Source organism: Hippocampus guttulatus, chromosome 15, assembly GCF_054856545.1.
Source record: "Hippocampus guttulatus isolate MCC_2025c chromosome 15, RoL_Hgut_1.0, whole genome shotgun sequence".
In the NCBI taxonomy this organism is placed as follows: domain Eukaryota; kingdom Metazoa; phylum Chordata; class Actinopteri; order Syngnathiformes; family Syngnathidae; genus Hippocampus; species Hippocampus guttulatus.
The window spans coordinates 16,378,160-16,633,164 of NC_141275.1; the positions used below are offsets into that span (position 1 = coordinate 16,378,160).

At 56.4% G+C, this 255,005-nt stretch overlaps 35 protein-coding genes, 4 non-coding genes and 1 pseudogene across 82 annotated transcripts in view; 15 read left to right on the forward strand and 25 right to left on the reverse strand.

The window, feature by feature from the left end:
* Nucleotides 1-5,560: 5,560 nt before the first annotated feature.
* Nucleotides 5,561-30,215, forward strand: LOC147194264 (protocadherin-16-like). The gene is made up of 29 exons (XM_086130893.1): nt 5,561-5,827; nt 9,035-9,866; nt 9,941-10,138; nt 10,227-11,000; nt 17,410-17,592; nt 17,745-17,976; nt 18,101-18,337; nt 18,410-19,444; nt 19,513-19,700; nt 19,773-19,869; nt 20,420-20,577; nt 20,660-21,094; nt 21,314-21,609; nt 21,692-21,807; nt 22,255-22,494; nt 22,568-22,693; nt 22,784-22,993; nt 23,112-23,368; nt 23,639-23,845; nt 24,061-24,457; nt 24,550-24,663; nt 24,735-24,946; nt 25,018-25,169; nt 25,234-25,364; nt 25,574-25,860; nt 25,943-26,084; nt 26,154-26,325; nt 26,636-27,045; nt 27,195-30,215. Exons 2-29 carry the CDS (start codon nt 9,048-9,050, stop codon nt 29,240-29,242), a joined length of 9,873 nt encoding a protein of 3,290 aa, XP_085987019.1. The 5' UTR covers nt 5,561-5,827; nt 9,035-9,047; the 3' UTR covers nt 29,243-30,215.
* Nucleotides 30,216-34,469: 4,254 nt separating this feature from the next.
* Nucleotides 34,470-41,296, forward strand: arfip2b (ADP-ribosylation factor interacting protein 2b). 4 transcript variants are annotated; one of them, XM_086130367.1, is made up of 10 exons: nt 34,471-34,767; nt 35,815-35,912; nt 36,901-36,933; nt 37,749-37,857; nt 38,443-38,499; nt 38,685-38,809; nt 39,254-39,475; nt 39,997-40,154; nt 40,236-40,410; nt 40,517-41,296. In XM_086130367.1, the coding sequence occupies exons 2-10, from the start codon at nt 35,820-35,822 to the stop codon at nt 40,670-40,672; spliced, it is 1,128 nt and encodes a 375-aa protein (XP_085986493.1). In that variant the 5' UTR covers nt 34,471-34,767; nt 35,815-35,819; the 3' UTR covers nt 40,673-41,296. The 4 variants fall into 4 exon arrangements, with proteins under 4 accessions (XP_085986494.1, XP_085986493.1, XP_085986496.1 ...); XM_086130368.1 differs by lacking the exon at nt 36,901-36,933 and having other exon boundaries at nt 34,470-34,767; XM_086130369.1 differs by lacking the exon at nt 38,443-38,499 and having other exon boundaries at nt 34,473-34,767.
* Nucleotides 41,297-41,632: 336 nt separating this feature from the next.
* Nucleotides 41,633-46,295, forward strand: LOC147194266 (FH2 domain-containing protein 1-like). The gene is made up of 12 exons (XM_086130376.1): nt 41,633-41,837; nt 42,439-42,806; nt 42,942-43,003; nt 43,347-43,452; nt 43,548-43,633; nt 43,703-43,803; nt 43,894-43,964; nt 44,046-44,153; nt 44,236-44,306; nt 44,929-45,046; nt 45,151-45,315; nt 45,437-46,295. Exons 2-12 carry the CDS (start codon nt 42,465-42,467, stop codon nt 46,100-46,102), a joined length of 1,896 nt encoding a protein of 631 aa, XP_085986502.1. The 5' UTR covers nt 41,633-41,837; nt 42,439-42,464; the 3' UTR covers nt 46,103-46,295.
* Nucleotides 46,296-46,579: 284 nt separating this feature from the next.
* On the reverse strand, nt 46,580-46,651 carry trnaw-cca (transfer RNA tryptophan (anticodon CCA)). The gene has a single exon. It is a non-coding gene; the product is annotated as a tRNA-Trp (tRNA).
* Nucleotides 46,652-48,416: 1,765 nt separating this feature from the next.
* Nucleotides 48,417-59,521, reverse strand: LOC147194268 (glutamate receptor 1-like). 3 transcript variants are annotated; one of them, XM_086130359.1, is made up of 18 exons: nt 59,290-59,521; nt 57,997-58,134; nt 56,005-56,247; nt 55,704-55,888; nt 55,572-55,625; nt 55,335-55,493; nt 55,086-55,253; nt 54,907-55,011; nt 54,710-54,820; nt 54,435-54,641; nt 53,802-54,017; nt 53,638-53,731; nt 53,285-53,435; nt 53,025-53,223; nt 52,665-52,912; nt 51,450-51,564; nt 49,504-49,638; nt 48,417-49,025 (listed from the first exon to the last, which is right to left on the reverse strand). In XM_086130359.1, the coding sequence occupies exons 1-18, from the start codon at nt 59,357-59,359 to the stop codon at nt 48,837-48,839; spliced, it is 2,787 nt and encodes a 928-aa protein (XP_085986485.1). In that variant the 5' UTR covers nt 59,360-59,521; the 3' UTR covers nt 48,417-48,836. The 3 variants fall into 3 exon arrangements, 2 of the variants coding, with proteins under 2 accessions (XP_085986485.1, XP_085986484.1); XM_086130358.1 differs by having other exon boundaries at nt 53,802-53,912; nt 59,290-59,501; XR_015102979.1 differs by lacking the exon at nt 51,450-51,564 and having other exon boundaries at nt 48,878-49,025; nt 59,290-59,501.
* Nucleotides 59,522-63,711: 4,190 nt separating this feature from the next.
* Nucleotides 63,712-65,139, reverse strand: LOC147194269 (uncharacterized). Of its 2 annotated transcripts, XM_086130375.1 has the most exons (5): nt 65,038-65,139; nt 64,568-64,616; nt 64,428-64,453; nt 64,227-64,356; nt 63,712-63,965 (listed from the first exon to the last, which is right to left on the reverse strand). In XM_086130375.1, exons 2-5 carry the CDS (start codon nt 64,614-64,616, stop codon nt 63,823-63,825), a joined length of 348 nt encoding a protein of 115 aa, XP_085986501.1. In that variant the 5' UTR covers nt 65,038-65,139; the 3' UTR covers nt 63,712-63,822. The 2 variants fall into 2 exon arrangements, with proteins under 2 accessions (XP_085986501.1, XP_085986500.1); XM_086130374.1 differs by lacking the exon at nt 65,038-65,139 and having other exon boundaries at nt 64,428-64,710.
* A 304-nt stretch (nt 65,140-65,443) lies between these two features.
* Nucleotides 65,444-69,117, reverse strand: apbb3 (amyloid beta (A4) precursor protein-binding, family B, member 3). Of its 4 annotated transcripts, none has more exons than XM_086130366.1 (12): nt 68,761-69,115; nt 68,172-68,353; nt 67,900-67,946; nt 67,797-67,842; nt 67,546-67,701; nt 67,349-67,476; nt 66,943-67,057; nt 66,531-66,600; nt 66,364-66,447; nt 66,173-66,282; nt 65,854-66,036; nt 65,444-65,771 (listed from the first exon to the last, which is right to left on the reverse strand). In XM_086130366.1, exons 1-12 carry the CDS (start codon nt 68,807-68,809, stop codon nt 65,559-65,561), a joined length of 1,383 nt encoding a protein of 460 aa, XP_085986492.1. In that variant the 5' UTR covers nt 68,810-69,115; the 3' UTR covers nt 65,444-65,558. The 4 variants fall into 4 exon arrangements, with proteins under 4 accessions (XP_085986492.1, XP_085986491.1, XP_085986490.1 ...); XM_086130365.1 differs by having other exon boundaries at nt 65,854-66,039; nt 68,761-69,114; XM_086130364.1 differs by having other exon boundaries at nt 67,349-67,701; nt 68,761-69,117.
* Nucleotides 69,118-69,265: 148 nt separating this feature from the next.
* sra1 (steroid receptor RNA activator 1) lies at nt 69,266-71,310 on the forward strand. The gene is made up of 6 exons (XM_086130371.1): nt 69,266-69,680; nt 69,944-70,048; nt 70,357-70,434; nt 70,517-70,677; nt 70,752-70,860; nt 70,937-71,310. Exons 1-6 carry the CDS (start codon nt 69,656-69,658, stop codon nt 71,134-71,136), a joined length of 678 nt encoding a protein of 225 aa, XP_085986497.1. The 5' UTR covers nt 69,266-69,655; the 3' UTR covers nt 71,137-71,310.
* On the forward strand, nt 71,174-80,876 carry camk2a (calcium/calmodulin-dependent protein kinase II alpha). 2 transcript variants are annotated; one of them, XM_086130361.1, is made up of 18 exons: nt 71,174-71,956; nt 72,772-72,866; nt 72,990-73,049; nt 73,982-74,036; nt 74,144-74,209; nt 74,281-74,353; nt 74,422-74,524; nt 74,650-74,964; nt 75,311-75,405; nt 75,480-75,602; nt 75,684-75,767; nt 76,228-76,270; nt 77,861-77,898; nt 77,971-78,019; nt 78,109-78,184; nt 78,258-78,352; nt 78,420-78,648; nt 79,216-80,876. In XM_086130361.1, the coding sequence occupies exons 1-18, from the start codon at nt 71,895-71,897 to the stop codon at nt 79,217-79,219; spliced, it is 1,665 nt and encodes a 554-aa protein (XP_085986487.1). In that variant the 5' UTR covers nt 71,174-71,894; the 3' UTR covers nt 79,220-80,876. The 2 variants fall into 2 exon arrangements, with proteins under 2 accessions (XP_085986487.1, XP_085986488.1); XM_086130362.1 differs by having other exon boundaries at nt 71,449-71,956; nt 74,650-74,733.
* Nucleotides 80,877-81,441: 565 nt separating this feature from the next.
* On the forward strand, nt 81,442-83,667 carry LOC147194273 (small ribosomal subunit protein uS11). The gene is made up of 5 exons (XM_086130372.1): nt 81,442-81,608; nt 82,255-82,408; nt 82,480-82,641; nt 83,393-83,469; nt 83,547-83,667. The coding sequence occupies exons 2-5, from the start codon at nt 82,260-82,262 to the stop codon at nt 83,612-83,614; spliced, it is 456 nt and encodes a 151-aa protein (XP_085986498.1). The 5' UTR covers nt 81,442-81,608; nt 82,255-82,259; the 3' UTR covers nt 83,615-83,667.
* Nucleotides 83,668-91,398: 7,731 nt separating this feature from the next.
* Nucleotides 91,399-92,249, forward strand: LOC147194274 (small ribosomal subunit protein uS11 pseudogene; annotated as a pseudogene).
* On the reverse strand, nt 92,060-96,943 carry chm (CHM Rab escort protein). 4 transcript variants are annotated; one of them, XM_086131807.1, is made up of 17 exons: nt 96,787-96,943; nt 95,933-95,999; nt 95,787-95,859; nt 95,577-95,710; nt 95,126-95,211; nt 95,020-95,064; nt 94,888-94,931; nt 94,693-94,818; nt 94,252-94,597; nt 94,058-94,172; nt 93,747-93,971; nt 93,617-93,694; nt 93,379-93,486; nt 93,097-93,157; nt 92,920-93,016; nt 92,590-92,840; nt 92,060-92,394 (listed from the first exon to the last, which is right to left on the reverse strand). In XM_086131807.1, exons 1-17 carry the CDS (start codon nt 96,836-96,838, stop codon nt 92,215-92,217), a joined length of 2,088 nt encoding a protein of 695 aa, XP_085987933.1. In that variant the 5' UTR covers nt 96,839-96,943; the 3' UTR covers nt 92,060-92,214. The 4 variants fall into 4 exon arrangements, with proteins under 4 accessions (XP_085987933.1, XP_085987936.1, XP_085987934.1 ...); XM_086131810.1 differs by having other exon boundaries at nt 93,752-93,971; nt 94,252-94,368; nt 96,787-96,942; XM_086131808.1 differs by lacking the exon at nt 95,020-95,064.
* Nucleotides 96,944-97,143: 200 nt separating this feature from the next.
* ik (IK cytokine) lies at nt 97,144-102,537 on the reverse strand. Of its 2 annotated transcripts, XM_086131813.1 has the most exons (20): nt 102,373-102,537; nt 101,802-101,865; nt 101,592-101,684; nt 101,396-101,455; nt 101,155-101,322; nt 100,975-101,089; nt 100,834-100,904; nt 100,697-100,743; nt 100,080-100,243; nt 99,900-100,008; nt 99,696-99,735; nt 99,484-99,622; nt 99,366-99,387; nt 99,211-99,295; nt 99,037-99,120; nt 98,787-98,844; nt 98,621-98,709; nt 97,664-97,772; nt 97,544-97,578; nt 97,144-97,273 (listed from the first exon to the last, which is right to left on the reverse strand). In XM_086131813.1, the coding sequence occupies exons 1-20, from the start codon at nt 102,380-102,382 to the stop codon at nt 97,246-97,248; spliced, it is 1,590 nt and encodes a 529-aa protein (XP_085987939.1). In that variant the 5' UTR covers nt 102,383-102,537; the 3' UTR covers nt 97,144-97,245. The 2 variants fall into 2 exon arrangements, with proteins under 2 accessions (XP_085987939.1, XP_085987938.1); XM_086131812.1 differs by having other exon boundaries at nt 100,697-100,904.
* A 133-nt stretch (nt 102,538-102,670) lies between these two features.
* Nucleotides 102,671-109,117, reverse strand: ins (preproinsulin). Of its 3 annotated transcripts, XM_086131821.1 has the most exons (4): nt 108,968-109,117; nt 106,032-106,123; nt 103,657-103,842; nt 102,671-103,403 (listed from the first exon to the last, which is right to left on the reverse strand). In XM_086131821.1, exons 3-4 carry the CDS (start codon nt 103,829-103,831, stop codon nt 103,264-103,266), a joined length of 315 nt encoding a protein of 104 aa, XP_085987947.1. In that variant the 5' UTR covers nt 103,832-103,842; nt 106,032-106,123; nt 108,968-109,117; the 3' UTR covers nt 102,671-103,263. The 3 variants fall into 3 exon arrangements, with proteins under 3 accessions (XP_085987947.1, XP_085987946.1, XP_085987948.1); XM_086131820.1 differs by lacking the exons at nt 106,032-106,123; nt 108,968-109,117 and adding an exon at nt 103,910-104,331; XM_086131822.1 differs by lacking the exons at nt 106,032-106,123; nt 108,968-109,117 and adding an exon at nt 103,906-104,331.
* On the forward strand, nt 106,449-110,533 carry cdx1b (caudal type homeobox 1 b). Its single transcript, XM_086131819.1, has 3 exons — nt 106,449-106,953; nt 108,695-108,843; nt 108,991-110,533. The coding sequence occupies exons 1-3, from the start codon at nt 106,449-106,451 to the stop codon at nt 109,159-109,161; spliced, it is 825 nt and encodes a 274-aa protein (XP_085987945.1). The 3' UTR covers nt 109,162-110,533.
* A 2,346-nt stretch (nt 110,534-112,879) lies between these two features.
* On the forward strand, nt 112,880-114,134 carry LOC147194279 (ribonuclease kappa-B-like). Its single transcript, XM_086131825.1, has 3 exons — nt 112,880-113,154; nt 113,533-113,615; nt 113,790-114,134. Exons 1-3 carry the CDS (start codon nt 113,077-113,079, stop codon nt 113,932-113,934), a joined length of 306 nt encoding a protein of 101 aa, XP_085987951.1. The 5' UTR covers nt 112,880-113,076; the 3' UTR covers nt 113,935-114,134.
* Nucleotides 114,135-114,864: 730 nt separating this feature from the next.
* Nucleotides 114,865-116,898, reverse strand: ndufa2 (NADH:ubiquinone oxidoreductase subunit A2). Its single transcript, XM_086131826.1, has 3 exons — nt 116,730-116,898; nt 115,706-115,812; nt 114,865-115,091 (listed from the first exon to the last, which is right to left on the reverse strand). The coding sequence occupies exons 1-3, from the start codon at nt 116,831-116,833 to the stop codon at nt 115,000-115,002; spliced, it is 303 nt and encodes a 100-aa protein (XP_085987952.1). The 5' UTR covers nt 116,834-116,898; the 3' UTR covers nt 114,865-114,999.
* A 730-nt stretch (nt 116,899-117,628) lies between these two features.
* On the reverse strand, nt 117,629-128,061 carry LOC147194281 (A disintegrin and metalloproteinase with thrombospondin motifs 2-like). 5 transcript variants are annotated; one of them, XM_086131796.1, is made up of 25 exons: nt 127,929-128,061; nt 126,597-126,964; nt 124,838-125,018; nt 124,680-124,774; nt 124,532-124,615; nt 124,375-124,458; nt 124,157-124,310; nt 123,856-123,961; nt 123,617-123,760; nt 123,276-123,408; nt 122,988-123,101; nt 122,749-122,894; nt 122,565-122,657; nt 122,011-122,093; nt 121,360-121,493; nt 121,070-121,193; nt 120,731-120,811; nt 120,495-120,658; nt 120,258-120,417; nt 120,060-120,192; nt 119,486-119,693; nt 119,283-119,412; nt 118,810-118,884; nt 118,629-118,740; nt 117,629-118,272 (listed from the first exon to the last, which is right to left on the reverse strand). In XM_086131796.1, the coding sequence occupies exons 1-25, from the start codon at nt 127,996-127,998 to the stop codon at nt 117,729-117,731; spliced, it is 3,720 nt and encodes a 1,239-aa protein (XP_085987922.1). In that variant the 5' UTR covers nt 127,999-128,061; the 3' UTR covers nt 117,629-117,728. The 5 variants fall into 5 exon arrangements, with proteins under 5 accessions (XP_085987922.1, XP_085987920.1, XP_085987921.1 ...); XM_086131794.1 differs by having other exon boundaries at nt 118,629-118,884; XM_086131795.1 differs by having other exon boundaries at nt 124,680-125,018.
* tmprss15 (transmembrane serine protease 15) lies at nt 127,029-136,738 on the reverse strand. The gene is made up of 28 exons (XM_086131805.1): nt 136,064-136,738; nt 135,839-135,978; nt 135,472-135,593; nt 135,328-135,395; nt 135,102-135,238; nt 134,967-135,038; nt 134,514-134,633; nt 134,342-134,432; nt 134,153-134,262; nt 133,418-133,558; nt 133,194-133,343; nt 132,661-132,766; nt 132,429-132,585; nt 131,793-131,934; nt 131,616-131,705; nt 131,382-131,507; nt 131,028-131,171; nt 130,836-130,946; nt 130,639-130,762; nt 130,100-130,195; nt 129,968-130,017; nt 129,841-129,897; nt 129,517-129,661; nt 129,268-129,443; nt 129,005-129,100; nt 128,792-128,931; nt 128,657-128,714; nt 127,029-128,578 (listed from the first exon to the last, which is right to left on the reverse strand). The coding sequence occupies exons 2-28, from the start codon at nt 135,957-135,959 to the stop codon at nt 128,463-128,465; spliced, it is 3,066 nt and encodes a 1,021-aa protein (XP_085987931.1). The 5' UTR covers nt 135,960-135,978; nt 136,064-136,738; the 3' UTR covers nt 127,029-128,462.
* A 93-nt stretch (nt 136,739-136,831) lies between these two features.
* csf1rb (colony stimulating factor 1 receptor, b) lies at nt 136,832-143,862 on the reverse strand. Of its 3 annotated transcripts, none has more exons than XM_086131806.1 (22): nt 143,181-143,862; nt 142,219-142,488; nt 141,831-142,148; nt 141,411-141,547; nt 141,176-141,338; nt 140,622-140,934; nt 140,345-140,460; nt 140,136-140,244; nt 139,906-140,066; nt 139,614-139,726; nt 139,408-139,537; nt 139,229-139,330; nt 138,997-139,107; nt 138,758-138,902; nt 138,616-138,677; nt 138,466-138,557; nt 138,269-138,391; nt 137,957-138,068; nt 137,783-137,882; nt 137,553-137,673; nt 137,388-137,475; nt 136,832-137,206 (listed from the first exon to the last, which is right to left on the reverse strand). In XM_086131806.1, exons 1-22 carry the CDS (start codon nt 143,230-143,232, stop codon nt 137,136-137,138), a joined length of 3,009 nt encoding a protein of 1,002 aa, XP_085987932.1. In that variant the 5' UTR covers nt 143,233-143,862; the 3' UTR covers nt 136,832-137,135. The 3 variants fall into 3 exon arrangements, 1 of the variants encoding a protein (XP_085987932.1); XR_015103121.1 differs by having other exon boundaries at nt 137,147-137,206; nt 138,466-138,501; XR_015103120.1 differs by having other exon boundaries at nt 137,147-137,206; nt 138,269-138,380.
* A 146-nt stretch (nt 143,863-144,008) lies between these two features.
* On the reverse strand, nt 144,009-158,591 carry LOC147194284 (platelet-derived growth factor receptor beta-like). 5 transcript variants are annotated; one of them, XM_086131799.1, is made up of 28 exons: nt 158,442-158,591; nt 150,726-150,844; nt 150,343-150,399; nt 149,928-149,996; nt 149,723-149,817; nt 149,327-149,525; nt 148,995-149,255; nt 148,797-148,927; nt 148,617-148,698; nt 148,477-148,551; nt 148,182-148,374; nt 147,667-147,782; nt 147,365-147,476; nt 147,025-147,118; nt 146,848-146,956; nt 146,658-146,752; nt 146,432-146,564; nt 146,253-146,357; nt 146,075-146,179; nt 145,901-146,003; nt 145,744-145,823; nt 145,448-145,569; nt 145,257-145,379; nt 145,067-145,178; nt 144,909-145,008; nt 144,596-144,701; nt 144,278-144,510; nt 144,009-144,202 (listed from the first exon to the last, which is right to left on the reverse strand). In XM_086131799.1, exons 1-28 carry the CDS (start codon nt 158,489-158,491, stop codon nt 144,133-144,135), a joined length of 3,249 nt encoding a protein of 1,082 aa, XP_085987925.1. In that variant the 5' UTR covers nt 158,492-158,591; the 3' UTR covers nt 144,009-144,132. The 5 variants fall into 5 exon arrangements, 4 of the variants coding, with proteins under 4 accessions (XP_085987925.1, XP_085987924.1, XP_085987926.1 ...); XM_086131798.1 differs by lacking the exon at nt 158,442-158,591 and adding an exon at nt 151,684-152,985 and having other exon boundaries at nt 150,746-150,844; XM_086131800.1 differs by lacking the exon at nt 158,442-158,591 and having other exon boundaries at nt 150,746-151,676.
* On the forward strand, nt 151,916-159,239 carry LOC147194285 (arf-GAP with Rho-GAP domain, ANK repeat and PH domain-containing protein 1). 2 transcript variants are annotated; one of them, XM_086131804.1, is made up of 26 exons: nt 151,916-152,058; nt 152,187-152,269; nt 152,729-152,766; nt 153,028-153,360; nt 153,451-153,516; nt 153,792-153,948; nt 154,234-154,335; nt 154,616-154,720; nt 155,057-155,117; nt 155,181-155,301; nt 155,377-155,641; nt 155,729-155,928; nt 155,993-156,078; nt 156,170-156,352; nt 156,427-156,495; nt 156,552-156,651; nt 156,978-157,034; nt 157,098-157,224; nt 157,294-157,393; nt 157,467-157,668; nt 157,755-157,800; nt 157,892-158,067; nt 158,155-158,367; nt 158,488-158,593; nt 158,767-158,908; nt 158,984-159,239. In XM_086131804.1, the coding sequence occupies exons 2-26, from the start codon at nt 152,187-152,189 to the stop codon at nt 159,029-159,031; spliced, it is 3,186 nt and encodes a 1,061-aa protein (XP_085987930.1). In that variant the 5' UTR covers nt 151,916-152,058; the 3' UTR covers nt 159,032-159,239. The 2 variants fall into 2 exon arrangements, with proteins under 2 accessions (XP_085987930.1, XP_085987929.1); XM_086131803.1 differs by having other exon boundaries at nt 157,892-158,367.
* A 257-nt stretch (nt 159,240-159,496) lies between these two features.
* On the reverse strand, nt 159,497-162,386 carry mat2b (methionine adenosyltransferase 2 non-catalytic beta subunit methionine). 5 transcript variants are annotated; one of them, XM_086131815.1, is made up of 8 exons: nt 162,200-162,374; nt 161,818-162,062; nt 161,158-161,352; nt 160,914-161,028; nt 160,695-160,847; nt 160,400-160,602; nt 159,997-160,110; nt 159,497-159,884 (listed from the first exon to the last, which is right to left on the reverse strand). In XM_086131815.1, the coding sequence occupies exons 2-8, from the start codon at nt 161,866-161,868 to the stop codon at nt 159,705-159,707; spliced, it is 1,011 nt and encodes a 336-aa protein (XP_085987941.1). In that variant the 5' UTR covers nt 161,869-162,062; nt 162,200-162,374; the 3' UTR covers nt 159,497-159,704. The 5 variants fall into 5 exon arrangements, with proteins under 5 accessions (XP_085987941.1, XP_085987940.1, XP_085987943.1 ...); XM_086131814.1 differs by having other exon boundaries at nt 161,158-161,355; nt 162,200-162,373; XM_086131817.1 differs by lacking the exon at nt 161,818-162,062 and having other exon boundaries at nt 162,200-162,386.
* Nucleotides 162,387-162,788: 402 nt separating this feature from the next.
* On the reverse strand, nt 162,789-167,806 carry slc23a1 (solute carrier family 23 member 1). Its single transcript, XM_086130895.1, has 14 exons — nt 167,494-167,806; nt 166,259-166,396; nt 166,020-166,177; nt 165,823-165,911; nt 165,667-165,734; nt 165,410-165,591; nt 165,213-165,333; nt 164,970-165,126; nt 164,674-164,821; nt 164,480-164,585; nt 163,893-164,022; nt 163,552-163,695; nt 163,390-163,485; nt 162,789-163,321 (listed from the first exon to the last, which is right to left on the reverse strand). The coding sequence occupies exons 1-14, from the start codon at nt 167,518-167,520 to the stop codon at nt 163,086-163,088; spliced, it is 1,800 nt and encodes a 599-aa protein (XP_085987021.1). The 5' UTR covers nt 167,521-167,806; the 3' UTR covers nt 162,789-163,085.
* A 1,761-nt stretch (nt 167,807-169,567) lies between these two features.
* On the reverse strand, nt 169,568-173,459 carry pwwp2a (PWWP domain containing 2A). Its single transcript, XM_086130592.1, has 2 exons — nt 172,544-173,459; nt 169,568-172,340 (listed from the first exon to the last, which is right to left on the reverse strand). The coding sequence occupies exons 1-2, from the start codon at nt 173,353-173,355 to the stop codon at nt 170,768-170,770; spliced, it is 2,385 nt and encodes a 794-aa protein (XP_085986718.1). The 5' UTR covers nt 173,356-173,459; the 3' UTR covers nt 169,568-170,767.
* Nucleotides 173,460-173,605: 146 nt separating this feature from the next.
* On the reverse strand, nt 173,606-179,088 carry oatx (organic anion transporter X). Of its 3 annotated transcripts, none has more exons than XM_086130593.1 (16): nt 178,571-179,088; nt 178,417-178,488; nt 177,967-178,128; nt 177,822-177,895; nt 177,621-177,750; nt 177,145-177,248; nt 176,879-177,033; nt 176,637-176,805; nt 176,433-176,556; nt 176,235-176,350; nt 175,881-175,935; nt 175,642-175,801; nt 175,366-175,474; nt 175,023-175,101; nt 174,819-174,946; nt 173,606-174,278 (listed from the first exon to the last, which is right to left on the reverse strand). In XM_086130593.1, the coding sequence occupies exons 2-16, from the start codon at nt 178,441-178,443 to the stop codon at nt 174,155-174,157; spliced, it is 1,716 nt and encodes a 571-aa protein (XP_085986719.1). In that variant the 5' UTR covers nt 178,444-178,488; nt 178,571-179,088; the 3' UTR covers nt 173,606-174,154. The 3 variants fall into 3 exon arrangements, with proteins under 3 accessions (XP_085986719.1, XP_085986721.1, XP_085986720.1); XM_086130595.1 differs by having other exon boundaries at nt 178,966-179,080; XM_086130594.1 differs by having other exon boundaries at nt 178,652-178,742.
* A 679-nt stretch (nt 179,089-179,767) lies between these two features.
* pfdn1 (prefoldin subunit 1) lies at nt 179,768-181,956 on the forward strand. 3 transcript variants are annotated; one of them, XM_086130602.1, is made up of 4 exons: nt 179,768-179,979; nt 181,069-181,235; nt 181,309-181,393; nt 181,834-181,956. In XM_086130602.1, exons 1-4 carry the CDS (start codon nt 179,950-179,952, stop codon nt 181,915-181,917), a joined length of 366 nt encoding a protein of 121 aa, XP_085986728.1. In that variant the 5' UTR covers nt 179,768-179,949; the 3' UTR covers nt 181,918-181,956. The 3 variants fall into 3 exon arrangements, with proteins under 3 accessions (XP_085986728.1, XP_085986727.1, XP_085986726.1); XM_086130601.1 differs by lacking the exon at nt 179,768-179,979 and adding an exon at nt 180,317-180,475; XM_086130600.1 differs by lacking the exon at nt 179,768-179,979 and adding an exon at nt 180,404-180,532.
* A 35-nt stretch (nt 181,957-181,991) lies between these two features.
* On the reverse strand, nt 181,992-184,529 carry ttc1 (tetratricopeptide repeat domain 1). Of its 3 annotated transcripts, none has more exons than XM_086130598.1 (9): nt 184,371-184,529; nt 183,654-183,930; nt 183,503-183,563; nt 183,191-183,224; nt 182,996-183,108; nt 182,788-182,824; nt 182,572-182,720; nt 182,231-182,285; nt 181,992-182,145 (listed from the first exon to the last, which is right to left on the reverse strand). In XM_086130598.1, the coding sequence occupies exons 2-9, from the start codon at nt 183,927-183,929 to the stop codon at nt 182,142-182,144; spliced, it is 729 nt and encodes a 242-aa protein (XP_085986724.1). In that variant the 5' UTR covers nt 183,930; nt 184,371-184,529; the 3' UTR covers nt 181,992-182,141. The 3 variants fall into 3 exon arrangements, with proteins under 3 accessions (XP_085986724.1, XP_085986722.1, XP_085986723.1); XM_086130596.1 differs by having other exon boundaries at nt 182,931-183,108; XM_086130597.1 differs by lacking the exon at nt 183,191-183,224 and having other exon boundaries at nt 184,371-184,528.
* Nucleotides 184,530-184,648: 119 nt separating this feature from the next.
* On the reverse strand, nt 184,649-195,759 carry LOC147194292 (serine/threonine-protein kinase TAO1-like). The gene is made up of 21 exons (XM_086130591.1): nt 195,257-195,759; nt 193,630-193,858; nt 193,250-193,321; nt 192,745-192,846; nt 192,473-192,518; nt 191,894-191,990; nt 191,698-191,811; nt 191,447-191,538; nt 191,262-191,355; nt 191,084-191,165; nt 190,390-190,557; nt 190,013-190,210; nt 189,801-189,935; nt 189,495-189,731; nt 189,299-189,427; nt 189,137-189,220; nt 188,428-188,547; nt 188,058-188,297; nt 187,739-187,951; nt 187,304-187,486; nt 184,649-187,152 (listed from the first exon to the last, which is right to left on the reverse strand). The coding sequence occupies exons 2-21, from the start codon at nt 193,759-193,761 to the stop codon at nt 186,706-186,708; spliced, it is 2,985 nt and encodes a 994-aa protein (XP_085986717.1). The 5' UTR covers nt 193,762-193,858; nt 195,257-195,759; the 3' UTR covers nt 184,649-186,705.
* Nucleotides 195,760-196,893: 1,134 nt separating this feature from the next.
* smg6 (SMG6 nonsense mediated mRNA decay factor) lies at nt 196,894-206,911 on the reverse strand. Of its 2 annotated transcripts, XM_086130590.1 has the most exons (19): nt 206,713-206,909; nt 204,494-205,747; nt 203,545-204,127; nt 203,226-203,421; nt 203,038-203,148; nt 202,859-202,965; nt 202,303-202,381; nt 201,940-202,230; nt 201,705-201,766; nt 201,438-201,583; nt 201,225-201,368; nt 200,652-200,820; nt 200,361-200,580; nt 200,117-200,290; nt 199,729-199,905; nt 199,284-199,428; nt 198,789-199,018; nt 198,547-198,628; nt 196,894-197,765 (listed from the first exon to the last, which is right to left on the reverse strand). In XM_086130590.1, exons 1-19 carry the CDS (start codon nt 206,876-206,878, stop codon nt 197,632-197,634), a joined length of 4,470 nt encoding a protein of 1,489 aa, XP_085986716.1. In that variant the 5' UTR covers nt 206,879-206,909; the 3' UTR covers nt 196,894-197,631. The 2 variants fall into 2 exon arrangements, with proteins under 2 accessions (XP_085986716.1, XP_085986715.1); XM_086130589.1 differs by having other exon boundaries at nt 202,859-203,148; nt 206,713-206,911.
* Nucleotides 206,912-216,258: 9,347 nt separating this feature from the next.
* Nucleotides 216,259-217,901, reverse strand: ovca2 (OVCA2 serine hydrolase domain containing). Its single transcript, XM_086131052.1, has 3 exons — nt 217,689-217,901; nt 216,569-216,881; nt 216,259-216,501 (listed from the first exon to the last, which is right to left on the reverse strand). Exons 1-3 carry the CDS (start codon nt 217,822-217,824, stop codon nt 216,303-216,305), a joined length of 648 nt encoding a protein of 215 aa, XP_085987178.1. The 5' UTR covers nt 217,825-217,901; the 3' UTR covers nt 216,259-216,302.
* A 517-nt stretch (nt 217,902-218,418) lies between these two features.
* On the forward strand, nt 218,419-221,820 carry LOC147194295 (uncharacterized). 3 transcript variants are annotated; one of them, XM_086131900.1, is made up of 8 exons: nt 218,419-219,094; nt 219,513-219,591; nt 219,853-219,902; nt 219,977-220,037; nt 220,119-220,177; nt 220,290-220,345; nt 220,967-221,051; nt 221,257-221,820. In XM_086131900.1, exons 1-8 carry the CDS (start codon nt 219,006-219,008, stop codon nt 221,333-221,335), a joined length of 558 nt encoding a protein of 185 aa, XP_085988026.1. In that variant the 5' UTR covers nt 218,419-219,005; the 3' UTR covers nt 221,336-221,820. The 3 variants fall into 3 exon arrangements, 2 of the variants coding, with proteins under 2 accessions (XP_085988026.1, XP_085988025.1); XR_015103125.1 differs by having other exon boundaries at nt 220,119-220,200; nt 220,290-221,051; nt 221,257-221,328; XM_086131899.1 differs by having other exon boundaries at nt 220,119-220,345.
* Nucleotides 221,821-221,911: 91 nt separating this feature from the next.
* bacc1 (BPTF associated chromatin complex component 1) lies at nt 221,912-225,048 on the reverse strand. The gene is made up of 6 exons (XM_086131901.1): nt 224,688-225,048; nt 223,781-223,875; nt 223,605-223,706; nt 223,286-223,485; nt 222,950-223,039; nt 221,912-222,425 (listed from the first exon to the last, which is right to left on the reverse strand). Exons 1-6 carry the CDS (start codon nt 224,706-224,708, stop codon nt 222,361-222,363), a joined length of 573 nt encoding a protein of 190 aa, XP_085988027.1. The 5' UTR covers nt 224,709-225,048; the 3' UTR covers nt 221,912-222,360.
* A 487-nt stretch (nt 225,049-225,535) lies between these two features.
* Nucleotides 225,536-227,132, reverse strand: rnasekb (ribonuclease, RNase K b). Its single transcript, XM_086131903.1, has 3 exons — nt 226,864-227,132; nt 226,136-226,218; nt 225,536-226,014 (listed from the first exon to the last, which is right to left on the reverse strand). Exons 1-3 carry the CDS (start codon nt 226,939-226,941, stop codon nt 225,870-225,872), a joined length of 306 nt encoding a protein of 101 aa, XP_085988029.1. The 5' UTR covers nt 226,942-227,132; the 3' UTR covers nt 225,536-225,869.
* A 1,038-nt stretch (nt 227,133-228,170) lies between these two features.
* Nucleotides 228,171-243,152, reverse strand: nup98 (nucleoporin 98 and 96 precursor). Of its 3 annotated transcripts, XM_086131895.1 has the most exons (35): nt 242,987-243,152; nt 241,667-241,776; nt 241,447-241,542; nt 241,176-241,367; nt 240,962-241,101; nt 240,719-240,826; nt 240,451-240,634; nt 240,182-240,348; nt 239,671-239,808; nt 239,464-239,599; nt 239,257-239,349; nt 238,839-238,979; nt 238,601-238,734; nt 238,008-238,195; nt 237,817-237,933; nt 236,664-236,835; nt 236,473-236,572; nt 236,287-236,400; nt 236,070-236,208; nt 235,816-235,993; nt 235,401-235,559; nt 235,122-235,325; nt 234,466-234,571; nt 234,166-234,356; nt 233,896-234,077; nt 233,546-233,781; nt 233,169-233,426; nt 232,345-232,502; nt 231,937-232,077; nt 231,575-231,738; nt 231,230-231,451; nt 230,233-230,474; nt 229,494-229,648; nt 229,310-229,430; nt 228,171-228,833 (listed from the first exon to the last, which is right to left on the reverse strand). In XM_086131895.1, the coding sequence occupies exons 2-35, from the start codon at nt 241,743-241,745 to the stop codon at nt 228,646-228,648; spliced, it is 5,343 nt and encodes a 1,780-aa protein (XP_085988021.1). In that variant the 5' UTR covers nt 241,746-241,776; nt 242,987-243,152; the 3' UTR covers nt 228,171-228,645. The 3 variants fall into 3 exon arrangements, with proteins under 3 accessions (XP_085988021.1, XP_085988019.1, XP_085988022.1); XM_086131893.1 differs by having other exon boundaries at nt 235,122-235,559; XM_086131896.1 differs by lacking the exons at nt 228,171-228,833; nt 229,310-229,430; nt 229,494-229,648 and having other exon boundaries at nt 230,259-230,422.
* Nucleotides 243,153-243,212: 60 nt separating this feature from the next.
* LOC147194299 (trafficking protein particle complex subunit 14-like) lies at nt 243,213-249,173 on the forward strand. Of its 2 annotated transcripts, XM_086131897.1 has the most exons (13): nt 243,213-243,848; nt 244,284-244,612; nt 244,704-244,799; nt 244,960-245,089; nt 245,382-245,468; nt 245,543-245,663; nt 246,528-246,675; nt 246,777-246,859; nt 247,140-247,291; nt 247,441-247,577; nt 247,875-247,953; nt 248,265-248,379; nt 248,856-249,173. In XM_086131897.1, exons 1-13 carry the CDS (start codon nt 243,653-243,655, stop codon nt 249,022-249,024), a joined length of 1,842 nt encoding a protein of 613 aa, XP_085988023.1. In that variant the 5' UTR covers nt 243,213-243,652; the 3' UTR covers nt 249,025-249,173. The 2 variants fall into 2 exon arrangements, with proteins under 2 accessions (XP_085988023.1, XP_085988024.1); XM_086131898.1 differs by lacking the exon at nt 248,856-249,173 and having other exon boundaries at nt 247,875-248,109; nt 248,197-248,777.
* Nucleotides 249,174-250,097: 924 nt separating this feature from the next.
* Nucleotides 250,098-250,170, forward strand: trnav-uac (transfer RNA valine (anticodon UAC)). Its single transcript has one exon. It is a non-coding gene; the product is annotated as a tRNA-Val (tRNA).
* A 131-nt stretch (nt 250,171-250,301) lies between these two features.
* Nucleotides 250,302-250,374, forward strand: trnav-uac (transfer RNA valine (anticodon UAC)). The gene has a single exon. It is a non-coding gene; the product is annotated as a tRNA-Val (tRNA).
* A 407-nt stretch (nt 250,375-250,781) lies between these two features.
* On the reverse strand, nt 250,782-250,853 carry trnaa-cgc (transfer RNA alanine (anticodon CGC)). Its single transcript has one exon. It is a non-coding gene; the product is annotated as a tRNA-Ala (tRNA).
* Nucleotides 250,854-251,802: 949 nt separating this feature from the next.
* The window catches only part of LOC147194303 (endosialin-like), a 3,573-nt gene continuing 370 nt past the window's right edge, over nt 251,803-255,005 (reverse strand). Inside the window, exons 1-2 of the mRNA XM_086131185.1 lie at nt 254,763-255,005; nt 251,803-253,994 (exon numbers count right to left, since the gene is read on the reverse strand). The exon at nt 254,763-255,005 is cut by the window's right edge and continues 370 nt beyond it. Coding sequence (XP_085987311.1) covers nt 252,445-253,994; nt 254,763-255,005 — 1,793 coding nt within the window. The 3' untranslated portion in view covers nt 251,803-252,444. The remainder of the gene's footprint in view (nt 253,995-254,762) is intronic.

Consider the following 255,005-nt stretch of genomic DNA (forward strand, 5'->3'; position numbering starts at 1 on the left):
AAGCAAGCCTTCGGGTGCAGCATCGCAGCTAAATGCCACTTCACCGTGTTTGCTTTTGAACTCTGCTTCTCCACTGACGGACCCGCAAGTGTTGCAGAGCTCAGAGCCCCGCCGGCTTCACTGTGAAGTCAACTAGCATTTCCTCCCCCAATTCGGGGAAGCAGACCCATTCCGTGAGTGTCAGTGTACAACGGACTGGTCGCCGGACAATCCGAAAGCGCCCACAACACAAACGGGAGACTGGACGCCGCTCGGCATGTTCGTCATCAGCTGCGTTTCCCATCATTCCCTGCAAATGGAAAAAACAAGATGGTGCGTGCCTGTGCGCGCGTGTGTGAGAAAAAGCGCCAGGCCACGGAGGCCTTGGACGTCGTCCGTCCGTCCACATCAGAGGGGCCGAACTCTGTAATCAGCGAGCGCTGGCCACTATTTCTGTGCAACGCCACCACGGATCGGAAGGCAAAGGGGGCGGCGACCTGTCTCCGCCAAGGAGCGGCCCAGCGAGTTTGTCGCCGGCAAAGCCAACGCGGATGACGCTTGACACCACAAAGAAGAGAGAGCGCTCGTGTCCGCAGCGGACAGACAATAGGTTGCCGTGCAGTCTGGCCTCGCGGGTCGCAGGTTCCAATCAGTCCGATCCTGATTCGTGCGTTTTTATAGCCACTTTGTTTCGTTTGAACGAGTTTTTAGAGCAGGTTTGATCAGATTTGGGGAAAATGCTTCGTGTTTAAGTCTTAGCCGGAGTTGAAATACTTGAGAGCATTTGTAGAGTGCCAGATTTTTTTAAAAAGGGTCGTGTTATGTCATAAAGTCAAGTAAAAATGAGCTTTTGACCTTCCTTCTTCTGTCAAGCAAAACCAAGATCAATATCTTGAAAATCAAAAACTGCTGCGTAAGAATTGGACAAAGCTGTGCCTCGCGAATGAGACCGCTGGTGCGTCTACATCCCAAAGTGTGCAATGCACATGACTGCCCCTTCAGGAGTGGAGTTGAACAGCAATGATGTTTTGATTTTGGTTTGGGGTTTTTTTCCCCAGGGAAGCGGTTTCATTTTTTAAAATTCCTTCTTGACATCACATTCCTGCATTAAATAAGAAAAACAATGTCAGGAAGTGTGTCGACTACCCCGAAAGCAAGTGGCACACCTGCAGAGCAAAGTTGCCTTGACCACTTCCTACTTGGCCAGCGAAGAAAACAAACGTCACCGCACACTCGCGCGCGCGTCTGCTTCCAATCACGGCAGTGGAAGCGCCACACTCGACGGAAAAAAATGTTCTCACAGCTTCTTAGGGATCACTGAAGCGTAATTGGAGAAATATGTACCGCGCGTGCGAGCGAGCGCGCGCACACACGCGCCGCCAAGCGAGTCGGGCTGCAGAGTTGAAGCAAAGACACGCGAGTGAGGGGGAAAAGAGCCAAACATGTGGTTTGGCCCGTGCGGCTCCAACAGGTCCTGCAACATCCAAGAATTCGGTGGATGTCCGACGTCCGTCCGTACGTAAACGGAAACGCAAACCCCATTTTGACAATCGGCTTGGCTTTTGTCCCGTTTCTGCATCTTGCGACCGGCGAGCGGATCGGATGGCGAATGGCCATCGCGGACTTCACTTTGCTGACCGCGTTTACTGCATTTAAAAGTTTGTATACAGTCAAAACTCGGTTAAGGACCTTCTCTGTTCTCGACCAAAACGGTTTTTGACCAAAATATGTCAGAGTTTTTTACGTCTCGGATAACGACCGAAAATCGGTTATCGAAAAAACTGAGCGTCGTTGAACGCACTATTTGACTCCTCTCGCCTTCCTTACACTAGGAAGTGACGACTCCTCATGTAGACGAGGAAGTGACGATTCCTCGTGAAGAGTTCAATTGTGAGCAGACTGTTCAATAAAGATTTATTTTTTATTTTTATAGAGCGTGGTTTCAGTTTTGGAACAAATCGGTTTTTCGAACAGCCTTCTGCAACGGATTATGGTCGAAAACCGAGGTATGACTGTATATTAATGTGTGGGTGTGCGTGTGTGTGCGTGTGCGCGTGTTTGGTCACAGTTTTTCACAGCTGAAAAAGTGACACCACCCCCCCCCCCAAAAAAGGCTGGACAAGGTTGAGAGCCACCTTGTAATGCACTCTGCCGCCACCTGCAGGACTTGAGTCTGAGCTTCTGAATGTCTAAACCGGCTTCGGGCAGAGGTGCCCAAAGTCGGTCCCCAAAGTCGTCTCATTTGGAAGCGTCACATCGGATGTCGACGCGAGACATCCTTTGATGTTGAAAGACGGACGAGGCTGAGATCAAAACTCAAATGTGGGCACGCCGCAAACCCGGAATGTCTGAGCGTGTTTCTTTTTTTTTTTTCCTTTTAGCGCACAACAAGATCTCCATCTCGACGGGGCGGAAAATGCTGGAGCGCGGGAAGCAGCTGACGCCTGCCGCGAGAGCGACCGCTCATCTCCTCTTGCCGCCTCCTACTGGACTTGACCGTCTCGCCTCAAGACCTGGACGCAAACGCAACACTTCGGGTATGTCACCAAGTGAACTTGCGGCGGTGTGTGCGCAAATCTGAAAACCGGTGAGATCGAGTGTGTGAGGATCTGCGTGTCTGAAAGTGTGTCTGGGGTGCTGCCTTTGAATGTCATTACGGACCTTTATAAGTAAAGTAGCAGGCCCTCCCAACCACACACACAGGCCCGTCATTAATCTGTCATTGGTTCTAAATCTGGACTAGCAGTAATGTGTGTGTGTGTGTGTGTGTGACTCATGAAAGTCACATCTGGCTTGTAAATGCAAAGGGCGTGAGCCGAGGTGCCACTTTCCCACGAAGGCAGGAAACAGGTGAGGAAGGGGGGGGGGCATGAACACCACACGCACGCACAGGGTGAGGAAGCTCCCGTCCGTGTCAGCGAGCGCGCAAGGTGGCCGTCGAATGGGCCTTGACAGGAAGTTCTCCAGTGGGCCCACTTCCTGTTTGCTCGGACTCGCCTCCGTGACGGTTTGAAGCCGCTACCTCGTGCCGCTCTTTTTTTATTTTTGATCTGCCCGTCGAAATATGTCTCCACGCGAATGACGGAACAAAATGTTGGGGATGAACTGCCAGATCGTGCGGGAATTTAACAACAACATCGTCACTCATTCCACTGCCATTCGTCCTTCATCACAACAACAACAACAACAAAAATCGTAGCGCTCCCAGTTTTCTAACTGGTCCCTTTCAAAAAAAAATTCGAAAAAGAATTATTTTTCTATTTAATTTTTTTTAAACAAATGACGCCGCGCGTGTTGACCCTCCAAACAGCCGAGGACAAGACGGGAAGCGCGCCGCTGACCTCGCCGACTTTGACGTGAGAACCCGAAATGGATTCTTGACCCGGAAGCCGCCCAGAGGAATTCCTCTTTGCATCTTCCTGTTTTCGAGCCAATTCCTGCCCGATAAGACGCGCAGCCGGCGGACGCTTCATTAGGTACACCGTTCCGTCCCACTTGGGTGGCCGAACCGAAGCGAGCAACCGACGTGAGCAAACTTGCTTCGATTTTTATGATGAGATGTCAATTTTCAAGCGAATAAAAAGTCATTCCGGCCAAGGAGTGACCTCTGGCCCCTTTTCACAGATTAAAGTGGAATGACTGCGCATTAAAATGAGCGCCGAAGCGTAAAGAAAAGAAATTCCTGAATAGTCACAGGAAGTCATTTTGCTTTGAAACGAATATTGGAGGCTGATTTCCCGGGGGGGGGGGGGGGGGGAATTCAAATCACGATTTGAAAATTCAGCCCCAAAGCCGCTTTGGCTGAGCAACGTGAAATTTGCTCGTCGTGCCTGCCATGAGCCGACTGGCAAACAAGTTTCAATAGACACCGCGAGTCGGCCATTTTGGGGTGAAGCCACGCTGCAGCGACATCGCTCCACCAGAAGATCTGGCGCCATTGTTTCGACTTGGACTCAAAAGGACAAAAAGGAGACGCCTTCGGTCGTTTTGGAAAAGTTTCGATCCCCTCCCCCCCCTCCGGGTGCCACTCGCGTCGCATTCTCGAGCGCTTCTTTGAGCGTCTGTCGGTCTTTGAAAAATGCAGCAGTCAGCGTTGTGGGCGTGAGCAGATCCTCAAAGACGCGGCCAAGATTCTTCACGCGGCGGTGGATCTTCACAAACATTCCGACGCTTTTCTTTTATTCTGTCTTCCACAGCTGGCACATCGCCGCTTTCGTCAGTTTTCGCCCTTGACGGACGGCGTCGTCGTTGGGACAAGATGCGTCCGGGAACAGACGGCGACAACCGAAGGAGCGCGCGCCCTCGGAGGCCAGATATTGGCAGGTAAGATTTAAAAAAAAAAATTTTTTATGACGGGACATAGTTGCATGGGTCGTCGTGGGGGAAGTCGCCGCCGCCAAACGTGTCGGGCCTTCGCCATCTGGTGTTGCTTAGCGTCGTGTCGAATAATTGCGAGGCCGTGGCAAGTGTCCACGCCGACGCACGCGGCACATTTGCACACGCGCGCGCAAACACTTCGAGGACACACGACGCACGGGAGGGAAGACTTGCTTGTTTGTTGATCGTCTGTTGTCAAAACTGCGGCACGGCATCTTTATCATCAAGTGCAAGACCCAAGACTTTGGACACCCACCCCCCCTCAAAAAAAGACACATCGTTCTACAAATAAGAGGCAAAGTGTGCTTGCTTCAAGCTGTTTGTCACTTCCAGTTCAAGTTGAAAAAACAAAAACAAAACTGCGGTGAATGAAACACCCAAATGCCTCCCAAAACTCCACTAGCTTCATGCTAACATCTCATCTGAAACCCCATTGAGAGGCTAACGGAAATGAGCATGGTTACTTCACCACGCACGGCAGCAGCGACGCAGACAGATGGAGCGGACGAGCATTCAATTTTTATGGATGCAATGAATGCTTTTTGCGTTTGTTTGGTTGAAAAGGACTTTTCTGCTCCCAATGCTGCCATATGGTGGGGGGGGGGGTGCTTTGGTTTGGCAAGGCACAATCTCATGAGCAGTCCGCCTCCAAAAACCAATCAATCAATTTGTCATCGACTCTGATTGGAACACCTGCAGTTGACGACGTTCTGTCGGAGGATTGAGCACGAGGCCTTTCGAGCGACGTTGGGACGCTCGAATTATTCAACAAAAAACAAAAAAAGACGTGGAGGAAAAGAAGAAGAAGGAAAAGCTGGATGAGAAAACACCGAGATGTTGGAAATCCAAGAAACCCAAATTGCTGGCTGTGACCTAAGCGCTCGGCGGCGTCCAGTTGGCTCGCGCGCTTTACAGCCGAAGCGGCCAAGTTTGAATTTGCAGCTCGCTCCTCCCGAGCGGCCTTTTTGTCTCTCTCGGCACGTTTGCTTCCACCGAGCTGGGCGAGGGGGGCGGGGGGGGGGCAAAGTCTCTCCATCGGTCCCTCGCCTCCTTCCCTCCTCCCACCGCATCCTCCCCGCCACCACCCCCACCTTGGTGCCGGCTACCCAAAAGGAGGAGGAGGAAGGGGCGTGGGCCCGCTGCTGCTGAAGGAGGAGGGGCGGGGGTGGGGGCGGGAGTGGGCTCCGCCAGTCGGTCACTCGGCTCCAGTGCGGCTGCTGGAGCAGCAACAAGAAAAGACGGATTCAAACGACAACCGCACAAAAGAAGAAGCCAACGTGTGCGCTCTCCCCTGACTCGGACACGCGCGCGCAGGCGGGGTCCCCTCTTATGGAATTGGCCTATTTGCCCCCCCCCCACTCCCCAACCTCCCGCTTCCCCTTGTGTGGATTGTGTGAATGCTTTCTTTTTCTACATCGCAATCAGCTAGATGTCGGGGACAGCCACCCAGAAGCACGTCCCTCCAATGAATGTAAGTCCACCCCCCCCCCCCCCCCACACACACACACACACGATGCATGCAGGCGCACGGACCATATACACTCATACACGCGCGCGTGCCGCTGGTAGCAAACAAGATGCAGCGTGCTGACTCGATATTTCATTGATCAATTCGGGGGGGTGGGGGGGGGGGTGCACCGATAAAAGGCTCCGTTTGGTTGCCCTTGACTCGTGCGCCACATCTGGAAAAGGTCCGGGAAGCGGAGCTCCCGTGCGAGGTGTCTCTGTGCTCAAGACCGGACCCCGATTTTGCCTCGCCCGAGGCAAAAGTATTGGGACGCCAAGAAGGAGCGGACAAAAGTATTGGGACAGCCACGGCAACTGCGAAGGCGCCGATGGACGCAAGCGTTGAGGTGACCTCGGGGAGCGGACAAGTAGGCGGGACAGCAAGCGGGGCAAAACGCGAGGATCGGGGAAGCGCAAAGCTGATGGGCCAGTATTGGGTCAGCTGAAGAACATACCGGACCCAAAAAATGGCAAAAGCAGCTGACCCAAATGACGGATCCGCTGCCAAAGATGTCCACCTGCGACGCTCTTCCGCGGCTTCTTTTACGGGCCTTGCGAGGAAAAAAAAAAAAGCCAGTGCAAAAGCATTTCCTGCGAGGTTGCACGCGTGCAGATGTGGCAATGTCTTGTGTGGCCCAATATTTTTGTCCATGCAGCGGCATCTTGGCTTGACCCGAATCGAATTGAAATGCCATCGGGTGCGGATGTGCCTTTAAGGGGCGTGACCCATTAAAGTGAGATCGGGGGCTGGCCAGAAATGTGCCCCAAGCGATTTGTGCGGCGCCACCTACTGCACAGCTTGGAATTGGCCGCTTTTAATAGTGTCCTCGATTGATTTCAAGAGAGACTCCGCTCGAGTGGCGGTGTGGAGCTTATCAGCAAAAGTCAACACGGGGCTTGTTTGTGCGCCGCCTCGCACGCGCGCGCGCGCGTGAGCGCAAAAACAATCGAGAGTGTCAGGCTGAAGATGGACGCCCTTTTATTTATGCTGTGCTGGGTTTGGGGAGGGGGGGGGGGTTGCTGGTATCAGGGGCCAAAGACTGATATATTTTTTCTTTTTTTTAATCGAACACAATATACCCCAAAAAGTCAGTCCGATTTAGCGTAAACGTACAAAACAACGAACACGGCGCCAGAGGGGATAAAAGTGGAAATGATACACAGTCCATTTAATGTACCCTAAAATGCAAATGAGCGTCGTAAGGGAGACCCGGCACGCACACGCCGACACCGCTCGGGGGGGGGGGAGGCGCCGTTGCCATGGCAGCTGCCGCTCGGTCCCCGCGGTCGCCAACGGAAGCGATGCGGGCAGCCGCCTTTGTCCCGCCGACAAAGGCGGAAACGTGTCGTTTCAACGTTGAAACAAATGAAAAATATTGAGAAAGACGCCGCCGTCTTGCTATCAATGCTTGAACATTTCAAAGCCCCGCTTGCCCCCCAAAATTGGAACATGACTGCAGCCTGTATTGAGAGGGGGGGCGGGGGGGGGGTAACACGATGGATCGGTCTCGGCTCGGATGTCCCCCTCATGCGTTTTTTATGAAGGCTCAACTTGCGATCGCCGAGCGTTCGTCTGCCTTCAGCGCTGCTGAAGAGGCGTCCCCGGTAGGGCGCCGCGCCGTCTCTGCCGCGTCATTTGAGGCCCGCTGACCCCCGGAATCGTTTTCGATTTGTCGCACGAGTGCGCCGACCGGTTAGTTTCCGTTCTGGGCGATCGGAAAAGCTTTTCTCTCCCAGCACGCTGCCAAATCCAGATGGGCTCGACTGACGGCCCGCCGGCCGGCCGGCCAAATGCTTTCTGCAGAAGCGACCGCGCTCCCTTCGGCCAAACCAAACAAGTGGGAAACCTCCCCCCCCCCGAAACGTCAGGCCGCCTCTGGGCTTGCTTGTGAGTATGTACGAAGACATTTGTGTGCGAGGAGGGGAGAAAAAAAAAAAAAGCACGAAAAGACATACAGATCAAAGCGGTCGAAATCTCACGTCTTTGGACTCGGTGAAGCAGCATGTGGCTCACGACAAGCTCGTTCTTGTCCAAAACCACTTGGATTCCCATCCCAACACTATTGCAATGCGTTGTACCACTAGAGGGAGCTCTTCTCCTCGATGAAGTCGTCGACAACCCTGCGCGCGATCTTGTCGAGTGCCGCACCGAAAAGCGTCCTCAACGCTTTTCCCGACACGCCGTCCTCACGTGTCCTGCGTGCGCTTGGCTGCTTTTTCAGCAACGCTGGTGAAAAAAAAAAAAAAAAAAACGAGAAGTGCGGTGGTGTCCGCGGCCTCCAGATGTGGAGGGGCCGCCGTCCGCGCCTTCCCCGGGGAGCCATAGACGGATTATTAATGGAGCCTCCTCGTGGGAGGGGGGGGGGGTGCTAAATGTGGTCACGCTCAGAGGGAAGTCCGGCGCTGGCGTTGCCGAGCGAAGCACACTTTCTGTTTGCTTGCAATATCTCAAGGAGCACGCCCCCCCCCAAAAAATAATAACAACCAAAAGTACAAGTCTCTCCCCGCTAATGGATTTTCTTTGTTTTTCCTGTTCACGTGGTTGCCAAAATGACTACTCGCCAGCAACAACCCCCCCCCCAGCATTGCTCAGGCTGGTCACCGTTTTGGCTCAACAACAACATCGGGAAGAAGTCAAAGTGAGGGATGCTGCAAAAAAAGCAAGTTCATCTTTTTTCAGAAAAAGAACAGCAAGGAAAAAAGGCAACTTGTCTCATTTTTTGGGTGGTGGGGGGGGGCGGCGGTTAATCTTTTATGACAATGCTAACCCTAAGCTAGCAGTTAGCCTCGGCGGAATGCGCGGCAGATGTGCAGGACATTCCCGGCGCTCAGAGTCCAAATCTTATTCGCTCCGCGGGAAGTGTCGAGCGGATGAGCGCCGCCGGGCCGACGCCTTTTTCGGCCCGCCGACGGCGAACGCCGGCTCGGTGGCCGTTTTGATTGGAAGGATTTCCGGCGGCTCCCCGCCCACCCGTGACGGCGTGTCGCGAGACGGCGCGCGTCGGTCGAGCGTTTCTATTTCCGTAGCGCAAAGGACGGAGGGCGGCGGGCCTCCCAGCGTCCGGCTGGATGCGCGTCGCCGCCGCGCGCCGCTTTGATCGCAAATATTCTGGCTCCGTAAATCACGAGCTTGAAAGACTCGCCGCTCATGGGTTCTTGTCTTTGTTTTCAGGAGTAGCTGAGTCATGCCCGCGGGAAGCGAAGGCTCGCGAGGGCGGCCCGCCGGCCCGTCTCTGCGCTCCGGCGCGTGGCGACCGCTCATCTGCCTACCCGTGGTCCTGGTCCTGCTCGGGTCGCCCGCCGCCCTCTCGGCGGCGCTGGAGTTGCAGCTGGACGAGGAGCAGCCGGCCGGCACCGTGGTCGGGGACATCGGCGCCGGCTTGCCGCCCGGCGAGTCGGCCGGCCTCTACTTCATCTCGGACCACGAAGGCACGGGCGCCGGCGGCGACCTGAACATCGACGAGACCAGCGGGATCATCACCACGGCGCGCCGCCTGGACCGCGAGCGGAGAGACCGCTACAGCTTCATCGCCGTCACCGTGACGGGCGTCACCATCCAGGTGGCCGTCACCGTCAACGACATCAACGACCACGCGCCGGAGTTCCCCAAAAGCCAAGCTCATCTCAAGATACCCGAGCACACGGCCGCGGGCACCCGCTTTTCCCTGGACCCGGCCGCCGACGCCGACGAGGACCGGTTCGCCACGCAGGGCTACTCCATCCGGGAGGGCAACGTGGGTCAGGTGTTCCGTTTGGAAAGCAAGAGGGCGTCCGATAAGGCGCTGAATCTGGACCTGGTGGTCGGCGGGCCCTTGGACCGGGAGAAGCGTTCGGCTTACACTCTGGTCCTGGAGGCCTTTGACGGGGGCTCGCCCAGGAGGGTCGGTTCCATGACTCTGGAGGTGGCCGTGACGGACATCAACGACCACGCGCCGGTCTTCAACCAGAGCCGATACCACGCCGTCATTTCGGAGAGTCTTCCCCAGGGGAGCGGCGTCCTCCAGGTCGCTTGAGAATCGATTCACCTTTGATTCACATGAGGCGGACTCGCTAACGCTCTGCGGTTTTTCTTTCGCAGGTCTTCGCCGCAGACCAGGACGAGGGTGACAACGGCCTGGTCCTCTACGAGATCAACCGGCGGCAAAGTGATCCCGAGCGCTACTTTGTCGTGGATCTCAAGTCCGGCGTCATCACGCTGAACAGACCGCTGGACTACGAGCTTAAGCGAGTGCACGAGCTGGTGGTCCAGGCCAGGGACAACGCCAGCCACCCGGAGGTAAAACGCCGCTCGCGCCGGACAAAGCGCTTGCGGGTCCGTTGTCGGACGCGTACGGAAAGAGCAAACGTTGGTCTTCCCTCCCCAGGTGACCGACACTTTTGTGAGCATTCACGTGCGCGACTACAACGACAACCAGCCCACCATGACCATCATTTTCCTGAGCGAAGACGGCTCGCCGAAGATCTCGGAGGGCGCCCAGCCGGGCCAGTACGTGGCCCGCATCTCCGTCACCGACCCGGACTACGGCGAGTACGCCAAGGTCAACGTATCGTTGGAGGGCGGCGACGGAAAGTTTGCGCTGGCCACCAAGGACGGCATCATCTACCTGATCTACGTGGACGAGGCGCTGGACCGGGAGGAGCGCGACTCCTACGACCTGCGCGTGACGGCCACCGACTCGGGTACGCCCCCCCTGCGGGCCGAGTCCTCCTTCACCATCCGGGTGACGGACGTCAACGACAACCCGCCTCTGTTTGACCAGCAAGCCTACCGACAGACCGTCCCCGAGGCGGTCCACCCGGGATCTTTCGTCCTTCAAGTCACCGCCCGGGACAAGGACCAGGGTCCCAACGGCGAAATCCGCTACAGTCTCTTGAAGGGCGAGCGCTCCCGCTCGGACCGGTTCTCGGTGGACGCGGTGACGGGGATCATCACCACGGCCGGCGTCCTGGATTTCGAGTCGGAGCCGTCGCCCAGCGTGACGGTGGTGGCGACGGACGGCGGGCGGCCGCCGCTGTCGTCCACGGCGCGGGTGGACGTGCTGCTGCAGGACGCCAACGACAACGCGCCCGTCTTCTCCAGGAGCTTCTACGACGCCACCATCGAGGAAAACTCCCCGCCCGGGACCTGCTTCCTACAGGTACCGTCACCCTGGCGCTAACTTCTCCGGTCGCGCTCATGGCCTCGAGTTCTGGTGACCATGCTTGCGTTTACATACATTTCGACTTTTTTTTTTGCACCGAAAAGGCGCCTCTCCCGAAACAGAAATGACAGCTTATTTCTCAAAACAAACCCCCCCAAAAAATGTTTGCCGTTGCCGTTGTTGGAAACCCGAGCTTGAAGCCCGCAGACGGCCTTGTAACTCCAATTGGAAAACGTAAACCTTGCGTTGGATTGCATCAGAGGGGTGTCCCTAATCAAGTGGCCTCGTCTCTCTGTTTAAACGTTTGACTGTTGCCCAAAAAAAAACACAAAAAAAAAGGCTGTCAGTGTGAATTATTGATGGCGTCAGACGCACGCCCGGGAATTTTCTCAATCCCGATTCCCTGAAGGAACAGACGTGCCTGTGAACGCAATGCGAAGAGATGACGGTCGCCATGGCGATGAGGGAAGCGAGGGAAAGCGGGGTGGGGGGGCACTTGATCACCACCTCCCACTCCCGTGCGCGTGTGTGGGGGAGGTTGGAACATTTGTCACCCTGTGGCTCGTGTGAAGGGCGCCTGCAACGATGTCATCTGGATGTGTGTGTGTGTGTGTGTGTGTGCGCCCAACAAGGGTTGGGGTGCGATAGGTCGAAGTCATCTTTCAGCCGTAACCATGGCAACAGGCCTCTGAGGACCACATGGAGGGAAAAGGGGGGGGGGGCTTTGGCCTTGTGTGTATTTTATGACGAGACGTGATGAACAGCATCATCGCATCTTCACGTCGGGGCAGCGAGAGCATTTGGAGCGAGCGGAATCCAACGTTGGTCCTTGAGACGTCGGCCATATTGTCGACCCCCCGAGTGACCACAAATGGGCTCTTTGCACGCAAAGCCTTGGCAAAAATCATCTTTACAGTTAAGCCCGCCGCCTTTGTCGCTCGTGGCTTCGAGGTCTCGCCGTTTTGCAGATTTTTTTTTTCCCGTCTTTATCCCGTCAACACGTCAATGTTGTTTTGACACCCGTTCATTTTGGGTGCAATTCCAGTCCACCGCTAGGTGGCGGCACACCGGTTTTATATATTGTCACAGAGTAGAGTGAGAATAGGAAGAATTTGAAGCCAGGCTTTATTTTATGAACGGCAATTCCTCTTGGATCCTGCTTTTTACGCCGACAGAACGCCACGGCTGTGTGTTCATTTTTTGATGGACGTCATTACTGCCCCCTTCAGCGCTGGAGTGGAACACGAGCATCCATAAAATCCAACTCTTTTGAGTCTGACTCAGTTCAGCAGCCTTGCTGGAGGTTTTACGCTCCGCTAAGTGGCATTCTGTGTTTCCTCATCCACACCCCCCCCCCCCCACATCTGATGTGATTTTTGTTGTTGTTGTTTTCATTTCTATGATACCCCATTGAATGACTTCAATGTTAGCACTCTGCCCTATTTGGACTGCATGAGGCTTTTGTTTCCCAAATGATCCCAAAACACTGCTACAACTGCCCCCCCCCCCCCACACACACACACACCAGCTGCTATATCAAGAACTGAAAGGGAGGAGGATCGGGGGTGTCTTAGGCATGAGTCCCTTTCCACCCCCACTTAAACATTCTTGGAAAAATTTCTCTCTCTCTCACCCCCCCACACCCACACCCACACACAAAGAATGAGGTAAAAGTCGATGCAATCTTTTGTCTGTCGGAGCGTAAAAAGGTGGATGGATGGTCGACCAACCCGCCCCCCCCCCCATCATCTGCTAACAATCACTGGCGTGCGTGTGTGTTTGCGTATTAAAAAAAATAGGTGCTCTCTTCACCCACCGCAGATGAACGTGATTCGGGGTCCATGGCTTTTTGGGATTTCCAGTTGTTAGCATGAGCTAATCTGCCATGTTTTTGCTCGTCACGCGACAACATTAGCATGTTTTCGATAGCCTGAACGTTAAGCTAGCCGGACGTTTCAGTTGGCCCAAGCGGAATCCGAGCACTTCCTGCCTCCGCCGTCTGCGAAACGCAGGCTTCTACGTGACTGAAATGACAAGCAGATGCCAGTCGGTGGCCACGTGACGTCAATTTCGATGAGAGAATTGCACAGCTTTTGAGAAGAAGATAAAGATTAGGAGCCGAAGTGAGTCTCCATCGACGTCGGTCGGAAGGGAGAGAAGCCAGACAAGTGGAGGCACCCGATATGCGTCGTTGGAAGCTAGCGGAAAGTGCGAGAGTAGAGGAGGCCGTTTTGCGGAGCGCGCGGCATGCGGCACGTCAGGAAGACGCCCGTGGTCAACTCAAGCCATGCGGTGAGTTCGCATTGCTCACCAAACGTTAAACGGGGCGTATTAAACGCGCAGCGTAGGAAACGCGCCGCGCTAGGCCGCGTGTTGGTGTTGGCGGGCTCGACAGGAAGCGGGCGGCGGCGAATAAATCGGCGCTGATCTAAGGAGCGCGACAGAGAAAATCTCCATCTGGCGCGCCAGTTTAGTTGACTTAAGTTCAGGGAGCGTCCGGGCGCTGACTTTATTAGGAGGGCGGAGCAAAGGACGACAGCGGCAGCCTGTTTGCAGCACTTTTGCAAACGGCGCAAATCCCCAAATGAAGGAGAAAGTGAGCGCAGCTGTTTCGCCACCTCGCCGTTTGGAGGAATCCGATTTCCACCGCCGCGTCCCGACACGTCTGCTCATATCCGCGATATCGGGTTGCGTCTGCTTCTCTCCGGTCACGTCTGGCCCAGATCCGTTTTCAGAAAGGGACAAATCCCTCCCCCGTGCCGAAAGCGGCGCTTGGATAGAATTGGCCTCGGTGGCGTTGACTTCATCGTCGTTTGTGTTCGGGAGCCTCCAAAAGTCGGCGCGCGGCGTTAGCTCGTCGCGGACGGCGTTAGCTCGTCGCGGACGGCGGCGCCGGCGGGCGATTGCGGAGGGCAAAGCGCGAACGCTCCCGGCTTCTTTATCTGCCTTCCGCCGCGGTCAGACGTCCGCTTCCCCTCCGCCGCGTATCGTCTCCGGCAGAACGTCCGCTTTCTCCGTCTTGACAATAGCGGCGAGGTCGGCGGCTTCCTGCGCTTCCGTCGTTGGCTTTCTCAGAAGGTCTGACGGCACAATGTCAGGAGCCGTCAGACCGGAAATCCAGCGACCAGTCGAGCACGGACGGAGTCTAGCTTGCGGGGGCTGGGAAAATTCTCACCCTCAACATCAAAAAAAAGAGCAAGTACTGTATCGTGTGAGGCCTTTGCCGATTGCCGGCCAGATTCTGTATTCGAGCTCCTCGTTGTCGGCCGCGAGTGTGCGCACGTCAGTGAAAGGGCGAGGAGCCAAGGAGGTCCGGTCAAGTTGAGCAGCATCCCAAGCGGGGCTTTGGGCCGGCCGCAGCAGAGTGGAGATTTTGGGGATTTCTTTTTGTCCCCCCCCCCCCCCCTCAAAACAATTTGTAAGCCATTTTACCCTTGGTGATCTTTTGGCAGGATCGTCTTCTGCGGTCTGTCAAATTGACAAGACATCTATTTTCACTTTGAAATACTTTGTCCATGGTGCCCCATCCCGTCCGCTTCGGTGCACTCCGAGGCGGCTTTGATCGGGCTCGTAATCTTCTGTCTGACTCCCAGGCAGCTTTGTGCTGACCCCCCCAGCCCCCCCCCCCCCCCCCCGCGCTTTTGCCCACCGTGTGATCGGGGCGACCGCATCGCATCCCGGCGGGCTGCGGTGTGCGACCGAGTCGGTGCCAAACGACGCCGGAGGTCTGCTTGGACTCGTGACTCCCCCCCCCCTGTAATCTTTCCCTCAGAGTCCGACGTGAACCTGGCAACCTCCGCTTTTGGTCCTTATCGCTTACATCGGGGGCTGCCGAGCATCCGAGTACAAATCCTAATACAATCCGAGTACTTTGTTGTCGCAATCTCAGGCCTCAAATCCTTCGGTCAGACCGGAAAAAAGTAACCTTGGTGAAATGAGCAGTACGTCAAGTGTGGGGCGGACACTTCCTCCGCAGAGTCGCTTTTTCGTCTCCATTGTGCTCGCGAACGAGGCGAAGGAAACGAGCGGCGTGTAAACGGGAGGACGGAAACGGCAGCAGATGCGCTCGGGAGTTGGTCGTCCTCCGACTTGGAGACGTTTCTGCGCTCGGGGGATTGTATTTGCATTCCAATGAAGAAGCTTTTTGCGAGGAACATTCAAAAAAATTCGAAGGACAGCTTCGTGGGGCCTTTTTTTTGGGGGGGGGGCTGCGAGTGAGAGAAGCGTCGACTAAGTGCACTCACGGGCCGAGAGGAAGGAGCACCCCCTCCGCATACGTGCGTGGCTTCGAAGGGGGGGGGGGCCGCCGGCCGCGACGGACGGCTGATCTCCAATATTTATAACCGCTCATCTCAAATCCGTCTGGTGCCAGGAAAAGATCGGCATGTGAGAGATGAGCAGGGAACTTAACCTCGCTAACAGGAACGCTAACGAAGAGCTTTGTGGGGGGCGTGTGGGGCGGGGGGGGGGGGGGGGGGTTCAGGGTCAGGAGGAGTGCTGGTGCGCTCGAAACGACACAATCGCGTCACCAAAAGCAAGTGGCAAATCGTTTTTTGGTCCACCGTGTGATGGGGAAAACTAAAAGCAAGCGCTGCCTTGTAGCGTATCTTCACTTTTAGCATTGCGGCGTCTCATCCAACAAAAACACGGCCAGGAAGCAGCCGAGAGAGCGCGAGTAAGAGCACAGAATCGTTTTTTTTTCCTTCACTGCCCTGGAATGCCACAGGATTTGATTGGCCGGCGTGTTGAAGCGTCAGGCTGCCGTCGAAGCTCAAATGGGAGCCTTTGCATCTTTGTTGAGAATTTCAAGAGGGCCAACACTCCAAGAGGAAGGACTAGTCGATCATTATTTTGCTCATTATTATCCCGCCGTCCTAACAGTTCCACCCGTGTCGTGAAATGCTATATATAATAACTGCTATAATAACAGCTAGCATCTTGCATTCTGGTCGTGCAGCGTCTTACTCCTCGTTTTCATCACGTGTCGCGTTTCCGACCCAAAATAAGAAGAACGAAAAATGTGACTCCAAAGTTGAGGGAGGACGTTTCCATCAAAGTCGCCGGCTCGGGTTCGGCTCTCTTGCGGCTTCACGTTCACATTTTCGTAAGTGAAAGGAAAGAAAAACATTGAGTTTCCCTTCCGAGAACAAGCGACCGCAAACAAAAACATGGCTGAAAAGTGGCCGCCGCCGCTCACGTCTTTACATCGCCGCCGTGTGCGTGACCAGAGCCTTTCGGTCCAAATGTTAGCGTTAGGAAAAAGGGACGCGACTCGATCCGAGCTCGACCGCAAAACGTGTACGCTCGATTTTGTGCAAGCGAACGTGAAGCTGGCGCTTCCACTTGAGCTCCACTCTTATAATTCCACATCCAAACGTTGGTATTGAATGCGTAAAGACACACGCGGCCACCCGGGAGCTTCGCTAACTCAGCAGCAAGATCATTTCCTTATTTTTTTTTTTTTTGGGGGGGGGGGCAGTCTCATTGTTGTCCTTCTTTCCCACTCATTGTGTTCATTAATGACGCAAGTAGGCAGACCCCCCCCCCCCACACACACAAATATATAGAAGTAAATCTCTTTGAATCCCCCCCGCTTCACCTCTCATCCCTCTTGAAATTGCAATCATAATAATTTCCAGCTGTGAAGGGCGCATGCACGCAAAAACAACTTACAAGGTCACGTCTTCTCATCGGCCCCGCCTTTTGTCTCTTAGCCAAAAATCAAACATCCCCGCGCGCACCCTCGCCTCGCCTTTCGTCATCTTAGTTGTGCTCACCTCATCGGCGCCCGAGGAGCAAATGGATTGGGAGACTTGAGAATGTTGAATGTGAGAAATGTGTGTGTAAGCCAACGAAAAGCAACGGCAAGCTACTAAAACGACCAAAAGAACGTCGACGGTCATAGAACTCGACGCAATGGCCGTCGAGTTCGCGGTAAGTACGGGCGAGAACGCCGGCGTCATTTACGAGCGGCCGCCATTGCCGCTACTGCGATTGTTCTCATTCACATTCCACCTGTCGCCGCGCTCGTCTCGTATTTATTGCGCGGAACGTTTTGTGGACATAAAATGTGGCGCGCAAATAAATCTCTGCTTACTTAAAAGGTTAAGCCCAGAGCATGTCGGCTAAATTGATGTTAGCGCCTTCATGTGGCGCGCAGATGCTTCATAGCGAAGTATCTCTGTTCTTCCCCCCGTTCCGACAAAGTCGTCGGAAAGTTTGCGTGAGGCTGCAAAGACCTGCTGGGCTGTCGGGAGATGGCCACCGTATTTGGAGAAACGGACGCGGCGCTCAGAGACGCTTGGGCGGTCGATCATTGAGCATTGCGGGATCAGCGCGTCCTTGCGTCCAAAGCCAAAGGAAGACGCTTGACGGCTTTTTTTTTTCCGGTCTCCTTTTCCCTCAGGTGTCCGCCACGGACGGCGACCGCGGTTCCTTCGGCGCGGTGTCCTACGCGCTGGCCTCGGGCGGCGCGCCGTCCGCCCACTTCGGCATCGACAAGGAGAGCGGGCAGCTGTGCACCGTGGCGGCGCTGGACCGCGAGGACGGCCCCGACGCCTTTGAGCTGACGGTCACCGCCACGGACGGGGTGAGAGCAAACATTTCTGACCGTTGGAGAATTACAGCCGGAACGCGTCTGAGCCAGTCGCAGGACACCGGGGAGGGGGCGGGGCTTCTCAGTGCCCGTTTGGACATCCCGCTGGGTTCATCTGAAAACCGTGGCGGCTTTTCCCTTTTAAGGGCGGCCTGAGCGCGGCGGTCGGCGTGAGGGTGTCCCTGGCCGACGTCAACGACAACCGGCCCGCCTTCTACCCGACGCTGTACGCCGTCAGCCTGAGCGCGCACAGCGCCCCCGGAACCTCCGTGCTCAGGGTGACGGCCCGCGACCCCGACGCCGGGGAGAACGGGCGGGTGACCTACAGGCCGGCGTCCGGGGGCGCTTCCGCCTTCTTCACCCTCAACAAGGACACAGGTACGGCGGCGCGCTCACTTTTGCCGCATTGACGCCACTCAAAGTCGTTCTCTCGGACCCCACCCGAAGCCGCAAGGGTACGGGGGTGGGGGGGCTACAATGACGCACCTGTGCCCCACCCCAGGCGTGATCTCCCTTTCGCGCTCGCTCCACGGCAAAGCCAACTCGGTCATCGCCATGGTGATCTCGGCCCAGGACGGGGGCGGCCTGAGCGCTCCGCTGGACGCCAGGGTGAACGTGAGCGTGGTGGGGGGCTCGGCGTCGCCCCCCGTCTTCGAGCGGCCGCAGTACTTCTTCAGCGTGTCCGAAGATGTTCTGCGGGGCACGGCGGTGGGAACGGTCCGCGCCGCCGCCAAAACAGGTCAGGAAACGGCTCGCTCGGCGCCCAAGCCCCCCCGCGCGCGGCCCCTTTTCAATTGCGTCTCCGCTTCAGCTGACTCCAAAGACGTCTCCTACGCCATCTCCGGCGGCGATCCCGACGGCTACTTCACGGTGGACGGCGCCACGGGAACCATCCGCACCGCCCTCCCCTTAGACCATGAAACCTGCCCGATGCTGGACCTGGAGATCCGGGCGCGCTCGGGCTCCCCGCCGGCTTTCGGGACCAGTCGAGTGCGCGTTTCCGTCTCGGACGTGAACGACAACGCGCCCGAGTTTCTACCCTCCTCGTCCGAGTCCCTCCTCCTGCCCGAGGGGACCGAGACGGGGACGGTCGTCTACCGCGTCCGGGCCTCGGACGAGGACTCCGGTCCTAACGGTCAGCTGAGCTTCCGCTTGCTGTCGGCCGGGCTCGCGGGCGGCGGCGGCGGCTGGCGGACTTTCGGCGTGGACCGCGGCAGCGGCGAGGTGCGTCTGATCGGGGCTCTGTCCTATGAAAGCGTCCCCCGCTACGACCTTCAGGTGGTGGCCCAAGACGGCGGAGTGCCTCAGCGGAGCTCCACCTTCACCCTGGTGGTTCACGTCCAGGCGCGGGACGCGCGGGGCCCCCGCTTCGACACCCTGACCTACCGCGTGGAGCTGCGAGAGAACGCGCCCGTCGACACGCGCTTCCTGCAGGTCCGAGCGCTGGACGGAGAGGCCCCCCCGTCCTCCGGCATCACCTACCGCCTGCGGCCCGACGGCGACGCGGCCGGCTTCGGCGTGGCGCCGGATAGCGGCTGGCTTTTTGTGCGAAGCTCCCCGGACCGCGAGGTCAAGGACGTGTACCTGTTGACGGTGGCGGCCAGCGCCGCCCGGGGCGGAAGCGGCGGGACGGGAAGCGCCACGGTCAGGGTGACGCTGACGGACGAAAACGACAACTCGCCCCAGCTGAGCCGGGACAGGCTGTTCCTGGCGGTGCGGGAGAACCTGCCGGCGGGGACGGGCTTCGGCAGGGTGTCCGCGACGGACCCGGACGCCGGACCCAACGCCCGACTTGCCTACGGGCTGCTGCACCCCGACGGAGACTTTCAGATCAACTCCCAGACAGGTGAGGGCGCTGCCCCCGTTGTTCGGGACCGGCCTCTGAGTTCCCGGTCGTTCCTTCTCCCCTTCCAGGGGAAATTAGCACTCGCCGGGCCCTGGACCGGGAGCGGCGCTCCAGCTTCCGCTTGGTGGTGGTGGTGCGGGACGGCGGCACGCCCCCCCGCAGCGCCACCGGCACCGCTCACGTCAGCGTGCTGGACGAAAACGACCACGCGCCCGCTTTCGCCCGCGCCCGTCCCGACGCGGAGCTCATCTTTCAGGTCGCGCTCCAACTCGGGAGATTTGGAACAGGACGCCCGGCGCGGACGTTGAATGGAGTTTCTGCATTGCAGGTGAGTGAGGGGCTGCCCGCCGGCGCCGTCGTAGGCGCCGTGTCCGCCAAGGACCCGGATGAAGGCGAAAACGGCACCATCTACTACTCTTTGGCAGGCAAGACCGACCGTTCGTTTGAATCGCCGGCCCGCGTTTGTTGCGCGGGCGCGGAACTCGAGACCATCGGACTCGAGTCGCCGATTTCAGGACTGAAGCCGCGCTTGGCCGAAATGACTCCGCCTTGAATTGCATGACTGGAAAAGTCTGGTGAAGAGAGCCGGAAGGCAACCAGACAGCCGGCATGCTACAGCGGGATGCAGAGGCCAGCTTGGGGTCTGAGGATTATTACATTTGGATTCCAAGATGATGTCCTCAATCGAGGAAGAGAAAAGTGCAACGTGTTCTAAAACCCACATAGGCTCGTTCTTATTATGAGCTAAAACCCAAAAAAGCCTCGCGGCGGCCATGCGTTAAATCGACAAGAGGCTAAAACCATAGACGATGCGCTGAATTGGTTCGCTCCGAACGTCGTCATGGCACATTTGTGAGTTCGCGGACGCTATACGTTGTGACTAAGATGACCGAAGTCTACGGACGACTTGTTGAAGCCAAGTTACTGACTCGACACGCTTTGTTTTCTCATCCTGACCCCGATTTCCTCCAAAAGGCTCCCGAGTCGAGCGCTTCTCCCTGAACGCCGCCACCGGGGAGCTCCGAACCGCCGCCCCGCTGAGGTGGGCGGAACGCGCCGAGTACACCCTGACCGTCACCGCCGCCGACCACGGGACGCCGAGCCTCAGCTCCACCTGCCGGCTGCGGATACAAGTAATGGCGCATCCCGTCGCCGTCTTTTTATAGTCGTTTCCTCCAAACCATATCAGGGCTTTTTTCCTCTCCCGATCCGCAGGTCCTGAGCTCCGCCGCGTCGACCCCGAAGCCCGACGCGCTGTCCGCGGCGCTCCGAGTGGCGGAAGGAACCCCTCCGGGCTCAGTCGTGGGCTCGCTGAACCGACGGCCCGACGCCGCCGTCCCGGACGGCGGCGTCACCTACCTGCTGGCGGGCGGGACGGACGGGGACGGGACCTTCACGGTGGACCGCTTGAAGGGTGACGTGTACCTGCTGCACGAACTCGACTACGAGAAGACTTCCGAGTACACGCTGCGCGTGGAGGTCTCCGACTTGTCCCGGGCCATTCCCGCCAGCCGCCTGGTGGAACTGCGCATTGAGGTGCAGGACAGCAATGACCATCGGCCGCGCTTCGCCGAAGATCCCGTGACCGTCGTCGTCCCGGAGAACCTCCCGCCGGGAGCCTCCGTTTACACCTTCCGGGCCGTGGACGAGGTACCGAAACGCAAAGTCACTTGAAGCGCGCGCCCTCGGTCAACGAGGCGCTCTAAAGCAACCCTTAGAAAGAAATAAGGACGCCATTGTAAAACTCACGCGAAGCCATTTGAAGCCACGGCGATTCATGACGAGCACCGCCTTGCACAATCTAAATAAAAACCAAACAATGACTAGCAAGCGAGTGCAACATGGTTGAGCGTCCGGATCTCCGCACAGGATGGCAGCCGTCCCAACAGCGAGCTGCGTTACTCCTTGGAGCCCCTGTGGCCGAACAAGGCCGACCTGCTCAAACTGGACCCCGTGAGCGGCGTCCTCACCTTGGGGGAGACGCTGGACCGCGAGACGGTTCAGTCCCTCCACGCGGTGGTCCGGGCCACCGACCAAGCGGTGGACCCGGCGCAGAGGCGATGCGCCTCGGTCACGGCGCAGGTGTTTATCGCCGACCGCAACGACAACGCACCCGTCTTCAGCTCGCCGGCGGCCGTCAGCGTGATGGAGGATCAGCCCGTCGGGTACGTTAGCTCGTAGCTTTTAGCGTCGCGGCTCCAAAAAGGAACCGCGATCGAACTCGCTGTTGTCGTTCTTCCGGGGCAGCTTTGCGATCGTGCACGTGATGGCTCGGGACGCGGACGAAGGGGAGAACGGCCGAGTGTCGTACAGAATCCAGACGGGAAACGCCGCCGGTCGCTTTAGTCTCCACCCAAACACCGGTAAGTAGACCTCTCCTTTCGCCAAGCGTGGGGTCCGGAGAAGCCCGCCGGATGAAAACCTCCTTCCAGGAGGCGGAGCTTTCTAGCAATAATATTTCACCTCGCCGGTGCCCGAGGTTGAGGTCAGCTAGTCACTCGATGGAACTTCCAGATGGAGCGAAAGTCGACCGCCTGCGAGTTCCTTTAGCCTGCGGTTTGTTTTCTCAGATGCTATTCAGCTTTTAGAGTTCGATAAGTACAATGGCAAAAATGTACTCCGGTTGTCCATGACAACGCTCACCGTGCGAGATGGAAATCAACCTATCGGCAAGAACTAGTCCACTCGGGCAGGCACAGGCGCGCGATGACAAGAAATAATTGATGCCATCGCGACTCTCGGCTGTTATTACAAAGTGTCTCCGTCAATCAAAATAAAAAGTCGAAATAATGGCCCCAAACTCCTCGCAGGCTCCCTTTCCATCTCGAAAGCTCTGGACCGAGAGGAGCAGGAGGTCTTCAATTTGACGGTGGTGGCGGAGGACGGCGGGACGCCTCCGCTCTCCACCTCGCAGGATCTGCGCGTGCAAGTGATGGACGTCAACGACGAGGCGCCGCTGTTCCAGAAGGCGGAGTTCGAGGCCCGGGTTCCGGAGAACCGAGGGCCCGGCACCACGGTGCTGACGCTGGTGGCCACCGACAGAGATCAAGGTTGAATATTTTGGAGGGGGGGGGGGGGGGCGCCGAGTTGAAAGCTTTTTCACTGGCCCGTGTTTTCACGCAGGCTCCAACGGCCGCGTCACCTTCGGCGGGGTGACGGAGGAAGGCTTCGTCGTCAACCCGTCAACCGGCGTCATCACCACCACCAAGGAACTGGACAGGGAGCTTCGGGATCACTACCTTCTCACCGGTACTCGACCTGACCCGTGTTTTGGTGAACAGCAAATTCAGCAGCTTATCCAGCCCGCCCTCGCCCGACGACGTCCGTCTTTCTGTCCAGTGTACGCCCGGGACGGAGGCCTGCCCCCCAACTTCGCCACGGCAACGGTGCGGGTGGAGGTCGGGGACGTGAACGACAACGCCCCGGTCTTCGCCCAGCCGCGGTACGGCCTGGAAGCGCCCGAGAACCAGGACCCCGCGGAGCTGTGCGTCCTCAAGGCCGGCGACCCGGACTCGGGTCCCGGCGGGGAGCTGGAGTACAGGATCACCGGTGAGAGCCCCAGCTCGGCGCAAGTCTGGCTTCTGACATCGGAGGACTTTCAAAAGAGTACTCGCCTCCCCGGCACTGAGATCTTTTTCCTGGTTTTCGCAACAACTGCTCCCTCCAGCCGGAGACCCGGACGGGGATTTCCACCTCCACGCCAGCACGGGAGCCCTGTCCACCCGCCGGGGCCTGGACAGGGAGACCAAGGCCGAGTACACCCTGGAGGTGACGGCCACGGATCGAGGGAGCCCGCCCCTCAGCGCCGCCGTCACGGTGGAGGTCCGAGTGCTGGACGTCAACGACAACGCCCCCGTTTTTGGCAGGAGCGCCTACAGCGCCGAGGTTTCGGAGGACGCCGTCGAGGGATCGCCAGTCCTGACGGTAGACGGACGTTCGAGACCATGATCAGAAAATACCCTATGGGGGTGGGGGGGGGGGGACTCATCAATTCTTGCATTCGAGACAAAAATAGACCCATTTGTATTTCTTCCTGAAGTCCGAAGGATTCTTTTGAAAGTGTCAATAATAGAGCAAAAATCAAATGCGCTTCCTTTTGTGAAAAGTTCCGAATCTCGCGGCCCCAAAATGTGACCAATCTTCTTCTTTTTGGCAATCGTCTTGAGTCGCGTCTTTCCGCCGCCGCGTTTCCAGGTGTCCGCGACGGACGCCGACGCCGACGCCAACGGGAAACTCCTGTACTTCCTGAGCCCGGAGGCCGGCGGCGCGTTCGCGGTGGACGAGCACGCGGGCCTCATCACCACGTCGGCCCCTCTGGACCGCGAGAGGCAAGCGTCGTACAGCTTCCGGGTGTTTGCCGCCGACCTTTCGCCGGCGTCGCCCAGGAACTCGTCCGCTCAGGTGCGTTTCAAACGGTGTCGGCCGAAGACAAAGTCGGTCGCGTCGCAACAGCGGCGCTCGACGACACGTTTCCAGCTCGTACGCGCGGGCTACGCGGATTTGGTAACCGAGCCAGCGGCCTCCCCTCCAAGGCTCGCTGGCACGTTTTGGGGAAATTTTAAACTATTTGCCGACCAGCTCCTAAAAAGTCGCTTTGTCAACAACCTCGCTTGCAGGTGACCATCACCGTCGTGGACATCAACGACAACACGCCCATCTTCATCCAGGACCCGCTGGTCATGGAGGTATCGAGCAGGAGGTCCCAGAGGGTTCTGGCCACCATGAAGGCGGAGGACAAGGACTTTGGGGCCAACGGCTCCGTGTTTTATCGCTTCGCCGCCCCCGCGACGGGCTTCGGCATCAACTCGCTGACCGGAGAGATCCGGGCCACGCAGCCCCTGGAGACCCTGTCCCAGGCCCAGAGGACCCTCGTCGTGGAGGCCATGGACCAGGGCACCCCGGCCCAGTCCGCGCAGGGGGTGGTGGTGATCTACGTCAAGGAGGTGGAGTACGACGGCATTCGCTTCTCACGAAACGCCAGAGACGTCGGCGTACCGGAGAACGCGGCCGAAGGTCCGACGTCGGCCGGCGCTCGCCGTGACGAGGAGGGGTCGATCTGATTTCACGCTCAAAGAATGATCCGTCTTTGCGCCCGCGTCAATCAGGTACGGCTGTGGCCCGGGCTCAGGCCCGGTTTCCGGACGGAAACCGCGAGGGGATCAGCTACAGCATCTTCAGCGGAAACAGACGGCAGGCCTTCAGAATCGGCTCGTCCACGGGTGAACGCCGTCGGCCGCACCCCTCCCGACGCCAGAGCGGAGGGCGGGAGTGAAAACGTGCTCGTCCGCAGGTGAAATCTGGGTGCAAAGCTCCAAGGGTCTGGACTTTGAGGAGGCGCCCAGGCTACGTCTGGTGGTGAAAGCCGAGAGCGTGTCGTCCGCCTGCTTCACCGCCATCAACTTGATGCTGCAGGACGTCAACGACAACCCGCCTCGCTTCCAGCTGCAAAACTACGTGGCTTACATGAGGGAGGCCCGCGGATACGAAACGCCCATCATCCAGGTGAGGCGCGCCGACCCGCCGCACTCGGCTCCTCCTCCGGAGTTTTTAACCGCTCTGGAACTTTTTGCCAGGTCGCGGCCGAGGACGTGGACCAGGGCCAGAACGGTCAGGTGACCTACTCCATCCGCTCATCGGCCATGAGCGGATTGTTCAAGATCGATCCGATGACGGGGAGCGTTAGCACCACGGCCATCATGGACCGCGAGATCTTCACCCGGACCGAGTAAGAACGCAACGTCGCCCTTTCATAAAGGCGCTCATATTCAATTGATCGCATCCTTGCCCAGGCTGGTGATCGCGGCGACCGATCGAGGAAGCCCGAGACTGGCGGGCTCGGCGACGCTGACCGTGATCATCGTGGACCAGAATGACAACAGTCCCACCATTCCCTTGCCACAAGAAATCCGCATCTCCGAGGGTACCCGTCGATGCTCCGTTACGTCTCCGGTGGTACCTTTTTGAGTTCCGAGCCATTGCGGGGCGATATTTCCAAGTTAGGAGTGCGCTTCAGATACACGGCGTCACCCGATTGAAGGGGAAGAAAAAAACTCAAGCAAACTTGCCAGGGTACCACCGTACGATTCTGTATCGAAAAGCCAGCGACCGACATTTCGATGTGCTTATCAGACACGCCGGTAGGTACCGAGATCACCGTGGTGACGGGCAACGACGTGGACTCCGGTCCCGCTCTGGCCTACTCGCTGCACTTGGACCCGAGCGCCACGGGCAAGTTCGGGATCCATCGCTACACCGGAGGCGTTTCGCTTAGCGCCCCGCTGGACTTTGAGGAGAAGACGCGGTACACGGTCACCGTCGGAGCCACCGACGGCCGGCACCGCGCCGAGGCCAACGTCACCGTCCTGGTGGAGGACGTCAACGACAACGCACCGGCTTTCGGCCGGGACCTCTACCGGGTAGGGTGGGCCAGCGTGTCCCGAAATACGTCGAGGCGCCCGAGTACTCAAAGGGCCGCCGTTCCCGATATTCCCGCCGCAGGTGACCCTGGCCGAGCACGCGCCGGCCGGCGGCCTGCTCGTCACGCTAACGGCGACGGACGGGGACGCCGGAGAGAACGGAAGGATCACCTACAGCGTGGCGTCGTCCACTCGGGAGGGCTTCCGCATCGATCCCAACAACGGTAGGCAAGCCCCGCCTCCTGGCGGCAAGTCAAACGGCGGGACTCTTTTTGTTCTCTGACCCCTTGCAGGATCTTTGTTCATCGGCCAGCGAGCCGAGTTTGACCCCGAACGCCCTTGCGTCATCGTCGTGGTGGAGGCTCGCGACGGGGGCTCGCCGGCACATTCCGCCCTGGCCACGGTGCAGGTTGAAATCGTCGACGTCAACGACAATGCGCCCGTCTTCCACCAATCGGAGTACAGGTCAGTTGGACTTGAAGCCAGCCTTCATCCCTTCTGACAAATTCTGAGGCGGAGAGACCGATTCCGACGGTGGGTGGGAGAAAAGGCTGCCGGGGTAGCGCCCGGTCGTTGAAACGGAGCCTCGAGAAGAATGCGCCAGGAAATGGCGCTCCGCTTTGTCATGCTGGCGTAGCCGCAAAGTGGCTCCGGATTTCGGGGCTTTGCGGACGGGTCGGCAGAATTGACAAATGCATTCTCACAACCGGAGCCTTCTTCCTCATGGGAAGGGCCCAATGGCGATGGATGAAAAAGTGACTATTTGAACTTTCAGGGCGCTGGTTCCGGAGGACAGCATCCCCGGCGTGACAGTTTTGACCTTGGAGGCCTTTGACAGTGACCTCTCCCGGGAAAACGGCGGCTTCGACTTTGCTCTGGCCAGCGGCAACGAGGGCAACGCCTTCCAGTTGGAGAGCGGCGTGCGCTTCGTGGAGGGCCGCGGATTCCAAACCGTGGGAACGCTGCTCTTGGCCGAGGCTCTGGATTTCGAAGCCAAAGCGCTGTACAACCTCACGGTGGTGGCGTCGGACCGCGGCGCGCCCCGCAGGAGCTCCAGCGTCGCCGCCGTCATCACCGTCGGCGACGTGAACGACAATCGGCCCGTTTTCAGCAGGGCGGAATACGCGGTGGCCTTGAGCGAAGGGGCCGTTGCCGGCACGGAGATCATCAGAGTGACCGCCACAGGTAGCGACAGCTGTCCCCGGTTGGACTTAACCGCGGTTAACTCATTCAGTACCAGCCAATTCTGGACCAAGTCTGAAATGACGTTTAAAAACGTCTTTGGGAGTGAATGAGTTAACCAAGAACCGTTCGTCGCCCGTTTCCCCCCCCAGATGCGGACTCGACGCCCAACGCGCAGGTCCAGTACGCGATAAGCTCCGGGAACGAGGTTAATCTCTTCGCCGTGGACCGGTGGACCGGAGCCTTGCGACTTCAGCGGGCATTGGATCGCGAGCAGCGGCCCACGCACACGGTCATCGTCCGGGCCTCGGACGGCCGAGGGCATTTGGCTCTGGTTCCCGTGGTCGTGGAGGTCAACGACGTGAACGACAATCCTCCTTTCTTCCCGGTGGAGGTCCTGACGGCGAGCATCAGAGAGAACCGGCCGGCCCGATCGACCGTGACGGTTCTCCGGGCGATCGACCGCGACGCGGGAGTCTTCGGCCAGCTGAGGTACCTGATGGCGCCGCGCTCGCCGGCGGGGAAGGACTTTTCCGTGGATGCCGCCACCGGAGAGATCAGGAGCAGGAACCCCTTTGACTTTGAGAAAATCAATTCCTTCGACTTTGTCGCACTGGCGGTTGACGCGGGGAACCGCTCCGCCGCCGTGACGGTGCAGGTGTTCGTCACGGGCGAGGACGAGTACGACCCGCTTTTCACCTCCTCCCATTTCTCCTTTGAGGTCCCGGAGGACGCTCGCAAAGGTCAGAGCGTAGGCCAAGTCCGGGCCCGAGACGAGGACGGGGGCGTGGACGGCGTCGTCCTCTACTCCTTCCCGACGAGCTCTCCGTACTTTGACGTCAACAGAACCACCGGGGTGATTTTCCTCAAGCTGGACAGCTCGGGGGGCGGTCGCGGCGGCGGCGACGGGTCGGGCGGAGCCCAAAGAGAAACTCGTCTGATGACGCTGGACGTGAGAGCTCACGGCCCTCTGGACGCGTCTCGCCACGCCACGGCGCGCGTCTCCATCGACGTCACCAACACGGGCTTCGGCCTGGCCCCCGACGTTAACGTCTTGCTGGCGACGGTCATCGCCGTGTCGCTCGGCGTGACCGTTCTGCTCGTGATCGCGGCGGCGCTGGTCTTTCTGGTCAAGTCGCGCAGGAGGAAGAAAGCCCAGAATGCGGCAAACAGGAACGCGGCCTCGGGAACCGCTCTGAAGAATTTAGACGATTGCGGCTCGGGACAAGGAGGGGAAAGAATCTACCGCCGGGCCTTGCCGGGCTACGTTGGAGACCAGGCGGGCGGCGGCGGGGGTCCGTCGTACACAAGAGGAGGGTCTCTAGATCCATCGCACTCCAGCGGGCGAGGATCCGCCGAGGCGGCGGCGGAGGACGACGAAATCAGGATGATCAACGAGTACCCCCGCGTGGCCTCCGTCAGCTCGTCCATGCAGGAGCACATGTCGGCCAGGGGGCCGGACTCCGGGATTCAGCAGGACGCCGACCGGCTCTCGGACGTCTCCTGTGAGCCGGCGGCTTTGGAGGGGAGCGCTTGGCTCAAGGGCAAAAATGCCGGCGGCGGTCTGAGCGGGACTTTGCTCTCCGGCCAGCTGCCGGTCTACGGCGACCAGGGAGGCGGCTACCCGGCGGCGGGCCGGGGACTGAATATTTCCCTCCCCGAGGATTACGCCTTCCCCGAGGACGGCAAACCGTCGGTGGACGGTTCTCTGACGGCGATCGTGGCCAGCGACGAGGAACTCCGCGGAAGCTACAACTGGGACTACCTGCTGGACTGGTGCCCTCGCTTCCAGCCGCTGGCCAACGTCTTCACGGAGATCGCGAGACTGAAAGACGAGACGGCCCAGCAGACCCGCCAGCCTTTCCAGCCCAAGCCCAAAACCGATCCCAAATCCCGAATCGACCCGCCGCCGCTCATCACGTCGGTCGCCCACCCGGGGGCCATGTCCGTGCCGCCCAAAGTCCCGGCCATCGGACGGACGTTCCCCCACTTGGTGTCCCTGCGCCGCTCCCCCATCAGCCACGAGGGTTCCATTTCGTCGGCGGCCATGTCGCCCAGCTTTTCGCCGTCCCTTTCGCCGCTGGCGACGCGCTCGCCCGCCGTCTCCCCTTTCGGCGTCAACCAGGCACCCTCGGCATCCGTGATCAGCGCCCGCGAGCCCTCGTTGGACCGGAGTCCTGATCGCGAGATGCGAATATGACGGTCGCGGAAAAACCAATCGCATTCTTTTGCGCTTTTTTACACCGCCGCCGTGGTCCGACACTCGGCGTGGCGACGGGGCCGCCTCCTCCGGCGGGGGTTCTTTGACTTTTTGGGCCTAGGGACCCCTTCCACCTAAGAAATCTTTCCAGACACTCCAGTCCTACTGCTCGTGGCAAACGAATAGCCAGAAATGCCATCGGGGTTGCTTCTATTGCTTGCGCCGGTCCCCAAATCGAGGTATGCACTTTTTTGAAACGGACTAATTTATTGTCCCCGCCCCCCAGTTTGAGAACCGCTGGTCAACAGGGCCACCCGCTGTCGTTTTGGTGGTGACTTGCGCGTTCCCTCGCTGGCTGGCCAGAGAGCACCTTGTTTCCGTCCTTTTGCCTTTCAGCGATAAAATCATCGGGGGGGGGGGGCAGCGCCAACGGATTGTTTTGATGTGCCAGTGTGGGACTGATTTTTTTTTTTTTTTTTTTTTTTTTTTTTTACATCAACTATTGATTTGAGATTGTGTTTGTGCATTTGTGTGTTAGGATGTCTGAAGACCAGGCGATGTGCATCTGTGATTGTTAGCCAGTTAGCACCTCGAGTTGGGGCCGATTTGCGAGTACGTTATTTAAAACGAACAAAGAGATGGTTTCTGTTTATTCTTGTCAAATTGCATATCAAACCGGTTTCCAGCGGGATCACCTCTGTGTCTTGACAATGAAAGTGCTTCCCGCATTGATGATGATGATGGCGGCGTTCATCTCAGCCCAAAGGGAAATATGCAAATGACACCGCAACCCGGCTTCGGGCTTCGGGCCGAGGGTTCGTTGGAACTTGAACGCAAACTCATCGAGCCGTGCATCTCCTTTGCATACTACGATTGTGACTTTTCTCCAGCGTCTAAAAACAAAGAGCTCGACCGTACTGTAACTCGTATTTAAAGCAAATAAAACGACAAAATAAACCGCCGCGCTGATCCATTTGGACACAAAGTGCAGTCTGCTCTTTTTCCTCTTTTGATGAATTGAAGAACGGCGATAGCGCGTTGAGTTGAGCTTATGTCGGGGATTTCGTCGGCGGGGACCTTTCGCATGAGCTCATGGCGAGTGTCTGCGTCCCTCCAAAACGCAACACGCATGAAAGCAATTAATACAGACACAGCGTCGGTGTACTTGAAATCACATTTTCATTCCTCCCCCTCCCAGTTCTCACCCGAAAAACCCTCGCACAGCCTCAAGGGAGTCTGGACCACCGCTCATCTTTTCATATTAAATTTTAATGATCTTTTATTAAAGTGCTTCACGGGAGATGAAGCCCGTGACCGTCTGCAGTTTTTTGGGGGGTTTTGTTTTGTTACCAAAACACAATCAAAAATTGGTCACGTCAGTCTCGCGAGTGCTTTGTGGCCGCCGTGGCAACTGCTCATCCATCACCTCCTGCTATTTGGAAACTGCGCCTGACAACTGCGCTGATCAGTTCGCATCCTTTCAAATGAAACGTGCTCTTTTCATTCGCGAGTCGTTAGCGTAGCTTCTTTCCCGCCTTTCCTTATTCGCATTCTTGTCCGTTCTTGCGTCCTTTGTGGCCGTCAACCACAAACGCACGCAAAGTCGTTCTCGTCCGTGAGCTTAAATTTAAGGACGCGTCGGTTGGTGACTTGGCTGGGGAAAATATCCCAAGGTGCATTTCGCGCCGTTATGCGAAAACCGTCAGCGGGGAAGATAACGACCGATGTCAAATTCCGATGAGGAAGAGACCGTCTTTCCCTGTTTTCTTAGCCCGTAGCATCGTTAGCACTAACATCGATTTTTAACAGCACTTTTTTTTTCTTAGCAAATCCGACTAAATTGTCAGGACATGCTCAGCATCCATTATTACCCTTGCAAAGGCAGATTTTCTGACTAATGAGTTTCCCTTGAAGGGGACATTGTCTCTGATGTTTTGTTTTCCATAAACATGATTTAGGGGCTGACATTTATAAAATGCTTCAATCTCTCTCTGTCTCTCGCTCGCTCGCTCCCGACATGGAAATTTATTAGCCGGCCTTCTTCTGTCAGCTTAAATGCGGAGAATGTGCAGGAGTCGGGAGGTTTTTTTTGGGGGGGGGGGGGGGGGGGTTACGACTTGGATCACAGCACAAGTATTCCGTTAAGGCAAGCCTGAAATGTTATCCTCTTTTTACACCGAAATTACAGTGAGTTCAAGACAGGTTTTTTTTTTTTCGAAAGAGGGTTCAAGCCTGGGAGAGGACGACAACATGGTGGTGGGGTTTTTTTTTGTTGTTGTTTTTTTTTTTTTGCGCTGTGTTCAGATGTTACTCCGCTGGAGTCAATTTGGGTCTCACAATGATTTTATTTGCCGACCTGTGTGCATAAATGGCAACAGACTCGGACGGTCTCGCCGGGGGTCATGAGCAACATCAATCGGTTGGGCGCTCGTCGACGTTAGCAATCGTTAGCATCATCCGTCGATCGACAGCGGCTCAAAGCGTCGCCCGGCGACATGTTTGGCAGTTTGTGTCATGTTTTGGCCCTAAAATGCCCAAAATGAACCTAAGTTGGCCGTTTGGAAGCAAAACACCAAACTTCCCGCATCTTTTCACGCACAGCTTCTTGAGACTTTTCTTTTTGTGGGCCAACTCATGATAAACAAGTCGTTCAGGTTTCATGTTGCCAAGTGAACCTGACTTTCAAACAAAATGTTTGGATGTGTCGCATTGTGAGTCGCGTGTCCGCGTTCGGTCGCGGCCGCGCCATCTGCTTCACGTTTGACAAAAAACGCGCCGATGTTCCTCACTGTTCCGTCGGAGCCAAAAGCTATCGATGAGGACCTCCGAATCTTAACAGTTACCCTCTGTTTTCATTTAGGAGCGCGCAATAAATATCCCCGCGACCCCCTTTGGGTTTTGAAGGACATGACAAAGTGTGCGAGGTTTGTCGCGTGGAAAAAAAAAAACTGAACGTCGCTTCTTGTCAATCCCAAACAAAGGGAGCGATCTGGCCAGGAAAAAAAAAAAAAAAAAGAAGTCGTCGTCTTTGAAGTTACTGCTCCAGGGCCTGCTGAGAGAATCGGCACCAAGCACAACAATGGAGGACGACTTTGGTTGCCAAGGGGGCCTGCGTTTCGGGGACAAGCTTTAAATTGATTTGGTGCACTCAGAAATTGTTGACGTGAGGGTAGCGGGGGCTTTGCCGCTATGCTCCCCCCGTGTGGATTTAAGCTTCTCGGGGTTAGGGTTGAGGGTTCGGGTTTAAATGAGCTTTCAAGTGAAGAGGGCTCAGGGCTTGGCTGCTGTACGTTGTGCTACACTGAAAGCGCGATGCGAAATTCGGACTTGGCTGTGTACTGTCAACCCCCACCCAAAAATAGGATTGAAACACTCCCCCCCCCCCCCCCTAAAAAATGTAGCCCCGAATGATAGAGCGGCGGTTCCCCCGATATGAACGAGTTCCGAAAGGAAACCCAAACCACTTTTGGAGCACGGAAGCTGAAGCTTCGAGGCCGTCGTAGCGGAAAGGAGTCGTCGCCAGCGTCCTTTTCACTTGCACGTGGCCCACGACAGCTTTATGACCCAGAAGAGAGCCCCGAGGCGGGGAGGGAATGCGGCCGGCTCGCATTTGAGTCGACTCCCCCAAGTGCGCGGCCAGAGACAATAAAAAGAAGCCGAGCGCCGCTCGCATTGGCGATGCGGCTAATAGGGCAAGTCGAGAGCGAGCGAAGGACGGCTATAAAGAAAGCGAGCGTAAAACGGTTCGTGGTGGGCTCTTTATTGCAGTTAGCTGTCCAGCATCTCAAGTGAAAGCAGATGGCTCTTCCGCCCCGAATAGTTTCCACTTGAAGTCTTTGACTTTTTCTGGACCGCGTCCAGCTCTCCGCAACCCGCTAGGACAGGTCTCGCACCGCTCACATTGCAAGCCTCCCCATTTGCCATACGGCTAGCGAGGCGCAACGTTTACCGTTGGAGGTTAGCATTAGGGTTCAGGTTAAAAGTTTTCGGATTTAGGTCTGGCCCTTGCCGGTCGGAGGCATTCATTCAAACAATCGTAGCTTTGTCAGCCATCTTGTGAATCACCAGCAACTATTGAGTTGTCTTTTTTTTTTTTTTCTTCACACAGCAGGACATAATTCGTGACCTCGGAAGTCCATATGCAGCTGGTCAGGTATAGTTGTCACCATTCCGCACGCTAGCTAACGACACCGGCGTCCACTCGGAGTCGCGTTACTGACCACTTAAGCGGCGAGAAGGTAATATTCGCTCCCACTCCCGTCCACTCGGAGCCCCGAGGGAAATATTGGGTTTCTCATGCGCAGCTGCTAAATACTCGGCTGGATTGTCACGCGCCGGGTTTGTTGTTCTTGCGGCTTTTGGAGGAGAAATTCTGCCTGGAAAGGGAGATTAGCCAAAATGACATGACGAAAGACCCGGTGAGGCGACGAGTAACTCTCTCGTGTGGAGGGGGGGGGGGGGGGTCCAGCAGTACAGTGAACACCTGTTTGTCACGGAAGATACGTTCCACACCCACGCACGATTGGTGAAAAACTGTCATATGGTCTGATGTGTGCAATGTTTAAAAAAATCGAATAAAAGTGTAACCCCTCCCTGCATGCTTTCAACACATTTCAATGTATTAAAACACACTCGGCGGCCAACTTCGGCCTCCCAGTGTGGAGTTTCTTTTCTCCGGGTACTCCGGTTTTCCAAAAACATGCATGGCAGGCTGACTGAACACTCAAATTTGTCCATCTGTGTGAGTGTGAGCGTGGATGGTTTTTGGTCTCTGTGTGCCCTGCGATTGGCTAAAAAAACGGTTCAGGGTGTCCCCCACCTACTGCCTGAAGACAGCTGGGATAGGCTCCAGCACCCCCCCCCCCCCCCCCCCCCACGACCCTTGTGAGGATAACGCGGATCGGAAAATGGATGGATGCTCTCGAAATGCATTTGAGTTGAGTAACTTGGCCACAGGAGGGCAGTGTCGTGCCATAATGATAAGGTCCTTCTCTTGACAAAGTCCAGTATTTGTTCGAAGCATTTATTTGGGGCTTTTTTCAGGTACGAAGATTACCTATGACATCGAATACATTCAATATATGAATCTTACAAATTATTTTTTTATTCTATGAAATAATTGGTCAATTCAATCCTCGCACCCCAAACGCTGAGGGCTACTTCACGCGAATTCTTCACGGCTGCCCAGCCAGTGACTTCCTGTAGCCGAAAATAAAAGCTTTGAGCACAAGTCACTTCCGCCGTTGAAATTTTATCGTCTTCTTCCGTTTCTTCCTCTTCCTTCTTTCTTGGCTTCCAAGTCAACCAGCAGCAACCCGGTTGCCGCGCCTCACCAGCAACATCGGCGAAAACAACAATCATCCTTTTGTGCTGTCATGTCGTCCAAATTTCCTCCCACCGGTTTGTGCTCGTTGTAGCCAAAGACACGTTAGCCGGAGATGCTTCGTTGTGGTCGCTAGCAGCTTGTTAGCCTGCCCGCTGGCATTCCGGGGAGCGGCACGACCGGACGGCAAACTCCGGGAAGGGTAATTCCCGCGATTCTTTTATTTTGCCGTTGTATTTATTTTTGTATGCACACGTCGACACGTTTTGAGTTGCCCGACTACTCTCGAGTGTGTTAGCCGGGTGACGCTACAACTTGAAATCGGGCCTTTCTAAGATTAAAATCAACAAGCTCATAACCATGTTTTGACTCAAGCCGTTGTTAGCACGATGTATTTGAATGGGAGCGAAGCTGCGGAATCGCGTCACTGACACGAATAAAGGTTTCCGTGTTCGCACCTGGGCGGCTGCACCTGCCATATGGCACCTGAAGCCGACGAATCATTGTGAATTTGCCGGAGTTTAAAGTCCGTTTGCAACAATGTTTCTGCGCGCGTTCTTGATTTGTGCGGTTCAAAGGTCTACGTGCAGTGAATTTGTGGTTTTTGGATGTTCATCTGTGCGCTCTCCGCGTAAAGTTACTATCCATACGTTTAATCGGAATGAATGCGCGCCGGGTGACAAAGCGGTGATGTTTAAAAATAAAAAAGATATTAACGTGGGTGACATTGTAAAAAAAAAAAAAAGTTGTCAATCTTTAATACTACAACTTGGATTGCCGCTTTGAATACCATTTGAACGTCCGTGTTACCACGGCAACTGACGTGTGTCGTGTGGAGACCACAAAATGGCGTCTTTGGATGTCAAATGACAACAAAACGGGTCAGTCAATTAAAAAAAAAACCTCTACCCTTTAAATAACGTTTTAGATTACAGGTGTCAAAGTCAAGGCCCGGGGGCCAGATCTGGCCCGCCACATCATTTTATGTGGCCTGAGAAAGTAAATCAGTATCCGACCTTATCGTGTTCAACCTTACACGTTCGATCTTGAGGCGGCGAATTGGGGGAAAAAGGCCAAGATCAATGCCTGATATTGACACTCAACCGTCTCTAGTGAAAAATACCTGACGCCGTGAGAACAGAGCAGTACTTTGGATTGGTGCAAATAGATATGCACGGACGGGCGGATCTTTGGGCCGACGGTGACGTTGCGGCATATTGTACGTTTTTTTTTTTCTGTCCGTCCCAAGGCGCCATGTCGGACGTGAGCAAAGCGGCCACCGTGGAGATCCCCATCAACCGCAACGCCAACACGGGCGCGCTTGTGGAGGACGACGGCCTGGAGCAGGTACGCCGTGTCGCGCCACCTCATTTGCATAGCCGCTGCCGTTGTCCGCTGCGCCGAGATGGCGCTTTTGGTGTTTTGCTCTTCTCAGGCTGGAGTGTGAAGACACAAAAAGTTCAAGTTGGGACTCGAATGCGCGTGACAAGCGTCAGTGAGATTGTTTCAGAAGATGCCTGATAATCAATTCACTCGGGAGTCTTTTGTTTGCGCTGAATGAAAGGGCTGCGCTCACTTGAGATCGTCAAGGTAGTTCTGCTCATTTCAGGGACCTCCCGTGTTGCTTTGGTTAGGCTCCGAAATCCTGATTGTATCAAGCCTCGTCTCGGGTGCTTCTCGAGCTTTCAAAAGTCTCCGGTGCATCAAGATTGTTTTCAGGCGTCTGTGTGAGTGAAGATGCTCGAAGGCGGTTTTGGTGGTGGGGCGCTGTTCGGGTGGTTCACATCAGCCCATCAGTTTTGGGTCTGCCCGAAGTGTTGAGATTGCAAAGCTGATTTCAGGTTGGCCAGCCAAATTGAGATTGAGGTTGTTCAGGTGAGTTGGAGCCGTTGCAGGTGGTGCACGCCCTGGACAAGCACACTTGCAAGTTCCTGGACAAAATGCTGACGGTTGCTTGTTTGCTCACTCAACTGTGCGCGTGTGTGCGTGCGTGTGCGTGTGTGAGTGAGCATGAGCTGTGTGCTTACTGGGAGGTAGCAACGGTCGCCATAGCAACAGCAATTCGCAGCAACATGGCTTTGTGCTCACACATCAGATTGTCTGCAGTGAAGCCCCTTGCCGACGTGGAGTGTGTAAATGTGTGTGTGCGCGCGCGCGGGCTTCCATGCGTGTAAAGATGACGTGAATCACATTCTTAATGCCCACAGTAAGTTGTCCCCGCTGCTCATCACACCTTGCGTTGACTTTCTTTGGCATCCTGCTGATTTCAGTCCTCTTGTTTTTTTGTTTTTTTTTCCCTTTCTGTGCACGTTTGTTTGTGGTGGTCTGTGTGCAGGCGACGCGGCGGCAGTGGCGTTTAGATGAGAAGGTAGGAAGCGGCCCAGGCGCCGGGGGGTGAGCGGACGTTTGCGTGCCCTTGTGTGTTTGGGTGGCACTTGCGGTGTGCCGCCGCGCGAGCCCCCCCGCCTCCCCCCTCCCCTCGCCGCTGTCACCCGAGTGACTCTTTGAATGCGCTACTAATGCCGCAACGCCGATCGTGTGGCGAAGGGACGGAAACCTCCCGTGAGAACGATAAGAATGGAAAGGCGTCGTCGTATGGGAGAGAGCCCACGTCGGTCAGGATGAGGCTCATACGTATTTTCTCAAGTTCCGACCAATCGAGTCCTGCCTCCTCCGTCGTGGGCAGCCATTGCCATTACGTTCCGGAGCGCCTCCGCAATAAGTGAAATCCGCAGAATAGCCGACAGCCGAGTGACGTGACTCCTGAGGAATGTTTTTCGAGCGTCATGACGTTGACTACTCTTCAACAAAATACTGTAGTTGTTTTCATTCTTTTTCTTTCAAATCAATCTCAAACTCAATCATGTGCTGCCATCGAGTGGTTGACTGTGGAATTGCACCCAAATAAGCAGGAGGTTAAAAAAAAAAGAAATGGCTTAACGGGAAACCCCCCCCCCCCTTCACACACACACACTTCACTTTTTAATTTTCTTTTATAGCTTTACGATGCACTTGACTTATCTCAAAGGCCGTGAGAGCAACTTGCGTCTTCCTCGACCTTTACTTAACCTTCCCAACGTCGTCCGCTAACGAATAATCACCTCTCTCTGAAGTAATGTTCATCTAATGGAATCCTTCCACGCCATCCGCTAACCCCCCCGCGCCTCCTTTCGGCATATGCAGGACCTCCAGCAGGTGATGGTGTCGGGTCCGAACCTCAACGAGACCAGCGTTGTGTCGGGCGGTTACGGCGGGACGGCGGAGGGCATCATCCCCACCGGATCCATCAAAGGTAGCTAGCGCGCCGGCCTCGCTCGCCGTGCGACGCTTCGGAAAAGGGCCCGTCGGGTCCCATTTGATCATTGCAAGTTAGGCAGCCCAATTTTTAATTTTTTTTAAAGCATGAAATGAAATTGAGTTTGGGCCCCTTGAAGGAAAACAGAAAAATAAGTGAAAGGAGTTAAACAGAAAGAAAGAAACAAAAACAAACCTCTGCGTCCACAGTGCAGAGGCCCAATTCATTTGCTGCCTCAACGGGCTGTCCCATTGTTCCATCCATGAGTTCCACGGGAAAACTCGTGTGCGGGACCTTCGAGAACCGAGCACAAGAAGTTCCTTGGAAATCACCAACTAAAGGCCCCCGGTGTGCAAATCTCGGTTTGCTTCCGTCAAATTTGAAACATGAATTAAACGGGCAGAAACATTTCAAACAAACCTTGATTGCGGATATGTCCAAAGCGTCGCGCTGTCCGGGGGAGCTGGTGAAATGAGTCGTGAACGTCGACGGCCCGCGGCCCATTCGCATTCAGAGACGACGACCGGTCGCTTCGCTCGCCACCCGGCTGCGTCCGCGCTAACGTTTGTGTGTGTCTCTCAGGCCCGGCTGTGCGCTACAACCCCGACTTTAACAAACGGATCCCGGTCACAGGACTAGGTTTTACACCTTTCTTGTTGCTCCCCCCCCCCCCCCCCTCTTGCTCTAAAATGTAAACAACCTGAACGCTTCAGTGTTGCTTCCTGTCACGTTCATACTCTTGGCGCGTTTGTTCTGTCCTGTGAAAGTTTGTTTTTTTTCCTCTGGCTCGGGCGTGACTTTTTGTCTCTTGGCGCCACCCGCAGGTCCCAGCGTGCAACAGAGCGCCAGCAGCTCGTCGGCGGAGGCGGTGGCGGAGGAGGCGGCCACGCAAGGCGTGGCGGTGGAGAAGCTGGAGACGGTCAAGAAGTGGGGTCTCAACACTTACAAGGTGGCAAGCTGTAGTGGCGTCAAACGTTTTCTCCAAAGTGGTAGCAGCTGCCTTGACGGGCCGCGCTATATTTCTGATCATGAAGCATGAAAAAAAAAAAACCACCCTTCCCAATAGCTTAGTTCTTTGGAAATATTGAGGGCGCACATATGACTCAAAGAGCTCCAATTAATTTGGACACTAAACGGGTCGCCTTATGTTTCAAACTTGAAACTTGAGGCAACGTTGAGCGCGGAACATTAAACGACAAAAGTTCCTTCTGTGTGCGAGTATGCCTACGACACATTCGCTCCGCTGCTACGAAGCGATTAGTAGATTGCCTAGACGGGCCGCCGGTTCTTTCGATCACGAAGCGGCAGGATCCTGCCCGGACGGGCCGCCCTCGACCGTATTCAAACAGGATATTCAGATTGCCTTCATTTGATTTCTTTCCTGACTTTTTAGTGCACCAAGCAGATGATCTCGGAGCGTTTCGGGCGCGGCTCGCGGACCGTGGACCTGGAGCTGGAGGCCCAGATCGAGCTGCTGCGCGACACCAAGCGCAAATACGGGAGTGTGCTGCGACTGGCCCGAGCGCTGACCAATCATTTCTACAACATGGTGCAGACGCAGCACGCGCTGGGCGACGCCTTCGCCGACCTCAGCCAGAAGTCGCCGGAGCTTCGGGTGACGACCGCCAAAGAAACAACTGAATGCGCTCAACGCCTAGACGTAGTTTGCCGCTTAAACGGGCCGCCCAAATCGTGAAGCCGCATCATTCGAAATATTGTCATGGACGGATCAATAGATAGCTTGTCCAGAGCATAGACAAATACTTGCCCGACTCGTTTTGTGCCTAAACGGATTGTGTATCATGAAGTAAGCATCGCGCCAGATACCCAACCCGTTTGCTGCTTAAACGGGCTGCTGGTGTCGTCTAAAAAGTAAACCTAGTCCTAGGAGTCATGTAGGAGCATGAAAAACCAAACCGAAAATGTAAATCTTTGTAAATATGCCCACAGCGGCTAGAGCACCGACGCCTAGCATAGTTTGTCGCCTAAACGGGCCACACGATATGTTCGGTAACGACGCGAATGGCCGCCGTAGTTGAGTGCGGCACCGTTCCAATCTGAACAAAGTCCCTTGTCGGTCTAGCTTCATCCCGCAATTTGAATCGCGGTTCCGTAATATCATACCCGTCTCCGCAGGATGAGTTTGGCTACAACGCCGAGACCCAGAAGCTGCTGTGCAGGAACGGCGAGACTCTGCTGGGCGCCATCAACTTCTTTGTGTCCAGCATCAACACGTTGGTCAACAAGACCATGGAGGACACGCTCATGACCATCAAGATGTATGAAAACGCCAGGTAAAAACAAAACCAAAAACAAATACGGTACTCCCAAAGTTGCGCCTTTTGCGGCCAAAACTTTACAAAGCGGCCCCTCAGGTTGGAATTCGACGCGTACCGGTCGGACCTGGAGGAGCTGAGCTTGGGGCCTCGGGACGCGGCGGCCGCGGCCCGCGTCGACGCCGCGCAGCAGCAGTACCAAGTCCAGAAGGACAAGTACGAACGACTGCGCTCCGACGTCACCGTCAAACTCGGGTTCCTGGAGGAGAACAAGGTCGGTCCGTCATCGGGAGGGAAATTGGGCCGAGCGACGCGGCGCTTGGAAGGCAACGCATTCAATGAGTTTGCCCTTTGTCTGCCCCACCACCCCCCTTCCCCAGGTGAAGGTGATGCACAAGCAGCTTTTGCTCTTCCACAACGCCATCTCGGCGTACTTCGCCGGCAACCAGCAGCAGCTGGAGCAAACGCTCGAGCGCTTCAACGTCAAGCTGAATCCGCCCGGAGCCGACAAGCCGTCCTGGCTGGAGGAGCCCTGAGGATGGAGCCAAATCCTAAAGCCCACCCCCCCCCCAAGCCAAGCCTGCCCGATGGGTCCACAAAAGCAAGTGGCCCGCTTTCCCGCAAGCTTTTAATTTGTGCGTTTCGACTCCTCTGCTTTGATGTTGAGACAGAGGCCCGAACGCCATCAAAGCGCCACCCAATCAAACAATCAAAATGGAGGCCACGTCTCCAATCAACGTACACGGCAAATTTTTACTGGAATTATTTTATTTTTTTTTATGGGCAAGACTCGACGGACGTGCCAGTTTGTGGTCCGAGCCACTTTGTTCTCGTCTTTCTCTGTTTGAAGGCTTCACAGCCACGAGGAGGAGCAACTGTGACTGACTACCTGACGCTTTGCCAACCTTCCTTAAGCCAGCGTGCCCATTTGATGCCAGAAATGGCTCATGGTGACAAAAAAAAAAGAATCGAGTGAAGCCCCTTTTATTCGCGGCGTTATATCAGCAAATTTGCGAGCGGGGCATGTCATGTCTGAACGCGCCCAAAAGAGTTCACTGAGTTCTATTTTCTTTGTGTATGTTGGAGTCGCAAGTGATTCCTCTCAGTCGAGGCTGATCCTCGGAAATAATAAAAGAAGCAAGTCATTTTCAAATCTTCAACTTGTGTGTGTTTGAATGATGAAAATAAATAAACATCCTTAAGTGCGTGTGCACAGTATTACATTTACATTTTTGGCGTGCGCATGTCAACATTAAGCCAAATTAACCCGGGACATACCCCGGTTGACAATTGAGAGTGTGTTATGGCGCACGTGAGTACTAACTCTGAATACGATTGGTGAACACGCTCCCAGACGTTTGATCGTGGATTTGACATTTGTCGATGGGCGGTCTTTCAGACTTTAAAACCAACGAGAGGCTGTTTTCGACGACAGGGGCGGAGACTCGGTATCGGATTGGCGGAAACGCTTCCTACACCGGCGCGCGCTTCCGCATTTTGTGGCGATATTTCAATGACGACGTCGGGGCAATCTGATTGGTGGACGCGCCATTTGGGCCCTCCGCCGACGAAGAATCCGATTGGCCGAGACGAGTCGTACACCTGTGCGTTTCCCTCGCGGCAAACTTCATACCAGGCTTCCTTCCCCAAATGACGGCGCCATTCGGACGTGGTGGCCTGCTGCGTTTGTCAAATATTAAGGTGAGTCGTGTTGAAAGCAACGTGATAGCGAGCGCTTTGTGTGCAAAATTGCAGCGGAGTGTGGTGGCAGAGGAATATGCCACGGCCGCCTCTTTGTCTTCAGCGTGGGGAAGTCGATTGACAATACATTGTTTTTTAAGTTCAGCTAACAAGTAATGCCATTAAGTCCAAAGAGCAAAGGCGCTATTAAACGATTAAAACAACAACAACAGTTCCTAGTTTGGTCTGTTGCATGTCAGAATATCGTGACAAATGTTGTTCACCGTTTTCCGAAGTGAAAGCAGAAGTCTTTTTGATGAAACGCGTAAGGTCATGGAGTTGCAACGATGAATGCGTTCACCGATCATCAAATTAAGGAAAAGGACTCAAATCGTTGTTGGTCGCAGCCCTAAAAGATAATCGGCCTACTTTCATAGGAGTATGATCATTCTCAGCCAAAATGTTGCCGTCGAGCAGCTGAAATTCACAACATGTGGACAATTTCATCGATGATCAAACTTGTGGTAGGTTCAATTTGATACTCGATCGGTTGCCGATACACCTCAAATGAAACGTTGAATTGTCAAGAGCGCCTCATGCTGAAATCAACTCCCATTTGTAGCTCCGGCCTAACCGCGGCGGAAAGTGATGGAGGCAGCGGCGATCTCCTCGCCGCAACCTTTTCCTCCTCCTGCGCCTCCTGTGCCGCCGCCGCCCCCCCCTACGCTTTCTCGTCTCCTGCCCCCGCCGCCCTCGTTGCAGCGGCGCTCCATGAAAAAGCTCAACTGGGACGCCATCCCCAACCAGCGCGTGCTGGGCAAAGTCAACGTGTGGACGTCGGCGCTGCCCCCCAGAGAGCTGGTGCTGGACACCCGCAGCATGGACGAGCTCTTCGGCCACGTGGACCGGCGGGCCCAGAGCAGGGCCGGCTTCAGGAGACCACGCCGTGGCGGCGGCGGCGGCGCTGACATCCGCCCGTCGCAACCTCAGGTGGGAAGTTCTCCAACAAGGGAAGTGTTGAGTTCCGCACCGCAGTTCCCCTTCCCCCGGCCCACCCCAAAAAAAGAACAACAACAACAACAAAAAAAAAAAAACGTCCAGTGATGAAATGGTTTTTGTCTTCAGGTGAGCATTCTGGACGCCAAAAAGAGCATGAACATCGGCATCTTCCTCCGATATTTTAAGAGGTGAGATGGGAAAAGCCGGGGTTGCCCCCATGTCGCAGTGCTGCTTTGACATCCAAGTTGAATTCATCGCTCGTCTCAAATCATCTTTTGCCATTGCGATGAATGCAAATGCCATCGGGCTCTTCTGGCCTCAAGCCAGGAGGAACGAGTTCACGCGCTTCCCAAATACGCACGGGCATGCAAAACGTGACGCGGCTTTAGCGTTGACTTCCCCCTCGGTGACCATCGTGCGGTCCCAAAGCCAAAAAGTGCACAAATCTAAGAAACATTGACCAAAAGATGCGAAAATAACACAACGCTCGGTGCAGAATACAAGGCTATTGACCGGCGGCTCCCCCTGCAGGCCGGCGGCGGAAATGCTGGAGGACATCGTCCGGGGCGAGTGGCGCGGCGGCGCCGACGGCGGCAAATTGACGGAGCTGTGCAAGCTGCTGCCCGAGGAAAGCGAGGTAGCGCGTGCGCCTGCGTCCGAGCCCGAGGCGACCGCCGCGCGCCGCTCGACGTTGGCGCCGGCCCTCATCGGCGCTCGTGCGACCGGTCGCAGGTGAAGCGGCTGCTGTCCTTCAGCGGGAACCCGTCGCTCTTATCCGAGGCCGATCGCTTCATGGTGCAGCTGGTCAAGGTGCCGCGGTGAGTAAACCGAGGAGAAATACGAGCCTTTTCCCTTGGAGAAAAATGTGCTGGCGCTAACCGTCGTAGCTACGAGGAGCTGCTGAGGACCATGGTCCTGCGCCAGGAGTTCTCGCCTCTCGTGGAGGAGGCGAGCAAGTCGCTGGCGGTCATGATCCAAGCGGCGAACGGTACGCAATGCGAGTGCGAGGCTAGGCTAGCTACCTCCTATTAGCTCGTGCTCATCAAACGCGTGCCCCCCCCCCCCCCCACCCGTGCAGAGCTGCTGGACTGCGACAAGCTTCACGCCGTCATCCGCCTGGTGTTGAAAGCCGGCAATTACATGAACGCCGTGGGTATTTCCTCGCTTTTGTCCTTTGGCTCGTCATACTCGCGTGTGATCGGACGCCGACCCGCCGATTTCGCCGCGCAGGGCGGCTACAGCGCCGACGCCATCGGCTTCAGGATGACGTCGCTGCTCAAACTGGCTGACACCAAGGCCAACAAGCCGGCCTTCAACCTCCTCCACTATGTCGCCAAGGTCAACAAAACTGTTTTTTATCACTATTTTTTTTTCTTTTTTTTTTTTTTTTTTTAATCCACCATCTTTTTTGTGAAACTAGCAAGCGGAGGACATTGACGCCGACCTGCTGACCTTTCCCAGCCAGCTGGAGCACATCGGAACGGCGGCCAGGTACGCGTCATCCTCCATTTATGTGCATCTATATTGTTATGATCAGTAGTGACGGGACGAGCGAGGCCGGTGCGTCAGCACAGCGCCGAGAGCTCAAGAGTGAAAGGCCGTATCGCTGCGTGTATCGCTTTAAGAAAGAATCACGTGAACCAATTCGGGAACCGAATCGTTTGAATGCGCTGCGCCAAAGCGTGTTCGTAAGGACACAACGTGTCGTGGGTTTGTTGGCTGAAGTTTTGCGAAATTATGGATCGTTCAAAGAAGTTTTCCCCGGTGTGGAATAATTTTGATCTTGGTAAGTCTCAGAGGAGAAATCGCCTTGGAGCAAAGACACTCCAAAAACTTTTGTTCCTCAATAAACATTCATCATCACTTTTTTGTCTTTTATTTCACCAAAATTTTCGACATAAGTTAAAAATTGTAACTCAAATTTGCTATATTTACACAAACAAGGAATTTCTTTACCTGCAATGATTTTATAACCACTGCAGGGGTCTCTATTGGGTGACCAACGCAGTGCTGACACAGTTTGTGAAGTGTGTCGATACACCCCTTGAGGTATCGACGTCCCATCGCTCACGATTAGATTGTTTGTGTCCTTGTGTGAACGTGGCGCAAGAAGAGTGTGCCAAGAGGACGTGCTGGCCGACTTGGAAAGACAAGAGAAGAAGCTGAAGGAGGTCAAACTGTGCGCCAGCAGACATCCCCACCTCCACCGGCAGATGGCGCCCTTCCTCAAGGTACCTTCCCTTGCCTCGCCAAAACATGCAAAAACGTCTATTTTGGGGGTATTTTTCTGTTGTGCGCCGCATTGGCGAACGCTCGCCACCTCGTGTCTCTGCAGCGATGCGACGACGAGCTCTGCCAGGTCAAGTCGTTGCTGCGCGAGCTGGACGTGCTGAGTTTTGCCGTGGCAGAGTTCTTCTGCGAGGACCCTCAAAACTTCAAGCTGGAGGAATGCTGCGCCATCTTCCACTCCTTCGGCCGTCGCTTCGTCGCTGCCGTGCAGGTGAAACGCTACGAATCAAAAAGAAATGAATGTCACGCTCACATTCGAGCGCGGCGGTCGCGTCGACGCATTTCGACCGCACGAGCCGCCAAACCGCAAAATGTTTTCTTCCCAACCGAAGGAGAATGCTGAGCGCGAGGCGGCCGAGCGGCGTCGTAAGAGCAGGGAGAGCGTCCGCCTGCCCGCCAAACGCGCCCCCGCGCCCCCGGCCCCGCGCTCCGGCCTGGAGTCGGCCTTGCACAGCTTCCTGTCCGCCCCCTCCGAGGGAGCCTCCGCCGGCAGGTCCCGGAGGACCTCCCGCTCCCCTGCGCCGCCGGAGCTTCCCCCCGAGAACCGGGAAACGGCGCAGGAGAGTCCCGAGAAGAAACACTCCAAGGACGGCGAGAAAAGTCCCTCCACCCCTCGGCCCAGAACCAGAGACGTTTTCTTCGCCGACAACGGCGACGTGGGCTCGCCGTGGACCATCCTGAGCCCGCTGACGTGCTCCCGGCGGCGGCGACGAGGCGTCTCGGACGACGGCGTGCGGGAAGGCGCGTCCGGAGGTCCTCGGGGCCGCTCGGCGTCGGCGGGCTGCGCGCCGCCGCCGCCGCCCGCCGCCTTCCCACTGGGGACTTTGTTCCGGAGGGCCGCCGCCCAACGCTCGTATTCGTCCGGCGCCGCGCCGGCCGGTGTCGGGAATCCCGCCGGCTCTTTTGGCTTCATTTCCTTCTTCAGACGCTTCGGAGGCAAAAGGGAGGCGGAGGAGCCCGGCCTGAGAGGAGGAGACACTTGGGGCAGTTTTGTGTGATTTCTTTTTTTTTTTTTTTAATAAATAAAATCTAATTCCAATTCTTGTATTTGAAATGACGACTGGGAACTTGTCTTGGACATTTTGGGAGTCAGTCAGCACTCAGAAATGCCCTTTCTTTCATATTGCATTTTGTTGAAGGTCCTCTTTTTCTGTCTTTGCGCACAATAAATGACACATTGCTACCTTTTTACATGCCTCTGCCAGTTGCACTTGTGAGGAGTCGAATACACCGCAAATTCACCCTGATGCAGTCTTGAAATGGCGTACTTGCAGAGTATACGCGTGTTGGTGTCGGATTGAGCATGAGTAAATCAAAAGAACAGCGATAAAGCGAGACCACACAATATTTACAGTGACCAACTATGCGAGACGGTTTCGATAAAGCCTTCAGAAAAACTGTCCATCCCGCTTCGATCGGGGTCTCCTGAATTGGATCCATCCAAACAAATAGTTGACAGACGACACAAAAGGGACTGACCCCGACGTGATTTGAACACGCAACCTTCTGATCTGGAGTCAGACGCGCTACCGTTGCGCCACGAGGTCTTGCACGAGTAAAGTGTCTTGTTGACCTAATATAAAAACCGAAAAGCTACCGTTTTCATTAACGTCCATTTCTTGTATTTATTGCCTTTACGCGCTTACGTGGAAGCAATTCGTGAGAAACAACGCATGTTTTTGTCTGAGTACCGTGGATTCCAGGCGGGTGTCATGTGACTTCTCTCAGCCGGTAGAAATGAGCATTCCAGCAGCCTTCAGTGTCACGTGACTTTTTTCAGCCAATACCGGGAGCTCTCAAATCGCCGCGAGATGGCAGCATTCGCTCAAACTGTGACAAAGGAACGTGCCGGAACATCTTTGGAAATCACGTGACTGCAGCCAGTACCTAGAGTTCTTCCAAGCTACCACCAGATGGTCGCCTTAATACGCTTTTGCGTCAGGCTCTGAATCGACACAATGTGTAAACTCTTTACTGCCGTTGCGAACTGAATATTAATTGTGGCGGATTTCGTGTGTCACATTTCAGTCCTAAAATGACTCGGAGAGATACAGTTAAGTACACACGTTACCGTGGAAAAAACTTTCTGAGAGTTTTTTTAAACGTGTTCTCGTGTATGTATTTTGACGCTTTTACTGAATTGACCATTTTCCAGCACCGTTCACCATCGTCATTATCATCATCATCATCGTCGTCATCCGAACGTAGCCCAGTGGAGAGTGAGCAAAATCACCCAGAAAAGCTGATCAATATTAGTAACAAATAAATAATTGACATTGTAAATTGTTCTGTGGCTAAGTCACGGCTCAATTTCGGATAATGTACTTTAAGTAAAGTGTTATTCACGTTACGAGCTAATTCGATGTTCATTTTCGACAGCAACGATCGCGATATGGTAAATGTAGATCTGTTTATTGTTTTGGTAAAGTTACAGCCTAACCCTGTCGAAACTGTCATTCATCCTAATTCTGTCCTGTCATTGGCTAACGGCCAAGTTCAACCAATTATTTTGAGGTCCAAGGGGGGCGGGACTGACTCTATCTCACGCAACCTCAATTGTCACTGCGGAAGTGACAGGTAATGTCGAAGTTGTTACGCCGAATCTTTCGTACACAACGTCGGAATGAACCACCCGTTGTCCCTGGCTGTTTGTTCATGACATTTGTCTGCCGGGGTGGTGATGATATTTGTCTGTGTAGGTTTAAAGTCTATTCCCTTTGGTTTAAATTAACACCATTGCTAATCGCGAGCAGCGCAATCTGGCGGTTTTGCGACGTGAGTTCGTTCGCTGTGGCAGCCAATGAGAAGGTGAGTTGAGAGACCACTTCCTGCTCGTGATCAACAGCGTGGGATGTGGACTTGTAGCTCAGTGCTGTCCTGCTGTGATTTCAGGAGCAGTAGTGAGGAGAGGACAACACTGCTGGACGTGCGAAGAGTCCGTTTTCCGGTTTCGGGCTTGGACAGCGGGGACTGATTCCAGGTGTGTGACAATGGACTCGTTTCCGCCGTCTCGTGTTGAGGCCAGTGTTGTGTGATCGCGTCGCGCAGGTCTGTTTTGCACTCCATTTCGAAAAAAAAATGAACTGTGTCTTGTTTCAAATGTGTTTTCCGTGTCTATATTTAGATATCACCCCAATCGCCTCGTTTTCAATGTTATGATTTTCATGCGGTATTTTGATTTTTATCTCACGCATGCACGGCGGTAAAACTCATTTCTTGACCGCCATTGCGACAACGGAACCACATTTTTCCCGTTTTTTGAAGCCTTTCAAATGTCATAACTTGCTTTCATGTTAATAATATGCGCAAAAATATGTTCTATCACATTTATGTCATTTTTAAAATTGTAGTTTCAGTAATCATTAATGATATGACACAGGAAGCGCCTCCGCGACTTGTTAAAGCAGAACCCGGGCCTGCCCAATGTGGGAGGGTGCTACAAGAATGACCATGATCATTGCCATCCTCATGGTCATCATTGTCGCCGTCATTATCACACCAGACTCTGTTTTGTATTTGTAGTTTTTCTTCGTGTTCAACGAGCAAGTGAAAGACGCGATCGTACATGTGAGAAGTCAATATGCGAATGGGCTCCCAAGCAACGGGGCAGGCTTAAAAAGAAGAAGAAAATAGTGGTAGAAATCGTAGTTTTGTGTCGCTGGGCTTCAGCCAGCCGATGCATTCAGGTGCACTCGATTCACAGCGGCGGACGATCGTTCCGACGGGGCGCGGTCACATGAGGGCGGAAGGAGACCCCAGTCCGCCGGCTTTGCTCACGCGCACCAAGCCGGGCGCGCTGGCTCGTGCCAACTCCTGCGCTACCATGCCGCCGTTCTCGCTTGCCAGGCCCAGGGCCCCGCCCCCCACCAGGCCCAGGGCCCCGCCCAAGCTGCTGCTCAGCATCGCGGCGTCAATCAGCTCCTGTCAGGGAGCAACCAATCAGAGAGACGTCTCGGTGTACGTCTCACACAAACTACTGAAATATGACCGCTGAAAAATGATTTGCTCGACACTTGACAGAGCACACGACTGAATTAACCATATCTAACTAGACACACACACACACACATCTATATGTAGGTATGTATGGCAGTGTTTCTGTAGTGCGTGAGAGCTTTCTAGCTATGTGAAAATGTTGAATGATGGTGAAAACATTTCTGTCATGTGTGAGCACATGACATGAGAACATTTTAAGTAGTATAAGAGCAAATTATTTTTCATTAGTGGCATGAGTGCCTTTCAGTCATGTTTGTAAGAGTTCTTCTTGCGTTATGTCCCCCGAATGATATGTTTGTGTCGTTGCTGCTGGCTCCACGGGCACCAATTGGAGCCAACCAATCCCAATTTCCTTCATTTGCTCCTCTCACTTCCCCATTTGGACTTCCTCGTTGTTGCTCACCTTCATCCTGCGCGACTCCAGACGCGACTTGTAGCAGAAGTCCAGCAGCGCCACCAACATGGCCACACCCAGGCCGCCAATCAGAATGTAGAAGATTCCCGCCACGTTGCTCAGGCTCAACGCGCTCGTCTTGTCCTGTCAGAGGGGACGTGGGTGGGGTGACGGGGGTCAAAAAACGACAACCAATCACACGCATTCGCTGCTGCGCAACTCCACTTTTTGCGCATGAATGAGGACTAAAAAAGAACTACAATTCCCATCATGACACTGGACCCCACAAGGCATTCTCGATTCCAGCTGGTTGTCTGTGTCGCTGCGGTAATACAGCAGAGGCTGATGGGAAGTGTAGTCTCATCAAGGTAATGGGGCAGTGGGCGTGTCCAACAGGAGAAGGTGTGTCTCGGTTCAAGATGTCAGTCATGGGGGGAATCTTTAAAAAAGAAACTCCATTTCCCCCCCCCAAAAAAAAACCCATCAGTGTCTTCAATCTAATTTTATTAGATTTGAAAATGTTTCTTTAAATTCAAATGTCAAAAAAAGTGGATTTCATCATAAAAAATAACCCCCAAATTTCTAAACTACTGAAAATTTCTTTGAAGTCATATTCTTTAGTTACATTTCTTAAGAAACTTGATAGGAAAGCAATTTAGAGTTAAATAATGTCAACTCTTGTGAGAAATCTTTAAAAAAAAAAAGGCAACCGAAACTTTATTGCAATACAAACTCAGTTTTGTAAGAAAGTTCACCCCCCCCCCCCCAAAAAAAAGCGGTGTCGTTTCCTTCAAGTTTCTTCAAGAACAAAAACGTTGCCTTTTTCATGACCTCATTTGCATGCAGCTGTCAGAGAGGGCGGGGCCTGGGAGTTCATGATGCTTTTCTCTCCAAAGTGTCCTTTTAATTGACAGGTCGAGTCCCGACATCGGCACGGGACATGAGACGGGAAGTCACTTGTACTTTTCCTCAAAATAAAGTGCGCTCTTTCACGTCAATGTCAGACTGGCTTAGGTCGTACATGTGCCCGGAAATGACACCGAGTGAACGTTCGCAAGCATTTGGCGGGAAAAGGAATATAAGAGAACGCTCGAGGAAGATAACCGGAGTTGATGAGAAATCAACAGGAAGTTAACAGGACGTCAACGCGAATTTCGAATCAAGCTAACGGGAAGCTAGAGTGAAGTTGAAAGCAAATTAGCAGCAAGTTGAGAAGTTAACCGGCACCCGCAAAGAATTTGGAGCAGATTGGAGACAGAAGCATTGCTTGGTGTGGCAAAAACGTGACCTTTGACATTGAAACTGAATGGTTTCCAAACAGTGGGCGTGGCCACACGGGGATGTCAAAGATTACATTTCGCTGCGGGCGGGGGCTCTGAGGGTTGCTGGACTCATGCTGATTCACCAGGCGTTCATGCTCCTCCCGCAAAAAAAAAAAAAAAAAAAATTCTAAAAAAGAAAGGACAACCAAAACCCAAAAAAAAGACGCAATAAAAAATGTGAAAATAAAAATGGAATATAACCAAAAAAAACATGAACAGAAAAAATTGTCCACAAAATGAAATACAGTTGAGGAAAATATACACAAAAAACCAAGGTCAGAAATAATCATGGGAGAAAAACAGACCCAAAACTAAAGGACCAAAAAAAAAAAAACAGCCCAAAATTCCCGCTCAAAATATGACCCAAAAGGACAACAGCAAAATAGAATCGGGAAAAGCAAAAAAAATAAAAACAGAAGTCCTTAAAAACAAAAAGTCCTTAAAAATGTAAATAAAAACAAAATATAGAGAGAAAAAAAAAAAGAAACCCTGCAGGACAAAGAAACATGACAAGCAAGAAGGAAAGGAAATGGAGCGGGGGCGGTGGGGGGGCGGGGGGGTCGGTCGTGGGAGCTAGCAGGTGAGGAGGCAGAGGGATATTGGCGGGGTGTGTCCAAGCCACCTCTAACTGACCTTCCTGCCGGCGTCCTTGTGTCCGCATTGACCTTTGTCGTACCACCACTTGTTCTTCAACTTGTCTAACACGGCCTGCTCATTGAGCTTGAGCACGGCCAGGTTCACCGGAATTCTAACATGTAACATAACATAACATCAACAGCCGCCGCCATGTTATCTTATGTTAGCGCCAGACCGCGCGCTTAGCCGCACTTCTCTCGCTCCCGCTCTTTCAAAATGGCAAGTCAGACGTGCGCGGTACGCCGTGTCATTCCGCCATTGTCGCGCAGGAAGCGCTTCCCAGCGGGCGGCCTTTTGCGTTTAATGACCTCCGACGCCGGCGCAGTCGTACGCGCGCGCTAACTATGCACACGTGCGTTCATATACGCAAGACTCGCACGAAATCTGCCCGCACACCAAACGCACACCCACGCAAAACAAAAACGATGCACAGGAACACAATAAATACACGCTAAACATTTACACGCACCCTTCCATGCGCAGATGCAAAAATCCAAATGAAAAAAAATTACAAAACAAGTTGCAAAACGCATCGTTAGACCAAGACGTAGATGCACACAAAGATAGACGCGTTAACATTTAAAAAAAAAAATAAAAAACACTGGAAATGTGTGTGTGTGTGTGTGAGAGACATGTTGCTAAGCAACTGGAGCCCAAATGACCCCCCCCCCCCCCCCATTGTCGTAGTAACAGTGCTGAGTCATGCGCGATGTTGGACAAAAGCGCAAACGAGCGACGTGAGCAAGCGCATGCTGGCCGAAGAAGCCCCAAACGAAAGCTAGCCATGCGAGGACGGGCGCTCGCTAGCGTGTCGCCAAGCCGGGTGGCGTCACTGACCAAAGCGTCCAAAGGCGTCGGCTGTCGGCACCCGCCGTCGGCCGACACACAGATGAGCAGAGGGACGCGCCGGGTGGGTTGGGGGGGGGGGTGGAAGTCATGGACATTAGACAGACGGAAAGACGGCGACACCGGAGCACACCCGCATGCACACAAACATGGGAAACACGTACAGACACGTGACAAGACACGTCAAACGACCCCGATAATCCCGCCGCGACCATGTCGGAGTTACACGTCGAGAGACTTCCTAGCGGCTAACGATGCTAATGAGGCTAAGAGCTAAGGCTAACAGGCGCTCGCGAGGCCAACGCCGCCGGCCGGGCTAGCGGTGGCAAGCAGACAAAAGACGGCGCGCGCGGCCCGAGCGAGTACCTGAGGGGCGATCCTTTGGGCGTGGCCACGCCGTAGCCTTTGGAGTCCAGGTTGCCGCCCACTTTGATGGTGTCGCAGGGCGCGCGCTGCTCGATGTACTCGTTCATGGACGACTCCAGCAAGTAGGCGTACTTGCCCTTGGACTTGCGCACGCGGCTCACGCCCTCGTCCGTGTTCTTGACGAAGACGGACGGGTCGGCGCCGCGCATGTACGACCACATCTTCTCAAACACGCCGATCTTGGACCTCTACGGGGGGCCACAAACAAACAGAAGGAGTTGGGATGCGTTTTCAGCGGCTCTCGCCGTAATGCGCGCGCGGAGGAAGCGAGGGAGGAGGGTCCCGGCGGCGTCCTCCGACCCTGAAGAACTCCTTGGTGGATCCGCCGTCCAGAGTGCCGTAGGCGATCTCGCTCTGCTTGGCGAGGTCTTCGGCGCTCTCGATGGGCGACACCATGCGCTCCACCGTCAGGAAGGCGGCCAGGTTGGCCGTGTACGACGAGATGATGATCAGCGTGAAGAACCACCACACGCCGCCCACGATGCGGCCCGACAGCGACCTGCGGGAAGGCGACGTGTTGATGCCGCCCGACGTCGAGGCCGGCGGCGGCGGCGCCAGACCTGGGCGAGATGTCGCAGCCCTGCTGCATGAAGGCTCCCAAGGAGAACCACAGTGAGTTGAAGATGCCAAAGTCGTCGCTGCGCTCCGCACTCTCTTTGTCCTTGTCTTTGGGAGGCTGCCGCTCGTGCGCCGGCGCCGGAGGCGGACGTCCTGAGGGCGATGCGCACGAGGACGAGAAGGAGGAGGAGGATCACAATGACGATTGGCGATGGCGGTGGTGTCAATGACGATATTGATGAGGATGATCGCAGTCGCGACGACGATGAGGAGGCGAGGATGAAAATGACAAGAATCCACGACGCCGACGATGACAATTAGGATGATGCTGAAGATGAGGTCGGCGACGGCGTACCCGCGGCATGTTTGGAAGAGGCGGGCGGAGCTTCATCCTCCTCGTCCTCGCCCTCCTCGTTCTTCTTCCACTCGTACGGACTGAAGCGGCTCACCTGCCGCGAGGACGACGGACGGCGTCAAGGCCTCCGGCGGACCGAGCGCCGCGCGTGGGCGGGGCCTCACCAGGAAGAGCACCACGCTGACGCCGATGTAGGCGAAGACGATGCACATCCAGATCTCGTAGGCCAGCGGGTCCAGGAAGGAGAAGACGCCGGGCTTGGACTTGGTGGGCTTCTTGATCATGATGGAGATGCCCAGCGACATGAACGGTTTGGTGAAGTCGATCACCTGCTCGCGCACCAGCGTGATGGTCAGCGGCGCCACCGCCACGTCCGCCTTCTGCGCCCAGAAGCCGGCACTCGGTCTCGCTTCATCGTTTTGACGAGCTTTGAAACGAGGGCCCGTCGAGCGTCCGACGAGGAAGAAGTCTAATTTTCGCTTGCGTCTGGGTTTCCGTATTACGCGCTACTGCCCCCGGTGGCCAAGAGGGATCAGCCGACCGAATGGGATTGCTATTTTAATATGGATTCAAAAAAAATTTTTTTTAACGTGATTTTTTTTCCCTGGAGGAGAAATCGTTGGCATATCGAGCAGCGATTTAAAAAAAAAAAAAAAAACCATCTAATAGCCGCACACAAACACCAAGGCTAATGTTGGCTGCTTGTTGTCGATTTCCTGGTCCGTGGAGGGAGGGGCTCGAGAATCGGAGCGGAATTTCGGACAAAGCAAATCTCAACACCGTCAACACCGACTCACCCCGTAGACCAGCTCTCCCACCATGCCGTTCCACATCTTGCTGGCGGGGTCTCGGGCGCCGTACTTGCCGTCGCCCACCAGCTCCAGCCGGTAGGCGAAGCCCACGTGCTTGGCGATCTCGGCGGCCAGCTCGGCGCAGTAGCCTTCGTACTTGTCGTTTCCCGCCAGCTGCTCGTGGTTCTTCTTCAGCATCATGTAGGGCGCTTCCTGCCACAGCCAGACCCGCCCCCTTTTGACCTCGTCGCTCCGCCCCCCCGGCGGACCCTTGGACTCACCAGGATGGTGGTGACGATGTAGGTGCGGTTCTGTAGCCCGTAGAACTCCTCCGGGGTGGGCTTGTAGCGGGCCGTCTTGATGTAGCCCCTCTGCTCGCTCCACACGCCCACCTGGATCGCACAAACGCACTCCCGATCCTCATCCAACGGCACTCGCGCACCGCCGAGTCACCGCGCGCTCGGCGGGACGCGCCGACCTTCCTGGGTCCGGTGCGGCTCAGTTCCATCACGGCGAGTGTAACGTTGGTCCGACGTCCCCGCTCGTCAAACTGAACGCGGCCCGTCAGGCCCTCCAGCCGCACCTGCGCGCGCAGACGATGGCTGAGCGCGGCGCCTTCGTCGTGCGGCGGCTGCGGCGGGCGCGAGCGCGCGCGACCTGTTGCAGCGCCCTCTGTATGTCGATGCCCTGCCCCCAGGGCGCGGGGGGGTTCCCCAGACACTCCCCGGCGTTGCCGCGGCGAGAGACGTTGATGCGCTGCCGTCGGAGGTTGCGAAAGGCCGCCGCCACCACGCTGACGCCGTCATAGGTCAGCGCGCCTGCGTACTGACCAGTCAGAGCAGCGGGGGGGGGGGGGGGGGGTCAGGACCTCGCGGCGAGCCAAACGGCGTAGGTGGCGGCTCATACCCGCAGAGCGCGTCGCTCCGCTTTCCCGTCTTTGGGATCAAAGTTGCGCCAGTCCTGCTGGACCTTCAGCGCGGACGGGTCGGACCAGTTGACCAGCTGGAAACCCGTCACGTTGGGGGACAGCGCGTGGAACTCCGTCAGGTTCAGCTCCACCAAGCCCTGACACACACCACAATAGCGTCAAACAATCGGGACAATCTCCGCTCCGATGCGGAAGTCGTGCGTCCGAGTGCCGACCATGTTGAGGAGGATGTAGTGGTAGTTCTTCAGGTTTCTTCTCTGCGCCGAAATCTGACGGAGCCAAAAGCCAACGCGGACGCTCAGTCGGGACGAGGAAGCGGACGGACGGCGAGGCCGAGCGGCACCCACCAGGCCCAGGATGGCGTTGAGGCGCTCCGACTCGCAATCCAGAACCACCTGGAACTCCTTCTTGAAGTCCAGGTCGGCCAGCAGCTGGATGAAGCCCGACTCGTTCAGCGAGTCCAAGTTGACCGACGTCACCTGCCAGTCTCGCTCGGCCGCCCGCTCCAGAACCTTCTTCAGGACCGACGCGCCTGAACGCAGCGCAGCCGCACGCAAAATGGCTCAAGCTATCGCGTGACAAGCGGGGGCGTCGCTTTGGCTCGTCGGCCCCAAAACGCGACCCCTGACCCCCCGAGCGCGACGTCACCTGCGTGCGCGGCGCCGTACATGTAGACGAAGCGCCGCCAGCCGAAGTGGTCCAGCAGCGACATGAGCGCCCCCTGCAGGCCGGGCCGCAACTGCAGCACGAAGGGGCTGTCGGCCGGCGCGGGGAAGGACGGCGTCACGAAGCTGACGTGAAGCGAGCCGCAGAAGGAAGACACCATGTTGACCGTCCTCTGGTCGTACACGCCCATCACGGCGTGCACGCCCTTGGCGAACTGCGAGCAGACTGACGGACGCCACGCCAAGCGCGCGCGCACACACACACACACACAGACACGGAGTTCACATGAAATCCGCATCAAAGCGTTGCGGTTTTCTTGTGACGGGCCTCCAACGCGCCGAAGCTATCGTGCTAATTGAAGCTCTCACGTTTGACTTGAGTTTATCACACGACGTTACCTGAATGGACAAAATCTCTTTTGCAGTTTTTGGGGTTTGACGTGAACGAGCGCACCCCAAGCGGGTGCCCGCCGGTCCAGGCCAGAGTGACGCGGGCCGGGGAAGGAACTCTTGTCAGACTGTAGCTCGGCTGCCCGACGTTTGAATGTCTTCGCCGAGCCTCCCGCTTCATTCGCAAGTGTCCGGCTAGCCTAGCGGCTAACTGGCGGCGCCGTCTTGTTGTTGTTCGCGGCGTGTGACGTGCGCTATTTCTCCGAATGTGATCCGTCAAGGGAAATGCCACCATCTGTCTGCTTGGCTCTTGCCGTCTCGAGAAGCGGCAATGTCATTCAAGTGCTCGCTCGCTCGCTTCTTCTGAAGAGTCGCGCCGGTGAAGCCTTTGATGTCACAAATACGATCTTTGAACTTCGAGCAGTGACGCACCAATGATTAGCATGCGACCATGTTGGTTTTTGGTCACTTTTGTCTATTGAATGTGTGAATGTTTCCACCGAATTTTAATTGGCCTTTTTTTTTTTGAAGCAGGTCAGGCGCGACGGCGAGCGACGAGTCCAGTCTTGGCCTGAAGAGCGCGAACACCACGCTTGGAGTTTCAACCAAAAGTGAACCTTCACGGGGTAGGAGGTCGCGCCCTTACTGCGCTGCGGCCGCTCCTTTTTATAATTTGATTGGTTTTGTTTTTTTGCACTGGCAACATGCTCGCACGCCATTGGCGTATTGGCCACATTCGCCTTCCAACACTCGGACTCTCCGGACACTCAAAAGTCAGGCTGTGAATTGTTCCAACTGCGCTTCAACCTTCACGCAGGACAATTCGATTCTGTGCTCCCGTGAAGGCTGGATTGAAATGCGGCCAAAGCTTCTCCCGCGAGAATTTATGTTTCGACGTTGTCCGTCTTTGTCAATAATAAGATTGACGGAGGGTGCCGGTTGAAAGCCAAAGTTGTTGACTTTGTCATTGTCAACTTTGGCGCATGCTACGTCCCGCTGACGCGAAGTGGCAGAGAGCCTCGCCGTCGCCAAGGCGACCACAGATGAGTGGAAACTGCCAACAGGAAGTTGAGAGCAAAAAACAGGAAGCGGAAAAGGAAACGGCCCGGGAAGTAGAGTCGCCGATATCGAGACGTAGAAGCGGACAGCAAGAAATCGAAAGAGGAAAACGACGTTAGGGAGTGGATAAAGTGGAGAGCGAGCGTGCGTGACCAGTGGCTTGTTTTGTTTTTGTTTTTTTTTCTTTTGTCGGCGCCTCAACCAAAAGGAGGTCAGCGCATTGTTGGCTGCAACCACGCCGCCGCGCCCTCGGGCCCCGTGCGCTCGCTCCTCTTAGTGCGCCGGCCGCCGCAACCTTTGATGGGCCCCTCCACTAGGGACGCAGCCCCCCCCCCCCTATCCCGGAATGATGAAGGTGAAGCTGGTGATGATGATGATGGTGATCTTGAAAGCAAAGCATGACGGTGGTGATGAAGGTGAAGATGAAGAGGGAAAGGATGACAAAGGCGAGGAGGAGGAAGATGGCGGGGGAAGCCGAAGGCGAGGCCGGCAACGAAGACCAAGATGGCGGCCGAGAGGCGCTCACAAGCGTAGGTCATGGCGAAGCTGCTGCCGGTGTCCACGGCGTCCATCTGAGGCAGCAGCTTGGGAACGTCGGCGCCGCGTTGCATCACGGCGAAGCGGAACACTTCTCGCTCGTGCGACCCGGCCGGGAAAAGTCCTCCTGCGGCAAAACGTCAACCGTCGGGATGTCGTCTCGGCGGGGGGGGCGCGGCCCGATCGGCACCTCGCTTCCCGGTCGATCGCTCATGCGCACGGACCGCTGGGCGTCGTCGGCGACATCATCGTTCATCGATGAGGGATTAGCGCTCACGCGCGCGTGACTTGGTGGCTCTCACGTGAAAAAAAAAAACTTCAACCCTCTCCCGTGCAACGCAAACGACAGACTCCCTCTCATCCACCAGCTGCGCAAATGGGTTGGGCACTCTTAACGCTGATGCCCCCCCCCCCCCCCCCCCCCTCATCCGATACGGAAAATGTTTGCATTGACACTACGACTGAAAACTGAAACTCTCGCGGGCACTCGTACCGCATTCTCACGCGCAGGACTAAAAGGCTCTCGGGAAAAGAAACAATTCTTTGTGTTGAAACACGACGAGAATTCGCTCGCGTGAACTGAAACGCTCTCGCGCATAAGACGTTGACTCTCTCACATACTGAACCTGACTGAAATGCTGTCACATATGGAGCACAAACACACGCACACACACATTACTGAATCACTCTCACTTACTGTAAACTCTTTTCACTCACACATAGTGCCGACACACTCTCACATACACGACAGGAACACACACACACGCGCACACGAACGAAATGCTTTCACATTCGCTACGGAAATGCTCTCACGCTCACTTATTAATCGGTCACACACACACACCTGTAAATATGTGATGTCAGTGATTTTTAGTGCTGAGCTTGGCAGCCCGCGCATGGCGCGTTCACGTGCGCAGGTGTGATGTCGGGAGACGGCCTGGCAGTCCAAGCACACACGCCGACGCACGCGAACACGCGCGCAGGCTACACGCAACTTGCAGACACGCTAATGCCCGAAAACACACGCGCAAACCCACGAACATGCACACACGCAGCATTTAAACTTAAGTTAAAATGAATGTTTGATGACTTTTTTGCGCACGTGGACAAACTTGAACACACTTTGGAATCTTGCACGCAACACACGCGCGCGCCAACGCGCCGCTATACGGCACTTCCGATGTACGATGTCGATTGCGCGTGACGTGACGCGCGCAAAGTTTCCAAACGAGATGCCGCCTCCCGATTCATGGGGTGTCGCCTACGCGCGAGGTGAGCTCACCTATGTTGACGCTGGCGGGGAAAGCGGCGGCGGCGGCCAAGCCGAGCACGAGAAGAAGTCGAGTCTTCATGCTTCTGGCGCTCGTCTCGTCGTCCTTCTCGCTCGTCCGCAGCCTCCGGAGCGCTGCGTGCAGCTGCCGTCTTGCGCGCGCTCGCACCCGCCCGCCCGCTACATCCCTGTGTGTGTGTGTGTGAGAGAGAGACACAGAGAGAGAGAGAGAGTGCAGGCGTGGGCTTTCCCCAGAATCAAGCCCCCCCCCCCCACCCCCCTTCAAATTAGCAGCATCAGCACACACAAATTTGGACTTCCTCTTCATAGTGATGGCGAATCTTGAGCGCGATCACATTACTTGGAGTCATCCTCTCTCCGTTCCTAATTGTTCATTTGGCTGGGTTCTCGTAGCTTCTTTTGGATTCTTGCTGTCCTGCTTCTGCGTCTCTCTGGCCTTTGCGGTCGTCATCTCCTTCCTCGCTCCCCGTGTCTTCACTTTCTGTCCTGCTTGAGCGGCGAGAGATGATGTCAAACCATCCGTTTTGCTGTTGTTGAAAATCTGTACTCCCCCCCCCCCCCCCCCCCGGTCCTCGTTGGGCACCAGGGTGCACTTCGTTGGTGCTTCACAAGTTCTTACGAACTTCCCCTCGACAAAGAGCCAAGTAGAAGCCCCGTCATGACGTCATCGCGATGCGTCCAAATGTCACCCGCTCACGTCGGCGTTTACCCGACAGCGCCTGCGCTAATAATAATAATAATAATGCACATTCCAGCTCCGGCCTTCCTGTGTGCAGTTTGCATGTTCTCCCCGGGCCTGCGTGGGTTTTTTCCGGGTACTCCGGTTTCCTCCCGCATGGCAGGCTGATGGAACGCAAACGCTCGTTTGTCTGTGCGTGTGCCCTGCCATTGGCTGGCAAGCGGTTCGGGGCGTCCCCCGCCGACTGCCCGAAGACGGCCGGGATGGGCTCCAGGACGCCCCTTGTGAGGATAAAGCGCTTCGGAAAATGCTAAGTTGCAACTTAGCATAGCAACGATTCTACGGGGACATGCAATCGGCAAATGCTTCGATCTTTCCGAATTGTTGCCTTGGCCGGGGAGAGGGAAGTCTGGGCTACTCTGCTAAAGCCCCCCCCCCCCCCCCCCCCCCCCAATGGACGGATGGAATCGTGGCGAGCTGGCAAAATCAGGCAGCTATTCCGTCGTCTTCCACCGAGCGGGCGAGCAAACAGCGGATGCGCACCGGGGAGCCGGCCTTCGCTCGCCGCGTCCCGCTTTGGCTGCGGGTCGGCTGCCGGCGAGGGGGCGGAGCCAGCGGCCCGCGGAAGCAGAAGGAACGTCGGGGGACGGCGGCATCCAATTAGCCGGTCCGCTTCCCCGTCCGCGCTCGCGCACGTCGGCCCTGCTCAGCGCGGCGTGAAGGAGCGTGCGCTCGTGCGAGGTGGCGGCACAATACGGCGTTATTTATTCATCCTCGGAAGGCGCGCGGCCGGGACGGGGACGCCGACCCCGAGTTTGCGACCGATGATGCGGAGTCGACAGGAAGCGGGGATGGCGGGTGCCTGGAAGCCGGGCGGCGCGCTGTTTTATTCATGCGGGAGACCATTAACGCCGGCAGACGGCGTTCGCCTCGGTCGGCCCCCCCTCCCCCCCTCCCCCTCCTTCACCCCGCTGGTGATGAGTAACAAAGTACAAGTACTTGCTTGCTCCCCCTCGGCAGACGACTTAAGTTTGCGGGTGACTTAAGCCATCCCAGAAGAGCATATCCCAGATTTGCCGGCCTCCCGCGTCTCTCACCTGATGAGAACATCATCCATTCTTCTTTTGCCTCTCTGAAAATAGACGCGCAAGGTTTATTTTGAGACTTCCGGACACGCGCTCGGCGCATTTAAACAACACTCCGAGAGACACGAAAGAAAAGGGAAAAAAACGAGACGCTCGCACACCCGAGCGCTCGTTTTGGCACGTTGATGCGTTCAGGCGCGCGCACGGCGCAGCGCCGCCGTCAAGCGCTCGTTAACGACGCCTTGATGGGCCGTTGAATGTTTTCGCGAGCCTCCGGGAAGACGAAGATCAAGAGGACGAGGCGGAAAATGAGGAGCGATGAAGACGAAGCGTGTTCTTGTGCCAGCTGCGGACTGCGGGGGGGGGGGGGGGGCAACACAGCTGGGGGACGCCAATGCACGGCCCTGGGCGAGAGGCGTTCCGGAGCGTTGCCGGCAAGGAGCGCAGAGATGAGCTCCGTTGGCCGCGTCGCGACTCCTTTTGGGCTCAGCGGCCATCGGGGAAATCGTCGGCATTGATTGGTTGATCACGTTGCAAATCAGAGGAACGAAAGGACATTTCTTCTCAAACGCTCTTTGATCTGTACGGGCAGAGCACGAAGACTCCGTGCTTGCACGCGCGCACGCGACTACGCGGCGCATCTCAATGTTTTCCTTTCATGTTTTCCCTCCTCAGCACTTTCTGAAGCGCCATTCAAATATCAAGATGACATCATCAGGTCAGGCAGTGTGTGTGTGTGTGCGCGTGTGTGTGTGCGTGCGCGCGTGTGTGAGTGCGCGCACGCGCGTTTCGCATCTCGTTGTTAAATTGGAGCAGCTTTGCGCTGAGGCGTGATGTTTGTGCTGACTTCAGCGTGTGCGTTCAGCACAAACAAATTGTTCAATTCCTGCGTGGGCGACGACGCGCACCCTTTGTGAGACCCCCCCCCCACAGCTCTTACCCCCCCCCCCCCCCCACTACTCCCTCCACGCAGCGCTGTCCACTTGGTACGAAGAAAATGAGCCATGAACCTTTGCTCATTAGCCGGCTAGCCGAGTGCGCGTGCGATGGCTGTGACAGGAAGTGCTGCTGCGGGCGACAGGAAGCGGCTGACAAATGTCCGCTGAATAGCCACAAACACGCTCGCCAACGATACTTGGCATCGTAATCAGAATAATGCCAGCTCTTCGCCCTTGATCATCATCATCATCACAGGACCGCGACGACTCAATCCTGCTCGCCGACGGGCCGCCGCTCAGGTTCGCGACACCTTCAGAACAAGCGGCGCCGCCGCTCTGCTCCCGCCGCCGAGCGGTCCGTCCAAGAAGTTGCAGGGTCAACTCTCCGGACCCCCGTGCCCTGGGCTCCCGACGTTCCCGAGATCGTCTCATCCGTCCAGGTGAATGGCTGGCTTTCTGAGGCGCACCGCAGGGTACTGTTCTGGCACCCTCCCCGTTTCCATGCTTCATCTCAGACTTGACCGAACCGCACCGACCCGAGGGCTCCGTTTGAGGTCGCAGGCCGTTTCAGAGGTGACGACGCCCAACCAGGGGTCCGACGACGAGGAATATGCGCTGACGTCGCGCCACCAACTCGATGGAACCGCTTGCATTTTGTCACTTCCTGAGAGCGGGGAGACCCTGGACGTGGTGTCCGGTGAGCTCACGTCGACTCAAAGGTCCTCTTCGCGAAGGAAGTCGGCTCACGATGACCCCGCTGGATTCACTCATGGGGGTCGTCCTCCTCCTCATCTTGCGCCTCTTCCTCATCGTCATCCCGGCTTCCTTTTCCCACGTTGCCTCCCTGAGGCCACTCGTGTTGGCGCGGTCTCAATTCCTGTTGACGGAAGTTCCTTCTGTTCAACGTCTTCATCCTCCTCCTCCTCATCCCTATCCCGGCTTCATTTTGACCGTTTTTCCCTCCCCCGGGGCCACTCGCGCGATGACGCTCTCACTTTCCGTTTGAGGAGGTTTCTCGTCTCTCCGCGGTCTTCATCGTTCTCGTCGTCTTTGTCGCCGCCCGCGGCGCCGCAGCTGCGCGTGAGCTGACCTCTGACCCGCAGTGGCTTATCCTCACCGCGCGCAAACATGTCGTCGACATCTGTGTCCGCGCGCGCCACTCACGCGATGGTCCCGGTGGGCCGCGGAGGTGACACGAGAGCAGCTGCCGCGTGTGGACTCCAGAGATTGACTGATTCCCGCGAGTGTGCGCGAGAGAGACGACGAGGGCGAGCGTGCTCCTCAATGTACGAGCGCCACGTTGTCAACACGCTCGCAGTTAATCGCTTATCGTCAATGATTGATCGATCGTTCATTGTTTTGTTGATTGGATTCTTTCTTCAATGACGAGTCGCGGTGATTCCCTCCTAATTTCCATGTCTGCCCCCCCCCTCCCCTAGTGAACGGCGCAGGGCTGCCCCCTGGGGTCGTCATCGTGTGAGCGCAACAGCCCGGTTTGCGCTCTCAAGCTCCGGCGCATTTTTCACCTTGCCCCCCCTCCAAGGCGGCTGATTCAAACGACGCGCTCATCATCAGCCGATAAGCATCCCGATCAACTGGTTCGGCTCTGTCAGAGGGTGGGGAAACCCGCAGGACCTTGCGGACCGGAGTTTAAGCTTCTTCCAACGGGGCACAGGTGAGGGAATGACGACACGGGTTTTTATCGCGGCAATGAAACCGAGGACACGAAAGTATATTTATTACTTTGCAGGGTCAGGCGAGATCACCGAAGTGATGGCGTGACATTGTTGTCATCATCGCCGTAGCAACACAAGCCGGCAGGTCAGAGGTGACGCGTCAGTAGGTCGCACAGACAACAACAGCACAGGAGGGTGGAGCACGCCGACAGCAGCGACCTCAAGGCTCCGCATCCGCCCGCGCCCGCGCCGCCGCGGCCCGCGCCCTCGTTCTGCTCCACCACATACACTGAAAGACAGTTACCGCGTTACGGCTAGCGAGCTAACTCACGCCGTACACTTTATGTACACACAGAAATGTCACGGATGAGTGATGGTCGCGGCCCCCAAAATGCAAGGAGGGGGCGGCGGCGGCGGCGGTCCTTTGAACCGAAACGAGCTCGTGACCCGCTGCCCAAGGGCTGCCGCGCTGGAGGCGAAGCCCTCCAATGCCACCTGTTGGTCGCAAACGGAACATAACCGTGACGGCGAAGGTGACGGTGCAACCTACCCGTGTGTTTGGGCGGCCCCCCGTAGGCCTTGGGGGCATCCCAGCCTTGGGGGGGGTCGTAAAAGGCCGCGCGGTAGCCGAGCGGGGTCCCGAACTGCTGCGGGCCCTGGTAATAGGAGGAGGGCGCCGCCTGCGACGGACGGACGGACGGTTATGTTGTGAGGCGCGGCGGCGCAAACGCCTGGCGCTGCGCGCTCCTACCTGGTAAGGCGCGCCGACCGCAAAGCCTACACGGACGGACAGACGCAGACAGAGGTTCACAAAAAGGATTTGAACTAAGCTGCACTTCCTTCTCTCTGTGTCCATCTAGCCCGAGGAACTTTGGACCAATCGGTACGCACCTTGGGCCGGTGGAGGCGGGGCATACGGAGGCGGGTGGTCACCACTCATCTGGAAGGACAAAGATGATGTCACGGATGAGGTCGGGGCGACGGCGCGCGCCGATTATGGAACGCCGGCCGGCGGACAATGGCGCGCTGTCAGGCGCGGCATAGCGGCGCTAATCCAATTGAGGTACGTTACCGTGGCGACCGTCTCTCCCCGCACTGTCGATTGTTCGGCGGACGCCGCTCGAAAAAGACGTACGTGTATGAAAATGACGGATCGTATCGTGCGTGTAAGGTAAACGTCGCGTACGTAGAAATGTTCTGCGAAGGAAGCAAAAGTTTGAGGTGGCGCGGCAGGACTTTGAAGGCCCCGATTTGACGGCGTCTCAAATGAAACGTATCCTCCCAATAGTTGACCCTAAAATGTCAACACGGAGCTTTGGATCAAGCACGTTAGCGCGAGAAGCAGAAGTAGAGCAAGTTACCTTCACGCTCAGCCGCACGTCCAACGTCAACGCCGTCCCGGCTCGGCTCACGTGGCCTTGGGGGAGGTCGCGGCTTCCTTGGCTCCTATCCTATCCTATCCTATCCTCCTCCTCCTTCTCCTCCTCTTCTTCTTCTTCCTTCCCTCCTCCCATCGCACTCCCCCCCCCCCCTTTTCTTGCTCCAACAACACTTTGGCGTATGTATTTGTATATCGCCTGTTAAAAGATGGACTCTGTCACGTCCAATCCAAGTACGGTCGTACTCAAGTCATGTACGGTGAACTTTGATGCTGTCGCCTTTTGCTCCCCTTTTTTTTCTGTCTGTTATTTTTGCCAAGTGATTGAGCAATCGAAGGTGACATTTTTGTCACGTCACTTCCTCCAAATCAAGTTTGGGCGCATCCAGTCAGAGCAACATGAACTTTATTTTGTCAGTGAGCATCCACGACGCGACACGGACGGCGTGACCGCACGCAAGTCCGAGCCGAGCTCGCCCGATGGGACCGTCCTCCATTTTGTGGTTACGAGGCGGCGGCCTGTTTGTTGCGGAAGGTGTCGAAGAAGGCCATCATGCCCCTGCGAACGCCGCGGCCGCCGTTTGTCTTGCGGGGCGACCCGCCGCCGCCGCCGCCGCCGTCCATGGAGTTGGCGCGTTTCACCTTGGGCGCGGCGGCGTGCCCGAGCCGGCTCCTGGGCGGCGGCGTCTGAGCCACCAAACACTTCTGATACTGCACCTGAAAGATCAGCGGTGGGAAGGAACCGAGTGGAAACGCTTCCTCTTCCGAACGGCGATGAAAAACGCAACGCCAAGCTCACCACGCACGCCGCCTGGACGGCCTCGGACAAGAGGCCGGCGTCCGGCTCGCACCAGAAGACGTGACATTCGAAACGCTGCCGGCCGCCGTCCACGATGACGGCGAAGGTGCGGCTGTCGTGACCGACGCCCAGGAAGCTGAGGAAACGCACCTGACACGCCCACACTGGCTCCTCCCCTTCCTGCTGCTGCAGGTGCAAGTTAGAAAAGAAAACGAGGCCCCTCGCATACAAAACGGGACGTTGCCGCCCCGCACGGGAAGTTGGATGAAAATACCGCGGCCGTCGAAACTTTTTGGGGGTGGGAGGGAGTTGAGCGTACCTTGAAGACAGTCAGCAAGTTGTCAGTCACCTGGATGACAGTCGCCTCCCACTCGTGGCGGCGGGTGGAGTTCATGATGCTGTCGATGGCCAAGTTTAACACCTCCATGCCTGCAACGTCCAAACGCACGCGTGCGGTTCTGAGGACGAGGGCCGCGAACCGGACCGTCGCGTGACGTTCGGGTCGGGTACCCATGGCGCGGGACACGGGCAGGTTGCCCACGTAGTGGACGTCAAACTTGTGGATGCGCTCAGGCCCCGCCTCCGGGAAGTCCACTGAAAGATACACGTCGGGAGGAAGGAGGAGTCAGCCGGGTCGGCTGCCAATCGGAGCGGAGCGGGCCGGGCGGCCCCGTCACCTTGTCGGGGCAGGTCCTCGGGCGAGACGCCGTCCGCCGAGAGAGAGCGCCACGTCTGGTGGGACATCATCTGAGGACGCCGGCAGTGGAACATCATCATCATCATCATCTTGTGGCACACGTTGCGATGCCCTCATCGCTATGCGGCGGCAGGCTTTTCATCCAGTGGACGATAAAATTCTCACCAGTCAAAGGGAAAATAATCGGGTGCCGTGCACTGACAACTTCATGCGTGGCATCATCATGTGTGATATTGTCAACTTGTATGACATCATCACCGGGAGGGACAAAACAATGCGTGACGTCACCATCTCGTCTGACATGGTGGTGCGCGAAATCATCTTCATGAGTGAAATTTTGTGACATCATCGTGTGCTCGTGCGCAACGCGGGGCGGCTCGGGTGCGACTGACCTGCGAGCACATACGATGCAGCGCGGTCGCGATGGCCTTGGCGGGGGCGTCGCAGCGGAACACGTGACACTTGAGCACGCAGCTGTCCTTGTCGGCCGCCACAAAGGCAAAGTCCCTGCGGGCGAGCACACGCGACATTCTTTTTGATGTTTTTTCCCGCGACGACGCGCGCGGGGTGCCGCGTTTGTGTGCGTGCGCGCGTTACCTGTCCCTGCCAGGTGGGGGTGAGGCGGCATTCAAAGAGACACACGGTGATCAGTGACTCGTTAGCTTAACGCGGCGATCTCAGCCTAGCTTAGCTTAGCATGAAAAGCCAAGCAGGTGCTTTGTTCCGTGGCCCAAAAAAAAAAAAAAAAAAGGAGGACGGGTGAGACGGTGCGAGCTAGCTTGCTCCCGAGCGGCTCACCTGCCGTTGTTGCTGCCCACCCCCCACACGCGGATGTTGACGATTGGCTGACTGTACAAGGCGCTGCGGTCTAACGGGTCCACGAGAGTTAGCGTGTCCCGCTTCAGCAGCAGCCTCATCTCGCGGCCCTGCACGCGGGCACACGTCAGGAAGATGACACGCGCGCGCGCGCACGCGGGTGTGGCGCCTGGTCTCACCTCCCCCAAGGTCCCCGACCCATCCGTCTGCTCGGGGGGGCCGCCGCAGCCAGACAGCTGCTGGATAACATTGCCCACCACTAGGCTGCTGCGACCCGGCGACAAGTCGTCCTCCTCCACCTGCAGCCAGCCCAGCGAGCGCACCGAGAAACACCGCTGGATGCGGTTCGTGGGCAGACGGGCACAAAGATGCGGGGAGAAAGTCGGGCGCACGGACGGGGATCGATTTTTGTGTTTGCGTGTGGTCGTACCTGCGAGTTGTTGTCATGGTGACGGGAGTCGTCCGACCTCCAAGACCTACGACCGCCACAAATTCACAAATTGTGGGCGCGTGGGCATGTGTGTGTGTGTTACCTGGTGTCAGGGGGGATCGCAGCGAAGCCCGTTGGTCCTTGTCCGGCCTTCCAAGAACAAACAGAGGAGAATGAGAGCTTCTATGGACCGCAAACTGGACGTTTTACACACAGATGGGAACGTGCGGCTCAATAAAACGAGCCCGCCCGGGCCACAGACCGGAAATGGAATCAAAATAGAATGACAAGGTCCATCTGGGACACAGAACAAAATCAACAAGTTCACCTCCGCCATAGACGGGAAGTTGTCTTAACATGAAAGAACTTTTGTACCCGTGACCCATCCTGCGCGTCAGGCTGCGGCAGCGTCGGCTTCTCGTCGAGGCGGGGGTGCTGCCACTGGGTGGCGCCGGTGGGCACGTGCCAGTAGTAGGTTCCTGTGGAGTCACGGATGGTCCTCCAACCGGAGGGAAGGTCCGGGTCCAGCAGCAGGTTCTGGTCGGTCCAAATGTTGTCTAACGCACGCGGCAACACAGCAAAGTCAGCTTCGGCAACTCCGGCACGAGATGGCGGGCAGCGAGCTTCGCGGCATCTTTCACCACATCGAGCCACCATCGGTTTACCACGCAATCCAAGTACAGGAGCGGTGGTGTTTTGTGTTTGCGGGGTTGTTGTTTGTTTGTTTTTGCTGACTCGCATTTAGCGCGAACATCTGCTAGGTGTCACGTGGTTGCAGGTCAATGACGCTGCTGACCAGGAAGTCGCTGAAGAGGCTTGAATAATTCATAAAGCGGCACAGACAGGAAGTGCAGCGGGAGAGGCTTCTTTTCTCTTTTTACTCGGAAAACCAGGGAAGGGGCGCGCACCTTTCCTGTCGGTCCTGTTGGCGTGTGGCAAAGTTGATTTCATGAAAAGCTCTTACCGTCACAGTTGACAATGATGATGGCCAACGTGTAGTCCTTTCCCATCATGGCTCCAATCGGCCGCTTGCCCTCCAGAGTGAACACACGTCGCGCGCGCGCGCACACACACAAACGCACCCACGCACACACACAGACTCATAGGCCCACACACAGAAACACACTCTCACGGTCATAAACCATCACTCATAAATGCACACACCCACACACAAACTCATCGGTCTCCAATGAAGGTTCTTCAACTTCTCTGCATGTCTTTGTTTCCAAGGCAACAGCATCAGTCTGGTGTCCTTGTGTAATAGTGTCTTCTTGTCTCACTGATGGAGCAGACAAAACCACTCCCTCCCGCTCTCCTCCCTCACGATGACGTCAAGAGTGACCCGCGCCGGCGCCTCTTTCCGGTACCGTCAAACCCGCCCAGCTCTGGCGCCGCCTTCCGATGACGTCGCACGAGAGAACGTGAAAATGTTATTTACTTATTCATCTTCATCTCAAAATGCTTTTACATACAATGCTCTTCTGGGGAAACGTTTATTGTATTCTGAGGGTGGACTTTTTAACATAAAAAATCTGTCACTACTTTACGACAGACCGGATACTTTACGGCACTAGGTAAACTCGACGTAAATACTGTATGCGTATCTTCCAATCGTTCAAAAGTAGCCACGCCCCAGTCCCGGAGACATTGACTTTTTTTTGCACGACAAGAACAGTCGTCGCACATTAACAATCGTAGTGCGACGCCAAAGGGGAGAATTAACCTAAACTAAAATTGAACACCGATTACTACTGACGTCATCTCGACGCTGCTCCTAACCCGGAAATAAAACACCGTCGTGTTTGTACGTGGCTTTTTTTTTGCCGGCTATTTTAAAGTCTCTTCAATTTCGACACACAATGGAGGACATGTACGTCAAACCAGGTAGGGGGATCAAAAACATAAAGTGTATTGACAAATCGATGTCGACTTTACTGCAGCTACAAGCTAGTCCGACACGTCACAGTCGATCTGTTGTCATGTACACAATCTAGCACAGGTCATGTGTCCTTTCGTACTGACCGTATAATTATGTATATAGCGGAATGCAACTTTTAATAACGTTTGTTGCTCGTCGTACATTCCCTGTTGACAAAGTAGCACAATCGGACAAGTACACTAATCAATATGACCGTGTGGTCGCCCAGGTAACCAGGAACGAGGATGGAACGACCCCCCTCAGTTCTCCTACGGCCTCCAGACGGCCCGCACGCCACAGAGGACCCTCTTGAACAAGAGGCCCACGCTGCCTGGTCTCGTAACGTTTCTTGTATACGTGGAGCGTTTGTCACACTCAACCTGTGTGCGGGTGTGGGTGTGTGTCGTGGTCGACTGTCAGTCACGGGTCACAGTTATGTGACGTGTTGTCATTGTAGCGTTAGTTCAAATGTGTCGTGTAATGTCACATTATGTTTTGCATGTGTAATGTTCCAGTGTTGAGTTGTGTAGTGTTACCGTGTTGCTCAATCTTCTTATTTTTTTTTTCTTAATGTTAGTCGCAGAGTATTTTACATGGTAGTGTACCATCATCAAGCTTGTCTTTTTCATGATTGGTCAATAGATGCCGCGGCCCCACCCACGACTCCTCATCCCAGCCCCTCGGGTCCGCCGCCAAGTGGCTTGGCCCCCCCGCCCGCAGGTCAGACGCTGACATTTTCGTGGAGGCGGATTGAGGACGTTGTCGTCGCTTGGTGCAAAATGTCTTCTCTGTCGCCCGACAGGTCGGGCGCCCGGCTGGAAGGCCGCGCCTCCCGCGGCTGCCGCGGGGCCAGTGAGCAGTCAGGGCAACGAGGACCGCGGCCGATCGGAGGCCGAGCCTGACGTGGAGCGCGTGCTTGAGGTTCTGCTGCGAGCGCTGGCCGAGTGCAGGAGCGACGTGGCGGTCGGTTGCCGAACCCGGCGATGATGTCGTCAACAGTCGGTTGAGTTCCAACGGAGAGTTTGTCGTTTGCGCAGCCTCAGGTGTGTAACGACATGGAAAAGAGACTCCGCCTCTTTAAGGACAGCTGGACATCAGGTCGATTGAGTCTTCCTGTGAGAAGACGCATGAGCGCCTTGTCACGAGGTTGTCCGTCCGCCCGTCCGTCCGTCCGTTGTTGTGACTGCACGTGTGTGACTGTAGCGCACGCGCGCGTCTCCAGAGCTGCAGGCGCAACGCTGGGACCGGGCCGACGAGATCCATCGCTCGCTGATGGTGGATCACGTGACCGAGGTCAGCCAATGGATGGTCGGCGTGAAGCGGCTGATCGCCGAGACCCGAAAGCCGCGCCCCCAAGTGTTGGCGGCGGCGCTCGAGTCGCCCCGGGGTGCGTCGGACCGCAGCGACGACTGTCAGTCGTGACCCTCGAACCTTTCAAAGCAGACCGGCCGGGCGACGGTAGCGGGAGGCCAAGGTAACGAGGGGGAGGAGGAGGGAGAATGCCGTTGCCACAGCAACCCTCCGACAGCCCACCGATCGCAGCGCTTTCTGGTTGTTTGACTTGACGATAATAAAGAAATGTATATCGTGACGTCATACGTGTCACGGATGACTTTTGTACTCTCAAACCACCACGCGCTGCCTGCGGGGACCAAACGTGACCAACAGGCGGCGACAAAGGCTCATTTATATGTGTGAGTAGAAGAGCAAAAAAAAAAAAAAAAAAAGCTGCTGAAGAAGAGCCTGGTAGGCACCATGCGTACGTGAACCAGGTCAAAGTGGGCTCGAGTCAAATGTTGACGAAAGAAAACGTTTTTCACAAAGGTGCGATATTTCCACGTCTTTTCTTCAAAGGAGCTGCCGCCTCGACATTGGCAAAAATGAGAGGATGCAGTTGCCATGGCGACCCTGCAGGCGCGAGTCCCGGTCCGCGATTGGCTGGCGGTAGTGGGAGAGGGTGCGGGGGGGCTGAGTAGGCGGGGAGCAGAACCAGCGGAGGAGCCGCTCTTCGCCGTCCCCTCCGTCTTCTTCATCATCTTCCCCTTCTCGCTTGCGCTCAAACAAACCGCTCTCATTCTCCTCCTTTTCTCCATCCAGCCGAGCACCTTCACCGTCATCGCCATCGGCTTCTCCCCCCCCCCACCCCCCGACTGTCGTCGTCGTCCCGCCGCCGGGTCACCATGGCAACGGTCATCTGCACTCGTTTCACCGAGGAGTATCAACTGTACGAGGAGCTGGGAAAGTAAGTGGATCCGTTCACTTTGCGTTCAAAAGTCGCATCGGTTGAAACGCGCGCTTGTGCGGCGAGACGAGACGAGACGGACGGACGGCGACCGGATCAAATGAGAAGGACGGAGGACGGATGAGCGCGGCACCTCCGCGACCTCATCCCACTCGCCACCTTCACGCGCAAGCGCCGACGCTCGCGCGCGGGTCTCTTACGTAAGGCGTGTGGGTGTACTCTGGAGAAGCGGCCGACCTCTTTCGGCGTTGACGTGACATCCCGCAAAGCTGCGTGACAACCGGCGGCTGAGCCATCCAGTATGGATCGGCTGTCATCAGCCGATCGCAATCGGCTTCTTGTGTTTCCTCGCTCCCGTTTGCTTTGGCCCTCGTTCCGTCGCCCGCCTGTTTGATTTCTCTCCCCCTTGTTTCCTGGTTTCCTTAACTCGCGGCCTGACCCCTCGCCCCCTTGCTCACTTGTTTCCTCGCTCCCGCCCTCTGACCGCGTTCCTTCCTCGCGACCTCGTTTGCGTTCTTCTTTGCTGTCCTGCTTCCTTTTCTTTCTTTGCTCTCGTTTCCTTTTGCTCTCCTGTCTCCTCGCTCCCTCTTTCCCCTCCTCCCTTGTTTCCTTTCCCTTTGGTACCTCCTCCCTTCATTCCTTCATTTCTCCCTCGCTCCCTTGCTTGCCGGCTCGCCCCGTTTCTCTGCTCACTTATCTCCTTTTCCGCCTCGCTTCCTTCGACCTTTACTCTCTCCTCCATCCCCGGTGTCCTTTCTCTTTTCTTTCTTGCGACCGCGCGATGAGGTTGCGTGTGCGTGTGCGTCCGCCGGCAGGGGTGCGTTCTCGGTGGTGCGCCGCTGCGTGAAGGTGCTGTCGGGTCAGGAGTTCGCCGCCAAGATCATCAACACCAAGAAGCTGTCGGCGCGAGGTGAGACGCCACCGCTCGGCCGTCGGCGGCGAGCGGGGGAGAAAGTCGACGGGAAACGGGCGCGGCCCGATGACGCCTTTTGCCCGAAGGTCAAACGTTGTCCTCGTCTCTCTGTGTCGTCAGATCATCAAAAGCTGGACCGCGAAGCTCGAATTTGCCGACTGCTCAAGCACCCCAACATCGGTGAGTCGCCACGGGGGGAGGCCCGAGGATGACGATCATGAATTATGGACGGCGCGCCCGTCCATAATTCATGTGATGTCATCATCGTGTGACCGAGATGCGGTTGGAGAACACCGACGCTGACTGAGCGGTGACATCATTGATTAGGAAGGGGCGGGGGTAAATATATTTAGGTATTTTTTGTCAAACGGAATACATTCAGAAATGTACTTCTTTGTTGTTGTTGTTTTTTTTTCATTGATCCCATGAACTTATTTGGACTTGATAATGAAAGTGCTACGGATGAGTAAAGACGTATTCAACAAGCATACGTGCGCAGCCACTCTCACATGACACAAGTCACATGACCTCCTCGCATTGAAAACGACATGTGCTGAATGCAAGGCCCCGCATTGAGTTTGTCATGGCGTGTAGAAGCGGGCCCGCTGCTGCTGCCCACACACACACACACACACACCTGTGTTAAAAAAAGCTCTCAGAGAGAAAGCATTATATTTTTCTCTCCAAACACTCCTACACACTGCGCTAATGCTGCGTGCGTGCGTGTGTGTGTGTGTGAGTTGTCGGGAGGCTTTTGACGCTTTCACCTGAAGACACTGTTGCTTGGCAACACACGGACACACACGCACACGCGCGGAGCGGGTTATGTTACGTAAGCCTCCTCGCTATCTGTCGAGCATCGCCCACCCACACGGAGCTGCCATTGGACGCTCGACCTCAGCCAGCGTTCTGATTGGCCGCTTCGGTGCACCTGAGGTCCTTTTTTTTTTTTTTTTTTTTCTCATTCGCATCTGCGAAAAAAGACACAACTTGATACTTGAGGACGCGCGAGTGGCTCATTCGAATTGCCCCAAAATGTGAAGTTTCATTCTTATTATTTTTTTGTTGCTGTCCACGTTTCCTCCTCCTGTCGTTTCCTCGCTCCCTTGCAGTGCGCCTTCATGACAGCATCTCGGAGGAGGCTCACCATTACCTCATCTTTGACTTGTGAGTCTTCTTGCCCGACCTCTGACCTATGACGTCATTGTCGCTGCCGTCGGCACCCTCGGAAAGGCGGACTCCGCATTGTGCGTGTGTGCGTGCGTGCGTGTCAGGGTGACCGGCGGCGAGTTGTTTGAAGACATCGTCGCCCGAGAGTATTACAGCGAAGCCGACGCCAGGTGAGCGGCGCGGCGCGGCGCGTTAGCATTAGCGTGATCCGGCGCCTTTGACCTTTGAATTTTGTGGACAGCCACTGCATCCAGCAAATTCTGGAGGCGGTGCTTCACTGTCACCAGATGGGCGTCGTCCACCGCGACTTGAAGGTTTGCCGCCTCTCCCCCCCCCCAAGCCCGCGTGCTCAGCTAGCGTGGTTGTTGTTGTTGTCGCGCAGCCGGAGAATTTGCTGCTGGCCTCCAAGTCCAAGGGGGCGGCGGTCAAGCTGGCCGACTTCGGGCTGGCCATCGAGGTGGAGGGCGAGCAGCAGGCCTGGTTTGGTGAGACGACGCCGCCGTCGTCATCTTCATCGGCATCGTCGCCGTCCCCGATCTGCTATCGCCATGACAACCACCGAGCAACCACGTTGCTAAGGCGAGCGCGTGCGCTGTGCGTGTGTGCTCAGGCTTTGCCGGGACTCCTGGATATCTTTCTCCCGAAGTTCTGCGGAAGGACCCTTACGGGAAAGCCGTGGACCTGTGGGCCTGCGGTCAGATCCTAAACCGTCTCCACCTTGTCTCCTCTCCGTCCGGCCTCTCCCCGTTGTCGCCTTCTCATTTTGCGCACTCCCCTCCTCGTCTCCCCCGCGCCCTTTTTCTGTGTGTGCGTGCGTGCGTGCGTGCTGTTCTCTCTGTTCATCACCTTCTTTCCTCCACTTGTCTCCTTGTTTCCTCTCCTCAGGTGTGTCCTGTCTCCTGGGGTGTGTCTTTTGTGTGCTCAGGTGTGTATTGTCTCCCCGGGCGCGTCCTATACGTGCGTCCTGTCCTCACTTGCGTTTGGCATCCTCGGATCCGTCCTCGGTCGGCCGGCTCTCGAGCCCGCGCTCGGCCACGCGCGCTCGCCGGTATCTTCTGCGTCCCACGACGCGTCGTCACTCGGCGTGCGGGTCCTCGGTCGCAACCCCCGACCGGCCCCTCCCGACTTTTGTCTTTTTTGCGGCGCCCGGAAGGCGGGCGCCCGGTTTCGCATCCCCCCGCGCCCAGGTGCGTCCCCCCCCCCCCCTCCTTGTCCGCGGTGCGTCGTCGCTCGCGTTTTTGCTCGCTCACGGGTGCGTTTTCCGCCCTCAGGTGTGATCCTGTACATCCTTCTGGTGGGCTATCCTCCCTTTTGGGATGAAGACCAGCACCGTCTGTATCAGCAGATCAAAGCGGGAGCGTACGACGTACGAGGTCACGTGGCGCCGCGGCCGCTCGCGCGACCGTCGCTTGCCACGCCGCTCTTTGTTGTCCTTCGCAGTTCCCGTCGCCCGAGTGGGACACGGTGACCCCCGAGGCCAAAGATCTCATCAACAAGATGTTGACCATCAACCCGTCCAAACGCATCTCGGCCGCCGAGGCCCTCAAGCACCCCTGGATCTCTGTGAGCGCCCGTCGGCCTCTCTCGCGGGGCTCCGGCTGACGCGCGCGTGTGTTAACGCGCGCGCCCCTTTGTGCGCCGCAGCATCGCTCCACGGTGGCGTCCTGCATGCATCGGCAGGAGACGGTGGAATGCCTGAAAAAGTTTAACGCCCGCCGCAAGCTCAAGGTAGGGCGGGCCGACGGCTCATGGGAGCGCTCGCACGTGGGCGCCCGTCTTCTGACCCACCTCGCGTGTTCCCCTTCTCCTCGTCCTCTCCTTCCTCCCTTTCGAGGTCTCGCTTCCCCTCCGTTCTTCTTTTGTCCCTCCATCGCGTTGACTCGACTCGATTGTCTGCTTCCTTCTTTGGCCTTTCTCACTCCCTCCGTTGTGCTCTGCCCTTCCTTCGCTCCTCTCCTCCATCTCTTCACTTTTTCCATTTTGGGACTGGCTCCTCTTCTCTCTTGTCCCCCTTCCTAACCGACAACCCGGTGTCCCCCCCCTCGCTCCCTCTCGCCGCCCTCCTCCACTCTTTATTTTTGCTGCCCTGGAACGGCCTGGCCTCCTTCCTCCCCTCTTGACTTTCTACTTCCTACCTTGTTTACTCCCCTCTTCCTCCTCCCTCCCTTGTTTCCTCGCTCACTTGCAGGGCGCCATCTTGACCACCATGTTGGCCACCCGCAACTTCTCAGGTGGGTCCACACATGAACGGCTTCAAAGTTCATGTGAAAAATTTCCCGGTCTGACCTTGCACGCTAACAGCAGACTAACTGCTAGCCAGTGCACGATTGTCACATTTACACCGTGTGTGTGTGTCGGGGGGGGATCGGGGGCAGCTGTGGTCCCATGTCAATCACCTTGTAGTCTATTCATAGCGGTTGTTGTTGTAGCTACCTTCCACTTCAACAAGCTCACAAAGTCCTGTCGCAAGATCTGGTCAAAGACCTGGTCCTAGTCCTTCTCCTCGTCTCAAGTTTGGGTCCGGTCCTGGTACTCTAAACCTGGCCCCACCCCCATTGTTGGGATCTGGTCGAGGGCTAGAATCAGGTATGAGACTTTTCCTAGTCTAGGCTTGATCCAAGGTCCTACTCATCCTAGTCCTGGTGCTAATGCTAGATCTCGCTCATAGGGCTGATCTCAAACCTGGATCTGATCCTGGTCCCAAGTCTAGACCAAGTCCTGGAGCTAGACTTTATCTGAGACAGATTCCTAGTTCCAGTCCCGATCCTAGGGCTGCTTGTCACACTTTTAGTCCTGCTATTGGTCCCGGGGCAAGACTTTATCCAAGCGCTGGTCTTGGTACTAGTCCTGGTCCTAGCACTGCTCGTCTTTGACAGCCCAGGCCCCGGTCCGAGCCTACTGTTCCGAGACCTGCGCCGGTCCGAGCCCTAAGCCCTGGTCCCAGCCTTTCCTGTTGTGATGCAGACCAGACCAGGGTGTGTGTGTGTGTGTGTGTGTGTGTGTGTGTCCTGTGTCACGTTGGAGGAATGCGTGGTGTCGAGTGTTTGCTAAAAGTGGCCTCGTACTTGACTCCTGCTCCCCTCCACGCCCACATGCACACATTCCCTCAAGTCTTGGTGGACTGCGCGCATGCTGCTGGATGCTTTTTTTTTGGGGGGGGGTCTTTTCGTTTAGTTTTGTTTTCCCTCTCCTGAGGTCCTTGATCGCCTGGACCACATAGAGCCGGAGATGGAAACGGACGGACCCCCGTGTAGCGCTCCGGCCGCACGGCGTTAGGGTTGTCGCCGCGGGCCGGTAGCTCCTCAAGTCGGCCGGTACGCGGACGTCTCGGAGCCGAGCCGGTTTAGGTGGAGCAGCGGTCAGGAGAACGCCGGTCGCGCTTGCGCCGCTGAAGTACATCAGCTTCTCGGTCGGTTGGTAACGCAGCTTGCGTACGGAACCGGAAGGAAGCAAGGCGGGACGGATGGTGCGCGGCCAGTACGGCCGCGGTCACGGGCGGGATGCCGAGCGCTGAGCTCAAGTTCGTCGGAAAGTCGTCGACGCAGAAAGTAAGCGGAGCGCTCGATTGCTGAGCAGACGCACGCTTGAGGGGAGCGGGGGCGTGTCGGTGCGGATTTGGGCCTCGGGTCCACGTCGTGGACATAGCGCCGCGTCGGGCGCCGTCGGAGAGCTGCAGGAAGCGGCGTCGTTCGTGAGCGTAAATCTCGCGTGCGTGGGCGGAGCGCTGGTCATGTGGCCCGTGGTCCAGGCGGTGGCGCTGTTTGCCGTGTCCGTGACGCTGTTGTTGCTCCTCTGCGTGTTTGTGGTCGTCCCGCCCGCAGGAGGGAAGACGGGAAACAAGAAGACGGATGGCGTCAAGGTGAGCGCGCGCCGGGCTTGATCCATCGCTAACAGCTTCCCGTGCAGTAACGCGCACTTCCTGTCGCCGCAGGAGTCCTCGGAGAGCACAAACACCACCATTGAGGATGAGGACACTCGAGGTAGGCAAACGCGGGCCACGTCGCACGCTCGCAAAGACGCACTTGTGAGTGAGTGTGTGTGTGTGTGTGCGTGCGCGTGCGCGCGGCAGTGAGGAAGCAGGACATCATCAAAGTGACGGAGATGCTGATCGAGGCCATCAGTAACGGCGACTTTGAGAGCTACACGTAAGTCGGGCCTTCGACGCGGAAGCGGCGAGCGGAAGTGTCGCCCGGTCACCGCCGCGAATTCCTTCCGCAGCAAGATGTGCGACCCGGCCGTGACGGCGTTCGAACCCGAGGCGCTGGGCAACCTGGTGGAAGGGCTGGACTTCCATCGCTTCTACTTTGAAAACTGTGAGCGCATCATCGCCCGTCGCCGCTACTTCCCGTTCACCGATGGCACGTTTGCGCGCGCTTGCAGTGTGGTCCAAGAACAGCAAGCCCGTGCACACCACCATCTTGAACCCTCACATCCACCTGGTGGGCGAGGAGGCGGCGTGCATCGCGTACATCCGCGTCACGCAGTACATCGACGGCAACGGGACGCCGCGCACCGTCCAGTCGGAGGAGACCCGGGTGTGGCACCGCCGCGACGGCAAGTGGCAGATCGTCCACTTCCACCGCTCGGGCTCGCCCTCCACGCTGAGCAAGTACGGCTAGCGGGCTGTCGCTTTCGCGGCGCGCGGCGCCGATCGAAAGATGACTCGAGTCGGGCGGAAACAAACGCGGCTCGGTCGGAGCTTTGGCGGTCGGCGGCTCGGTGTCGGCAAATCCGTTTATATAAAAACGTTTACATTTGAGCAGCTCAAACTAAACGCCGATTTTAACTGGCTCACGTTTTGCGAGCTAGCTGCCTGAACATGCTCTAGCTAGCCGGCCGACACTTTAGAAGTGAGTCGGATCAAATTTCACCGGGAGCTCGCCAGATATTTTAGCAGCTAGCTGGCGAGAGTTGAACAATTAGCTAGCTGAAACACTTAGCTGCCCGAGCCCGACACGATATAGCAGTTTGTAGAAGGTGGCCGGCTCACGCATTTTTTTTTAAAAAAAAGGTGAACCCCTCCGTCATTGTCGCAGTTTGCTCGTGAGAATAAAGTTCTCCTGCCGCCTGGGAGAGGCTTCGGCGGGCCCGCGACCCTCTCGAGGATAAGCGGCTCGGATAATGGCTGGATATTAATTCTTGATATTTTTTTTGTCCTCCATCTGTGTCCACTTAGCTAACTTCCTACCTTGGCGGTCCTTTGATGAGGTCACCGTCACCCGGACGACCGATTGAATGACAGAAGGCCGGTCCCGTCGACAAATAGGAAGAGGAGGCGCCGAGGGTGGGGCCGAACCGCAACAAACCCCTTCAATGTTAATCCGTCCGTGATCAATCAGAGCCCCGCCCCTTTTTTTTTTATTTTTCTTTTTTGGTTGCTTCAGCCACACCCCTCATTGTATACCCTTAGTTCTGTTATCATGTGACTGATGAATAACAGACCTCCCTCACCACACACGTCACAGAACTCCCTGTGGCAAAGTGAAATGTCTATCCGTAAACGGAGAGGGAAGTGGCTAGTGTGTGGGTGTGCGTGCGCGTGTGTGTGAGAGAGAGATTTGCCAGGTAACCAGTCGGGGGCGGTATGACCGAATCCAGTTGTTATCGCCATTGCTACATTTTGTTCCATCCAGACGCTTCCTTCTCTCCTCTTTGACCTCTCGAGCTTCCATAAACTCCTCCACTTTGACTCCGCCCCCTCAGGGGTCTGCTCCTTCCAAGCCCCGCCTCCTCCACTACCCTTGGGCGGAGTCTAACAAACAGTAATAATTCAAAAGACAAAAAAAAAAATCATTTGATGTCTGTTGTCTTTTGAGCTCGTTAATCCTATCGAAGAGCTTTCACGTTCAATTCAATTACTTTGTCTTCTGTGTGTGTGGGGGTATGTGTGTGTACACGTCGGTGTCGATACGACTGTATGGGTGAGTGTTATTGGGTGTGGTGTGTGCCTTGTTACTTGTGTGTATGAAGAATGTGAGCATTTGGCAGAATGTGTGTGTGCGTGCGCTCTTCTTTCGCTTTCAATTGCATGCGTTTGAACTTTGACACGCAACTTCCTGTTTGGAGTGGCTTCGTGCTCATGTGATTTTGGGCTTGTTTACATCCAAGCAAGATTCATGTTTGATTTATAGCTACTTTTTCCATTGATTAGCAACTTTCGATAGAGCGACCATTCCCGGGATGTTCTTAACTCCGCTGCGTTTGTTTCTCTTTGCTGGCTTTAACTGCTTTGAAAGTGAAATCTTCTCGCGTGCTCAGTGGAAACCTTCCTGCCGTTTTGACTGGGCGCTGATGCCATCAACGGACTGGAAATGCCAGGGTTTGGTTTTTTTTTTTAGCAATGTGAGCCTGCCTTCCAACTTGCAGGGTTATCCGATATTTTTTTTTTTAATCGCTTTGAATGTGAAATCTGGTGCGCTCAGTTATTTGGAGGCCGATGACGGCCCACGCGTCATATTGATGTACAGGAAGTAGTGTTTTTATCCCATTTCTAGGGTTTTTTAGCTTTAGCATTGTTAGCAGCTGTTGCTTGGGCTCTGAGCTAAGACGCTAACTAGACCAACGATGCTAAACATGCTAACGGTCACGTCTCTCAGGTGAAGCGACGACACAGAAAATGTAAAAAAAAAAATAATAATCTAAATAAATAAGAATTCCAAATTTTAAAAAAAAACTGTCAATGTTGTGACGTGTCAGCGGCTGCATGCTCGCTGCGTAACAGGAAGTGAACACGGCGTGTGCGTGCGTGCGTGCACGCGGGAGAGAACGTGCACGTATTTCTCCTGCGTTGTGCAGTGTTGTCGAATTTTAAAAATCAATTAAAAAAGTGGATCAGAATGACGTATTCATGTGATTTTTTTTTTGGACCAGCTATTTTTAAACCCTTTTTAACATCAAGTCTTGAAAAGAAAAGAAAGTACCAGGGATTTAATGTGTGGAGTCTGAAAAGATTCATTCGAAACGCATCGCAAATCGTCGTTCCCTACAATAACAAAGGCAAGTGCTATTCCACCCCCCCCCTCCCCCTAAAAAAAAGAAACCATTTAAATTACGTAATGTTTTTGGATGAAAAAAATAGTACAGACGTGGGGACAACTCAGTAAGCCACAGTAATAAGGTATTTGAGATTCTTTGCAAAAGAATAGAATACGCCTGTGAGATAACGGTATTCAAGAAATGTCCACTTTTAGTCCGTCTGGATCTTTTGCCGTCGATAAACGGTGACGAATGAATGGAGGTTTCCGATGCTTTTTTTTTTTTTTTACACCAACGTTCAAACCTCTAAATTCCATTCCATGGCACAAAGTGTCACATGGGGCTTCGAGCCTTTTAAACAATGCCCGAAAGCTCGAAGGCGTGCAGTTCGGCCTCCAGTACACCGATGTGCTGTCATCCAAAAGCGCTCGCCGCTTCGTTTTGACCAGGAGCGCCCCGCGCATCCGACCATCCCCGCCACCAGGGGGCAGCAGCGGGCGGCCGCCTTCCTGCGCCCAGTGCGGCGGCAACTTTAACCCCGGAAACGGTCGCCTCTTTCTTTTCCAGTTGGATCCCGACAAGCGATACACTGAGGTGAGAGTCCTTCGCTTCGCCATCCTCCTCAATCGCCTTTGTTTGATTTCATCGGCACTTTGTTTTGTCGCGGGCCGTCTTTGTCGCACTCGGTGGCTCTTGTCGGCCTTAAATTGTCGCCTTGGACGCGCTCGTTTGCCCGCTTTGACGCCTTCCCCGTTTGCCCGTCGCCATCCTCGACGCTCGCCGGCCGTCTTTGAAAACGGCACGCGAATCGCTCGTCTGCAAACGTTCTCGTTTGGCACCGAAAGACCGATACCCTCTCAGTCTCAGGGCCAAATTTCGCCGCTCGCAGATTGAGGCTGGAAGTGGTTTGGTGTGACGTCACGCAACAGCGAGTCGTCCAGAGGCAAACGGTCGCGAGCAAACCGTCTTGTTCCTGTTGACCCCCTTCGGAATCGCGTCCCACTTAACCGTTGAAGAAGAGCCTGTGTCGTGAGTGTTGGAAAACGTAGCCCCATTAAAGTGCCCCCTGCGTATCTGCCCCACAATGCATCTTGAAAAGTTGTGGTGAACGTGTTCACCGTGTGTTGTGCGGCTAAATGTGCATGTTTGGGAAAGCTTTGGCTTCATGGGCAAGGGTTTGGTTTTTCTTTTGGCCAAAGCAGATGTGTCACAATGTTCTTTTGAATGTGCGCATGACTAGACGAGATGGCGCCGCGCAAAGGCAAGGAGAAGAAGGAGGAGCAGGTGATCAGTTTGGGACCTCAGGTGGCCGAGGGTGAGAACGTCTTCGGCGTCTGCCACATCTTCGCCTCCTTCAACGACACCTTCGTGCACGTCACCGACCTCTCCGGGAAGTGAGTCCTCGCCGCCGACCGCCCCCGGCCCGTCTTCCCGCCGCGGCCTTAACGTTTGCCGTTTCCGCCAGGGAGACCATCTGCCGCGTGACGGGCGGCATGAAGGTGAAGGCGGACAGAGACGAGTCGTCCCCGTACGCCGCCATGCTGGCGGCGCAGGACGTGGCGCAGCGCTGCAAGGAGCTCGGCATCACCGCGCTGCACATCAAGCTCAGGGCCACCGGCGGCAACCGGTCAGTAGCGCGCGCGCCGTCTCGCCTCGCGCCCCCGACCGGCCGCGCCGGGCCGCTCTCGAAATCAAATCCGATCTGCCGTAAATCCAGACTTGGAAGCCGGTAAATGTTTTGTGCGCGTGCAAACCGCGTCGTTTTTCATCGTATCTGAGCGCATCGGCACGGCGGAAGCAAACCATTTCAACGGATGTTTTTCATCTTCGGGCAAAGCTTCGTGCCAAGTTTGTGGGCGATTAAATAAAATCTCTCGTGGGATTTTGCGAAACACGAGCAATATGAAGTCAGTTCAAAATAGTGGACGCAGGCGCTATTCAGAACAGGGTGCGGTTGAACTGGGGCGAGGTTTTAAAAAAATGCCCGTTATCGATTCATAGAACAAAAAATCAAGTCTTTTCCTCCCAAATTCCTGTGAGTTTTTGTCACCCCGCATGAGTGGCGTCTCAAAACAAACACGGCCCAAGCAATGACGTAACAAAGATGCAGGCGGTGATGGGCCGTCTCGCTGGGCTTTGGCGGCTGCTCAAGAGTTGAACGTCACGCGCGATAGCCGGCGCCTCCCGGTGGGCTTTGGCAAAGGGAGCTCCTCGTCAGGTTTTGTGCAACACGCGCGCTCTTCTCTCCGCTCATTGAATTGTTGCGCGATTTTGACGCAGGTCACTTTGTTAGGAACGTTGGCCGCGCCGCGTGCGTCATTTCGACGCGGCGGCCGTTTGTCGCCCGTAACGTCGGCTCACGCGCCTTATTCTTCCAGTACCAAGACGCCCGGACCGGGAGCACAGTCGGCGCTCAGAGCCCTCGCCCGATCTGGCATGAAGATCGGGCGCATCGGTCGGTAAAGTCTTTCTCGGTCAGTAGCGCGCCCCGCCCCCCCTTTTCCTGATGCGCGTGCCGTTTTGTGCTTTCAGAGGATGTGACCCCCATCCCATCAGACTCGACGCGCAGAAAGGGAGGACGTCGCGGACGCAGACTGTAAAGGCAACCCGACATTCGTGTATTCCGTACAATAAACGTCTTTGACCACAACAAGCGTGTCGTGTCGCAAACGTGTTGACGCCAAACTGGCTGATTGGCGGAAGCTTTTAATTCCTTTCGGCTCAACATAAACAGAAAAGGAAGCAAGCGTTCGGCCGCTTTTTTTTTTTTTCTTCTTGAAGCTCGGGGGGCTCCTCGTCTTTATCCCGATTGTCCATCGTAAGGCCTTCGGGATCATCCGTGTCGGGGTTGGGCGTGGGAGGACAGAAGTCCTGGTCGGGGACGATCTTGCGGGAGATGCCTTCGGCCTGAACACAAATGACTTTCAGTTTCGTATATCATCGTTCAAGAGTAAACGAGCGTTACTTTGGAGGAAACAGACTCCAATTGACTCCAAATTTACAACGAGAATGCGAAAGAAGTGCAGCAAGACTTCAGAAAAAAAGTATCCACGCCCCTGCTTGATGGCACGCTCGTGACCCAGCTCGGCGTCCGGTCCGGACCGGACGTAAACATTGGACGGCAAGCGGTCGCTATCCGGCACCCCCGTCGTCCACGTTGAAGTAGAAACACCACAGGACGTCGGGGCGCGAGTCTTGCTCACGGGACTGCGCCGTGTTGAACGTTCGAGTCATGACGGGCTACAAGTCCTCGTAGGCGGAGCCCAGTTGTGATTGACAGGTGAGGTGGACCAAATCTGACGTGGCAAGGCAAAGGCGTTGCGTTTTGTGGTTTTTTTGTTAGTTTTGACTTGGTCGGAGCTTTGGCAGTTGTCGAAAAGCAACGACCATGTATGGTAAGGCGTTTTTAGCCCAAAAAAAACGACCATGTATATATAGTAAGGCGTTTTTTGCCCAAAAAACGACATAGTATAGTAAGGCGTTTTTAGCCCGAAAAAAACGACATAGTATAGTAAGGCGTTTTTGGGCCGAAAAAAACGACATCCTATAGTAAGGCGTTTTTAGCCCGAAAAAAACGACATAGTATAGTAAGGCGTTTTTGGGCCGAAAAAAACGACATAGTATAGTAAGGCGTTTTTAGCTAAAAAACCCGTCATAGTATAGTAAGGCGTTTTTGGGCCGAAAAAAACGACATCCTATAGTAAGGCGTTTTAGCCCGAAATAAACGACCATGTATAGTAAGGCGTTTTTAGCCCGAAAAGAACGACATAGTAAGGCGTTTTTTGCCCAAAAAACGACATAGTATAGTAAGGCGTTTTTAGCCCGAAAAAAACGACATAGTATAGTAAGGCGTTTTTTGCCCAAAAAACGACATAGTATAGTAAGGCGTTTTTAGCCCGAAAAGAACGACATAGTAAGGCGTTTTTTGCCCAAAAAACGACATAGTATAGTAAGGCGTTTTTGGGCCGAAAAAAACGACATAGTATAGTAAGGCGTTTTCAGGCCGAAAAAAACGACATCCTATAGTAAGGCGTTTTAGCCCGAAATAAACGACCATGTATAGTAAGGCGTTTTTTGGCCAAAAAAACGACATAGTATAGTAAGCCGTTTTTAGCCCAAAAAAACAACATAGTATAGTACGGCGTTTTTAACCCGAAAAAAAACAACATAGTACGGCGTTTTTAACCCGAAAAAAAACGACGTAGTATAGTAAGGCGTTTTTAGCCCGAAAAAAACAACATAGTATAGTAAGGCGTTTTTAGCCCGAAAAAAACGACATAGTATAGTACGGCGTTTTTAGCTAAAAAAAACGACATAGTATAGTCAGGCGTTTTCAGGCCGAAAAAAACGACATAGTATAGTAAGGCGTTTTTAGCCCGAAAAAAACATCGTATAGTAAGGCGTTTTCAGGCCGAAAAAAACGACATAGTATAGTAAGGCGTTTTTAGCCCGAAAAAAACGACATAGTATAGTAAGGCGTTTTAGCTCGAAATAAACGACCATGTATAGTATGACGTTTTTTGCCCAAAAAAACGACATAGTATAGTACGGCGTTTTTAACCCGAAAAAAAACGACATAGTATAGTACGGCGTTTTTAACCCGAAAAAAAACGACGTAGTATAGTAAGGCGTTTTTAGCCCGAAAAAAACAACATAGTATAGTAAGGCGTTTTTAGCCCGAAAAAAACGACATATAGTACGGCGTTTTTAGCTAAAAAAAACGACATAGTATAGTCAGGCGTTTTCAGGCCGAAAAAAACGACATAGTATAGTAAGGCGTTTTTAGCCCGAAAAAAACGACATAGTATAGTAAGGCGTTTTTAGCCCGAAAAAAACGACAGTATAGTAAGGCGTTTTCAGGCCGAAAAAAATGACATAGTAGAGTAAGGCGTTTTTAACCGGAAAAAAAACAACATAGTACGGCATTTTTAACCCGAAAAAAAACGACGTAGTATAGTAAGGCGTTTTTAGCCCGAAAAAAACAACATAGTATAGTAAGGCGTTTTTAGCCCGAAAAAAACGACATAGTATAGTACGGCGTTTTTAGCTTAAAAAAACGAAATAGTATAGTCAGGCGTTTTCGGGCCGAAAAAAACGACATAGTATAGTAAGGCGTTTTTAGCCCGAAAAAAACATCGTATAGTAAGGCGTTTTTAGGCCGAAAAAAACGACATAGTATAGTAAGGCGTTTTAGCTCGAAATAAACGACCATGTATAGTAAGGCGTTTTTTGCCCAAAAAAACGACATAGTATAGTACAGCGTTTTTAACCCGAAAAAAACGACATAGTATAGTAAGGCGTTTTTAGCCCGAAAAAAACGACAGTATAGTAAGGCGTTTTCAGGCCGAAAAAAATGACATAGTAGAGTAAGGCGTTTTTAGCCCGAAAAGAACGACATAGTAAGGCGTTTTAGCCCGAAAAAACGACATAGTAAGGCGTTTTTAGCCCGAAAAAAACGACATAGTATAGTAAGGCGTTTTTAGCTAAAAAAACGACATAGTATAGTAAGGCGTTTTTAGCCCGAAAAAAACGACATAGTATAGTAAGGCGTTTTTAGCCCGAAAAAAACGACATAGTATAGTAAGTCGTTTTCAGGCCGAAAAAAACGACATAGTATAGTAAGGCGTTTTTTGCCCAAAAAAACGACATACTATAGTAAGGCGTTTTTAGCCCGAAAAAAACGACATAGTATAGTGTAAGGCGTTTTTAGCTAAAAAAACCGTCATAGTATAGTAAGGCGTTTTTGGGCCGAAAAAAACGACATCCTATAGTAAGGCGTTTTAGCCCGAAATAAACGACCATGTATAGTAAGGCGTTTTTAGCCCGAAAAGAACGACATAGTAAGGCGTTTTTTGCCCAAAAAACGACATAGTATAGTAAGGCGTTTTCAGGCCGAAAAAAAACGACATCCTATAGTAAGGCGTTTTAGCCCGAAATAAACGACCATGTATAGTAAGGCGTTTTTAGCCCGAAAAGAACGACATAGTAAGGCGTTTTTTGCCCAAAAAACGACATAGTATAGTAAGGCGTTTTTAGCCCGAAAAAAACGACATAGTATAGTAAGGCGTTTTTTGCCCAAAAAACGACATAGTATAGTAAGGCGTTTTTGGGCCGAAAAAAACGACATAGTATAGTAAGGCGTTTTCAGGCCGAAAAAAACGACATAGTATATAGTAAGGCGTTTTTAGGCCGAAAAAAACGACATAGTATAGTACAGCGTTTTTAACCCGAAAAAAACGACATAGTATAGTAAGGCGTTTTTAGCCCGAAAAAAACATCGTGTAGTAAGGCGTTTTTAGGCCGAAAAAAACGACAGTATAGTACGGCATTTTTAACCCGAAAAAAACGACATAGTATAGTAAGGCGTTTTTTGCCCAAAAAACGACATAGTATAGTAAGGCGTTTTTAGCCCGAAAAAAACGACATAGTATAGTAAGGCGTTTTTTGCCCAAAAAATGACATAGTATAGTAAGGCGTTTTTAGCCCGAAAAAAACGACATAGTATAGTAAGGCGTTTTTGGGCCGAAAAAAACGACATAGTATAGTAAGGCGTTTTCAGGCCGAAAAAAACGACATCCTATAGTAAGGCGTTTTAGCCCGAAATAAACGACCATGTATAGTAAGGCGTTTTTTGCCCAAAAAAACGACATAGTATAGTACAGCGTTTTTAACCCGAAAAAAACGACATACTATAGTAAGGCGTTTTCAGGCCGAAAAAAACGACAGTATAGTACGGCATTTTTAACCCGAAAAAAACGACATAGTATAGTAAGGCGTTTTGCTCGAAATAAACGACCATGTATAGTATGACGTTTTTTGCCCAAAAATACGACATAGTATAGTAAGGCGTTTTTAGCCCGGAAAAAACAACATAGTATAGTACGGCGTTTTTAACCCGAAAAAAAACGACGTAGTATAGTAAGGCGTTTTTAGCCCGAAAAAAACAACATAGTATAGTAAGGCGTTTTTAGCCCGAAAAAAACGACATAGTATAGTACGGCGTTTTTAGCTAAAAAAAACGACATAGTATAGTCAGGCGTTTTCAGGCCGAAAAAAACGACATAGTATAGTAAGGCGTTTTTAGCCCGAAAAAAACATCGTATAGTAAGGCGTTTTTAGGCCGAAAAAAACGACAGTATAGTACGGCATTTTTAACCCGAAAAAAACCACATAGTATAGTAAGGCGTTTTTAGCCCGAAAAAAACGACAGTATAGTAAGGCGTTTTCAGGCCGAAAAAAATGACATAGTAGAGTAAGGCGTTTTTAGCCCGAAAAGAACGACATAGTAAGGCGTTTTAGCCCGAAAAAAACGACATAGTATAGTAAGGCGTTTTTAGCTAAAAAAAACGACATAGTATAGTAAGGCGTTTTTAGCCCGAAAAAAACGACATAGTATAGTAAGGCGTTTTTAGCCCGAAAAAAAACGACATAGTATGTATAGTAAGTCGTTTTCAGGCCGAAAAAAACGACATAGTATAGTAAGGCGTTTTTTGCCCAAAAAAACGACATACTATAGTAAGGCGTTTTTAGCCCGAAAAAAACGACATAGTATAGTGTAAGGCGTTTTTAGCTAAAAAAACCGTCATAGTATAGTAAGGCGTTTTTGGGCCGAAAAAAACGACATCCTATAGTAAGGCGTTTTAGCCCGAAATAAACGACCATGTATAGTAAGGCGTTTTTAGCCCGAAAAGAACGACATAGTAAGGCGTTTTTTGCCCAAAAAACGACATAGTATAGTAAGGCGTTTTCAGGCCGAAAAAAAACGACATCCTATAGTAAGGCGTTTTAGCCCGAAATAAACGACCATGTATAGTAAGGCGTTTTTAGCCCGAAAAGAACGACATAGTAAGGCGTTTTTTGCCCAAAAAACGACATGGTATAGTAAGGCGTTTTTAGCCCGGAAAAAACGACATAGGATAGTAAGGCGTTTTTAGCCCGAAAAAAACGACATAGTATAGTAAGGCGTTTTTGGGCCGAAAAAAACGACATAGTATAGTAAGGCGTTTTCAGGCCGAAAAAAACGACATCCTATAGTAAGGCGTTTTAGCCCGAAATAAACGACCATGTATAGTAAGGCGTTTTTTGCCCAAAAAAACGACAGTATAGTACAGCGTTTTTAACCCGAAAAAAACGACATAGTATAGTAAGGCGTTTTTAGCCCGAAAAAAACGACAGTATAGTACGGCATTTTTAACCCGAAAAAAACGACATAGTATAGTAAGGCGTTTTTAGCCCGAAAAAAACGACATAGTATAGTAAGGCGTTTTAGCTCGAAATAAACGACCATGTATAGTATGACGTTTTTTGCCCAAAAAAACGACATAGTATAGTACGGCGTTTTTAACCCGAAAAAAAACGACATAGTATAGTAAGGCGTTTTTAGCCCGGAAAAAACAACATAGTATAGTACGGCGTTTTTAACCCGAAAAAAAACGACGTAGTATAGTAAGGCGTTTTTAGCCCGAAAAAAACAACATAGTATAGTAAGGCGTTTTTAGCCCGAAAAAAACGACATAGTATAGTACAGCGTTTTTAACCCGAAAAAAACGACATAGTATAGTAAGGCGTTTTTAGCCCGAAAAAAACGACATAGTATAGTAAGGCGTTTTTACGCCGAAAAAAACGACATAGTATAGTAAGGCGTTTTCAGGCCGAAAAAAACGACATCCTATAGTAAGGCGTTTTAGCCCGAAATAAACGACCATGTATAGTAAGGCGTTTTTTGCCCAAAAAAACGACATAGTATAGTACAGCGTTTTTAACCCGAAAAAAACGACATACTATAGTAAGGCGTTTTTTCCGGGCCAAAAACGCCTGACTATACTATGTCGTTTTTTTGGGCTAAATACGCCTTACTATACTATGTCTCTATAATGTGGAAGAAAAACAACATCACGTCGTCTTTTGTGCAGTTTATCACAACATAATACAAAATGATTCCGGCTATTGACAGTTTCAGATTTCGTCTGGAAGCGTACAAAAAATTCAGTCATGAAAATGAGAGACAGGCAGTTACACCTCCATTCAAATCTCGGATACAAAGAAATTAACAAGTCATCTGATTCGTGTGGCTGGAAAAAGTTGGGTGTGGTGAGGTGAGACCAGACCACCACTCCCCCGTGTTGTCTTCGGTCTGGGGCTTTGAAGCGATGGCAGGAACACAGATGCTTGAGAGAACAGTTCCTCTGGAAGGGGCGCGAAAAGTACTGGGGGTCAAGGGGCACAAAAGGTGATTGTAATCATAGTGAGCAGGAAATACCTTCAACAGCATCCTACATTCTTTCTCTCAAATGTTTGAACAGATGCAACTTTTTACTTGGCAGCTAGGAAATCACATTAAGGAATAAATACCTTGACAATACATGATTGTTTTTTCGGGCTCAAAACGCCTTACTATACATGGTCGTTTTTTTCGGGCTAAAACGCGTTTTTTCGGACTAAAAAAAGCCTTACTATACTATGTCGTTTTTTTCGGCCTAAAAACGCCATACTATACTATGTCGTTTTTTTCGGGCTAAAAACGCCTTACTATACATGGTCGTTTTTTTCAGGCTAAAACGCCTTACTATACTATGTCGTTTTTTTGGGCTAAATACGCCTTACTATATAGTATGTCGTTTTTTTCGGGCTAAAAACGCCTTACTATACTATGTCATTTTTTTCGGCCTAAAAACGCCTTACTATACTATGTCGTTTTTTCCGGCCTAAAAACGCCTTCCTATACTATGTCGTTTTTTTCGGCCTAAAAACGCCTTACTATACTATGTTTTTTTCGGGCTAAAAACGCCTTACTATACTATGTCATTTTTTTGGGCTAAATACGCCTTACTATATAGTATGTCGTTTTTTTCGGCCTGAAAACGCCTTACTATATATACCATGTCGTTTTTTTTGGGCTAAAAACGCCTTACTATACATGGTCGTTTATTTCGGGCTAAAACGCCTTACTATACTGTCGTTTTTTTCGGGCTAAAAACACCTTACTATACTATGTCGTTTTTTTCGGCCTAAAAACGCCTTACTATACTATGTTTTTTTCGGGCTAAAAACGCCTTACTATACTATGTCATTTTTTTGGGCTAAATACGCCTTACTATACTATGTCGTTTTTTTCGGGCTAAAAACGCCTTACTTTACATGGTATTTTTCGGGCTAAAAACGCCTTACTATACAATGTCGTTTTCTTTTTTGGGCTAAAAACGCCTTACTTTACATGGCCGTTTTGGGGGGGGGGCGAAAAATGCCTTACTATACATGGTTTTTTCTCGGCTGAAAACGCCTTACTCTCCAGGGTCGATTTTTTTTTCGGGTTAAAACGCTTCACTGTACATGCAACCATCTCGTTACATTATCTGCTTAATGGGACTCATAGTTTTCTGATCAGCGAGTCCCTGGGACTCGCATGGCTCCAACTGTAAAATTATCACTGTAAATGTGCCTGTTTTGGAAAGCTTTCACTTCATGGGCGAGGTTTTGGTTTTTCTTTTGGCCAAAGCAGATGTGTCACAATGTTCATTTGAATGTGCGCATGACTACACGAGATGGCGCCGCGCAAAGGCAAGGAGAAGAAGGAGGAGCAGGTGATCAGTTTGGGACCTCAGGTGGCCGAGGGTGAGAACGTCTTCGGCGTCTGCCACATCTTCGCCTCCTTCAACGACACCTTCGTGCACCTCATCGACCTCTCCGGGAAGTGAGTCCTCGCCGCCGACCGCCCCTGAAGGTGAAGGCGGACAGAGACGAGTCGTCCCCGTACGCCGCCATGCTGGCGGCGCAGGCCGTGGCGCAGCGCTGCAAGGAGCTCGGCATCACCGCGCTGCACATCAAGCTAAGGGCCACCGGGGGCAACCGGTCAGTCGCGCGCGCCGCCCCCCTTTCCTGATGCGCGTGCCGTTTTGAGCTTTTAGAGGACGTGACCCCCATCCCATCAGACTCGACGCGCAGAAAGGAGGACGTCGCGGACGCAGACTGTCAAGGCAACCAGACCTTCACGTATTCCGTACAATTAACGTCTTTAACTACAACAAGTGTGAATAGTCGCAAACTGGTTGGTTGGCGGAAGCTTTTAATTCCTTTCAGCTGAACATAAATAGAAAAGAAAGCAAGCGTTCGGCCCCGTGATGCACGGCGGGGGATCCGGCCGATGCCGTACATGTTTGGTTGTGGGTTTTTTTTTATTTTTTTTTATGGCTTCAATTTTGGGTCACTCTTCAACCTGAAGCTGCTGCTCTTGAAGCTCGGCGGGCTCCTGGTCTTTGTCCCGCTTGTCCATCGTGTTGGCGGGGTCTTCGGGATCGTCTGCATCGTAGAGGATGTCTTCGGGGTTGGGCGCGGGAGGACAGAAGTCCTGGTCGGGGACGATCTGGCGGAAGATGGCCTCGGCCTGCGCACAAACACCCGAGTCCGTACGTTTCTGGTTTTGTCCACGTGCGTACTAAAAATGTCCCATAATGAGTGTAAAGGAGGGGTTCTTTGGAATAAACGGACTCGGATTGACCAAATTTACAAAGAGAATGTGTAAGGACTGCAGCAAGACTTCAAAAAAATAGTCCGAATAATAATAGAGAGGTCCTCGTACCCGCTTGATGGCACGCTCGTGACCCAGCTCGGCGTCCGGTCCGGAGCAGACGTAAACATTGGACGGCAAGCGGTCGCCGTCCGGCTCCGCGCCGGCACCCCCGTCGTCCGCGTTGAAGTAGAAACACCACAGGACGTCGGGGCGCGAGTCTTGCTCACGGGACCGCGCCGTGTTGAACATTCGAGTCACGACGGGCCACAAGTCCTCGTAGGCGGAGCCCAGTTGTGATTGACAGGTGAGGTGGACCAAATCTGAGGTGGCGAGGCAAAGGCGCTGCGTTTTGGGCTTGTTGTTTTTTTACAAGCACGAAGCCCTAAAAGGGTCACTCACAAGTTCCCGGGGCGCACGTCATGGTGGACGGCGACAGCTCCACCATCCTCACGGCAGGAAGCCCCGCCTCCAACGAGGGGATGGTTACCACAGAGACCTTCATAAACACACGCGCGACGCCATGTTAGTGCACTTCATTCTCACCGCGGTAAGAAAAAAGAAGCGTGGCCGCGTGACCTGATGCTGCTCGCTGGGCAGAACGGAACGGTCGGTGATCAAGACGCCTCTGGAGATGGACCTGCAAGAGGAGAGATGAGGTAAAGCCTCGCAAAAATCAACAGTTTCCTATTTCGACGGATTTCACTTCAAGACAACGCAAATGACCAGGACGTTCCTTGGAACGCACACACCACCGCTCGTACGCAAAACGTTTGGCAAGTGTGAGAAATGCAGAGAAGCGGACAAGCGCTTATGCCGCCGGAAAGAAATGAGAAAGAAAAAAAAGGGCCGGGGTCAAACCTGGTAGGGGCGGCCGCGCTCTTCAGCTGCGCGGGGAGGAAGCCCTCCTCCAGCACAAAGTGGCTGCTCGCGATTCGCCGCCCGCCGCCGTCAATTAGCGCGGTGCACCTGGCGGCGGGTGAAGTCTCGTGAGCGGACGCGAGAAGAAAAACTCAACTACACGGCAAATGGGGGGTGCCGACTCGGAGGCATTCACTGACGTGTGTGTGTGTGGGGGGGGGGGGGGGGGCGTGGCTACCTGTTGGCGGTCTTGTCCAGCAACAGGCAGCTGACGGGATGCCTCAGGCAGTACACGCCCCCAAACACGGCGCACATCCTGAAAGGTCAACCAAACGGTCACACGGCCGCCGCCGTTACACGTTCGCCACCTCACCGGCAGAAGCACTGCGGGATCTCGCCCAGGCCGTAGACGGGGAAGAGGAAGGGGGTGTTGCCGTAGCAGCCCAGGCAACGCAGGAAGTGACGCGTGGAGGCCAGGCCCTCCCGAGTGGGCGTGTCCTCCGTCACCATGGCGATGGAGTGCAGCAGGAAGTGCTGCAAGTTGTCGCCCAGCTGCTGCTCGCGCAGGAACTCCGAATACGTCCGAGCGCCGTCTGCTCGGAGAGGACCGTCAGCCCCCCGAAAAAAGGAGCCAGCGAGAAAAGTTTCGTCAACGACGGCGGCGCTTCAGCTAGCTCACCCTCTGGCTCCTCCTCCTTTTCCTCCACGCAGGAAGCCAGGAAACGCATCAACTTCCTCTTTTCCACCATCGACAGCCGGCGGCTGGCAAAGACGTCGGCCCGGCTGCACGGCACCTGCGCGACGAGAACGCCGCCGCCGCGTTCGTGTGAATGAGCTTCGTCGAGCGCCGTCCCGAGCGTCCGGCGCCGTCACCTGTTCCACGTCGCCGTGGCGATAGGTGAGGATCCTGGTGACGTTCTTGAACTCGGCGTAGCGACTGACGTTGGATTTGATGAGCAGGTCCACCAATGAGCCGCGGGCGTACATCAACTGCGAAAAGAAAAAGGGCGATCCGAACGGGGATGGCGACGGACGACCGAGTCCCGGGACAGAAGAGCCACCGGTGGAGATTTTGCTCGAGGAAGCTACGCTGGCGTCGACGAAGGAGGACTGGAGACCAGGCTCGGGGTTTTCGAGCTGGGGTTCGGCTTTTGAAACGGGGCTGGAGTGTCGAAATCGAGCTCCCAACTCGGGTCGGGGTTTCAAACGAGGATTGGGGCTGAGCAAATTTGAAAATAGGACTCGGCTTTCCAAGTGGGGCTCCAAACTCGGCTCGGGCTTTCACGCACGCACGCACGGCGAGCGCCGGCTCACCTTGGAGACCAGGTCGATGTTGAACCTTCGGCCTTCTTTGAGCAAGCGGGCAAAGGTCATCTTCTTCCCGCCGGCCGCCTCCGGGGGGCGCGTCGGCTCAGGCCCCGCCTTTTCCGCATCGCCGGCCTGCGAGGGGATCAAAGCGACGGCGCGTCACGCGGGCGGACGGCGGCCCGTTAGCGACGAACGGCGCACCTCTTCTTCTTCTTGTCGCGCGTCGGCCGTTTGCCCCGCCGACTCTGTGACGGCGAACGTGAGGAAAAAAGCAGACTGAGCCGAAAAGCACGAGCGCAGGAAAGCCCCTTTCATGTTGCTCTCACAATGAACCTGTGCACGAGTCTTCGTCTTTTTCCTTCTGCTGCTCCTTTGACTCTGACAAAGACACGTTGAAACTTCACATCTCGCCACCGCGGCGGCGGAGCCAAAAACCAACCTGCGCATGACTCTTCTTCTTTTTCTTCTTCTTCTATGGAGCGTTGAAGCTCCTTCTCCTCATCTTCCTCATCTTCCTCTCCCTCACTGGGGACAAACGTCAACCAAATCAGTCGTGTTCAAGTCAGCAACAGCAAAGGAGACGAAAAGGAAATCCAGGGATGGCAATGGCTAGTGATGAAAAAAGCGGAAAGGGGCGTGGCGACCAATCACAACAAGTAAGACATCATACACGTCCAATCGCAGGGCTGTTTACAATCGGAAGATGGAAAGACTGATCGGGAGAGCTCGTGAAAACTCGACGATAAGGTACCTGACCCCCCCCCTAACATTTTCTCAACGGATTTAGACGATTCACAAAAATGATCAATTTAAGAAATAAAACGGCGGATTTCCGCGTATCGGCGGAAAATTGCCATCCCTGGGAATGGTCCAATCATAGCAAGGCGGACCTGGCAAAACAGAAGACCTGCACGTTCCTGATGGAGGCGGAGTCGGCGTTTGACAGACAGATTGGCTCCTCGCCATCTTGCAACAGACCGGACCAATCCCGGACCTCATTGCTCGGCGACTCGAGCGCCTGCTCCTAAAGGAGTAAAAAAATAAATAAACACACACACACACACCGGCAAGCAATCGACAAGGACTCAGCGAGGAGTCACCCGACGCTCGTCGATCCACGTCAGCAAAGCGTTCAAAGTGAAGCTGGCCCACTTGGACGCGTAGTAAGTCCTCCTGAAAAGCCGAAACGGACTCAGGTCCTCCTCTCGGCGCGTGCGAAAAGGCCGAGAAGCTTTGGTGAACTCACGTGTCCAGGTGAAGAACTCTTTGCCCCACTCGAGCGCAAGCAGCCGCCACCACCGACTCGGTCAGACCTTCGATCATCAAGAATGGGAGAATCAAAGCAGGAGCGAGCGCTTGCTCCCCTCATCGACCGGTTTGGCCCGTTTGCGTTTGGCGCAGTCAGAGTTTCTTTTCAAAACCGAAATCGATGAGCTCGTACGGGGCGACCTTTTGAGGGCTTCTCCAAGCCGACGTGTCGGAATGCCTGCGACGTCGCTTGCCCTAAAAACGAGACTGCGGCGGCACGTCGTTGGCGAGAAGAGCCGCTTTTTGTTGCCAAAGCATCGTTTTGGGTGCAACGTGTTCCGCCGCCCGGTTCAAATCCAGGAAGCCATGAAAGAAATCTTTCAGCTACTCAACGTGTCACCCCACCTACAAACACGGGCGTCGACGGAGCGGGACTTCGAACGGTATTGTCAGTGCTTCGATGTTCCGGCGGACTTCGCCGGGAGACTCGGAACCGGACCCTGCGAATGCACCGTGACGTCATGACGGGAAAGCAGCATGTCAGCTGACATTTAAACTAAAGTGGGGAAACGTTACAAAATGCTCGTTCGACTCGAACGGTAGGATTGGAATCCAACCCCAAAAAAATGTGGCGGATCCTCAGCTCCAAGTCACGTTCAGTGGCGAGGTTGTCGTTTGCTAGCCGCGACCATTTAAAATGGACAGACCGTTAGCCGCGAGCTAATCTAAGCGCTCGTGATCCCTTTTCTGCTCTCGTCCATCGCCACCTCGAAACCAACAACAGCGTATTGTTCGCGCGCCACGCCGCTTTGGGGAAATGGTCGTCAAGTGCGCGTGTTTCGGAAGGTTTACCCGTGCCCACGAGGACGACGTCGAACTCGGACGGCAGCTCCTCGGCAGCCATCTTGGCACGGCCTCGCGAACACGCCCCGCCCCGCGCTCGTCCCCGACGGAGCGCGGGCGACGCGCAATTCGGACGCGTAAACTCTCCCACCAAACTTTTATTTGTTCGATTCCATTTTTTAAGAATTGCTTTTAGTCGCGTTCATGTGCGTATGTAATCATTATGAACGCGCGGATGTCACGTGAGCCACAAGGACAGAACGAACCAATCACCTGTTCGAAACTTTCTTTGGGGGGGGGCGGTGAGAAAATGACAGTGACCGGTTGGACAAGTGAACCCAAAGAACACAGGCCCACGATGTCATGCCAGGTTTCTTTCTTTTTAATCAGATGAAATGGCTCGTGTGAGAATAAAACCAAGAACTGCTCCTCCTAATTTGGTTGCTCAATGACAACCAAGGACAAAGTTCAGTATTTGGGTCGTTTCACATCCACCCTGTGGGAAAGAAAAGAAAAGGAGTCAGAGTCTGCATTTAGTGCCTAAAAGGGGCACTAAACCACTGGCAGGACCACACAAACGGCACTGCTGCAAGTTTCACTGTGTAGTGACGGCATAGCTGACCAAGAATTCCACTCAGGGACCCCCCCCCCCCCCCACCCCTCCAACTAGGGGGCAACCTGTCCTGGGCTCACAAAACACCCGACTCGCTCCGTGGAACCCAATCGAGTGGCTAAGGAAGGATTCCCGACACGGGCCAAGACTCACCCATCGGCCTCCATCTTCTTCCTCTTCTCGATGATCTGAAAGCAAAGCGGCGCACGAAGACGACATCGTCAGAGTGACAAGACAGCTGAGGAGGACGAAGAGGAGGCTTGCTTTTCTCACCGCGCTGATCTTCTTCCACTGGCGGTCCAGCTCGGCCTTCTCGTTGGTCTCCTTGAAGCGCCGCGTCTTGCGGCCTTCCGACATCTTGATGCCGTACTGGAATGCCGCCCTGCGTGTGTGTGTGGGGGGGGGGGGGGGGGGCACAGCAGCAGGTCAGCAGGCATGCCGATCCGGTGGTGGCTCTCACAGCCTTCTAAACGGCCGCACATGCGCCACATTGGCCCGTCAAACAAATTCAAGTGGGCCGAAGCGACGACCAATAAAAGCGGCCAAGCGACATGGTATGGAGTTATTATTCGGGGACGGTAAACGCGCACGGTGAGCTGAGCCGTTTCATTGCGGCCGCGCCAAGACGTAATCAAATAAGGGCCGCGGCGAACGATTGATCAATCGGACCGTTTTGCTTTCAACGAGGTGACGATAAACGCGATAAATGAATCCCCCGTCCCTTCATTCTCAAAGCAGAACGGTACACAAACGTGACTGTGATTTGGTTCTTGGTTTAGTCCGTAACATTCGTAAGACAATCGGAATGGAAAATGTTGGTGATTGTTTTCCAAAGGAAAATGAAATGTTTGCAAATATCTTATTTGGAAGAAGAAGAGAAAAAACAAGCCCGACAAAGGTATGCCCTATGGAGGGCCACAGAATCGTCCCAGCTGAGATTCTGAGCGCTTCAAATCAAACAAGGTCTCTGAATGATCGATCGATCGATGAGCAACATGGTTGGCACCGAATCGATTTGTTGCGATGAATGAATTGCCGCACGCGTGAAACGGACCGAGGGGAACAACCGCTAAAGTGGCGCCAAATCACATCTCGGTGATTCTCAGTCGTCAATTTGGAGAATTTGCCCTTCGGCTTCGGTCGCCGGCGTGCCGTCGCGGCTAAACGGCGCTTCCTCCAAATGAAACGGGAAGGCGATATTTCGCAACGCGTGAGCCGACGTGCACGTACTTGGGCAGCGCCTCCTTGTTGTTCATGTAGTCCGAGTATTCCTCCTGAGTGTCAAAGTCCCAGCGGCCCAGCGGCCCCTTCTTGTTGCCCTGCAACGGCAGCGCGCGCCGTCACGTGACGGCGCCCCGGGCGGACGGGCGGCGGCTGCGCGAGGGACGGGACTTACTTGGTCCATCTTGCTGTAGTCCACCTCCTCGTCGCTGTCCACGGCCAGGTCGTCCATCCTACGCACGCGCGCGCAACAAGATGTCGCGGTCAAGGTTTGCGTGCGCGAGTAAAGCCGCAGCGGCTTTCGGTATGGCGCGCGTACGATTGAAGCGTCTTCAACGTTCATGCGCGAGTGAGCGGGCGCGGCCCTTTTTGTGCGTCTGCGCGTATCGTGAGGTAACCCGTGGTTGCGTCGTGCGTGTTCTTACGTGGCGGGGTAGCACTCGGCGTAAGAGTTGGACCCTCCAAAGAAATCTCCCAGATGTTCCGGGGCGTCTCTCCTCTGAGGCGGCGTGACGGGCATTAAGGACGCACAACGGCACAACGGCACAGTGGCGCCCCCCCCCCCCCCCCCCCCGCATCATGCGACTACAGAAGGATATGCATCCTGGCCCTGCCACTGGCCGCCGGCGGCGCCCGCAAACTTTTCGTTGATCAACTTCAGCTGATCTCGCACCGATCCCGGACCTGCCGCACGCGCACACGTCAAAACACGGCCGGCGAGTTTCATGGCAGTCGGCGTTTCCGCGTCACCGACCTGAGTCCGCCTCCTCCGCCGCCTACGCGCGCACACCCGAGGCACAAAGTTGGCTTTTCAGTCCGGCCGCATCGGATCGAGCGTGCGTGTGCACGTGTGTGTGTGTGTGCGCGCGGACCTGTTGTTCTTTGTCAAAGTAGGCGTGTCTTCGCTTCTTCTCGTCATCCCTGTCCCGCTCTCGCCGCCGCTCTTTGTCTTTGGGAGGTTTGGACAAGGAGGCGGCCGACGGCGCGTAGTCGCCGATGTCGTCGAAGATGCTGCGCGCGCAAACGACTCGTCAGCGCAGCGACGCCGAGCGAGGACGTGACGACGGGCTGTTTTGGTACTGACCCGATATCAGCTTCCGGAGCTCTTTTTTCATCCGCTTTACCTGAAAGACGTCACACGCGCACGTGAGGCCGTTTCAACAAGTCGGGGGGGGGGGGGGGGGGGGGGGTCCCTCCGCGTGCCGCCCCGAGTAAGCCGGCATCGGCTCCGGGGCGGCCGCGACCCTCGGGAGGATAAAAGCGCTTCGGGGAGGAAACGACCGACCACCTTTGTCCTTCTTCTTGATCTTCTTGTGTCGAGTTCCTTGGCGGAGGTAGGAGAGGATCTGCGTCAGCTTGGAGATGACGATGTCGTTGGTGCTCAGCGTGGTCTGCGCCTGTTGCGCACACAAACAAGCCAGTTGGAGCCGAGCGAGCGCGTTTTGCGCGCGCGTTTGCGCGCGCTTACCTCCATACTGGGACAGTCGGCTTTGCTGCGGATGAGGGTGGTGGGGATGTCGGTGTCGGTGAACTCGTCGTCGAGGTCCACCACGTACGCCATGCGGCCCGGCAGGAAGAGCTCGTTGCGCTCCAGCGCGCCCGAGCGGAACACCATGCGGTAGATGTTGCGACCTGCTCGACACATTACGTCTCCCTCGGTGAGATCGCACCCCGCCAGAGTGACGACACGGTGAAACGAAACGGAGAGAATTCAGCAATCGGCCAAACGCCGAGTCGTGACGTGAGCACAAACTGGCCACCGGGGGGCAATATTACGCAGTCGCGCGACGAGAAGTCATTCTTCGCAGATGATGAAGCATATATGCCCGGTGGTCGTGTCGTACCGTCTGCACAAGCGTAACTTCACCGAGTGCGTTCAAATAAGTCGTCTCCAAGCGCCGAAACAAAATGTCTCACAAAGACATTCAGCTACTGTTTATAAGGGTGTGCGTGCGTGTGAGACTTTTCGTAATCGTGTTGCTCCGTAACCGTGTTCCGTGTTTATACAGCGGGGGCGTTCATATCTGCGTGTATTTTTTCAACAGCGCCCCATCGTGACGGAGCGCTTGACGACACTGAACTCACCGAGACGAGTCTTGAACTCAATCTTTTCCTCCGGTTCCACATCTTTCCTGTCAGAAGCACACACACACACACACACACAATGGCAAGGGTGAGGTGGAAGACGGAAGAGAGACGATGAGGATGGCGTGAGGTCCCACTTGGCTTCCTTCTGGACTTTCTCCATCATGTCTTCTTCTTCTTTCTCTTTGCTGTTGATCTCGGCTCTCACCTGAGACACAAAAACCAAGCGTGTTTGTGTGTGCGCGTGCGCGTGTGCGCAATGCATGCGTGTGGCTCACCTTCTGGAGCAGAGCAAAGTCGAGACCTTTCACCAAGTGAGTGTGCTCCATGTCACCACCCAAGAACTTGGACTCCTGGATCAGCTGACGCCTTTTCTCTGCCGCAGACTTGTCCCTGCGTAGCATTAGCATCTTAGCTTGAGCCACGCCGTCGCGACAGACGGCGCGTATCGCACTCACGCTTCGGCGGAAGGGCCGACGGCTCTGTAGTTGGCGGTGGTGCTGATGAGTTCCGTTTCCTCGTAGTCTTTGTTGACGCCGTCCCGCCGCTCGCGGGCCCGGTCGCGGTATTTCTCGGCCAGTTCGCGCTCGCGCTCCATCTCCTGTTGCCGTAGCTTAGCGTAGTAGCTAACGCCCGCACAAATTCGACGCCAGTCAGTCACCGAGTCAAAATAATCGATGTTTGAAGAAGCGATCGCACCTCTTTTTCTTCCTCCTTCTCGCCGCAGGATCTTCATCTTCATTGTAGTCCCTTGGCATTCTGAGAAACAAACACAGTCATGTTCCTGTAAAGTTGCCGTCATGTTATGTTGCCGTCGTTGTATTTTAACAGCAACAAAATGGTTCCAATTGTTGCCCGGTTATGTCGTTTCAGTCATCCGGTGGCAAAGACGCACTCATGATGTCTGGACTTGGAGGGCGGGGCCGATGAAGGTGTGGCCCGCGGTGTCATCAGCAGCTTCCTGAAGTCGTCATTGGTCAACTTTGACCTGTGAACCGACACACACACACACACACACACTCACTTTTGTCAAGGAACATAACAACGTACACTGACAGACACAAACACAGATCGGAGTACACGATGTGAGTCTATAAATACTTACTGAGCAGCTGATCTGTCATCTGCGTCGTGACCCTCAGGAGCCAGAGGGTTGGAATAACTCTCCGCTGCAACACGTACACACGCGCACGGTTAGCGTCAAACGCCGGCACCCAAACATCAGGACCGCACTTGGGTCACGCACTTCTACTCGGGATTGCACGTCTTAAAAGCACCCTTCAGAAGCACATGCATTCGGCCATTTGCATTTCAGCACTAATGCATGCACAACCTCCACGAAACAATCCATACAAGAGGAACGTGTCCTTCTTTCGTGGACATTCAACTCCAAAACCTCAACAACAGCCCTTTTGCGATTAATCTGTTGGCAAACACACAAACGTATTTGTCGCCGAGACAAAGTGTGTTACAAATACGCCTTTGGTTAAGCAAACGCCAGTTGGCGACCAGAAACGGAGCACGGTACATGCAGCAGATCCATGGCAAGTTCCAACTGGTCCGCCGTCGCCACCGAGCACGAAAGCGGCTGACTAGCGTGTTAGCTGATGCTCGCGCTAGCCTCGCGGTGGTCACGTAGCTCGCCCGAGGGCCAGCGTGCTAACGAGGCGACTTACTCTCGGGCATGTTGGCGGTGTCGAGTTGTCAAACCTTCTCCACCGCGAAAACTTGCTTCGTGTCGGATTTGTTCGCTTTCAACGACGATATTGGCAGTTGCGGTTCACTAGCGTGACGGAAACAAGAGCTACTTTCTGCCCCCGCGTCTTTCTCTTCACGCATAAAAGCAGCGGTGGCGAACCGGCTTAGTACGACGACGCCCCCTATTGATCGGGAATGCTTACTGCTTTGCCTGACACACGAAGCTGTTGATTTGACGTTCACAACTGAAGAAAAAAATTACAATAACAACAAATATATCATGATCGTATTTACTCAATTTTTAATGTAAGACGCTCTCAATAACACATTCAAAATGTGTCAATCAATGAGTCGGTGCAATAACTGGTCTGAATAGTATTGTCAGCAAATCAATACAATAACTGTGTGCGTGAAATTATTTTAAAAATATATGTTACGACACAGATTCGAGTCAACGCGTACCTAAAAATGCAATTAGAGAGAGAATGAGAGCGAGAGAGAAATTTGGTTACATAAAGTGTAATTGTCTTTCTTTTCTGTGAGGTTTTACAATAAAGTTCAGATGCGAGTGTCATTAAACACCTCGAAGCCTCTTTTTGGATGAAGTGAGCTCAATTTGAAAAGTGAGTTGACCACACTCATATCCCAAGTTTGTGCTTTCAAGTCAAAAGCAAAAAATCAGGTCGCTCCGAACTCAAGGCAGCGCTTTGTGAAAAACAATCAAACAATGAAACGGCCCGACGACATCAACAAACTTCTGCGTCAATTGAGAAATGTCTATTTTGTATGAAGAATAATCTCATTTATTGTGGCACCACTGCTCTGGTGGCCAATCCGCCAAGCTTGGGGAGGCTGGGCTAGGCTAGTGGTCAGTTGCAGTAGTTCTCCAGGTCAAAGATGTTGCACGGCTTGTGGCAGCACTGCTCCATGATGCCTCGCTTCATCAGCACCCCCATCTGGTCCTGGAAGCCCAGCTCCGCCGCCACGCCAACCTTTGGTGGGAGGAAACCTGGCCGTACGCACAAAGAAGCGCCGTCGTGATGACATCACGCAGGCCACAAAGTCATCGTGTCACAAATAGCATGAACCTATAAATACCATGTGTGTGCGTATACGTTGGGTGTTGCGCGTGGATGGGTGTGTAACGGTGTGCTCTGCTTGTACGTTCCATATTTGTGTGCGCACCGTGCAATATCATCACACGATGTCACACCGGGTCTGACATCGTCAAGGTCCCCGTTGCCGACGGGGCGGGGTCTCACCCAGCAGGTGGTGCGCCTCCCTCTTGGGGTTGAAGATGAAGCCGCCGTCTCCGCACACCAGCATGAGGGCGTCCAGCAGGTCGGAGCCGCACAGGTGCTGCGGGTCGGCGGCGGCGGGCTGGGACCCCGTCGCCAGGACCAGCGCGGTCAACGCCTGAAGCCACGACGACGCCATCACGGGGGGAGCTGGAAGCAAAAGGCGTCAGGATGACACGGCTGGCGGTCAGAGTGCGAGGAGGCGGGGCTTACCCACAGAGTCCAATGAGTACGAATATGACGATGACGAATGAAGAGAAGCTGCGAGCTGTGTGGACGAACATGCCACCTACCGGACTTTTATAGCGCCCGGCCGAGCCCGCTGCTCGTGCGTGTGTGCGCGCTTTTAGTAGAACAAACACAACAAATGAGGCGGCTTGATGTGGTGAACTGCTGCAAATATTGACTCGCTTCCTCTGATCACCTTCATGTCTTCTTCTACTACAGATATTTGCCACAAATCCTGGTCCTCCCATACACACACACACACACACACACACACACACACACACACACACACGGTACATTAGGGAATAAGGAATTTTTCCAGTGGTGCTAATCTCTGGTTTATTGTATTCTTTGACATATTTGGAAGATCTTTGAAGAAACTCACAGAAGATTCGATGATCTCACTGGAAAGTCAGGTCAAGAAAGAGGGACCCCCCCCCCCCCCCCCCACGATCGTGCGTGTCAGCAACGTGCTGACCCAGCTCACACTGCAAAGCAAAGTCAACAGTCGCCATGACGACATCGCCACGATGGGCTCTCCATGACGACGCGGTTGCCACCGGGTAGAATTTCTCAGGCAACATTTTGCGTCCAGAGCGGTTTCCTTCAACACGGTCTTTCTTCAAAAGAAAATCCAAGGGAAAGTGTGAGCGAAGGCAAACGACTTCATCGAGAGCTCAATCAATCTCATCGACGGATGGAGGAAAGTATCAGGACAGACGTGCTGTTGAGCGGGTGGAGAGTTGCAGCACGCGAGCGGCCGCACGAGGGCGCCAAACGACAACAGACGTTCTCAAAAAGCGAAGGAAGCGTCAACCTGTGACAGCCGCAACCGGAACGCGCAAGTCACCGAACCGGAAATGGGTTAAAACACACCAGAACCTGACCACAACCTCAACTCAACTCGACAGTATTCATAGAGCACTTTCAAACAGCCATCGCTGCATACAAAGTGCTGTACATGGAGCAATTTGGCGAGAACTTGACTGAAACTTGGCCCAAACAAGACCAGAACGTGACTGCAACCTAACCGAAACCATAAACTGACTAGACACAAAGCCTGGATCGAATCCGACTAAATCCGGGTTCATGACTGCAACCTCACGAGAACCCGACCAGTATCAGATTAAAACTACTGTAAACCGGACCAAATTTGACCAGGACCCGACGAGACCCAGACTTTGGATAGAATCAGACTTGAACCCGAGCAAAACATGAGCATTAACGTGACTCTAACCAAACCAATACCAGACCACAATCTGACCAGGATGTGGCTCAAAAAAAAAAAAAATATATATATATATATATATATATATATAACGTAATCAATAATGCATTTATTTGTTGATGTGTTTGTTTGCTTTCGAATGAAAAAAGAAATAACCGGTTCTTAATGTGATTACTTTCCTTCGAAGTACAACAAATGAATTGCACCACAAACACAAGAGATTAATGTGGTGTTTTACACACACACACACACACACACACACACACACGCGCGAAGGTGAAAAGTGTGTATACCTAATGAAGTGTCCTTTAGGGCCTCAGACAAAGAAAAGTCATGAGTGTAAAACAATAAAAAGGTAAACTCGTAAATCCATAAATCGTCGACGAGCGGTTTCCTCCGCTGCAAAATTTCACACGCTCCAGAAGGACAACCGCGACCCGTTGAGAAACATGCCGATTGTTTTTTTTTCTTCCGTTGAACGAAATTCTCACATCAAGACATCAAGTGTGACCTTGAAAATGTGAGCTGCCACCATTTGTTGCTAGCTTGCTCGGTCAGCATTTTGTCAGTTTCGCGCTCGCTTCTTCTCAATTAACTTGAGGGTGCAAATTTAATTTTACAGATTAAATAGTAAAAGGGAAAAAAAACACAAGAAGCTTTTCATTTCCAAAAGAGTTCAAGTGCGTTGGAGGGTGGAAGTTGATGAATAGTTTCCAAAAATGAGGGAATGAATGAGAATTCATTTATGATCTCTAATGAAAAATAAATCGTCTTGTTTGAATTTGCACGGCGGAAGCCTCAAATTCATAAACTCGTTTCCACAAAAGTGTTCGCGTCAAATGCCCTGAAATGATAAAATCACGCATGAAACTTTTGCAAAGACCTCATATTCCGTAGACTCAACGATGTTGCCGCAGGTGCTTCCAGACGTGCATCAAGTAGCCGACGGATGAAGTTCTCTTTGGTGGCGCCTGCCTGCGTGTTACAAAAATAAAATTCTTTGGGTGAAATCAGATCAATTGTTTTCAGGGGCTTGTGTCGATGCTGAAGGTGTGTGTGTGTGTGTGGGGGGGGGGGGGGGGCGCTGGCTGGGGGAGCAGGTGAGGGCAATAAAGTAGACCACGTGACTAGCGGGCCACCTTATAACGGGCTGCGGAGGTGCGCGACGGGTGGGGCAGCAGGTGGAGACGCGCGCGCGCACACACACACACATTCGGAGCACACACGAAAGTCAGGGCAGCGCAACTTGCCCTCCCCACCCCCAAACCCACTCCTCGCCCCCCCCCCCCCTCCAGCTAACATGTACGTGAGCTACCTGCAGCTGGACAAGGACCCCCCCATGTACCACCAGAACCCCGTCGGCAGACACCCGGGCCTCGGCCTCAGCCCGCAGAACTTCCCGGTGCCCGGACCGGCCCAGTACTCGGACTTTGCCGGCTACCACCACCACCACCACCACCACCACCCGCCCCACGGCCTCGCGGCGGACCCGCTCCAGGCCCAGCAGAGCGCCGGCGGCGGGGGCGCCGGCGGCTGGAGTCCGGTTTACCCGCCCCCGCCTCCTCTCCCTCACCCCGCGCAGCCCGCTCGGGACGACTGGGCCGCGCACCACTACGCGGCGGCGGCCGGGGGCCCCAACCTGGGCTTCGGTCCTGCGGAATTCACCGGGCAGCCGCCCCCGGCGCCGCCGCCGCTTCTGACCGCCTCCCTCAACGCACCCGCCGGGCAAGGCTCGGCCGAGTCGCCGCAGAGGAGGAGCGCCTATGAGTGGATTCGACGGGCGTCCGCGCCGCTCGCCAACCCCAGTAAGGAAGAGCCCCGCAAATGCACCGTCGGCATTCTTATTCGCGGCGGGATAGTTGGCGTCCGAATGTCATTTGCTACGATGTCGACTTGTTTGATAAATATCACTCGTGTTGAGAGCGCGCCGTCCGACGCGTCGCAACAATCCGAACTATAGTCAGCCTAATGAGCAGAAAAATGAGAGCCATGACATAAATCAGTCGACGTTGTCATTTTTGTCTGAAATGTTACGATTACGCTGATTATTCAGTTGAGATCTGCGTCCCTCCCTCTCTAATCATCGACATGGCGTCCAAAATGACAGAACCACGCACTTCATGGTCGACGCATATTTATTTTTTTTACAAGAGATGCAAGTCAACTTTTCTCGATGACTTTTTATATTCCGCCCTTGCTTTTTTTCAGTCTTTCATCATCATCAAATGTTAACAATAACATGAAAAATAGTTTGTCCTATTTATCAATGAAGAGGTCGGTCCAACGGGGGCATTTTTGTTTCCCCACAATGTCAAAGCGATACGTGACAACGCGCGATTAAATCCGTACGGCGCAAGCTTTTCCAGGTCAAACGTAATAAATAAATCAATTCTTTTGAAAAAGTCGCTGAAAATTCTCGATTGTCCGGCGGCATTATCACCATGCCTGTTCATATCGATTGTCATCACGAAGAAAAGAGGAAGCATCTCTTTGGAGAAAACAAAGAAAACCTTCATTGTTCACGCCGATAACGGTTATTCTTGCGCGCGATGAGTTACACAACCAGACAGCGATCCGTCACCGTCATCATCTTAAAGCATTTAATCCCACCGGTCACATTTGGGAAAGACAACAATGGTTTCATTTACAGGGCCCTACATTTTTTTTATTACCGATTACTTAAAAGGACTACCAATGACACCTGATTTTGACTTTTAACTCATTCACTCCCAAAGACGTTTTTAAACGTCTTTTCAGACTTGGTCTAGAATTGGCTGGTACTGAATGAGTTAAATGTCTGGGAGAATTTTGGGATGAAATGGGTTCGTCAACAATGGCCGAACGATGATAGAAATAAGAAGTCAAAGAAGTTTTCGGTTTTTATCCTCGACCGAAGCTAATGTTTTGTTTTTCATGACGGCGCCCTGTATGTGCGCGCGCGTGCTAGCTGCGGTCTACAAAGGGGGCACGCGAAGGCTGGCGAGTGGTTGATTGTGTTTGTTTTCATGTGACTTTTTAACAAGACATCTGTCGATTTTGAACTGGCGAGAGTCGCTGTGTGTGTTTAGTGTTAATTGTCGATCACGGCGTGCTAACCGACGCGTTACCGCCTCGTTAGCAGATGGACGGCGCGCCGGCCCGCCTGAGAGCGAACGGCGAGTAGATTTCATTGCCAAATTGACAGGCGGGAATTCCTCAGTGCTCGCTGCTGAAGGTTGCGCACTTGATTCCATCATCGCTCAGCAGGAAATGGACGCAGGTTGACGTCCGATAAGTGCTCGCGCGAATAGCTAAGAGGAGCTTGACCGGGCCGACTTCCCGGGTGCTCAACGCGAAAAGCTAAGAGGCAAGCGGCTTCACGATTGAAGACTGCCGGTGACTTGCCGAGCTGGAAAGCAGAAAGCAGAGCCAAGTCACTCGATGAGTGCGACCTCGCAAAATGATGAGACAATGTCCACGAGGAACGAGTCCCCGAGTACTAAACGGCTAATAGGTGGGCGCGAATCTACCGTGTGCCAAACGCTAACCGAAAGTCTGCGCACGCAGACGGGAAGACCCGGACAAAGGACAAGTACCGGGTGGTCTACACGGACCACCAGCGTCTGGAGCTGGAGAAGGAGTTCCACTACAGCAAGTACATCACGATCCGCAGGAAGGCGGAGCTGGCCGGCGCCCTCAGCCTTTCGGAGCGACAGGTGAGGCCCAAACGCGTCAAAAGCGAAAAGGCCCGCGTTTGTCATTTGGCCTCCCCGCCGTCATGTGACCCGTGAGCGTTAACGAGCTGTCGGCCGCGTTTGGGGAGCAGGTGTGTTGAATTACCCCTTCGTATCGGTGGCCTGCAGGTGAAGATCTGGTTCCAGAACCGGCGTGCCAAAGAACGCAAGATCAGCAAGAAGAAGCAACAGCAGCAGCAGCCCGCCTCGTCGTCCGGCAGCGTCGCCATGGTGACCAGCAGCAGCAGCGGCCTGGTGTCGCCGTCCTCGCTGCCCATCGGCATCAAAGAAGAGTTTTAAAGCCGCTTCCTGCGCTTCTCCTTCCGAATCTCCCCCGTCGGCTCCCCGGCGCCACCCTTCACCCCCGGCCCCCACCATAGCAACGTCACCGTGGCGATGACGCGCTGACCGAGCGATGACCGTGAAGGAATTTCGACGACGGGACCCCTGAAAGAAAAACAATAGTTAGCATGCTGATGTTAATTAGCGGCGGGGCAAGCATTTAGCTACGTTACCGCGCCAATGACATCCTGATGCTGGACATTAGCGCAATGATGCTATGTGACCACGGGACGGGAAGTTGACGACATCTGAACTCAACTTCGGCGAGTCGAAGGATTAGCATGCCGATGCCGTGCGACGCTTCGTTAGCATGCATTTTTTAACAGTGGGACAAGCGGTTATCAACATTAGCACGCAAATACCACTCAAGACTCAATACGCAAGCTTACGTACATAAGCGCAGCGACGGCATCATACGACGGGGCTCGCATTTAGCCGCATTGACATTCTGATGTTCGACGAGCAGGAAGCGACATTATCATGCCGATACTTTTCAACAGAAGGGCTAGCATTTAGCCACATTCGCATGTACATTTCCCATGTCATTTGACGACTGTATCAGTTAGTTCTGTTCGCATGCAATACAAGCGTGGGACTCGAGGTTGATGAACTTTAATGAGTTGAGACATTAATGCGCCGAAGCCGTCTGCTCATGTAGTCAAAGCTATATCACGATGGGACAAGAGGGTGGCAAAATTGGCTGATGCTGTGAAACTTTGCAACAATAACAGCACTAGTACGTATATTAGCACGCTAATGCAACTCAACCGAGAGGCTCGCTGTTAGCGGTATTAGCATTTGGATGTTTTGGAAGCACTCGTATGCGATTCAAAAGGCCTCGCTCCCATGCAGCAAGTTAGCCCGTGTTTTCATTTGCTCATCGACCTATCCCGATTCGTCCCTTGGTTGGCGCCGACCCCGTGAAAGGTCGCCCTTATTCAAAGTGATGACAGACATTTTGATTTTCTTCAGCTCGCATCTATCAAAAGTAAAACTAACAAAGACTGTTTTTTTCTTCTCTTTGTTTTTCCATTCACGGAAAGTTATTTCATGTCATACACACACGCGCGCGCGCGCGCACACACGCACACAGATAGCAGGATCCTTCATTGTGTTTGCCCTTTGGATGCCACACCTCAACAGACACTGCATCACTCTGTGTACGTGCAGGTGTGTGTATTTGTGTGTACGTGCATGTGTGAGCGTGTGCGTAAGACCTTTGTCCTTTGCTCTATTTTGCCTCTTCTCATATCGTTAAACCTCACTATCACTGGTGTGTTCGCGCGCGCGCGTGCGTGTAGGAACAGAGATATTTAGCTTCAAGTCAGGTTCGTATGGTCGCGTGTGGGGGGGGGGGGGGGAGTTTGCATGGATATGATTTGCAGCCTTGTTGGTGTGTTTGAAATTGGACAATAGTGGCAGCGTGAAGGTTTAATCGGGGCTTGCAGTGGGCGGCGTTTGGATAGGATGTTGTCCTTGCACCGGCTAACCTGCTGACAAATTGGGCGGAGCTTTACCTGCCCACCATAAAGTTGGATCGAGGATAAGGACAATAAACTTTTTTTTTCACTACAGAGACATACCGATGTTTACTTGCCTGACCTTTTCTCTCCGTCTCTTACGCCCGCATACATATGTTGACACGTCCACGCACACAAATATTCTCAAGAAGATACATATGCTGAGGCTCACATATGCTCACACACACACACAAGTATGATGCGCACAGATACGGCGGATTTCAAGACCATTGAGACAAAATGGCCGCCTGGCTCCTGTCCTCGTGGCCTCGACGCCTAACTGGTCGTTTGGTCGTTCCAAGATGGCGGCTGTGTGTGCGTGTGTGTGTGCGTGAGAGACCTTTGCCCCGGTGATATCTCGCCCCTGATTGACTCGTCATCCTCCCCGGTGACAGACGGCAACTCATATTGGGCGCCAGCGAAAGGCAAACGCGATTGGTCGCCGCCACAGTGGAGCCTGTCATGACAAACACAAAGAGAAGGAAATCGTCATTCAAGAATAAACGTGTTCTCTCGATGTGCGCTTCATGACATGGAGTTGAGGAAAGAAATACTTGGGACTTGGTCTTCACCGTCCAAATACTTGAAGATATCCTTCTGCACATTTGCAGGACAACAGATGCACATTTCGGATGCATTTGTCCCGACATTTGACACACGCTCATACCCATTTATTATGTCTTCAAATACATTCGTGGTATCTTCATCCACATTTCCATCTTTGTGTACGTAATTAGATTCGGTCCATTTACAAGGTGTATGCATTTTTACCTCTTAATACAAAAACGAAATATTCGACCATATTTCCGAAATATTTAATAAATGTTAATATTCAATATTAATCAAACATTTAAGTCTCTCTTTTTTCTTAAGTTAGGCTCTGAAAATGGCTGTCCCTGATTGAGATGACTTGCTAACTAAAAACGCTATGTGCACGTGACATGCTGGCATCTTCGTTACCGTGGTTACCGAGCCGCCCAAAGTGCCCCCACTACCCCAAAAAAGAAAACGAAGCATGAATTTAATGAGAAAAAGACAGTGAGCACAAACAAAACGTCCTCCGCTCCGCGGCCACTCCCACACGCTTGTAAAAGTTAATCATTAGAGCCCAACGCACACACACAATAAACAGTTACAATTTTATGGCTGATGATGAAGCTCATATTGGCTGTGGAGGGGGTGGGTTGCGAGGGGGGGGGTGAGTTCCCGCATGAAGGTTCAGAGGTCACCTCAGCAGGAAGTCAGCATCATTTGGGTGTAAGCAGGAAGAGTCAATTGTATCGAGCACGTATGCAAGTCTAAAAGTAGAAGATGATCGGTGAGCGATACGCTTGACGTGTACGTCAGTCGAAATACAAGTGAGTGCAGCACTTGGACTAGCGTGTCGAAAAAGGAGGATTCATATATTTAATATGTCCCGTTTTTAATCAGATAGGACGAAGTGTGTACAATATGTATGCGGTTCGGACCGTGGATGTTGATGTTCTGCACCTTCCGAACGCGTGAGCAGAAACTAGAAGAGTGTTGTCGCCCCCTATCGACAGTCGTCCTCAGTGGTACTGTGACCCCACTCCAGTGAACCAATTAATACTGATTCAATGTTGATTTAATCATCACAATAATAAAAGCAACAACAACAAAGTATTTTATATTATTGTACGCAAATAGCGGCGGTCGATTGTATTAAGTCATTGAATGCTACAGCCAACACAAACGCGATTCCTGCATGTTCGGAAAATCATTTTCAACTCGGGGGGGGGAGTCATTTGGTCGAAGCCGACTACCAAAATCCTCCAATTTCCTTCCCTCGTGACCTGAACACTGCTTCTCCTCAAGGGGGTCGCGGGCGTGCTGTAGCCCACGCCAACTGACTTTGGGCAAAGTTGGCTTCACCCTGAACTGGTTGCCACCCAATCCCAGGGCACGCAGAACATTTATGAGAACGGAATTAGGGCTGCCTTGCCCATTGGGCGCCTGGACTCAAGGAATGAGTACTAAAACTCTTGATTTCTAGTCAAAATCTTTATAAAGACGAGGGAAGGAAAGAACCGAAGGAAAGCCAACGAGTCGGCCAGCAGGACGCTCTTTGACTGATCCACGCTTCCAACCAGTAGGTGGCGGTAATGCGCCACCAACAAGGAAGAGGAAGAAGTCGGCGCTGGCCGAGCTTTGCCGATTTTGGCCGAGGTCGCGGAGATCAGCTGACACGAAGCCCGCGTCGGTTCGTCTGGGCCCGGGTGTCGCGCTTCCTCTTGTGGCGGGGGCTTCAGTTCCCGTCAAAGAGCCACATAAAAAAAAAGGAACACTAGTCGTCGGGGTGGTGACGGCGGCGTGTGACTGCTGAGCGCGAAGGATGCCGTCGTTGCTCTTCTGCGGGCCCAAAATGGCCGCGTGCGGTATGGTCGTCAGCATTTGGGGCGTCATCATGTTGGTAAGAAAACGAGATGTTTTGATTTGCTGCCTGCAACCTTCTCCTCCTTCCGAGTCGAGTCGGTGCATTTGTCACGCAAATGCACCGTTTTGTTAATTATGACGTGACCGGGGAACATTTAACTGACATTTTAATCCGAATTGAGCATTTTGTGAAGCATTCCGAAGCCAATAGCGGGTCGGCATTCGTTGCAAATGAGAACCTGTTCCCAATTTCCTGACAAGGAGCAATAAAAGGGCACATTTTGTTGACCACCGCGAGGTGGCCAAGCAAGCGCTTGTGTTCTGTTCATCTGTGCTGTATGGTACATTTGACAATAAAGTTGATCCAATCCAAGCGGTTGCTCATTTGCGGCCGCGCTGTTTGTTGCGGCTGCAGGCGATGCTGGGAATCTTCTTCAGCGCCAAGTCGGCCGTGCTCATCGAGGACGTCCCGTTTACCGAGGAGGACATCCGCAACGAGTCAGTGCTGCCTGCCAGGCTCCTCCTTCTCCTTCTCCTTCTCCCAGTTTGCCGCTCTGACGCACGTCTATTTCCGCCGAGATCTTTAGTCAGCAATTTGGAAAGGCGAAATGTTTAGGAAGCCCGTTTGGCCTTGCAACAGGAAGTGATGTCGTTGCGTCTGTCTTCCCGCAGTCAACACCCTCCTCAGAACATCTACGGTCTCTACAGCCAAGTGGGCATCAACTGCTTCATCGCGGCCGCCGTCTACGTGGCGGTGGGCGCCGTGTCGCTGTGCCAGGTTCGACTCAACAAGCGGCAGGAGTACATGGTGACCTAAGGTGGCTGCCCCCCCCCCCCGGCGGCCCCCCAACAGACATGCTATTTATTTTGCCTTGACATATTGCGTGCTCGTGACGTCATTCCTCTGTTGTGACCTCCTCAGCGTTCTTCTCAGCAAGTATAAAAGCGCGACAGGAAGTTTGATGTCAAAGTTGTGCGATTGTAGATTTGTGTGGAAATAAAAATGACAAAATCGTTTGGCGGTGAATTCTTTTGGTAAAATTGTGGTGGCCACACAAAACAGTGACTGAGCCCAAATCGGCATACTCACGTTTGTTGCCAGCAGTTTAGACGGCGTCTGTAAATTGTAGTATAAGGCTGCCCGCAGACGACTGCACGGTGTAGAAAAGTATCCGTTGAAAGATGCGCGGACATACTTGAGAAATGTACTAAACACTCCCCAAAAAAAACATGAGCTGATTTTGGTGCGCGCCTACCTGAATATCCTAAAGAAGTCAACTTTGAAATGATCAGTTAGGCTGCCATTGGAAGTAATCTGTTCTCCGGTGCCTTATCTGGGTGGTTGAATACAATCGGCGTGTTTGGGATCTACAGGAGGTACAAATAGTTATTTGTGAACCATTTTCACGACAGCAAACAATGTATGAAATGAAATGCGGTTCGTCTGATGACTTTTAAATATGAAGCCTGCAATCTGTCCATAAGAGCCTGAAATGTGGCTTAGCAGCAATCAGAGTGGCCAATTTGGAAAGATGACTCATTGACAGTCAAGACGTTTGATGGGCAAAAATGAGGTTTGACAAGTCAAATCGCTCAGTCCCGAGCAAAGGCTTGACGTGGAAAAACGCAAGGCACGCTACGACGCTCTGCTGCCCCCCTCAGGACACCAACGTCACTGCTGCAGGTTCCACAGGACCAGCTGGCGCGACCCGAGTCAGTGCGGCTGCTTTCATCCACTAAGTCCGACTGAATGGACCATCTTTTATTCCCTTTTTTTTTTTTTTTACATCAACAACCAAAAAGCTTCACTCGTTGTTGTTTTTTTCTTTCTTATTCACATCGATGCATGACAAGACGTGTTTTTACGGTTTTCGCAGGTGTGTCACGGCTTGGCCTGAACCAGCGTGTGCAGACTTTGGGCCACCTGATCAACGGACATGTTGTCCAGGGAGACGCTGCGCTCCTTCCCCAAATCTGTCGGTAGACACACACCACAAGACGGACAGCGTCAATGCACTATTTAGTGCAACGGGAGCGTGGTGGTCCTTGCTTGCACCCCTGAGCAACTGTGAGGTCGATTTCAGTTGACACAAAGTGGCAAAATGGCCACCCCTTGAGATGGACAAAAACGATTGGATTTTGCCGCTTAACTCGTATTCCACAAACGCAATATTGATCAGAATGCCGCGTTTAGACTAGCGTGGCTGCATAGAACTTATTGTAAAGAAAACGTTGGGGTTGGCTTCCGCTTTCAGGACAAAGTATTGTAAAGCAGTCAAATTCATTACTTTCTTGTTGTACGTGTCGGTGGTGAGGGACCGAAGAAGAAATGAAATTATTAATTTTACGGGTTTTTTTCTTCCCCCAATTATTTTATTTTTTATCTGCCAATGAATCGGTTTGGGGAATTTTACTCTGCCGGGGATTGACCTTAAAAAAAAAGGGGGAGGGGTCGGGGGGATGTCGAGGCGGACATCACCGCAAGAAAGAGGCCGTCGAGGACCCGACATTGAGAGCGCCGCTTTAAAGCTGCCTGTGTGGTCATTCCAAACACATTTTGTCTCCCATGATGCCTTGCTGCCACTCACCGTAACGGGCCCACAGCCGGGCCTCCACTCCGGAACATTCTCGGACCAGGATGGGGAAGTCTGCGTTGGCTCGCTTCAGGTCCACGTAGTGCTGCTCCACAAAGTCTCTGAAAAGCAAAGAGGATGTCGCTCAAACACCAAGACTCGACTCGACTGCATTTCCAGAGCACTTGAAAACAACTAGCGCCGTATCCAAAGTGCCACATGGAGCAAAATTCCTTCCTTCGACAACAAACAATAAAACGATAATAACGATGACGGCGGAAAGCACAAAAACAGTCAAACGCAAGTCTCATGTCCAGTTTAAGACCCAAGGTTGAAAGTGTTCGCTTACGATAAGGAGCCAGAGGGCCCCGAGTTCGCAGGTTGGGATGAACAAGGGCCACTGAGACACGAGCAAGTTAAAGTCATTGAATCAAGGCAAAACGGAGGATTCCCCCTTCCGTCGCGGTTTCATTTTTTATATTTTAAAGAAAAACAATGAGCAGCTCTATGCGGCATGTTTGATCAGTCTTATTGTTTAACGATTGGCAAATTGCCTCCGCTGACCTTTTCAAAGACCAACAGGTCCAAGTTTTCGCCAGACCCCCCCCAGGCAACTGCGGTGGAAGCACAGACCCTTCTGGGGACTGTTTCAAGCTTGCACTTGGCATGGCCGGTTTGGAGTGTGCCGATTCCCTCAATTTTCCATGCTCCAAAGCACACATACACACACGCTGACTGGTAAATCTCGAACGGATTTAAATCGACCAAGGCATTTGAAGCACCCGTACAAAGGAATGGCATTTTCTCACGACTTTCATGTATAACTAACTTCGGAAAAATCATCACATTTTCGGGCCGGATAATAACGTTTGCTCTCGTCCTTTTCAACGGGTCAAATTGGTGAGGGTTGCGTCGACTTTGACGTTAGCCTTGAGCTGCAGCGGCTCGCTGCTAAATGCTAGCAGGTCGGCGATGACAGCGGGCCTTTGACTGTTCTGTCTCCGTTTTAATGTCCCCGGAGGCACATTTGGGCGCTCACCTGGTACCCTTGCTGGCGGCGGACGTTTGGCAGACGTGGATTCGGATTTCACGGAGATTTTTGGCCAAAGCGGAGCCCAGACCTCGGACTACGGCGGCCGCCATCTTGTATGAGCAAAGAGTGAGCCCGGTTTTTAACCTGGCAGGCGAGAATCTCGCCCGGATTGAGTCAGAAGAGCCAGCCACGACTCGGTTCTGCAGGGAAGACTTGAGAACTCTGTTAACAGCCTAACTGCAAGTGTGTTGCGGAGATATGGAACTGAGTTCTGCCCTAGTTAAAAAGCGACAATCGAAAGAGCTTCATTCTTCAACAGCATTTCGGCTACAAGGCGTCACTTTTGCCGTTCGCGTCTATGTTGTCATGACAGGTAGCCACGATTTCATCAACCGTGTGAGTCACGGATATCCACGACGGAGTTGTCTCTCTCTTCAATTTCCGGTTTGATGTAGTTACAATGTGATTTCGACCAGGAATAATGCCAGTTGAAGAGATCTTGGTGAAATACTCCAGTAGATATCTTGGAACCGGAATTATGACCATCGATTTGCCTGACAAGCACAGTTGTGGGCTAAATAAACCAAGTTCAATGAGGTACAAATGGCCTGTCGTAAATGTATAACAAAATCCAAGTTGAATCCCAAATCAGTTCCACTTGCACTGTCTTCGATTTGCATCCAGCTGTCTCTTGGAGATGCCCACATCACTGCCGGACACACACAGACAAGATGACTTCTTTTTTTTTTTTTTTAACATTCACATTGTAGAATGTCAAGAAGGGCATTCCATCAGACCCTCTCGAGCTGAGGCATAGCATATCGACCCAAATCATATCCCCAACTACGGTGAACCGAATCGAATGCTTCCATTTGAAAATGAAGCGTCCACGATCGACTTGAGACTGGATATTTCAGACTTTGCTTTATTGGACTCACACAAACAAGGCCGCCGAAAATGGGCTAATCTCCAGCCTAAAAGGAACCCAAACAGAAACAACGCGTCCTATAAGGCGCCATGTTGCCGGCGGCGTCCAGGCCTCCGCAGCTTCTCGTTCAGAAGCTGCTGGATGCGTTTGTTTTGCGTCCGCTCCCGGACCGGGGGCACCTGGGGCACAAAATGGCTCTGCGGGCCCCTCGTCCCATCGGTGTCCAGCCCCACGATGCCGTAGGAAACCTCGCCCCCCGGGTCCTCCGCCATCTTCGGAGATGTTGGTGGAAAGGAAGACGCACGTTGGCCCGCGGCGGGGCTCCTCCCGCCGGGGGTGACGACGGCCGTCCTAAGTGAGGCAGTCGGCGCCGTTTGGCCGGTGGGAGTTGCCATGGCGACGGAGGACGCCAGAGCAACAGTGGGCGTGGGCTCCGTGAGGAAAGATGGCGGCACGGGCGTAGGAGCGATGAGTTCGGCGGCGTTCTGGGAGGCCGAATGCTGCTCGTCGTCGTCGTCGTAATCCACGTAAATAAAGTCGGTGGTGCCGGGGGGCGGAGTCGTGGTCCAAGCACTGCCGCCGGGGGAGGGGCTCGGCTGCGGCATTCCTGTGGTGGACACGCTAAAAAAACAACAACGACAACAACAATAAGAGCATTCCGAGCATGGCCAAAACACACGAAGACTCCTGAATGCATTTATCAAGAGTGAAAAACACGTAAATCAACAGTTCTCAACGACGAACACTTCGAACGGCGTTTGAGCAATCACGAACACGAATGAACACTTCTGCGTGACATTTTCCTATCATTCGACGAAGCACCGAATTTCCTTTTTGATAGGAGCCTTTGAACTGCGGGCAAAGCGAGTCATTGTAGTCCTATGCGCCTTGACCGTTCTTGATCGGTTGATCGGTAAATGAGCCGCAAATATGGACGAAGCGACACGTGAACACGTATGAAGGCGGTTGTGGGTCACCTGAAGTCGCCGCAGGACTTGCAGCACATTTGTCTGTAGCCGGCGTTGGCGCAGTTGCCACTGAGAGATTCCATGCGGCAAAACGCTGAGCGGTCGCCGCGGCAACGCTGCCCTGCAGAAACAACAACGTCAGCGCAGTGCGCCCGGAAGAGCGAGGCCAAGCGGAAGGAGTTTGCGGTACTTGAGGCGGTCTTTGCCGGCGGGACGTCCGTGTTGGATCTGGACAGCCATCGGACCATGAAGTTCTTCGGGTCGCCTGCACGGGGAAAAATGGCGTACAATCGGGTTTGGGCGTGTGAGGAGGTATGCCTCTGATTTTTGACTTTGGACTACAATGTTTTGTTTTGGGTTTTTTTGGAATCCAACTTCCATGTGAAATTTCAACATCTGTCGAAAAAACAGTCAAACAAAATTGAATGTAAAACCCGCTACTTTTGAAATGATGACTCAATGTGCAAGTAAAAAGCAGTCCTCCAAGTTGTTACTCGCGTCGAAAAGTACCCAGTGGAAAGTGCTACTGAAGTAGTCCAACTTTTTCCAAAAAGATATTCAAATAAAGGTCGCAAAGTCAACGGCGGCGCATTCCCACCCGCGTGCGGTCACGGAACAAATGCAACTTTGACGTCAAGCTACCACTCGGCCATGCGGGCTTACCGCCACACGGTGGCGCTCGGCACGCGCGGCCGGAGACGGGCGGGAGCGAGCTGCAGTTCCCCAAAGAGCCCTCGGGGCGGACGCAGGCCACCTGCCTTTCCTGCGTGCCGTTGCCGCAGGTGACGGAACACTGCGACACAGAAGCCGCGTCACGGCCGGCCGGCCCCGCGCCCTCGACGCCCCGCCTCCCCGCGGCTCCTTACCGGCGTCCAGGGCCCGGCCCGCCACGCCGCCGGGCACGGGAGGCGGTTGCAGGGCCGCTTGGCGTCCGGTCGGCGGTCCTGGCAGGATTCGCTGTTGACGGAAAGCCGCCGCCCGCCAACGGAGACCAGCTGGCAGCCCACCCAGCGACGCCGCCACCCGCTTTGTCCACAGGAGGCGCTGCAGGCCTCCCAGCCGCCGGTCATCCAACTGATTGGTTGGGAGCAGGAAGTGCAAAGTGTGAACACTACGGGGCTCGCCGAGTGTTACTCTGACGACGGGCGGTCACACGGTAACCCCGGAGACCGGTCGAGTGTTACCGTGACGACTGCCCGATGCCACGCGGCGACGGGCCGAGTGCCGCGCGACAAGCGCGTGATGATATCGCGGTGCGGCGCGCGACCGTCTGATGAGCAGCTGAGCGTACCGTGACAAGCGTAGCGGGTGACCGTCATTAGTGTCGCCGTGGCGAGTGTCTGATGTTGCTGCGGCAACGATTTGACTGTTACCGCGACCACCGGCGGACCGTTCCCGCGGCCACATCGGAGCGTGAGCGCGACGGGCGTCTGACGTTACCGCGGCGGGCTGCAGACGTCCGGGTTGCAGCTGCGCGCGATGGCTCGAGGTTTGCTGATGTTGGAGCAGAAGGTTCTCTGAACCATCACCCCGTCAGCCTTCCGTCGGCATCCGAAGCGGGTGTACTGTTTCCCTGTCGACCAGAGGAGGCGGAGTCAACCGGCGTTCCCTTTAGACGGCAACCGGGCGGCGCCGTACCTCCGCCGCACGACTTGGAGCACGCGGACCACTGCTTGAGCGCCCACTCGTAAAAGATGGCATCCTCCTGCACCAGGTTGGACTCCAGCGAAGAGCGCAGGTGGTCCCGGATCACGTACTTGTAGGATACCGTCACCTTGGCGCGGCCGTGGGAGCGCAGCTGACGGAGAGAGCGTCACGCGTCTCGAGTCGGGGAAGGCATAACGTGAGCGCGCGGAAGGAAGAGCGCTCGCTCACCATGAGGACCACGGGGTACTTGAGCGGCCCCTCGGCCCGCAACACCTCCCGCGCCTCGTTGTGGGTGTAGTGCCAGGCCACGCCCGTTTCCACCAGGATGCGGGACGTCGGCGCGGCGTCCTCGTCGTTCAGGAAGAGGCGACCGCTCTCCTGGTTCATTGCCGCTAGACAACCGAGAAGCTGGCGGTGACCCGCGCGGCGAGATAGGCGGGTCGGCTCGGGATACGGTGGCCTACCGAGGACGTGGGGGGTCCTCCTGAACTCCTGCACCAGGAGGTGTCGGGCCCCTCGAGGAATCTCCAGGATCTTCAGGTAACCTGGGACACAGCCGGCATTCCATATTATTGGTCGCATCGCGGCCCGATGACTGCTACGCGCTTTTCTTTGGAGTCAGACGATCCTCCATTCAGTGTCTCCAGTCGGTCCAAAACGCCGCCTCTTGACCGTAAGAGGGAGCGCATCGCTCCTACGTCATTTGAATGTGAGCCTCAACCGGCCGTGGATTTTTCGGATTTTCTTTCCGCGCAGCAACAGAATTCCGCGCTCCAAAGGTTCACCCGCGATCCTCGAGTCACCTGTTTTGTTGGCACTGCGGGTGAAGTTTCCTTTGACCACGCGACAGCGGGAGTGATCGCCGCCGCACACCCCGCATCGGTCTTCCTGGCGGTCCGAGGCGATCTCGCCGTCGCAGCCCACGTGCTGCGAGGAGGCGAGGAAGGGGCCGAGCCGCGCGGGCAATCGGGCGAGCGAGCCGGGAGACGAGGAGGAAAGGGGGCGAGCAGAGAGAGCGGACCCACGTCCGAAATGATCAAGACGCGCCAACCGCGACGGTGATGAGATGAGCGGGATCAGACGAGATCGAGACCTCACACTCTCCTCGCACGCACACGCTGTAGGCGTCGTCGTAAGAGCACAGCGTCCCGTCGCGCACCGCTCTCTTCATGAAAACCGGGGCCCCCGTCTCGTTGGAGCGACAGAACAGATTGCATCGCTCGTCCGCTGATGGAACACAGCCGCCGTCACCCGCGGCGAGATATTACGAGCCGGAGAGTCGACGAGAGCCGCGGCGCCGCGTCGGACGGCAAAAGGCGGACGGGCCGAGCGAGGCGGCGAGGCGAGGCGAGGCGCGGCGGGTCAGGCGTGCCGCGCGGCAAGCGAGCGAGGCTCGCACCGAAACGGGCGAGCGAGACCGAATGAGTGAGCCAAAGCGACCGAGACATCCCGTGTTGCCGAGGCGGACAATGAGGCACGGAGCGCGGAGCGAGACGCGCTGTGGGAGATGCGGTGAGTCGGGACGAGTGAGGCGCGTGAAGGCATCTGGCAAATGAGTGCGGGTCAAGTCCTGTCTGAGCTTCCGCATCGAAAGAGAAGACTTGCAAGCAAAAGGACATGCCGGATGACTCGAACATGCGTGTGCGCATGCACGCGTGCACCCAGGCGGGGGGGGGGGGGGGGCTCATCCATCAGACTGTGCGCTCGTGCGACTGACTGCACGTCTGCATGTGTGTGTAATTACGCTCGGCATGTTCGACAGGCAGCCAGTGATGTTTTTTTCCCTCGTGCTCAAAAACGTCATCCCAGACGCTACACTGCTCCGCCCTGAAAGACACCACATGGCGAGTCATTCCAGGTCATTCCGAGTCACTTCTTGCGGTTTATTCCGAGTCGCTGCGAGTCAGCGCGGTCGTCGGCTCAATCCAACGCATATCCCACTTCTCACGCATCGTTCCGAGCTACTCCGGGTCAATCCTGATTCAACAAGTCCTCCCAAGTCAATCCGGACGTCAAGTCATTCCAGGCATTAGGGAAGTCCAACTCAAGTCACCGCACGACATTCCAAATCAGCAGAATCGCTTCAAGCCAGTCACAAAGTCAATCCGCATCATCATTGCAATTCATTCCGCTCATTTGGGCAGTCCAAGTCACCAAGTCGTCTCGGGTCATCGGCTTGAGCGCAACCGGACAGTTCTGGGTTTTTGATTTCCTCAGTTAAGCGCTGACATGGCGGAACAATACCCTCCCCTCACATCATTCCGTTCCACGTTGGGGTTTGGCGTCTTACTCACTCACCTGAAGTCGGTCATGGGGGGACACTTGTGTTCTTGGTTGCACAGTTGGAACTCGAAACTGTTTCCGAAGCAGGTGCGCCCCCCGTTGGCCGGCCTGCACAGAGCAAGAGAAAGGGATCTCTGGCCGTGTTGGAAAACGTTGAGGTCGGCCTTCGACTCCGGGCGCCGAGGTGTCGCTCGCTCACGGTGGGCCGTCGCAGTTCCTGGAGCGGATCCGGACGCCGCCCCCGCAGGTCCTGGAGCAGTCGGCGTAGGCGCTCCACGAGCTCCAGCCGCCATCCTGTCTCAGGAGGTCGGCTGTCAGCGTGATGCAGAATCCTTTGAAGCAGTGCTGAGGAAGATGGAGACGTGCGCCACGGGGATCCTTGTCATTCAGAGCGCCGGTGAACGGCGGCGGCGGCGGCGGGGGGGGGGGGGCGCTCACCATGCCGGGTCCGCACGGCGTCCCGTCCAGAGGCGGACCTTTCTTGGATCTGCAGAACAAAGGATGGTTGTTGTCGCTGCACCACAGCTGCTGGCAAGGCTGCGAGTTGGGATACTGACAAGAACATCAAATAGAGCAGCGTGCATCAAGGCCTTCCTCATAAAGAGACCAGCTCAGGTGCTCCAAATCAAGAAACAAACGTGGACGGGAGCGAGCACGCCGCCTCGACAACCGCAACGCAACGGCGCAAAGGAGACCGGGGGGAAAAAGGCAAACGTAAAGACTTACAGCGTTACAAGTTCCGTATCCCGGTCCGAAGTCAAAGCTGCACTGCTGCTCCATGGAGTACTCAAAGCCCGGCAAAAGGGGCGGGATTGGCCAGCCGGGGCTGAACGGGTCATCTCGGAGACAGTCGTATGCGCTGGCAGGGGAAAGGCAAACGCTCGTGACACGGGGACGGGACGGGAGGCGGTGACCCGGGGGGGGGGGGGCAAAATGGACACAAATTGGTTGGGAAGCACGGACAGAAAGGGGACAAGAAACGCACGGGCGGTCCACCGGAAGCGGGCGGGAAGGGGACAGCGCGGTCGCGGCAGAGGAAGCGTTGCGGAAATGTGGCGCGGGCTTACGGCAGGTACTTGTGCAGCTCGCTCCAGCTGCACCTGGACCAGTGGTAGCGGTAGAACGTGGCCTCCACTTGCGGCGACATGATGCTGCCCAGGGACACGTCATCGTCGCACTCGTTGACCTCTCCGTCGTGCTCCATGCCCAACCTGAGCGGGGACACGCGGCCGATGATCACGCTAGCCAGGGAAAAGCGGCGGCGGCGGCGGCGTCTCGTTTGCCCTCGCGCGTTTGTGTGCCTCACACGTGTCCGATTTCGTGCGCCGCCACGAAGGCCGACGAGAAGCCGTCCTCGAAGACCAGAACGCAGCTCTGGTGCGTCTTACACATTCCTGTGACGGGAGCGTAGCCTGCACGGAGTGTTACCGTTAGTGGCGCGTTACGCCCGCAGTTACGCTTTGAGCGGCGGCGATCGTAGAAATGGCCACGTCGGCATCGGTCGTATCGGCGATCGCCCATGCGAGGGGGGGGGGGGGGGGGCCCGAGTCGCGGCGGTCAGATTAGCAATTTCACAAAGTCACACTCGCACGGCACGGCATCGGTACCCAGCATGCCGGAGGGTCCGAACTCGCGTCTGCTCAAGTAGACCAGGTGGTCGTGCTGCTGGTTGGGGCTTTGCTCCCTCTGCTGGATGTAAGACCAGCCGCAGACGTTCTCCAAGCTTTTCTGGGCATTGCCCACAGAGATCAGCTCCTGGGACTGGATGGAAAACGCCGCACCTTTCGGTTAGCGATGACTCTCGGCGGGGGCGTGTTTGGGCTACCTTGGACGGAGACAGCATGATGATTCGCACCAGGACGACGTTGACGTTGGCGCCCAGGGACGGATCCTGATAGATCTCGTTAACCTGCAACGCACAGTCCCGACCCTGAAGGATCTTTCCTATGACTTACAGTCCCACCCGCGGCGCGTCCACTTACGATGTTCATAAAGGTGAGCAGATAGTTCTGGACGTGTTCTCGTCCGTGGAAAAGAAGTACGGAATAATCCACGGCGAGCAGGACCTGCGGAGGCCGGGGGCGATGAGCGCCGCGACGGGGCCGCCGAGGAACACGCGACTTCCTTTACCTCGATGTTGAACATATCCGCCTCTTCGATGTAGCGCCGCCGCCGGCCCGAGGCGGACTTGGACGTCGGCGGATCCGAGGAACCCGAGAGAGGCTCTGAAGAGACGGTCAAAATCTTGATGGGATCGGTCATCGTGCGACCGGACGAATCCTTCCCACCTCGCAGAAAGTCAGCGGTTCGGTTGAGCGCCCGTTGTTTGGACTTGATGACGGCGGACGACGGGTAAACGACGTGCGGTCGTCCTCCTTCGTCATCTTCATCTTGGCCTTGGCCTCCCGGGCCCGAGCGACGCAGCGGCTCAATGAAAAAGTCCCCCTCGGCCGTTCGGATCATCCCGGCCTGTCCGCACCAACACAAACTTACTCATCGAAGGCCATTTCACGAAGACCTACCGACTACCGACGTTTTCGCTGGGAAAGGGCATGGACGGGAGCGCTATTGGTTAGCGACCGGAGTTTTCCCGAAGCTCTCCTCAAGATGTCCCGACGGTTCACCGAAAATCGACCAAATATCCACTGGCCGAGATCAGTGACCGAAGAGCTCCCCGATATGTGCTGAAGATGTCCAGAAGGTCAACCGAGGACCGACCCGTCATCTCCACAAGCGCTACTGCGGACCTGCCGAAAGTCCGCCGTAGATGCGTTTGCGGAGGATCCGACCGATATCTCATCTCGCCATCTACATAAAGCCTAACAAAGAGCCGCTCGATGTCTGCCGGCGGCGTCCCAAAGATTTACCGCGGATCCGCCGAGGCTCGAGAAAGAATCGAGAGCGGCCGCGGCGGATGAGCGATTGCGGTTGGTGGCCAACTCAACGGAAGAGGAGGGTCCTGCCGTCGGGACCGACGGGAAGCTTGCCAATAAGTCGCCTTTCAAAATAAGAGGGAGCGCGAGTCCGTGTGAAGAGAAGTCCTTCCCGTGCGAGCGTTTGCGCAGCTCATTCCTTTCAACGGGTCTCATCTTTCCACCGCATCTGGATCCCATCACGGCTGCATTCGGAGCAGTCAGAACGTTGAAAAAGTCTCAGCGCGCAGCCGCGTGCACGTGGCCGCCGCTTTTCACAGCCCGCGCCCTCTCTCCTCTCCTCTCCTCTCTCCTTCCACACATCTTACAGCTATCTGACATTTTGACTCCCTTGGTTTCCCGGCCGAGGAACACACGCAATAGCACGCAACGAAGGCCGCCGCTGACCGAAGGACCGATGAACCCGTCTCACTTTTCTCACGGACGTACTCGGCGTGTAATCTGGGCCCGTTCGCGGCTACGTTGAACCTTCCGCCATCGAGCGGAAGAGCGTTTCCTTCTTCTGTCCGTCACCGTCCGGCGGGACGTCTGACCATCTGGCGCTAAGGTGTTTTACTCACCGCAATTTTTCCGCGCTCGCACAATCACAGCGGCTCGCCAAGTTTGCGTCCGACATCGACGGACTGACGAGGAACGAACAACAACGGCAAAACCATCGGTCCCGTTGACTGAAAACGTCCCGCGGCGCCATCTCCTCCGTTGCCACTTCACAATACGCCACCACTTTGGACTTTGTACCGCACGGCTATCTTTGTTCTTTTTCTTCTGTACCACAAACTAACTGCATTTTACCCTCTTTATTTCCGTACTTTCAATTCTCCGACTTCACTTAATACTCCGTGACTTGAAGCTGAACTTTTCACCGTGCTCCTCAATACTGCGCCATCTGACAATCGTACCTGATTTTTTTGGTCATACACTCGACCTTACACTTGATCGTTTTCTTGTCGACTTTGTGCGCACGGGTAGAAATGTGTCGGTAACATAAGCGTGCACTTCTCGCAAGCCCTCACCCCGTATTTGAGAGCTAACTAGCTCACGGTCGAGTAACGCGACGTCGGCAATACGTTTGCTAGCGAGCGCGCGGTCAGCACGAGCGGGAGGCTCCACCCACCAGTCCGTCGCAGTCGCTGAGGGCGACGGCCGCGTCCTCCGTGTCGGACACGCCCCCCGCGTAGAAGCAAGCGGCGTCTCCGATCGGCTCCGAGCGGCCGAGTCCCGACTCCTCCCACCAGTCCACGGTGGCGCGGGGGGCCGCCAGGCGGCGGTTGGCACGCAGCCGCAGGTGCAGCTCCCGTCCAAACACCGTCACATTGTAGAAGACCTCCGACTCGGACGTCGGCGACGTCCCGCTCCCGGGCGCGTGCCGTTTGCCGCGGCGCGGCGAGTCGGGGGAGACCGCCGCCGACAGGAAACGGCCACGCGAGTCGGTCCGGACGGGACGGACCACGCTGAACTCGGACAAAACTTCATGGAGCGAATCTGAGAAAGGCAATCCGTCACCTCACCGACTGATCACTTTTCAAAAAGGACAAAGACAATCCAATCCTTCGCCCGACTGAGCAATGATGACTTTTGAGAATGCGAAACGCAAACCCTTCACCAAATTGACCAATCGTGAGTTTATTTTGAATGACAAAACCTCACCGATCAGTCATGACCTTCAAAACGAGAAACGCAATCCGGCACCTCATCGGTCGATGATCTTTTTGTTTTTAAATGAGAAACCTAATCCGGCACATAAATAATCAATGGCGACTTTTTAAAAACGAGCGAGCAACGCGACTTTTTCAAAGGACAAAACACAATCAATCACCTCATGGATCACTTTTCCAGCTGTCACAGGCGGGCCTTCCAGCGCATGATTTGCGGCGTGGAAACTTGTTGGAACGCCATGACGACTCTTATTCGAGAAGATCGACGGCGCCACTTTTTTTTTTTAATTTCTGGACTCTGGGGTTGTTGCGTCGAAACTTAAGCGACACAGCAAGATGAAAATTGCGAATTTTGGGCAAGATGCTTTGCGTCTCGCCGCTCCACGCGTGAACATACTGTCCTAAATCTCCTCTCTCTTTGTCTTTAAGGTTTGCAAGGAAACCTGAAGCTAGCTCCTGCAAAAGCGTGCAGTAAATCCCCCCCCCCCCCCACCCCAAAAATGATAACAAAATGTCCTCTGGCAACTTGTCAGACTCTAAGTTCAAGCAGGCTAAAGTGAACACACACGCGCACCCCATCACACATTTTTACAGCTTGACCAAACTTTCTACGACGCAATCATCCAAATCCATTGAACATGCTCGCGCCGTCGATGAATGAATGACGTCGGCTCAAAGTCAGGTATACGATATTGTAAGTCACGATGGCGCCCGTCATTTCTACTCCGATGCGGGAGTCGCGTTCGATCGACGGCAATTTTAGAAGGACGACTTGGAAGAGTTGCGGTTACCTGCGCTGCGGCCGCCGACGGCAGAGACGCGCACAAATGCGATGAACACCGCGCACACTAGCAAGTCCATGTCTTCATGTCTTCACGCGTTCGCCTCTTCGTGCCTTCATGTCCCCGCGACGGATTCTCACTGCGCGTGCGGGCGCGCGCGCGTACTCATGCAAGAGACGAGTCCACCCGACTCTTGACTCCACCCACACACTGTTCTGTGTGCGTGTGTGCGTGCGCGTGTTGCTCCGGCGACACGGTCCAAGTCGGCGAGAAAGAAAAGCGTCACGTGATAAAATAACTTTGTGCGCACGGATTCTGCACTGCAGCCAATCAGAGTGGCTGAAAGTCGGGGGATGTCATCGGTCGTCACGGCCTCCGCGGGGAGCGGGGGGAGGAGGAGGAGGAAATGGAAGATCAAGAGGAAAAGAGGAAAATGTGGAAGGAAAGAAGGAAGAGAAAATAGAAGAAGGGGAAGAAGGAGGACCTCGATGTACAGGAGGAGGAGGAAGGACAAGAAGAAAAGGAGGAAGAGGAGGTGGATGATCACGGCAACGACGAGGAGCGCCGCGTTTCGGCGATCCAGGCGACGAAGGCCGAGACTCTGGCGTAGACGCCCGGCCGCCCGGGCCGACCGCAACCCGTCCCGAAGGACGTGACGCCTGTTGGCGACCGATCACACGGGAAGCGGTTTTAGCCGAGTGCGGGTCGCGGGGCGCGAGCGGTGACGAGAAACTGACCGGCCAGGGTCCAGCGTCCCTCCTCCTCCTCGCACACGAGTGGGCCGCCGGAGTCGCCCTGTGCGGAAAAAGTCGCGCGGTGAACTTTCCACTCCCTCGCGGACGTCCGACCCGAGGGGGGGGGATGCCGATCACCTGACATGAGTCGACTCCGCCTTCCGGGAACCCTGCGCACAGCATGCTGGACGTGATGCTGTACTCCGGCAAGGCGCGCTGGCACGAGACCCGGTCCACCAGGGGGACCTTGGCCTCCTGCAGAATGTCTGGAAGAGAACCTGCACGCGCACACGCGCGCACATGCAGATGAACGGGTTGGGAAACGGCTGGATCAGTGGACAGTTGACTGACCGTCCTCAGCCTGTCGTCCCCATCCGGCAATCCAACATTTCCTTCCGGCCGCGAACTCTTCACCGTGTTCAGGTAGACACACCGGCTGGATCAAATCTGATGCGCGCACACACACACGCACGCACGTTGAGAATCACAGGAACAGGAAGTCAATGTTCTGAGCGTTATCGCAGGATCAGGAAAACAAAGTCAAACAAAGTTTGACTCCCTCGCGACGATCACGGGAACAGGAATTGGATACGTGTACGCGTGCGCCGTAATACCGCTGAAGTTGGCGGGCGCGCCGAGGCGCATCAGGGCCACGTCGGCCTGTTTGGTGAGTCGGTTGTAGTGCGGGTTGACCAGCACGGCGTCGATTTGGAACGAGCGCGCGTCACCGGCGTGGCTCTGAGCCCTGAGACCCAACTTGGCCGACCAGCGGCTCAGGGGGCGGCCCTTCCTGTCAAAGACGCGGCGCCTCATCAAAGTCGCCGAACGGCCAAAGGCCCCCGTCGTCGGCCGGGCCGTCTCACCCGTAGACGCAGTGGGCGGCGGTCAGCAGCCAACGGCGGCCGAGCAGCGCGGCGCCGCACACGTGGCGACCGTTCCAATGCAGCGACGCCGTCCAGGGCCACGCCCCTTTGGCGGCATCCGACCCGCCCACCACTTTGATCTTCCCTTATTTGGGAGGGGGGAAAAAAATAAGCAAAAGCTCAATCTTGAGGCAAATACAGTGAGCACAACTAGTTACACTCGGAAACGACCGGCGAAAAGCTCATTCGGTTCTCCGGAAAATATAAAACCAAATACGTCGTCGGTGAATTTGCCAACGGTTCACCGCGCTTTCCCGCTCTCACCGTCTCTGGCCGCCGATTGGTCAACGGTGTCATTGGCGACCGATCGAAGGCCGCACGCTGAAAGAGAAAGGCGACTCGTGGAAGGCGGCCACATTTTCACTGAGACACCAAGAGTGCGGATACTCACGCTGGTCGTTACACCGGAGGGAAACCGCGCGGTGGCCAGGACAACCATCACTGAAAAACAAAGAGACGGCCCGCCGTTGAGCATCGCGTCGACTCTTCACGTGTTCCCCAAAGAGAAACTCTGCTCAGTGACCTGACGCTGGTTTCCAGACTTCCATTACCGGTGACTTTGACACTGGCGAAAGGCGAATCTCCCGGCGCGGCGGGCAGCAGAGTCGCCACCCCGGACCTGGGCAATGACAATGAGCGACAAGACCCCCCGAGCCAACGATTTGTATTTGGACGGACAAAACGGGCCCCGCGGTCGGTCTCGTCGTTGACCAGGCTGCGATCTGACGAGTCCACCCGTCTTGCAGCGATGGACTGGCCCGGTCTTAAAGGTAGTTAACTCGTCAAGTGTTGGGCCTGTACGCCGTAACCCGGGGTTGGTCTACCTGTATCCCAGGTAGCGATCGGGCAGGTTCGCCACTCGTTCTACCCGCCTCCCAATGACTGAAATACGCGGACTCTATCTGTATCCCCCCCCCCTACTACACCCACTCTATCCGCATCCAAGACGCAGAAGTGTAGCGGTCGGCATCCGCGGGACACCGCGGATGGTAAGCTCATACAAATGGACAATTTTCATTTAAGAAACGGTCGACCTCTTTCCACGCTTCCGAAGGAGTCTACCTGTGTCCCAAGTACCGGCAGGTGAAGCGAGACAGGCGCGGGGTCCAGGTGTCCGCGCACACGCTAAACCAAGAGGAGGCGATCCGAAACCGCAGACGGCCGGAAGCGTTGGCCTGCAACACAACTGAGCACGCGCGCCCGCGCTAAATACTCGGTAGGCTCGACGTGACCCAAAGGGCCTCGCGCGCAACGCTCACCGCAGTCGGCTTCATCCGAAGCGTCGCCGCAGTCGACCCTCGCATCGCACTGACGGTTTGCACGGACGCAACCGCCTGTTCCACACCGGAACCAATCCGCGGGGCACGGCTCTGGTTCGGGCGCACGAGGACACAAAGAGCCAAGAGCCGTCAACCCCATGGCGGCCGTCGCTCGAGTTCAGAAGACCTCACCTGGAGACCCCAAGCCGACCCCGGAGGTGAAGTTGGCTTTGAAGCCCCGTCCGCTACCCGAGCTGTCCGTGAAGAACCAGACCGTCACCCGATTGCTGGTTGAAAACAAGTCATGGGCGGGGCCACCGCTGCCGGTCAGAATGGCTACGAGAGGCGAGTCCACAAGACAGATTCCCAAATGAGCCGCGCATCCCTCCGCCTCTCCTCATCGGGGCGGCCCGAGGCGCGCTACGCCCTGGACTGCCTGTCACGCCCGCGGCGGGAGGAAAACTCCAAGGCTCGAAGAGCTCGCTCCTCGTACACGTGTGCCCCCCCCCCCCCCCCGCCGCAATAATGACGTGACATGCGGCTCACCCAGTGAAGTGGAGTTGGGCCCCGCCCCGTCGCGCACCTCCACAATGTCGTAGTTTTCTTCCACATCCAAATCCAGGAAGTGGACTTGGATGTTTCGACCCGGCGGAGCGCGGAGCGTCCACACACCTGCGGGAGCAAAGGATAACCGCCCGTGACATGGGTAGGCCCGCATTTCGGCTCGGGAAGGCTTTTGCTCCTCCCGTCATAGGGGGCCATTCCCTCGGCGGCTCTCACAGCGAGCTCCGTTCCCGTAGGAGTGCGGGTAATTTGGCGAGCCGAAGGTGGAGTTTGGCTCCCGCACGTCGGAAGGACCGCCGCAGTCGGCTGACCCAGCGGGCAAGAGAGGGCGCGCTCAGGTTTCGGTTCAGGCTTCGTCCCGGTCCAATTCTGGGCCGGGAGCGCCGCACTCACCCGCTACGGTGGGCGCCGCGGTCGGAGCGGGCGCTAAGGTGGGTTCGGGCGGGGCCGGGCCGCAGGGCTCGGACGTCAGGGTGATGTCGTCCAACGCGACGTCATTCCTCATCCCGCCTCGCTTCAGAGCTTCGAACACAACCTGCGCACAGCAGGCTGGCGTCGGTCCCAAACCGGGCGCTTGAAATCGGCTTTGGGGTGAAAAGCGGGTCTGAGGAAGACCGAAATCGATTGGAAATCGATGCTTTTCCAACAGCCCGGAATCATACTTAAAGCCCTTTCAAGTCTTTGGCAAATCGCTCCGAAAGCCATTCCAAGTCATCCTAATCGATGAGGTTTAATCCGGTTGGAAATCAAGCAAGTTTGAAGTCTCAATGTGATCACGTCCGGAATCAAGTCCAAACCTCCTCAAGTTCTCAAACAGATTGAAAGCGGTTTAACGTCGAGAGGAGAGTCATTTCAAAGTAGTCACACGAGATTGAAAGCAGTCAATCAATATTTTGTTTAAAGCGCCCGCTTTGAATGCATTTCAATTTTGTCCGGTTCAAAACGGCTTGAAATCGCATAGAAGGTCGTATCGGATGAGTCGGTAGGTAACCTGCTTGGGATCGGTTCGCGCCGTAGAACCGGACTCACCCGCGAGTCGGTGGCGGAGCCGAGGAGCACTTGTCCGTAATTCCAGTTGTCGCCGTAGTTACCGTCCCCGTGGAACACCACTGTGCCGACATCGCCCGGAGACGCGCCGAGCAGCAACACTTGCAGACGGTAGACGTCTTGTCCAAACATGTGATACCTTCACACGCACGCACACTATTGAGTTTCCAATGGACACTTGTCAATTATCTCCTCATTAGCTTGTGTTTTTTACCAAAAGCGAAGACACATTGGCTGTGTGAGCGCAGTCAGAGGCAGGCTGTAGATCCTGAAGCTCTTAAGCCATTGGCCAGGACTCAGAGGGGTGACCAAGTAGAAACCTGAGTCAGCAAACATGCGCGATTAGCAGCTATGCTAACACGATGCTAAGATCTCAACCCGACACTTGAATTAGACTTGATAAAAGAGCCGTTCAAGGACCGGAACCCGATCCTCGACCCGGTTCGAGGTCAAAAATCCAGGACCCGATTCGAGCCCTGATGTAAAACCTGATAGCGATCTCGATACGGAGCCGAATCCAAGACCTTTCCCGTGACCCGATCTAAGACGCGTTGCGAGATTTCTTCCGGGATCGGCTTCGGAACCAGAGCCGAAAACTCGATTGAGTTCATTAAGGAAGTGATCTTACATCCAATTCAATACCGACTCCAGAACTTGGTATCGGACTTGATCTGATCTGAAACATGACGCGAGCGCTGACCAGGACCGTACCTCGACTTGACCAAAGACCACCAGAAGCAAACTCACCCGATAGGTTTCCGAGTGTGTGGTCTGCGCTCGGGCCACTGAGCGGCGGGAACGTGGCACCTCGGCTTCGGAGCCAGTCACCGTCGTCTTCGCGGTCCTGCCTCCAGAAGCAAAGGCCGCGCTCAAATGTGCACGAAAGCTTCTCCGAATCTGGAAAACAGCAACGTCATCGACGCACTCGTGCCGCTTTTGCCACGGAGGCTTACGGGTAGCGGCTCGAGCACCTGTCAGTGCCGAGAGGTTGCCGGCACTGAAGGTGGCGTTGAATCTCGACGCATCTTCAAAATTGTCCGAGGAAAACTCAATCGTGGATCGGTCGGTCAGAAGCCACACGGTCCCGGGAGGGGTGGAGCCCGAGAGTTCGGCTGCAATCCGAGAACGAACGATGCCGTTTCAGGACCTGTTCCTGATACTGGACTCGACATAACTTCTCCCGGAACCGTATCTGGAACTTGGCCACGGATATCCAGGAGCTAAGCCGAGACCTGATGTAAAACCCGATGAAGGACCTAACCCAAGTCTTGACCGGGACCTTACCCATGACCTGATCAAAAACCTGGTCTCCGATCACGATGCCAAGACCTGGTCTAGGATCTGATCCGAGATCTGATGTATGACCTTAAAAAAAAAAAAGGGCGCCCAAGTCTGGTAATTGAGAGCCTGTTTTAGAAGTCTCACTGTTCCTGGCACACCCGATTCAACCGATCTGCTCATCAACAAGCTCTGAGACGCCTGACAACGATCCCGCTATTTCAACCGATTGTGTTGGAAGAGGGAGCCATTTAAAACGGGCTAGATAGGGACTCTCGGGGACCAGACTTGGCTACCCCTGACCTAAAACATGAGTTGATTGGGACCTTGATCTGGATCCGATCCAGGACCCGACGTAGATCTGATCCAGGACCTGACCCAAGACCTGATCTAGGATATGACCGGGCCCTGCTGTGAGCTCTCCTGACCTGCCATCGTCTTGTCAGCACCAACTCCTTCGTAAAGTCTCACAATGTCGACATTCTCTCCACTTTCAAACTCGCGGAAGTTGACTTGAACAGAAGAGCCGCTCTGGACCCTGAAGGCGACGACAAAAAACATTCAGCGATGATTGGCCGCTAACCTTGCGGTCAATCTCCAAAGTCTGCTTTCGGGACCTGATGATCCAGCGACAGAAGCCGCCTTTTGCGGATGAGGCGAACCATCCCGATGGGCCGCGCAGCACGAACTGTCCGTCGCAGGTTGTTGCTGCGGAAACGGGAGGATTGCGTTGTCACGGCAACAAACAAGCCACTCCCGGGCAAGCGAAGCGGAAGGTAAGGCACCGACCGCAGCGAGCGGCGTCTTCGTCGGAAGCGTCGGCGCAGTCGTCGATGCCGTCGCACAGGCGCTCGGCGTGGACGCACGTGGACGAGCGGTCGCAGGAAGCGTGGTAAGGAGGACACGTGACTGGGCGCACACGGGAAATGAGGCGCGGATGAGACAGCCGGCCGTCCATTTTTGATTCCGTTTCTTCTCATTCGGGGCGCGCGGACGGCGGTGATTGACCGCGAACTGGTCACCGGTCGACGTCGGGACACACGTAGAGAAAGAACGGACCGGTCGCCAGCCAATGGGCCCATGCTGGCAAATGCGAATGGCCCCCGTGGACAATTTGTTGGGTTTTCATCAAAGCTAACACGCATGGGTGTGCGAGAAAAACACCGCCGTGAAAAGGATTCCAACTCTGAGCCTGAGAAGTGTGAGGCGGTCGCAACCGAGACAAGAAAACGTCTTCCTCACCTGTGACGGGCGTAGCGCTCGGCGTGCAGGCGGCGGTGGCGGCGGCGGTGGCCCCCTCCTGCTGCTCCTTCTCTGTGGAAAGGCGCCATGACATGAGGCCAGTCCGCTTCAAGCTCACATCGGCCCCTAACTCACCCGTGACGCGGATGCTGTCTTTGTCCACCACCAATCCTCCGCTCTCCTCCAGGCCCGCCTTCATCTGTTGCTCCGCCTCCTGCCTCTCCACACTCCCCGTGAACCACAGGTCAAAGGTCACCAGCACGCTGCCCCGACTGAGTGAGCAATTATGATTAATCAAAGTGTCCCCACACGTCACACATGATAAATACCGTCAACTCAATCGCGTTGGACACTTCCTCACGTGAATGCGACGACGTCGCACGCGACGAAGCGCCGGCTGAGCCCGCCGCGCCTGAAGGCCTCGCGCACCTGTCGACCAATCACGAGTCAGCCCGGCGGCCGGATGTCGAGGACCGTCCGCTCGCCCGCCCGCCCGCCCGCTCACCAGCCGCTGGACGTCAAAGGCCAGCGCCTTGAAGGCCGCGCTGCTGCCGTTGCGCAGATCCTGGCTGAACTCGGCCCCGCGCGTGATGGCCATCTCGCCGCGCAGCCCCGCCCCTTCCGCGTCTGAAAAACGCGCCATTCATTAGCGTTAGTTGTAAAAAAAAAAAAAAAAAATCCATCAATCAACGCCCACAAGATGGCAGCAAAGCACTCATTTCGGGTCCAACTTCTAACCGGCGCCGTTCCCCGACACGTTTGAGAAAACGCAAGCGCTCAACCCACTTGGACCTCGTTCCCGCGCACCGAGATGCCACAAGACGGCGGCCAAGTAAAACTTTGGCGGCGCGAGGACGGACGGAGGGGCTCACCCGGCGGCGGCGGCGCTTCCGCCCAGATCAGCGCCGTCAGCGCGGCGCAGCACAGCAGCAGCAGGACGCACAGCGCCGCCAGCAGGACATTGAAGGAAGAACAGGCGCCGCGCCCTCGCATCCTGGACCCCGCCCGCAACCTGACGCAACCGTCGGAGGACGGATGGTTCGATTGAAGGAAACGTGACCTCGATGCATCGCATTGAGACCTGTGCGGCGAGTCACCTGCGCTTTCCCAACGGCGGCGTCCGCGGCCACTCGACGGGCCGCTGGCTGAACAAAGGGAGCACGAGCAAACCAATGCGCAAACGCACCTGCCGGTGAGTGAAGGAGACGTGAATCCGCCGCGGCGTGACCGCGTCAACGCAACCGACGGCGCGGGTACGAAAATCTGCGAGGTGAACGAGGGGAGCGGCGAGCGGATCGAGTAAACCGAGTCAACAAACGAGCACGTCGCGGCGCACGCAAAGTGAAGATCTGAGAAGCGCGTGAACAAATCGAGGAGGACGAGCCAGTGGAGCGCGCAAATGAACAAACCCATCTGCATAAGGACGACGTGAACAAGTGAAAGGGGGATTTGAGCGCACGCCGGTCAAGACGTGGACATTTCTGAATACTTGAAGGTGCCGACCAATGACTTACCTCGGGCTTCGGCTTCTCTCCTCGCGAACGTTTGGAGCGTGAGGGAAGATTTGCGGCCTTTTTATCATCGAGCGCAAAATCTCGATAAGGGGCCCTCACGCTAATCACACCAATCAATGACTTTGTTTGTTTGTTTTTAGCCGTCCCACCCTGCGCGGGCGCGCCTCAAAGAAGGTCCGGCGGCAGTAAAAGCGTCACATTATTTCGACGTGATTGTTATTAATGCGTCGGAAAAGTCCAAGAGGACAGCGTGAGCAAACAGGCGTCAAGCGATAAAGCTCCAATTGCCTCCCGTCAAAGACTGCCACGCGCGATCTTTTAGCCTCACGTGGAAAAGAAGAGGCCACGAGGTTTTCTTTTGGGTCACTCCCAGTTGAAATTTACTGTGAAATCGAGGCAGAAAAACAGAGATTGTCTAATTCAAACGCCAAAGCGTGCACAATAACAACAAACGTCGGCTCGCTTAATGCTGACAAGTAATGCAAAACACCGTCGAGTGGCTCGAGGACACCAGCGCGGATGCGACAAATACGAATAGCGAAGATGCCAAGGCTCACGGGCAAATCGTTCTCTCCGCAGCAGTCGGCACTACGCCATTCTGTCCTCATCGATGACAAGGACAGAAAAGTTCATCAGGGCCGATTGGACGAGAGCGTCAGGACAGCTGGTAGATGTTCTTCGTCAGCTTCGTCATCTTTATGGACTCCTCGTCTTCCGCGGCCCCCTCTGAAGCCGTAAAGACACATGCGGTCAAAACCCGGGAAGCTTTTCAATCGAGACATGCTTTCAGACTTCCAGGAAGGATTAAAAGAGCTCCTCGGCGGTCACCAAGCAGGAGAGACACTCGGTGACGCTGTGTCATGAAGCACTTAAAAGTCCAATGAAAGAGGCACTGAGTGACAGTCACCTTGCTCCTCCCCCTTCGAGGCATCTCCACCGTCCGCCTCTTCGGTGTCTTCATCTTCCCCTCGCTCGTCGATGTTTTTGTACGTCGGCTTGAGCGCCAAACAGAAAGCGATTGAACATTCAGACTGTCGGTCGAATCGCGTGCCGGCGCGCGAGCGGGCCTCACCCGCTCGCTCTGATCCGCCTTATTGGCGCAGGGGAGGAGCCTTTCCATCAGCCGACCAATCATCTTGAACGTCGGCCGCTCGGTCGGCTCCAAACTCCAGCACGATGTCATCAGCCGGTAGCTGAAAAGGAAGACCGGTCAATCGAGTTGATTGACAGCAACGCCCCCATCGGCCGCCGGTGCGCTCGACGGACGGGATCGGGGCGGAGGGCCGGGGAGGGGGTGCTCACATTTGCGGCGGGGCAAAGTCGGGCCGGTCCATGTGGCGGCCGTCTTTGATCATCTTGTAGAATTTGGTATCCACGGCCATGTTGGGGTAAGGACTCTTCCCTGAAGGGGACAGACGGAGGTCAGGGGTCGCGTGAGGTTAGAGATGGTCGAGGAGCGAGTGCCGGCGAGGTTACCGAGGGAGAAGATTTCCCACAGCAGGACGCCGTAAGACCAAACGTCGCTCTGCACCGTGTACACGCACTGGAAAATGCTCTCGGGGGACATCCATTTCACCGGCAGACGCGCCTGCCAAAATAAAACCACGCAGGAAGCTGAGCGTCAAAGTAAAAGAACCCTTATTTGGGAGGTTTCCTGACACGCTCCAGTGTTTTTAAGACACGGCACCAGAAAACAGTGACAGCCCCCCCCCCCCGCCCCCCCAAATATATATAATAGTGTAATTGTTGTGTGGTAGCTGTGTAGGCGCCTGGTATTTGTCCACTGACGTTTCCTTGCACGATGTAGCTGTCGTCGTCGCGGATGTCTCGCGCCAAACCAAAGTCGCAGATTTTGGCGACATGGCGGTCGGTCAGCAACACGTTCCTCGCCGCCACGTCTCTGTGGATGCACTGACGCACACGCGCACATTGCTGAACCACACTCATATGCATGGACAATGCGTGTGTGTGTGTGTGTGTGTTACATTTCGTGTGGACAGGAAGTCCAAACCCTGAGCCACCTGGTATGAAAACCTCATCAGGTCACTCACACACAAATATGCGCTTTGCTCGACACCTGAAGGACACACACATAAACTCAAATGTAAATGTGTGTGTGTGTGCGCGTGTGTTACCTGAGTGGGAAAGCATTGATTGCATTTCCTGATATTGGGAACAACACGAGATCCCGCTGTCACTGCAGCACAAAATTACACACCGTCAATGCGACGCGCATGGACGCGTACGAAATGCAAGAAGTAGAAGAGGCCGGCGAACCTCCTGAGTCTGACGTTGGAGTATTTGGCGTCGCGCTCGGGCGGCTCCAGACTCATCAGGTCCGCCACAAAGTGGCGCGCGTGCACGCGCAGGAAGTTGAGCAGGTCGCCGTGGAAACAGTACTCGGTGATCATCAGCATGGGCCCTGCGAGTCAAGGCAACGGGTCAAGCGGAGGCAAAGCCAGCGCAACCAACGGAAGCCAAGTCGGGCGAAGTGGCTCGGGATGAAGCGGAGTGACCTCCTCGAGTGCAGGCTCCCAGCAGGTTGACGATGTTGTCGTGGTAACCGAGATGGCTGAGAATCTTCAGCTCGCACATCAGTGCCTCTCGCTCCTCGGAGTGAGCGCTCGCTGCGGATGACAACGGCAAGGAGCGCCGCGGGTCAAGTCGAGCCCCGCCGCGGCCGGGGGGGGGCCAAGCGTTTCCGAACATCTCTCGTTGTCGGACGCTGGTCGTGTGGGTGCGCTTTACGTTTGAGCATCTTCACGGCGACGCGCGTTTCATCCTGGCTGCCGAGGCCGTAGGCCGTGGCCTCCACCACCTTCCCGAAGGCCCCCGACCCCAACACGCCCCCTAAATGGGGGAGAGAGAGAGAAAGAGTGAGCGGGAGGTCAAAGGTCAACCCCAGACACAGCCGGCCGCTGGCTTACCCAGGCGCAGCTTGTCTCGGGGAAACTCCCACTTGAGGTTGTTGTAAGGCAGTAGGCTCGGGTCCACGAAGGTGTAGTTGTTGCCGGAGCAACTCTCCACGATCTTCCACCGGATCTCGTACTTGGGTTGCTGCGAAGCGATGAGGAGAAAGGTGATGATGATGATGATGATGGGGAGGAGGAGCAAAGGAGGACGACCTACGGACCCGTCTGATCCTCCAGACCAGGATGACGACGAGCAGGAGGAACAAGGCCGCGGCCCCCAAGGACACCGCCAGGGGCGTCGCCGGCACGCTCCGCCCACCGGAACCCGTGGAAACTGAAATGATCGGAACAAGCGGACAGAACCTCCGTGCCCAAAGAAGAAGAACAAGGAAAACTGCGAGGGACATAAACAAAATCATCCGACGACGCCGAGTCCCGCGCCATCACGTGGCACTCCGAAGAAGGCCAAAGACTCAATAGCAACCGAAAAAGAACTTTTGTTACCGCACTTACGCAGGAAGAAGACATCTCGCGAACGTCCCACGCTATTGGTGGACACGCACTCGATGGTGATGTCATCATTCAGCGCCTGCGGGAGGGCCAGCTGTTTCTTCGGCTCCTCCCCCTCCCGCGCGCCGACGTCCTCGGGGCCGTCGACCGCGACGTCGCCGCACCTGCGCGGGGAAGTCCGAGTGATGCGGCGGAGGCGGAGAACGGCCCCCCCCGCCCCGCTTCGAACTTACGTTTCCACGAAACCGCTGCATTGGGACCACAAGAGGGTGGGCGGCGGGAAACCGGAACCGCTGCAGGTCAGCGTGTCGTTCTCCATTGTGATGACGCCCCGAGGAGCGCCTGCGTCGCGCGCAACACAAAATAAAAACACCAACAACAACAACAACCCGGCGGATCGATGGGGTCACCGGGGATGGGGGGGGGGTGAAGAGTTTCTTACGAAGAACGCGCAGGTCAAAGTTGAAGGAGCCGCTCACGAGGGCGTTAACGTAGCGCAGCGCGTAGCGACCTTTCTCCTCGTCACGCACGCGACGCAGCAGCAGGCTGGCTCGGGACCTGCGAATGCAAACTTTTGTAGTCGTCGGAATTAAAGTCAGGAAGCAAAGAGGGCGGGACGGCACAGAAGCCACACCCTGCCACAAAGGGACGCAAGGAGCAACAAATCGGGCAAGTGCGGCGGGAGCGGGCGGAGGGCCGAAACGCGGGCCGATGCCGACCTGTAGCCATCGGCCGCGTAGCTCAGCGCGTGCGCCGCGCTGCGGTTGGCGGGCGTCGGCGAGCTCCATTCCAGGCCGGTGAGCGGCGGGTACGCTTCCACCGTGACGGTCAACGTGACGTCGCCGCCTTCCAGCACGTCCACCGTGCGGCTGCCGTTCAGCCGCCGAGCCGCCGTGGCGTCCAGGCTCAGGTTGGCCAGCACCTCCCGCTCGCTCGTCACCGGCTCGTCGCCCGCGTTGCCTTTCGCGCTCACGTTGGCGCCGCTCGGGGCGATCGTGTGCCGCTCCAGGAAGGCGGTCAGGAAGGGAGCGTCTGTCAGAGGGAACGCGCGTCACACGTGATGGGCGGGGATCGCACGTGCGGACTGAGTGGGGGGGGGGGGGGGGCTGCAGCCCAGGTGCGAGCGACATTTCACAATTTGACTTTGGATTCGACCCGTCTCGCTCAAAAGTCGGCGGGACCTCGGCTCGACCGGCTCGATTTTTGCCGCTCCGAGGTCAAAGGTCAGGTGACTCGCGGTCCGTCCCGCACGCGACTCCCGCCGCCCGCTCACCTAAGACGCGCAGCCTGGCCGTCGCCGTGGCGTTGCCGGCCTCGTTGCTGGCCGTACACGTGTAGCGTCCGCTCTGCTGTAGACTGACGGCGGCGAGGGTCAGCGTGCTGTTGATGTAAAGGCGCTTGCCGTCGTAGCGGCGGGACCGTGCGGTGCTCGCGGCCTGCGGGCCGGCGGGAGACCTCGCGTCAAAACGTCCAAAGGTGGCGTTTGCGCATCGAAAGGCCGGTCTCACCTCGACTTTGGGGTCTGTCCAGGAGACGCTGTAGATGAGGGAGGGGTTACTCGCCACGCAGGTCACCGCGAAGCTTTCTCCCACCACGCGGAAAAACTCGCTCTGATTCAGTGACACCTCGGGAGGATGACGCTGTCCTAAATGCAAGCGCAAACGCCGCCGCGGCCGTGAGAGACCAACGCGGGAGAGATGGACGGGCCGAAGACAATTGAGGGAGAGACCGACGGCTCAACGGCGAGCGACAGACGGCCGAGCGACGTCGAAAACGAAACAGAGAGACGCTTGAGAGGCAGACAGGTAACAGACGCCCGGCGGGAAGGGACGCACTGATGGGACGGACGGGCGGAAAACAGACGGAGGAGCGATACATCAATGAGACAGTCAATGTCAAGACGGGCGAGCGCTCGACGGGCTTCTTACTCGGCGTGACGATGAGGTGGAGCGCGCTGGACGTCACGCGCGTCTTGTTGCCGTTCCAGGCGGCGCAGACGTAGCGTCCGTTGAACTTCCTGTCCACTTTGTGAATGAGGACTCCCGCGCGGGGGTCCGCGCTCACCTTCATGCCGGGGGGCAGGTCCCGGCCCCGCCCCCCGGCCCGCTCCTCCTCCTCCTCCACTCGGAGGGTTAGGTTGGTGACCGACGGGTCGGTGAGCAGGCAGCGGAACAGGAAGTCGTCGCCCTCCCTGACGTCGGGCGTGAAGTGAGGCGTGACGAAGACGTCGGAGGGCGACGCCGGATCTGAGGGAGGATCGGCCAAAAAAGACGTCGGGGATGAGCGGCGACGGAAAGGCGCGGCCGACCGGCTCACCTCGGACGTAGACGTGCACCGAGGCGTGAAGGTGTTCCAGGCCGCGCTCGGCGTACGCGCAGCGATACGTCCCCGTGTGTCTCGGTCGGGCGCGCCCGAGCTTCAGCTCGCCGCCGCGCGCCGGCGGCGGCGGGCGCAACGCCGTGCTGGACCAGCGCAACGAGGCGTCGCCGTGGCAGCCGAGGCTGAAAGCCGAGCCCGCCGTCAAAGTCGCCTCCGACTGGTTCCGCACGGGCCGCGAGTTCAGTCGGATGCTTGGCCAGGAGACGTCTGGGGGGGGGGGGGGGGCAAAAATGTCCGACCTGTGATCGGAGGCTCGTTTCGGGACGCCGTCCAACTCCATCGGGAGTTGAAACCGCCATTTCACTCTCGCCCCGGAGCGCTACCGGCTCGGCTCACGCAAACGCCACGCGGGAAGCCCGTCGCCCCGATTTCAAACACGCCCCCCTCGCATCAATCGGAGTGGCGTCGTTGAAGCGCGGCCGCGTTTCTTCTCGGGGGAACCTGAACTCCGGGCCAAAGAAGAGATTTTTGTTGACATGACGGTTGCGTTTCGCAAGATGGGAAGAAAAACAGAAGTGAAAGCGGCGACTTCAACGTCTGTCAGCAGTTTGGAGGGAACGAAACAAAAGAGGAAGCGAAGCCGCCGTCCTCGTCGGGATCGGGAAAAACGCTCAAAATGACAAACGTTCAACATTCGATCCGCACTCAACAAACGTTTTGGGGAGCTACGCCTCGCGTGCTAACGTCGCACCCGCCGCTCGCTCCGCCCACGTGCCGCCGATCAGCGGAGCGACGCGTCGCTCCGCAAACGCCAGTCGTTTGGTTTCGGCCGATGCGAACGAGCGCCGGGCTTTAGTGTACGTCAAAAGCCCATCCTACAAGGGAAGGCAAAACATTTGCGAGCTTCCACCAAATAGCGTGGACATCTCGTGACCGACGTCCGCGTTCGGGTTTCTTACCTTGGGCAGAGACGACCGACAGCAGGAGGAGAGGGAACGACCACGTCTTCATCTTCTTCTTCTTCTTCTAACTGACTGACAGACACTCGAGCGAGCGGCTCTTCAACTTCCTGATCGGCGCTGGGCCCGCCTCCTCTGACCCCCGTCCTAACTCGCCGAGCCCCCTCAACACTTCCCTCTTCACGTGACCTTCAGCAGCGACGGACACCAAAAGGGCCCCGGATGCGTCCCGGCCCTTCTGCGGCCGCGGCGCCTATTCAGAGACGTTCGGACTTTGACCTCCAATGGCCTCGGAAGTCCGACGAGCTCCGACCCCTACCCGTCTCCGATCTCCCGAGGTCTCGGGGAGCGCCAACAGTTTCAGACGAGAAAGAAACTCCCCAAAAGTCTCTGTTAACTCTCAATGGTCTCAGAACGTCAAGGGTCACACATGAGCGATATCGGTACCGAAGATCTCAAACGGTTTTCGGCACTCCGATGGTCTCGCACCTCAAACGGCTTCGGACCAGCGACGGCCTCAGATGTCCAAAAGTCTTCAACCCTCTCTGGTTTCAGAAGTTGAATGGTGGATGACCCCCGGTGGCTGAAGATCTCCAACAGTCTCGGATCTCCGGTCGTCTGAGACCTTAAGAGACCGCCGGCGGCCTCAGCCGTCCGGCAATCTTGGACCTCAAACCTTCCTCTGGCTTCAGATCTCCACTGGCCCTCAGACAGAAGAAAAATCTAGAGGGTAGAGCTCGGGGGGGGGATGCCAACACAGGGCCCCCCCCCCCTTTCTTGGTCCAAATGTTTTCACGCTTAGAGAACAAAGCAAAGTCATCAGGCAGGTGGCAGTCGATGTTTTTAATTTTAATTGAAGCCGAGCAGAAGAAGAAGTTGCGCTACAAGAAAGGACGGACGGGGCGTCGCGCGCCGTCAGAAACGCGATCCGTTTACCATGCCGACGTGTTTCTCAAACGCGGCTTTCCGCCTCGCTTCCACCCGATGACGTCGCTTCCCGGCCGGCCGGCGGCTCCTCGGCTCTGAAGGGGAAAACGCAGCGGCCCGACGGTCATCCTCACCCTCGCCCAAATCGATCAACTGCACGACGCCCTTACCTTTCGGCGGGCAGCGCGGCGCCGCGTCCGCCCGTGTCGACGGCAAGGCCGAATTCACCGTGGGAAGGTCCCGCCTCCGGCCGGTGAAGCCTCACGTTTTCCGGCGCCCGACGATCGTCACGCGACGGGGTTCCGCCGACGCCCGGCGCCTCGGCGGCCGCCGACGCCAGTCGGGATCGGACCGCGGCCGGGTGGTCGCCCGTCAGGAAGCGCTCCGTCAGCTCGGCGTACGCCTGGGCGGGGCGCAAACAAGCGGACGTGGTGGACCTTTCGCGAGAGGCGTCGGCCACGCGGGCGGCACGCGGAGGACGCCGTCACCTTTCTGCGGTCGTCCGTCAGCATAACGTCCAGCGACGCCGCCAGCGACGCGAACGACGGCCGGGAAGCGGGAAGCTCGCTCCAGCACGCTTGCATCATGTCGCAACTGGGCACACGCGGCGGCCGGTCACGCATTCGTCAGCGCATTTCGCAGGCGGCAGATTGCAGATCGCGCGCGCCTCGATCACGTCGTCGTACGTCGTCGGGTCAGAGCGGCGCGTTTTGTCCGGCATGCTCGGGTTACGTCGCCCGGTCGTAAGACGTCATGCTGCGCGCGAGCGGGGCGAGGCATGCTCGATGTCGGGCGTCCCACATGTTGGAGTCGGCGTGAGGTGGCGGCACCAAGCGGTGTCCTCTCTTCAGCGCGGCGTAGAATCGGCGCGTCGCGGGCAGGTCCGAATACGGGCTTTCGCCTGCGGGAAAAGGCGGCGGTCAGACGCTCGTCAGAGCTGCGGCGGCGCGGCGTCTTACCCAAAGAGAAGATCTCCCACAGCAGAACCCCGTAGGACCACACGTCGCTCCGGGAGGAGTACGCGCCGTGGGAAATACTCTCCGGCGCCATCCACTTGAGCGGCAGCGAGGCCTGCGGGGCCAGAAAGGGACGTCACGGCGGCGGGGGGGGGCCCAAGCGCGACCTGCCGTGCGGTTGCGGCGCACTGACGCGTCCTCGGGCCACGTAGTCCTGATCCTTGAGCGGGTCTCGAGCCAGGCCGAAGTCGCCCACCTTCACCAGCCGCTCCTCGCACACCAGGACGTTGCGGGCCGCCAGGTCTCCGTGGACGCACTGCCGCGCACGACACACGCACGCTCAGCGCACGCCCGCGGCTCCCCGCCCGGGTTGCGCGAGCCTACCTTGCGTGACGACAGGAAGTGCATGGCGCTGGCCACCTGGAAGGAGAAGCTGTGGAGGTCGCTTCGGTCCAGCGTCGCCGAGTCGCTGACAAGAGGCGACGGCGCCGCCTGCTGGTCCTGAGCTACACGTCCGCGTCCAAACACAAGTCAGTTGTTGGACTCGGGTCCAAGAGAGCCGCCGCCGCCGTCCTGCCCGTTTCCCTCCTCAAGGCGGCTGATCGGCGAGCCCTGCGGGAGCCCGCCGGCGATCCCGACGGGAGGGAAACTTTGAGAACGCGCAGACTTTCCCGTCTTACCTGACGCCGCGTCGTCGGTGTCGTCGACGATGGCCGCGCCCTCCCGCTTGCTCACGTCCATGTAACCGCCGTCCGCCTCTCTTCACACACACGCACACACGCGCGGGAGTCACGCGTGTGCAAGTGCGTCTCTCCGTGCGGGCATGCGGGCGCGTACCTCTTGGCGAGCGCGTCGGCGTGAACAAAAGCGCGCTTGTGGCGTCGCAGGTAGCCGGCCAGGTCTCCGTGGCAACAAAACTCGGTCACCACATAGACGGGACCTGCGGGCGAGGAGGGGCGTCAGTGTGTTGGTGGCCGGCGGGGGGTGGGGGGGGGGGGGGGCTGAGGTCACCTCCTGACGTGCACGCTCCAAGCAAGTTGACGATGTTCACGTGAGGGCCCAGGTGACACAAAAGCTTCAACTCGGACAACAACGACCGACGAGCGCCGCTGTTGGCTGATCACACACACACGCACACACAGACAATCAGGTGCTCGAAGCGCACACGGCATCAGGACGCGGGACACACATTTGAGCATCTTGACGGCCGCTCTGGTGGTCTTCCGGTCCTGGAGCAGACCCGACACCCGAGCTTCCACCACTTGTCCGAAAGCTCCCGAAGCCAAGTCTTCACCTGCACACACACACACACACACGCGGCAGCTAGAAACGAGCGCGGGCCCCCCCTCGGCACCGCTCGCGCACGACCTAGCTCGATGTCCTCCCTGGGGATTTCCCAGGCGGCGCTGTAGGGCAGCCGCTCGGGGTCCAGGTAGACGCACTCCAGCCCGTCGGGGCTGACGGACTCGATCAGCTTCCGGCGGACTTTGTAGCGAGGTTTCTGATGGGCGGGGCGAGTCTCAGTACACTTGGAGGAGGAGGGGGGTGGGGGGGGGGGGGGGGGGCGAGCGCGACCACGCGGCGCATGACTGACTTTTCTCCACAGGATGACGAGTATGACCAGGAAGATGATGGCGACGAGCCCCAGAACCAGAACCAGCGCCAACATGGCCACCTGAGACGAAAGAGCTGGACGGGAAGCGCACGGTCATTACCAAAGACATCCATCGTCCGATACTTGTAAGTATGGCTCGTCGCCGCATTCGCGCGCCCGCCATACTTACAAGTGGACACCAGCCGGAGGTCTCTGGCTCGTCGTCCCGCGGGGTTGGAGGCCTCGCAACGGACGGCGGTCAAGGTCTTTGGACTGTCCGGGATCAGCAGGCTGCGCACCTGCCGGGCGGGGCGAGAGCGCGTGAGGTCACGGGCGGCCCCGCGCGGGGCGGGACGTCAGCGCTTACCTGGGTTAGGCCCCCGTCTGCCAGGACGGTGATGTTCTCCGGCGGGAGCGAAACACCCGACTGGCTCGTCCAGCGGCCTGTCCCGTTGGCGCACCTGCGGGCAAAAGGCTCGACACTTCCTGTGATGTCGCACAAAACCGCTCCACGCTAACGCGTCACCGTGTTGGCGGGCGGATGGCCTCCGTGTTGATCTTAGTTTTGCCGTCTTGCTTGTTTACTGTGGCGGAGATGATGTTTGCTGCGCGCAGCGCTTTGTATCCAGCGGCGGTTGTTTTCAAGTGCTCGAGAAATACGCTCGAGTTGAGCGCGCTGCCGCTAAGCTAAGCTGCGTTATTCTTACCCGTGTGCACTGTGACAGGCGAACCAGGTGACAGAAGGGGGCGGAGCTCCTTCGCTGACGCACAACATGGCCCGAGTGCTCGTCTGCGTCAGCGACGTGATCCTCGGGGGCGCTGCCGACACAAAATGAAACCAGCGCACAAACAAACTTTAAATTTGGTACGCATTTTCAAATACACGCGCGCACACACAAGCGCTAAAAACGCACACGGACACACATCCAAAAACACACGTAGACACCACAAGGCACAAACACACTCCCACGCAGGGAGTGACTGGTGACTGGCTCGCTCGCTCGCTCACCTTGAACTTGCAAGTAGAAGAGCACGTCCTCCCGCTCATCTTCATTGAAGATCGTGGCCGTGTAGCTTCCCGTTTGCTCCAAGCGGACCCTCGCCATGGTCAGAGTGCTGACGTATCTGTCGCCAACAGATTGGTTGCTCGTGTCGGGTTAGCATAGCTGTTAGTGTGATGTCAGCGTCGCAGTTAGCATCGTTGCTATGCGTCAGGTTCGCGTGAAGGGCGTCCTGGTTAGCGTTGCTCTTCACGCTCTGGTTAGCATTGTTAGCGGCGGGGTTGTTCCGATCTCGGTTAGCGTTGTTGGCATGAACAGGGTCGCCGGGTGATGGTTGGCTTCATTTTAGCATCGCAGCTAGCGGCGCGGGAGCCACGATGTTCTCGGCACGATTAGCATTCATGTTAGCGCTGGCGTCACCATCCATCCTGGTTCGCACGATGGACAGCCCGGAGGTCGCATCGGGGTGAGTTTTGCGGTCCGCGCCATGCCGGCAGCGTTAGTAGCGGCACGGTTAGCGTACCTGCCGTCCGACACGCGTGCGCTGGACACGACGGTGGTTCCCGCGGTGACGACGACGGCGCTCCGGTTATCTTTGTGCCACGCCACCGTGGGCGGAGGGTGGGCGTCCGCCGCCACCCGCAGCGTCACCGTGTGACCGACCGGCGAAGACACGTTGGTGTCGTGTGTCGCGCGCGCGGAAACGTAACCGCGATCTGCAGAGATTCCACGTGATGTGAGCGCGCGTCCCGCTCTTTTAGCTTGTCGGAACGTGCGTTGTCACGGTTGTTTGCGTGCGCTGGTAGGTGTGTGCTCACCCAGTATGGTGACTGTGATGTTCTTTTCCACGCGCCGTCCCTGCAGACTTTCCTGGACCGCGCACGAATACACGCCTGCAGGAAGCATCGGCAACATCTCGCCGTTAGCGTGGCCAAAGACGAGCGGCGGCGGCACCTACCGGAGTCCGCCAGCGTCGCCGAGGGGATGTTCACAAACGAACGGATTCGATCGGGCAGAAATTCTGTCAGAGACTCAAATTCCTGGAACGACACGAGGCAAAGGCGCACAAAACGGGTCATCGGAAACCCGAGCCGCGGGTCCGAGAATGCGAGCGGAGGCGACGACGCGGGCGCGGTACCTCGCTCCGCGGGAACTTCCACGAGAAGTAGGCCATGTCGACGTGTCGGACGGTGCAGTTGACGAGGAGCGGCCGTCCCCGCTTCAGCACGCTGCCGGATGCCGTCAGGTCCGCCTCCATGGCCTTGGCGACTGGCGGACGTGTCGGTGAGCCGCGGGCGGGCGCGCCGGGACGACGGGGCCGGCCGACGAAACTCACCCACGACGCTGAAGACGTAGTAGAGCCGCGAGCGCGTCTCCTCGGAACCGCCGGAGGCCACGCACACGTAAGACGAGTCGTCCAGGCGTCCCGTGAAGCCGCGGCCCGGCTCGTACGTCGGTCCCGATGTCGGCGTTCGGTCCCCGCGCCGGTACAGGCTCACGTTGAGAAGCGGGTCGGACACCGCGCAGGGGATGGTGGCCTCCTCGCCGTCCTTCATCACCACGCCGGAAGCCACTGGGAGAAACCACTCGTCCGGACCTGAGGGGGGGGGGGGGGGGGGGGGGCGTGAAACGATCGTCGGACTCGGAGACGCGTCGTCCGCCGCTCACCTCGTCCGGGTACGAAGACGTCCATCTCCCTGATCTGATCGGACGCCGACTCCTCGCAGGCGTATCTGCCGGAATTCCTCCAGGTGACGTTGAAGAGCCGCAGGACGCTGCGGGATCCCTGCTTTTCCACCGCCGCGTTGCCCTCTTCAAGCTCCGGCCGCGGCAGGCGCCACGACACCTCGCTCCAGCCGGAACACACCTGGCCCAAAAGCCCGCTTTCGTCAAAGCCCCGGCAGGTGCCTGAAGTTGCGTCAACGCTCGAGCCTTGAAACACTTTTCGATTTTTGGGGGGGGGGTTCAAGGGCCTCCCCAAGAGGGGCAATTAGATCGGAGGAAGAACTAAGAGACCGACAGATAGCATGTGACAACCCCGCAGAGAAACAGAGAGAGACTGACCACGGTAAAGTTGGAGTGAGGCTGGAGCAGAACCTGCGAGGCGAGTGGAATCAGCTCCAGACCGACGCCCCGCTCCGGAAGACCCACCAGCACCGCTACACACACACGCACACACACACACACGCACGCACGCACAGCGTCGTAAGCCCATCCAAGCGATCAGCAAGCAGGACAGACAGATACTCGGCTTTGCGTTCTTCCTCACCCAACAGGAAGCGCAGCACTTTCAGACTCCCCGTTGGTGCTCGCAGGGGCGCCGGCATGACTCCCGAATCTGACCGATCACATCACAGACGCCGTTTTGTTGATTTGGACTTTCTCTTACACCGTCGCGCAATATCTGGCCCGCTACAGGTAAGATGTTGCGCGCGGCGCAGGACGCGTTACTTGGAGGACCGTGCCTGTTCCAGGTAACGACACGCCGCCGACTTTGGCGCGTTTCACCTTGTCTGGCTACATGGTGGCAAGTTACTTGCTACGAGTCGCTGGTTACACGCCGCGCGTCACCTTTTGCGTGGCGCGCGGCGCGCTGTACATGTGTCATAGCGCCCCTCGCGACTTGCTAAACATTCCATAGCACACGGGGGCCGGCGAGCCAGCAAACAGGAAGTCGCACTCACCGGCGCGCATCGGTCGGCCGACGTCCGATCGGCTTCGGCGAGGCAAAAACGTTCGACCTGCACAAAGGCAAAAACACGTGACGACGGGTGACGTCGACAAAACCTTCATCCAATGACGTCGGCGGAGAAAGACGAACGGTGTGGAAAATATGCGCGGGTCACCGCAGGGGGGCGGAGTCAAATAGCGCCAAGTCAACACACACGCGCGCACACGTCTGCTAAAAGCATCAACAAACTTTCTCGTCCTCGCGTGACATCCGCAATCCGTATTCGATGCGTGAAGGGACTTTCCCCCAAAATGTCGATCGCGGGTCGGTGGGGCGAAGTCAAAAAGGTTGCCATGGAAACAAGCTTTCACACCAGCATCCAAACCCGAGCCGCACCGAAATGTTTTTCTTCCAACCTGCTCCGTCCTCGTCCTCCTTTTTCCCGTCTTCTTTTCGGCAGTCCTCCTCCTCTTTCCGAGGCTTTTTCTTCCCGTCGCTCGATGCCTGGAAACTCACTGACTCAACGGGCGAGCGAGCGGGCGGGAGAAAGAGAGAGAGAGACAGAGGGGGCGGGAACGGGGAGGGGGGGGGGGCGGAGAATAGGAGCGAGAGAGAGAAAGAGGGTCTGTTTTCATTTGCATCTCTTCCAAGCCAGACAGGAAGTCAACCGAGGTCCAAAGCGCGCGCGCACACACACACACACACACACACACAGAGTGAGTCGTAAACGCGGAAAGTCGAAAAGTCGTCCACTCTGGCCCGTCTCCGTATATGGGCGGCCGTCCCCTCATTTGCAGCAAGCGGCTCAACTCGGCATCCGACTCTCAGCTCTCCTCTCGCCAGTAACGTTTGGCTCTCGCGCGTGCGCATCCGCCACAGAGACCTCGGTCGACTCGCAACGCGTCAGAGAAGCGCAACGCGCGGCCCTACTCCGAGGCGTCCGCGACTGGAACAGCGACCGGCCGGATCTGTTTCACTCAAACGTTTATTTTACAGCCGGGTGGCCGTAAAATATAGAAAAAAAATTGTAGCGGTGGAAGTCTGAAGCTTTCTCTGCCCAGCCGTCATTGGGCTCAAAACTCGGTTTGTCGTCGGCGCCGGCGGCCGCAATACGAGCGCAGCTCATCCTGCCGCTTCCTCCCTGATCTGGAGTCTGAGCTGGACTCTGAAGAGTCCTTCCTGGACCGAGCGGGGCTTCCCTCTCCCTGCGACTTCTCTCTTTTCGCATTCATATAACAGGGCGCGGCGTCCGGCAAAGGCCGCGTGAGCGGACGCGAGCGCAATGATGCGGCGGGGGAGACGCGCGGTACTCGAGCGATCAGAGTGCGGCGCACGCAGACGTGTGCTGCCTCACCGTTGTCGTTCTGGGGCGGTGAATCAAAGCCCGTTTTGCAATAAGGCCGCAAGGGAAGAAAAGGTGAGCGGGCGGAGCCAGCCGCACAAGCGTACGCATACTTGCGCGATGACATCGGCGAGAAGAACCGGTTGAGTCCAAAAAATAAAACAACAACAACAACAAGGTGACCGAGCAGGTTGGACGATATCGCCCAGTCACGTGAATCCGTGCGCTCGCCCAAGATCCGCGCAGAGCGAGACGAACGCCACGCGAGCCGGAGAGAAGCAAAGCGGCCGGGTGGACAGGAGACCCAAAGGACAGAGCGCGAAAGAAGGGGGCAGGGAGGGGGGGGGGAAACGGACAAAGCGCCAGCCGGATCGAAGGAGTGACGCGGTAAGACCCCCGGGTGGCACGGCCGGGGAAACGCCTGCTTTCTGTCGGCTTGTCGCCACAAAAGCCAATCCGCCGAGCGGCGTCCAGTGTTCCGTTCCATTCACGGCGACCCGTCTTCTCTCCGCCAGATGCCTCCGCCCCGGCCGGTCCCCAAACCGAGAGCCCGCTACGCGAGGGACAACCTGGGCTCCGCCTCCCCGCCGGACGGCCAGTACGCGTCTCTGCCCGTCAAAGAGAAACGTTTTGTCGCTCGCTCGCTTTCCGTGCGCGCGAATTCATCGACTGCGGGCCGTCGCGAGCCGGCTGAGTGGCGCCTTTCCTTGATTTCGGGAGTCGTTTTACCGCCGCTCGGCTTTTAACGCTGTCGCCGTTGTGAAAAATAGCGGCCAGGCCAAATTCGAGGTATGCGCGGATGTTTGCTGAAGTTCGTTTAGGTCGTGGAGCAAACTTTGGGGCTTTTTTTCTACGTGGCTTCAAAGGACAGGAAGGCGAATGACTGCGGCGGCGGCGGCGGGCTGAGTGGTTTTCTGCGGCGACCGTGTCGTTAGCGCTTGAATCTTTTCTCGTCCTAATTTGCGAGCGACACGGACACAAACGCGCGCGCGGCTTTGTTGGCGTCTGTCCGGGCGGCCATGCTGACAAACGTTCTTCTCGTGGTCTTGTCTTTCAGGAATCGGACGCTTTCCGACGGAGATCAGTTTGGCACGGGTACGCGCATGCGCACGCACACACACAATAACAGAACGCTGTCCAACCTCGGATTGGGCACCCAAAGAGTTAACCGGCTCAACTCAAGTCCACATCAGTGTCAAAAACTGGTTTGGGGAACTGGTTTGCAACCAGTTTGTGACATCACTTTAACACACACACGCTCACACCTCACAAGAATTCAACGTTCGCCATCCATCAATCATCCGCTCTAATGACGACTGTGATGATGTCACCATCTCCCCCCCCCCCCCCCCTCAGATGAAGACGCCGGGTCACCTGTCGACGTTCCACACGGGGTGGCGGTCGTCGTCGACTCGGCCCCCGGCCCGACCCCCTCGCCTCCCCCATCCATACGCAGCATCGCTATCGACATCGCTCAGCGCATCCCCAGCTTAGCCGGGGCGGCGAGCGCCATCTCCCACTCCCCCCCCGCCGCCGCTCCTACTCGAAGCTCCTCAAGCACGCCGCCCGCTAACTTGGCCGCCGTGGTTAGCTCCCTGTCAAACATACCCAGCTTAGCGGGTATGCTTAGCCTGGCGGCTAACCCGCCGTCCCAATCTGCCAAAGCCATCCGTCCTTCGACATCAGATGGTAAACCAATGAGGGGGTGCGCACGTTCCCTTCAAGACCGTCAAGTCATCCGGTCCTCGTTCTTGTTTGTTTTTTCTTCTTCCGGTCCAGATGCCATCGTCGCGGACTCACCGGCACCAGCAGAGGGCCAGGCAGGACTCGCGGGACCGGGTCGCGGTGAGCCAAAGTCAAAAATCGGGACACCGTCGGCACCTCAAACTCGGCAGAGCAGACCCCGCCGCACCGGGGAGGGGTCTGGGGTGGGATGGGGGGTCGGGGCCTCATCGCTCAGCAGCTAGCGAGCGGGCCCGATCGGGGTGTGGGGAAAGGCTTTTGCAAGGCGACCTCCGCGTTGGCAATTTTCCACGCCTCCCCCCGCCCCCGAATCACCACCGTTGCTTTTCCCGATCTCACGTTCTACTCGCTTCGTCCTCCGCGTGCAAACTCTTCAGAGGAAGAGGACGACGATCTCTACATCACCGTGTTGGAAAGTTGGGAGGACGACGCGGATTCCGACTCGTCCGCCGAGGAGGACCTGTACCAAAAGTGGCCCGGCCCCTCGCCGGCGAACGGTCCCGTGAGAGGAGACCTCGTTGACAACCTGCTCAAGTGCGTAGCGGCCACGTTCGGTGCACCGCACTCGCCAGTCCATCTCGCGCCGCACCCGGCATGCATCGCGCTCCTTCATAAGATGAAAGCCGCGCGCCGGCCGGGCCGCAACGGCACCGGACCGTTTCATGAGCCGTGACATCTCGCCGCGGGATTCGACTTGCTTACACAAATTGAACCCGAGCGAGCGGTCCTCGGCCCGCTACGGGACCGAGCGCTCGGACTCGACGCGGCACCTCCTCACGCGCTTGACCGCTGTCGTTTGGTTTGCCGGGGCACTTGCAGTCGCTCGACGAGCGCGACGCCTCCTCGGCCGGCCGCGCCGCCCCCTTTCCACGTCGCCCAATCGGCCAAGAGCGGGAAGCCTTCCAAAGCAAAGACGCCAAGGTACACGCCGCCGATCACGCACGTGGGGAAGCGCGTCGCCGGCGCCCACGGGCCCGGCTTTTGCGCTTTTTGTCGCGGTCGTCCGCCTTGTTCTGGGCGCTCTCGTCGGGGCCGACTTTCTTCTCGCCGTCATTCTCGGTGGCCTTGCGACGGGGCTCTTTGTCCTCGTCCTCGTTTCTCGTTCTTCACCGTCACGGTTGTCACGCTTGAGGTTCGGGGTCGCTTTTTGCCATCGTCCTCGCGGTGGCGGTCGGCGCATTGTCACCGTTTGTCTTCGCAGCGCGGCGACCATCCGAGTGTCGAGAAAGAAAGGACACGGCCCGCCCGCCGACCCTCAAAGCGCGGTGGTCCGAGCGAGCTGGTTGGACGTCTGGAAAGGCTTCAGGTAGAGCAAAGAGCTTCACGTCCGTCCGGAGATGAGCCTCGCGTTGCGATGGCGACGACCCAAAGGAATGAAAATGCTCCTCATCAACGAAAAAGGGGCGAATGCGTCTGGAATTGAGAAGGGGCGGGGGAAAATTCCTTTTGCCGGTCTTAACCAAAGCCGGTCCGTCCTGGCCTCAGTGAGACGTCGTCCTTTGGCAGAGCGTCAGTCGGAATGACAAAATCTCTCCCTCTTTTTATCCAAGTCAAGCCGGCTAGCGATAGATCGATGGACCGCTCGATCGGTCGCCAACAGAGGTTCTGCTTCTTCTTGTGCTCAGCTCTTTCTTTGTTTTAGACACAACGTCTTTTGGGCCACGCTGGACGGGCAGTTGATGTCTCTGTGGAAAAAACGCACGGTAAGCTCCTCCTCCCGGCCGCGAGGGCGCGCCAACCGAGTGACGGCGGCCGTTTGTGATCAGGACCAGTTCAGCGAGGTTCTCTTCCACGTGTCCAGCATCACAAACGTGAAGAAACAGGAGAGGGGAAGATTCTCCGTCTATTTCAAGAAGAAGCATTACGACTTCATGGCTCACAGCGACGGTGGGTCCCGCCCCCCCGCGGCCTTTCGGTCCGTACGCCCGAGCGCGCCGCACCCTCACGGCCTTCTTCTCGCAGACGTTCAGGACGGCTGGGTGCGGTCTCTGCTGGCGTCGCGGGGGCGGCCCGGTCCCACCGCCCCGGACCTCCACGGGGCCATCACGGTCAAGGACCCCAAGAGCCACTTCTACGCCGCCGTCTGGGGCCACGACTTCTGGATTTACCAGAACAAAGACGGCTTCCAACTGGGCGTGGCCTGCTACAGCATCCCCCTCAACCTGGCCACCGTCCGGACCGCCGGCAAACACTCCTTCACACTCGCCACGCCGTTCCGGAGCTTCAGGTACGCGCCCCGCTTTCCTCGGCGAGGCGCGGCCCCGCCCCGTCTGACCGGCTCGTCTCCCCCCTCTTTGCCGCCGCCGGCCGACAGTCTGTCGGTGGATTCGTCCAAGGATCTGTCCGCCTGGCTGGCGGGATTGTCCTCGTCCATCAGCAGCGCCCTGTCCTGCAACCAGGTGGCCGCGCGTCTGTGGAAGAACCCGTCCAACCGACAGTGCGCCGACTGCGGCGCCGCCGACCCCGAGTGGGCGGCGGTCAACCTGCTGCTCGTCATCTGTCACGGCTGCGCGGGTGAGCGCGGGCCCGCGGCGCCGCCGGCCGCGCTCACCGGCCGACGCTAACGGCCTCTCCGCAGGGCAGCACCGAGCTCTGGGCAGCGCCGTGTCCAAGGTCCGCAGCCTCAAGATGGACAACAAGGTGTGGACCGAACCGCTGGTCCAGGTGAGCGGCGAAGCGGGCCGCGGCCGTTCCGCCGGGAAGGTGGCCGCCTCTCTCTCTCTCTCTGACTTTGGAAGCCCCTCCTCTCCCGCAGCTGTTCGTTGCACACGGTAACCGTCTGGCCAACCGGGTGTGGGCCCCCCTGATACCCGCCGCGGAGAGGATCGCTCCGGAGGCCTCCGATGAGAGCAGGTCAAAGTTCATTCAGGATAAATACAGCAAGGGGCGCTATCGACGAGTTCACGCCCTGGCGTCCTCGGCCGAGGCGATGCAGCAGGTGCGAGGCGCCGTGCCCCCCCCCCCCCATCCCCCAATCAAGTGCGCGTTTGCAACTCCAGTGTTGTGTTCTAGAGGCTGCGAGAAGTCGTTTGTGGCGGCGACGTGGAAGAAACCTTCTGGCTCATCTGCTCGGGGTCAAAGGTAACGCACAAAGACGCATCCCGTCACCTCATCTGACGTGGCTTCCTTCCTGGCAGGTGTGTCAAACGGACCCCCTGAGCCCCTCCCCCATCCAGCTGGCTGAGAGGGCGGGGCAAGCCTTGCAGGCCGAGCTACTCAGACTCAACGAGTACACAGGTCAACACACACACGGGTCAACACAAACCCCCCCCCCCCCCCCCCTTTGCGGCCCTCGTGAGGAGAAGCGGCGATTGGAAAATGACGCGGCGTGACGTGACAAACCACCCGTTGCGTCGTACCCCCCCTGGAAAAGCCAAATCGAGTGGGAAAACCCCGCCGAGCGAGTGGAATTGAAACGTTGCGCTTCCAAACGGGCCGCCCTCGAATATTAGCGCACCCCCGCCGATCGAGATGGGCACGGAATCGTCTTTTGCGACACGTGTGAGCACACATTGAAATAGTCATATGCCCCCCCCCTCTTTTTTTTTTTTTTCCCCCAACAGAGGTTCCGCCCTACTTGCCCAAATTGGGACATAGGAGAGCGGAGTCCAGCTGCTCAGGTAAAGCTTTTTTGTTCAATTCAAAGGGATCGCAGATGACGAGCGTGACGTGCGCGCGCGTAGGAGACGAAGACGAGGAGCTTCACGGCAAGCTGGAAGAAGATCGTTTCCTCTTCTCGGTGGAAAACGACTCGGCGGCTTGCGACGTGCTCGACTTGCGGGAGGTTTTGTCGCTTTTCCGAAAAGACGGGTGCGCGGTGCCTTCGACTACGGCGGCGGCGGCGGGAAGCGGCGCCCTGACGAGCGTTCCTCTCCGCAGGGCCACTTTTCAGTTTGAGTTGATCACGTTGGACAACCGCTTCATTTGCGTGGCCGAGAGTGAGGACGAACTGCTCGTTCACCTGGTGCACATCCTCAAGGTGAGAACTGCCGGGGGTTGGGGGGGGGGGGGGGCGCTCTTCGACCAGACTGGCCACGTGAGCCGCTTTTCAGGTGATTCTCCCGGCCGGCGTGTCGTACGCGGAGGTGTGCGGGGCGGTGGGGGTGAGCAAAGTGCGCGTGCTGGAAGACGGCGGCGCCCCGGACAACTCGGAGGCCTGGCTGCTGCTGTGGGACGGCGGCGTCAGCGTCCATCGCGTTGGCCGAGACGCCAAGCGGAACTTGAAGATGGACCTGAGCGCGCTCGCTCACCACGGTAAGCCTCCCCTCGGGGCGGACGCCGGATCCCAACGCGACGAGCCGCACCCAAAGGAACCTTGGTCCCGCTTCGCCTTTCTTCAGAAAGGGACCCGTCGGGAGACCTCGTCACCGTGGTCTTCGGACACAGGTCGGTGGGGCGCGCCGACGCTCGGGCGGGGACGCTCGCTACACGTCAATGGCCGCCGTGGGTCGGGTGACGCTGTGGCGTGTGCGCGCAGGCGTGTGTCGCTGCACTTTGACGAGCACGAGAGCTGCGGCAGATGGTACCGCCTCCTGCGGGGCGCCTTGGACACTCCGGAATCTCCCGTCGGCTCCGACCCGCCGAGCGACCTCAAGGAGACGGACTCGGTGCCGCTCGCCGTCCGGCGATGCGTCCATCACGTCGAGAGCTACGGTCCCGACTCCCCCCCCCCTCCTCTTTCCGGCGGTCTTTGTCTCCGCCGGGCGCCTTCACGCCCTCGTCTTCCGTCTCGCGCTTCAGGTCTGAAGGTGGAGGGCGTTTACCGGCGCTGCGGCCTGGCCTCCAAAGTGTCCCGGCTGGCGGAGGCCCTGCTGCGATCCCCGGCTTCTGCCCCGCTGGAGTCGGACGAACAGGGCGCGCTGGACGCCGCCGCCGCCCTCAAGCAGTACGTCCGGCAACAGGAAGCGCAACTCTTTCCCGAGAGCGACCGCAAGGACTGGACGCGCGCCGCCGGTGGGTAGGACCGCGTGGCCGCCGCTTTTCGCATTCACCCGCGTACGGCGCCGAGCCCCGGCGTACGGCGGTACCTGGAGCTGCGAACGTGGTGCCAGTGCCGGTACTTTGTGTGCGAAGACATTTCAGATGAGCGCGCCAGGTTCTGCGCCTACCGACGCTTGCTCCGGCAGCTGCCCTCCGCCAAGCGAGCCACGCTCAACGCCTTGTTTGGACACTTCCACATGTGAGTCGGCGTGGACGAACATCATTGCGGATGGCCTCCTGCGCGCAAGGAGACAGAAAAGGCAAAAAGAGTCACCCTCTGGCCACCCTACGGAAAAGTGAAAATGTTTTTCTTTCCGCCGGCGCGCACCCGCCGTCATACGGGGCCCGCCGGCCGTGTGGCTTCGTCGTCAGGGTCCAGACGTTCTCTCAGGTCAACAAGATGTCGGCCCACAACCTGGCCCTGGTTCTGGTTCCGTCACTCTTCCGCAGTCTGAACGGCGACCTGCTCAAGCTCACCCGCGAGTTGGTCCTGTACCACCCGCGGCTCTTCCTGGTAGGTGGCGCGAGGGCCGCGCGGCGTTTGCGCTGCCGGCGGGAAGACTCACCGCTGCGTCGGGACGCTTTGCAGACGCACAAGGAGGAGTTGGAGGAGGAGGAGGAGATCACCGTCCTCTGAACAACTGGAACAAGAAGAGACACGTTGCTGAGCAAGACGAGCCCAAAGGTCCGCTCGTTGACGGCCTGTGCGCCGTCTCGCTGGGTACTGATGACGCCGAGCGCCCTCTGCTGGCGAACGACAGTCAAGCTTCATCCCTTTGCTTTGAGCGGCCTTGAATTTCCATTTTCTGCCTTTGTCAATAATCCACAATTTCTTTCCTTGAAAAGACTCCTTTGTTCCTTCCGCAACGTTCACCTTTGGGGGAAACGGACGTTCTCAAAAGGACTCCCTGCAGAATTCTGACACATAAAACGCTTATCCCCCCCCCCCATTTGAAACCTCCGTCCAATATTTTTCTCTAAAAATGTACTTTTCTGTAAAGCAATGCAGATTTTGAGGAGAGAACTTAGGATATAATTGAGAAGACAAAAAACATTTTGATGGGGGAGGGGAGAATCTGGTTTGTCAAAAAAAAAGACCCCATTTTTCAACCGTTGGAAAAATCCACTTTTTATTCAATTCGCCTCATCCTTATTTTTTTTTTTTATGTCCACCTTTTTCTCCAAAGTAACTCCCAAAAGTGAGCTTTTCTTTTTTCGAACCGGTCTTTGCGTCGAGAGAGGAGGCTCCAAAAGCAGGCGCCGCGTCGTCTTCATTGAGAGGAAGACGAGCCGAGCGCACGCGGCGGCGCTCAGTGAAAGACGGTCTGCCTCCAGCGTTTGTCGGGGGTGAAAGGCCACAGACAGTCGCAGACGGCGGAGGCGAACGCTCGCGGCTCCACGCCGAGGCCCAGCACCTCCAGACGGGAACAGTCCAAGCGAGGGTTGAGCGGGCGCGCGGCAGCGGCCGCCCCCGCCGGCTGCTCCGTCAGCTGCCGGCGGGGTGGACGGCGGCGAGAAAAACAACAACAACAAAAAAACTCAGAACCCAACACGGCTGCCCTGCTCAGGGTGCGAGCGACCGATCGCGTGATGTGCGCATACCGGGACCAGATGATCGGACGGAAGGTTGAAGGCCCGGGCCATGGCGAGCGCCATCTCGTATTTGGTCATCTGCTCCTTAGCGGAGTAATGGAAGATTCCTCGGATGGAATCGTCCTACGCACACAAACCGCCACGAACAGTCACAAGATTGATCGCAACAATCATCCCCGAGCGCCGCGGGCACGGCTGGACGCGCGATGCCCACGTCCGACAATTGGGAAGAACGATTGAGAAGGTAGCGCAGGGCCGGCTGTCGAGAGCCACCTCAAAACAAAATGTCCGACCTTCCCATATCGAAATAAGAGGAGGACCGCCATTTCAAAACAGAAAGCGGATCGATATTGAGGCGGAGAGTCCGAAAACTGTCCTTGAGTGGCACAGATTGAGGAGCGGGAGGGCATACCCGAGAGGCGGCGCGGCAGATGTTCCAGCACACGGCGGCGACGTCTCGCGTGTGCGTGGGGAAGCGCTGCTGGCAGTGGTCGAGGGCGCAGGTCTCGCCCGCCGTCGCCCCCCGCAGGACTTTGGGCCACAGCGCCGTCACGGCGCTCTCGCACACCGACTCCACCTCGCCGAACAGGACGGGAACGCGCAGAACCGCCGAGCCTGCCGGACGAGAGGCGAGCGCGTTGGCCCCCCCGCCTGACGGACGAGAGGCGCGGATGTCGGCCGGCGGCCCGACGGGGCGTGGGACTGACGTGCGCAGTGTCGCAGCGTTTGGCGCTCTCCTTCCATCTTGCTGCGTCCGTAGGCGTTGACGGGGCTCGGCGCGTCGTCTTGGCCGTAAGGCGGACGCCGGCCGTCGAACACGTAGTCGCTGCTCATGTACAGGAGGAAGGCGCCGCAACACGCTAAACAAAAGATGGGCCCCGTCACAAAACATCACGCGTCTCGAGCGCGCCGCGTGGCCGACTCACCGGCCTCCCTGGCGAGGATGGCGGTGGCGTGCACGTTGATGTTTTCCGCCGCCTCCGGGTGGCGCTCCACCACGTCCGGGCGACGCTCCGCCGCGCAGTGGACCACCGCGTGAGGCTGTGCCACGCACGCACGCACACACGCACTCACGCTGCATCAAGCTGGTATCGTCGTACCAAAGGTTGCTTTCTTTTATTTCTTTATTTTGAACTTCAAGCCCAAAAGTTGCGCGAGCTGCTCCGTTACCTTGCACTGACTCATGAGCGTCTTGACGGCATCCTCATCGGTGAGGTCGCAGCGGAGGAGCCACGGGCCGGCCCTGCGGTACGCCGTCCCCATCACGGCGCAGCCGCGCTTCTGGAACTCCTTGAGGACAGCCCGGCCCAGGAGACCGCTGGCCCCCGTCACCAGGACGCGGCGCCCCCCCGCCGCGGGGTCCTCCTGCTGCGAAAAACGCATTGCGATGGCTCAGACTAGACCTCAAGCCTTTGAGCAATTTAAGTGCAAAAAAGATAGCCGATAAAATACACGTCTCACGCATTTCGTCCCCCCCATCATGAAAATGAGGTCACTGTGATGGCCTACTTTCCTATCCCATTGTGATTTTTGTAAGCGCCGAATTTGGCCGGTGACCTCATTAGCGAACGAATAAGAAATCATGAACAGAACTGTTTGTGTTGACAGAGACGAGTCTTTTGAAAATAGGATGAAGATGAAGAAAGCTTGAAACTTGGCCAACATCGAGACGTCGGCCAGAAATGGCAGCAGGGATTTTCACACGGTCCCAGCTTGCTCTATATTTGTCACAGCAAAATGGCACCCACGTGGCTGGGGTACTCTTGAAACGACCAATCAACGAATCTTTGAAATGTTACGCACGTCTTCTGTCATTGCTTCAGAGTTTACCTGCAGCAGCTTCACGTGCCCCGGCCTGAAGTCAATCGTCAAGTGGTTCATATTTGTTGTCGAATACTATTTATATCACTTCCAGAGATGATCAAATGGCAACATTTGCGTTTATTCTCCGATTAGCAAGGCGCCGACTTCACCTGCGCGCCACTTCCGGGTTGGAGGATCAGCTAACTGCCGTAAAACGGACGCCTAGGTGGTAAAACGCTTTACGACAGAGACGCTTCCCCCCGCCGCGCCCCCTTCAAAACAAACAAAAAAATAAATCAACTCGTTTGCGGGCACACTTTCAGCATTTGCAAGTACTATCTTAGCCAAGCAGTTATGGCGTCTTACAAATAAATAAGAATAAGAATTGAAAATGAACGTAATAATTCACCTCAAGTTGTTCCGATTCAAATCCTGGCATCTGTCCCGACAGCGGTTAGCGACACCGGAAGGCCCAGTAGAAGCAACCAGAACTCAGTATGAGTCCAGTTGGGGGGGGGAACCCGCGGGCTTAAAACGAAAGTCACATCTCAACTACAACACACAAACGCCGCCGTATTTCTTCGTTGGCATTATTGGTTCAATTCTTCACGAATCGTCTCACGACCGCCGCCAGCAGGCGACAAACGAAAACGGATACAGTATATTTTTACTGGTTGCGAATTTTGACAAAATCCAATTTCTCTAACTTAGTAACAGTTTCACTTCGTGTTAAATCGAGAAAAACATATCGGAGACATTATTTGAGGTAGTGTTTTGTTTAGCACCAAACTGATGGAAAACACCACACGTGGATTAATATTGAATAACAATGCACAATTTAGGTTAAAAAGGGGTTTGGTTAAAAAAAATAATGCTTACATTATCTGTTGAAAGGGGAGAAAAATCTCGATTTGGGTTGAGATTTAAACAACAAACCCATTTATATGAAGTAGAGGCCCCCCAAAAAGTAATGAACATACTCAACGCTTTTCAAAACATAAGTGACAGAAACATTCGATTAACTTGTATTAGTAAAATGTAGTAAAATGCACATATTTCACAGTATAAATCTGTCTTTTCAAGACCAAAAAATGACAAGGGTGATACAGAGGCTTCAGAAACTCGAGTATCACATGACACAGCGGGCGTCATGAAAGTAGGTTTTCACACCATTTTTTTTTTTCTAAAAATGAATGAAGGTCTGGTGAGAAGGAAAATACGCCTCCACGTCTCCTTGGCTGTGAGCGCGCGGCACAAAAATCCAAACACACCACGCACACGTACGCAAACACGAGTTACACTTGGGTGGACAAGTCCGCGTCTTCCTGTCCAAGTTGCGGCGCCACCTCCCCTTCGGAGGGCGAATCTCGGCCGGAGCTCCACCCCTCGAAGGTCGGACTAATGGGGAGTCTTCTGAGCCAGCGGGCGCGGCGCACCACAGCCATGCCCGCGGGAAAGTCGTAGGAGGGCGACGAGAGCGCCGAGGACGTCAAAGCGCTCCACTGCAGCAGCCCGCGCTCCTCCCTCGAGCCTGAACACAAAAGCCGTCGGCACGGTCACGCCCAAGCGTCGCGTCGCGGCGACGACGACGGGGCCGACCTGGTACGGTGTTGTCCAGGCAGAAGGCCAGGAAGCCGCCGACAAACATCTCGGTGGACAGCAGAACCGTCAGGATCTGATTGAGCTCCTCCACACCTGCGAGCGCACGACAGCCGGTGAGCGGCACGCGAGCGGCCGCGCGGGCGGGCGGCGCGCACGCACCCGTCTCGATGCATTTGGGGTGCGCGTCCAGGTAGGCGGGCAGCGTGAGCCCGAAGAACATGGAGAAGCCCAGCACAAAGAGATTCCGGGATGAGTTGAGGTCCACCAGCTGCAGGTTGGACAGGCCCACCGCCGTGATCATGCCTGACGCGAATCAACAAAAGGTCTTTTCCAAAAGGTCCGGTCAAAAAGCCCGAGCGACATCGGGACCAATCCTCCAGATTAGGCGACCTGAAGTCGAAACCCCCATGGCATCGCGGCCAATTCCGAGGCAAGGACGGCGACCGGCCACGCGACAAAACGGCAGAGTGACTGTGAGCGAAGGTGAGGGGGACTCTCACCGAAGAGCGTGCAGAACATTCCCCCCAGGATGGGATCCGGCAGCGACGCGAACAGAGCCGTGAACTTTCCCACGCAGCCCAGCAGCAACATGATGGCGGCGCCGTACTGAACCACGCGCCGGCTGCCCACCTGCCACGACAGTCAACCAAAACCAACGCCGTCACTACGACCGCAAGTGAAAAAATAAACCCGCGGAGGAAAAAAAAAGAAAAGAAAAAGCCTCCGGCAAACCACGCTGAGAAAACCACATGAAACGGGAGTGAAAATGTGGGAGGCTGCTGCTGTTGATCAAAACGGTGTGTCCTAACCCGAGCGGATATTCCATGAATTGCACCAAATTAAAAATATTCATTCCGTGTCTTTTATGCATTTTTTCACTTTGAAATGATCCCGCGGGCCTGATCCGGCTTGCGGGTCGCATGTTTGACACCACCGATTTAAACGTGGACAGCTGCAGGCGTCGCACAAATCACGGATTCATGTTAGTTTTGACAATGTTTTTTTTTTGTTTTTTTGCACAAGTCTGGTAGCGCCCTCTCGTGGAGCTGGCGAGAAGACTCATTTTCAGCCCCACCGCAGCGAGTACCTTGGTGATGGCGAGCACGCCAATGTTGGGGCTGGAGGACGTGGATCCATTCCCGGTGCCCAGGAGTCCGGCAATGATGCAGCACACGCCCTCCGTGAAGATTCCTCTGCGGGAAGGAAGGAAGGAAGGAAGATAGGAAGGAAGGGCCGGACGTCCGCGCCGGCGCGCTCCAAGGCTTGAAGCTGCCGTCTCACCTGTTGATGGCGTGCACCGGCGGCGGCGACGCCCCCGCCAGGCGAGCGCAGGCGTAGTAGTCGCCGATGGACTCCACGATGCCCGCCAGGGTAGCGCTGAACATGCCCAGCACCCCCGCCAGCGTCACCGTCGGCACCCCCCACTGGCCTGGAGGAGCGGCGCATTGTCACGCGTTAGCAAATAAAATGGGAGTTGCCCTCAAACGCTTCACCGACGTCGGTCACGTGTTTCGGTTAATTAATGGGGGCTAGCGTAGCGGTCCGGCACGGCCATGACGAGCGGCGATTGATCTCACAGGGGTAAGGCACCCTGAACCAGGGGGCAGAGGTCATGATGTCCCCGCGGGCGTCGGTGCGCGCCTTGTGGCCGTAGCGTCGCGGGTCGCTGGGCAGAAGGTCGCCGAGGGTGAAGACGTAACACAGCAGCCACACCAGCACGATGGCCAGGATGATCTGAGCGCAAAACAAGCACGCGTGGGAAAGGCGGCGGCGGCGACGGCGACGGCGAACGCTCGCGGCCGGGCCGAGTCGTCCTTTACGGGGAACATCTTGAAGACGTGGACCCGGCTCAGCCGCAGCCCTTTCTTCCTGCTCCAGATGGGAAACGGGAGCGAGGTGGTCCGCAGGTACTGAGCGAACAGCACGATCAGGAGGATGCACCTGGACGGCCGCAAACACGCCGGTCAGCAGCGGCGCGGGCGCAAAGCGGGCGGGCAGGCGGACGGACGGCTCTCACAGCGCCGAGAAGCCCCAGTGCGATCCGGCCCGCTCGCCGGCCGTGGTGAAGACGGACAGGCCGATGAGCGACACGGTGGGCGTGACGGTCAGCGGCCCGATGTACTCCAGCAGGATGCCCGGCAGCCCCAGCAGACCCACGGCCACCTCCACCGTGCTCGACACCATGATGGCGCCCTGGATCTGCCGCGCGCACGCACGCGAGCGTTCGCGTCAATCGCTCCCGAAAAGCCGGGACGGACGGAGGGACGGACGGACCTCTCTGATGCGAGGCTGCCAAACGTGCGACGTGTCCAGCGGAAGAGTCCAGTTGCCGTAAATCTCCTCTGTCAACAGGACGCACACACACAAAAAGGTGAGCGAGCGCAGAGATCGCCCGCGCACGCCAAGACAGGCGGCGCGGTTTGCGCTCACCCTGGCTGGGGCAGGCCCATCGCTCCAAGCCCAGGATGGCCTGCGCGGGGATGAGGAAGGCCAGCGCGGAGGCTTGAAAGAGAGGAAGTCTGCACAACAACGGCGACGATTAACCAGCGAGATTCCCGCCGGCCGGGGGCTTCCCGGAAAATATCGCCGACTTCTTTGGAATGCGGGGGCCAACCGCCGGCGCTCACCTGACTCCCACGGTGGTCTGGATGAGCGTGGTGATTCCGACGGTGGTGAAGATGGTCCCGATGAGCTGGCTGATGGTGTTCTGGTCCCGGCCCACGCACATGGCCTCGGCCAGCAAGAAGGGGACGGCGACGGTGCCGCTGAAGCAGGTCAGGTAGTGCTGCACGCAGGGGAGGGCTCAGACGGCGCTTGGCCACGCCCGCGGCCGCGCCCGCGCCCGCGGCGCACCTTTGCGGCCTACCTGCAGGCCGAGCAGGATGCACAAGTACCAAGGCGGGACGTCCTCAATGGTGTAAATCATGTCCGAGGCCAACTTCTGCTCTCCTATGGGCTCTTTGGTCGTCTCGCGGCCGCGCCCCCTCGGGACGTCGTCCCGACACTGCGCATAACAAACGTCCCGTTTCTGCCGGTCATTTCCACTCCCGCCACGCGCCAAATATTTTCTTGAAATCTGCGCGGATGCACTTGTGACGGTGACCCCGGTCAAGCGTCACCTGACCCCGCAGTTCACGACGAGCGCCTCTAGAGGGCGGCCTGTAGACGGGTGAACCGCCTTTGAACTCCCTCCATCAACGCGGTGCCGCCGCGCTTTCGTTTGGGTCACGCGAGCGCCGAGGTTGTTCATCCACAGCGGCGGCGAGAGACTAAGTGGTCCGGCGCATCTTATCAGATCTTTCTCCGACATGAACGCGACTCAACTCAAGTGTACTTCTTGAGCACTTGAAATCAACCAGCGTGCTGTACGTGGAGCAAATATCAGATGCGCAAGCCACGGCAAACGGAGGTCAATCTGCCCCGCTTGTTGCAAAATGTTTTTGCATTTGCGACGCTCGAAAAGCAAATATTTGGACTTTGGACTCCTTCCTCGGTCCAAGTGGCCTTGTCGCTTGTTTCAGCCCGAGCAGGCGATGACACGGAGGGGGGGGCATTTCGAAACAGTAAGCCGTGCCTTCGTTCTTTTGGAGTCGGCCAGTCCTCCCTCAAGTGTCTCCGGTTGGTCCAAAACGCTGCTGCTCCCCTCCAAACTGAACCTCGCGAGGGGAGCGCAAAACCTCAACCCGGACGGCTAAGCTGTCGTTTTTCCGGTCGAGCTTTTTTTCTTTCCACTTTTACTTTCACTTGACAACAATACGGGAACAGGATTTAATAGCACAAAAGTCGAGCTAATGCTAGCAAGATGCTCAACACGTGAAAGGCAAGATGATTTCTTTTTTTTTCCATCCCGGCTTCGTATTACGAGGACTGTGTAAGATTGTAAAACACGTGAAGTCATTTGCACGGAGTTTTATCAAAACGGGTATTCCACGAAATTCTTTTTGTGCTCGAGTCCATTTTATCGTCTGTATTTTCACTTACTTTTAAGTACAGGAGTGGACTGAGTTTTTCCACTATTCTGCTCCCTCGGCCGCCTCCTTCAAGTTTGTGTGAATACTTTTTTTTTGATAGTTTCCACTTAAGATCAATAATGCCCTTTACCTTGCAGTCGTCTTGACCAGCAGCCATGTTGATGCGGGAAAGAAACAAAAGCGTCGCGCGTCTCGGCCCGGCTCAGGCTAAACAATCGAGCCATAATCTTGGTGGACTTTCACCTGAAAAACACAAAGCGATAAATCAATTACTTTACGAGCGTCACCTCATCAATGATTACACTATTAGCCATTAGGCCGCTGCACGCGTTCACGTTTTCAAGAGGTCACCAAAGCCGCTTCCGTAATCGCGCCGACGCAGGCCTGGGAAAGGCGGCCGGCCTCTTTCGGCATCCCCCAATAAAAATCGGACGAAAATGACAAAGACATCGGTCCAAACCCGTTGTGCTTTTTGTTTCGCATCCATTTTGTGATTTGCTAAAATATTTTTTTTTGGGGGGGGGGGGGGGGGGGGTTGTGAGCTGTCGTTTGCTTGCCTCTTTGGGTTCTTGAGACGAGTGCGCTTCAAACCACGGCCGCCAGATGGCGCGAGCGAAGCGAGCGGTACATCCATTCAAGTCGGGTGATCCAAAACGTTGCGGTGAGCTGTGCTGAATGGTGCGGACTCGTCCAACTGCAGCCGGTCAAGCAAATCCTCCAAGTCGGCGGTGTTTACGATGACAGCGCCGCCTGGCGTCTGTCCACCGACTCAAGCGAGTCCCCCCGTGCTTCCGGTGAATCCGGAAACTGGAGTCGGCAAATGCACTCGTCTTGAGTCTGTGGACCGAATCGTCTCAGGTCCCGAGCGGGTCAGCCAAAGGATCGGACTGAGATGTGAGATGCACTCCCCCCCCCCCCCCCACATTGTTGACACCAACCAAAGTGACGACCGTACTCATCTGTCGAAAGTAATGATGCCGAATGGATATTTGATGAGTGACATCCCACTGGCGCCTTTTAGCAGCAGAAACTGGATTCACGAATCAATCACACGCGACACCACGTGCAATATTTTATTGCCTTGCGATGAGAAGCTAACGTGACGAAGAAGAAGAAGCCGGCGTGCTCCGCTCGACGAGCGTCCCGGACCAAAGGCGCGGCGACGTCGGCGATCGGCTCCATAAATAAGACTCATTCGCTTTTGATTCGGCGCGGGCGGGCCGATGGCGGCGGCGGCGGCGCAGACGACGTCAGCAGCTCTTCAGGGAGGCGGAACTGGAACGACAGAGACGTCACATGATGTCACCACAAACTCTGACGTGAGGCCGCCGCCGCCGATCGGATGGCGGATGGAAAAGCGTCGCGGCACGCACTCGGCTCGTGTTTGAAACCGGAGTCGCCTTGCGCCAAAGTGCAACTGCGGCCGGCAACGTGCGGCTCGCGGGTTTTTTTTTTTTTTTGCGTCTTGGACTTCGCCCGCCTGCTCATGTGGCGCGCCCCCCCCCCTCCCCTCGCAAGTCAAGTGCGCATTACTCGATGAAGGAGAGGGGACCGCGGTCGAAGCGCGACGGGAGCTCTCCGAGCCACCATCCAGCGGCGAAATGTCAAAACCGGACGAGTCCGGTGCGCACAAACGCCTCGTCGACTTAAGTCAAGCTGTCAAAGCGTTTGAGAAGCGGCCACTTCCAGGGGAGGAGATAAAAAAATAATAAAAATAAAAACATTCCACGCACTCGTGGAACAAACTACTGGTAGTTTGCCTTTTGCCCCCCCCCCCCCAATATGGGACACGACGAATACAACAAGTATGAGTACGAGCAGCAAGCAGTTGACCAACAAGTGCACTTGGATCTCGCTTCGAACAGGGAGGTGCTCCCTCGGGGCTTGTTGGACTCGCGCACAGAAAAGCGGATCGCCGAGTCGCCAACTGCGGCCGGCAACGTGCGGCTCGCGGGTTTTTTTTTTTTTGTGCGTCTTGGACTTCGCCCGCCTGCTCATGTGGCGATGCCAACATGGCAGTATTTTCCCACTCTGCTTGCTTCAAAACACTCTGTTTGCAGGTAAGAAAATCCGAGAACAAAGAGGCGGGGTGGGAAAAAGGAGAGAGAGAGAGAGAGAGAGAGCGCGAGGGGGGGGGGGGCGTAGCAGCCTCGAGTCGCGCGGGCGCAGCAACAGCGGAAGAAAAAAAGCTCAAATGACCACAATTCAAAGAGAAGTTTTATTTAAGATTGGAAACATCAGGGAAAAAAAAAAGCATTTACACCAAATCGTTTTTCTTCAGAATCTCTAATCTGCAAACAGACGGGGCGGGAAAAATGAAGAGGCCCAAAGTGGAACAGGAGACAAACAGAGAGGGAAAATACACCACCATCATCATCATCATCATCGTCGTCTGCATTGGGAGGGGGGGGGGGGGGGGGTGAGGCCCTGGATCGAGCGTAAACGACTTGAAGCCCTCACCTCAGGTTAGAGAACAGTTTCACAGTTTTGATCAGTTTTCAGCTTCAGCACAGCATGACCGCCCCCCCCAAAAAAAATAATCCACCTCGCTTGCTTGCTTAGTCCAGTGATTCCCAACAACCGAGGAGCCGTGGCACACGTTAGCATCGGCGAAATGAGTCCATTTCACGTCCAAAACAATAAATAACGCGCAGCAGCGGCAAATGGCCGACTCGTCGCTGCTCATGCGAACCGACGACGACTTGGATCAATTCAACTTTCAGAGTCCTTGTTGAATAGAACATTGTCCAAAATTCTCACAATTTCAACCTCAGCAGTCAATATTGGCAGATTTTTGTCATCCGTCATGAAAGACGGCTGACATTTTTTGGACTTGGACTGATTTGAATAATGGCTTCATCCTTTATTCAAAAACAGGCCAACTGTAGCGGTTGTTTTTTTGTTTTTTTTTCTTGCTCCCGCCGGCCAACCTTCGAAACGGACACAAAACCAAAACTGAAACTGAAAAGAAAACGCCACAAATATGCCAAGGCGCGCCGGCTCCCAAATCGGGGCCGGCGGCGTGATCTTCAGCCGAATCAATCATTTTCTTTTGTTGATTTTACTTTCAGGGTTGTAAAAAGCTAGCGCCTTGGTATCCCTTCGTTGAAAAGGAAAAGCCTCGCCGCCGTAACGCATTGGCCAGATCCGATCGGGGCTCGGTCTCGGCAGACACTTGAACACAACTCGCCCGGATTGGGACCCGCGTGCAGAAAAAGGCGAGCGGCGCGTCTCGGGGGAGGTTGGGAAACACCGGCTTGGCAGAGCCGCTCGTTAAGGCCGCTCGAAATCGGTCTCGCGACACCTGAAGAATCTCGGGGGTGAGAAGCCTCCATCGAAATAAGAAAGTCCCCCCGGAGCAAAGGGGCGGGCGGAGGGGACGGGGGCGGCGGCCCGCGCCACCGCTACGTCTCGAACTGCGTGAGCAGCGCGCGCACTTCGGGCGTCAGCTGCTTGGCAGCGCTGGCGGCCTCGGAGATGGCGCGGCGGTAGGGGCCCTTCCTCTTCCTGTCGAAGCGCGACTGGAAGCTCTCCAGGAAGGGCGAGAGCTGCGACAGCGGCAGGAAGGAAGTGGTGGGCGAGCCGAACCAGGACACGCGCGCCTCCTGCCGGGCCGCCGAGGCGGCGCCGGCCCGCCGCGCCACCGTGATGCCCAGCACTCGCGCCGGCCACCAGGGGAAGCCGTAGATTTTGGCCCACACGATGTCGCCCACGCACACCGTGCGCCCGTCGGGCAGCAGGCTTTTGGACACCGACTTGGAGACCGCCGAGGACGACGACGTCGTCGACGACGAGGAAGAGGACGACGACGTGGAAGACTTGCGACGCCGCTTCGGTTCGCCCCCTTCCTCGTCGCCGACCCGAGGCTCCGCCGAGGGCGGGCGGGGGGCCGCCGAGGACGGCGGCTCCACGCTCTCCGAAAGGCCGCGGTGCGGGAGGGGGCAAGGGGGCGGCGGAGGAGGAGGAGGAGCCTCCGCGCCGGCGCAAAAAGAAGGGGGCGGCGCGGGACCGGGGGCGAGGCGCGGCGCGGGGCTCGGGCTGGCCGAGCGAGCGCCGTGTTTGGGGGGCGAGGAAGAGGAAGAGGGGGGGGGGGCCTGAGCGTCGTCGGTACGATACCTTTGGGGTTTGAGGCGCATCCGAGGCGGCAGCGCCGCGTGCGAGGCGCCGAGGTGCTGCAGGCGGCGGGTGAAGTGGACCTTCTGGTTCCGGTTGTGATTCTGCAGGGCCGCCGCACGCGTCAAGGCCTTGCCGCCGCCGCCCTCTCTGTCCTGGTTCTCCCCGAGCGGCGGCGGCGGCGGAGGCTGCGAGTTCCGCGGCAGTTTCTTGGCGCAATCCGCCGAGGTTCCCTTGACCAGAACCTTCTTGGAGTTCAGCTTCAGGCGGATGGAGGAGGACGAGGAGGACACGGCCCGCAGGACGCGGCGCGAGGACGCGGACGCGGCGGCCGACACGCGGATCCCCGACGGGGGGCGTCTGTCGCCGCGACCGCTTTTGTCGTCGTTCCTCAGTCGCTTGACCTCCGCGGACACGGGCCCCTCCGCCGCCCTCCGCCGCCGCGAGGCCTCCTCCCCCCTCAGGTCCACGGGGCCCGGCCGCCGCCCGGCCGTGGCCGCCGCGCCCTTGCACTTGTCGCACAGCACCTGGCGGGGGCGCAGCTTGATGGCGTTCATGATGGAGGTGGGCTCCTCGCAGCGGTAACGGCGCTTGGGCCTTTTGATCTTGCGGGGCGGCGGCTGAGGTAACGCCTGGTTGTAGGTGTCCCGGATGAAGAGCGGGGGCGGGTACGGCGCCCCCTCCTGGAACAGCGGGGGCGGCTTGGCGCTCCACGGGCAAGGCGGCGGCGAGTCCTTCTCTGTGGGCGCTTCCTGCTTTTGGGGCGCGGGGGCGGCGGCTTCCGCGGGGATCGCCGCCCTCTGAGGTGGACTCTGGTCTTGGCGTCGGGGAAACGGCGTGACGGGAATCCCGTAGGGTCCGAACCTGAGCAAAGGGAAGGAGAACCTTACAGACTCGCATGGGACGACCCGTCCAGACAACACGCGCCGTTTCCCCGAGCGTGGCTCATTTGCCACAAAGAAAAGATTCGTGGATTGGCCCGGTTGGAAGGTGGCACCGGTGGCCACATCTCGCCCGCCTTTTCGACTTCATGGAGCTCGTCAAGAAAGCAGCCGCGTGAGCCTTACCTTTTGGAAACGTCCATGAGAACCCCGGAGAAGAGCTTCTCGCCCACCCGGAAGGACACGACCAGCGCGTCATCGATGACGTGGTCCAAAGAGACCCGCACCTCGGAGCCGAGGCTGAGGGTCAGGTCCTGAACGCAGGCGCCGAGCCGCGGAGCGCAAGGACCCGTCTCGGCTTCGGCCGAGGCTTCGGCCGGCTTGCCGTCCGGCTGCGGCGACACGCCACCCGCGCACGTCTCCTCGGGCTCCGGATCCCCTTCCCGTCCGGCGTCGTGGCTAGCGGCGGGCCTTCGCTCCGGTTGGACCGAAGCCGCGTAGCCTCGGTCCCGGCCCGCGGCGTTCGTGGTCGGTTCCGCCGGTTCCGCCAGCGAAAGGCCGGCCTCGGCTCCGGGCGGGGGCCGGGCGGCCGGGAAGGAGTGCAGGAAGACGGCGGAGGAGGTGGGCTTGGGCTGCGCGAGGATGCTTCGGTACGCCGCCTGCGCCGAGCCGTTCCGCGCCGCTTCCCCGGGAGAGACGCCGGCTCCGCGGTCGTGGACGAGCGGGTCGCTGGCGGCCTCACCTTGGACTTTTCCCACCGCGGGCTCCGGCTGCGGCTGCGGCTCCGGCCTGACATGGCGGCGGTCCTCCCCGTTGCCGGAGTCTCCCGAGCGAGGCCGATACAACTCCGCGGCCGGCTCGTGCTCCGGCAATCTCTCGGGGTCCTGGGAGACCTGCATGCGCCCCGGGCCGCTGGGGCCCGATTCCGGTGAGCCGTCGTCGGTCGTCGCCGTTGTGCGAATCGCCGCAGCTCCTGGCTCGGTGGCCGCGGCCGCCATTTTCTTCCGCTATGCGAGCGAGCGCGCGTCGCCGCGCCCGCCCCTCCTGTACAAAGGTTCAGAGAATCGGAGGCCCGCGATTGGCCGACGATGTCGTCGGTCAAACGAAAGCCCAAGGAACCGATGCGCTCCGATTCGTCTGAGATGCGGAAGTGGAATGACGTCACCGAAGTGGCCTCGTCTGAGACGCGAAACAAAAACATCGGCCAGCATCCCGTTGATGAGCAGAAAAAAAGTGACTCGAGCAGACTTTCACAACATACACTTTTTTTTCATTCCTCAAGAAAACAAATAAGAAATGACAAGAAGAAAAGATGTGACGGCAAGACATGAGCAGTTGAGAATTATTCACGTCACTCGAATGAAACATGAATAAATTTCTGCATTGGCTCAAAATTTAAAGGCACGACATTGGATTTCAAGTGTTCATTTGTGGACCCAAACTCTTAGTTCACGTGTACATTGATTCATTAACTCCAAGCCTTTGGGTCAGTTTTAAAAGCTAACTTTACCGAATGAGTTCAAATTTGGACTCCACCGCAACTTATTTCACGCGTTTCTTGCAAACAAATGTCGACACACAAGATTAGGATTGTCGTACGGTTGAAAATGAAACACGACACCGTTGCCGCCTTCTTCACACATCGGTCAGGCCTCAAATCAATCATTGATTAATTCAGATTAACGAAAGCCGCGTGCGACCGCGTTACAATTACGAATACGATTCAACAAACGAAATGGGGATCGAGCGATCACATCTGCGAAGGATGCGAGCGGCCGTGATGTGATCCGTGATTGGTCAGAGGGCGTTGAGACCGCCGCCTTCAACTTCTTTCACTTGTTTTAAAGACAGCCCCGCTCGTTCATCCTCTGACGGAAGGTCCGTCTTCTTCCGCTTCTGACCGGCGAGGCTTCTTCCGGACCTTCAGAGATACACCTCGGTCAAATCCGAAACAATCGGATCGTGTGGAAATGAGACCCGTTTGAAAAAGCCAGCCAACGTACCGGGAGGCTTTTTGTGTCGCGGCGCTTCACAACTTGTAAGAATTTCCGAGGCTACCGTCCTACGAGTCGTTTCACCACTTCAAAAACAAAGTTGGCGGCATCGTACTGGAATTGAGGGTGAGATTTCAGGACACGCTGTCCTATGCCACGCTAGATGCCAACATTAAGAGGACGACGTTCGGGTCGACGTGCGCCTGTCACGTTACCTCCTAATGTTAGCCCTCAAAGTTCCATCTCTCATTCGCCCGAAAGCGGACCAACGTCAGCTTCCGATGTTCGAGTCTTTTCTTTTTTTCGCTACCGAGCTTAGCGACCCAAGTTGTGACGAGGCGTCATCGAAGCGCTTCGCGGCCGCGCGACGCGGTAACGGTCGGAAGCCGGCGTTCCGATTCGCGTGAACCCGGACGGCGCTCGGACGGAGCCTCCCGTCGTTGGCGTTCGCCGCTCGGCCCGCTCACCATTTCTCCTCCACGTCCCGGATGGTGTCCGGGAGCGGAACGTTGAGCGTCTCCGGCAGGAAGCAAGCGAAGCCCGAAGCCAGCGCGGCCGCACCCCCGTACACAACGCTGGGCAGGGCGGGGAGCACCTGCGGGGGCCGCGAGACGGCATTGGGGAGGCCGCCCTCGCGACGACGGCCCGACAATTCGACCGTGCGGGTTTACCTCATCCAGGATGAGGACGGCGGGCGCCGCCATGCTGCCCACTCTGGCCATGGTGGACACCAGACCCATCCCCGTTTGCCTGCGGAGCAACCGAGTGCATTCTGTCAACTCCGACGTAAACGGAGCCGAGCATTTGACTGATGAGCGCGCTCTCAAAAAACAGCGATTTGGGGCGATGCGGCTCATCTTTCGACGATGTCGCCCGCCATATATGAAGGGCTCGTCCTCGCGAGCGTGGTTTCGCAGACCGTCCTTCAAAAAGGACGGCGTTCGCGATCCTTCGCTCCTTGCCGACCAACCAATCACGCCACGTGCGCTTATTCCTCGAGCGATGATGTCATACCTGACGACGGTCGGGTAAAGTTCTCCGGTGTACAAGTAGACGGTGGTGAAGGACGCCGAGGTGAAGGCCTTGCCCAGACACGCCAGCGTAGTTCTGATGGCCTGCATGTCTGACGGAAGAACACCAAGTGCGCATTTGGAAAAGCGGACGCTTGCCTGTGAATCTGCAAAGTCCCTTGAAAAAAAAGCAACCCCCCCCCCCCGTTTCCCCTCCCCCTAAAAGAAATAAGTACATACTGTACATCCATTTTTTTTGTAATTGTGTGTTTTGCCTTACCCGCGGGGACAAAGATGTTGGCGAAGATGCTGAGGGCAGACATGAGGAGGCACAAGGCCTGCGTCGCCCTCCTCCCGAGGAAGCTGAGCATCCCCAGAGCCACGAACTTGGAGGGAAAATCCACCGCTCCAAAGATGAGCTGCATCACGTAAATACTCACCTGCGCCGAGGAACGCCGGCTCTTAGCTCAGCTTAGCCTGCCGTGGCCCCCGCTCGGGCCAAAAAGTTTGCGCGCTCACCCCGAACTTCTGCAGGTCCAGCACCAAACCGTAGTACGCGAAGCTGGTGGAGAACCTAGCAAAGGGACACGGACGGCGGGAGGAAGTCGCGAATCTCGTCTCTTCGAGGAAACGAGGTCAGAGTCGGGTCGGGCGGCGACGGGCCCGGCGCGCCGGGTGCTCCGCGCGAGGCTTCCCGGGGACCCGAGTCAAATGAAGGCGCGCGGGAGGGACGCCCCCGTCTCCCCGAGGGTTCGTGAACGACAAAGGACGCGCCCCCTAGGCACGAACTCAACTAGAGTCTTGGAACGGGAGCCCCGCGCTAACGTTAGCCGCTTCGCTCGGCGAGGCGCGACGGGGCGGTTCGTCCCTCACCAGACGGCGATGAGGCAGACGGAGATGCGTCTCATGCCGGGCGTCCGCAGCAGGTCGTAGGCGGTCGGCATCTTGCGATCGGACTCCAGCTCCTTGCTCATGTGCGAGCGAAGCACCTGCGGGTCACACGTCAGCGCCCGTTGCCGAGCGACGCCGGATCGCCGCGAGGCGTCATTTGCGGCCGCGTGACGGGAAAACCTCCGGCGTCAGCTTGTCCGCCGCTTCGGGTTTTCCGTTGATGCGAGCGACTCTGTGGAGGGTCTTCAAGGCATCCTGGGACCTCCCCTTGAGAACCAGCCAGCGCGGCGACTCCGCCAACCACCTGAGCGGTCACACGTTTGGGTCGGACGGCGAGTTGCGAGGGGGGGGGGGGGGGCAGCCGAGTCAGGAATGAGGACGGACCAGCTGTAGGCAAAGGAGAGGATGTGCGGCGCGCACACCACCAAGTGCAGCTTCCTCCAGTCCCTCAGCCAGTAAGCCAAGCCGGCCAAGAGCAGTTGACCAAAGGTGAAGTAGAAGGAGGTGAGCGTGCCCACCAAAGTCCTGGTCTTGGTCGGGATCCACTCCACCTCTGAGGACAAACGGCAAGAGCGTCGGTCCGGCTGACGGAGCCCACCCGAGACCCCGAGGCGGAAAGCGCTTACTCAGGGAGACGGTGTTGAGGATGATGCCCGACACGGCCATGCCGCTCAGGAAGCGGAAGACGCAGTAGACCCAGTAAGACTGCGACAGGGCGCAGCAGGAGCCCAGGACGCCCAGCTGCAGGTAGGACCAAATCAGGACGGAGCGCCGCCCCCACCTGAGACAAAAACACAGGACCCGACTCGGGGGCGCCCCGGTTCCTCGCCGCGCGCGGGGAGCGGAGGGAGGAGGGGCCGGCCTCTTTGGAGAGAAGCAAAAAGGGGCTCACCTGTCGGACAGGCCGCCGTAGACCACGGCGCCCGCCAAGAGGCCGCCCATGTACACCGTCTGGATCATCTGCTTGAGGGGACGCAGCGAGCACACCAGATCCCACTGAAGATGCACAAGGCGAGACCACGCTCATTGGCGCGCGCGACTCTCGCCGGCGCGTCGTCTTCCCGCTTGGCCGTCTGCCCGCGTCCCCCTGAACCACTTCCAAAGAGCTGGTCCACTTCCGACGGGATCTTTCCAACTCCCGCCGACGCACTTTCAACTCCTCCTGGAAAACCGGGACCCTCCCGACCGGATCGTTGGCAATTCCCGCCGGATCACGAACACGGCCGACGGGGCGCTCGAACTTCCTTCCCCGATGGACCGCGATCGCAGCCGAGCGATCGTCCGAACGCGCTCGCCGACGGCTCCGAGGCGCGGCTCGCTCGCTTGAATTTCCCCGACCGATTTCCGTCTCGGCCGCATCCCCCTTACCTCGGAAACGGTGGTGGCGATGAACTCGGAGCTGTCGAAGGTCCACCCGTCCACGCAGCTTTCAGTCTCCAGGTGACTGGTGTTCACCGAGCTGTTGGCGGTCAGCAGCTGCCACTGCGGCGTCACGTATCTGAAAGCCAGCCGGCGTTTAGCCGGCGTTCAGCCGCCGAGGCGACCGACCTCGACGGGTTGCCGAGCGACCTGCTGCAGCGGTCCAGCCGGGTCCCCGAGGGGTCCGGAGGGATGAAGGCCTTCAACGCGTCTCGCCGGTCCATCTATAACACGACGACGCGGCGTTAGGCGCGCGCCCCCCCCCCCCCGACCGCCTCGGACGCCGATCACCTACGTGCCGCGTGAGGTTCCACAGGCTGTGATTGGTCGACAGCCGGCAGTGGTGGGCGGGCGTTCCGGAGACAAAGTTGTTCAGGAGGTTCTGACTCGCCATCAGCAGGCCCGGGAAACTGATGAGGGTCACGTGGAGCCACTGGTAGCGGCCGAAACCGCCCATCTGACCGGTCGGACACGCCGAGATTTACCGCCGAGATGTCGACTGAAACTTCCCGCCGCGTCATTCAAACTTCTTGCTGCTCGTTTGGACCACGTATGGAGTCGGAGCCAATGGCGCGCCAGCGACTGGTCGGCGGCCCGTGGACAAACGGGGCGGAGGAGTTGCGACGGTGCCGACCTGAGGCGGATCGGGACGCGAGCGTCGGGCCCGCGAGGCCGACGTGCTCGCCGCCTGCCGCTCGGCGCGCCCCTCGCCGATCCACGTTCTCCTTGTAATCCGATTACTCACCTCATCCAGCAGCTCACTGAAGCCCATCCTGACGATGGCGCCGTCCGTTCTTCTTCCCGTCTTCAAATGGACCTGTCAAAAAAAAAGAAAAGTCTCCTGCCACCCGCGCCGCTGAAAGTCGCCATGACGGCGGCGTCGGTCGGCTCTTTCTCACAATTTGCCGGGGGTCTGCTGAGTCGCCTTAACGGATTAAACGTGCGCACGTTCGCAAACAAGTGGATTTGCGTTTGCTTACTGCGCGGCACCAGGACCCGACGGCCGGACGGCGGCGACGCGTCTTCCTTCGGGGGCGCAGACTTTGACACTTTGCGCGCCGCCGTCTTCAACCCCCACCGCAACTCCCGCCCCGAGCCTGACCCCCACCGCATCCCGCCGCGGTGTCTGTTAATGTTCACGTGAGCCTCGCCGGCAGTAACTTCGGCGACACGATGATGAGTCATCGGACATGCCGACAAGCGCAAAACACGCGCGGTCTTGCCGCTCGTTACGAATGTCCGCCAGATCGCCGCCGGACCGTTCCGAGTTCCGAGCGGAGCGCTCAAAGCTCACCGCTGGTCACTGGAACGCAGTAGTTGGATCAGTGCCGGCGCAGAGGTCGCAAAAGCACTCCTCGCAAGATGACGACAACTTTCGGGGAAATGACTCCAAAACTTACTGCCCGGTCATGAAAGCCCCACCCCCCCCCCCCCCCTTCCATAAGAACAACTTCTTGACGGACAATTAAAACTTCCCAACGGTCTTTAAATTTGCGTCAAGGACACTTTCGTAAGAGCGCCGCTCAAATTGAAGGAAGTGGCCACGGTTCTTCTTGGTTCTTGGTGCTTGGATTGTGGCCTAAACCTCACCTAGAAGACCAAAGCATTTCGGAATAGCGAATGCCAACTCGTCTCTTGGAATATTGCTCGTTTGTTAGGACCTGGAAAAATGCATCTTCCATTTTCATGAGCGTGCAAGGGCCGTGGCCAGAAGAGGCGGGGTACACCCTGGACCGGTCGCTAGCCAATCAAACGTCGTCGGAAGGTCCAGCTGCGCCTCGCGCCGCGGCGACCTCCGCTCGGAATTCACCCCCGTGACTCCAAGCAACAAACAAGACGGCGGGCGACCGGTCGCGAGGTCACCAGCTGAAAACACCGCCGAGGGTCTCGTGCGGCGCGGCCGACACGTGTCGGCGAGGTTGAACATTGAACATTGACGGTTGCACAATCGTGAGGACAATGATTGCTAACGCTAGCTGCCGTGAAAACATTTCATGTCACTCATTCACCACCAAACGAAGAAAAGAGAAAGAAAAACGTTGGTGTGCAAGCCTTTGGAAAAGTCTCTTGGCAGGGAAAAGAGCTGCAGGCTGGACTTTTGGTCTTTAAGTGGTCGGCGTTGACCTGGCGCAGCCTTCTGGGGCTCTCATTTAAAAACCTGGGTTGGTTTCTCACAGATGAACCCATCCCAGTGGTCCCAAGTGTCATCTAAAGACCACCAGAGAGCGAGAGAGAGAGAGAGAGAGAAAGAGAGAGACAGCGCTTCGGAGGAGTCGCCATGCTCCTCTTTTGTTCGCTTGGTGTCGCAGTAAGTGAGTGAGTCGAGTTAGATAAGTGCGTTCGTCAGGTGCTGCCCGACGCGACTGTCCGTCCTCCTCTTGGAGGCTTTCGTCGGGCGCGCAGAAAACCAGCTGACGTGTTTCCGGTTGGAAGAGAGACGCTCCCACGCCACGGACGACGAATACGTTCACCAATTGAATTTGGGGTGGCTTCGTGACTCATTTTGTCGTCTATCTTGATGTCGAATCTATTTTGGAATGAATCGCTGTGCTGTTTAAGTAACAGTTTCAAGGTTCACTATGGCGTTATCAAAACAACATAAAAACTAAACACGCACACGTGACCATAAAACACTCTGGCTACAAACGTTAGTAATCTTGCTCATAGACGTTAAAAAAAAATAAAAATAAAAAAATTTAAACAATCGTGCGTCGTTGAGTTGAGGGGGAGCGGATGTTGTCGCGCGCATGCGCCGCTCAACCTTAAGGAAAATGGCGGCGCCCGTGGATTTGGAGCTGAAGAAGGTAATTGAGCGAACGAAGACGCCTTCGCGAGTTGGATCGCTTTCCAACACGTACGAGGTGCACTTTTACAAAGGCCGCGCTTGTTGTCGAGACCGTCGATTCGAGCTATTCTCGACGTTGACGCCCGGTGAGTCGGGCGGTGAACACGCCCGCCTCGTCTCGCCGCTCGTTCTGGGTTCGAATCTCCGCTCGGGCCTCCCCGCGTGGACCTTGCGCGTTCGCCTCGAATTTGTCAATCGAAGGGAACGGCATTGGTCGCGCGTGTCCGCGAGATTGACTGGCCGCTCCGGTCTTCGTCTAAATATGTGACTTGAAAAGGACCGGCGACCAGTCCGTCGTTTCCTACGGGGACGTCGAAGTCCAGTCCTCGAGGGCCGCTGCGCCCCCGTCTTGTTTTGCAGCACACCCGAATCAAAACGATCGGCAAGCTCTGCGGAAGGCCGCTCGTGATCCTGATCATTTGACTCGGGTGTGACACGCAAGGCGAGGACACGCGACTGACCGGCGCCCGGTCCGGGGCGCGTGTATACATTGGCGCGTCGGGTGCGGGCCGCCCTTTGAATGCAAGCGCGCGTGTCGTTTGCGGGCGCCAGGCCTTCTCGGAGCTGCAGGTGAAGATGATCGACACGCAGCAGAAGGTGAAGCTGGCCGACCTGCAGATCGAGCAGCTGACGCACGTGCAGAAGCACGCCAAGCTCACGCACGCCGAGATCAGCACGCTGGGCGACGACACGCGCATGTACGAGGGCGTCGGACGCATGTGAGTCGCCCGCCGCGCCGCGCCGCCCGAAAACCGTCGTTCGCCTGACGCCTGCCCACGCGCGCCGCTTCAGGTTCATCCTGCAGTCCAAGGACGGCATCGCGCAGCAGCTGAAGGTCAAGCAGAAGACGGCCGAGGAGAAAATCAAAGAACTGGAGGTGAGCCGCCTTTGCCGGCCGAGCACGCCAACGCGCGTTGGCCATCGGTCACTTCCTTTGCCGCGTTTGGCGACCGCTTCGCCCCCTTCCGACTTCAACGAGCATTCGTGCCATTCAAATTGGGGGGCGGGGGTCCACATTTCAAACAATTGGACCAAATCGTTCCCGTAACAAATTTGTATTGACCTCAAATTTCTGCATTTTGTTGCCAACTGTTGCAACTTAAAAGCACAAAGTAGTGCGGTAAAGTGATTAAGTGGGCTAATCCTAATTTTGTGAAACAATTTGACCCCCCCCCCCCCAAAAAAACATGAACAAGTTCACAATGAAATGCTTTAGGGGAAAAAAAAAACCCTTCGGTGCAGTGTATTCCCAAGTGCAAATTTGGAGGACCCCCCCCCCCCCAAAAAAAAAAATTGTGGTGTGTTTGTGGCTTCCAGCAGAAGAAGGTGTACCTGGAACGCAGCGTCAAGGAGGCGGAGGACAACATTCGGGAGATGCTGCTGTCCAGGAGAGCTCAGTGAGCCGCGTCTTCGTTTCATTAAAGCGCTTGTGTCACCGCCCGAGCGATTGGTCATTGATCAGCCCGACAGCGGGATGGGACGGCAAAGGCTTTTTATTTCACGTGTCGCCGGCCTTGTTGACAAAGTTGATGGAGTAGGAGCCCGTGGCGGCGTCCTGGTTGACCTGGAAATTGTTGGTGGACAGGCCGAACGGTCGCAGGACCAGGTTCCCCAGGTCCTTCAGCTTACCTGCCGGGGTCAACAGAGGTCATGCTCAATCGCCGCTCGGGGGGGGTGGGGGGGGGCACGCGGAGAGGCGCCTGCCGACCATTACCCAACATTTCTGCCTTCAGCTTCTCGTTCTTTTCGTGGATCTGCTGAGGTAGTCTCTGCGGGGACAGCAAGCGGTCGGGCTGGCGTGAGAAACTTTCAATATTTCAACAAATAAAGGCAGCAAAGCACCACGTTTGTCTTCCCGAGACTCCTCGACAGAGTTGCGTCAATCAAGCACCTTGCTTCGACTGGCTTCAGCGCAACTTCTTGACAAGAACAAGAAACAAATCGCGGCTCGTCCCGTCGACTTTTCCTGACTGGCCACTGGCGATCGTGGCAAGTAGAAAATGGGAGGGACGGATCTGGCAACCGGCGGATACCCGCAAAGGGCCCCGAACTCACCGCGCAGGCCTGCCTGGCCGCCGTCTGCTCGGGGTCTCGCTCCAGAACCTTCCGGTAGTCGTCCAGCGCCTTTTCCAGTTGCTCCGTCTGCTCGTAGAGCTCCGCCCTCCTCAGCAAGGCCTTCACGTAGTCTGGATTCAGCTCCAGCGCTAGCGAGAAAAGAAAGAAAAGTGAACCATAAGCCCGCCGCTGTTGTCGTTCACGAACGTCGCTCACCTCTGGAGCAGTCGGCGATCCCGTCGTCCTTCCGCTCCTGGCGCGAGAGAGCGCGGAAAGGTCTCGTGAGCGCAAGTGCGCGCGAGCTCACCCGCCGGCGTTTGCATTTTGCTCCGCGCCCGACCGGCGTCGGCCGCGCTCACCTGAGCCGTGCCGACCGGCGTCGGTGGGTGGGTGCGAGAGCGTCGGCGGCGTGTGTTGCATTTACCAGGTGCAGTCGGGCGGCGGCTCTGTTGGAGAACGAGACGGCTCGCTCTTGGCTGAAACGGCGCGGACACAAACGCAGCGCCTGCGTGTAGCTTTGCTCCGCCAGAGACCAATCTGCAGCAACACACCGCACGCTGCTCAAAGCGTTCCAAGGCAGGACGCTGCCCGCGCGCTCACTCGTGAAACTGCTCGCTACCTTGTGGCTGCGGTTGTACAGCGTGTACCAAAACCTAGACATTGAAAATAGTGAAGCCCGACATTTTGGGGGGTTTTTTTCTCCGTGGGATATTAATCGACAGAGGAAAACGGGACATTTTCACTATTAGTACCGTGATATATAGCTTTAGCTCGAGTTTCAGTTTTTGTTTTGGTCAAAGCAATTTGGTGTTTAACATTTTATTTCCTGAACGAACATGCTCTTCCGATTTGAGTTTTGGTTTACGACGATAAGCTCGGCCTCTCGACTGGTCAAACTGGTGCGCGGCGTGACCGCACCGGTGGAGCTCACCTCCGTTTTTAAAGTGGCGGTTTCCTTCCTCCTTCAAGGTGAGACTCTCTAACCGTCGGCTCTGAGGTGACAAAAAGGTGAGCGCGACGGCCGGTCAGCGTGTACGGATGCGTTTGTTGACCCTTCAAGGTCATCCACCATTTTTATTTACCTCCATCTCCCCCTCTGTCAAATTCTCCTCTTCCTCCTCCTGATGGTCATCTTCTGCCACTTCTCCTCCAAAGTCCTTCAAGTCGCCGTCGGAATCGTCCCCCGCCGGTTCCGCGCTCGTGTCGTCTGTTGGCTGGTGTCTCAAGTCCGTTCTCGGGCGTCGTCCGTCCTGGTCTCCTCGGTCGGGATGCTCCAAAGTCTCTTGGCAGTCAAAGAAGTCCTCCCGGTCCGCAGAGTCTTCCTCGCCGCGTTTCTGTTCAGCTGCTTGCCGGCTCATCCTCAACAAATGAACCACGGAGAGGAGAACACACACGCACGCGCTTTCATTTAGAGTAAACCTTCCTGACCAAGACTACAATCGAGTCTTTGAACCTTGTAATACGACCGGAATTGCTTCGTTCCTTCCATCACCTTCCAACGACGGGCGACTGACTATTTTTTAATGGTACGCACCAACAGGACTGAATATGATGGATTCGATTGCATGGTACCGAGACAAATTGAGACGTATTAGTCGTAAAGGCGGAATCATTTCATGCGGAATGACGATGTTGACAAACCGAGGTCGAGAGCTAAAGAGTCGAAAAAAGACAGCCGGGCGTCACGGGAAGAGTTGCTGTCGCGTTGTCAAGTCATGGTTGGAAACGTCTTCATAAAGTGGCATTCGCATGATTAAACGCAAACAAACGAGTCCAAATGGTCTGATTCGTTGACTTACCTGATGAGAACCAGGCTCGGCTTCCATAAATGAGCCAAGACACTTCCGGGTTCTTCTTCTTCTTCGTCTTTTACTTCTTCGGCTGAAACAACGCGTGCACTTTGCGCCACGTTCAACTGCGCTATTGGAGTCTATAGGAACATATATTTCGATTTATTTTATAAACGCTGGTGTAAAAAAAACACGATTGTAAAGTATCGTAACCGTCCGTATATTCTTCACAATTTCCCGACAGAAAATAATTTACAAGAGCAAAAAAAAAAAAAGATCGACTAGAATTCGAGATGTCTTGAACATCTTTATTTTGAAACAATACGAGGGAACGGAGAGAAGCTACACAAATGGTCGCCTAGTGACCGTCACTTTTTCAATCGAGCAACGTTTCAATATTATTGCGGGATGTCAAATCGCCGAGTGGCTCGTTGAGTGTGAGGTTGCCTCTTGATGACTTGACTCGCTCTGAGGCTAAAACGACACCTTTATGCAGGCAGTTTGTTTTGCCGACAGGGCTTTGGCGTAACGCAGTCGCTTTCGAGGTATTTTGTCGCACAATGGACGCGACACGTCGCGGCCGGTCACGAAACCTCCTTCCAGTCCCTCACCGAAAAAGTTGAAATGTCCCGTTGACGACAACAACAAGAAAAATCGGATTCATCCATTCTTTGTCAAAATAATAATGAGGGATCAACGATTAAAATAACGGCTAGTGTGCAGCCGTAGATATTTGTACAACTTCATTTGTTCGACAGTGTCAAAGGCTTGAAAATTGACAACAGACCCCCCCCCCCAAAAAAACCCCTCTTTATCACATATAACTCTTTCTCCAGTAGCCGTAGGCCAACAAAACCAAAGTAACTCGTAACATTTCTCCCCAGCTTTCACGTGCTCTCCGGGATGAACAGAGTCTCTCTTCCCATTTTCTGTTTCCACTGACAACAGCAAAGAATACTGATAGCCGGCATCGGCTTGACTGGGCCCACCGCAGGGGCGTAGCCACAGGAGGCGGCGCTCGTCGCCCGTGACGACGACGTCGTTAAATTTCCCGTGAAATTTTTGACACGATTTACAATATGAACACGTTTGACCGTACGATGGGACGTACCGACTCTACAATAGTCTTCACGTATATATATTTACACTTTTGTTGTCGGCCGGGGCGAGGGAGGAGAGAGACGCGGAGCGGGGCAGCGTCACCCGAGGGAAGCGAGGACGCTCGTGAGGAAGTAGGCCAGAAGGCTCAGAGGATGGCAAGGGAAAAAGAGAGGAAGTCAGGGAGGCGGGAGGTGAGGAAGGTCGCGAGGTCAGAGGCGAGAAGGCCGAGATGGTCGCAAGGCCGGAAGGAAACCAAGCGAGGAAGTGAAGGGAGATTGGCAGCAGGAGCACAGCAGCCAAGCACGCAGCATCGCCTCCGCACGCGCGGCGACGTGACCTGGGGAGTCTCCACTTCTAGAACTCAAGCAAGTCAACCAACGTTGCCTCCTGAGGTTCGCCCACTCGGGACATCACGGTGGAGGAGCTCTCCTCTGGCAAAACATATTCTTTGCGTCAGAAAAAGTGGCATTTTTGTTGCCAAATATGGCAAAGTCTCACCGAACGACGGGGCAACAAGCCCGGACGCTGCCTAGCTCACTTAAAGGTCAAGTTGGAGACCCCGACCCCAGCCCACCCCACCGGTGGCTTCCTAATATGACGCTAACGGGATGGCGGCAGACGGCACACAAATACACCGCGAACATGAGGGACTGGACCACAATGAGGCTAGCGTGGTGCTAACGTGACATTAGCATGGCAGAACTTTGACGCCAACGGGATCAGCGCGAGGCTAGGCTAAGACATGACGCATGACGCTACTCGGACACTGAGGAGAAACGAATGCGGCGCTACGACAAAGCTAGACGAGTGGTGGCACATACATGACGCATCATCGAGTCACGTCACTCGCAGGACATGAACAGGACTTTAGCATGGTGCTGAAATGGCAGACTTGACACTAGCTTGACGCTAAGGGGTTACCGGGACCCTAATCCATATAAAAAGGAGGGTTGGGATTTCAAAGTAGGGTTAGGGTTTTAAATTAGAATTTCGAAAGCGGGTTAAGGGCATGTAAGAGTGTCGGGTTTGAAATCGGGGTCCCGACCCTTTGACACAAAGACGATGCTAGCCTAGCGCTACGAGCTTTCGACGCCTCGGCTGGCGCGACGCGAAACCGCAATGAGCTTCCGGCCGCCTGGGGTGGTGATGTCGCTTCTGTAGTTTTGTTTCCACCGCTGCCTGCGAGCGCCACGCTGACCTCGGTGTCGTGGTGGTGATGTCATCACATTCCTGCGCACGCGCGCTAGGTGAAGGAGAGGTGCGAGGCGTTGGAGGCCATGCTGGCGCTTCTGCTCATGCTCCGTTCGCTCGTCCTCCTCAAGGCCTGGGGGCTGTTCCTCACCCCGCCGGCCCCTCTCTGGCCCCCGCCCGCCGGGAGACGGAGGCTCCAGGGGGGCGGCGCCCCGGCCATGGCGGGCTGGCCCCAGGGCGGCTGGGATCCGCCCTGCTGGTGGTGGCCGCCGCCGCCGCCGCCTCCGGCGGGCCAGTGGCCGCCCCCCGGGGCGGCGCCGCCCCCGCCCCCGCCCCAGCCGCCCTGCGGGTCGAGGGCCACGTTGGCCAGGACCATGTTGTTGAAGCCCAGCCTCATGGACTCGGAGTCGAAGGCTTCGATCTCACGGGCCTGACGCTCCAGAAGCGAACGGATGCGCTCCAAACGCTCGTTCTGAAGAGACAGCATCTCCTCCTCGATCTGCGGGCACACACCGACACATTTCCACCACGGAGCGCGAAACCTCAATACGCCAATCGGATCAATCTGGCTCCGCCGCGCAGCCCGAAAGCGACGACGACGGACGGCCCGCGCGAGCTTCCCCCCCCCCCCCCCCCCGGTCGGGGGTCACCTTCTGCTCCAGCAGCGCCCTCCGGAGGCTGACTCTCTGCTCCAGGTCCCGCCGCTCTTTGTCGTGCTGAGCGTCCGTCTGCATTTTGATTTTGCTCTGGTAAGCGTTGAGCAGTTCCAGCTCCTGCTGCAGCTGCACGCGCAGAACCTGACATTCGCCTTCCTGAGCCTCATCCAGACGCAGCTGCCACACACACACACACACACACATATCGTGCCACATCTTCCATCGAGCGCAGAGTGGAAGAAACTATTTTCAAATGGAATGATCTCGATTTACGACGCTGTTTGGGATATAGCCGAGAGTTCTACAGTGCGGCTCTCTTTTTCTGATGGTCCATGTGTTTTTTTTGGGGTCACGTCGCGGGTCGCAGACCAATGGCCGCCCCCCGCAGTTTGGACACCGGCGGTCTCGGGCGCGTTGCGAGTCACTCACCGCCTGCGTGGAGAGCATGTCGTTGATGGAGTGGTCGTACTGCTCGGCCAGGATGGCCAACTTGCGGGTCTGCTCCTCCTTGAGCCTCTTCAGCAGCGCCTTGTGCTCGCACTTGGGCGTGCTCTCCAGAAGGTGGTTGCGCAGGGCTTTGTACTGCCGGGTCTGAGTCTTGCACGTCTCCTGGAACTGCTTCTTGATCTGGAGCTCTTTGGACTGCGGGTACACACACGCACGAGCCGAGGCAAATCCGGTCGGCGCGGGGTTTTTGTTTTTGGGTTTTTTTTTGGGGGGGGGGGGGGGCGCGGTTGTGCGCCCGTACCTTGAGGCTCTTGGGCTGTTGGCGAACCTCCATAAAGTGCTTGCGGCGCAGCTCCCGTTCCCTCCTCTTGTTGTACTCCAGCTGGTTGGTGAGCTCGGTCTGGTGCTGCGTGCGGATGAGCTCGGCGCGCGCCTTGTGGATGCCGGCCAGCTGCCGGAACTCCAGCTCCTGCATGGACTCGTGATGCCGCAGGAGCATGGCGTGCTCCAGGTCCTTCTGCGTCTGACGCTTGTTCAGCTCCTGGGAAGGTAAAACAAATGGGCTCTCCGCCGGACCCCCCCCCCCCCCCCCCCCGCGCCCTTCCCCCGAAACGCCCGCCCGACATCTCTTTGGGAGATGAGCCGACAGTTCCAGCGTGCGCGTGTCGAACCTCTCGGGCGAGGTCCTGCTCCACGTTGTGGCGGGCGACGAGGATCCTGCGCTTGAAGCGCCGACATTCCAGCTCCAGGTACTGTCGCTGCCTCCTCAGCAGGTTGGCTTCCTCCTCGGCCTGGAAGCGGACACGCGGCGCCACAAACATCACCACGGCCGTCGACCCGTCTTCTTTGCTCTTTTTTCTTATTGTAAAGTGTCTTGAAAGGCGCTTATAAAAAAAAATGTATTATTATTATTAACTCATTCAGTACCAGTCAATTCTGGACCAAGTCTGAAAAGACGTTTAAAAACGTCTTTGGGAGTGAATGAGTTAAAAGGCGCAAGCGACAGAAGCGCCGTCAGAACCGAGCCTTCCGAGACCCGAGAAAAGCGTTTGAGCCGCGGCGGGCCCCGTTCCAAGAACCGACGGCGGCGTCGGGAAAGGGAAGAAGACCCGCTTCATATTTCATCGAAGCAGCAGCAGCCCAGGAACCGCGACGGGAAGCCGGAACAAGCGCGGCGTAAGGCGTCGGACGAAAACGTTCGCCGGACGATGAGAAGAACCCCGCGGGGGCGCCGACGCAAACAAAGAAAGCCCGAGAAAGAGCCGCCGGCAGGAACGCCGCGAGAAGAAGCGGCAGAGAGCGCACACGGAGGGGGAAAAAAAAGGAATCCGAGCACGCGGCCGCCGTCGCCCGAGAAGCGAGAAGAAGCGCAAGCGTGACCTGGAAGTGCTGGATGTTCTCCTTCTGCTTGGACAGCCACTCCTGCTTCTCCTTCTTGGGGGTGGACTGGTTCTCGCTCAGCTCCTGCGGGAGGCGGCGCCGGCCGGTGAGAGACGACGAGGCTCAGGAGGAGAGCGGGCGGGAGCGAGCGCGAGCGCAAACCTCTTTGAGCTGCTCCTTGCGCAGCTTGTACTCGCGCTTCTGCGACTCCAGGAAGCCGCCCAGCTCCTTCTTCTGCTGCAGCTGAATGTGCTGCTGGAACTTCTTCTCGTCGGCGGCGAAGGTCTTCAGCTGCGCGCCGACACGCGAGGTGAGCGGGCGCGGGGGCCCCCCGGCGGCGGCGACGGCGGCCACTTACGTCCTTGTCGAGCGAGGCGTGGTGCTTCTTGAGCAGCTTGTCCATCTCCTGGGCAAAGCCGGCGCGCTGGCCCTCCAGCTCCTTGTCCAGACGCAGACGGTGCTCGTCCATCTCGCCCTTCAGCTTGTTCTCCAGCGCCAGCAGGTGCTTCTGGTGCTGCCGCCGCATGCGCTTGTAGCCCGACATCTGCTCGCGCAGCTCCGAGTCCTGCTCGTGCTCCTGCATCTCGCGCGTCACCTGCAAAACGCCGGCCGGCGATGGTCGCGTCGGAAAGAAGATGGCGGGCGGGCGCGCGCTTCGTCTTACCAGGGAGGCGGTGCGGATGGTGGCAAAGTGCTCTCGGTTGCGCTGATGCTTCCTGGGGCGCGCCGCCGCCGCCGCCGTCGCCGTCGAGACCGGAGCCTCCGTCGGCTGGCCGCCCGAGAAAGCCTCCCCTTCATCCTGACAACACGACGCACCTGCTCAACAGCAAAACCTCGCGGCAAAATTGCGTTTCGGAGGACGCCGGCGGCGCTCACGGCTTTGAGGCGTATGACGGAGCTGTTGGACGCGACGGTGCGGTCGCCGTCCGCGAGCTCCGGCTCGCCGCGGCCGTCCTCGTTGAGGCTGTTGACGGAGCTGCTCTGCGAGCTGGCGCTGATGGACATGCTGGGGATGGATTGGTTGCTGCCCACGCTGTTCACCGTGCCGGCGCGCCCGCCGCCCGACTCCGCCTCCTGAACGCGCACCCGTCAGGACGCAAAAAAAAAAAAAAAAATCAAGGCCGGCATCGACCGCCGCGGCTTCACCGCAACGCGCGCGCTCGTCGACCGGCACCAAGCGAGCCGCCGCCTTCCCCGAGCGGGTCGGGACGATCGAGGGCCGAGCGCGCGACGGCGGGCGTCTCTTTCCCCACCTCGTCCGGGTCGGGCGCTTCCGGCGCCGCTCCGTTGTGGGCCTCCTGCAGGAGGATCTTCTTCATCTTGCGGTACTGCAGGTTGTCCAGCTCGCGCACGGCGTCCTTGGTCCTCATGATGAGGTCCATCAGGACCGAGCCGGGACGCTGGCGCCGCATGAACGCGTGCTGCCGGGGGCGAGAGGAGAACGCGGGCGCGCGCGTGACTTCTTTTCTCTCCGCTCGCGTGCGTCGCAAATCAACCGTTGCTCTCGGTGCTCTTCGGAAATGGGACATTGTCATCGCAAAAAACAAAACAGGCTTTCGGTCTCGTTTTTGCGGCCGTCGTAGAAAACAAACCCAGATTTGGATGGATAAAAAAAATCAAGCCATTTTGTTGCTAAAAGTGGCAACGGATCTCGTGTGGCAAAGTCCCTTCAAAAAAAATAAAAACGGAACCCACATTTTGTCCACGTGTGTTTTTTTGTAGTCAAATGTGTCATTTGAATTAAAAAAAAAAAAAAAAACACTGTCCCCAAATGTGCACCCCCCCCACTGTGAACACAACCCGCTGCCATTTCGTTTACCCTTACATAAGAAAGACGTCTCCCATTTCTGTGTGTGTGTGTGGGGGGGAACCTCATCGAGGAAAGAGAACCAAAAAAAAAAACTTGGACTTGATGTGACATCACAGTGTCAATGGTGTGCGTCTTACGCCCAGCATGTCGTACGAGTGCGGCCGGTCCTGCGGGATTTTCTGAAGGCAAGAGTCGATGAAGTTGTGGAAGTAATCGGTCCTGCGAGAGTGACACCATTTGAAGCGCAGGACGGAAAGCTTTTGGGGCAAACACGCAGGTGGCAGAAGGCCGCCCGCTTCTTTTTTGCGTACGTACCATTCGCTGGACTGCAGCGCGGGACTCTCATTCTGCGCGATGTGATATAAGGCACTCATGGCGTTCATGTTGAACAAGGGCGGCTTCCTCTCGGCTGCGACGGCCACAAACCACGACCGGCGGCGTGATTTGGGCGGAGACTTTGGCGCGCTTGCAAAAAAAAAAAAAACACGGACGGCGCTTACCGAGTTCGATGCAGGTGATCCCCAAAGACCACACGTCCACCTTGCCGTCATATTGGCCCTCGTCCATGGCCAGGATCACCTCGGGCGCCATCCTTGGGGGGGGGGGGGGGGGCAAAAAATGCGACGTGACCCGAGCCGAAAAATGAAAAGGCTCAACTTATCGCGTCAAAACGTGACTGGTGACGATGGGCCGCGTTTGTGTTTTTTCAGGTCAAACCGGAAGCTTTGGGAGCAGCTGGATTGTCACCGACCAGTAGGGCGTCCCCACAAAGGAGTTGGCGGGCGAGGCGATGGAGGCGGAGCCAAAGTCGGCCAGCTTGACCTGTCCCGGCTCCGTCAGCAGGATGTTTCCCGCCTTCACGTCCCTGCCGCAGGGGACCGAGGCGTTAAAGCGGACAGTGGGGGGGGGGGGGGGGATTCGGGTGTTGGACAAGGGCGGGGCGCCACCTGTGGATCATGTTGTGCGAGTGCAGGTAGGCCAGCCCCTGCAGGGCGCCGTGCGTAATGGCGGCGATCTCCACTTCCTGCAGAGGCTTCTTGTGAACTGCAACACACGAGCGGGCGTCAGTCGTTCATCGGAGCCACGCCCACATTTCCGCTCGCCTCGTACCCGTCCCATCGCGCGACAATCGGGGGGGGGGGGGGGGTGTTCTTTCTTCGCTTCAAGGGTCAAAAAAGAGCTCGCTGGTCTTTGTTTGGAAGAATCGCGGCGTACGGCCGGCAGTGTTTCGATGTCGGGATTTTACAAGTAAGGCAGTCACTTCTTCGGCATTTGCCGAACGACGCTCGCGTCCGCTTCCAGCCCCCGATGGCCGCAACAGATCCCAGCAACGAGGACAACGAGGCGCTCTGAAGCGGCCGTGCCCCCCCCCCCCCCCCCCCCCCCGCAAAGCCCCGCCCGGTGCGCACGCCGGCCGCCAACGGGCGTTTTGTGCGTCCCCCTTCCACCCGCTCCCGTCTCTCTCCGCGCGGCAGGCCGACAACGAGGCGCTCTAAATTGGATTTTGGTGCGAGCGGGGAGCTCACCTTCCAGGAGGTCCGAGGCCGAGCCCAGGCAATACTCCATCACCAGCTGTGCAACACACACGCGCGCACACGTAAGCGCTGGAAACGCTTTTTCGGATTTCCATCATCGCCTTTGGTCGCTTTGCAAGCTTAAGCAAAAAAAAACTCTCAACGTTGCCACACACAAAAAAAAAGAAAGACTAAAAATAAGGATGCGTTGTGCACCGAGAAGGCGCCTTGATGTGTGGCGGCGAGAGACGTGGAAACGGCGAGGGGCCAAAGGTGAGACTGACCCAGGCGGTGTGCTCGCGCAGGTAACACCCTTTGTACTCGATGCTGTTGGGGTGGCGGATCCTCTGCAGGAACTTGACTTCCTTGATGATGTCCTGCCATTTCTGGGGAGGCCAACAAGCGACACTTACTTGCGAGCGGACACACCGACCCTTGCCGCGCACATACAGTACAGGCGAAATGGCTTCGCGCGCACCCATGGGGACAATTTCCAGGCTTGCGCGCGTGTTTCGGGAGCAACGCGGGGAGGAAAGCAAAGTAGCCGAAGAAAAGCCCACGCGGGCACGGATGGGGAGAACACGGAAAGTAGCGCAGCCGGAATCCAATCGCGCACGCCTCGGCACCGTGAGGCCGAGGCGCTAACCGGTCGAGCGCAGCGCAGCGCAGCCCGCTACGTGAGCCGTAAAAAAGAAACATTTGGGGGGGGGGGGGGTTGCTTTGAATGATTTGGGAGGAATGGCGAAAAGCGACCGGTGTTGCGTTTGTGTGGCGAGCGTGCCGCTTCACCTCGTTGGACTGCTTGCCGCTATACGACATCTTCTTGATGGCCACCACCTCGTTGGTGCGCACGTCGTGTGCCTGCGCGACAACAGATGACAAACGAAGCACTTTGTTACTTGCGCAGTTTGCCGGTTCAGCCGTTCGGTTGCGACCAAGTCAGCTAGCTTGTTGCGTTGGGGACTTTGGCCATTGATTCGTTTGGTCGCGACTTTCTTCATGCGTTGGTTAGCTGAGTTGTTTTGGAGGAAAATCTCAAATGGAGGGGGGGGGGGGGAGTTCAAGCATCGCTGTCCCCAAAACCAAAGGGGGGGCCACATTACAAAATGAAGACCCTTTCCGTCAGCTCGAATAGGACAACGGCCGGCAAAACTAAAAGCTGGACGTACAAAGTAGACGGCGCCGAAGCTGCCGTGGCCGATCTCGCGCAGGTCCGAGAAGAGTTTCTCGGGGTCTTCCTTGAAGAAGAGCTCGGCCACCTCGGGGTCCTTCAGGCTCCCCGCTCGCACCGACGACAGCATGCCGAGGCCCGGCGGGGCGCGCCGCCGCGAGGACCTCGCGCGACCCCGAAACCGCTGAGCGACACCGGAGCGGCCCCCGGCTCATCGGCGGGAACGTCTGCCGGGACAACGAGGAAGGCGGGAAAAAACAAGCAAAGACGTCACAATGGCGCAACGGCGGTCGCGCGGGCACGTGGATCGGACGCCATTTGTTCCGTTCCATTTGCCGAGGCCCGCTGCGGCCTCAACAAATGACCTCGAGTGATTCGATAAGAAACGGCATTCGCGGGAGGCGCGGCTCTTATTTTGCTGTCGTATCTGTGACTTTTGAGCGGCTTCGCTAGCCGGGGGACCGGCCTGGGGAGCCACGCGGGCGTCCGCGGTGCAAAGGTACATCGCGGCAACCTTTGCGATCCGATGCTCCACAAGGACAAGAAGAGAGAAAGAAAGTCCATCCCGTTGGCTTCAGAAGCTCTTCCGGAAGAGGGCAGCTGAAGAGGACCGCGGCCGTTTGGCCCGTTTGAGTCGCTTCCCGTTGCAGCCGCGAGACCTTGGGACGGCTCAAACGGTATCGCACCCGTGGCCTGACGAAGCCAAGCGCACTTTTGCACAAGATCTGACCAAAGCTTTGGCGCTCAAAGCCTCACCTGGACATCGCCTCCCCGGTGGCAGATTTGTCCGTGCTTCTCTTTGCGTCTGTCTACTCTGGAATTTTGACTTTGACTGCAGGCGAAAAACAAAGTCAGCGGTTATTTGGAAAAAAAGATTTCCATACTGGAGTGACCATGTCGGCCGCCTGACGACCACACGGAACGCGCCCGACACGCGTCGCTGCGTCTGTGCGGCGAGGCGACGCAAGCAACATGCCTTGAAACGTGAGCAGGTGTGGGATGAAGGCTCGTTTCCCACGTCCGGGGGGGGGGGGGGGGGGGGGCGCGCGCCCCCTTCACCTTGGCCGCTCGAAGCAGACTGCGAACGGGAACCGTTCGTTTAAGAAGTGAGCAATGCGCTCCATGTGAAGCACCGCAGAAATCGATCCAAGGGAATCGCAACACTTGCACTCAAGTGCTTCTATCCAAACATGAATGGGGGGGGGGGGGGGCGCATTTTGCTTGGCCAGCCCCAAGTGGACCTTCGGCTCTTCCCTCACAAGGCCGGCTGCTTTTGACAACAACCCCCCCCCCCCCCCCCCCCACCCCCGGCCCGTGTGCGCGGCAGCGTTGCGGGGGTGGCGCGCTCGCTTTCTCTGCTCAGGCGGCTTCTAAGCAGGCAAACGTAGCCGTTAGCACAACACTGTCAATGGCCGCATTTTGGCCCCTCCGCGCGTCGTCGCGCAACAACGCAGACAGTCGCACAGCACGCAAAGCAAATCCAAACGTCCCCCAACCCGCGCTGGGGGTCGTCCCGAAAGCTGTCATCGGCTCAGAGCGTGACAAGAAGCAACTTGGGCTCATCCGGCTAGCCGAGGCAGTAGGCACTTAGCATCCGCGCTAACCGCTAGCCGCGCGAGACCCACCTGGCGGAAGGCGAATCCCCGCAGCGAGCGGCGGGCGCCGCCGCCGGAGAAACGCGGCCGACGACGACGACGACGACGACGACGAGACGAGCCAGCGTCCTTGCAGGGAATCCGAGTTTGGAGCCTTAGCCGAGCCGACGGCTAACTATCACAGCCGCGGGCAACCGGAGCGCATCGAGTCTAAAGGGGGGGGGGGGGGGGGTCGGGTCGGTCCTTCGGCGACTGACCCTCGGTCCGAGGCGGACAGCTTGGGCCTTCGTGCTGCCTCCGAGAGAGAGGCACTGTTGTGAACGACAAAGTCGCGAGAGGACCTAACGGACTGGCGCAAGGGGGAGGCGGGGGAGGATGGGGGCGAGGCGAGGAGGCTCTTGGATGCGCTGGCGGTTGGCCAGGAAGCAAAAAGGACACCCCGCACTCGTCTCCCAACTCATGCCACTAAAAGTGCACACGCAGAAAAACAAGGAGGGACACTGCAAAAAAATGTCTTTTTCATGGCTTGCTTCGGCTCCAGGCTGTCGTCTCACCCGGTGTGACGTGGACCGGAGAAAATCATTTCGATTAAAACGCTGGAGGGGCTTCACTTGGGCTACGCGGATGTCTGGTGGGCCTTTAGCACCCCCTTGCCGTATTTATTTGAGCCTGGAGTCGGGTTTCGAGCCAGCGGTGGGGTTTTAAGTTGTGGTTTGTAGGTTGGGTTAGGGCAGGGGTGGGCAAACTTTTTGGCTCGGGGGCCGCATTGACTTTTAAAATTTGACAGAAGGGCCAGGTCAGCACGAGCTATGGTACATTAAAAAAAAACTGCATTTGTTGACAGTCAATATCAAACATCAACAGAACAAAAGCATGAACGTACTGTATTAATATACTTTTTTAAAATGACGACAGTGTTGTTGATGACCTATTTTAGCCTGTGCATCGCTGCAGATGGGTTGTGATCAGACCAGTAGAAGTAGAGCGATACAAAGGTGCTAGGTGGTCGAAAAGATCCCGCCCCCCCCTCCCTGTGTTCTGCAACTTCAAGTCAATGCGCCACCTGGCGGTGAAATGCCTGTCATTACAAGTCCAATTGAAATGAATGCAATCATTCACATCGAACCTTAATTGTGGACCGACCTTCGGCGGGCCGGATTAAAAAGACCAACGGGCCGGATTCGGCCCGCGGGCCGTAGTTTGCCCACCCTGGGTTAGGGTTTGCAAGTAGGGCTCGGAGACGGGGTTTCGAGACAGGCTTGGGGCTTCACAAAGTAAGGTTTCTGGACTTCTAGCCAGAGTTAGAGAGTGTGAAAGTAGGGTTTGTTTCCAACATTGGGGTATCAAAGTTGTTTTTTAAAAAGCTTGGCTGAGGGTTACTTTGACGTCATTTAGGGTGCTTGAGGTGACGAGAACCATTTTCGACATCCCATGACCTCAACCCCACCAACTGGGAAAAGAAAACTCAAAATGAATTTTTCTATTAAAAACAAAAATGCTTCTCTTATTTTTGGGCTATTCGATGTCATGTTTACTTTCCCTGTCCAAAAAGATTCCAAAATTGATTCTCACAGGTTTTGGGTCACATTCATGGTTTTAAATTTTGGAAAATGTTTATCTTGGCTTCATTTTATTTATACAGCAAAAAAAAAGAAGAAAAAAGTCAATTTGGAAGGGGTGTGTAGACTTTTTATAGCCACTCCATCATCTATCACAGCATCACCATCATCACCGTGAAGCTTTTAATGACATATCAGGAACACGGGACCCGTTCGGTAAATGTTCGCAGCCGCAAAATATAAAAGAACAGCGCCGAGCGCGACACGCGGGCGGAAAACAAAAATCGCAGTCCAATAAATAAACGACAACACTCCGGCTGGACCGCAAGATGAAGAAGCAAAGCTGAAACAAAAACGTGCACTTTTGCGCGCCCAATCTCGGGAATCCGAAGCTCAACATTTGTCGTGAGAAAGCATCGCACCTTTTGCCGTTTGGAAACAAACAGGTCTTCTTCAAAACCGAGACCGAACGTCGCGTCGGCGTCCATCCAACGTCGACGCTCGCAAAGCGGAGCCTTCGCCAAAATGCGGCAGTTTGGATTTCAAGCATCAGAAACAACGGCTTAACTTTTCAAACCCTTCCGAGTGAAGGCAGCACTTCCTTCGAGGCAGGAAACACCCGCACGCGCGCTAGCTAGCTAGCAGGCAGGGCAGAGCGCAGCGCGGGGCCGCCGCCGCGCGCACGGGCTTCTCCGCCGCGGTGCGCCGTTTGGTGGTCAAATGGCCACGCCGGCCGCCCGGCGCACACATTCGCACGCGCGTCATCCCGAGGAAGAGGAGGCTGAGGAGGACGGGACGGGGGCCGCCTTCCCGTCCGCGGCGCCGCAGGTGCCGCCGTCGGTGCCTTCATCCCACCTTGGCCCAGCTGAGGAAGGCGGGGATCTCCCGCACGGGGACGTTGCGCGTCAACGCTTTGACGCGCAGGTTGCGGTCGTCCGTGAGGAGGACCACCTCGCGATGAAGGCGCACCGTCCCCCCGTCTAAAAAGGGAAACCAGACACACGCGTCACGGGGCTTTGGCACGCTTCGGCCTTCAAATTGTTTCACCGTCTCGAAGCGCGCTTTGAAAACGGCGGCAACGCATTTGAGAAGAAAATAAGAGAGCAACCGCTCTCGTCACAACAAAAGTCAGCAATCGTGAAACTCGATCTTTGGGGCATTACCGCAGTTAGATATTTGTCCCATTTATATTTTCATTCCGTCCGATGAAAACGTTTCAGTTCCATTTTTATCTCTCTTGATTTTTTTTTTTACTCAAAGTGCGCAATAATTCTTCGCTGTATGACCGATCCGCGTAAGTCTTATCGTACGATACAATCCCCCATCCATCATTTTGATCTTTCTTTATTTTACCTGCTTTACTCGAGCATATATTTTCATGGCCGATTAGTTGAGAATGCCCAAAGACATATCTGGGATCGGCTCCCGCACGCCCACGACCCATTCGGCGCTTCGGGTAACAAACGGACGGACGACCGGCAGCCGCCCCGTTGCCAAAAGGGTTGTGGTTGCCGACGGAGACCACGAGGTGGCGGCAAAGCGCAGAGACAAGGTGCCAAATGAGAGCCGCTTGTGCCTTTGTGTTCATGAGTTTGCAAGGAAAATGGCCACGTTGTCAACACCGACTTGGATAGCTGCTCTATGCCGGCAGTCATTCTGTTCGCGGCACGCGAGCGGGAATCCGCGACAAACAACAAACAAGAACAAAGTCACGCTGCCAAAGTGCGGTCCACATCGAAAAGCTCCCAAGACGTTCCCTACTTCTGCGGTCGGGCATCAAGTCCTCGGCCTTGTCCCGGCAGTAGTGGAGGCAGCAGGACAGGATGACGTCATCGTTGTTGCCCTGACAACGACAGCGACACGTGCGGTCGGGCGGTGCGAATCAGGATCGGAGTAAGAAGCCGACATTCCTTTCGGCCCCGACGAAATCCGGGCCGTCGATTGCGCGAGCCCGAACGCGCAAAGGTCCTCGCAAAGTTCCGAGTTGACTTTGCGTCGCTGACCTGCTGTCCGGAGGTGTCTTCGCTGCGGAAGGCGATGGACTCCAGCTGGGTCCCCCTGCTGGTGAGCGCCCGCAGTCGCGGCTCGCGCGCCTCGAAGGCCCGCTCCAGGAACAGCACGGCCTGGCGCGCCTTCTCCTGCACGCCGCGCACGTGCGCCGCCGCGTGTCCTCCTCCTCCTCCTCCTCCCGAAGCGTCCTGGCCTTTCGCCAGGCCGTCCAGCTCCGTGATCACTGCCGCGGAAAAAACACAAAAACGCCGGATCGTGCAACATGCACCAGGAAAAACACAGTAAAATCGACACGGAGCTGCTCAAAACAACTCGCTGTGCCTGAGGAAAAAAGTACGTCATTTTTCAAAGAGCACCAAAAAAAATAGATGCTCCTGACGATTGCACGATTGTCTGTCCACATTTGTTTCCGTTATCCCCGCCCCACCATACAGGAAAACGATGCCAAAAAAAAGAAGAAACATTTCAACGGCAGGTGAGAATTTTACCAATGAGCGGCACCACCACGACGTAGCTTCCACATTGGAGGAGCTTCTTGAGCGCCACCAGGTGGTCGATGAAGCCGTTGGTGTCGGGCACCAGGAAGACCGGTCGCACCTCCAGTTGCAGCTGCCCGCTCGTCTGCAGCACCGCCTGGCGCAAAAACAAAACAAAAAACGCATTCAGCAGCAAAAAGACGACACACTGACTGTGAGGCATTTTTGTGACTTGGGTTGTTAACTTTTAAACAATAATCACGAAATGTATTTTTTTGGAACAGTAATCGCTAATTTTGCTCATTTTGTTTGCCGTTAGTCACAAAAAAAAGTCACTAGATTTGACCGGTGAGGCTTTCATCTATTTTTTTAATCGATAGCTTTGTCAGTAGCCACGTTTGACCTTTTTTAAAATATTTTTTTTTGAAACAACAGTGGCTGTTTGTTTTTTTTTTACTTGTATTTTCTGCCGGCGCTTCTGCTGCTGCACCAGCTTGCTGGCGAGGGCGTGGCGCCGGGCCTTCAGCTGTCTGATGTCGCTCTCGCCGTCTCCCGCCGCCTCCTCCGCCTCGCCGTCGTCGTTTTCCTCGCCTTCCGACACCGACGGCGGCGACTCCACGGTGACATCATCGGCCTGCGAAAAAAGAAAAACAATCTTCAATCGACGAGCCGTCGGCCGACCGACACCGCGGCCGATGATTTACGGCCCCGTCAAACTCCGCGACCAAAAAAAAAGTCCGTCCCTGAGCGGACCCCGCCCGATCGTCGCTCGCTCGCGTCAAGCTTCGGCCCATCGGTGGCGCATCGGCATTGCGCGCGCCTCTTTCCGCGGGCGTCGAAATCACCTCTTTGTCCGAAAGCGAGTCCCGCCTGGCGCCGGCGTCCGGAGGGGCCGGGGGGGGCGGCGCCACCGAGACGTATTTGCCGCCCTTGAAGGCCAGCGGGGGCTCTTCCTGTCCGCACAGCGCCTCCAGGAAGTACTTGAGCACCGTCACCCGCTTGCAGTCGGCAGCTTGGGCCTGAAGGCAAAGAGCGCGGCAGGTGGGACCGGCGTCTCCGCCGCGGATGCGTGAACTCCAGGCGGCCTACCGCGTCGGCGCGCCGGTCGACGTAGCAGGGCTCCTGCGGCGCGGCCAGCAGGGGGACGAAGCCGGCGAGGAGCCTGTCCTCCTTCAGCTGCAGCACCGTCAGCTCCTCGTCGCCCTCCACCTCGTCCGTGTCCACTTTGTAGAGCGGCACCTCGCCGTGGTCCACGCGCGCCAGCGCGTTGCACAGCCGGGCCAGGCACCGCCACACGTCCGGGCTGTCGCTGCGGGACGAGGGAAGGAGGACGTGTCGGGAAAGGAAGCGGCGGCGGCGGCGAGGAGACGCGGCGCTCACTCGATGCCGCAGGGCGGCGGGTTCCACTGCTCCGGGTGTCCCAGCATCCAGTCGGACCAAACCTTGATGCTCGGGAGGAGTTCCCGCAGGTCCGCCGGGAAACGCGAGACCCTCAGCGGGGCCTCCGGCTCGTCCCCTTTGTCCTCCCGCTCGACGTCAGACGCGGCGGCTGAGACGGCGGATGAACGGCGCGCGGGGAAATGAAAAGAAAAACCGTACCAGCGGACGGACGTTGCGCCGCTCCGGATTTGAAGGCCGTATCAATTTGGACGCCGGCGCGCAAATTGGAGCTCTTGACGCTAACTGTTAGCAAGTCGACGTGTCGACGCGAGTTGCTCGTTCCAAATACGCAACAAGCAATTGTCTTCGTTCGACGGGGAAGTGGCGAGACATGGTTGGAGGCCTCTTTCTTGGACTCATTTGTTAACAAGCCGTCAAACTGCCGCCCGAGCGGGTTGGGTTTGCCGCGATCATACGGCCTTTGCATCCACAATTTCTGCTCCGAAGCCAAAAGCAAACAACATTTGGAAAAAGCGGGATCCGAAGGCGACGGGTGTCGTGGCAAGGTCGTACCTGCGGGAGTGTCGGTGAGCATCTGCGCGCAGCGTTCCACCATCAGCGCAAACATGGCCAGGCCCAGCGCCGTGCTCTGCTCCTGCAGCATCGGACGACGCTCTTCGCCCCCTCCCCCTCCTTCTTCTTCTTCTACACCCCCGCCTGAGCCGCCGACGGATGACGAGTCACGTGCGCTCAAAGGGTGCACGGCGGCGTTCGAACGCGCGTTACCTCGAGCGAGGGCGTTGTGTACGGTGAACATGTTGATGGTGACGATCTGCAGCAGCTGCGTACTGCCCAGGAGGGAGGGGCCGTGTCGGAGCAGCGCGCGGAACTCCTGCACGACCCGACGGGACACTCTCGGGAACGACTCCATCCTGCGGGTGCGCGCGCGCGCGCGTGTGAGAAACGTTGGCTTTGGGGGCGGGGCTTATTTCTTGATCTATTTCGACTCGTCTCGCGAGGCTGGCGTCTCGACTCGATTCGAGTGGGACTCACCCCACTTTCGTGAAGAGTTTTCCGTGCGCGTGTAGGAAACTGAGGATGAATCGCCTGTTGAGCTGGGGGAAAAGAAAAAAAGAGCAGAAGAAAAAGTCATCGGTCAAAATGCACTGGTGTCTTTGACGTCGCAACTTGCCCGTGAGATTTCAATTTCACAACGCGAGGTCGTTTACTTTCCCTCGCCGGCGCCGCTCGCGCGTCGAAAGGCACGCGAGCGGAGCCGCTCGCTTACCTCGCCGGCGCCGAGCCGGCCGAGCTCGCCGTTCTGTTCGGAGTCGGCGGCGCGTCCGCCGGGGCGCAGCCAGACCTCGGAGCGCGCCCCGTCCTCGGGCCCGGCGCGGCCCCGGACGGCGGGCCCCCGGGAGCCGCCGTCCCGCTCGTCCTGCCTCCTTCGCCGCTCCAGCTGCTCCGTCTTGCGCTTGGCCTCCTCGAACAGGCTCATCAGGCTCTCCCTGGCCGTCAGGATGGGATTGGAGGCCGCCAAGCTGCGCATGTAGTAATAGACGGCGTCCAGCTTGCGCTTCTGTGGGAGGCAAGGGGGGGGGGGGGGGGGTGAACGCTTGCCGACGCTAAAGCTGCGCGTTTGGTCACTCACGGTGTAGACCGCCAGCAGGGCCAGCTGGTTGTAGGGGCGGCCGTTTTTGGGGGCAATCTGCTGGGCTTTCAAGTACCAGCTAAGAAAACATCATTGAAATGCATCAAAAGTCAACAAAGTGAGCTTGAAGAGAAATACGCGGCCGGACACTCGATGAGAAAGGAAGGGAACGGGTGACCACAAGCCGCGGTACGACTCAATCAATCATCTTAGAACGGACTTCATCCGCTGCAGGCGGAAGATCACCAGATCCAAAAGTGTTCAGCGAGCTTTTGGCCCAAAACTGGCAAGACAACGGGTTGATGGCATGGTTGCAAAAAAAAAAAAAAAAAAGGGGGGGGGGGGTGGATGGCTGGTGTCATCAGACAACAATTAAGTACACGTATCATCATCAAGTGATGCAAATCACGACGTGTGTAAACATGAACGAGGGCTAAACATCGGCTCTTGGCTAGCAACGTGTTCTTTTGCTAATCGCGGCAGGAGAGCGGTGGACGTGGGGGGAGAGGGGGGGGGGGGGGACCAAAACCCAACAACACCAATGCCGCCTCGGTACCTGCGGGCCTTTCCAAAGTTGGCCGAGTCGCTGGCTTGTTCCCGGTAGCGAGCGATGTCTCCCTGACAGATGAGACAGCGCTGAGCGCTGATCAGAGCGTACTTCACCTGAGGGAAGGCAAACGGCCCGCGCTTCAAATCATCCCGACTCCCGACGCAACGTCGCCGCACCGGCGTTACCGTCTTGTGCAGCGGGCGCGCCCGGATGGCCACGCCGTCCATGTAGTCCTCCAGTTGAAAGCGGTAGACCGTCTGCAGCTTCTGGAGCAGAGCGTCAAAGAACAGCGCTCCCTGGAAACACGTCGCACGCGCGCGGGTCAGCCCCCGAAACCGTTTTCGCAACCGGCCGTCGCCGTACCGCGGCTCACCTCGTCGAGCAGCGCCAGCAGCACGTTGCGGATGAGCGGCGGCTCGTCGGCGGCGGCGGGGTCCTTGAGCAGCTGGCGAAAGCGCTCGATGACCTGGTAGAAGACGTTCTTCCACAGCGCCTGGTCCACGCTCTGCGAGTCGGCCAGCTCGATGTCGCTCAGGACCACGCGCTCGTACGCTCCCAGCAGCTCCGCCCTGAGCGGCGGCGACGCGTCCGAACGCAAAGCAGAGGGCGGGAGGTGAAACGAGCGGCGCTCAAATGGCCCGTCGTTCGACAAACGATGATTCCGAGAGGCGGCGAACTTGAACTGCGCCAACCTGAGCCGGGCCATGCGCTCCAGTCCGTCGGCGCCGATTCTATCGCGGGACAGCAAGTTGCCGAGCTGAACTTCCTGGGAGTCGGCCGCCCGCAGCGCGCGGCACAGCTCGCCTCGGGCGCGCCGCTCCGCCTCCCCCGCCGTCGGCTCGCCGCCCGGCCGGGCGTGGCCTCCGTACGAGTGAGGCGGCGCGTACGCCCCGTCGGCCGCCTGGCGCGGCGGCGCCGAGGCGAAAGGGTAACGCTGGGCGGCGGGCGGCGGGCAGCGGTAGGGGTCGTCCGACTTCTGGAACTTGTAGTAGGCCGAGGCGGCGGGCGGCCGCCGCGACGCCGGCGGGCTCCCCCCCCCAACCGCTTCGTCGTCCGTGTCCAGAAAGTGCAGCTGTCCGTGCGCCGCCTGCGGGAGCGAGCGCCGACCGGCGGGGGTCAGCGCCGGTTTCTGCTCGGGATTGTTGGGGTCCCAGAGGCGCCTGGCGCCCCCGCCGCGCCCCCCTCGGGCGGCGGGGGCGGCTCCTCCGAAAAGCCTGCGCTGGCCCGATTCGGCGAGCTTGGCCGTGTCGCCGCGGGACGGCAGCACCAGGATACCTGCCGGATACACGCCGAGCTTACGATCCCTCTCAATTTGCCCGAAGATCCATTTGCGTGGATCGCAAGCGTTTTGGACACGGCGGCGCTTCGCAATGACAAATTGGATCCTTTGCTTTGGTTGGCGACTGCGCGTCGGTCGCTAGCAGATTCGGCGCAACTGCAATTGCAGCTAAAAAATCTCACCTCTTCATGTGTTATGTGGATTTTTTTTTTTTTTTTGGGGGGGGGTTCCTCAGTCAGTATTGATGGTTTAACAGAATGTTGGGAGGAATTTCACCCCCCCCCCAAAAAAAAATATTCCCAACCTTTTTTTGCTCAACATTTTCAATGGACGGAGACGGCGGCTATTCGCGTCCTACGTACCCCCGCCTCGGCCCCGAGGAGCCGGCCCGTGCTTGCGGGGGTCCCCGGAGGCGGCCTGGTTCTTGTCCAAGGAGACCCCGAGCGGTCCTCGCCTTCTGCCTTTGGACCCGCCGCGGGCCTCCCCGGCTCGCTCCGTCCGGCGCGCGCGCTCCTCCTTCGCCGCGTCGCTCGTCACGCCTCCTTCCCCGGAGTCGGCCGAAGACCCCCGGCCGGCGTCCCGGCCGGGGCGGCGCGATCCGCGGGCTCCCCTCCGCGGGCGCTCGGGCCCGTCGACGGCGTCCGGGCCGGCGGCGCTGCCGGCCGAGCTGCTACTGTACGTGCGGCGGCGCGGGCGGCGGATGTCCGACTTGGAATAGCGCTTGGAGGCGGGCGCGGCGCCGCCCCGTTTGGCGCGCTCGCTCGGCTGGGCCTGACGTTCGCCGCTCCTCGGCGCGGGAGCGCCGGCGTCGGCGTCGGCTTCCTCGCCGCCGCCGTTCTTGACGGAGGCGTCGCCGCTTGTTCTGGCGCGCTGGCTTCCCTCGTTTGGATGAGTCTCTCCCAATGGACGGGCCCCGTCGCTCTGGCTTCTCTCCTTTTCCCATTGGCGGGGCCCCGCGATGACACTCTGGCTTTTCTGGTCCCTGCGGCCGTTCCCCCTCTTCGCCGCGGTTTTGCCTCCGCGTCCGGCCGCGTCCTCGCCGTCTCGGCGGAACGCGTTCTCCTTGACGCTGAGTTTTTCCACTTTGCTCAGCAGTTTCTCCATCGTGTTTTTTCCCGCTGCCTGCCGAATGCTCTCCTTGGGTTTTGCTTTGTCGTCTTTGTCCTTCCCCTTTGGCCGTCTTTCGCCGGCGTCGGGGTCGCGAGTCTTAGCCGGCTCCGGCGCCCCGTCGCAGTCTTTCCCTGGCGCGGCGCGGCGACTTCCGGGCCGGTAAAATTCCCGGTCGGGTTTGCGGGCTTTCTTTGGCCCGCCGGCTCCGACGGGCTCCCGGCTCACGCCGTGTTTTTCCGGCGCGTCGTTGTCGGGAGCGGCCTCGCTGTTGACGTCGGGGCCGTGAACGTCGTCGCCTCGCATCCTGTCGTCGGCGTGCGCCGGGAGGTTCTTTTCGCCGTTCCTCAGTTTGGGATCGCGCGGGCCGGACGGGGGGGTTCCGCGGCGGTCGCTCGGCGCATTTTCCACCTCCTCGCTGTCGCGGTGCCGGCGTCCTTGTCTGGGCACTCGGCGGTAGCGCTGCAAGTCGGGATGCCGCCGGTGCTTGTTGGGCGGGTGATCGTCCTCTGCGCTCCGAGAAAGAACGCACGCAAAAATGAACATGAAACGGGACGTTCTCCGGAGTAAAATACAAACAAACAAGAACAATTCAGTCAATCCTAATTCCTGCTCATCCTATCACACGATTCTGATGCTAAGACTAAAAGTCCTTCTGTTTAACTTGCGTTTCAAGCTCATTTCTTTTTTGCTACATCAACTCCATGCACTTCTTCGAAAGTATATCATTCTCAACAGAATTGACTGACTTTCATAACATTTGCCTGTTGGGAAAATAGACGGTCCATGCCGCCCTCAGGAAGGGATCGATACCGTATTATATTTTCTTCCCTACTTTTGCCCTTTCAGAACATGGTGGGGACCCGCAGTCGACATGACTTGGACAGCCGTTTGTCCCGCCGGACAGAATCTTGACGGGAAACAAACAACGACTCGGGAGGGTCTGGTCGTGTGACATCTCGGCCGGTCCAAGTCCCGCAAGGCTATTTTATCTGGTCGTCTGACGAACGACAAAAAGTCAAGCTTGACGAGGCCATCGGCGGAGTGCGCGATGACGAGTCAACGCGGGTCTCCGAGATCGAAAATATTCACGTTTACAATAAATGAGAAGGGTTCCACTGCTCCGCTCGGGTTCGTAGTTGCCAACCAGTTCAGCAAACTCTTTCTCCCTTTTGTTGTCATCGTGACGTCAATCACAAGGCTTATCGTTTAAGTGCACTTTGGAAAATTCTGGATTCTTTCACTACGCACATACGACTGTCGCTCGCCGTTGTGTACCATTGACAGTCGCAGCGACGCTTAAAAGAAAAGCAAAGGAAAAGAAAGCGCGGTCCCGGCGCTACTATTAGCCACATGAGCGCCAACGTTAGCCACGGCGCGCGCACGTCGAGCAAGTGCGCGCGCTCCTCGCGGCGCCGACATACGAGCAAGTTGGACGTTTTTAAGCTTTCCGACGCTCTTGTTGTGTGTTCACCTTGGTCGAGCGAACAACTGGACGCTCGAAGTTCGGCGGCCGAGATTCGCACTCGGTCCAGCTGCTCCGCCATCTTGGTCAGCCTCCACGCCAACAGCAGCAAAACAACATCAAGCGCGGCTACGGAGGCCGCGACGGGACAACGCCGGGCCCAGCCTGACGTCATCTCCTCTCGCAACCGTTGCCGCGCTTGCCTTTGCGTGTTAGACAGCGTGGGGGGGGGGGGGGGGAGTGTTTTTCCTCCGCCCATAAATATAATATCAATTATTATCAACAATAGAGACACATGGCGGATAGTGAGTTGCCGCTTCTGACTTGAACTGAAAAACGGTCACTCTTTGGCGCTGGTGTTGCCGCACCAAATAGCGGAAGCCTCGCAAGGTTTCGTTTTGGCCTCATTTCCCCGAAATATTGAATCGAATCAAAACGAATCGAGGTGACTGTCTGCGCGGAGGATAAACGGATATGGTAAATAGTTATACGGACGAGACCGGAAGACACCGGAATAGTCGATTTGAAGCAAAGCTTCATCATCAGGTTTGTGCAAGGCTCGCGTCATTGTGCCGAAATGTTTGACCTTGTACGCCATTCGGCTGTTTGAATGCAGCAACACCGTCTAAGATATCACACATAAAGATACGTGCGCGAATAACTCTCATCTGACACATTTTGTCAGCATCATGGCGATGAGGAAAATAGATTTAGCTTTTGGGAGTGGCCCCAACGGGCGTGCCGACTTGAAGTCGGTCTGAGTTTGGCGTCAAATCCGCTAGGTGTCGCGGTTGTTCTCCTCTTTGAAACGCCCCTTCGCGTGCATTCGCAAACATTGCAATTATATTGATATTGTAACACTCGACACATATAAAACGTATTTTTCCAATATCGTGCAGCCCTAATATAGTATACATATACATATATATATATATATATATATATACACACACACACAAACATAAAATACTGAAAAGGGCCTCTTAATGAGTTGAAGAAAATGTCCAAGGCACCACATCTCACAGCTTCCCCAATGTTTCCCCATCAAAGAGGCACGTGTGACTTTGGGCCAACCGGCGACACGAATATTATGCCAATATATGGGCTCCTTGACTTTGTTGTGAGATTCCGTTGCCATGGTGATATCAAGGCGGCATCAACAGGCGTTAAAGACCGTGACGCCGCCCGTCATTCCCGTTTAGGTGGCAACATCTTCTCGCCATCTTCCTTTTGTGTCTGCGCCACTTTTTGGGATGTTGCGTCTCTGCAGTGAGTCTGCGTGCGTGAAGGGGGACACGCACAGGAAGTAAGGTGTGTGTGTGTGTGAGAGAGTGTGAGGGGAGGTGCCATGCCGGATGTCGTGGGTGTGTGTCTCGCTCTGTGCGTGTGTGTGTGTGCGCGCGTGCGTGTGCGCTGCAGCAAAATGCAGGTGAAGCACTGTAGGATGATGACACACATGCGCGGGAGGGCGGGGGGAGGAGGAGGAGGAGGAAGAAGAGAGCCGGTGTGAATACAAATGAGAAAAAAGCGGGGGCAGACTTTTTTTGCAGGTGAATCTCATAATGCCGCCAAAGGGGGCTTTCACCGGCCCGCCCAATGGCGACCCCCCCCCCCCCCCAGCGATGATGCCTACGCACGGGCGTGATGTGGGAGGACACGTTGAGGAGGAGGAGGTGAAGAGTGAGATGGAGGAGCCTCGTGCCACTCGGGCCAGAAGAGAAGACAGACGACGGCGAGTCGTGAGCCAGCCACAAAGTTGAAGCCGGCACCGGAGAAAAACATCCGCGTCGGCAAACAAACTCAACCGTCTGTCACGCGGCGTCGCTCGGATGCCAACGCGCTGCGCCGCCCCCCCTCGGCCACCCGGTGGCGGTGTAAGGCAGACGGACAAAAATATCCCGTGGCGTGAGACGCCTCGGCTCCGCCCCTTTCATCGGTACGCCAGTCATCGTAGTCGTTGCTCGCAGAGAATAAACAATATATTAGCGTGAGGACTGTTATATTGTTTGTCTGCATGTGTTGCCGAGCCGTTTGTGCTCCATCCGTTACTTCGATGGTAAAAGCGCCACAACGCGGGTGCCGATTTGGCGCTCGTGTTTAGCTAGCGGACGAAAAGGCGAATCCAAGTGAAATACAGGAGGTGTCGTGGGGGGGGGGGGGTTCTTCTTGGTTTGAGACTGGGCCAGGAGGAAACTTTGGGTGGGGGTGGCCCCCAAACATTGAAATGATGGAAAAACCGGCAAGTTGGGGCGACGCGACCCGTTAGCCCACCGGTGGCGTTTTGCATTAGCGCGTCGGCACGAAGCCGACGGCCTCGGCGACGCCGCTTCAGTCTGTCGGTGGTGCCGTGTGGCTAAAGAGGCCGCGTGGGAAACGTAGACATCACCCGTCCGGCGCTCCCCGAGTTTGCCGCGCGCCGCCGTGCGTGCGGGAATGAGCGGATGCGCGAGAGCGCGTGGGTTTGACACCTCCCGCACTGCGGGCGTGTGCTTGCGCGTGCAAGATGAACTCGCTCGCGCGGCGGAGGGAAAGACGCGGGGGCAGGCGGGGATGGGGCCACCGACGCCACGCCTCCCCTTGCCCCCTCCTCCTCCTCCTCCTGCCGCCGCCGCTTTTTCTCGTCCGCGGCAGATGTCGCCAAAATATCCGGCGGAGGGCGTCTGACGCCATGACCGCGGTTGTCCTTTCACTCAAATCGTTTCATTGCCGGCGCCTTTGAATGCGGTCGTCAGCACCGTCCACGCGCGCCATCGGCCGAGTCGGGGGCGCGTCTCGCTACACTTCGATGGGAAGTTACAGTTAGCTGGCGAAGAAGATATGATGCTGGGGGCTTATTTTGCCACCTGGGGGGCGGGGTCTTTCATTGGATGATAAAGTTGTTCTTTGTGCAAGTGCGTGTGAACGATCACAAGTGGCTTCTCCAGCTCTTTCTCCTTTCTTGCCCTCCTGCTTCTCTCCCCTTCTTTGCACCCATGAAAGAGAACCCCCCCCCCCACTTGTCCTCCTCCATCCTTTCTCCTTTGGTCTCCACGTGCTCCTTCTCCTCCGCCTCCTGCCCCATCCCAATCTGGCATCAATCGAGCGCTCTTTCTGTTGAGTTCTCACGTCGGCCCGCGCAGCCGCTCGCTTGGCAATCAAAGGGAGAGAACGCACAAATGAGCGCGTGTGTGCGTGTAGGGGGTGTCTCGCAGGGATTTCGGTATGAGTCAGAACGGGGGGGAGGGGGGCCAGTGGGCGGCTTCTGAAAGACAAGTAGAAGAAAATGAAGAAGAAGGAAGAGAAAAAGGAGACAACGCTTTCTTTTGCAGGCCACTTTGCTCTCCAAGGAAAAAACGGAAGAAAAAGACAAAATGAGCTCGCGGCTCGCCGACCCAGGGCACAGGAGCCGCCCGTCCGTTCCGCCGTCGTGAAGCCAGCGGGGCGAGCCCCGCCCCCATCGGTGTGCCGTGGCGGGCTGGCTGAAGGAGGCAAACGTGAAGTGGCGTTTGCGCCCCCCCCCCCACCCCCTGTCGGTCACAACAATGACAATGACCGACCCTCATTGCAAAGTGGGTTCTTTGCCGAGGATAAAGATGACGTGCCCGTCAGTAATTTGAGATTGCCTGCCAAGAGTGCACAAATGGCGGAATTATCCAGGTTTCATCTTTAATGAAAAAAAAAAAAAATAAGTGCCACAAAAACTGGATGAAGCGGCTCCCTTGTCGCGGCCGAGCCTCGCATCGCCCCGCCTGGCCCAATGCGCCGCCCGCGACAGACATCGGTGCAGGCAAATGTCACCGCCCGGGTCACAAAATCATTTTCACAGCAATTGGATGAAATTGAATTCTTGGCCACCGCACGACGACGACGAGAACGATGACGAAGAAGATGCGCGGGAGCTTTCCACGCAAGAAGCCCCGCTCCCACTTGCCCCCACCCTCGCGGCTTCTAAATCGGAGCGCAGGCGCCTCCGTGACGTATGCGCACACGTACGCGTGGAGGTGAATCTTTGAATGGAGGCGCGAGCGCCGCTCCCCCTCCCACTCCCTCCCCTCCCCTTTACGAGTTACTCGGGCATCACTATAAAAAGCCCGCGGAGGACGGGAGAGCCGCTCTGTGCGGGAAGCGAGTGGCGGCCGCGGACAGCGAGTCCATCGCGAGGAGGAGGAGGAGGAGGCGTGCACCCGCCGACACGCTCGAGCAGGCGCGCGCGGGGACGCCGTCGCTCAACGCGTGCGCGCCACTTTTCTGCCACGCGCAGGTCGGTGAGTGCCAAACTTGCGTTCGCGTCGAGCACGTCACACGTCACGCGACCATGACGACCGCGGCGATGAAGGTGAGCGTTGCTGCAGCGCGACTTACTCGCATCTCCCGCCACTGTCGCCGTATTCGGGGATGCGCGCGCCCGCGTCCGCTTCCGCTCGCTCGGAGGGTCACTTTGATGGCTTTCATGCGGCGGGAGCCCCCCCTTTGCCTTATATGGACTTCCGGCTGTTGTTTCCTCCCCCGCGATGCCTCGCTTGGTCGACGTCAGCCCCGCGTCATTCCCGACGACAGCCAGTGCGCAACTACTACGAGGCCAAGATGAGGTGGGCGTCACGCACGCGCAGCCCGCAGTGTGATCCTCCGGTGTGCGAGGGCGGGATTGCGCAGGGGGGGCGGGGAAGCGAGGCTCTTGTTCATTCACAACTCGTGCGCGGGAGAACGCGCAAAGGCTGCCGGCGCCATGGCAACCAAGCAGCCGGCCGCTCTCCGATATGCCGGCGGCCCGAGCGAGGCCGAAGCCCATTGGTTGGCGGCGCGCGCCACGTCAGCGCACGCCGTCTTCGGAGAAAACGCGCGAGGGGTTGCCTCCGCCACGGCCGGACGGGGTCCGCCCGCCGCCCACCAAAGAGAGCCAAGCCTCCAAAATCCATCGGCAGCCTCAAACCGGCAAGCTTCAGAACTTTTGTCCGAACGGGGCTCCCCGGCTCACGTCGACGCGCTTGCTCGTCACGGAGATTCTGGCAAAGCGCCAATTGGGTCGCAATGAAGCTCCTCAACTCACGCTCGGCACCGGCAGCGAAGCCCATCTGTCCGTTTCAAACAAACGCATCCACACGTTTGGTGGCCCTCGAGTACGCCCGCTTTGTTTGATTGTCGCTGTTCCAAGAGGAGATTTTCCATCCAATTCCTTGCTTGTGTTGTACGAAACAACATTGCTACAAAGGTTTGGAATATCAACGGGTTTGATGTTGAAAAATGTGCATGGATTTGAATGGTCAAAATGGACAAATTTGGCTTTGACTTTTTGGTGGTCGGCGAGTGTCAAATGGCATCGAATTAAAGTCGTACAATCAATAAAAAATCCAAAAGATAAATGTAAAAACAAACAATAACCCCAATGGCCGGGCAGAAAGGTTTCTAATTCCGCACGATTTCGGCGAGGCTCAATTCCAGGAGTTATCTTTTTTTTTGGGGGGGCGGTATTCCAAAAGAGTCAGCAATCGACACAGTCGTCTTTCATTAATGGAACCCCCCCCTCCCTCAAAACTTCAAATGGCGGAGGAGGACAACTCCAGGGTGAAAAACGCATCCTGGCAGTATTTCCCTGCTTATTTATAACATTTCTTTCTTTCTTTAACGCTGACTTGAAGGTGGTAGTGGCTTTTATCCTTGACTGCCTGGCGTTTTCCCTTTTCGGACTTTGCCGAAGCCGGCCGGAGCATCAGCACCTTGGCTTTAGACTGCTTACTGCTTGTATGCAAACTCCCGCTACAGTAACAGTCTACAGTCATGGCTACTGACGCCTGGCAAACGCATCGACCGTGCCCGGACGGCTGGGGGGGGGGGCATCTTTTATTTTATTTTTTACACACTTGGTTACGGTATCCAGACAGTCCACCTGCTAACCCCCACTGAGCCTGCGGGCTTCCAACCACTCGTGAACCTTTCGGTCTTTTGGCACCCTCTATCGGTAGAGAGTCGACACTGCAGATAAGCAACACAATGACCTTTTTCCCTGCGAGGTCACACAGAGGTGCAAGAAAGCGAAGCTTATCGTCGCCTCGCTTGCCGCCTGTCAACGAAGAGACGCGTCTGTCATCAACACGTCACCAAGCGGAGATCAAGCGTGAGTGCGAGTCACGTGATGATCGCGGGAAAACGCGTTCCAAAAATCAAGACGCTGCAGGCCGGCCATCCAAAGCCAACAGGAGAATTGATTCGAAACAAAATGGAAGGAAGGACGGACGGGGATCGACCTAACCGGGAGTCCCGTCGCCAGCCGGCCAAACAAGTCTGCCACTGGTGCTGTCTCCGTGGCGACCGTGGCTTTAGATTGTTACTCTAGCGAACGGTAACCTCGGTAACAGTCTACAGCCATGGTCGCTAGGGGCAGGCGTCGTCACGGAGACGCAACGTTTGGCCTCTGCCGCCCTCAGGAGGCCGCCGGCTGCAACTGCGGCAGCGAGACGAAACGCATTTCCAAAATGTCTTCTGCGGCTTTGCGACTTGTGTTGTACAGCACGATAATTCATCTTTTTGCTTACCTTTGCTCATAGATGAAGTTACTTTGTTTCTTTCCTCTCCTTTATTTTCTCCTCTTGAGCTTGCAGTCTCTCTGTCAAAATCGACTTTGTTGCCATAAAAAAAAGTTGTCCTTGTTTTGTTTTTCTCTTCTTCCTCCTCTTTAAAGGAAAAATGAGCACAAGCTGCACTAAATTTGTCCCCACTGGCCCAGTCGAGTTCAAATCCATTTGCTCCAAAAAGCTGTGAAGATGCCCGGCAACTGTTGGATGAGCTTCAGCGTGCACTCACATCTGCTTTCTGCCTGACAAAGTCCAACGAGTTCATTAGCTAGCTAGCTAGCGAGACCACGACAGCCTCCCCTGGGGGGGGTCCATCTGCAGTTTTATGCACAAAGCAGAACTAAATACGTCACAGACACATATTAGTCTAAGACAAACCAGAATGCATATTTGAGGCGTCTGAAAACATTTACCGGACACGTGATGTAAAGCAACAGAGTAATGAGCCCCTCTGTTGAAGTACAGTAACTTGAGCGCTAGAGGGCGGTGTACTAATTCTGCTTTTCGGGAAGGATCCAAATTCTCTGTTGAACATAAGCAGGTGTCAAGTGTGTGAAAAAAAAAAAAGACACATGCCAGAGAAGACCCCCCCGCCCCCACACACACACATAGCAACTCATTTTGTTGGCAAATGCTGCAAGCCATTCCTTGCCAACCAGCAAACGGTAAATCCAAGTTCCCGGCTGGGCTCCCATAGAAGTAAAAGTCCTTCGGCGGGCCGCGGCGGGTCACGCCTCGGGGCCATTCGGTCGTTTGCGAGACCGCACTTCAGAATCGTCGACCTGTTTTGCGCGGCGGCTCCTCGTCGCCGGCGTCACGTCGGACCTTCGGGTGAAGGGAGGGGCCGCCGCGTGAGGTCGCTCTTCAGGTGGCAATCGGGAAGGTCAGCGTTGAGCTCCAAGGGGCGTGGCGAGGCAGAGGCGCCGCCTCCTCGCACAATAAAAGCTCACGTGCTGGCTGACAAATGGACACGCGACAGCACGTAGAACTTTTACTGTTCGGGGATGACCCGCCGCACTAACGGGCATCAACGCAGACGCACTTCTACACGCGCACCGACGGGATGGAGCCAGTGGCGGTTCTGGGGGGGGGGGGGGGGCAACGGGGGCCAGTGCCCCTGTAGCACCGATTCTGGCCCCCCCTGTGGCCCCGCCTCCGAGCGCAGATTACGCAGTCACTCGTTCATTGGAAAGGATCGTGAGGACTGATTTTTGAGGCCTTGTCCAAGCGTGTTGCCAATGGGAGCCTGCGGAGAGCGCAACGTTTGTGGCGTCTTGGAAAAGGAGAACTTTGCAAACATCTGCTTTGACTTTGTGAGCAAAACAAAAGTAAAAAAAAAAAAAAAGGCGCAGCAGCCCTTTTCCCAAAAAGGGCCAGACTTTACAGCACTCTCAATGGGAAATCGGGTCCCGTTTGTGAATCAAGGGATGGACGGCAAAAGCCCAGTATTATTCTTTTGGGGGGGGGGGTGAAAGCTGATTCGTCGATGAATTGACAAAATCGTGACCAGAAGAATTGATGAGTCAAATAAGGATTACTTGCAAAGGCGCGTCCGTCCGTCCAGGCGAGCATCCGAGCGCAGCGGCTGCACTCGAACCTGCGCGACGTGGCCCCGGAAGACTCCTCGTGCTGCGGGGGGCACTCGGCCACTTTGGCCAACTCAGAGCGGCGACGCAACGACAACAACTTGGCACTCGCGAGGGAGCTGCGCTTCCCGCGCGTACAAACGGGGTCAAGTCCAAGTCCGTCGAGGTTCTTCCGTGTCCTTCTGCGGGGGTAGGGGGGAGGGGGTCGTTCTCTCAAAAGTTTCGAGGATCAAAATCCACTTTTTGTGGCTCTGCGCCGCGTGCGTGCGTTTTTTTATATCGACGTGTGGCGTGGCCCCGCCTCACGTTCCGTCTCCACGACGACGGAGGCCCCATCACCAAAACAAGCAACGACGCGTCATTCCGCTCCCTCGCCCTCGTTTGTTTGGTCCGGACGGCGGAAAAAGTGAGACGGCCAACGGGGGGCGGGAGAGGACGGCCACAAAAACACGCAATCAGGCGACGGGTTCATTTCTGAAAGATGTCGATTGTTTTTTGGGAGGGGGGGGGGGTCGTATTGACTGGCGGGTTGATTGCGATTGTTGCGGCCCTCCGACTCATTCCGAGCGCTGGTGATGACCGAGCGGGCCGATTGGGTGAACGCGTTTGGCACAAGACGAGCGTCAAAGCTGCGCGGCGGCCCGTCGCGTCGGAGGAGAGCCGCCGCTCGATCCCGAACACGGCATCCCGAGCGAGTCAACTGCCAACAGTGGGCGGGACCAAACAAGTGTGCGCCAACATCTGGAAATGTTCAAGAACACACGCGGACACACACGTGTCATCTTGTCAGCATGGCCAAAGTGACTCACCATAGAGAGCCCTCGCGCGCGCCATCATGGCAACACGAGAGGAGGGGGGGGGGGGGGGAGCCCGACTCGGGGGCCATGTTGGCTCCATTCATCCACGTCGCTGAGGTTGGGACTTCAAATGGAAACTTTTGACGGGGATTGACTGCACTTGAAATTGGCTCCTCGTTGCTAAAATTGGACCCGTGTAGCCCCCCCCCCCCAGATGCTTGGACTTTTTATGAATGCTCGCTCGACTACAAATGGAAGCCCATCTGCGAGGTTTCCCATTAAGTCTAATTAATTAATTATCTATCAAATTAATGAACTCGAATGAGCCACGTTTCTCCTCTGTGGTATTCGGACCGCTTATCTCGGGTTTGGACCTCCGATGGCCGCTCGCTGCTGCGGTTTAGCTTTAAAAGGGACACATAGCGATATTTCAACCTCAAACGGACGCGTCTCAGTGAAGATTGAAAGTAAAGCGAGACGGACGCTTGGCGTTCGTGCCGATTGGACTTGAAGCGAATGCTTGTCACGGACGTTTTGCCGGACCTCAAACGGACGCTTCAGCTTGACGTTTGAAGTGACATGGGGCCGGCGGCGGCGACACTTGGCAGCATTTCAAGGAGGAGGTGAGATTTCACATCATTTATTGCGCATCTCCTCGGCGTCCGCCGTCACCGGAAGCGCTCCAGAAAGTCCCGGTAGTTTTGTCTGTGAGCGGAGGTGGCCGGGACAAAATGTCCGCCGGGATGCGTGAGCACGTGCGGGTCTCGGAAGACGGGGAGCAGATCCCGGCTCATGTCGGCGGGAATCACGCCGTCCGCCAGCCCGAACACGTGCATGGACGGCATCCGCAGCGGCGCCGAGTAGAACCTGAGGAAGTTTGACAAGGTTGAGGCGGCGGGGCCCGGGCGACCCGGAGAGATCCGGCCGGCCTGACCTGAGGTGCTCCGCGCAGGCGCTGCGGAAGCCGGCGACCAGGATGGCGAAGCGGAAGCCAAAGTCCGGCTCGGCCCGGGACTCTTGCAGCGCGCACAGCATGGCCACCAAAGCCGCGCCTTGGCTGAAGCCCAGCACGCCGTCGAACGGGCCGTCGTCCCGCACCGCCCGGCGCAGCGCCGCCACGCTCTCGTCCAGGCCCGCGCTCTCGTCGCAGCGCTGCCGCGCGCTGAAGGTGCGGGCGGCCGGGTCCGAGAACCACCAGCCTCGGGACTCCCGGTCCCCGTCGCAAGTGCCGCCGACGCTCTCTTGGGCTGCGGCGCGGCGGCGACAACAATTTACGTTAGTCCTCGACTGTCGCCGAAATCTCCGGGTGTGAAGCACAACCGATCAATGATCAGATTAATCAATGAACAGCTTCAGGTTGGTCACGCTGAACATTCAAAGTCGTCCTCCACGAAAGGAGACCGATTCTGTTGGTCTTTCCTCCGGCTAAGACACTTTCTCATGTTTCTGCATGTTTTTAGTCTGGAAAACAACGAGGGAAAATCTCTGCCAACTTTCTGTGCTAATTGAGAAATGAATCATACTTCTTTCATGCTTTGGCATTTTCGGCATTGTCAATTTGACATCGTGCTCTCGTTTTGAATAGTGGGATGGAGATTACGGCATGTTTGATTCAATCGGATTCACAGATGAATTGAGAAATAGTTGTGAGCCGCGGCCCTTGTTGACGATGCGGCGAACTGGAGTGCTGGAACAATTGGTCAAATACTCCCTCCTCACTACAATGGGATTTCCAGTATTTCTTTGAAGAAAAACACAAATGTTGAGTTCAATAGTCCCGATTCACGTATCGGTTTACTAAATCGAAGCAACTAAATTCAACCGCTCGACAACACGGAAGTCGCGCCATCTAGTGGCCCATTCAATCAACTGCGCCTCCCCTCTTCCAATTCTGTTTCGTCGGGAAAAACGCCATTTTACGGATACATTTAAGCGCATACTTGAAAAGGAAAAAAAACGTTGTTCCGTCATATTTCCGTCATATTTCGTGACGACTTCACTCGAGTTAGAAAGAAGGCCGGAAAAACTTTGAAGTGAATTGATGTTGAGCTCACCGAGCAAGTGTGGTGCGTCCACGTACACCAAGTGGACGTTGGTCTTGAGGAGCTTCCTGAGGGCGCCCGTCTTCTCCCGGAACGAGGCGCCGCTCTGGCGGTAGCCGTGGACGCACAGCACTCTCAAAGGTGCCATGGGCGCACTTCCGGGAGGTCACCGGAGCTATCCGACCAGCTTTGTTTGGGCCGCCGCTTCTTCTTCTTCCTCGTCATTGGGGACGCACTAGCTGCGTCGAGTATAATGCTGCCCTCCACTGGTCACACGATGAAGGCCTGACGCACCAACGCAAGCACACGATCAGAGCCACTGGCTCGCTAGCTAACTAGCAGCTGCTCGTTCCAGGGGAAAGAAGACGCGAAGTAATCAAGTAGAAATACTTTTTCGACTGTCCGTCCTTGACTTGCGTTTCTTTTTTTTTCCCCTTTGGGCCACATGTAGCGCCGGCCCTGCACTCCTCCGTTCGTTGACAAACCCATGGAACCAAATAAAACCACACACACACAATGGCGCACAAACACATAATTGCGCTTATGCATTTATACCAAGGGGAACAACAGGAGACCGAATGGATGACCCTAAAACATTTAGGAGACGTCAATTCTTATGATCTCAGAGGGGGGGGGGGGGGGGTTCCCTCAAAAAGTAGTTGCGTCAAACTTTCCAGCGCGTCGTTCTGCAGTTTCCCATGCAAGCACAAGAGGTCGCTGATAGCCTGCCTCAGCTACGGACTGAGGAGGGGGGGGGGGGAGCAGTTGTTTTTTCCGTTCTCCCCATTCGGTGTCAAGGTTGCGTGAAAGTTGCTTGCGGCCGCGAAGCCGTCCAACGTGTTGTGGAAACGCGTCGGCCGCACGTAGGGCAGCTGGCGCGAGCGACTGGGCCCCCGGCGACGGTACCCTTGCGCCGCTTCACGGCGGCTTGGCCACACCGACTCGGCGCCCCTCTCCGCCTTTCCAAACGGGGACCAAGTTTGCGCCAACTCTAGGACAAAGTTGGAGCCGTCCCGCTGACTTTTACACCTCACGTCCGGATCCAAATTTGCTCGGCTGTTTTTGCGGGATCGGGCACACTTTTGAGATCCGTTTCTCGGCCGCCAACTTCGATCATTTGTGGATTTTGACAGACGCTCGGAACCGTCGTCTTTTTTGGGGGGTGGGGCGGGGGTTGTTTTTAGAGAGGGCGATGCGGTAGGACGAAGGCCGCGACGCCGTTCGGAGCGGCGTTCATAACGGTCGAGGCCTGCGGGTCGGGCTTCTAACGGTCTCGAATAGAGCCACTGGCCGTCGAGGAGGCTTCGCGGATCGGCGCTGCCTGGCGCGATGGAGCGGATGGAAGTGGACCAGTGCGCAGGCGCAGCTGCGTCGGCTTTACGCAGGTCCATCAGCGCCCCCATGATTACGAATGTCAGGTCAGTGCTACCGCAGGCCGGAATGAACCCTCAGGAGTCACGATTTAGTTCTTCTCTTCTTCGCGGGACACGCCAAAAGCAAATATGCCCTCTCGTTTCAAACAATGTCATTTTTTTTCAGGACGCTAAAAACATGTTTACTCACGCGGTCCGTAGCGCCAAACGCAAGGCCCGGGGGCCGGATGCGGCCCGCAAAGCCGAATCGTGCGCGTCGCTTTTCATCTTCCTTGCAAATTGTCTTTTTCCAACACGGAGAGAGGAGAATTTTTTTCCTTATCAATCCCCCCCTCATTCCCGCTTTGCGAGACCGACGTTAGCTTGCGTGATGCCTCCTAACGGGCGAACGGTTGCGCGTGGAGCTGTTCGCCGTCAAGACGCCGAGATTGCCAACTGTCATTTTTGTGTTTGTGTCCATCAGCGAGAGGATGGCCGCGTGCGCTCCCGTCATCTTGCAGAGACAAAGGCGGGTGTCCGTCAACTGCGGCTGTCCGTCACAGGTCGGTCGGGAGGATTTCAAAGTTGAAAATGCTTCATTTGCACTCTTAACGATCAGGGTTGGGGGGGGGGGGGGTTTAAAAAAAAACCCAAAACGCTTTCCAATTTGATCAGAAGATGGAGCAAACGTATTTTCATTTTCAAGGACGCGCCCGTCCGTCTTATTTGCTCCGCAAAAGGTGCTTTTGCTTGCCAAAAAGAAGGGCGAGCTTTGATTTTGCCCGCCTAGTCAAGGTGACGTGCATGCGTGCGCCTGTGTGCAGGAGGACAACATGGAGGCGTCGCTCCAGGAGTCGCCGCCTCCCAGACTCAGGTGGCGACGAGGGGCCCCGGCCGGCCGCGGCCGCTCGCGGCCGTCGACGCTCACGCTTTCCGTTTGCCTTCCAGCGTTTCCCGCGGGCTCCCGGCTCCGCCCAGCAGCCAGTGGCGACGGCCGCCGCCAGCCGAGGTGGCCTTGGGCTTTTGCGGCGGCGCCGCCCCGCGCTGGCGCTTTTGCTGACGCTCGCCTTTGCCTTTGTGTCCTCCTCAGTGGTTCGGCTGGCAGGAAAGCGGCGCGACGCCAAACTCCTCGCCGAGTTCCGCCAGGAGGTCGGGCGACAATTACTTACAAAGCTGAGATTCACCTCAACCCGACTCTCGCAAAATGTCCTCTTTTTCCTCTCCAACTCATGACATTTCTTTTCTGTCCGTCAACTCGCAGAGCGTCCGGCGGCGCCGACATCAGATGGCCCGCCTTGGTGTCGCTCAAGCGAAAAGGTTTCCGTCTCTCCGTCAATCCAAACGTTTTAGAGACGGCGCCAACTTGAGTTTATTGTTGCTCGGTTGTTGTCGTTTTTTTGGGGAGGAGGGGGGTTAACGAGCCAACATTTGAAAGACTGTTGTCAGCCACAACTCCCACAGACAGCCGACATCCCGGGCGGGTTTTCTTGGGCTTTTGGCAACAACTAATTGATTAGCAAATCAATCATTTCCATATGTCAGTGTCCAAATTTTCAGCCTCTTCACAGTAAATGTTTTGGAATTTCTTCCATTCTCCATCAAAGCAGACCGATAATCCCCCCCCCCCCCCCCGCCAGTTGGTGAAGTTTCTGTGTTTTGATTTTGTCCAATTTCATTAATGAAAGGGGAGTGGGGGGGGGGGGGCAAAAAAATAAATAACTGGATTATTCAAGTAGTTGGCCGCAGCCCTGGTTTTGATCCTATTTGCCGTTGTTGGAAAGCAAGCAGAAAGCTGGCCGCAAGAGATTCCCATGGGCAAAAGCCACTCGGGATTTGAAGCGGGCGGGCTCACGTAACCAATCAAACTCCCAAGTCAAGGTAGGACCGCATTGACGGCCATTTGAGTGCTCACTCTTCTCTCTCGACGTGCTCTCTCAGGAGGGGCGGAGTCAGACGGTCCCCCCAAGAAGCTTTTTGTGACCGGAGTGTTAGACCCCGCCCACCGCAGCCGATACGCGCTCAGGTGATGACCGATGGCCACGCCGCGCTCTCGGCTGAGTTCCTTTGACTTTCTACCCCCTGCCCGTTTTGCTGTACTACGCCATGAACAAGCAACGCGCCCCCCCCCCACACACACACAATAAATGGGATGGTGTCACCATACACGTTGAAGAAATGACAACCGTCATCAGTGCTGCTTCTGACTTGCTTTGCGTGTGCGCCCGCAGCGCCTCAGCCGCAGAGTCTGACCCCGGCTGCGGTCCTCCGTCGCCCCGGCCCACTTTCGCCGCTCTGCCGCCACGTTAAGCCCGCCTCCGCCGCCTCGCAAGTCTTACCTCTTCTTCAACCGCCGGCGTCCTGCGATGAGGACGATGTCGCACGCGGGGAGGGACCGGGAAGGCGCGGCGCCGGAGCCCAACCCGGAAGTGGCCACTCGCCGGGGAAATCTGCGGCGCGCCGCGACGCTCGTTTCCAGCAAGGATCGCCATCTTCGATCTTCGCCGGCGGTCGACGGATGCCGCCGCTTTCAGTCGCCGGCCCGGTCGCGCCCAAGCGAGCGGACGCTCCCCGCAGCACTTTGCCTTTTTTTGTTACCGTGTACAGCAACAGTCGAGCGTTTTGGGGTCGGGAATCTTTTCCGAGGAGAATTTTTGGGTTTTCCCCACCAATCAAACATTGTGTATCCCAAAATGTCCCAGAAGTTCAGAGTGTTCTCACCCCAAAAAAATATGATATATATTTTCTTCTTGTAATAAGAGAATAAAATTCATTTATTTTTGTCAGAAAAAAAAGTTGTCATCTTTACAAGAAGCAAGATCGATTTTCTTGGGATTCATTGAGCTCAAGACTGAAATTATTTTTGGAGATCGATTCACGGCCAAAAGTTGAGCGCCGGAACAAGCGCTTGATTTTTACATCTTCGAATGTGCCGAAAACCGAAGTGTTGTTTTTGGCGGTCGTCATCTGGCGGAGGGAACGGACAACGGGGAGCGGCAACAACAACAAAACGGGCTCGGTCAGAAATGAAATCTTTCGATGCGGGGTGATGCGAAGAACACGCCTTTCGGAGCGGGACATCACTCACTGTTTGTGGCGCCAACATCAAAAGGGGCTCTTGTCGGCCTCCCTTTGCCAAAGTCAAAAGTTCCTCCAAACAACGCGCGAGACGAGCCGGCGACTTGAGCCCGCGCTCGCCGTCTCCGCCTGACCCTGCTCTTGGTTTCAACTTATCGGGAGCAAAGCGAGCACCGATGCCGATTGGCGGCCAGTCCGAATCAGAGGCCCCCGCCCCCCTCCTCCCCCGCAGTCAAGGTCGGCCAACAACCGGCCGGTCAGCGGGAGAGCAGCGGGAGGTCTCCGGGGTTGATGATGAGGCTGGAGTCCAGGTTGAGATTTTCTGCGAAGAACCACAGATAAAAGTCACGGCGAGGAGCCGTCGGGACGCCCAAAGTCAAGTCGCTTCCGCTGGGACGGCGCCGCGCGAGAAAACCCGGCGCTCGCAAGACAACCCGAGGCCGGGCGGAAGCCAAGCGCCCGCCTCCAGATGACGAGCGGCCCCGCTGGCTCTTTGGCCATCCCGGCCCTCAAATACAACGGCGCCGTTCGATTCCAAAGGAAGCTTGAACGGGTTCGTCTCCCATCCGGGACCCCCCCCCCCCGTAGCGCTTCCTTCACTTGCGATGGCGCCCGTGCACGCTTCCCGTCGCTCCAAACGCACCATCCGCCGCGAGAACCGCATCGACTTGACTCCAATCGCGCTCGCGACGGATTGGCCGCGCACGTGGCAGAACATAATCCTTCATGCTGCACGCGCTTCCCCGAGGAGACCAATCGTTTCCGCGACCGCGCCATTTTGGATGAAGACGCGTCAGTGGTTGCAACCCGGAAAAAAAAAACGGCGCGCGGCCGAACGAAGCTGACCTTGGTCGAAGTTGAGCTTCTTGCCGAGCCCGTCCATGTCCACCAAGTCGCTGTTGACGTCCGAGTCGTTGAGCGCGCTCAGCGTCACGTCTGCCGGCAGCAAAGGGACGACGGGTGCGAGCAAGAAAGCGAAGAGACCCGCTCAGTGACTTTTTCCAACCCCGTCGTGCAAATGAGTTCGTTCACACAGCATTTGCTTGGCGACCGGCGTCCAAATAAACATCGGGGCAACAACCGTTTTGTTGACGACTCCACAAACGGCAAGAGTGATGCGATTCCAGCATTTTGTTGAAAAGGGGGCGCGGGAGGGGCAGCAAGAAAGAACGCCGGGCGTACCTGCCGTCTTCTGCTTCTTGATGGGCGGCGCCAGGGAGGCGGGGCTCTGCATTCCCGCCGCCACGACGGCTTGCGGGGTGGATGCGGGCGCGGGGGCGGGGGCGGCGGCCTTCTTGGCGCTCTTCTTGAGCGAGTCGACGGCGAGCGGCACCCTGCTGTCCTCGTACAACTTCCTCTTGACCGTGCTCTTGATCTGAGCGCTGCCGCGGGACAAAAACAAACCCGATCACCATCACCTCAAGGGTAAGGAAAAAGGCGGGCCGATCATCCGGAAGGTACACGTCATCATCCGCGACGGGAGACACTTTTGCGTACGTACACGGTGCGATCTTTAATGACGCTGCTGATGCCGTTGAGGTCGTCGCCGAATCGCCGCACGGCCAAGCGCAGCATCTCGATCTCCGTCTCCGTCCATTTGGCCCTGAACACAACCAGCGATCAGCCGCCCGAGTTCGTCCGAGCGTGGCCATCGGCGACGTCGGCGGCCGCGCCCACCCTGCGGGGCTGCTGTCGGACACCGGGTGCAGCTGCATGGTCAGCTCGCCCAGTTTGCTGAACGCCGCCCCCGCCGCCGAGAAGATCTCCCCCACCTGCCAGAGAATTTGCCCAGATTTCACGCAGGAGGCAACGTCTCGGTGACAATGACGATCCGAGTCCGACTTTGTGCTCGCAATTGTGGTGCCAAAGAAAGTATTTGAAAACAACGACAATGTGGATGCAACATTTCATTTAGGATGACAATGCAAAGGCAACAACTGTACTGTGAATCCAATGCATGGCTCCAATAACACTTGCGATGTGAACGCATCTTCTCAACGGCGGAGATGCGAACGCAACATTTTGAACTCCACTTTTTGGGCACAATTGCGATGAGGGATAGGGCGAGTAGCAATCCCAGGCCAACATTGTAAGGTTGGGAGGGAGGCTGCCATTACCAGCCACTGACACTTAAAGTTAAAATCCTCCTCTGCAGCGGTTGGCGCAGTATTGCAGCGGACTCACACATACGGCAAAACATCATCTGGAACAGGAAAAAAAGGTTTTGCTCACACGTTGTCATCATTGTGTTGAAGGAAATTGTATCTATCAAGAGTCCTAGAGGTATCGCTACTTGGCATCGGTGCGTAATGAACGAGTGAATACTTGGTATCGTTCTGTGAGGAAAAAATGCTATCGACCATCCCTGACCGCGATGCAACTGAGCCATTTTGTTGATACGAATGTAGCATTTGGCTCACGATAAAGAAGCCGAAGTCTCTCTCACCGTCAGATTTTTTTAAATTGGACTTTTCTCATTTTGGACAAAATCTTCTATTCCACCCCCCCCCGCATAAAGAAAAAGCATCAAAGCCTTTTGAAAAGCAGCCCGCTAACAGTCCCCGTTGCCTAATTGTTCATTTACCTTCGCAGAAGCAGACGCCATGTCGACAAAAGTCAACAGCTCTTCCTTTTTGCCGACTTTTTTCTGGTCAATACAAACAAAAATACGAGCGAGCTAGCGCTGCTATGTAGCTAACATTAGCCGGACTGGCGGTGGATGTCTGCCGCTAATTAGCGGTTTCCATGGAGAAGCGCCTTACATCGCCCTAAAAAAAACAACTCGCCGACTAAAGGTCAAGTTTAGTTAAACAGCATTTGGCAACGTTAAAAAAACAACTTCCAAGAGATTCCCGAGCCAAGTTAGCAGAAAGAAACAAGTCAAACAAAGCGAGGCGGCAGTCCGGGCGGATTGGCAAACTGCGAACGCCATTGGTTAGTAGTCATCCGGAAAGGCGGGGCGTCTTGATTCGATGTTTTCCATTGGTCGCCGTGTTGCCAATGCCCGTCATCACCGTCGAGTTGACCAGAGACGACGCCGGCCGGATCCGACATAGCAGTCAGCGGCCGTAAATCCTGCCGCTCCGAAAGGTTTCCCTCCTCCAAGGCAGCCGATTCAAATGATGAGCAAGCTTTGGAGAAGCCTGGTGACGATTGTGATCCTTTAAATCGGGTGTGTTGGAGGTGGAAAAACATCGAAAACAGCTGGGTAGGGGCTCCGGAGGACGAGGCTTGGGCTCGCTTTCAACGCTGAACGTCGCATCATTCATTGTCATCACTTAAGAGAGCCCAATCTTTTAAAATGTACCAACTTTTGACATACAGAAGGTTTAGAACATTTGTCGCCTCACGCAGCTCATTTGTATTTGAAAAAATTAGCGCGCTCTCTCTCTCTCACACACACACACACACATTGAATCTTTGAAAAACCCCTTTAGACTGGCATTTCAAATTTAATTATGAGGAAGAATACACTTGCCTGCCGAAGAAACAAGTTGTAATTGGGCCTCACGAATGCTGTGTGGAGGCATCATCTCAGCTTTTATTCCAAAATGTCCAAACTTTGTGGAATTTGGTGCCAACAGATTTGTCATTTTTGTTTCTACGCAAAACCACATTCACGGGACTTTTATTTGGATATGCATACTTGCTATCACACGCTTGTACTTGTGGAACGGGAAGTTGACAACGTGAGCACGCAATGTTTCAAAGGCAAAATAAATAACAGGTCTGTAGGGGTCTTGGGGGGCGGGGGGGAGCAGCCACCTTAGGTCACCATGTACTCCTGCCGCTTGTTGAGTCGAACCTGGCACAGCGACACGGCGCCCACCGCCACGTAGACGGCGGCCGCGATGAAGCAGTTGATGCCCACTTGGCTGTAGAGACCGTAGATGTTCTGAGGAGGGTGTTGACTGCGGGAAGACAGACGCAACGACATCACTTCCTGTTGCAAGGCCAAAACATTTCGCCTTTCCAAATTGCTGACTAAAGATCTCGGCGGAAATAGACGTGCGTCAGAGCGGCAGCACTGACTCGTTGCGGATGTCCTCCTCGGTAAACGGGACGTCCTCGATGAGCACGGCCGACTTGGCGCTGAAGAAGATTCCCAGCATCGCCTGCAGCCGCAACAAACAGCGCGGCCGCAAATGAGCAACCGCTTGGATTGGATCAACTTTATTGTCAAATGTACTGTAGGTGTACCATACAGCACAGATGAACAGAACACAAGCGCTTGCCCTTTTATTGCTCCATGTCAGGAAATTGGGAACAGGTTCTCATTTGCAACAAATGCCGACCTGCTATTGGCTTCGGAATGCTTCACAAAATGCTCAATTCGGATTAAAATGTCAGTTAAATGTTCCCCGGTCACGTCATAATTAACAAAACGGTGCATTTGCGTGACAAAAAGCTCAATCTCCCTCAAAATTGTCACCAAAATATCCCTTTCGTGGATGCGAGCAAAATCATCACCGATCAAAACGATGCGACTGCCGCCGAAGCGTTTCTCGATTTGTGCTGTCCTTTTGTGACTTCCTGTTCTGAAAAGTCACGTGAAGCTATTTTGTTCCATCACGTGATCTGTGAGCCACTCTCCACTCATCATCGTTTGTAGCCCTTTCGCGACAATTTCACGAAGAAGGGAACAAACGTTGCGATTGTTTCTTGTGATTCTGTTACGCTCGGGCTCCGTCTCGAGTTCGACACTCCCGAGTTGAACGAACGTCGGCCGTCACATTTATCAAAACATCTCGTTTTCTTACCAACATGATGACGCCCCAAATGCTGATGACCATACCGCACGCGGCCATTTTGGGGCCGCAGAAGAGCAACGACGGCATCCTTCGCGCTCAGCAGTCACACGCCGCCGTCACCACCCCGACGACGAGTGTTTCTTTTTTGCGGGTCTTCGAGGAGAACTCAAGCCGCCGCCACAGGAGGAAGCGCGACTGCTGGGCACCGACGAGCTGACGCGGGTTTCGTATCAGCTGATCTCAGCGAGCTCGGCGACTTCTTCTTCTTCCCTGTTGGTGGGCATTACCGCCATCTACCGGTCGGAAGTGTGGATCGGTCCCGATGTCCAGCGTGATAGTAATAATTCCTTTTAATATAGTGAAGATGAATTCTCAGATTTATCAGTAATATTTATTTCTTTCACAGTTGTCTTTCACCAGCACATGCGATTGTATTACTTCTTCAAAAACACGTGTGACGCCAAAGTACTTTTTTTTTTGGAACAACCCCCCCCAAATAAAACTTTTTTGGTGAAAATAAAATACAATTTCAACTCTTAACATAAGACAAAATGTTACCAAAACAAAAAAAATCTTAAAAAATATGTGCGTTTTCCGCAAAAAGAAAACTTCCAAATAAAAAGAAACCTTGACCCGTGAAATACACCTTGCCGCCTGTAAAAATGTTTTACACATCCATCCATTTTTAACACCGCTTGTCCGCAACAGGCTCGCGGGAAATTGCTGGAGCTTGTCCCAGCTGATTTTGTGCGGATGACCGACTAAATCCTGAACTGGTCGGCAGCCAGTAAGTCGCAGGGCACATGTGGACAAACAACCATTCACACCCTCACCGAGAGGGAACCGATCCCACATTACCTGCGCACAAGTCAGGCGAGTGGACCAAATACACATTTCACTGTCTTGGTGTCAAACAATTGATGAAGAAAAACGAGAACCCAATGACAATGGTTTCTCCCAACTTTGATACAAGTATTCAATGACAGAAAAACGTTCGTTCCACAGGTGGAATTCTCAAATTCATCCATTATTTTGATAACCGAATAATTGTTGAGACATCAGTTAACCTTCAATCATCCAAAGCCTCCCAACAGTAAATGTTTTGTTTTCCCGTATTTAAAACTATTTTTTTCTCTCTCATTATATCGCTTTTTTTTGGGGGGGGGGGCTCCGATATCTTCTGGTGTCCGAGACTGGGAATAATTGGACTTCCATGATTTGCTCTGGGATATATAGCTTTGGCTGTGGAAGAGATTCATCGGGAAAGGCGAGGTTCCACAGGTGGTTGAATAACTGGGAAGTGACACAACCCACTATTTGATATCAGCAAGTCACCACTTCTTACGAGACTTTATTAAAATAGTTTGGACACACAAACGACGCCATGAGGCCAGAGTTGACACAAGATAACAAAAATAACACCTTTGTAGCCCGTTTTTGTACAAAAGCGATTTTAAGCACGCAGAAGTGAGATGAATTTAGGTGAAGTTGCTTTCAAAACAGTGAGGACATGTTCAAAACTTTGATTTTTAGTTTAATAAGGTGTGCTTACAAACATTCCAAAAGACACAAAAAAACCAACAAAAATCTACAAAAATAGAGCGTTGGACACTTGTCCATCTGGACTTTTTGATCCATAAAACATGGGAAAGATAGCTATCTCGCCTCTGCTCACATATGGACACCCTCCTGTAGCGTTTTGCTCAGCTAATAGCGGCGCACGCGCCCGCGTGCCCGAAAGAGTCTGAAACGGTGCGTGGTTAGGCGTGTACTTGGATTGGCGGGCGGCGCTCACTGGCCGACGATGAGCTGGCGCAGGTAGGAGGTGGTGAGGCCTCGCAGCTCCTCCAGGGCATAGTCCTCGGGCATGGGCAGCCGGGCCAGGTGCGGCGCCAGCTGCTGCGGCGGCGGCGGCGCACCCGTGCCGCGCTGCAAACTCAGCACCACGCGCAGGATGTTGGCCACGCACTTGGCCATCTCTGAGGACACGCGCACATTGGTCGTCACTCAAAGCCACGTTCTACCATTCTTACTCTCGGACATTGTTGGATATTCGGATGACTTGTCATAGGAAACGGCAGCCTCATCTCAGGAAATGACACCAAGCTTTTTTTTCTTTTTCGTACAAGTTCAACTTTTTCAGTCACTGAACGTGTCTTTCGCATTTGCAGACTCGGACAATGACACTTTTTCCCAATTTCGATAATCCCCCGCAAAGACGTATCAAAGTTGGGATCATGAGGGTGGAAAAAGGGTATGATTTTCAGGGAAAACGTGACATTTTTGGTGTTGGATTTTCTAATAAAGTCAGAAAACCTTTAGGTAGAAAGTGTCCTTGAATGAGGTTGCCAAAATGTCATTTCTTTTTCTCGTTGGGGGAACACATATCGAGATTTGCCCAGAATAACATACTAATTCTGCGGGGCAAAAAAAGGAACCCAAACTGTTGTGCTACCTGACTGTGCCAAGCGGTCTCTGGCGCCCTCACAGGGCAGGAGCTGGATCCTGTCGCACAAAGACGTGACTTGGGTGTGAAGGCGCTCCAGCTCGTAGCCGTCGGCGACGCCACTTTCCACCTGGAACGCAACCAATGCCGTCAACGCGTGGCAACGCGTGGCTACGCGTGGCGACCAACCGACCTGCTGAACAGCCCGGAGGGTGTTGGTGATCCGGATGTAGTCCAGGTAAACCTTGCCGGCAGTATCCCAATCCTGGATGGTAGCGCTGTGCTCGGGCACTGCCAGCCCCTCCAAGAACTCCAGCAAGTAGTCGTGGTTGCCGTTGATGATACAATCTAGGAAATGGCATTTTTCAAGATTGGGACCAATTTAGGGAGAAAAGGTGCAATTGCCAGACCGAAAAAGCGGGCATTTTACATGGAAACCGAGATTCGCAGTTGGGAGGAAGCAGGCGTCCTTTTCAGAGACGGTGACATTTTACCACAACTTTTCCAATGGTCGGAATTTGGAGATGAAAGGTGTCATGTTCAGAGAAAAAGATATTTTGAGATTTAAAGTCATCCGATTCCCCAAGACTCAATGTTGACATTGTACCAACAGAAAGAGCAGCTATTTTTCTGAATATGAACTCGTAATTATGGCCGGCCGTCATTTGATTTCTGAGAAACGTCCACATTCTAACACGGAGGGAGTAGCAAACAGAAGGTCAATGATATCGGAAAAGCCGTCTCCGCAGCGATGAGCAAGGAGAGCGCCGCTGATCTTTTCCACCCAAGGGCCGCTCCGTAAAAATGCCCATCGTAAGCTGCAGAGTGGACGTGGCGTAAAAAGCGCGCGGTGGTGACGATCGTTCGGTCCCGGCCGCCGACTGCGGTCTTTAGACGGGAAGTCTTTATTTTGAAGCGGGCGGCGGGCATACCCGGGGCCAGGTGCGCGACGAGCAGCCGGTGACACCGGCTCCAGCAGCCGGCGCGGTAGAGGTGCAGCGCCTCCCGGTGCTTGTCGCCGCAGTGGCGGGCGCGAACGCTCTTGGCCTCGTGGATCCAGCGCTCGGGGACGAGCAGGCGGCGGGTCAGGAAGCGCTCCCTGCTCAGCGACTCGTCCGTCTCCTGCAGGGGGCAGTGCAGGCTCAGCACGGCCCTCACCGCACGCTCGCGCTGGCTAAACAGGAGAAGAGGGCGTAGGCCGGTCACATGATATGACCCCGAGGCAAAATCAAGGTCAGGCGCCGCGTTCAACGAGGCTTTCCCTGACACTTTGTTTGGCTTTTGAGATGACGCCGAAAAATGTTTGCACTTTGTGGGCTACTTTGGAGCCGAACACATTTTCGTTTGGGCAAATTCGAGTGTCGCTTGAGAAAAGCGGGGCCAGGCTGGGCTGTTTTCCCCGGGTGAGCCAAGATGCACAGCAGGAAGAGCGTCGTTGTCGTCCACTGTCCTGAACATCCGCCAACAGCTCTTCCGTTCCCGTCTCAAAGCAGTTTGGAGCGACGCCCGTCCGATTCTCCTCGCTCGATGAGCGTCTTTCACGGTACACGCCTTGCAAATGCTTTTGTCGCCGTCAGCAAGAACAGCAAGATTTTTCTGTGGCCTGTCGCTCTAACAAGTCTCGGGAAAAGCCTGAACTTGATTTGGAGCAAATGACACTCACAACACTTGAGAGGGCAACGAACAGCCACTTTGGTAACGGATGACTAGATTGAAGAACTTGTCGATGTCAAATTGTGCCCATTCCGGAAGTTCAGCCTCTCGACACCGAGCCTCCACGAAAGCCGACCGATTGCGTTTTTTTAAAAGAGGGGTGAAAAAATTGATTTGGTTTCCCTTCCTGTGGAGCCGGACAAATTGGAGGTCACATCGACCGTCCCCGGGTGTGTCGACTTTTTCTAGCCACCGCGGCGGCGCGTAGGTACGTACGTGTGGTCGGGGATGTGCAGCAGGATGAAGACAGCCAGGTGCCACAGGCCGGCGCTCTCCAGCTGCGCGGCGTAGCTGGCGTGCAGCAGGCCCTGGCGCGCGGCGCTCAGGTGGCTGTAGTGCAGCGCCTGCAGGACGCCCCAAAGGTGCCAACTCAGCCGGAAGTCCAGACGCTCCCACGTGACGCTCAGCGGCTCCAACAGCTGCTGCAGGCCGTAGTGTCTGCGCCGCACCGCGAGGAGGGGAGCCAAGCAAAGACTTGAGGCCGGCCTTGGCGCGGACCGAGCGACCGCGAGCAGCCGCGAAAAGTTGCATTTTTGGGGGAATTTTCGCTGCCGGCAGTACCTGTCGCTGTAGAGTTTGAGCAGGTGGAAGCAGACATCGTAGAGAGGCCGCTTCGACTCGTCGTCCTCGTCTTGGTCGCGGCGGTCCATCCCCATGCCCGGCTGCTCCTCCTTCAGGTAGGGAGGCAGCGGGGCGCAGGCATATTTGCCCCCCTCACGCGATCCCTGCGGGGCGACGAAACCACAAAGGCGGGCCGGGCCATTCGTCCATTTTCATTTCAACCGGCCGGGACATTTTTTTTGCTTTCGATTTGTCATGACGGCGCGGGCAGTCGAGTTGCCTCAGAGAGACGTCGCCGGGGGCGCGCCAGTGCCGGCTGGCGATTGTCCCGTCGCCCGCGCGGCGGCGGCAGCGTTGCTCACTTGGAAGGCGTCCTGGTACTCGGCAAGGGCGTCGGCCACCGAGGCGGTGGGCGGCAGCATGAACCAGAGGTGGACGGCCACGCAACGCTTCCAGTCCAGCTGCGAGCACGCGTTCACCACCGACTCCGACGTCTGCCACACCTGCGCGGACGCACGCAAAACACGCTCGAGCATCGGCAAATCCCAAGAGAACTTTGCCCGAGATCGAGCTCGGCTCGGCTCGAGCTCCTGTTCCGAACGATTGTTCACATCTGCCAAATCTGAAGGTCACCGCCACCCAACGGTGCCCCCGAGGCAAAAGCCAAAAGCTTGAACTCAAAAGGCATCTCAAGGCGCCACCGCCTCCCGTCCCACCCGGACGGCGCCACGTCGCGAGCCGAGCGTCCGCCGAAAGAGACGGCCACCTACGGGCTTTCCGGCGAGCAGCATGAAGATTCGCAGGCGTTCTTCCGTCAGGTAGCCGTCGGTCTGCGTGCGGTTCCAGTCTGCCAGCTGCAGGGCCAGCAGCTCGCGGCCGTACTGCGAGCCGGCGGCCTGCGACAGCAGCAGGGCCAGGCGGTGGTCTCCTGGCGCAAGAACGGACGGGCATGCGGGGTTAGCGACGCTTAAAAAAAAAAAAAGAAAAAAAAGAAAAGGGAAAGAGGCCACGCTAACTGGATGACATCTCTTGATGGAAATGGACAGCTGAACATGTCAAGCGCAGTTCATGCAAGCGCTTTTCGCCTTGCGACTTTGGCGGTGATCGACAGTTAAAAGCGGCAATCGTCTCGCCAAGGGAACACGCGACACACACCCCTTCCGCGGCCTCTTCTCAACGTTTCTTATTCTTCCCGAGATTTTTGCGTTGCTGTAGGTGGAGTTGTCCCCCTTGCACTCCAGTGGAGTGGAGATCAGGGGGAGTCATTCATATTGGTCAACGGTGGGCGTGTGTGGAGACTTTTCTGCGATTGAGGGCGAGAGAAACGCAACGGATTTGACTTGTGAACCTTCTGTGTCGCGGTTTGCAAAGGTTTTAACGGATGGCGTCTTTGTTTGCGTGAAGCGCATTGCGCTGGAGTGCGGATGAAATGTGCTGGACAAATAAAGCCGCCCTGACTTGCTATGCGTTTCCCTTGCGTCGGCTTGGAGCATATCGAATAGTTTTCCCGCATGCCGCGTCCTTCCTTTCCATTTTCTGTTTCGGTCACCGCGGCCGCCGGTGAGTAAACTCCAGTGAGAAAAAGCGCGCTCACCCTCCTTCTGCGCCAGACGACACGCCTCGCTGATGCGGTTTCCCGTCAGGTAACTGAAGACGGCCTCCGCGCGGCGGCCTTTGCCCGCCTGCGCCACTTCCTCCTCCACCCGCCGGGCGGTGCGCCGAGAGAGCCAGGCGGAGAAGGCGCGCCTCCTCTCCATCTGCCGCTCGTAGTGGCCAAGGGGCTCGGCGTGCGGCCGCTGGCCCCAGAGGGCCTCGCACAGGGTCCACGCCTCGCACCAGTAGGCCAGCACCGCTGAGGACACGCAAAGCACTGCGATTAGCACACCCGACGCCACCAATGAGAGGCAGTGGCATATATTGGCGACATAAATCCATGTTTTCCCAAGGGACAGGGCGAATGACGATTCTTACGGTCAGCATGCTGCCGCTCGTCGCTCAGCTCGGAGATCCAATCGGCGTAGTCGTGCAGCGCCGCCACGCCGGGCTGCGGGCGGACGAGAGGGCAAGCGGAGGCCTCGGTGCTGACGGTGCTGTGCTCTAGACAGATATCCAGCGGGCGCCGCAGCACCTCTTGGCCCTGCTCCTCACTCGTCTCTGGCAGAGCCACCAGCCGCTCCAAAAGCACCTTGTAGGGACTCTCCGCTAGCCTGCCCGCGCCAGAGTGACAAAGAAGAAATGACGTCATCGCAGATCTTTTCTACGGGTTATTTCGGTGGTTCGGGGGGAAAAGCGTCTACGCCTGTTGAGCACGCGCGTCTTACGGTTTGTTGCGGGCAGGTTTTGGAAGGAAACCAAAGTCTGCGTCGGTTGATCCTCGGCGGCCGAGCCGCGAGCCTGGCGGCGAGCTCGGCCGATCGCCGCAGTGCGCCAGCGTCCAGCCGGGACCCCAGCCCACCCGGAACGAGCGGCCCGCGTACAAACCGGCGTCCATCAGCAAGTTTCCCTGCAAGCAAGCGACAAACTTTGTCACGCCACGGAGATGGGGGGGGACTGCTACTGCGGGTAACGGCGCGGCGGGAGCGTCCTCTTGCCTTTCCCTGGGTGACGGACTCTTCCAGGGGGACGGGGCCGCCCAAGCGCCGGACCCCAACGGTCCTCACCGGGGGCTCAACCGGCTTGGGGGGCAGCAAGAAGGAGGACGCGGCTGGTGGCACCCAGGGGGACGAGCGGGGCGCTTCGGGGAGCAGGCCGGAAGAAAAGCGAGCCTGGAAGAGAGCGCCCGCTGGCCACGGGGGGCAGAAAACGCTTCAGGGAGTTGCGCGGCCGGCGCGTCCCGTGACGACAGTACTTGCGGCCACCGTGCGGGAAAGTCATCCGCTTCGAGTTCATACCAGAGGCCGGTCCCGGCAGGACCAGGTGCGGCGAGGAGATCTTCACGCGCTCCTGGAAAAAGTCGCTCTCGTCCTCATCCTCGGCAAACAGAGTCGCCTTCATGATCTGAGGCCAAAAAAAGGGCACCTTTGGCTTTCAAGGGCAAGCTCACGCCGATTCGTGCGCCGGCCGCCTTTGTGTCTAGCGTCGTCGCAATCCTGTTTCTTTCGGGGTTGTTCCGGTGCTAAAAGTCTTGGAGTGCAAATGTGGAAGAAGCGCTTCAAGGCCATTTGCGGCGGACGAAAATACGCCTCGGCGGCAGGAAGAGGCCCGACACAGACGGGCGCCGGCAGGGCAGCCGATTTGGATTCGAAAACGGCTCCGTACCGGGCCAAGCAATTCCGTCCGACCGATGGCACGTGCTCTCCTCTTCCACGCTTTCTTGGGCAAGCGTACGGTGTCGGGCGATAAAAGCGCTCTACAAGTGCACTCCATTGACCATTCTTGACACGGACCCGCGATTGCAGAATTTGCCGCAAATTTCAAAGCTCTCCGCCCAAGTCAAAAAGAGAATCAAATTGGAGAATCAAAATTACGATCGTTCTCTGCGGAATTCTCAGCAGACTCCTGGGGGGGACGAACGCGAAGGTTGCGCCGAGGAGCGGCCAAAGCTTACCTGCAGGGTGTGCGGGTTGACGCCCAGCGAGGACGCCATGCGGCCGGATGCCGAGACGCCATCTTGCTCGGCGCCCGCGGCGTCCCCCGGGCTGACCGCCGGCTCGGCGTCGTCCTCGTTTTCCGCCGGGAAGCTCTGCGTGACGTCGGCCATGTCGCTATCCAACTCGGCTACGTCGCTCGCCGGCTCGGCGACCGCAGGGGTCTGACGGGAGAGCGGACGGAGGCCGTGAGGAATGCGGCGTTTTATCGCGATGCCCGAATGCAGAGTCGCCGCTACCTGGGTCTGCATTGGATGCTGAGAGGGGGGAGGGGGCTGTGGCGGCCTGGAGGGAGGAAGTGACGACGTCATCATCTTCAGCTTCTTGGGGTCCGTCTTGAGCGGAAGGTCGTCGTCTTCGTCTGACTCCTGCAGCCCATACTTGGAGAAATGAGCCACCTGGGAGAGAGGGTGCAAAAATCAAGAACGAAAAGGCACACAGATGGGCACACACAACCTCACGCTCTTAACATGCACACTCGCTGTATTGCCAAACATGAATTCTCACCATATACCCAAAGACACAGTCAGTCACATCAACAAAGGCTTCCATATTGATCAACTCACGGGTGCACACGCCAACTCACAAACTCTCTCCCACACTCGGACACGTGCGCAGTCACAAACTTGCGCGATCAGAGGCGCGCGCGCGTACCTCAAAGACCCAGGAACCGGTTTCGGGCCTGTACTCGAGGAAGCGCGCTCCCTGTTTGCGCGCCGCCTTCTCCAGCCGGCCTTCATAGTTCATGTCGGCGAGCCGCTCGGGGCTGCGGATTTGCGTGCAGGTCGTCTTGTCGTTGGGCCAAACGCCGTCCAGCGTCACCTCGGCCCGCCTGCACCCACCGAGACGCGTCGGACACACGCGGCCTGAAATGTAAGCGGCGGCCGCCCGGACGTACGCCCGCGCACCTGTTGAGGCCCTCGCCCTCGGCCGGCTTGTTCTTATCGTCCGGGTACACGATGACCTCTTTGCGTCTGAAATGAACGATCTGGTCCAGGTCCAGCCCCGTCACGTTCACCGTGCCGGGAAAGAAGATCGAGCCGTAACCTGAGAGGGCCAAGCGCGTCGCAGTTTGAGTGAACCGCCCGATCATGCGTAGCGGTGGCGACCGGTCGCAGATGTCACCTTTCCTGCCCACGGTAAAGTTGTCCACCACGCACTCGCCGCTCTCGTCCACCATGTCGGTCAGCTCGTCCAAGGAGGGAATGGTGTAATAACCTACGCGCCTCAGCACGATGCCTGCGCGCGGCAAGCGATAAGGTCAAAAGGGGAAGCGAAAGGGGGCGGGCGGGGCGGACGAGGTCGCCGCACCTGCGGGGTGAGGAGGCTGGTTGGCTTCGTGCAGGACGTCGTCGCGCTCCTCCTGCAGAGACTCTTCACCCAGGGACGCCGACGCATCCTCGCTGCTCAACTGGTTGTTGACAAGGACGAGTGGGGTGAAATGCACATCGAAGAAGCCTGACGAACAGGGCAAAAGCGCTCGGGGGGCACCCGGGGCTCACCTCCAGGCCGTTCCTGGCGGCCTTGTGCATGTTGAGCTCGCAGATGGTGTCCTGCAGGGCGCAGGGGGCGCGGCCTTGCGGAACGGGTTTGGCGATGGGGTTGACGTAGAAGTGCGTGACCTCCGGGTCGTCGGCGGCCGGCGCCGCCCTCGGCTCGTCGTCCTCCCTTTGACTGCGGACAAGCGTCGTGAGCGGCGGCATTAAGTGGGCGGCTCGCGGCCGGGTCCGCAAAATCATTCGCAAGCTTTTGTTTCATCGGCATCCGACACGATACCTCTCCCGCACGCGTTCAAGCCGCAGTCGTTTCAAGGGCGAGAATTAACGTCGCATCTCTGCTCGTTTCTACAAGCCCGCCGACGGCAAGTTGGCATGAAGCTAGCGCAATTTCAACCGAGCATTGATGATTTGCTTGAAGGTGGCGGGGTTTCTTGACACCATTAGAGGTGCCACAACTCACTGATTAAGAGATCACCTCGCAACTTTCACTCAACAGTAAATATTTTCTTCTTTCTCCATGGAAGCAAACCGATATTCTGTTTTCTGCTCGATCAGCTCCTCGGGTTGAAAACAACGAGGGACATTTTTGCCAATTTTACCCCGACCAAGTCAGGAACGGGAAGTTTGTGCATTTTCTGTTCTGTCAATTGGAAATAATGTCCTGTTTTTAAGTAAAGGGATGGAAATTTAAGGTTTATTCATCCAATTCATCGACTTATTAGAAATACAACCAGCAGATGAATCAATTGTTAAAAGAATGGTGAGTTGCGTTCCTATACACAAAGTCTCATTCCGTCAGCCGCTTCGAACATGTCAGCTTTACAGCAAACTTCTACTGTGAGCAAGCACACGCTGCCTCTTGTTTGGAGAACCGAGCGAGTCTTCTATTCCTTTCGTCCAAAGTGATGTTATCCTAGAGTCAACCCATTTCTGGACAGCAAGAGAGTGGGAAGAGAAATCTTCAAAAGTGTCTCAAGCATGAGCGAGGAGTAAATTGAATTTGAAAAATATTTTGGAATGCCGAGACGTCGTGGCACCTTTTCTCCTAGGGTGGTCGGATTTGTAACATCCGCCTGTCCCTACCCCCACCCCCGCGCGCATTAAACACACACCGAGTTACGAAAGGACCGTTGAGATACGCTTAAGTTGGAGACACCTGTGTCCGTTGTGAGGGTAGGCTGAGAGCGAGGCCAGGTCGTCCGAGTCTTTGTTTGCGGGACTGCTGTACTGGCTGCTGTTCAGGTTCTTCAGCACAAGTTTCTTGATGCTCTTCCTGCGGACGCAAAGGCAAACTCGACTTAGCGACAACCCTTGGCCCGAGCGCACGGCCGCCACGGCGACGGTCACCTGGGAACGAAGGCTCCGTTGGTGAGCGAGGGCTCGTCGTCATCCAGACCGTCGAAGAGCTGCGACTTGGAGCCGCCCGATGAGGTCAAGGCTTTGGGGCGCACCCTGGTGGCCGGTCGGGGGGTCAGCTTGTAGTGCGTGGGAGTGGTCAGAGCTTTCTGAGCGGCCGGGTTGGTTGGTTTCAGACGCTGTGATCGGACAAAAACCCAAGCGACATTTTCGGCGTGAGTGCCGACTGCAAAATCGCAACGCCCGGGGCCTTCCCCGCACACCCGGCCGAACTCGACGCAACTGAAAATGGCCACCCTCACACGCCTATCAAGTAAAAAAACGGCTAGCCAGGGTGTTTACGGGAAACCGGGTTTGGAACCACAAACTGGCCCGATCGCTGAGGAAGAAGAGAATCGCGTTGGCTCGGGACGCTGTTCCGACGACGCAAAGAGAGGAGATTTGCTCGCCTGCCGGAGGCACTCTGCAAGCTTCTCTGAGGGACCGCGGGTACGCATGGTACGGGCAACCTGCATATTGTTGTCACACACAATACAGTGACTATTCTGGGGCCCGGATATTGCCAAGCATTTGGCATTGCTCACCTCCTCCTTCTTCTTGGGGTCAGACAGAGGGTTTCTGAAGAGCGGCGAGTCTCCATAGGGCGAGTACGCCAGCACGCTGAACTGCTGCTGCAGCATGGCCTGCTGGGCTGCGGCCGCATTTGGATCCGTCAGCGCTGGGGGGAAGAAAAGCGGGAGCGTGGCAGATCCTCACGAGGTGGAAATCGGAGAGAGAGAACGGCTGCCCAGAGGAGTTGGAAATGCGAGCGGCGATGCTAACCGACGGGCTGCTGAGGCGCTCCGAAGCCGATGGCGCCGATGCCGCTGTTGAAGCCACTCGAGCCAAAGGTTCCCATCGTTCCCAGCGCGGAGCCCAACTTGTTCTGGTTATTTCCGAACAGAGACGTGGTCCCGGCGCCCACTGCTCCGCAAACACAACAGGGCCAGTTAACTGCACATGTCAATTACTTTGACCGCTCTGAAATAAGAATTTGGTGGAACCTCGGTTTGCATGATTAATCCAGAACCCCCCCCCCCCCCCCCCAAAAGCGGGGACAAAAATCTAATCTGTATGAAAACAAAAGCTATACGGTACTTTTCACAGGAAAATAATGCAAAACCAATTTCTTCGTCCCAGACACGCCATGGACATCACAAGAGATGGCCACATTTAGGGTCATTCAACATTCAACACTTACCTGCTCCAAAGGTGCTCCCCAGTCCGGTTCCGAGGCCTCCAGTGGTCGACTTGTTGCCAAATAGATTACCTCCTGCGGGGTTAGCGCCAAAGCCTGCCGACAGCAATAACATTAAAAAAACAACAACCCAAGCGTCACGTGCCGAGGCGGCGCTCATGTTCAGTACGAATTCAGTGCAGGGAATTGACGGCGAAGCTGTGCTCTTACCAAATGTTGAGGGGTTGGCTCCAGTTCCCAGCGTGAGCGCAGGCTTGTTGCCAAAGATTCCGGTGCCGGTGCCAAAGGACGGGGCGCTGGTCGTGGTGGTGCCAAAGCCGCCGGCTTTGTTTCCAAATATGCTCGGCTGGAAGAGGCGGCGATACGCACGACGTCAGATCGTCTCTTTTGACCCATTTTGCCGCCGGTCGCTCTCACCTGAGTGCCCACGCTGCCGAAGCCGGCGCCGGCCTGGCCGAAGAGTCCGCCGGCGGCCCCGAAGCCGGTGGAGGCGCTCGTCTGAGCGGTGCCGAACAGGCCGCCCGATTGAGACGCCACCGTGTTGCCGAACAGACCCTGGGACACGGCGAGAGAATAGCACTCCCGTGACAATATCGGCATCGGCTCGGATCCGCAAATGTTCGAGCGCGGGTACAATTAGCATCTCTTTGCCACCGCGGATTGGAAACAAAAGGAACTTCAGCGCGCCCTTCCGCATCCAAACCAGGAAGGGGTGAACAGTGTCGAAATGACAAGTCCCTCCCACTTGCCGGGGGGACAAAAGTAACGGGACAAAATAATCCCCACTCAAACTTTGACTTTCAATCCTTGATTCCACCCCCCCCCCCGCCCCCCCCCAAAAAACAAATCAAACAATAAAGGGGGGGGGGGGTTAGGGGCCAGATGACCTGCGTGTTTGTGAGCACGCACGTGAGCTTGAAAGTCTCACCATGTTGCTGGTGCTAGCTTGGCCCAGCGTGTTGGCGTTGCCAAAGGAAAAGCCGCTGCTCTGCGCCGTGGTGGTCTGACCGAAGGGCTTGAAGAGGCTGCCGGCCTGCTGCTGGTTGGGTTGGCTAAACAGGCCGCCCGTGGTGCCGCTGAAGCCCCCCGTCGAGGCTGACGGGGACACGGACGGCACAGGCGGTGAGAATTCAAGCGCGGTTTTGGTCCCCGTCGCCCGCCGACTTTGGAGGGGAGGGCGGGCTCATCACAACTCACATTGACCAAAGGTGCTCTTGTTCTGTCCAAACGTAAAGTTGTTGTTGTTCGACGCCGCCGGGCCGAAGAGACCGGCGGGGGCGCTAGCCGCGGGCGCGGCACCCCCAAACAAGCCGCCCGACGCGGCGGGCATTTGGTTGGTGGCGCCCTTGCGTCCCGCCTGGTAGTCCTCCAGCCTCAATTCCTGGAGCGAGGCAAACAAAAAGGCACAAACGGTCAGAAACGGGAGCGGGCGGCCACCCGCGGCCACATGAGGGCGCCCGGTCACCTCCAGGGATTTGTTCTCATATTCCTTCATGGCGGTAATGCACTGATGCTTGGTGTTGATGTTGGTGGTCGTGCCGGCTTTCACCATGGTGTCATTTCCCGTTGGAGCCTAAGTGCAGGAGAGAAAGACGCGGAGTTGCATTGAGGCCGCAGGTGTCGAAATCCAAGTAATTGGCCTCGGATTGCATCTCAACGCATTCACCGTGTCCAGCCGCCAATCCCCACGTTGACTTCATCTACTCACGTTAAACTTGACCGTGGTCCCGGGCTGCTGCGTGGCCGAGAAGCCCGAGCCCCCAAAGAGGGACGTGGCACCTCCAAAAGGGTTGGGGGCGGCGTTGGTGGCTCCAAAGAGCCCGCCGCTGCCGGCGCTGGTCCCGAAGCCTGCGTTCAGGCACGCGCATGCCGTGACCCCATGAAAAGCACAAGAGAGAATTTGACGGGCGACGGCGACTCACTTCCGAAGGACGTGGGCTTGTTGGCGCTGAAAGCATTGTTCTGCTGCGAGAAGAGCCCGCCGGCCGTCGTGTTGCCTGCCGCCGCGTTGCCAAACAGGCTGGTGGACGTGGCGCTGGGGGTGCCGAAGCCAAAGCTGGTGCTGGTGGACGACGTCGCCGGCTGACTGAAGGTGCTGGAGCCGAACAGGCCGCCTGGTTGGCGAAAGAACAGGGGCGGGCGTCAGAGTGGGCGCGCGGGCGTCAGTGTGGCGCGACGAGAGAGTCCACCAACCGGGTTTGTTCTGCGTGGTGCCAAAGAGCCCTCCGGTGTTGGTGGTCGCCCCAAACGCCGACGTACCGAACCCCCCCGCGGTGCCAAAGCCCGCGTCTGCACACACGGGGAACATGCTGATGTCGCCCAACATGCACAATGCGCCGCCCCCTCGCGCCCGTCGAACCCCTTGGTCCGAAAGTGGCGATTGTTTGGGTTGACGAGTGGTTGACAAACTTACTTTGCTGCCCAAAGGTGGAAGCGGTGCCGAATCCCCCCGAGCCGCCGCCAAAGGGGGTCCCGAACGACTTGTTGAACATCTTGCCCTGCTAGCAGGCCAGCACGGGTTCACTGCAAACGGGCAAAACACAAATGAACACCACAGCTTGTGGTTCCTAAAACATTCCTGCAGTCCTCTTTTCTTACTATGTGAACTTGAATTCTATGAAACAGGGTCCAACGCGAAGCCCATATGCTCATAACTTTTAAATGGTGAGGAGAGGTGCAACGCTTATTGGAACTAATCGACAACTAACTGATTATCAAATGAATCAACAACTACTTTGATCATCGAGGAATCATTTCAAGACCTTGATTAGCTTGAAATTGGTCAAATGCTCTTCACGGAACAGCAAATATTCTCCTCGGTGTTGAGTTAAAATAAAACATTGGCAAACACCTGCTTTAACTTTGGAAAACTTTGGTCAACATTTTTGCCGACTTTCTGGCACGTGTTAGTGACCAAACTACTCGTGGAATCAGAATCAGTTCAACTTGAAATATTGTCTTGCTTGTTTTCCCCATCTGATACATTGAATGCCTGTATATATTATTGGAAAATGGCAGCATATAAGGTAACATTAAATAGGTTAAAAATATATGAAGGTTTGAACCCGGGATCCGTCTAAACAGTCGCCCCCATTGATTCAGCATTAAGAAGTAGGGCAGGAAACTGGTGCGTTGTTGGCAGTTTCAAGATTCTGAACATGACTCTTATTTATCAGAGGGGAAAGACATTCATATCACTGGAATGGCCTTTAAATGATCGGTCTGATAATAGTGGTCCCATGCGAATCGAGCAATGGCTGAAGTTTTCCATCTGACCCATAACCTGGTCAAACTCGTCACAGCGTCGGGAGCCGTGAACGCCTCGGGGTCAGCATGATGCAGCTTGCTGCGTCTTTACTTTTTGGACATTCCGGGTCAGTTTGTCCAGGGTAATCGTCAAAATAACCCACCTGACTAGCCGTCGAGTGCCATTTTTGTAATAAAGCTGATGAAGAGCCGTTGACGTCACAGCCAGAAGCCACCAACATGCTTTCCGCTAGCACGTTAGTTCGCCGAACTCATCACCGCACGTGTCAATAAAGTGACTTTGGTCTTACGTGGGGGGGCGACGACGTCGCTTTGGGAATCCCCGCGCAAACCGAACTGCGCTCGGAGACTCGTCGTAATAACTTTCGAGCCGTCCAAAGCGACGTTAGCCGTTCAGCTAAATCTGGCTAGCTTCGCAAAACAACAAGAGTCGCCGAACAACGGGCCTTCCTGTTACGCGACTTGCCTTTTGCGACACGTTCCTCGGTTCCTCCAACTCCAGCTTCTTTGTAGTGAGAAAGAAAGAAAGGGGAAATTAGCAACAAGCCTCGAAAATGTCTCACTAGCTTAACATGTAGCTAGCTGGCCGGCTAGCTTGGTCAGCGCGGAGGGAAACTGCTCAACTACGTCACGACGCATTTTCAACTCTGCGCGGTGACGTAAAGTATTTTCTGTTATGCGTAATGCGTCACATCCGGTTCTCCGGTACGCTTCAATTCACTGGATTTAATTTTTTAAATGTGATGATTTTTGGTCTCACTTTGTGTTTGTTCTACTTTTACTGTTGGTGGGGAAAACAGCCGATGTCACGCGCAGATTCTGGCATACGATACATTTTCGCCAGCTCAACGAACTCGTTGGAGAACCGCGAATTCCAAGATGCATGGGGATTGCTTCACGTTTCAGGGTTCGACCGGTCTGGTTCTTATCCAGTACATGCGCTTTTTATTTAGTGACGTTCTCATCTTGACAACAAGGCTGAGGAAACACACGCACGTACACGCACACACGCGACACACGTCAACTTGTGCTGTGGTAGCAGGGTCGCCTCCGGCAGGTGGCGCCACGAGTCAGGCCAGGGAAGCGCCGGCGCGCTATTGTTTCGTTTCCTCCTCCTCCTCCCATCGTCGCCATGGTGCAGATGATGGAGTCTCAGTGCGAGTACTTCATGTATTTCCCGGCGGTGCCCATCACGGACCTGTCCGAGCCGGCCCGGTACCGAACCCTACCGCGCCGGAGCCACCTCTACCTGGGGGAGACGGTCCGCTTCCTGCTGGTGCTGCGCTGCAGGGACGCCGGCAGGGCAACGCCGACCGAGCCAGGCCCCGGTAAGGGAGGGTGGGGGATGGGGGGCGATGGCGATGGGATGCATGCCGTCACTGCTCTCTGGTCACCGCAATACTCTCGTCGTGGAGCTGAATAGTCGCGTGACAACTAATATCCGATGAGGCGCAAAATATTCGCAGTGACTCGGGATACGCTGCAGATGCAGGCGACAAACCGACAGTAATGCCTCATGCTAAGAATAGATGGACTGTCAATACTGCGTACAGGTCGAGGTGCAACCGGCATTCATGGACAACCAAGCAATCTTCAAATTCATTAGAAATTAGTTGTTTAGCTGATGTTGTTGGGTTTTTTTTTAAACTTAAAACACTTTGCTACTTGCCCAACATAACAAACGTAACTGCCGGCGTGAGAACAAATGGAGTTACTGTCGTCTGTGCCGAGGAGGGGCTGACAGTCCTCGGTCGTTCCAACAGGGGGCGCCGCACCCGGCGTTTTCGGGACCGAATCGCGCGGCGGTCGCGCCTGGCGCGAGCTGGCCGGCTCGCTGCGCGCCGTGGCCAGCGTGAGCCCGGGGGAGAGCGCTCGGCACCGGGCCGGCCAGCACCACCACGACTACGGCAGCAGCGGCGACGAGGGCGGCGACGACGCCGGCGACGACTACATGGCGGCGGCGGAGGCGGCCATCGCCGCGCTGGGCAGCAGGGTGGACTCGCGATGTCGGACCTTCCGGGACTGCAAGCCGCTGCTCATCCACAACTCGCGCGCGCCGGCCGGCCGCGAGTTCCGCAGGGCTCCGCTCCAGGTCGGTGGGAAACGCATGCGGGGAAAGTCCGGAGCGGCGCCGGGGACGTCTTGAGTGCTCCTCTTTCGTGTGTGTCTGCCACGCCGCGCAGTCTCCCCTGGACGAGCCGATGGTTCTGGCGGACGAGGTCGTCTTCCCGCTGACCGTCTCTTTGGACCAACTCCCCGTGGGCACCGTCAAAGTCAAGGTGGCCCCTCCGCGCCTCGCATTTCAGACAAGGGCCTTCGAGCTCGACTCTCCGTGCGGTGTCCAACGTCCGGTCTCGTCCCGTTACGGAGAGCGAGCGAGCGAGCCTCTGTCGGAAGGCTTGCCTCGGTGCGTCCTCAGCTGCGCCGTGTGGCCCTCAGGTGATGGTGACGGTGTGGAAGGAGGAGGCGGAGCAAGCCGAGGTGCAGGAGTCGGGCTACTTGAGCGTCCTGCAGCAACGGGAGCCCTCGCTCACCTTCAGACACGACCTGAACACCTTCAAGGCTCAAGGTTTGCTCTCCGCACGCGTCTTTCGACGCAGCCATACTCCCCCGGCCCCCAAATGTTTCAAAACGACACCTCTTATCGCTCGATTGATTTCAAAAACGACAACATGTCCGAGCCTCGGCTGATGCAAAGGAAGGCCCCGATCTGGCTGGCCGCAGCACGATGAGCGAACTTGTCACCCCGTCCCCAAGGGAGGGCCCGCAGAGGAAACTCCTTTTGGGCCCTCGTGCATGTCGTCCCTCGAATGGCTCGCAGCGGCGTTTGCTCACACTCGTCCGCACTTGTCTCCGCTCAGTGAGCACCACCCTGAGCGTCCTGCCGCCTCCCGCCGTCCGCTGTAAGCTGATGAGCGTTTCGGGGCGCCACCTGGCGGTGCTCAAAGGTACGGCGCGTCGACGCCGTCCGGCCCGCCGTCCGAAGCGCCGCCACGGACCTTCTCGTTCTGCTCGCGCTCAGTGCTCAACAAGGCGTCGCAGGAGGAGGTGCGCGTGCGCGACGTGCGCATTCTGCCGGACCTCAACGCCTCCTACCTGCCCGTCATGCCCGACGGCTCCGTGCTGCTGGTGGACAACGTTTGGTACGTACACAAAAGCGCTCCTTTTGCTTTGTTGGGAGTTTTGGCAAGAACCTAGTCAGATGTTGGGAGACAAATCATTTGGGGAACGTTCGAGAAAACCACAAAGAAAGCCGACAAGAGCCCGCTTCAACTTCGCACGTGCGGACGGGAAAAAAGTCAGCAAGCAGATAGAGCAGGGGTGGGCAAACTTTTTGGCTCGGGGGCCGCATTGACTTTTAAAATTTGACAGAAGGTCCAGGTCAGCACGAGCTATGGTACATTAAAAAAAAAACTGCATTTGTTGACAGTCCATATCAAACATCAACAGAACAAAAGCATGAACGTACTGTATTAATATACTTTTTTAAAATGACGACAGTGTTGTTGATGACCTATTTTAGCCTGTGCATCGCTGCAGATGGGTTGTGATCAGACCAGTAGAAGTAGAGCGATACAGAGGTACTAGGTGGTCGAAAAGATCCCGCCCCCCCCCTCCCTGTGTTCTGCAACTTCAAGTCAATGCGCCACCTGGCGGTGAAATGCCTGTCATTACAAGTCCAATTGAAATGAATGCAATCATTCACATCGAACCTTAATTGTGGACCGACCTTCGGCGGGCCGGATTAAAAAGACCAACGGGCCGGATTCGGCCCGCGGGCCGTAGTTTGCCCACCGCTGAGATAGAGTATTTCTGGTTGAGAGAGCCACAGTAAGATCAGAAGTAAAAGGTGCCATTGTGGAATTTAATACTGTCACTCATAATACATCTGTTTTGGGGGAGGAAATAGCTCCTACTTTGTAATTCCCGAGCGGCAGTTCAGCTGAATTGGGGGAGGGGTCAACAAGTTGGAGAAGCGCTCCTTTGACAGCCTGCTGTCGCCGCAGCCACCGCTCGGGCGAGGTGGGCATGGCGTCGTTCTGCAAGGTGGACAGCGCCGCCAGCCGACTTCCCAGCATGCTCGGCACCTTGGAGGAGCACGACTTCCTCTTCCGGCTGCACCTCAACAACATGCCGCAGGATGAGTCCAATGAGGTGCGCTTGCTGAGCCAATCATGGATTGCGGTGCGCTTCTGCTTCTTCGATGCCACCGCCTAACCTACGGTGGAACGCGCGACTCGCGTCCTTGTGCTCAGGGCATGGAGGTTCCTCTGGTTGCCGTGTTGCAGTGGTCGACTCCAAAGATGCCGTTCACCAACTGCATCTACACCCACTACAGGTATGAGCGTCGCCACCCGCTCGCCGCACGCCGGCCAAACGCGTCCGCGATCCGTCCTCCAATCGAAGGCCGTAGAATAGCGGAAGAAGACTCCTTCAACTTCTTTGCTTTCGTCGTCGTCCGACGCGCTTGAAGGGGCAGGGCGTGCGCTTCAGCGCCATCCGGCGGCCGCCTCCTAGAAGGCAGCGACCTCCTCCGAGGCGCCGCACTTTGCGAGGCTAGCGGCGCTTTCTTCGTCGAGGACGGGAGCAAAAGTCTTTGTCGCGGCTTACTTCCGCAGGTTGCCGAGCGTCCGCCTGGACCGGCCGAGGTTCGTGATGACCGCCAGCTGTCCCGGCACCGTCGAGGTCAAGGAGCGCTTCAAGGTCAAATATGTGCTGCTCAACAACCTGCAGGACTTCCTGTCCGTGCGCCTCGTCTGGACCCCCGAGGGTGGGTTCGGCTTTCGCCGCCTCCCCTTGCCGGTCTCGGGCGCCGGTCAAAGTCGTTGGCGTCGTCGGGTTTTCCTCGGGCGATTCATTTCAGCGAGCCACATATGGGACTCCGTTCTCTTGTGACGGGGCGGGCGTTTGTGTTTTCAGGGCGCGGTCAGAGCGAGGACGCCGCGCCGTCTGCGGTGGTGTGCCACAGCCCCCTCAGCAACCTGGGCCACTGTCGCAAGGGCAGCACTCTGACTTTCAGCGTGGCCTTCCAGGTCCTCCGACCGGGACTCTACGAGGTAGCGCGCCACCCGCCGCAAAACCCTGGTTAGCGACGCGGGGCTCGGGAATCGGCTCGCGCTCGGGATTCCTTCGCTCGTTCGCCCAGCGCGCAATTCGTGTAAAAAGTCAGCCTCGCCATTGCCGCTATTTGACGGAGGAACGCCTTCCCTTCTGCGACTCCGTCGGTAAAGCGGCTTCATGCTTCCTAGCGAAACATCCACAAAGTGAGGATTCGGGGGTTAGCGCATATTTGATTCGTGTGTCGCAAGTGAGCGGCCGACGGATGACCGATGCCCTCCTTTTTGCCTCCTCAGCTCAGTCAGCACATGAAGCTCAAGCTGCAGTTCACGGCATCCGTGTCCAACCCGCCACCCGACGCCAGGCCGCTCTCACGTAAGCGCGCCTCGCGCGCCGCCCGGTCCGCCTTCTTAAGGTCTCCCCGAAAGACGACGGCGACTCCGCCTCGGGTAGATGTTGAGTCGCTGTTACCGAGATGTGAGCGTGACGCTCGGCAGACCTGAAAGCGGGCTGCTCGCCATACGACAGCAAGTAGGCGCTGGGCAACTCCAATGCTGGAGGCGGCCGTCGGTTTTTCCATTTATCAGCGTTAACGTATTTGTCGTCCACCCGCAAAAGACCGCAACGCGATAGGCAGACCCGAGGCGGATCCAAAGTACGCACCTTCTGTCCTCGAATGCGCTCAGGTAAGAACAGCCCGTCCAGCCCGGCCATGCGAGACCTGCTGGACCGCCACCAGGCCAGTTTGGGTCGCTCCCAGTCCTTCTCCCACCAGCAGCCGTCTCGCTCGCACATGATGAGGTGAGACCGCCGCCGTATGACTTTGCTTAGCCGCCTTTCATCCCTGCTTGGGAGGAAAAAATGACAACAGTGAGGCCCTGTTCGATGAGACGTTGCCGATTCACTCGCGACAGCTGAAAGTCTGAGACAGAGATCGCATGAAGACATTGACGCTGCAAACGTGTCACTCCGACTTGCCTTGTTGACGGTGAAAGCGACGCCCAACGAGCAAACGCTCATTTCTTCCCAGCAAAGGAGTACTCTAGCCGAACGCTAAGATCTCCTGCAAAATAGCATCGAATTAGCATCGGGAGCTCAGCGCGACCCGGGCTCCAGGCGAAAGCCGCACTTGCCCTCTTGCAGCGGAGAGGCCCTAAACAACCCCGAGAAAATCGCCAACGATGAGGCGCTACATCGCAGGGCCTCACTGCAGTCGCTCGGACTTTTGACCGGCCCCTTAATCGCGGAAGGCCGAGCTGAGAATTGTGTCGGCTCAGGACGGGCAGCGCCATGGAGCGGCGTGCCATCACGCCCCCGGTGGGCTCTCCGGTGGGCCGGCCGCTCTACTTGCCGCCGCAGGACAAGAGCCTTCTGTCGCTGGACAAGATTGCCAAGCGGGAGTGTAAAGTTCTGGTGGTGGACCCGCGCCGCGCGGAGGACCTCTAGGAGGACATCCGGGAGAACGCACCCCGCGGGCTCATCTCAAAGGACGCCTGGGAGCGGGGCAGTCCGGAGGATGGCGTCCTTGGAAAAATGCTTTCGGGGCACGCGCTCTTTTGCGTTGCGTGCAGTCTTCACCACGGCAGCTCATACATCGATCCTCCCGGGCGTATGTTGCTTATCTGACTCGGGCGACCCCCTGAGAAGCTTTGGCCGTCCACGCGTACCCGTTTGTCCGTATTTCGCCGCCCCGCCGTAGGCGCTCGAACGAGCCAAATGGCGACGTTCCCCCGTGTCGGCGCCGCTCGCCGTGGGCCCTCCAAGTCCAAGGGTAGCTTTGGGGCCATCTCGTGGCATCTTGGTGCCAAGGAACTATGCGGTCGTCAGTGGAGGGGGGCCTCGGGTCATGCAGTGACACCATCTCGTGGCATCTCTTGGCAATCGGAAGCCTTTTTCAGCAGCGTCAATTGGACAATAAATGCGCATCGCTGCCATTTGTAGAACAATGTCATCATTGGCATCATCACCTTCCTTCCTGTGACTCATTCATTTTACAAAGGAAGAAATTTCGGGCGACATTTTTGCAGTGTTGTCAGTCGACATCAGTATCAACTTGAATAAAGTGAACGTACATCCCATCACCCAATGAAATGAACTCCGTCTTTTCTTTTGTCAACTAACCTCTCCGTGAATTCTCGCTTCGTTCTTTGGGAATCCACCTCGCTCCGGACCGAGCAGGTGGAGAACCGCCACGGTGTTATTTTGGGCAGGAAGTTGCAAGGAGGTGGAGAGGACCGCAGGAAACTCGGCACAAGCTCGACAAAGCGACACAACACGGGAACGGACTCCCATCGAGTGGCGGCTCCGCAAGCCGCAGCGCCGGTGGCGCGCTCCGATCTCTTCCGAACACCGCTGGGCAGAGCACACTTGCAGCCCGTCTCCTTTCCGCGACATCGAACTCCGTTCCGGGGACACGTCGCCTTCCTTTACGTCTTCACGTCATACACACGCGCATTGGCGTGAACGGAGAGCGCCTCGCTCCCCTTCTTGGTGGTCGGAAGCCAGCATCGGGGCGACAAGGTTCCATAGTGTAGCGGTTATCACGTCTGCTTTACACGCAGAAGGTCCTGGGTTCGAGCCCCAGTGGAACCAGTGCGGAAATTTTGTTTCGCGCGACATCAGAATAATGTTCGATCACAGCAGCGCAGCGATTGAACGTCATTTTCGTTTCGCACTAACCCGCTCTCTATATATGGCGCGATTCGTCGTGGAGGGACAAGTCGGGTTCCATAGTGTAGCGGTTATCACGTCTGCTTTACACGCAGAAGGTCCTGGGTTCGAGCCCCAGTGGAACCACGTACCATTTTGGGGATTTGAAAGCAAGATTGACACCACTCGGAGATTGTATTGTTGCAACTAAATTCGAACCGCACTCTAATTTATATGTGCAAGAGATGTCAACGCACCGTTACGTTACAAGCAATATTTATGCCTCTCCATCATTGCCAAAATGTCACCTCTACATTTTGTTAAATGAATGGATTTGATTCCTTTCAATGTACAGTAAAAGCTATTATAGGTCAGTCAATATTAAGCATATAACAGTATTTGGGCAGTACCCCTTGCGGCCGTAGTGCATCGGATACGCACGCCTTGCCAAATGCTGACATGAAAAATCCTTCCGATGTGACTTATTTTGATGATCGAGATTGACTTTCATTGCTTATTTCTGGCGGGTCGTGTTTTCTGTCGCCGCTCCAAAATGGAGATGCCGGGGATTGAACCCGGGACCTCATACATGCGAAGCATGCGCTCTACCACTGAGCTACATCCCCGTGAGCGCTCATACCCCTAAACACGAAGACATAAACATAAATACGGGCACAAGGCTCAAGGAAAATTCGCTTTTGACTTTCGATTACAAACTTTGGTTAGCCCGCTTTCGATGACATCCTGTGGCGGCATTTACTTTTCCTTTTCAAAAGCGCCACGTCAGCCGTAACGAACCTGGGAAGCATTTACACTAAAATGTTGGTCTAAGATTACAAAGAGTAGAAAGTCTTCCCAGGTTCAATCGACTGACGGGTTGTTATTTCTCAAATAGGTGACGAAAGTGAGTGCTCTGCAACGTGCGGTCAGCTTTGCTTAAGGGTGAAGGCAACTCTTGCCCAAGATCACAACCACTTGCTCGCCTGCTCGTCGTTGAGGAGTCGCACGGTGATGACGTTCGGGGAGGCAACGGAATGACGTCACGCAGTGTTGGATCCAAACACTACACTCATCCAGGCTGCACAACATACGCATACCTGTCAACTTTTCGGAGCGCCAACCTGTATAAACTACCAAAAGAATCCTTATAAAGAGCAAAAAATCCTTATAACATACCAAAGGATTTTATATGTCAAAATAACGGCAGAAAAAAACCCACGAAATTTTCAATGATATTTTTTGTAGATCTCCATAATACAATGTCTGGTTAATGTCTAATCATCATTCTACTTAGTGGCATTACTGTGTTCAGAGTTGTATTCCTGCGTTACTTTTTTCACCAAATTTTCAGAATCCGTATGATTTGTGCGATACGGCCATATACGTAAGATTCACCACAAAATCCGTATGAACTATGGCTAAACCGTATGAGTTGACGGGTATGCATACGTTGCACATGAACTGACAAGATGGACTCGGCATTTCCTCTCATTCTGATTTAGTTTACAACCGGACAGATTTGTTGAAGTCACTTTTATTGTTTTTCAAAGTGGAATGGAAGTATTTTATTTACAAAAGTTGCACGAGAGACAGAAAGTAAGGCTGAGTGACGACCGTGTCACATGACTATGTGATGAGGCATGTGTCTCATGACCCGTCACATGAGCAATCCGTCATGGCCGATGTCGCACCGCCATGGTACATGACTGATGTCTCATAAGCACGTCACATCACCACATCGCATGACCAATCTCTCATGACCGAGGTCACGTGACCGGGTCACATGAACAATTGTCACATGACCGGCGCGACCGCGCCACCTGATCACGTGACGTCGCACAGTCTTGCGGCGTGACTGCCACGACCATGTCAAATGTTGAGAGGCCGACGCCGCGCGACCGTGCCGCGTGTCGGGACCAATGAGACGTGAGCGAGGTCATACGATCGTGACCCACGAGCGTGTCACCTGACCACGTCACGTGACCCCGTTGCACGACAAAGAAACATTCCCACCCCGCGGCACGGTCGTGAAATATTGTCACGTGTGCGAGGCACGTCACATGAGCGTGCCGCGACTCGTCGGGTGAGCCTGCGGGATGACCTCGTGACGCGGGCATGTGCTCCTGTGACCTGTTCATGAGACATCGTCACGCGACGCGTGTTCGGCACGCCGCGGACGCGAGACGTGACCGTGCACGTCACGGGACGGCGTTCCCTTCAGCGTCCCTTGGACCGGGCGCCGTCGGGGTCGGGCGCGGGGAGGATCCAGCGGCAGCATTCCGTCAGGCGCATGCTCTTGTCCACGGCGCAGCTGGTGCAGTAGACGATGCCCAGCGCCAACATCACCACCAGGAAGACGCACAGCGGGACCAGCAACGCCACCAGCAGCCAGCTCTTGTCACGCTTGCTCTTGTCGCCGCCGCGTCGGCCTTCGCCTTCTTGCCCTCCGGCCGAGGGGCGGACTCCCCCGCCGTCGCTCCGCCCCGTCTCGGGCGGCCGCTCCGTCCGGTCCCGCCCGGACGAAGGGGCGTCCCGTCGGTTCAGGCCCTCGCCGGAGTCTTCGGGGGCGCCCGTCAGCCACTGGGCGTCGAGGCCGGGCCGAACGGTGCGCGGGCCGTCGCGGCCCCGGTCCGGGTCGGTCAGCTGCGGGGCGCGCGTGGAGGACGCTCCGTCGGCGGGCGCCGGGCGACAGCCGAGTCCGTCGGCCCGCAGCTCGTAGCCGTCATCGCAGGAACAGCGGTAGCCGCCCGCGTAGTTGAGGCACCGCTGCTGGCAGGGCGACGCCCCCGCGCACTCGTCCACGTCCCGGCAGGCGCCGTCGGCCGACGGACGGTAGCCGCGGCGGCAGGCGCAGGCGAAGGAGCCCTCGGTGTTCCGGCAGTCGCCCTCGCAGCTGCCCTCGTCCTCGCACTCGTCCACGTCCACGCATTCGCCCTCGTCGTCGGCTCGATAGCCGGCCAGGCACGCGCAGTGGAAGGTTCCGGGCACGTTGACGCACTCCTGCGGGCACGGCCGCTGCGGGCACTCGTCCACGTCGGAGCAGCGCCGCCCGTCGGGGCCCATTTGGTACCCGGGAGGACACGTGCAGCGGACTCCCCGAGACGTCTCGGCGCAGTCGTACTCGCAGCCCATGGCCGCGCACGCCGCTTTGACGCCCGGCGGCACGCCGGGCTCGGCGGAGGCGCCGTCGGAAGAGAAAAGCTCCGGAGGGTCGGTGGGGCCCGCGGGGTCCGGCTCGCAGTTGTAGCCGTCCTCGGCGAGGGCGTATCCCTCCGAGCAGTAGCAGTAGTAGTGCGAGTCGGTGTTCCGACAGTGCTGCTGGCAGCCGTGGTCGCCGCCGCCGCACGGGTCCCGGCGGGGCGGCTCGCACAGGGGGGCGTCCCGGGACCAGCCCGCCGAGCCGTCGTCTCGCTGCGCGCACAGCGCCGTCTCCTGCTCGGCCGGACACGCGAGGGCGGCCACCGAGCCCAACGGCACGTGGCTCAGAACCCGGCTGATCAGCCGGAAGGGTGTGGAGTACACGGCCGGGCCCTGGCCCTCGTCCTCCAGGGGCGGGCACATGCCCCCGGAGGGGTACTGGCACACGAAGCCGTCCAGCGCCAGCCCGCACGAGCCGTCCAGCCACTTGAAGTTGCCGGCGGCGTCGTCATCGGCGTTGAGGCGGGCGCCGTCTGCCGTATTCACCGTCATGGCCACGCAGCGCGGCGCCGCGCACGCGCCCGCCGCCTCCTCGCGCAGCCAGTTGGTGAACTGACCCTCCTGGTCACCTGTAAGGGGGGGGGGGGGGCGCAACAAACAGCGCAAGGTCACGCCAATGGCCACGATCCGCGCACGGTCGTCTCGTCAAGCCGAACTCGGCGAAGTCATCCGAAGCAACCCAGGCTCCGCCCCGGTGCCCGAGTCCGCTCCCCGAGAGCACCTCCGCAAACTATCCGCTCTCATCCCATTTGAACCAATTGCGTGTAATCCATCCGAAGTGAGCCGAGACTCGAACCCAAGTCGGTCGAATCGAGCCGAGTCTCCTCCATGCTGGCCCACCCTCGCCTCAACTCTCCTCCAACCTGGTGGTCAACGTGTGGCCGTCGCGCTGTTCGCCAAGGCGGCCGCTAGAGGGCACCAGATTGCAGCAAGCCTGTAGCCTGTCCTCCAACAGCCGCTCGCTCGCCTTCTCTGCTTCGTTCTTTGAGCTTTGGGCCACAAATGCTCAAATGCATTTTTATTTAGGGGGGTCCGAAGGAAGATATTTGATGCGTGATTAATTTTACGTCCATTTTAAATGAAACATTTTTGATTGCATTTCTTAAATAATGGGTTCAATCTTATTTGGTTTTGAATAACATATTTAACCATTTTAATTTACTCTATGATATGATTAGTTCATGAGTTACAAATAATAGGAATGAAAAATGAAAATGCCTTCATGGTGCCCCCCAAAAATCCCATCCACATTCATACACGAATCAAAGCGGCTAATGTAGAACAAACAAATTGTGCGGCCAGGCAAGCCAAAGGCGACCCGTCCCGACCCGACTTACCGGTGACCCAGACGAATCCCCGCAGCGGGCGCGAGGCGGAGCACTGGCGCGGCGCTCGATGCAGGCCGATCCAGAGGCGCAGGCGCAGGCGGGCGCCGCTCGGCTCGACGCCCGCCAGGAGCCGGTGGACGGCGTCGGCGGTCTGGCGGTCATGCAGCGTGGCCAGCGTGCCGCCCCGCTCCCGGCAGCCGCGCCCGGCCTCCCGGAAGGTTCTGCGCTGCGTGAAGACGGCCAGGCATCCGC

Coding starts and splice junctions, on each gene's coding strand:
- LOC147194264 (XM_086130893.1), top strand. CDS start 9,048: ATGCCCGCGGGAAGCGAAGGCTCGCGAGGGCGGCCCGCCGGCCCGTCT. Junction 22,495..22,567: donor GGCCACCGACAGAGATCAAG/GTTGAATATTTT, acceptor GTTTTCACGCAG/GCTCCAACGGCCGCGTCACC. Junction 23,846..24,060: donor CCAGGAACTCGTCCGCTCAG/GTGCGTTTCAAA, acceptor CCTCGCTTGCAG/GTGACCATCACCGTCGTGGA.
- arfip2b (XM_086130367.1), top strand. CDS start 35,820: ATGTCGGACGTGAGCAAAGCGGCCACCGTGGAGATCCCCATCAACCGC. Junction 38,500..38,684: donor GATCCCGGTCACAGGACTAG/GTTTTACACCTT, acceptor CGCCACCCGCAG/GTCCCAGCGTGCAACAGAGC. Junction 38,810..39,253: donor GGGGTCTCAACACTTACAAG/GTGGCAAGCTGT, acceptor CTGACTTTTTAG/TGCACCAAGCAGATGATCTC.
- LOC147194266 (XM_086130376.1), top strand. CDS start 42,465: ATGGAGGCAGCGGCGATCTCCTCGCCGCAACCTTTTCCTCCTCCTGCG. Junction 43,004..43,346: donor TTCCTCCGATATTTTAAGAG/GTGAGATGGGAA, acceptor CTCCCCCTGCAG/GCCGGCGGCGGAAATGCTGG. Junction 43,965..44,045: donor CCGGCAATTACATGAACGCC/GTGGGTATTTCC, acceptor TTCGCCGCGCAG/GGCGGCTACAGCGCCGACGC.
- LOC147194268 (XM_086130359.1), bottom strand. CDS start 59,359: ATGAAGACTCGACTTCTTCTCGTGCTCGGCTTGGCCGCCGCCGCCGCT. Junction 55,889..56,004: donor GTACGGCGCCGCGCACGCAG/GTGACGTCGCGC, acceptor CGCTGCGTTCAG/GCGCGTCGGTCCTGAAGAAG. Junction 55,626..55,703: donor TCAACGCCATCCTGGGCCTG/GTGGGTGCCGCT, acceptor TGGCTCCGTCAG/ATTTCGGCGCAGAGAAGAAA.
- LOC147194269 (XM_086130374.1), bottom strand. CDS start 64,532: ATGGACACAGAGAGAAGGAAGTGCAGCTTAGTTCAAATCCTTTTTGTG. Junction 64,357..64,427: donor CGGTCGGCGCGCCTTACCAG/GTAGGAGCGCGC, acceptor CGTCCGTCGCAG/GCGGCGCCCTCCTCCTATTA. Junction 63,966..64,226: donor GGGGCCGCCCAAACACACGG/GTAGGTTGCACC, acceptor ACTGTCTTTCAG/TGTATGTGGTGGAGCAGAAC.
- apbb3 (XM_086130363.1), bottom strand. CDS start 68,809: ATGATGGGAAAGGACTACACGTTGGCCATCATCATTGTCAACTGTGAC. Junction 67,843..67,899: donor GCGATCCCCCCTGACACCAG/GTAACACACACA, acceptor TGGCGGTCGTAG/GTCTTGGAGGTCGGACGACT. Junction 65,772..65,853: donor CCGTCCAGGCGGCGTGCGTG/GTGAGCTTGGCG, acceptor CTGATCTTTCAG/GTGCAGTATCAGAAGTGTTT.
- sra1 (XM_086130371.1), top strand. CDS start 69,656: ATGGAGGACATGTACGTCAAACCAG. Junction 70,049..70,356: donor CAAGAGGCCCACGCTGCCTG/GTCTCGTAACGT, acceptor ATTGGTCAATAG/ATGCCGCGGCCCCACCCACG. Junction 70,678..70,751: donor AGTGCAGGAGCGACGTGGCG/GTCGGTTGCCGA, acceptor TCGTTTGCGCAG/CCTCAGGTGTGTAACGACAT.
- camk2a (XM_086130361.1), top strand. CDS start 71,895: ATGGCAACGGTCATCTGCACTCGTTTCACCGAGGAGTATCAACTGTAC. Junction 74,354..74,421: donor TCGTCCACCGCGACTTGAAG/GTTTGCCGCCTC, acceptor GTTGTCGCGCAG/CCGGAGAATTTGCTGCTGGC. Junction 75,603..75,683: donor TCAAGCACCCCTGGATCTCT/GTGAGCGCCCGT, acceptor TGTGCGCCGCAG/CATCGCTCCACGGTGGCGTC.
- LOC147194273 (XM_086130372.1), top strand. CDS start 82,260: ATGGCGCCGCGCAAAGGCAAGGAGAAGAAGGAGGAGCAGGTGATCAGT. Junction 82,642..83,392: donor AGGGCCACCGGCGGCAACCG/GTCAGTAGCGCG, acceptor TTATTCTTCCAG/TACCAAGACGCCCGGACCGG. Junction 83,470..83,546: donor CATGAAGATCGGGCGCATCG/GTCGGTAAAGTC, acceptor TTGTGCTTTCAG/AGGATGTGACCCCCATCCCA.
- chm (XM_086131807.1), bottom strand. CDS start 96,838: ATGGCTGCCGAGGAGCTGCCGTCCGAGTTCGACGTCGTCCTCGTGGGC. Junction 94,819..94,887: donor CGCGACAAGAAGAAGAAGAG/GTGCGCCGTTCG, acceptor ATCCCCTCGCAG/GCCGGCGATGCGGAAAAGGC. Junction 92,841..92,919: donor GACGTGCGCCCCGGGAACTT/GTGAGTGACCCT, acceptor TCGCCACCTCAG/ATTTGGTCCACCTCACCTGT.
- ik (XM_086131812.1), bottom strand. Junction 101,456..101,591: donor TCCAAGTCCAGACATCATGA/GTGCGTCTTTGC, acceptor TTTGTTTCTCAG/AATGCCAAGGGACTACAATG. Junction 97,773..98,620: donor AACAAGGAGGCGCTGCCCAA/GTACGTGCACGT, acceptor ACACACACGCAG/GGCGGCATTCCAGTACGGCA.
- ins (XM_086131820.1), bottom strand. CDS start 104,219: ATGTACCGTGTGTGTGTGTGTGTGTGTGTGTGTGTGTGTGTGTGTGTG. Junction 103,843..103,909: donor ATTCGTACTCATTGGACTCT/GTGGGTAAGCCC, acceptor TTTTGCTTCCAG/CTCCCCCCGTGATGGCGTCG. Junction 103,404..103,656: donor GGAGGCGCACCACCTGCTGG/GTGAGACCCCGC, acceptor GCGTACGGCCAG/GTTTCCTCCCACCAAAGGTT.
- cdx1b (XM_086131819.1), top strand. CDS start 106,449: ATGTACGTGAGCTACCTGCAGCTGGACAAGGACCCCCCCATGTACCAC. Junction 106,954..108,694: donor CGCGCCGCTCGCCAACCCCA/GTAAGGAAGAGC, acceptor CTGCGCACGCAG/ACGGGAAGACCCGGACAAAG. Junction 108,844..108,990: donor TCAGCCTTTCGGAGCGACAG/GTGAGGCCCAAA, acceptor GGTGGCCTGCAG/GTGAAGATCTGGTTCCAGAA.
- LOC147194279 (XM_086131825.1), top strand. CDS start 113,077: ATGCCGTCGTTGCTCTTCTGCGGGCCCAAAATGGCCGCGTGCGGTATG. Junction 113,155..113,532: donor TTTGGGGCGTCATCATGTTG/GTAAGAAAACGA, acceptor TTGCGGCTGCAG/GCGATGCTGGGAATCTTCTT. Junction 113,616..113,789: donor GAGGAGGACATCCGCAACGA/GTCAGTGCTGCC, acceptor GTCTTCCCGCAG/TCAACACCCTCCTCAGAACA.
- ndufa2 (XM_086131826.1), bottom strand. CDS start 116,833: ATGGCGGCCGCCGTAGTCCGAGGTCTGGGCTCCGCTTTGGCCAAAAAT. Junction 115,813..116,729: donor GCCGCCAGCAAGGGTACCAG/GTGAGCGCCCAA, acceptor TTTGCTTTTCAG/AGACTTTGTGGAGCAGCACT. Junction 115,092..115,705: donor CCGGCTGTGGGCCCGTTACG/GTGAGTGGCAGC, acceptor GTCTACCGACAG/ATTTGGGGAAGGAGCGCAGC.
- LOC147194281 (XM_086131793.1), bottom strand. CDS start 127,998: ATGGACTTGCTAGTGTGCGCGGTGTTCATCGCATTTGTGCGCGTCTCT. Junction 124,459..124,531: donor TGCTCACCTTTATGAACATC/GTAAGTGGACGC, acceptor TGTGCGTTGCAG/GTTAACGAGATCTATCAGGA. Junction 120,418..120,494: donor AGTACCCCGTGGTCCTCATG/GTGAGCGAGCGC, acceptor TCTCTCCGTCAG/CTGCGCTCCCACGGCCGCGC.
- tmprss15 (XM_086131805.1), bottom strand. CDS start 135,959: ATGCGAGGGCGCGGCGCCTGTTCTTCCTTCAATGTCCTGCTGGCGGCG. Junction 131,172..131,381: donor GCCCAACTCCACTTCACTGG/GTGAGCCGCATG, acceptor CGCCTCTCGTAG/CCATTCTGACCGGCAGCGGT. Junction 129,101..129,267: donor CGCGCCCGCCAACTTCAGCG/GTATTACGGCGC, acceptor TGCGCGCATCAG/ATTTGATCCAGCCGGTGTGT.
- csf1rb (XM_086131806.1), bottom strand. CDS start 143,232: ATGAAGACGTGGTCGTTCCCTCTCCTCCTGCTGTCGGTCGTCTCTGCC. Junction 140,461..140,621: donor TACGCGGCCGATGGCTACAG/GTCGGCATCGGC, acceptor TTGCATTCGCAG/GTCCCGAGCCAGCCTGCTGC. Junction 138,678..138,757: donor TCCAACGTCAGACTCAGGAG/GTTCGCCGGCCT, acceptor TTTGTGCTGCAG/TGACAGCGGGATCTCGTGTT.
- LOC147194284 (XM_086131798.1), bottom strand. CDS start 152,158: ATGGAACGGAACACTGGACGCCGCTCGGCGGATTGGCTTTTGTGGCGA. Junction 148,552..148,616: donor GGCGACGCTGGCGGACTCCG/GTAGGTGCCGCC, acceptor TGCTTCCTGCAG/GCGTGTATTCGTGCGCGGTC. Junction 146,358..146,431: donor CAGGGAGGACATCGAGCTAG/GTCGTGCGCGAG, acceptor GTGTGTGTGCAG/GTGAAGACTTGGCTTCGGGA.
- LOC147194285 (XM_086131803.1), top strand. CDS start 152,187: ATGCCTCCGCCCCGGCCGGTCCCCAAACCGAGAGCCCGCTACGCGAGG. Junction 157,225..157,293: donor TCGCTTTTCCGAAAAGACGG/GTGCGCGGTGCC, acceptor TCCTCTCCGCAG/GGCCACTTTTCAGTTTGAGT. Junction 158,368..158,487: donor GGACTGGACGCGCGCCGCCG/GTGGGTAGGACC, acceptor TTGTGTGCGAAG/ACATTTCAGATGAGCGCGCC.
- mat2b (XM_086131814.1), bottom strand. CDS start 161,868: ATGAACCACTTGACGATTGACTTCAGGCCGGGGCACGTGAAGCTGCTG. Junction 161,029..161,157: donor CGCTCATGAGTCAGTGCAAG/GTAACGGAGCAG, acceptor TGCGTGGCACAG/CCTCACGCGGTGGTCCACTG. Junction 160,848..160,913: donor CATCCTCGCCAGGGAGGCCG/GTGAGTCGGCCA, acceptor TCTTTTGTTTAG/CGTGTTGCGGCGCCTTCCTC.
- slc23a1 (XM_086130895.1), bottom strand. CDS start 167,520: ATGGCTGCTGGTCAAGACGACTGCAAG. Junction 165,592..165,666: donor GGCAGCCTCGCATCAGAGAG/GTCCGTCCGTCC, acceptor TGCGCGCGGCAG/ATCCAGGGCGCCATCATGGT. Junction 164,822..164,969: donor GTTCAGGGTGCCTTACCCCT/GTGAGATCAATC, acceptor CCGCTCCTCCAG/GCCAGTGGGGGGTGCCGACG.
- pwwp2a (XM_086130592.1), bottom strand. CDS start 173,355: ATGGCGGCCGCGGCCACCGAGCCAGGAGCTGCGGCGATTCGCACAACG. Junction 172,341..172,543: donor CTCATGGACGTTTCCAAAAG/GTAAGGCTCACG, acceptor CCCTTTGCTCAG/GTTCGGACCCTACGGGATTC.
- oatx (XM_086130593.1), bottom strand. CDS start 178,443: ATGGGCTTCAGTGAGCTGCTGGATGAG. Junction 176,806..176,878: donor CCTCAACACCGTCTCCCTGA/GTAAGCGCTTTC, acceptor GTTTGTCCTCAG/AGGTGGAGTGGATCCCGACC. Junction 175,102..175,365: donor CTTTACCCGACCGTCGTCAG/GTATGACATCAT, acceptor GTTGCTCCGCAG/GCAAACGGGGATGGGTCTGG.
- pfdn1 (XM_086130600.1), top strand. CDS start 180,419: ATGCGCCGCTCAACCTTAAGGAAAATGGCGGCGCCCGTGGATTTGGAG. Junction 180,533..181,068: donor CGCTTTCCAACACGTACGAG/GTGCACTTTTAC, acceptor TGCGGGCGCCAG/GCCTTCTCGGAGCTGCAGGT. Junction 181,394..181,833: donor AGAAAATCAAAGAACTGGAG/GTGAGCCGCCTT, acceptor TGTGGCTTCCAG/CAGAAGAAGGTGTACCTGGA.
- ttc1 (XM_086130596.1), bottom strand. CDS start 183,929: ATGAGCCGGCAAGCAGCTGAACAGAAACGCGGCGAGGAAGACTCTGCG. Junction 182,721..182,787: donor GATCGCCGACTGCTCCAGAG/GTGAGCGACGTT, acceptor TTTTCTCGCTAG/CGCTGGAGCTGAATCCAGAC. Junction 182,146..182,230: donor GCTGAAGGCAGAAATGTTGG/GTAATGGTCGGC, acceptor TGACCCCGGCAG/GTAAGCTGAAGGACCTGGGG.
- LOC147194292 (XM_086130591.1), bottom strand. CDS start 193,761: ATGCTGTCGTCGGTGCGAGCGGGGAGCCTGAAGGACCCCGAGGTGGCC. Junction 193,322..193,629: donor GCTTCGGCGCCGTCTACTTT/GTACGTCCAGCT, acceptor GTTGTCGCGCAG/GCACACGACGTGCGCACCAA. Junction 188,548..189,136: donor AGAACATCCAGCACTTCCAG/GTCACGCTTGCG, acceptor GTCCGCTTCCAG/GCCGAGGAGGAAGCCAACCT.
- smg6 (XM_086130589.1), bottom strand. CDS start 206,878: ATGACGTCAGGCTGGGCCCGGCGTTGTCCCGTCGCGGCCTCCGTAGCC. Junction 204,128..204,493: donor TCCTCGGGGCCGAGGCGGGG/GTACGTAGGACG, acceptor TGTATCCGGCAG/GTATCCTGGTGCTGCCGTCC. Junction 203,422..203,544: donor GAGCGCATGGCCCGGCTCAG/GTTGGCGCAGTT, acceptor GCCGCCGCTCAG/GGCGGAGCTGCTGGGAGCGT.
- ovca2 (XM_086131052.1), bottom strand. CDS start 217,824: ATGGCACCTTTGAGAGTGCTGTGCGTCCACGGCTACCGCCAGAGCGGC. Junction 216,882..217,688: donor GGACGCACCACACTTGCTCG/GTGAGCTCAACA, acceptor GCCGCGCCGCAG/CCCAAGAGAGCGTCGGCGGC. Junction 216,502..216,568: donor GCCTGCGCGGAGCACCTCAG/GTCAGGCCGGCC, acceptor AAACTTCCTCAG/GTTCTACTCGGCGCCGCTGC.
- LOC147194295 (XM_086131899.1), top strand. Junction 219,592..219,852: donor ACTGCGGCTGTCCGTCACAG/GTCGGTCGGGAG, acceptor GCCTGTGTGCAG/GAGGACAACATGGAGGCGTC. Junction 220,346..220,966: donor GGTGTCGCTCAAGCGAAAAG/GTTTCCGTCTCT, acceptor GTGCTCTCTCAG/GAGGGGCGGAGTCAGACGGT.
- bacc1 (XM_086131901.1), bottom strand. CDS start 224,708: ATGGCGTCTGCTTCTGCGAAG. Junction 223,876..224,687: donor TGGCGTCTGCTTCTGCGAAG/GTAAATGAACAA, acceptor ATTCTCTGGCAG/GTGGGGGAGATCTTCTCGGC. Junction 222,426..222,949: donor GAAGCTCAACTTCGACCAAG/GTCAGCTTCGTT, acceptor GGTTCTTCGCAG/AAAATCTCAACCTGGACTCC.
- rnasekb (XM_086131903.1), bottom strand. CDS start 226,941: ATGCCGTCGTTGCTCTTCTGCGGCCCCAAAATGGCCGCGTGCGGTATG. Junction 226,219..226,863: donor TTTGGGGCGTCATCATGTTG/GTAAGAAAACGA, acceptor TTGCGGCTGCAG/GCGATGCTGGGAATCTTCTT. Junction 226,015..226,135: donor GAGGAGGACATCCGCAACGA/GTCAGTGCTGCC, acceptor GTCTTCCCGCAG/TCAACACCCTCCTCAGAACA.
- nup98 (XM_086131893.1), bottom strand. CDS start 241,745: ATGTTCAACAAGTCGTTCGGGACCCCCTTTGGCGGCGGCTCGGGGGGA. Junction 241,368..241,446: donor CACCACGCAGAACAAACCCG/GTTGGTGGACTC, acceptor TTCGCCAACCAG/GCGGCCTGTTCGGCTCCAGC. Junction 234,357..234,465: donor CCTGCCGGGACCGGCCTCTG/GTATGAACTCGA, acceptor CCCCGTGGCCAG/CGGGCGCTCTCTTCCAGGCT.
- LOC147194299 (XM_086131897.1), top strand. CDS start 243,653: ATGGTGCAGATGATGGAGTCTCAGTGCGAGTACTTCATGTATTTCCCG. Junction 246,860..247,139: donor TGCATCTACACCCACTACAG/GTATGAGCGTCG, acceptor TTACTTCCGCAG/GTTGCCGAGCGTCCGCCTGG. Junction 248,380..248,855: donor TCTCGCTCGCACATGATGAG/GTGAGACCGCCG, acceptor GTGTCGGCTCAG/GACGGGCAGCGCCATGGAGC.